Source organism: Heterodontus francisci, chromosome 22 (genome assembly GCF_036365525.1).
Source record: "Heterodontus francisci isolate sHetFra1 chromosome 22, sHetFra1.hap1, whole genome shotgun sequence".
Classification (NCBI taxonomy): Eukaryota; Metazoa; Chordata; class Chondrichthyes; order Heterodontiformes; family Heterodontidae; genus Heterodontus; species Heterodontus francisci.
Genome location: NC_090392.1, coordinates 35,300,219 through 35,530,223, shown reverse-complemented (window position 1 = coordinate 35,530,223; position 230,005 = coordinate 35,300,219). Strand labels below are relative to the sequence as shown.

At 44.0% G+C, this 230,005-nt stretch overlaps 59 non-coding genes across 59 annotated transcripts; all 59 read left to right on the top strand.

The window, feature by feature from the left end:
- The first annotated feature begins 5,709 nt into the window (after nt 1–5,709).
- trnav-cac (transfer RNA valine (anticodon CAC)) lies at nt 5,710–5,782 on the top strand. Its single transcript has one exon. It is a non-coding gene; the product is annotated as a tRNA-Val (tRNA).
- Nucleotides 5,783–9,189: 3,407 nt separating this feature from the next.
- Nucleotides 9,190–9,262, top strand: trnav-cac (transfer RNA valine (anticodon CAC)). Its single transcript has one exon. It is a non-coding gene; the product is annotated as a tRNA-Val (tRNA).
- A 3,409-nt stretch (nt 9,263–12,671) lies between these two features.
- Nucleotides 12,672–12,743, top strand: trnav-cac (transfer RNA valine (anticodon CAC)). Its single transcript has one exon. It is a non-coding gene; the product is annotated as a tRNA-Val (tRNA).
- Nucleotides 12,744–16,152: 3,409 nt separating this feature from the next.
- On the top strand, nt 16,153–16,224 carry trnav-cac (transfer RNA valine (anticodon CAC)). The gene has a single exon. It is a non-coding gene; the product is annotated as a tRNA-Val (tRNA).
- A 3,409-nt stretch (nt 16,225–19,633) lies between these two features.
- On the top strand, nt 19,634–19,705 carry trnav-cac (transfer RNA valine (anticodon CAC)). The gene has a single exon. It is a non-coding gene; the product is annotated as a tRNA-Val (tRNA).
- Nucleotides 19,706–26,593: 6,888 nt separating this feature from the next.
- trnav-cac (transfer RNA valine (anticodon CAC)) lies at nt 26,594–26,666 on the top strand. Its single transcript has one exon. It is a non-coding gene; the product is annotated as a tRNA-Val (tRNA).
- A 3,406-nt stretch (nt 26,667–30,072) lies between these two features.
- On the top strand, nt 30,073–30,145 carry trnav-aac (transfer RNA valine (anticodon AAC)). Its single transcript has one exon. It is a non-coding gene; the product is annotated as a tRNA-Val (tRNA).
- A 3,406-nt stretch (nt 30,146–33,551) lies between these two features.
- Nucleotides 33,552–33,624, top strand: trnav-aac (transfer RNA valine (anticodon AAC)). Its single transcript has one exon. It is a non-coding gene; the product is annotated as a tRNA-Val (tRNA).
- Nucleotides 33,625–37,030: 3,406 nt separating this feature from the next.
- Nucleotides 37,031–37,103, top strand: trnav-aac (transfer RNA valine (anticodon AAC)). Its single transcript has one exon. It is a non-coding gene; the product is annotated as a tRNA-Val (tRNA).
- A 3,406-nt stretch (nt 37,104–40,509) lies between these two features.
- Nucleotides 40,510–40,582, top strand: trnav-aac (transfer RNA valine (anticodon AAC)). The gene has a single exon. It is a non-coding gene; the product is annotated as a tRNA-Val (tRNA).
- A 3,405-nt stretch (nt 40,583–43,987) lies between these two features.
- trnav-aac (transfer RNA valine (anticodon AAC)) lies at nt 43,988–44,060 on the top strand. The gene has a single exon. It is a non-coding gene; the product is annotated as a tRNA-Val (tRNA).
- Nucleotides 44,061–47,466: 3,406 nt separating this feature from the next.
- On the top strand, nt 47,467–47,539 carry trnav-aac (transfer RNA valine (anticodon AAC)). The gene has a single exon. It is a non-coding gene; the product is annotated as a tRNA-Val (tRNA).
- A 3,406-nt stretch (nt 47,540–50,945) lies between these two features.
- trnav-aac (transfer RNA valine (anticodon AAC)) lies at nt 50,946–51,018 on the top strand. The gene has a single exon. It is a non-coding gene; the product is annotated as a tRNA-Val (tRNA).
- A 3,406-nt stretch (nt 51,019–54,424) lies between these two features.
- Nucleotides 54,425–54,497, top strand: trnav-aac (transfer RNA valine (anticodon AAC)). The gene has a single exon. It is a non-coding gene; the product is annotated as a tRNA-Val (tRNA).
- Nucleotides 54,498–57,904: 3,407 nt separating this feature from the next.
- trnav-aac (transfer RNA valine (anticodon AAC)) lies at nt 57,905–57,977 on the top strand. The gene has a single exon. It is a non-coding gene; the product is annotated as a tRNA-Val (tRNA).
- A 3,406-nt stretch (nt 57,978–61,383) lies between these two features.
- Nucleotides 61,384–61,456, top strand: trnav-aac (transfer RNA valine (anticodon AAC)). Its single transcript has one exon. It is a non-coding gene; the product is annotated as a tRNA-Val (tRNA).
- Nucleotides 61,457–64,859: 3,403 nt separating this feature from the next.
- Nucleotides 64,860–64,932, top strand: trnav-aac (transfer RNA valine (anticodon AAC)). The gene has a single exon. It is a non-coding gene; the product is annotated as a tRNA-Val (tRNA).
- A 3,407-nt stretch (nt 64,933–68,339) lies between these two features.
- trnav-aac (transfer RNA valine (anticodon AAC)) lies at nt 68,340–68,412 on the top strand. The gene has a single exon. It is a non-coding gene; the product is annotated as a tRNA-Val (tRNA).
- Nucleotides 68,413–71,818: 3,406 nt separating this feature from the next.
- Nucleotides 71,819–71,891, top strand: trnav-aac (transfer RNA valine (anticodon AAC)). The gene has a single exon. It is a non-coding gene; the product is annotated as a tRNA-Val (tRNA).
- Nucleotides 71,892–75,297: 3,406 nt separating this feature from the next.
- On the top strand, nt 75,298–75,370 carry trnav-aac (transfer RNA valine (anticodon AAC)). Its single transcript has one exon. It is a non-coding gene; the product is annotated as a tRNA-Val (tRNA).
- Nucleotides 75,371–78,776: 3,406 nt separating this feature from the next.
- Nucleotides 78,777–78,849, top strand: trnav-aac (transfer RNA valine (anticodon AAC)). Its single transcript has one exon. It is a non-coding gene; the product is annotated as a tRNA-Val (tRNA).
- Nucleotides 78,850–82,251: 3,402 nt separating this feature from the next.
- trnav-aac (transfer RNA valine (anticodon AAC)) lies at nt 82,252–82,324 on the top strand. Its single transcript has one exon. It is a non-coding gene; the product is annotated as a tRNA-Val (tRNA).
- A 3,403-nt stretch (nt 82,325–85,727) lies between these two features.
- On the top strand, nt 85,728–85,800 carry trnav-aac (transfer RNA valine (anticodon AAC)). The gene has a single exon. It is a non-coding gene; the product is annotated as a tRNA-Val (tRNA).
- A 3,406-nt stretch (nt 85,801–89,206) lies between these two features.
- On the top strand, nt 89,207–89,279 carry trnav-aac (transfer RNA valine (anticodon AAC)). Its single transcript has one exon. It is a non-coding gene; the product is annotated as a tRNA-Val (tRNA).
- A 3,403-nt stretch (nt 89,280–92,682) lies between these two features.
- On the top strand, nt 92,683–92,755 carry trnav-aac (transfer RNA valine (anticodon AAC)). The gene has a single exon. It is a non-coding gene; the product is annotated as a tRNA-Val (tRNA).
- Nucleotides 92,756–96,161: 3,406 nt separating this feature from the next.
- Nucleotides 96,162–96,234, top strand: trnav-aac (transfer RNA valine (anticodon AAC)). Its single transcript has one exon. It is a non-coding gene; the product is annotated as a tRNA-Val (tRNA).
- Nucleotides 96,235–99,639: 3,405 nt separating this feature from the next.
- On the top strand, nt 99,640–99,712 carry trnav-cac (transfer RNA valine (anticodon CAC)). Its single transcript has one exon. It is a non-coding gene; the product is annotated as a tRNA-Val (tRNA).
- Nucleotides 99,713–103,117: 3,405 nt separating this feature from the next.
- trnam-cau (transfer RNA methionine (anticodon CAU)) lies at nt 103,118–103,190 on the top strand. Its single transcript has one exon. It is a non-coding gene; the product is annotated as a tRNA-Met (tRNA).
- Nucleotides 103,191–106,590: 3,400 nt separating this feature from the next.
- Nucleotides 106,591–106,663, top strand: trnav-aac (transfer RNA valine (anticodon AAC)). The gene has a single exon. It is a non-coding gene; the product is annotated as a tRNA-Val (tRNA).
- Nucleotides 106,664–110,058: 3,395 nt separating this feature from the next.
- Nucleotides 110,059–110,131, top strand: trnav-cac (transfer RNA valine (anticodon CAC)). The gene has a single exon. It is a non-coding gene; the product is annotated as a tRNA-Val (tRNA).
- Nucleotides 110,132–113,529: 3,398 nt separating this feature from the next.
- On the top strand, nt 113,530–113,602 carry trnav-uac (transfer RNA valine (anticodon UAC)). The gene has a single exon. It is a non-coding gene; the product is annotated as a tRNA-Val (tRNA).
- Nucleotides 113,603–116,997: 3,395 nt separating this feature from the next.
- On the top strand, nt 116,998–117,070 carry trnam-cau (transfer RNA methionine (anticodon CAU)). Its single transcript has one exon. It is a non-coding gene; the product is annotated as a tRNA-Met (tRNA).
- A 3,395-nt stretch (nt 117,071–120,465) lies between these two features.
- trnav-cac (transfer RNA valine (anticodon CAC)) lies at nt 120,466–120,538 on the top strand. The gene has a single exon. It is a non-coding gene; the product is annotated as a tRNA-Val (tRNA).
- A 3,397-nt stretch (nt 120,539–123,935) lies between these two features.
- trnav-cac (transfer RNA valine (anticodon CAC)) lies at nt 123,936–124,008 on the top strand. The gene has a single exon. It is a non-coding gene; the product is annotated as a tRNA-Val (tRNA).
- A 3,396-nt stretch (nt 124,009–127,404) lies between these two features.
- On the top strand, nt 127,405–127,477 carry trnav-cac (transfer RNA valine (anticodon CAC)). The gene has a single exon. It is a non-coding gene; the product is annotated as a tRNA-Val (tRNA).
- A 3,397-nt stretch (nt 127,478–130,874) lies between these two features.
- Nucleotides 130,875–130,947, top strand: trnav-cac (transfer RNA valine (anticodon CAC)). Its single transcript has one exon. It is a non-coding gene; the product is annotated as a tRNA-Val (tRNA).
- Nucleotides 130,948–134,344: 3,397 nt separating this feature from the next.
- Nucleotides 134,345–134,417, top strand: trnav-uac (transfer RNA valine (anticodon UAC)). The gene has a single exon. It is a non-coding gene; the product is annotated as a tRNA-Val (tRNA).
- A 3,396-nt stretch (nt 134,418–137,813) lies between these two features.
- Nucleotides 137,814–137,886, top strand: trnav-uac (transfer RNA valine (anticodon UAC)). The gene has a single exon. It is a non-coding gene; the product is annotated as a tRNA-Val (tRNA).
- Nucleotides 137,887–141,283: 3,397 nt separating this feature from the next.
- Nucleotides 141,284–141,356, top strand: trnav-cac (transfer RNA valine (anticodon CAC)). Its single transcript has one exon. It is a non-coding gene; the product is annotated as a tRNA-Val (tRNA).
- Nucleotides 141,357–144,752: 3,396 nt separating this feature from the next.
- Nucleotides 144,753–144,825, top strand: trnav-cac (transfer RNA valine (anticodon CAC)). Its single transcript has one exon. It is a non-coding gene; the product is annotated as a tRNA-Val (tRNA).
- A 3,397-nt stretch (nt 144,826–148,222) lies between these two features.
- trnav-cac (transfer RNA valine (anticodon CAC)) lies at nt 148,223–148,295 on the top strand. Its single transcript has one exon. It is a non-coding gene; the product is annotated as a tRNA-Val (tRNA).
- Nucleotides 148,296–151,691: 3,396 nt separating this feature from the next.
- On the top strand, nt 151,692–151,764 carry trnav-cac (transfer RNA valine (anticodon CAC)). The gene has a single exon. It is a non-coding gene; the product is annotated as a tRNA-Val (tRNA).
- Nucleotides 151,765–155,160: 3,396 nt separating this feature from the next.
- Nucleotides 155,161–155,233, top strand: trnav-uac (transfer RNA valine (anticodon UAC)). The gene has a single exon. It is a non-coding gene; the product is annotated as a tRNA-Val (tRNA).
- Nucleotides 155,234–158,630: 3,397 nt separating this feature from the next.
- On the top strand, nt 158,631–158,703 carry trnav-cac (transfer RNA valine (anticodon CAC)). The gene has a single exon. It is a non-coding gene; the product is annotated as a tRNA-Val (tRNA).
- A 3,379-nt stretch (nt 158,704–162,082) lies between these two features.
- trnav-cac (transfer RNA valine (anticodon CAC)) lies at nt 162,083–162,155 on the top strand. The gene has a single exon. It is a non-coding gene; the product is annotated as a tRNA-Val (tRNA).
- Nucleotides 162,156–165,561: 3,406 nt separating this feature from the next.
- On the top strand, nt 165,562–165,634 carry trnav-aac (transfer RNA valine (anticodon AAC)). The gene has a single exon. It is a non-coding gene; the product is annotated as a tRNA-Val (tRNA).
- A 3,398-nt stretch (nt 165,635–169,032) lies between these two features.
- trnav-cac (transfer RNA valine (anticodon CAC)) lies at nt 169,033–169,105 on the top strand. The gene has a single exon. It is a non-coding gene; the product is annotated as a tRNA-Val (tRNA).
- A 6,865-nt stretch (nt 169,106–175,970) lies between these two features.
- trnav-cac (transfer RNA valine (anticodon CAC)) lies at nt 175,971–176,043 on the top strand. The gene has a single exon. It is a non-coding gene; the product is annotated as a tRNA-Val (tRNA).
- A 3,396-nt stretch (nt 176,044–179,439) lies between these two features.
- trnav-cac (transfer RNA valine (anticodon CAC)) lies at nt 179,440–179,512 on the top strand. The gene has a single exon. It is a non-coding gene; the product is annotated as a tRNA-Val (tRNA).
- Nucleotides 179,513–182,919: 3,407 nt separating this feature from the next.
- Nucleotides 182,920–182,992, top strand: trnav-cac (transfer RNA valine (anticodon CAC)). The gene has a single exon. It is a non-coding gene; the product is annotated as a tRNA-Val (tRNA).
- Nucleotides 182,993–186,399: 3,407 nt separating this feature from the next.
- trnav-cac (transfer RNA valine (anticodon CAC)) lies at nt 186,400–186,472 on the top strand. Its single transcript has one exon. It is a non-coding gene; the product is annotated as a tRNA-Val (tRNA).
- Nucleotides 186,473–189,868: 3,396 nt separating this feature from the next.
- On the top strand, nt 189,869–189,941 carry trnav-cac (transfer RNA valine (anticodon CAC)). Its single transcript has one exon. It is a non-coding gene; the product is annotated as a tRNA-Val (tRNA).
- Nucleotides 189,942–193,348: 3,407 nt separating this feature from the next.
- Nucleotides 193,349–193,421, top strand: trnav-cac (transfer RNA valine (anticodon CAC)). The gene has a single exon. It is a non-coding gene; the product is annotated as a tRNA-Val (tRNA).
- A 3,404-nt stretch (nt 193,422–196,825) lies between these two features.
- Nucleotides 196,826–196,898, top strand: trnav-cac (transfer RNA valine (anticodon CAC)). The gene has a single exon. It is a non-coding gene; the product is annotated as a tRNA-Val (tRNA).
- A 3,408-nt stretch (nt 196,899–200,306) lies between these two features.
- trnav-cac (transfer RNA valine (anticodon CAC)) lies at nt 200,307–200,379 on the top strand. The gene has a single exon. It is a non-coding gene; the product is annotated as a tRNA-Val (tRNA).
- A 13,833-nt stretch (nt 200,380–214,212) lies between these two features.
- Nucleotides 214,213–214,285, top strand: trnav-cac (transfer RNA valine (anticodon CAC)). Its single transcript has one exon. It is a non-coding gene; the product is annotated as a tRNA-Val (tRNA).
- Nucleotides 214,286–221,135: 6,850 nt separating this feature from the next.
- On the top strand, nt 221,136–221,208 carry trnav-cac (transfer RNA valine (anticodon CAC)). The gene has a single exon. It is a non-coding gene; the product is annotated as a tRNA-Val (tRNA).
- A 3,407-nt stretch (nt 221,209–224,615) lies between these two features.
- Nucleotides 224,616–224,688, top strand: trnav-aac (transfer RNA valine (anticodon AAC)). Its single transcript has one exon. It is a non-coding gene; the product is annotated as a tRNA-Val (tRNA).
- Nucleotides 224,689–228,094: 3,406 nt separating this feature from the next.
- Nucleotides 228,095–228,167, top strand: trnav-aac (transfer RNA valine (anticodon AAC)). Its single transcript has one exon. It is a non-coding gene; the product is annotated as a tRNA-Val (tRNA).
- Nucleotides 228,168–230,005: the final 1,838 nt, after the last annotated feature.

The window sequence follows — 230,005 nt, the reverse complement described above, 5'->3', positions numbered from 1 at the left end:
GGAGACAGAAGCAGAGTTAACATTTCGGCTCAGTGACCCTTCTTCAGAACTGGCAAATATTAGAAATGTCAAAGGTTAGAAGCAAGTAAAGCGGGGGTGGAGCAAGAGATAACAAAGGAGAAGGTGTAGATTGGACAAGGCCACAGAATAGCTGACCAGAAGGTCATGGAGCAAAGGCAAACAATATGTTAATGGTGTGTTGAAAGACAAAGCATTAGTACAGAGAGGACTGTTAATGGACTGAAAATTGAACAGCAGCAAGTACAAACAGGAAAAAAAACAGTGGGTAAGCAAACTGAACAAACTAAGATGAAATAAAATAAACATACAAAAAAATGTAAAAAATGTAAAAATGAAAAATAACAAAAAATGAAAGTAAATTGGGGGCCCCGTCATGCTCTGGAATTATTGAACTCAATATTCAGTCCGGCACGCTCTCGTGTGCAGTGGTTCACACCGCAGCCTCACAGCTCCAGCGACCCGCTTTCAATTCTGGGCACTGCCTGCGTGGTGTTTGCAAGTTCTCCCTGTGTCTGCGTGGGATTCCTCTGCGTGCTCCGGTTTCCTCCCACATGCCAAAGACTGGCTGCTTGATAGGTTAATTGGCCATTATAAATTGCCCCTCGTATAGGGAGGTGGTAGGGAAATATAGGGAAGGTGGGGATGTGGTAGGAATATGGAATTCGTGTCGGATTAGTATAAATGGGTGGTCGATGGTCAGCACAGACTCGGTGGGCCGAAGGGCCTGTTTCACTGCTGCATCACCAAACTAAACTAATCGGTCAACGGGATGCTGTTTTTCGAGCTTGTGTTGATGTTCACTGGAACACTGAGGCAATCCCAGGATAGAGATGTGAGCATGAGAGCAGTGGGCAGTCTTGAAATGGCAAGCAACCGGAAGCTCAGGGTCCTGCTTGCGGACTGAGCCGATGTCTTCCGCAAAGCGGTCACCCAGTCTGCGTTTGGTCTCCCCAATAAACATGAATATACATGAATTGGATTTAGGCGCCAGTATGTTGCAAAACAAGAAGAAAGAAAAGCACAAATGCCATTAACTCTGACTTTGCAAATGATTCACTGAAAAATTCTTTCCTTTGCTGGAAAAGATGACTATTGTGCATCTGAAAATGGGCACCATGGAATTGTGTTGCATACTGACCTGTTTTCTTATATTTGCCTGTCATCTGTGCAATTCAATTTGTGTTGGATATTGCTGAGAATCTCATTTCAAGATGAGGGCACAGATATTATTATAATCCTACTGAAAGCCTAAACCTGGAACAAATCCTGTGTTACATGGATTGCAACTTATCGAGGGCTGTGCAGCTAAGGTGAGGAAGACAGGAATGATGTGTTTGATGATTGCGTGGAATGCATTGCAAACTTGGGTTACGTTGCTTGATTTCATTCTACACCTTGAAATTCAGAAACAAGTGAGGCACCAGGTGGAAACCAACAGCTGTCTCTGTGGAAGAGGGGACATAGCTTCCTAATATAACCATTTGAACTCTGCAAACATTCTGCTGGATCTGAACTGCCCTGTATACCAAGGCCAATTTGTATACTATATAAATTGGCATGCCCAGACTATGCAGAGGACTCCAGGTGGGGTCCAACCAGCACATGATATAGCTGCAGTGAAGCTTCGACCCCATTATATAACTGCCTCTGTTTTGCATTCTACTGCGAGGGTAATCACATTGTATGTAGCAACTCAGCAAAATAAGGACTCATTTGATCAAAATAAAGAGTTTAAAAACACAAATATGTGTCAGTGCAATCAGTAAATAATGAGAAATGAAATCCAGAAGTTGGCAAGAATCCCAAGTGGATGTCTTGGTGTGGTTGGGGAAGGGAATCTTTGTCAATGATGGCACACTGTGCATTAACACTGCAGCAGCTGCTACACCTCTTACAAACTTAGTTTCTTAAGGTAGAGTTTAAAAAAAAAGGGAATTGGATAACTGCATGAAAGGAGAGGCAAAGAAAAGCAGAGCTAAGGAAGTGGGCCCAAATGGCAAGTCTTTCAAAAAACTGGCAATGGTACGATGGCCTGAATGGACTGGCGATGTGTTGTGCACTGCTGATCGTCCATGGCTGGGTCAATACCTCTGCAGCCTTGCGAAATGTCACAGTGGAATTGCATTTCAATGAAACAAGCAGCACAAATCGATTAAGACTGTACAGTTTAACAATACTTGCAGCTTCCTAAGCGCTGCAACTGTGTTGAGTTTCTGTAGTGTGGTGGTGATCACGTTTACCTCACCCGCAAAAGGTCTCCAGTTCGAAACTGGGCAGAAACATTTTCAAAACCAACCCGAACATCTTCGCAAGAAATATGCAATCATTGACATTCCCCATTAACACAACACAATTTCTCAAAGCTCTCTTTCTCTTCCACATTGTGTGCAAAATGCCTTGCACTCGCTCCTCTTTCTCGTCCTGATGCTGCAGAAAGTTCCTCAAAACCGAGCAGTGACACTTTATTTGGCTCAGATTAGAATAGAAACCTGCAACACGAGCTTGCTAAATCACAGCGAATCTTAGTCTCATTTCAGACGAGGCAAAAGCACATCAGCAATTCACTTTCACCAGCTCCACAGTCGTTGAGACAGGGGCACGCTGCAATATTTTGACCCGCACTGTCCAATTACTCGCTGTCAGCAGCAAGTGGCGTCTGCTGCCTCAATCAACAGGTTACTGGCCATCTCGGGGAGGTAATATAGCACAACCCGGGCCAAATCTCCCCATAAACCAAGCAGCGGATCAGCAAAACGTAGGCACATGATATCCGGGTCACTGAACCACCGAGCAGCTCTTCAAGAACACCCAAGTGACTGAAACTTTCTTTGAGTTGCAATGATGAATCTCCGGTGGAAACAAGTTGGGGGAAATTGCTCCTCCTGAACATTTCTTCTTGGGTAAAAGGGGCAAAAATCCTTTTCAATTTAACCACTGCTGCAGCAGATTCTTGGTGTCTTAAGCACCTTGATAACCCAGCTCTTAACATGCAGCCGCAATTATGACAAGGGGTAAAGGTTCATGACACGCAGAGGGGAAAAAGTTATTTAAGTTATGACAGTCGCTCACAGATTTATTAGCGTTTTGTTCAGTCAGCAACAGAGACATACCTGGATTTATTGATGCAGATTAACATAACTATTCAGCGTCACGCAGAGCCGCTAGGAGTACTTTGCCTCCCTTAAAGACGGACACAGCTGATTCTGTAACTGAAGCTAAGGAAACAGGCAGACCTGCCAAATTATCATTTTATTTTGTTCTTCATTCGGCAAGTAACAGGAACACTAACAAGGTGGCGTTGAAAATGAGATGCACTGCGGCTCCGCTCAATATCAAAGCGCTCCTTCATATTGAACCGAGGAAGAATATACATGAATAAAAGCAAAATACTGTGGATGCTGGAAATCTGAAATAAAAACAAGAAATTCTGGAAATACTCAGCACGACTGGCAGCATCTGTGGAGACAGAAGCAGAGTTAACATTTTGGCTCAGTGACCCTTCTTCAGAACTGGCAAATATTAGAAATGTCAAAGGTTAGAAGCAAGTAAAGCGGGGGTGGAGCAAGAGATAACAAAGGAGAAGGTGTAGATTGGACAAGGCCACAGAATAGCTGACCAGAAGGTCATGGAGCAAAGGCAAACAATATGTTAATGGTGTGTTGAAAGACAAAGCATTAGTACAGAGAGGACTGTTAATGGACTGAAAATTGAACAGCAGCAAGTACAAACAGGAAAAAAAACAGTGGGTAAGCAAACTGAACAAACTAAGATGAAATAAAATAAACATACAAAAAAATGTAAAAAATGTAAAAATGAAAAATAACAAAAAATGAAAGTAAAATGGGGGCCCCGTCATGCTCTGGAATTATTGAACTCAATATTCAGTCCGGCACGCTCTCGTGTGCAGTGGTTCACACCGCAGCCTCACAGCTCCAGCGACCCGCTTTCAATTCTGGGCACTGCCTGCGTCTTGTTTGCAAGTTCTCCCTGTGTCTGCGTGGGATTCCTCTGGGTGCTCCGGTTTCCTCCCACATGCCAAAGACTGGCTGCTTGATAGGTTAATTGGCCATTATAAATTGCCCCTCGTATAGGGAGGTGGTAGGGAAATATAGGGAAGGTGGGGATGTGGTAGGAATATGGAATTCGTGTCGGATTAGTATAAATGGGTGGTCGATGGTCAGCACAGACTCGGTGGGCCGAAGGGCCTGTTTCACTGCTGTATCACCAAACTAATCTAATCGGTCAACGGGATGCTGTTTTTCGAGCTTGTGTTGATGTTCACTGGAACACTGAGGCAATCCCAGGAAAGAGATGTGAGCATGAGAGCAGTGGGCAGTCTTGAAATGGCAAGCAACCGGAAGCTCAGGGTCCTGCTTGCGGACTGAGCCGACGTATTCCGCAAAGCGGTCACCCAGTCTGCGTTTGGTCTCCCCAATAAACATGAATATACATGAATTGGATTTAGGCGCCAGTATGTTGCAAAACAAGAAGAAAGAAAAGCACAAATGCCATTAACTCTGACTTTGCAAATGATTCACTGAAAAAATCTTTCATTTGCTGGAAAAGATGACTATTGTGCATCTGAAAATGGGCACCATGGAATTGTGTTGCATACTGACCTGTTTTCCTATATTTGCCTGTCATCTATGCAATTCAATTTGTATTGGATATTGCTGAGAATCTCATTTCAAGATGAGGGCACAGATATTATTATAATCCTACTGAAAGCCTAAACCTGGAACAAATACTGTGTTACATGGATTGCAACGTTTCGAGGGCTGTGCAGCTAAGGTGAGGAAGACAGGAATGATGTGTTTGATGATTGCGTGGAATGCATTGCAAACTTGGGTTACGTTGCTTGATTTCATTCTACACCTTGAAATTCAGAAACAAGTGAGGCACCAGGTGGAAACCAACAGCTGTCTCTGTGGAAGAGGGGACATGGCTTCCTAATCTAACCATTTGAACTCTGCAAACATTCTGCTGGATCTGAACTGCCCTGTATACCAAGGCCAATTTGTATACTATTTAAATTGGCATGCCCAGACTATGCAGAGGACTCCAGGTGGGGTCCAACCAGGACATTATATCGCTGCAGTGAAGCTTCGCCCCCATTATATAACTGCCTCTGTTACGCATTCTACTGCGAGGGTAATCACATTGTATGTAGCATCTCAGCAAAATAAGGACTCATTTGATCAAAATAAAGAGTTTAAAAACACAAATATGTGTCAGTGCAATCAGTAAATAATGAGAAATGAAATCCAGAAGTTGGCAAGAATCCCAAGTGGATGTCTTGGTGTGGTTGGGGAAGGGAATGTTTGTCAATGATGGCACACTGTGCATTAACACTGCAGCAGCTGCTGCACCTCTTACAAACTTAGTTTCTTAAGGGAGAGTTTTAAAAAAAGGGAATTGGATAATTGCATGAAAAGAGAGGCAAACAAAAGCAGAGCTAAGGAAGTGGGCCCAAATGGCAAGTCTTTCAAAAAACTGGCAATGGTACGATGGCCTGAATGGACTGGCGATGTGTTGTGCACTGCTGATCGTCCATGGCTGGGTCAATACCTCTGCAGCCTTGCGAAATGTCACAGTGGAATTGCATTTCAATGAAACAAGCAGCACAAATCGATTAAGACTGTACAGTTTAACAATACTTGCAGCTTCCTCAGCTTGTAACTGTGTTGAGTTTCTGTAGTGTAGTGGTGATCACGTTTGCCTCACACGCAAAAGGTCCCCACTTCGAAACTGGGCTGAAACATTTTCAAAACCAACCGCACATCTTCGCAAGAAATATGCAATCATTGTCATTCCCCATTAACACAACACAATTTCTCAAAGCTCTCTTTCTCTTCCACATTGTGTGCAAAATGCCTTGCACTCGCTCCTCTTTCTAGTCCTGATGCTGCAGAAAGTTCCTCAAAACCGAGCAGTGACACTTTATTTGGCTCAGATTAGAATAGAAACCTGCAACACGAGCTTGCTAAGTCACAGCGAATCTTAGTCTCATTTCAGACGAGGCAAAAGCACATCAGCAATTCACTTTCACCAGCTCCACAGTCGTTGAGACAGGGGCACGCTGCAATATTTTGACCCGCACTGTCCAATTACTCGCTGTCAGCAGCAAGTGGCGTCTGCTGCCTCAATCAACAGGTTACTGGCCATCTCGGGGAGGTAATATAGCACAACCCGGGCCAAATCTCCCCATAAACCAAGCAGCGGCTCAGCAAAACGTAGGCACATGATATCCGGGTCACTGAACCTCCGAGCAGCTCTTCAAGAACACCCAAGTGACTGAAACTTTCTTTGAGTTGCAATGATGAATCTCCGGTGGAAACAAGTTGGGGTAAATTGCTCCTCCTGAACATTTCTTCTTGGGTAAAAGGGGCAAAAATCCTTTTCAATTTAACCACTGCTGCAGCAGATTCTTGGTGTCTTAAGCACCTTGGTAACCCAGCTCTCAACATGCAGCCGCAATTATGACAAGGGGTAAAGGTTCATGACACGCAGAGGGGTAAAAGTTATTTAAGTTATGACAGTCGCTCACAGACTTAATAGCGTTTTGTTCAGTCAGTAACAGAGACATACCTGGATTTATTGATGCCGATTAACAGAACTATTCAGCATCACGCAGAGCCGCTAGGAGTACTTTGCCTCCCTTAAAGACGGACACAGCTGATTCTGTAACTGAAGCTAAGGAAACAGGCAGACCTGCCAAATTATCATTTTTATTTTGTTCTTCATTCGGCAAGTAACAGGAACACTAACAAGGTGGCGTTGAAAATGAGATGCACTGCGGCTCCGCTCAATATCAAAGCGCTCCTTCATATTGAACTGAGGAAGAATATACATGAATAAAAGCAAAATACTGTGGATGCTGGAAATCTGAAATAAAAACAAGAAATTCTGGAAATACTCAGCAGGTCTGGCAGCATCTGTGGAGACAGAAGCAGAGTTAACATTTCGGCTCAGTGACCCTTCTTCAGAACTGGCAAATATTAGAAATGTCAAAGGTTAGAAGCAAGTAAAGCGGGGGTGGAGCAAGAGATAACAAAGGAGAAGGTGTAGATTGGACAAGGCCACAGAATAGCTGACCAGAAGGTCATGGAGCAAAGGCAAACAATATGTTAATGGTGTGTTGAAAGACAAAGCATTAGTACAGAGAGGACTGTTAATGGACTGAAAATTGAACAGCAGCAAGTACAAACAGGAAAAAAAACAGTGGGTAAGCAAACTGAACAAACTAAGATGAAATAAAATAAACATACAAAAAAATGTAAAAAATGTAAAAATGAAAAATAACAAAAAATGAAAGTAAAATGGGGGCCCCGTCATGCTCTGGAATTATTGAACTCAATATTCAGTCCGGCACGCTCTCGTGTGCAGTGGTTCACACCGCAGCCTCACAGCTCCAGCGACCCGCTTTCAATTCTGGGCACTGCCTGCGTGGTGTTTGCAAGTTCTCCCTGTGTCTGCGTGGGATTCCTCTGGGTGCTCCGGTTTCCTCCCACATGCCAAAGACTGGCTGCTTGATAGGTTAATTGGCCATTATAAATTGCCCCTCGTATAGGGAGGTGGTAGGGAAATATAGGGAAGGTGGGGATGTGGTAGGAATATGGAATTCGTGTCGGATTAGTATAAATGGGTGGTCGATGGTCAGCACAGACTCGGTGGGCCGAAGGGCCTGTTTCACTGCTGCATCACCAAACTAAACTAATCGGTCAACGGGATGCTGTTTTTCGAGCTTGTGTTGATGTTCACTGGAACACTGAGGCAATCCCAGGATAGAGATGTGAGCATGAGAGCAGTGGGCAGTCTTGAAATGGCAAGCAACCGGAAGCTCAGGGTCCTGCTTGCGGACTGAGCCGATGTCTTCCGCAAAGCGGTCACCCAGTCTGCGTTTGGTCTCCCCAATAAACATGAATATACATGAATTGGATTTAGGCGCCAGTATGTTGCAAAACAAGAAGAAAGAAAAGCACAAATGCCATTAACTCTGACTTTGCAAATGATTCACTGAAAAATTCTTTCATTTGCTGGAAAAGATGACTATTGTGCATCTGAAAATGGGCACCATGGAATTGTGTTGCATACTGACCTGTTTTCTTATATTTGCCTGTCATCTGTGCAATTCAATTTGTGTTGGATATTGCTGAGAATCTCATTTCAAGATGAGGGCACAGATATTATTATAATCCTACTGAAAGCCTAAACCTGGAACAAATCCTGTGTTACATGGATTGCAACTTATCGAGGGCTGTGCAGCTAAGGTGAGGAAGACAGGAATGATGTGTTTGATGATTGCGTGGAATGCATTGCAAACTTGGGTTACGTTGCTTGATTTCATTCTGCACCTTGAAATTCAGAAACAAGTGAGGCACCAGGTGGAAACCAACAGCTGTCTCTGTGGAAGAGGGGACATAGCTTCCTAATATAACCATTTGAACTCTGCAAACATTCTGCTGGATCTGAACTGCCCTGTATACCAAGGCCAATTTGTATACTATATAGATTGGCATGCCCAGACTATGCAGAGGACTCCAGGTGGGGTCCAACCAGGACATGATATAGCTGCAGTGAAGCTTCGCCCCCATTATATAACTGCCTCTGTTATGCATTCTACTGCGAGGGTAATCACATTGTATGTAGCAACTCAGCAAAATAAGGACTCATTTGATCAAAATAAAGAGTTTAAAAACACAAATATGTGTCAGTGCAATCAGTAAATAATGAGAAATGAAATCCAGAAGTTGGCAAGAATCCCAAGTGGATGTCTTGGTGTGGTTGGGGAAGGGAATCTTTGTCAATGATGGCACACTGTGCATTAACACTGCAGCAGCTGCTGCACCTCTTACAAACTTAGTTTCTTAAGGTAGAGTTTAAAAAAAAGGGAATTGGATAACTGCATGAAAGGAGAGGCAAAGAAAAGCAGTGCTAAGGAAGTGGGCCCAAATGGCAAGTCTTTCAAAAAACTGGCAATGGTACGATGGCCTGAATGGACTGGCGATGTGTTGTGCACTGCTGATCGTCCATGGCTGGGTCAATACCTCTGCAGCCTTGCGAAATGTCACAGTGGAATTGCATTTCAATGAAACAAGCAGCACAAATCGATTAAGACTGTACAGTTTAACAATACTTGCAGCTTCCTCAGCGCTGCAACTGTGTTGAGTTTCTGTAGTGTAGTGGTGATCACGTTTGCCTCACGCGCAAAAAGTCCCCACTTCGAAACTGGGCAGAAACATTTTCAAAACCAACCCGAACATCTTCGCAAGAAATATGCAATCATTGACATTCCCCATTAACACAACACAATTTCTCAAAGCTCTCTTTCTCTTGCACATTGTGTGCAAAATGCCTTGCACTCGCTCCTCTTTCTAGTCCTGATGCTGCAGAAAGTTCCTCAAAACCGAGCAGTGACACTTTATTTGGCTCAGATTAGAATAGAAACCTGCAACACGAGCTTGCTAAATCACAGCGAATCTTAGTCTCATTTCAGACGAGGCAAAAGCACATCAGCAATTCACTTTCACCAGCTCCACAGTCGTTGAGACAGGGGCACGCTGCAATATTTTGACCCGCACTGTCCAATTACTCGCTGTCAGCAGCAAGTGGCGTCTGCTGCCTCAATCAACAGGTTACTGGCCATCTCGGGGAGGTAAAATAGCACAACCCGGACCAAATCTCCCCATCAACCAAGCAGCGGCTCAGCCAAACGTAGGCACATGATATCCGGGTCACTGAACCTCCGAGCAGCTCTTCAAGAACACCCAAGTGACTGAAACTTTCTTTGAGTTGCAATGATGAATCTCCGGTGGAAACAAGTTGGGGGAAATTGCTCCTCCTGAACATTTCTTCTTGGGTGAAAGGGGCAAAAATCCTTTTCAATTTAACCACTGCTGCAGCAGATTCTTGGTGTCTTAAGCACCTTGATAACCCAGCTCTTAACATGCAGCCGCAATTATGACAAGGGGTAAAGGTTCATGACACGCAGAGGGGAAAAAGTTATTTAAGTTATGACAGTCGCTCACAGATTTATTAGCGTTTTGTTCAGTCAGTAACAGAGACATACCTGGATTTATTGATGCAGATTAACATAACTATTCAGCGTCACGCAGAGCCGCTATGAGTACTTTGCCTCCCTTAAAGACGGACACAGCTGATTCTGTAACTGAAGCTAAGGAAACAGGCAGACCTGCCAAATTATCATTTTATTTTGTTCTTCATTCGGCAAGTAACAGGAACACTAACAAGGTGGCGTTGAAAATGAGATGCACTGCGGCTCCGCTCAATATCAAAGCGCTCCTTCATATTGAACCGAGGAAGAATATACATGAATAAAAGCAAAATACTGTGGATGCTGGAAATCTGAAATAAAAACAAGAAATTCTGGAAATACTCAGCACGACTGGCAGCATCTGTGGAGACAGAAGCAGAGTTAACATTTTGGCTCAGTGACCCTTCTTCAGAACTGGCAAATATTAGAAATGTCAAAGGTTAGAAGCAAGTAAAGCGGGGGTGGAGCAAGAGATAACAAAGGAGAAGGTGTAGATTGGACAAGGCCACAGAATAGCTGACCAGAAGGTCATGGAGCAAAGGCAAACAATATGTTAATGGTGTGTTGAAAGACAAAGCATTAGTACAGAGAGGACTGTTAATGGACTGAAAATTGAACAGCAGCAAGTACAAACAGGAAAAAAAACAGTGGGTAAGCAAACTGAACAAACTAAGATGAAATAAAATAAACATACAAAAAAATGTAAAAAATGTAAAAATGAAAAATAACAAAAAATGAAAGTAAAATGGGGGCCCCGTCATGCTCTGGAATTATTGAACTCAATATTCAGTCCGGCACGCTCTCGTGTGCAGTGGTTCACACGGCAGCCTCACAGCTCCAGCGACCCGCTTTCAATTCTGGGCACTGCCTGCGTGGTGTTTGCAAGTTCTCCCTGTGTCTGCGTGGGATTCCTCTGGGTGCTCCGGTTTCCTCCCACATGCCAAAGACTGGCTGCTTGATAGGTTAATTGGCCATTATAAATTGCCCCTCGTATAGGGAGGTGGTAGGGAAATATAGGGAAGGTGGGGATGTGGTAGGAATATGGAATTCGTGTCGGATTAGTATAAATGGGTGGTCGATGGTCAGCACAGACTCGGTGGGCCGAAGGGCCTGTTTCACTGCTGCATCACCAAACTAAACTAATCGGTCAACGGGATGCTGTTTTTCGAGCTTGTGTTGATGTTCACTGGAACACTGAGGCAATCCCAGGATAGAGATGTGAGCATGAGAGCAGTGGGCAGTCTTGAAATGGCAAGCAACCGGAAGCTCAGGGTCCTGCTTGCGGACTGAGCCGATGTCTTCCGCAAAGCGGTCACCCAGTCTGCGTTTGGTCTCCCCAATAAACATGAATATACATGAATTGGATTTAGGCGCCAGTATGTTGCAAAACAAGAAGAAAGAAAAGCACAAATGCCATTAACTCTGACTTTGCAAATGATTCACTGAAAAATTCTTTCATTTGCTGGAAAAGATGACTATTGTGCATCTGAAAATGGGCACCATGGAATTGTGTTGCATACTGACCTGTTTTCTTATATTTGCCTGTCATCTGTGCAATTCAATTTGTGTTGGATATTGCTGAGAATCTCATTTCAAGATGAGGGCACAGATATTATTATAATCCTACTGAAAGCCTAAACCTGGAACAAATCCTGTGTTACATGGATTGCAACTTATCGAGGGCTGTGCAGCTAAGGTGAGGAAGACAGGAATGATGTGTTTGATGATTGCGTGGAATGCATTGCAAACTTGGGTTACGTTGCTTGATTTCATTCTACACCTTGAAATTCAGAAACAAGTGAGGCACCAGGTGGAAACCAACAGCTGTCTCTGTGGAAGAGGGGACATAGCTTCCTAATATAACCATTTGAACTCTGCAAACATTCTGCTGGATCTGAACTGCCCTGTATACCAAGGCCAATTTGTATACTATATAAATTGGCATGCCCAGACTATGCAGAGGACTCCAGGTGGGGTCCAACCAGGACATGATATAGCGTCAGTGAAGCTTCGCCCCCATTATATAACTGCCTCTGTTATGCATTCTACTGCGAGGGTAATCACATTGTATGTAGCAACTCAGCAAAATAAGGACTCATTTGATCAAAATAAAGAGTTTAAAAACACAAATATGTGTCAGTGCAATCAGTAAATAATGAGAAATGAAATCCAGAAGTTGGCAAGAATCCCAAGTGGATGTCTTGGTGTGGTTGGGGAAGGGAATCTTTGTCAATGATGGCACACTGTGCATTAACACTGCAGCAGCTGCTGCACCTCTTACAAACATAGTTTCTTAAGGTAGAGTTTAAAAAAAAAAGGGAATTGGATAACTGCATGAAAGGAGAGGCAAAGAAAAGCAGAGCTAAGGAAGTGGGCCCAAATGGCAAGTCTTTCAAAAAACTGGCAATGGTACGATGGCCTGAATGGACTGGCGATGTGTTGTGCACTGCTGATCGTCCATGGCTGGGTCAATACCTCTGCAGCCTTGCGAAATGTCACAGTGGAATTGCATTTCAATGAAACAAGCAGCACAAATCGATTAAGACTGTACAGTTTAACAATACTTGCAGCTTCCTCAGCGCTGCAACTGTGTTGAGTTTCTGTAGTGTAGTGGTGATCACATTTGCCTCACACGCAAAAGGTCCCACTTCGAAACTGGGCAGAAACATTTTCGAAACCAACCCGAACTTCTTCGCAAGAAATATGCAATCATTGACATTCCCCATTAACACAACACAATTTCTCAAAGCTCTCTTTCTCTTGCACATTGTGTGCAAAATGCCTTGCACTCGCTCCTCTTTCTAGTCCTGATGCTGCAGAAAGTTCCTCAAAACCGAGCACTGACACTTTATTTGGCTCAGATTAGAATAGAAACCTGCAACACGAGCTTGCTAAATCACAGCGAATCTTAGTCTCATTTCAGACGAGGCAAAAGCACATCAGCAATTCACTTTCACCAGCTCCACAGTCGTTGAGACAGGGGCACGCTGCAATATTTTGACCCGCACTGTCCAATTACTCGCTGTCAGCAGCAAGTGGCGTCTGCTGCCTCAATCAACAGGTTACTGGCCATCTCGGGGAGGTAATATAGCACAACCCGGGCCAAATCTCCCCATAAACCAAGCAGCGGCTCAGCAAAACGTAGGCACATGATATCCGGGTCACTGAACCTCCGAGCAGCTCTTCAAGAACACCCAAGTGACTGAAACTTTCTTTGAGTTGCAATGATGAATCTCCGGTGGAAACAAGTTGGGGGAAATTGCTCCTCCTGAACATTTCTTCTTGGGTAAAAGGGGCAAAAATCCTTTTCAATTTAACCACTGCTGCAGCAGATTCTTGGTGTCTTAAGCACCTTGATAACCCAGCTCTTAACATGCAGCCGCAATTATGACAAGGGGTAAAGGTTCATGACACGCAGAGGGGTAAAAGTTATTTAAGTTATGACAGTCGCTCACAGACTTATTAGCGTTTTGTTCAGTCAGTAACAGAGACATACCTGGATTTATTGATGCAGAATAACATAACTATTCAGCATCACGCAGAGCCGCTAGGAGTACTTTGCCTCCCTTAAAGACCGACACAGCTGATTCTGTAACTGAAGCGAAGGAAACAGGCAGACCTGCCAAATTAGCATTTTTATTTTGTTCTTCATTCGGCAAGTAACAGGAACACTAACAAGGTGGCGTTGAAAATGAGATGCACTGCGGCTCCGCTCAATATCAAAGCGCTCCTTCATATTGAACTGAGGAAGAATATACATGAATAAAAGCAAAATACTGTGGATGCTGGAAATCTGAAATAAAAACAAGAAATTCTGGAAATACTCAGCAGGTCTGGCAGCATCTGTGGAGACAGAAGCAGAGTTAACATTTCGGCTCAGTGACCCTTCTTCAGAACTGGCAAATATTAGAAATGTCAAAGGTTAGAAGCAAGTAAAGCGGGGGTGGAGCAAGAGATAACAAAGGAGAAGGTGTAGATTGGACAAGGCCACAGAATAGCTGACCAGAAGGTCATGGAGCAAAGGCAAACAATATGTTAATGGTGTGTTGAAAGACAAAGCATTAGTACAGAGAGGACTGTTAATGGACTGAAAATTGAAGAGCAGCAAGTACAAACAGGAAAAAAAACAGTGGGTAAGCAAACTGAACAAACTAAGATGAAATAAAATAAACATACAAAAAAATGTAAAAAATGTAAAAATGAAAAATAACAAAAAATGAAAGTAAAATGGGGGCCCCGTCATGCTCTGGAATTATTGAACTCAATATTCAGTCCGGCACGCTCTCGTGTGCAGTGGTTCACACCGCAGCCTCACAGCTCCAGCGACCCGCTTTCAATTCTGGGCACTGCCTGCGTGGTGTTTGCAAGTTCTCCCTGTGTCTGCGTGGGATTCCTCTGGGTGCTCCGGTTTCCTCCCACATCCCAAAGACTGGCTGCTTGATAGGTTAATTGGCCATTATAAATTGCCCCTCGTATAGGGAGGTGGTAGGGAAATATAGGGAAGGTGGGGATGTGGTAGGAATATGGAATTCGTGTCGGATTAGTATAAATGGGTGGTCGATGGTCAGCACAGACTCGGTGGGCCGAAGGGCCTGTTTCACTGCTGCATCACCAAACTAAACTAATCGGTCAACGGGATGCTGTTTTTCGAGCTTGTGTTGATGTTCACTGGAACACTGAGGCAATCCCAGGATAGAGATGTGAGCATGAGAGCAGTGGGCAGTCTTGAAATGGCAAGCAACCGGAAGCTCAGGGTCCTGCTTGCGGACTGAGCCGACGTCTTCCGCAAAGCGGTCACCCAGTCTGCGTTTGGTCTCCCCAATAAACATGAATATACATGAATTGGATTTAGGCGCCAGTATGTTGCAAAACAAGAAGAAAGAAAAGCACAAATGCCATTAACTCTGACTTTGCAAATGATTCACTGAAAAATTCTTTCCTTTGCTGGAAAAGATGAATATTGTGCATCTGAAAATGGGCACCATGGAATTGTGTTGCATACTGACCTGTTTTCTTATATTTGCCTGTCATCTGTGCAATTCAATTTGTGTTGGATATTGCTGAGAATCTCATTTCAAGATGAGGGCACAGATATTATTATAATCCTACTGAAAGCCTAAACCTGGAACAAATCCTGTGTTACATGGATTGCAACTTATCGAGGGCTGTGCAGCTAAGGTGAGGAAGACAGGAATGATGTGTTTGATGATTGCGTGGAATGCATTGCAAACTTGGGTTACGTTGCTTGATTTCATTCTACACCTTGAAATTCAGAAACAAGTGAGGCACCAGGTGGAAACCAACAGCTGTCTCTGTGGAAGAGGGGACATAGCTTCCTAATATAACCATTTGAACTCTGAAAACATTCTGCTGGATCTGAACTGCCCTGTATACCAAGGCCAATTTGTATACTATATAAATTGGCATGCCCAGACTATGCAGAGGACTCCAGGTGGCGTCCAACCAGGACATGATATAGCTGCAGTGAAGCTTCGCCCCCATTATATAACTGCCTCTGTTATGCATTCTACTGCGAGGGTAATCACATTGTATGTAGCAACTCAGCAAAATAAGGACTCATTTGATCAAAATAAAGAGTTTAAAAACACAAATATGTGTCAGTGCAATCAGTAAATAATGAGAAATGAAATCCAGAAGTTGGCAAGAATCCCAAGTGGATGTCTTGGTGTGGTTGGGGAAGGGAATCTTTGTCAATGATGGCACACTGTGCATTAACACTGCAGCAGCTGCTGCACCTCTTACAAACTTAGTTTCTTAAGGTAGAGTTTAAAAAAAAAGGGAATTGGATAATTGCATGAAAGGAGAGGCAAAGAAAAGCAGAGCTAAGGAAGTGGGCCCAAATGGCAAGTCTTTCAAAAAACTGGCAATGGTACGATGGCCTGAATGGACTGGCGATGTGTTGTGCACTGCTGATCGTCCATGGCTGGGTCAATACCTCTGCAGCCTTGCGAAATGTCACAGTGGAATTGCATTTCAATGAAACAAGCACCACAAATCGATTAAGACTGTACAGTTTAACAATACTTGCAGCTTCCTCAGCGCTGCAACTGTGTTGAGTTTCTGTAGTGTAGTGGTGATCACGTTTGCCTCACACGCAAAAGGTCCCACTTCGAAACTGGGCAGAAACATTTTCAAAACCAACCCGAACATCTTCGCAAGAAATATGCAATCATTGACATTCCCCATTAACACAACACAATTTCTCAAAGCTCTCTTTCTCTTGCACATTGTGTGCAAAATGCCTTGCACTCGCTCCTCTTTCTAGTCCTGATGCTGCAGAAAGTTCCTCAAAACCGAGCACTGACACTTTATTTGGCTCAGATTAGAATAGAAACCTGCAACACGAGCTTGCTAAATCACAGCGAATCTTAGTCTCATTTCAGACGAGGCAAAAGCACATCAGCAATTCACTTTCACCAGCTCCACAGTCGTTGAGACAGGGGCACGCTGCAATATTTTGACCCGCACTGTCCAATTACTCGCTGTCAGCAGCAAGTGGCGTCTGCTGCCTCAATCAACAGGTTACTGGCCATCTCGGGGAGGTAATATAGCACAACCCGGGCCAAATCTCCCCATAAACCAAGCAGCGGCTCAGCAAAACGTAGGCACATGATATCCGGGTCACTGAACCTCCGAGCAGCTCTTCAAGAACACCCAAGTGACTGAAACTTTCTTTGAGTTGCAATGATGAATCTCCGGTGGAAACAAGTTGGGGGAAATTGCTCCTCCTGAACATTTCTTCTTGGGTAAAAGGGGCAAAAATCCTTTTCAATTTAACCACTGCTGCAGCAGATTCTTGGTGTCTTAAGCACCTTGATAACCCAGCTCTTAACATGCAGCCGCAATTATGACAAGGGGTAAAGGTTCATGACACGCAGAGGGGTAAAAGTTATTTAAGTTATGACAGTCGCTCACAGACTTATTAGCGTTTTGTTCAGTCAGTAACAGAGACATACCTGGATTTATTGATGCAGAATAACATAACTATTCAGCATCACGCAGAGCCGCTAGGAGTACTTTGCCTCCCTTAAAGACCGACACAGCTGATTCTGTAACTGAAGCGAAGGAAACAGGCAGACCTGCCAAATTAGCATTTTTATTTTGTTCTTCATTCGGCAAGTCACAGGAACACTAACAAGGTGGCGTTGAAAATGAGATGCACTGCGGCTCCGCTCAATATCAAAGCGCTCCTTCATATTGAACTGAGGAAGAATATACATGAATAAAAGCAAAATACTGTGGATGCTGGAAATCTGAAATAAAAACAAGAAATTCTGGAAATACTCAGCAGGTCTGGCAGCATCTGTGGAGACAGAAGCAGAGTTAACATTTCGGCTCAGTGACCCTTCTTCAGAACTGGCAAATATTAGAAATGTCAAAGGTTAGAAGCAAGTAAAGCGGGGGTGGAGCAAGAGATAACAAAGGAGAAGGTGTAGATTGGACAAGGCCACAGAATAGCTGACCAGAAGGTCATGGAGCAAAGGCAAACAATATGTTAATGGTGTGTTGAAAGACAAAGCATTAGTACAGAGAGGACTGTTAATGGACTGAAAATTGAACAGCAGCAAGTACAAACAGGAAAAAAAACAGTGGGTAAGCAAACTGAACAAACTAAGATGAAATAAAATAAACATACAAAAAAATGTAAAAAATGTAAAAATGAAAAATAACAAAAAATGAAAGTAAAATGGGGGCCCCGTCATGCTCTGGAATTATTGAACTCAATATTCAGTCCGGCACGCTCTCGTGTGCAGTGGTTCACACCGCAGCCTCACAGCTCCAGCGACCCGCTTTCAATTCTGGGCACTGCCTGCGTGGTGTTTGCAAGTTCTCCCTGTGTCTGCGTGGGATTCCTCTGGGTGCTCCGGTTTCCTCCCACATGCCAAAGACTGGCTGCTTGATAGGTTAATTGGCCATTATAAATTGCCCCTCGTATAGGGAGGTGGTAGGGAAATATAGGGAAGGTGGGGATGTGGTAGGAATATGGAATTCGTGTCGGATTAGTATAAATGGGTGGTCGATGGTCAGCACAGACTCGGTGGGCCGAAGGGCCTGTTTCACTGCTGCATCACCAAACTAAACTAATCGGTCAACGGGATGCTGTTTTTCGAGCTTGTGTTGATGTTCACTGGAACACTGAGGCAATCCCAGGATAGAGATGTGAGCATGAGAGCAGTGGGCAGTCTTGAAATGGCAAGCAACCGGAAGCTCAGGGTCCTGCTTGCGGACTGAACCGACGTCTTCCGCAAAGCGGTCACCCAGTCTGCGTTTGGTCTCCCCAATAAACATGAATATACATGAATTGGATTTAGGCGCCAGTATGTTGCAAAACAAGAAGAAAGAAAAGCACAAATGCCATTAACTCTGACTTTGCAAATGATTCACTGAAAAATTCTTTCCTTTGCTGGAAAAGATGACTATTGTGCATCTGAAAATGGGCACCATGGAATTGTGTTGCATACTGACCTGTTTTCTTATATTTGCCTGTCATCTGTGCAATTCAATTTGTGTTGGATATTGCTGAGAATCTCATTTCAAGATGAGGGCACAGATATTATTATAATCCTACTGAAAGCCTAAACCTGGAACAAATCCTGTGTTACATGGATTGCAACTTATCGAGGGCTGTGCAGCTAAGGTGAGGAAGACAGGAATGATGTGTTTGATGATTGCGTGGAATGCATTGCAAACTTGGGTTACGTTGCTTGATTTCATTCTACACCTTGAAATTCAGAAACAAGTGAGGCACCAGGTGGAAACCAACAGCTGTCTCTGTGGAAGAGGGGACATAGCTTCCTAATATAACCATTTGAACTCTGCAAACATTCTGCTGGATCTGAACTGCCCTGTATACCAAGGCCAATTTGTATACTATATAAATTGGCATGCCCAGACTATGCAGAGGACTCCAGGTGGCGTCCAACCAGGACATGATATAGCTGCAGTGAAGCTTCGCCCCCATTATATAACTGCCTCTGTTATGCATTCTACTGCGAGGGTAATCACATTGTATGTAGCAACTCAGCAAAATAAGGACTCATTTGATCAAAATAAAGAGTTTAAAAACACAAATATGTGTCAGTGCAATCAGTAAATAATGAGAAATGAAATCCAGAAGTTGGCAAGAATCCCAAGTGGATGTCTTGGTGTGGTTGGGGAAGGGAATCTTTGTCAATGATGGCACACTGTGCATTAACACTGCAGCAGCTGCTGCACCTCTTACAAACTTAGTTTCTTAAGGTAGAGTTTAAAAAAAAAGGGAATTGGATAATTGCATGAAAGGAGAGGCAAAGAAAAGCAGAGCTAAGGAAGTGGGCCCAAATGGCAAGTCTTTCAAAAAACTGGCAATGGTACGATGGCCTGAATGGACTGGCGATGTGTTGTGCACTGCTGATCGTCCATGGCTGGGTCAATACCTCTGCAGCCTTGCGAAATGTCACAGTGGAATTGCATTTCAATGAAACAAGCACCACAAATCGATTAAGACTGTACAGTTTAACAATACTTGCAGCTTCCTCAGCGCTGCAACTGTGTTGAGTTTCTGTAGTGTAGTGGTGATCACGTTTGCCTCACACGCAAAAGGTCCCACTTCGAAACTGGGCAGAAACATTTTCAAAACCAACCCGAACATCTTCGCAAGAAATATGCAATCATTGACATTCCCCATTAACACAACACAATTTCTCAAAGCTCTCTTTCTCTTGCACATTGTGTGCAAAATGCCTTGCACTCGCTCCTCTTTCTAGTCCTGATGCTGCAGAAAGTTCCTCAAAACCGAGCACTGACACTTTATTTGGCTCAGATTAGAATAGAAACCTGCAACACGAGCTTGCTAAATCACAGCGAATCTTAGTCTCATTTCAGACGAGGCAAAAGCACATCAGCAATTCACTTTCACCAGCTCCACAGTCGTTGAGACAGGGGCACGCTGCAATATTTTGACCCGCACTGTCCAATTACTCGCTGTCAGCAGCAAGTGGCGTCTGCTGCCTCAATCAACAGGTTACTGGCCATCTCGGGGAGGTAATATAGCACAACCCGGGCCAAATCTCCCCATAAACCAAGCAGCGGCTCAGCAAAACGTAGGCACATGATATCCGGGTCACTGAACCTCCGAGCAGCTCTTCAAGAACACCCAAGTGACTGAAACTTTCTTTGAGTTGCAATGATGAATCTCCGGTGGAAACAAGTTGGGGGAAATTGCTCCTCCTGAACATTTCTTCTTGGGTAAAAGGGGCAAAAATCCTTTTCAATTTAACCACTGCTGCAGCAGATTCTTGGTGTCTTAAGCACCTTGATAACCCAGCTCTTAACATGCAGCCGCAATTATGACAAGGGGTAAAGGTTCATGACACGCAGAGGGGTAAAAGTTATTTAAGTTATGACAGTCGCTCACAGACTTATTAGCGTTTTGTTCAGTCAGTAACAGAGACATACCTGGATTTATTGATGCAGAATAACATAACTATTCAGCATCACGCAGAGCCGCTAGGAGTACTTTGCCTCCCTTAAAGACCGACACAGCTGATTCTGTAACTGAAGCGAAGGAAACAGGCAGACCTGCCAAATTAGCATTTTTATTTTGTTCTTCATTCGGCAAGTCACAGGAACACTAACAAGGTGGCGTTGAAAATGAGATGCACTGCGGCTCCGCTCAATATCAAAGCGCTCCTTCATATTGAACTGAGGAAGAATATACATGAATAAAAGCAAAATACTGTGGATGCTGGAAATCTGAAATAAAAACAAGAAATTCTGGAAATACTCAGCAGGTCTGGCAGCATCTGTGGAGACAGAAGCAGAGTTAACATTTCGGCTCAGTGACCCTTCTTCAGAACTGGCAAATATTAGAAATGTCAAAGGTTAGAAGCAAGTAAAGCGGGGGTGGAGCAAGAGATAACAAAGGAGAAGGTGTAGATTGGACAAGGCCACAGAATAGCTGACCAGAAGGTCATGGAGCAAAGGCAAACAATATGTTAATGGTGTGTTGAAAGACAAAGCATTAGTACAGAGAGGACTGTTAATGGACTGAAAATTGAACAGCAGCAAGTACAAACAGGAAAAAAAACAGTGGGTAAGCAAACTGAACAAACTAAGATGAAATAAAATAAACATACAAAAAAATGTAAAAAATGTAAAAATGAAAAATAACAAAAAATGAAAGTAAAATGGGGGCCCCGTCATGCTCTGGAATTATTGAACTCAATATTCAGTCCGGCACGCTCTCGTGTGCAGTGGTTCACACCGCAGCCTCACAGCTCCAGCGACCCGCTTTCAATTCTGGGCACTGCCTGCGTGGTGTTTGCAAGTTCTCCCTGTGTCTGCGTGGGATTCCTCTGGGTGCTCCGGTTTCCTCCCACATGCCAAAGACTGGCTGCTTGATAGGTTAATTGGCCATTATAAATTGCCCCTCGTATAGGGAGGTGGTAGGGAAATATAGGGAAGGTGGGGATGTGGTAGGAATATGGAATTCGTGTCGGATTAGTATAAATGGGTGGTCGATGGTCAGCACAGACTCGGTGGGCCGAAGGGCCTGTTTCACTGCTGCATCACCAAACTAAACTAATCGGTCAACGGGATGCTGTTTTTCGAGCTTGTGTTGATGTTCACTGGAACACTGAGGCAATCCCAGGATAGAGATGTGAGCATGAGAGCAGTGGGCAGTCTTGAAATGGCAAGCAACCGGAAGCTCAGGGTCCTGCTTGCGGACTGAACCGACGTCTTCCGCAAAGCGGTCACCCAGTCTGCGTTTGGTCTCCCCAATAAACATGAATATACATGAATTGGATTTAGGCGCCAGTATGTTGCAAAACAAGAAGAAAGAAAAGCACAAATGCCATTAACTCTGACTTTGCAAATGATTCACTGAAAAATTCTTTCCTTTGCTGGAAAAGATGACTATTGTGCATCTGAAAATGGGCACCATGGAATTGTGTTGCATACTGACCTGTTTTCTTATATTTGCCTGTCATCTGTGCAATTCAATTTGTGTTGGATATTGCTGAGAATCTCATTTCAAGATGAGGGCACAGATATTATTATAATCCTACTGAAAGCCTAAACCTGGAACAAATCCTGTGTTACATGGATTGCAACTTATCGAGGGCTGTGCAGCTAAGGTGAGGAAGACAGGAATGATGTGTTTGATGATTGCGTGGAATGCATTGCAAACTTGGGTTACGTTGCTTGATTTCATTCTACACCTTGAAATTCAGAAACAAGTGAGGCACCAGGTGGAAACCAACAGCTGTCTCTGTGGAAGAGGGGACATAGCTTCCTAATATAACCATTTGAACTCTGCAAACATTCTGCTGGATCTGAACTGCCCTGTATACCAAGGCCAATTTGTATACTATATAAATTGGCATGCCCAGACTATGCAGAGGACTCCAGGTGGCGTCCAACCAGGACATGATATAGCTGCAGTGAAGCTTCGCCCCCATTATATAACTGCCTCTGTTATGCATTCTACTGCGAGGGTAATCACATTGTATGTAGCAACTCAGCAAAATAAGGACTCATTTGATCAAAATAAAGAGTTTAAAAACACAAATATGTGTCAGTGCAATCAGTAAATAATGAGAAATGAAATCCAGAAGTTGGCAAGAATCCCAAGTGGATGTCTTGGTGTGGTTGGGGAAGGGAATCTTTGTCAATGATGGCACACTGTGCATTAACACTGCAGCAGCTGCTGCACCTCTTACAAACTTAGTTTCTTAAGGTAGAGTTTAAAAAAAAAGGGAATTGGATAATTGCATGAAAGGAGAGGCAAAGAAAAGCAGAGCTAAGGAAGTGGGCCCAAATGGCAAGTCTTTCAAAAAACTGGCAATGGTACGATGGCCTGAATGGACTGGCGATGTGTTGTGCACTGCTGATCGTCCATGGCTGGGTCAATACCTCTGCAGCCTTGCGAAATGTCACAGTGGAATTGCATTTCAATGAAACAAGCAGCACAAATCGATTAAGACTGTACAGTTTAACAATACTTGCAGCTTCCTAAGCGCTGCAACTGTGTTGAGTTTCTGTAGTGTGGTGGTGATCACGTTTACCTCACCCGCAAAAGGTCCCCACTTCGAAACTGGGCAGAAACATTTTCAAAACGAACCCAAACTTCTTAGCAAGAAATATGCAATCATTGACATTCCCCATGAACACAACGCAATTTCTCAAAGCCCTCTTTCTCTTGCACATTGTGTGCACAGTGCCTTGCACTCGCTCCTTTTTCTAGTCCTGATGCTGCAGAAAGTTCCTCAAAACCGAGCAGTGACACTTTATTTGGCTCAGATTAGAATAGAAACCTGCAACACGAGCTTGCTAAATAACAGCGAATCTTAGTCTCATTTCAGACGAGGCAAAAGCACATCAGCAATTCACTTTCACCAGCTCCACAGTCGTTGAGACAGGGGCACGCTGCAATATTTTGACCCGCACTGTCCAATTACTCGCTGTCAGCAGCAAGAGGCGTCTGCTGCCTCAATCAACAGGTTACTGGCCATCTCGGGGAGGTAATAAAGCACAACCCGGGCCAAATCTCCCCATCAACCAAGCACCGGCTCAGCAAAACGTAGGCACATGATATCCGGGTCACTGAACCTCCGAGCAGCTCTTACAGAACACCCAAGTGACTGAAACTTTCTTTGAGTTGCAATGATGAATCTCCGGAGGAAACAAGTTGGGGGAAATTGCTCCTCCTGAACATTTCTTCTTGGGTATAAGGGGCAAAAATCCTTTTCAATTTAACCACTGCTGCAGCAGATTCTTGGTGTCTTAAGCACCTTGATAACCCAGCTCTTAACATGCAGCCGCAATTATGACAAGGGGTGAAGGTTCATGACACGCAGAGGGGAAAAAGTTATTTAAGTTATGACAGTCGCTCACAGATTTATTAGCGTTTTGTTCAGTCAGTAACAGAGACATACCTGGATTTATTGATGCAGATTAACATAACTATTCAGCGTCACGCAGAGCCGCTAGGAGTACTTTGCCTCCCTTAAAGACGGACACAGCTGATTCTGTAACTGAAGCTAAGGAAACAGGCAGACCTGCCAAATTATTATTTTATTTTGTTCTTCATTCGGCAAGTAACAGGAACACTAACAAGGTGGCGTTGAAAATGAGATGCACTGCGGCTCCGCTCAATATCAAAGCGCTCCTTCATATTGAACCGAGGAAGAATATACATGAATAAAAGCAAAATACTGTGGATGCTGGAAATCTGAAATAAAAACAAGAAATTCTGGAAATACTCAGCACGACTGGCAGCATCTGTGGAGACAGAAGCAGAGTTAACATTTCGGCTCAGTGACCCTTCTTCAGAACTGGCAAATATTAGAAATGTCAAAGGTTAGAAGCAAGTAAAGCGGGGGTGGAGCAAGAGATAACAAAGGAGAAGGTGTAGATTGGACAAGGCCACAGAATAGCTGACCAGAAGGTCATGGAGCAAAGGCAAACAATATGTTAATGGTGTGTTGAAAGACAAAGCATTAGTACAGAGAGGACTGTTAATGGACTGAAAATTGAACAGCAGCAAGTACAAACAGGAAAAAAAACAGTGGGTAAGCAAACTGAACAAACTAAGATGAAATAAAATAAACATACAAAAAAATGTAAAAAATGTAAAAATGAAAAATAACAAAAAATGAAAGTAAAATGGGGGCCCCGTCATGCTCTGGAATTATTGAACTCAATATTCAGTCCGGCACGCTCTCGTGTGCAGTGGTTCACACCGCAGCCTCACAGCTCCAGCGACCCGCTTTCAATTCTGGGCACTGCCTGCGTGGTGTTTGCAAGTTCTCCCTGTGTCTGCGTGGGATTCCTCTGGGTGCTCCGGTTTCCTCCCACATGCCAAAGACTGGCTGCTTGATAGGTTAATTGGCCATTATAAATTGCCCCTCGTATAGGGAGGTGGCAGGGAAATATAGGGAAGGTGGGGATGTGGTAGGAATATGGAATTCGTGTCGGATTAGTATAAATGGGTGGTCGATGGTCAGCACAGACTCGGTGGGCCGAAGGGCCTGTTTCACTGCTGTATCACCAAACTAAACTAATCGGTCAACGGGATGCTGTTTTTCGAGCTTGTGTTGATGTTCACTGGAACACTGAGGCAATCCCAGGATAGAGATGTGAGCATGAGAGCAGTGGGCAGTCTTGAAATGGCAAGCAACCGGAAGCTCAGGGTCCTGCTTGCGGACTGAGCCGACGTATTCCGCAAAGCGGTCACCCAGTCTGCGTTTGGTCTCCCCAATAAACATGAATATACATGAATTGGATTTAGGCGCCAGTATGTTGCAAAACAAGAAGAAAGAAAAGCACAAATGCCATTAACTCTGACTTTGCAAATGATTCACTGAAAAATTCTTTCATTTGCTGGAAAAGATGACTATTGTGCATCTGAAAATGGGCACCATGGAATTGTGTTGCATACTGACCTGTTTTCCTATATTTGCCTGTCATCTATGCAATTCAATTTGTGTTGGATATTGCTGAGAATCTCATTTCAAGATGAGGGCACAGATATTATTATAATCCTACTGAAAGCATAAACCTGGAACAAATACTGTGTTACATGGATTGCAACGTTTCGAGGGCTGTGCAGCTAAGGTGAGGAAGACAGGAATGATGTGTTTGATGATTGCGTGGAATGCATTGCAAACTTGGGTTACGTTGCTTGATTTCATTCTACACCTTGAAATTCAGAAACAAGTGAGGCACCAGGTGGAAACCAACAGCTGTCTCTGTGGAAGAGGGGACATGGCTTCCTAATCTAACCATTTGAACTCTGCAAACATTCTGCTGGATCTGAACTGCCCTGTATACCAAGGCCAATTTGTATACTATATAGATTGGCATGCCCAGACTATGCAGAGGACTCCAGGTAGGGTCCAACCAGGACATTATATAGCTGCAGTGAAGCTTCGCCCCCATTATATAACTGCCTCTGTTACGCATTCTACTGCGAGGGTAATCACATTGTATGTAGCAACTCAGCAAAATAAGGACTCATTTGATCAAAATAAAGAGTTTAAAAACACAAATATGTGTCAGTGCAATCAGTAAATAATGAGAAATGAAATCCAGAAGTTGGCAAGAATCCCAAGTGGATGTCTTGGTGTGGTTGGGGAAGGGAATCTTTGTCAATGATGGCACACTGTGCATTAACACTGCAGCAGCTGCTGCACCTCTTACAAACTTAGTTTCTTAAGGGAGAGTTTTAAAAAAAGGGAATTGGATAATTGCATGAAAGGAGAGGCAAAGAAAAGCAGAGCTAAGGAAGTGGGCCCAAGTGGCAAGTCTTTGAAAAAACTGGCAATGGTACGATGGCCTGAATGGACTGGCGATGTGTTGTGCACTGCTGATCGTCCATGGCTGGGTCAATACCTCTGCAGCCTTGCGAAATGTCACAGTGGAATTGCATTTCAATGAAACAAGCACCACAAATCGATTAAGACTGTATAGTTTAACAATACTTGCAGCTTCCTCAGCGCTGTAACGTGTTGAGTTTCTGTAGTGTAGTGGTGATCACGTTTGCCTCACACGCAAAAGGTCCCCAGTTCGAAACTGGGCAGAAACATTTTCAAAACGAACCCAAACTTCTTCGCAAGAAATATGCAATCATTGACATTCCCCATGAACACAACACAATTTTTCAAAGCCCTCTTTCTCTTGCACATTGTGTGCACAATGCCTTGCACTCGCTCCTCTTTCTAGTCCTGATGCTGCAGAAAGTTCCGCAAAACCGAGCAGTGACACTTTATTTGGCTCAGATGAGAATAGAAACCTGCAACACGAGCTTGCTAAGTAACAGCGAATCTTAGTCTCATTTCAGACGAGGCAAAAGCACATCAGCAATTCACTTTCACCAGCTCCACAGTCGTTGAGACAGGGGCACGCTGCAATATTTTGACCCGCACTGTCCAATTACTCGCTGTCAGCAGCAAGTGGCGTCTGCTGCCTCAATCAACAGGTTACTGGCCATCTCGGGGAGGTAAAATAGCACAACCCGGGCCAAATCTCCCCATCAACCAAGCACCGGCTCAGCAAAACGTAGGCACATGATATCCGGGTCACTGAACCTCCGAGCAGCTCTTACAGAACACCCAAGTGACTGAAACTTTCTTTGAGTTGCAATGATGAATCTCCGGTGGAAACAAGTTGGGGGAAATTGCTCCTCCTGAACATTTCTTCTTGGGTAAAAGGGGCAAAAATCCTTTTCAATTTAACCACTGCTGCAGCAGATTATTGGTGTCTTAAGCACCTTGATAACCCAGCTCTTAACATGCAGCCGCAATTATGACAAGGGGTGAAGGTTCATGACACGCAGAGGGGAAAAAGTTATTTAAGTTATGACAGTCGCTCACAGATTTATTAGCGTTTTGTTCAGTCAGTAACAGAGACATACCTGGATTTATTGATGCAGATTAACATAACTATTCAGCGTCACGCAGAGCCGCTCGGAGTACTTTGCCTCCCTTAAAGACGGACACAGCTGATTCTGTAACTGAAGCTAAGGAAACAGGCAGACCTGCCAAATTATTATTTTATTTTGTTCTTCATTCGGCAAGTAACAGGAACACTAACAAGGTGGCGTTGAAAATGAGATGCACTGCGGCTCCGCTCAATATCAAAGCGCTCCTTCATATTGAACCGAGGAAGAATATACATGAATAAAAGCAAAATACTGTGGATGCTGGAAATCTGAAATAAAAACAAGAAATTCTGGAAATACTCAGCACGACTGGCAGCATCTGTGGAGACAGAAGCAGAGTTAACATTTCGGCTCAGTGACCCTTCTTCAGAACTGGCAAATATTAGAAATGTCAAAGGTTAGAAGCAAGTAAAGCGGGGGTGGAGCAAGAGATAACAAAGGAGAAGGTGTAGATTGGACAAGACCACAGAATAGCTGACCAGAAGGTCATGGAGCAAAGGCAAACAATATGTTAATGGTGTGTTGAAAGACAAAGCATTAGTACAGAGAGGACTGTTAATGGACTGAAAATTGAACAGCAGCAAGTACAAACAGGAAAAAAAACAGTGGGTAAGCAAACTGAACAAACTAAGATGAAATAAAATAAACATACAAAAAAATGTAAAAAATGTAAAAATGAAAAATAACAAAAAATGAAAGTAAAATGGGGGCCCCGTCATGCTCTGGAATTATTGAACTCAATATTCAGTCCGGCACGCTCTCGTGTGCAGTGGTTCACACCGCAGCCTCACAGCTCCAGCGACCCGCTTTCAATTCTGGGCACTGCCTGCGTGGTGTTTGCAAGTTCTCCCTGTGTCTGCGTGGGATTCCTCTGGGTGCTCCGGTTTCCTCCCACATGCCAAAGACTGGCTGCTTGATAGGTTAATTGGCCATTATAAATTGCCCCTCGTATAGGGAGGTGGCAGGGAAATATAGGGAAGGTGGGGATGTGGTAGGAATATGGAATTCGTGTCGGATTAGTATAAATGGGTGGTCGATGGTCAGCACAGACTCGGTGGGCCGAAGGGCCTGTTTCACTGCTGTATCACCAAACTAAACTAATCGGTCAACGGGATGCTGTTTTTCGAGCTTGTGTTGATGTTCACTGGAACACTGAGGCAATCCCAGGATAGAGATGTGAGCATGAGAGCAGTGGGCAGTCTTGAAATGGCAAGCAACCGGAAGCTCAGGGTCCTGCTTGCGGACTGAGCCGACGTATTCCGCAAAGCGGTCACCCAGTCTGCGTTTGGTCTCCCCAATAAACATGAATATACATGAATTGGATTTAGGCGCCAGTATGTTGCAAAACAAGAAGAAAGAAAAGCACAAATGCCATTAACTCTGACTTTGCAAATGATTCACTGAAAAATTCTTTCATTTGCTGGAAAAGATGACTATTGTGCATCTGAAAATGGGCACCATGGAATTGTGTTGCATACTGACCTGTTTTCCTATATTTGCCTGTCATCTATGCAATTCAATTTGTGTTGGATATTGCTGAGAATCTCATTTCAAGATGAGGGCACAGATATTATTATAATCCTACTGAAAGCATAAACCTGGAACAAATACTGTGTTACATGGATTGCAACGTTTCGAGGGCTGTGCAGCTAAGGTGAGGAAGACAGGAATGATGTGTTTGATGATTGCGTGGAATGCATTGCAAACTTGGGTTACGTTGCTTGATTTCATTCTACACCTTGAAATTCAGAAACAAGTGAGGCACCAGGTGGAAACCAACAGCTGTCTCTGTGGAAGAGGGGACATGGCTTCCTAATCTAACCATTTGAACTCTGCAAACATTCTGCTGGATCTGAACTGCCCTGTATACCAAGGCCAATTTGTATACTATATAGATTGGCATGCCCAGACTATGCAGAGGACTCCAGGTGGGGTCCAACCAGGACATTATATAGCTGCAGTGAAGCTTCGCCCCCATTATATAACTGCCTCTGTTACGCATTCTACTGCGAGGGTAATCACATTGTATGTAGCAACTCAGCAAAATAAGGACTCATTTGATCAAAATAAAGAGTTTAAAAACACAAATATGTGTCAGTGCAATCAGTAAATAATGAGAAATGAAATCCAGAAGTTGGCAAGAATCCCAAGTGGATGTCTTGGTGTGGTTGGGGAAGGGAATCTTTGTCAATGATGGCACACTGTGCATTAACACTGCAGCAGCTGCTGCACCTCTTACAAACTTAGTTTCTTAAGGGAGAGTTTTAAAAAAAGGGAATTGGATAATTGCATGAAAGGAGAGGCAAAGAAAAGCAGAGCTAAGGAAGTGGGCCCAAGTGGCAAGTCTTTGAAAAAACTGGCAATGGTACGATGGCCTGAATGGACTGGCGATGTGTTGTGCACTGCTGATCGTCCATGGCTGGGTCAATACCTCTGCAGCCTTGCGAAATGTCACAGTGGAATTGCATTTCAATGAAACAAGCACCACAAATCGATTAAGACTGTATAGTTTAACAATACTTGCAGCTTCCTCAGCGGTGTAACGTGTTGAGTTTCTGTAGTGTAGTGGTGATCACGTTTGCCTAACACGCAAAAGGTCCCCAGTTCGAAACTGGGCAGAAACATTTTCAAAACGAACCCAAACTTCTTCGCAAGAAATATGCAATCATTGTCATTCCCCATGAACACAACACAATTTCTCAAAGCCCTCTTTCTCTTGCACATTGTGTGCACAATGCCTTGCACTCGCTCCTCTTTCTAGTCCTGATGCTGCAGAAAGTTCCGCAAAACCGAGCAGTGACACTTTATTTGGCTCAGATGAGAATAGAAACCTGCAACACGAGCTTGCTAAGTAACAGCGAATCTTAGTCTCATTTCAGACGAGGCAAAAGCACATCAGCAATTCACTTTCACCAGCTCCACAGTCGTTGAGACAGGGGCACGCTGCAATATTTTGACCCGCACTGTCCAATTACTCGCTGTCAGCAGCAAGTGGCGTCTGCTGCCTCAATCAACAGGTTACTGGCCATCTCGGGGAGGTAAAATAGCACAACCCGGGCCAAATCTCCCCATCAACCAAGCACCGGCTCAGCAAAACGTAGGCACATGATATCCGGGTCACTGAACCTCCGAGCAGCTCTTACAGAACACCCAAGTGACTGAAACTTTCTTTGAGTTGCAATGATGAATCTCCGGTGGAAACAAGTTGGGGGAAATTGCTCCTCCTGAACATTTCTTCTTGGGTAAAAGGGGCAAAAATCCTTTTCAATTTAACCACTGCTGCAGCAGATTATTGGTGTCTTAAGCACCTTGATAACCCAGCTCTTAACATGCAGCCGCAATTATGACAAGGGGTGAAGGTTCATGACACGCAGAGGGGAAAAAGTTATTTAAGTTATGACAGTCGCTCACAGATTTATTAGCGTTTTGTTCAGTCAGTAACAGAGACATACCTGGATTTATTGATGCAGATTAACATAACTATTCAGCGTCACGCAGAGCCGCTCGGAGTACTTTGCCTCCCTTAAAGACGGACACAGCTGATTCTGTAACTGAAGCTAAGGAAACAGGCAGACCTGCCAAATTATTATTTTATTTTGTTCTTCATTCGGCAAGTAACAGGAACACTAACAAGGTGGCGTTGAAAATGAGATGCACTGCGGCTCCGCTCAATATCAAAGCGCTCCTTCATATTGAACCGAGGAAGAATATACATGAATAAAAGCAAAATACTGTGGATGCTGGAAATCTGAAATAAAAACAAGAAATTCTGGAAATACTCAGCACGACTGGCAGCATCTGTGGAGACAGAAGCAGAGTTAACATTTCGGCTCAGTGACCCTTCTTCAGAACTGGCAAATATTAGAAATGTCAAAGGTTAGAAGCAAGTAAAGCGGGGGTGGAGCAAGAGATAACAAAGGAGAAGGTGTAGATTGGACAAGGCCACAGAATAGCTGACCAGAAGGTCATGGAGCAAAGGCAAACAATATGTTAATGGTGTGTTGAAAGACAAAGCATTAGTACAGAGAGGACTGTTAATGGACTGAAAATTGAACAGCAGCAAGTACAAACAGGAAAAAAAACAGTGGGTAAGCAAACTGAACAAACTAAGATGAAATAAAATAAACATACAAAAAAATGTAAAAAATGTAAAAATGAAAAATAACAAAAAATGAAAGTAAAATGGGGGCCCCGTCATGCTCTGGAATTATTGAACTCAATATTCAGTCCGGCACGCTCTCGTGTGCAGTGGTTCACACCGCAGCCTCACAGCTCCAGCGACCCGCTTTCAATTCTGGGCACTGCCTGCGTGGTGTTTGCAAGTTCTCCCTGTGTCTGCGTGGGATTCCTCTGGGTGCTCCGGTTTCCTCCCACATGCCAAAGACTGGCTGCTTGATAGGTTAATTGGCCATTATAAATTGCCCCTCGTATAGGGAGGTGGCAGGGAAATATAGGGAAGGTGGGGATGTGGTAGGAATATGGAATTCGTGTCGGATTAGTATAAATGGGTGGTCGATGGTCAGCACAGACTCGGTGGGCCGAAGGGCCTGTTTCACTGCTGTATCACCAAACTAAACTAATCGGTCAACGGGATGCTGTTTTTCGAGCTTGTGTTGATGTTCACTGGAACACTGAGGCAATCCCAGGATAGAGATGTGAGCATGAGAGCAGTGGGCAGTCTTGAAATGGCAAGCAACCGGAAGCTCAGGGTCCCGCTTGCGGACTGAGCCGACGTATTCCGCAAAGCGGTCACCCAGTCTGCGTTTGGTCTCCCCAATAAACATGAATATACATGAATTGGATTTAGGCGCCAGTATGTTGCAAAACAAGAAGAAAGAAAAGCACAAATGCCATTAACTCTGACTTTGCAAATGATTCACTGAAAAATTCTTTCATTTGCTGGAAAAGATGACTATTGTGCATCTGAAAATGGGCACCATGGAATTGTGTTGCATACTGACCTGTTTTCCTATATTTGCCTGTCATCTATGCAATTCAATTTGTGTTGGATATTGCTGAGAATCTCATTTCAAGATGAGGGCACAGATATTATTATAATCCTACTGAAAGCATAAACCTGGAACAAATACTGTGTTACATGGATTGCAACGTTTCGAGGGCTGTGCAGCTAAGGTGAGGAAGACAGGAATGATGTGTTTGATGATTGCGTGGAATGCATTGCAAACTTGGGTTACGTTGCTTGATTTCATTCTACACCTTGAAATTCAGAAACAAGTGAGGCACCAGGTGGAAACCAACAGCTGTCTCTGTGGAAGAGGGGACATGGCTTCCTAATCTAACCATTTGAACTCTGCAAACATTCTGCTGGATCTGAACTGCCCTGTATACCAAGGCCAATTTGTATACTATATAGATTGGCATGCCCAGACTATGCAGAGGACTCCAGGTGGGGTCCAACCAGGACATTATATAGCTGCAGTGAAGCTTCGCCCCCATTATATAACTGCCTCTGTTACGCATTCTACTGCGAGGGTAATCACATTGTATGTAGCAACTCAGCAAAATAAGGACTCATTTGATCAAAATAAAGAGTTTAAAAACACAAATATGTGTCAGTGCAATCAGTAAATAATGAGAAATGAAATCCAGAAGTTGGCAAGAATCCCAAGTGGATGTCTTGGTGTGGTTGGGGAAGGGAATCTTTGTCAATGATGGCACACTGTGCATTAACACTGCAGCAGCTGCTGCACCTCTTACAAACTTAGTTTCTTAAGGGAGAGTTTTAAAAAAAGGGAATTGGATAATTGCATGAAAGGAGAGGCAAAGAAAAGCAGAGCTAAGGAAGTGGGCCCAAGTGGCAAGTCTTTGAAAAAACTGGCAATGGTACGATGGCCTGAATGGACTGGCGATGTGTTGTGCACTGCTGATCGTCCATGGCTGGGTCAATACCTCTGCAGCCTTGCGAAATGTCACAGTGGAATTGCATTTCAATGAAACAAGCACCACAAATCGATTAAGACTGTATAGTTTAACAATACTTGCAGCTTCCTCAGCGCTGTAACGTGTTGAGTTTCTGTAGTGTAGTGGTGATCACGTTTGCCTAACACGCAAAAGGTCCCCAGTTCGAAACTGGGCAGAAACATTTTCAAAACGAACCCAAACTTCTTCGCAAGAAATATGCAATCATTGACATTCCCCATGAACACAACACAATTTCTCAAAGCCCTCTTTCTCTTGCACATTGTGTGCACAATGCCTTGCACTCGCTCCTCTTTCTAGTCCTGATGCTGCAGAAAGTTCCGCAAAACCGAGCAGTGACACTTTATTTGGCTCAGATGAGAATAGAAACCTGCAACACGAGCTTGCTAAGTAACAGCGAATCTTAGTCTCATTTCAGACGAGGCAAAAGCACATCAGCAATTCACTTTCACCAGCTCCACAGTCGTTGAGACAGGGGCACGCTGCAATATTTTGACCCGCACTGTCCAATTACTCGCTGTCAGCAGCAAGTGGCGTCTGCTGCCTCAATCAACAGGTTACTGGCCATCTCGGGGAGGTAAAATAGCACAACCCGGGCCAAATCTCCCCATCAACCAAGCACCGGCTCAGCAAAACGTAGGCACATGATATCCGGGTCACTGAACCTCCGAGCAGCTCTTACAGAACACCCAAGTGACTGAAACTTTCTTTGAGTTGCAATGATGAATCTCCGGTGGAAACAAGTTGGGGGAAATTGCTCCTCCTGAACATTTCTTCTTGGGTAAAAGGGGCAAAAATCCTTTTCAATTTAACCACTGCTGCAGCAGATTATTGGTGTCTTAAGCACCTTGATAACCCAGCTCTTAACATGCAGCCGCAATTATGACAAGGGGTGAAGGTTCATGACACGCAGAGGGGAAAAAGTTATTTAAGTTATGACAGTCGCTCACAGATTTATTAGCGTTTTGTTCAGTCAGTAACAGAGACATACCTGGATTTATTGATGCAGATTAACATAACTATTCAGCGTCACGCAGAGCCGCTAGGAGTACTTTGCCTCCCTTAAAGACGGACACAGCTGATTCTGTAACTGAAGCTAAGGAAACAGGCAGACCTGCCAAATTATTATTTTATTTTGTTCTTCATTCGGCAAGTAACAGGAACACTAACAAGGTGGCGTTGAAAATGAGATGCACTGCGGCTCCGCTCAATATCAAAGCGCTCCTTCATATTGAACCGAGGAAGAATATACATGAATAAAAGCAAAATACTGTGGATGCTGGAAATCTGAAATAAAAACAAGAAATTCTGGAAATACTCAGCACGACTGGCAGCATCTGTGGAGACAGAAGCAGAGTTAACATTTCGGCTCAGTGACCCTTCTTCAGAACTGGCAAATATTAGAAATGTCAAAGGTTAGAAGCAAGTAAAGCGGGGGTGGAGCAAGAGATAACAAAGGAGAAGGTGTAGATTGGACAAGGCCACAGAATAGCTGACCAGAAGGTCATGGAGCAAAGGCAAACAATATGTTAATGGTGTGTTGAAAGACAAAGCATTAGTACAGAGAGGACTGTTAATGGACTGAAAATTGAACAGCACCAAGTACAAACAGGAAAAAAAACAGTGGGTAAGCAAACTGAACAAACTAAGATGAAATAAAATAAACATACAAAAAAATGTAAAAAATGTAAAAATGAAAAATAACAAAAAATGAAAGTAAAATGGGGGCCCCGTCATGCTCTGGAATTATTGAACTCAATATTCAGTCCGGCACGCTCTCGTGTGCAGTGGTTCACACCGCAGCCTCACAGCTCCAGCGACCCGCTTTCAATTCTGGGCACTGCCTGCGTGGTGTTTGCAAGTTCTCCCTGTGTCTGCGTGGGATTCCTCTGGGTGCTCCGGTTTCCTCCCACATGCCAAAGACTGGCTGCTTGATAGGTTAATTGGCCATTATAAATTGCCCCTCGTATAGGGAGGTGGCAGGGAAATATAGGGAAGGTGGGGATGTGGTAGGAATATGGAATTCGTGTCGGATTAGTATAAATGGGTGGTCGATGGTCAGCACAGACTCGGTGGGCCGAAGGGCCTGTTTCACTGCTGTATCACCAAACTAAACTAATCGGTCAACGGGATGCTGTTTTTCGAGCTTGTGTTGATGTTCACTGGAACACTGAGGCAATCCCAGGATAGAGATGTGAGCATGAGAGCAGTGGGCAGTCTTGAAATGGCAAGCAACCGGAAGCTCAGGGTCCTGCTTGCGGACTGAGCCGACGTATTCCGCAAAGCGGTCACCCAGTCTGCGTTTGGTCTCCCCAATAAACATGAATATACATGAATTGGATTTAGGCGCCAGTATGTTGCAAAACAAGAAGAAAGAAAAGCACAAATGCCATTAACTCTGACTTTGCAAATGATTCACTGAAAAATTCTTTCATTTGCTGGAAAAGATGACTATTGTGCATCTGAAAATGGGCACCATGGAATTGTGTTGCATACTGACCTGTTTTCCTATATTTGCCTGTCATCTATGCAATTCAATTTGTGTTGGATATTGCTGAGAATCTCATTTCAAGATGAGGGCACAGATATTATTATAATCCTACTGAAAGCATAAACCTGGAACAAATACTGTGTTACATGGATTGCAACGTTTCGAGGGCTGTGCAGCTAAGGTGAGGAAGACAGGAATGATGTGTTTGATGATTGCGTGGAATGCATTGCAAACTTGGGTTACGTTGCTTGATTTCATTCTACACCTTGAAATTCAGAAACAAGTGAGGCACCAGGTGGAAACCAACAGCTGTCTCTGTGGAAGAGGGGACATGGCTTCCTAATCTAACCATTTGAACTCTGCAAACATTCTGCTGGATCTGAACTGCCCTGTATACCAAGGCCAATTTGTATACTATATAGATTGGCATGCCCAGACTATGCAGAGGACTCCAGGTGGGGTCCAACCAGGACATTATATAGCTGCAGTGAAGCTTCGCCCCCATTATATAACTGCCTCTGTTACGCATTCTACTGCGAGGGTAATCACATTGTATGTAGCAACTCAGCAAAATAAGGACTCATTTGATCAAAATAAAGAGTTTAAAAACACAAATATGTGTCAGTGCAATCAGTAAATAATGAGAAATGAAATCCAGAAGTTGGCAAGAATCCCAAGTGGATGTCTTGGTGTGGTTGGGGAAGGGAATCTTTGTCAATGATGGCACACTGTGCATTAACACTGCAGCAGCTGCTGCACCTCTTACAAACTTAGTTTCTTAAGGGAGAGTTTTAAAAAAAGGGAATTGGATAATTGCATGAAAGGAGAGGCAAAGAAAAGCAGAGCTAAGGAAGTGGGCCCAAGTGGCAAGTCTTTGAAAAAACTGGCAATGGTACGATGGCCTGAATGGACTGGCGATGTGTTGTGCACTGCTGATCGTCCATGGCTGGGTCAATACCTCTGCAGCCTTGCGAAATGTCACAGTGGAATTGCATTTCAATGAAACAAGCACCACAAATCGATTAAGACTGTATAGTTTAACAATACTTGCAGCTTCCTCAGCGCTGCAACGTGTTGAGTTTCTGTAGTGTAGTGGTGATCACGTTTGCCTAACACGCAAAAGGTCCCCAGTTCGAAACTGGGCAGAAACATTTTCAAAACGAACCCAAACTTCTTCGCAAGAAATATGCAATCATTGACATTCCCCATGAACACAACACAATTTCTCAAAGCCCTCTTTCTCTTGCACATTGTGTGCACAATGCCTTGCACTCGCTCCTCTTTCTAGTCCTGATGCTGCAGAAAGTTCCGCAAAACCGAGCAGTGACACTTTATTTGGCTCAGATGAGAATAGAAACCTGCAACACGAGCTTGCTAAGTAACAGCGAATCTTAGTCTCATTTCAGACGAGGCAAAAGCACATCAGCAATTCACTTTCACCAGCTCCACAGTCGTTGAGACAGGGGCACGCTGCAATATTTTGACCCGCACTGTCCAATTACTCGCTGTCAGCAGCAAGTGGCGTCTGCTGCCTCAATCAACAGGTTACTGGCCATCTCGGGGAGGTAAAATAGCACAACCCGGGCCAAATCTCCCCATCAACCAAGCACCGGCTCAGCAAAACGTAGGCACATGATATCCGGGTCACTGAACCTCCGAGCAGCTCTTACAGAACACCCAAGTGACTGAAACTTTCTTTGAGTTGCAATGATGAATCTCCGGTGGAAACAAGTTGGGGGAAATTGCTCCTCCTGAACATTTCTTCTTGGGTAAAAGGGGCAAAAATCCTTTTCAATTTAACCACTGCTGCAGCAGATTCTTGGTGTCTTAAGCACCTTGATAACCCAGCTCTTAACATGCAGCCGCAATTATGACAAGGGGTGAAGGTTCATGACACGCAGAGGGGAAAAAGTTATTTAAGTTATGACAGTCGCTCACAGATTTATTAGCGTTTTGTTCAGTCAGTAACAGAGACATACCTGGATTTATTGATGCAGATTAACATAACTATTCAGCGTCACGCAGAGCCGCTAGGAGTACTTTGCCTCCCTTAAAGACGGACACAGCTGATTCTGTAACTGAAGCTAAGGAAACAGGCAGACCTGCCAAATTATTATTTTATTTTGTTCTTCATTCGGCAAGTAACAGGAACACTAACAAGGTGGCGTTGAAAATGAGATGCACTGCGGCTCCGCTCAATATCAAAGCGCTCCTTCATATTGAACCGAGGAAGAATATACATGAATAAAAGCAAAATACTGTGGATGCTGGAAATCTGAAATAAAAACAAGAAATTCTGGAAATACTCAGCACGACTGGCAGCATCTGTGGAGACAGAAGCAGAGTTAACATTTCGGCTCAGTGACCCTTCTTCAGAACTGGCAAATATTAGAAATGTCAAAGGTTAGAAGCAAGTAAAGCGGGGGTGGAGCAAGAGATAACAAAGGAGAAGGTGTAGATTGGACAAGGCCACAGAATAGCTGACCAGAAGGTCATGGAGCAAAGGCAAACAATATGTTAATGGTGTGTTGAAAGACAAAGCATTAGTACAGAGAGGACTGTTAATGGACTGAAAATTGAACAGCAGCAAGTACAAACAGGAAAAAAAACAGTGGGTAAGCAAACTGAACAAACTAAGATGAAATAAAATAAACATACAAAAAAATGTAAAAAATGTAAAAATGAAAAATAACAAAAAATGAAAGTAAAATGGGGGCCCCGTCATGCTCTGGAATTATTGAACTCAATATTCAGTCCGGCACGCTCTCGTGTGCAGTGGTTCACACCGCAGCCTCACAGCTCCAGCGACCCGCTTTCAATTCTGGGCACTGCCTGCGTGGTGTTTGCAAGTTCTCCCTGTGTCTGCGTGGGATTCCTCTGGGTGCTCCGGTTTCCTCCCACATGCCAAAGACTGGCTGCTTGATAGGTTAATTGGCCATTATAAATTGCCCCTCGTATAGGGAGGTGGCAGGGAAATATAGGGAAGGTGGGGATGTGGTAGGAATATGGAATTCGTGTCGGATTAGTATAAATGGGTGGTCGATGGTCAGCACAGACTCGGTGGGCCGAAGGGCCTGTTTCACTGCTGTATCACCAAACTAAACTAATCGGTCAACGGGATGCTGTTTTTCGAGCTTGTGTTGATGTTCACTGGAACACTGAGGCAATCCCAGGATAGAGATGTGAGCATGAGAGCAGTGGGCAGTCTTGAAATGGCAAGCAACCGGAAGCTCAGGGTCCTGCTTGCGGACTGAGCCGACGTATTCCGCAAAGCGGTCACCCAGTCTGCGTTTGGTCTCCCCAATAAACATGAATATACATGAATTGGATTTAGGCGCCAGTATGTTGCAAAACAAGAAGAAAGAAAAGCACAAATGCCATTAACTCTGACTTTGCAAATGATTCACTGAAAAATTCTTTCATTTGCTGGAAAAGATGACTATTGTGCATCTGAAAATGGGCACCATGGAATTGTGTTGCATACTGACCTGTTTTCCTATATTTGCCTGTCATCTATGCAATTCAATTTGTGTTGGATATTGCTGAGAATCTCATTTCAAGATGAGGGCACAGATATTATTATAATCCTACTGAAAGCATAAACCTGGAACAAATACTGTGTTACATGGATTGCAACGTTTCGAGGGCTGTGCAGCTAAGGTGAGGAAGACAGGAATGATGTGTTTGATGATTGCGTGGAATGCATTGCAAACTTGGGTTACGTTGCTTGATTTCATTCTACACCTTGAAATTCAGAAACAAGTGAGGCACCAGGTGGAAACCAACAGCTGTCTCTGTGGAAGAGGGGACATGGCTTCCTAATCTAACCATTTGAACTCTGCAAACATTCTGCTGGATCTGAACTGCCCTGTATACCAAGGCCAATTTGTATACTATATAGATTGGCATGCCCAGACTATGCAGAGGACTCCAGGTGGGGTCCAACCAGGACATTATATAGCTGCAGTGAAGCTTCGCCCCCATTATATAACTGCCTCTGTTACGCATTCTACTGCGAGGGTAATCACATTGTATGTAGCAACTCAGCAAAATAAGGACTCATTTGATCAAAATAAAGAGTTTAAAAACACAAATATGTGTCAGTGCAATCAGTAAATAATGAGAAATGAAATCCAGAAGTTGGCAAGAATCCCAAGTGGATGTCTTGGTGTGGTTGGGGAAGGGAATCTTTGTCAATGATGGCACACTGTGCATTAACACTGCAGCAGCTGCTGCACCTCTTACAAACTTAGTTTCTTAAGGGAGAGTTTTAAAAAAAGGGAATTGGATAATTGCATGAAAGGAGAGGCAAAGAAAAGCAGAGCTAAGGAAGTGGGCCCAAGTGGCAAGTCTTTGAAAAAACTGGCAATGGTACGATGGCCTGAATGGACTGGCGATGTGTTGTGCACTGCTGATCGTCCATGGCTGGGTCAATACCTCTGCAGCCTTGCGAAATGTCACAGTGGAATTGCATTTCAATGAAACAAGCACCACAAATCGATTAAGACTGTATAGTTTAACAATACTTGCAGCTTCCTCAGCGCTGTAACGTGTTGAGTTTCTGTAGTGTAGTGGTGATCACGTTTGCCTAACACGCAAAAGGTCCCCAGTTCGAAACTGGGCAGAAACATTTTCAAAACGAACCCAAACTTCTTCGCAAGAAATATGCAATCATTGACATTCCCCATGAACACAACACAATTTCTCAAAGCCCTCTTTCTCTTGCACATTGTGTGCACAATGCCTTGCACTCGCTCCTCTTTCTAGTCCTGATGCTGCAGAAAGTTCCGCAAAACCGAGCAGTGACACTTTATTTGGCTCAGATGAGAATAGAAACCTGCAACACGAGCTTGCTAAGTAACAGCGAATCTTAGTCTCATTTCAGACGAGGCAAAAGCACATCAGCAATTCACTTTCACCAGCTCCACAGTCGTTGAGACAGGGGCACGCTGCAATATTTTGACCCGCACTGTCCAATTACTCGCTGTCAGCAGCAAGTGGCGTCTGCTGCCTCAATCAACAGGTTACTGGCCATCTCGGGGAGGTAAAATAGCACAACCCGGGCCAAATCTCCCCATCAACCAAGCACCGGCTCAGCAAAACGTAGGCACATGATATCCGGGTCACTGAACCTCCGAGCAGCTCTTACAGAACACCCAAGTGACTGAAACTTTCTTTGAGTTGCAATGATGAATCTCCGGTGGAAACAAGTTGGGGGAAATTGCTCCTCCTGAACATTTCCTCTTGGGTAAAAGGGGCAAAAATCCTTTTCAATTTAACCACTGCTGCAGCAGATTCTTGGTGTCTTAAGCACCTTGATAACCCAGCTCTTAACATGCAGCCGCAATTATGACAAGGGGTGAAGGTTCATGACACGCAGAGGGGAAAAAGTTATTTAAGTTATGACAGTCGCTCACAGATTTATTAGCGTTTTGTTCAGTCAGTAACAGAGACATACCTGGATTTATTGATGCAGATTAACATAACTATTCAGCGTCACGCAGAGCCGCTAGGAGTACTTTGCCTCCCTTAAAGACGGACACGGCTGATTCTGTAACTGAAGCTAAGGAAACAGGCAGACCTGCCAAATTATTATTTTATTTTGTTCTTCATTCGGCAAGTAACAGGAACACTAACAAGGTGGCGTTAAAATGAGATGCACTGCGGCTCCGCTCAATATCAAAGCGCTCCTTCATATTGAACCGAGGAAGAATATACATGAATAAAAGCAAAATACTGTGGATGCTGGAAATCTGAAATAAAAACAAGAAATTCTGGAAATACTCAGCACGACTGGCAGCATCTGTGGAGACAGAAGCAGAGTTAACATTTCGGCTCAGTGACCCTTCTTCAGAACTGGCAAATATTAGAAATGTCAAAGGTTAGAAGCAAGTAAAGCGGGGGTGGAGCAAGAGATAACAAAGGAGAAGGTGTAGATTGGACAAGGCCACAGAATAGCTGACCAGAAGGTCATGGAGCAAAGGCAAACAATATGTTAATGGTGTGTTGAAAGACAAAGCATTAGTACAGAGAGGACTGTTAATGGACTGAAAATTGAACAGCAGCAAGTACAAACAGGAAAAAAAACAGTGGGTAAGCAAACTGAACAAACTAAGATGAAATAAAATAAACATACAAAAAAATGTAAAAAATGTAAAAATGAAAAATAACAAAAAATGAAAGTAAAATGGGGGCCCCGTCATGCTCTGGAATTATTGAACTCAATATTCAGTCCGGCACGCTCTCGTGTGCAGTGGTTCACACCGCAGCCTCACAGCTCCAGCGACCCGCTTTCAATTCTGGGCACTGCCTGCGTGGTGTTTGCAAGTTCTCCCTGTGTCTGCGTGGGATTCCTCTGGGTGCTCCGGTTTCCTCCCACATGCCAAAGACTGGCTGCTTGATAGGTTAATTGGCCATTATAAATTGCCCCTCGTATAGGGAGGTGGTGGGGAAATATAGGGAAGGTGGGGATGTGGTAGGAATATGGAATTCGTGTCGGATTAGTATAAATGGGTGGTCGATGGTCAGCACAGACTCGGTGGGCCGAAGGGCCTGTTTCACTGCTGTATCACCAAACTAAACTAATCGGTCAACGGGATGCTGTTTTTCGAGCTTGTGTTGATGTTCACTGGAACACTGAGGCAATCCCAGGATAGAGATGTGAGCATGAGAGCAGTGGGCAGTCTTGAAATGGCAAGCAACCGGAAGCTCAGGGTCCTGCTTGCGGACTGAGCCGACGTATTCCGCAAAGCGGTCACCCAGTCTGCGTTTGGTCTCCCCAATAAACATGAATATACATGAATTGGATTTAGGCGCCAGTATGTTGCAAAACAAGAAGAAAGAAAAGCACAAATGCCATTAACTCTGACTTTGCAAATGATTCACTGAAAAATTCTTTCATTTGCTGGAAAAGATGACTATTGTGCATCTGAAAATGGGCACCATGGAATTGTGTTGCATACTGACCTGTTTTCCTATATTTGCCTGTCATCTATGCAATTCAATTTGTGTTGGATATTGCTGAGAATCTCATTTCAAGATGAGGGCACAGATATTATTATAATCCTACTGAAAGCCTAAACCTGGAACAAATACTGTGTTACATGGATTGCAACGTTTCGAGGGCTGTGCAGCTAAGGTGAGGAAGACAGGAATGATGTGTTTGATGATTGCGTGGAATGCATTGCAAACTTGGGTTACGTTGCTTGATTTCATTCTACACCTTGAAATTCAGAAACAAGTGAGGCACCAGGTGGAAACCAACAGCTGTCTCTGTGGAAGAGGGGACATGGCTTCCTAATCTAACCATTTGAACTCTGCAAACATTCTGCTGGATCTGAACTGCCCTGTATACCAAGGCCAATTTGTATACTATATAGATTGGCATGCCCAGACTATGCAGAGGACTCCAGGTGGGGTCCAACCAGGACATTATATAGCTGCAGTGAAGCTTCGCCCCCATTATATAACTGCCTCTGTTACGCATTCTACTGCGAGGGTAATCACATTGTATGTAGCAACTCAGCAAAATAAGGACTCATTTGATCAAAATAAAGAGTTTAAAAACACAAATATGTGTCAGTGCAATCAGTAAATAATGAGAAATGAAATCCAGAAGTTGGCAAGAATCCCAAGTGGATGTCTTGGTGTGGTTGGGGAAGGGAATCTTTGTCAATGATGGCACACTGTGCATTAACACTGCAGCAGCTGCTGCACCTCTTACAAACTTAGTTTCTTAAGGGAGAGTTTTAAAAAAAGGGAATTGGATAATTGCATGAAAGGAGAGGCAAAGAAAAGCAGAGCTAAGGAAGTGGGCCCAAGTGGCAAGTCTTTGAAAAAACTGGCAATGGTACGATGGCCTGAATGGACTGGCGATGTGTTGTGCACTGCTGATCGTCCATGGCTGGGTCAATACCTCTGCAGCCTTGCGAAATGTCACAGTGGAATTGCATTTCAATGAAACAAGCACCACAAATCGATTAAGACTGTATAGTTTAACAATACTTGCAGCTTCCTCAGCGCTGTAACGTGTTGAGTTTCTGTAGTGTAGTGGTGATCACGTTTGCCTAACACGCAAAAGGTCCCCAGTTCGAAACTGGGCAGAAACATTTTCAAAACGAACCCAAACTTCTTCGCAAGAAATATGCAATCATTGACATTCCCCATGAACACAACACAATTTCTCAAAGCCCTCTTTCTCTTGCACATTGTGTGCACAATGCCTTGCACTCGCTCCTCTTTCTAGTCCTGATGCTGCAGAAAGTTCCGCAAAACCGAGCAGTGACACTTTATTTGGCTCAGATGAGAATAGAAACCTGCAACACGAGCTTGCTAAGTAACAGCGAATCTTAGTCTCATTTCAGACGAGGCAAAAGCACATCAGCAATTCACTTTCACCAGCTCCACAGTCGTTGAGACAGGGGCACGCTGCAATATTTTGACCCGCACTGTCCAATTACTCGCTGTCAGCAGCAAGTGGCGTCTGCTGCCTCAATCAACAGGTTACTGGCCATCTCGGGGAGGTAAAATAGCACAACCCGGGCCAAATCTCCCCATCAACCAAGCACCGGCTCAGCAAAACGTAGGCACATGATATCCGGGTCACTGAACCTCCGAGCAGCTCTTACAGAACACCCAAGTGACTGAAACTTTCTTTGAGTTGCAATGATGAATCTCCGGTGGAAACAAGTTGGGGGAAATTGCTCCTCCTGAACATTTCTTCTTGGGTAAAAGGGGCAAAAATCCTTTTCAATTTAACCACTGCTGCAGCAGATTATTGGTGTCTTAAGCACCTTGATAACCCAGCTCTTAACATGCAGCCGCAATTATGACAAGGGGTGAAGGTTCATGACACGCAGAGGGGAAAAAGTTATTTAAGTTATGACAGTCGCTCACAGATTTATTAGCGTTTTGTTCAGTCAGTAACAGAGACATACCTGGATTTATTGATGCAGATTAACATAACTATTCAGCGTCACGCAGAGCCGCTAGGAGTACTTTGCCTCCCTTAAAGACGGACACAGCTGATTCTGTAACTGAAGCTAAGGAAACAGGCAGACCTGCCAAATTATTATTTTATTTTGTTCTTCATTCGGCAAGTAACAGGAACACTAACAAGGTGGCGTTGAAAATGAGATGCACTGCGGCTCCGCTCAATATCAAAGCGCTCCTTCATATTGAACCGAGGAAGAATATACATGAATAAAAGCAAAATACTGTGGATGCTGGAAATCTGAAATAAAAACAAGAAATTCTGGAAATACTCAGCACGACTGGCAGCATCTGTGGAGACAGAAGCAGAGTTAACATTTCGGCTCAGTGACCCTTCTTCAGAACTGGCAAATATTAGAAATGTCAAAGGTTAGAAGCAAGTAAAGCGGGGGTGGAGCAAGAGATAACAAAGGAGAAGGTGTAGATTGGACAAGGCCACAGAATAGCTGACCAGAAGGTCATGGAGCAAAGGCAAACAATATGTTAATGGTGTGTTGAAAGACAAAGCATTAGTACAGAGAGGACTGTTAATGGACTGAAAATTGAACAGCACCAAGTACAAACAGGAAAAAAAACAGTGGGTAAGCAAACTGAACAAACTAAGATGAAATAAAATAAACATACAAAAAAATGTAAAAAATGTAAAAATGAAAAATAACAAAAAATGAAAGTAAAATGGGGGCCCCGTCATGCTCTGGAATTATTGAACTCAATATTCAGTCCGGCACGCTCTCGTGTGCAGTGGTTCACACCGCAGCCTCACAGCTCCAGCGACCCGCTTTCAATTCTGGGCACTGCCTGCGTGGTGTTTGCAAGTTCTCCCTGTGTCTGCGTGGGATTCCTCTGGGTGCTCCGGTTTCCTCCCACATGCCAAAGACTGGCTGCTTGATAGGTTAATTGGCCATTATAAATTGCCCCTCGTATAGGGAGGTGGCAGGGAAATATAGGGAAGGTGGGGATGTGGTAGGAATATGGAATTCGTGTCGGATTAGTATAAATGGGTGGTCGATGGTCAGCACAGACTCGGTGGGCCGAAGGGCCTGTTTCACTGCTGTATCACCAAACTAAACTAATCGGTCAACGGGATGCTGTTTTTCGAGCTTGTGTTGATGTTCACTGGAACACTGAGGCAATCCCAGGATAGAGATGTGAGCATGAGAGCAGTGGGCAGTCTTGAAATGGCAAGCAACCGGAAGCTCAGGGTCCTGCTTGCGGACTGAGCCGACGTATTCCGCAAAGCGGTCACCCAGTCTGCGTTTGGTCTCCCCAATAAACATGAATATACATGAATTGGATTTAGGCGCCAGTATGTTGCAAAACAAGAAGAAAGAAAAGCACAAATGCCATTAACTCTGACTTTGCAAATGATTCACTGAAAAATTCTTTCATTTGCTGGAAAAGATGACTATTGTGCATCTGAAAATGGGCACCATGGAATTGTGTTGCATACTGACCTGTTTTCCTATATTTGCCTGTCATCTATGCAATTCAATTTGTGTTGGATATTGCTGAGAATCTCATTTCAAGATGAGGGCACAGATATTATTATAATCCTACTGAAAGCATAAACCTGGAACAAATACTGTGTTACATGGATTGCAACGTTTCGAGGGCTGTGCAGCTAAGGTGAGGAAGACAGGAATGATGTGTTTGATGATTGCGTGGAATGCATTGCAAACTTGGGTTACGTTGCTTGATTTCATTCTACACCTTGAAATTCAGAAACAAGTGAGGCACCAGGTGGAAACCAACAGCTGTCTCTGTGGAAGAGGGGACATGGCTTCCTAATCTAACCATTTGAACTCTGCAAACATTCTGCTGGATCTGAACTGCCCTGTATACCAAGGCCAATTTGTATACTATATAGATTGGCATGCCCAGACTATGCAGAGGACTCCAGGTGGGGTCCAACCAGGACATTATATAGCTGCAGTGAAGCTTCGCCCCCATTATATAACTGCCTCTGTTACGCATTCTACTGCGAGGGTAATCACATTGTATGTAGCAACTCAGCAAAATAAGGACTCATTTGATCAAAATAAAGAGTTTAAAAACACAAATATGTGTCAGTGCAATCAGTAAATAATGAGAAATGAAATCCAGAAGTTGGCAAGAATCCCAAGTGGATGTCTTGGTGTGGTTGGGGAAGGGAATCTTTGTCAATGATGGCACACTGTGCATTAACACTGCAGCAGCTGCTGCACCTCTTACAAACTTAGTTTCTTAAGGGAGAGTTTTAAAAAAAGGGAATTGGATAATTGCATGAAAGGAGAGGCAAAGAAAAGCAGAGCTAAGGAAGTGGGCCCAAGTGGCAAGTCTTTGAAAAAACTGGCAATGGTACGATGGCCTGAATGGACTGGCGATGTGTTGTGCACTGCTGATCGTCCATGGCTGGGTCAATACCTCTGCAGCCTTGCGAAATGTCACAGTGGAATTGCATTTCAATGAAACAAGCACCACAAATCGATTAAGACTGTATAGTTTAACAATACTTGCAGCTTCCTCAGCGCTGCAACGTGTTGAGTTTCTGTAGTGTAGTGGTGATCACGTTTGCCTAACACGCAAAAGGTCCCCAGTTCGAAACTGGGCAGAAACATTTTCAAAACGAACCCAAACTTCTTCGCAAGAAATATGCAATCATTGACATTCCCCATGAACACAACACAATTTCTCAAAGCCCTCTTTCTCTTGCACATTGTGTGCACAATGCCTTGCACTCGCTCCTCTTTCTAGTCCTGATGCTGCAGAAAGTTCCGCAAAACCGAGCAGTGACACTTTATTTGGCTCAGATGAGAATAGAAACCTGCAACACGAGCTTGCTAAGTAACAGCGAATCTTAGTCTCATTTCAGACGAGGCAAAAGCACATCAGCAATTCACTTTCACCAGCTCCACAGTCGTTGAGACAGGGGCACGCTGCAATATTTTGACCCGCACTGTCCAATTACTCGCTGTCAGCAGCAAGTGGCGTCTGCTGCCTCAATCAACAGGTTACTGGCCATCTCGGGGAGGTAAAATAGCACAACCCGGGCCAAATCTCCCCATCAACCAAGCACCGGCTCAGCAAAACGTAGGCACATGATATCCGGGTCACTGAACCTCCGAGCAGCTCTTACAGAACACCCAAGTGACTGAAACTTTCTTTGAGTTGCAATGATGAATCTCCGGTGGAAACAAGTTGGGGGAAATTGCTCCTCCTGAACATTTCTTCTTGGGTAAAAGGGGCAAAAATCCTTTTCAATTTAACCACTGCTGCAGCAGATTCTTGGTGTCTTAAGCACCTTGATAACCCAGCTCTTAACATGCAGCCGCAATTATGACAAGGGGTGAAGGTTCATGACACGCAGAGGGGAAAAAGTTATTTAAGTTATGACAGTCGCTCACAGATTTATTAGCGTTTTGTTCAGTCAGTAACAGAGACATACCTGGATTTATTGATGCAGATTAACATAACTATTCAGCGTCACGCAGAGCCGCTAGGAGTACTTTGCCTCCCTTAAAGACGGACACAGCTGATTCTGTAACTGAAGCTAAGGAAACAGGCAGACCTGCCAAATTATTATTTTATTTTGTTCTTCATTCGGCAAGTAACAGGAACACTAACAAGGTGGCGTTGAAAATGAGATGCACTGCGGCTCCGCTCAATATCAAAGCGCTCCTTCATATTGAACCGAGGAAGAATATACATGAATAAAAGCAAAATACTGTGGATGCTGGAAATCTGAAATAAAAACAAGAAATTCTGGAAATACTCAGCACGACTGGCAGCATCTGTGGAGACAGAAGCAGAGTTAACATTTCGGCTCAGTGACCCTTCTTCAGAACTGGCAAATATTAGAAATGTCAAAGGTTAGAAGCAAGTAAAGCGGGGGTGGAGCAAGAGATAACAAAGGAGAAGGTGTAGATTGGACAAGGCCACAGAATAGCTGACCAGAAGGTCATGGAGCAAAGGCAAACAATATGTTAATGGTGTGTTGAAAGACAAAGCATTAGTACAGAGAGGACTGTTAATGGACTGAAAATTGAACAGCAGCAAGTACAAACAGGAAAAAAAACAGTGGGTAAGCAAACTGAACAAACTAAGATGAAATAAAATAAACATACAAAAAAATGTAAAAAATGTAAAAATGAAAAATAACAAAAAATGAAAGTAAAATGGGGGCCCCGTCATGCTCTGGAATTATTGAACTCAATATTCAGTCCGGCACGCTCTCGTGTGCAGTGGTTCACACCGCAGCCTCACAGCTCCAGCGACCCGCTTTCAATTCTGGGCACTGCCTGCGTGGTGTTTGCAAGTTCTCCCTGTGTCTGCGTGGGATTCCTCTGGGTGCTCCGGTTTCCTCCCACATGCCAAAGACTGGCTGCTTGATAGGTTAATTGGCCATTATAAATTGCCCCTCGTATAGGGAGGTGGCAGGGAAATATAGGGAAGGTGGGGATGTGGTAGGAATATGGAATTCGTGTCGGATTAGTATAAATGGGTGGTCGATGGTCAGCACAGACTCGGTGGGCCGAAGGGCCTGTTTCACTGCTGTATCACCAAACTAAACTAATCGGTCAACGGGATGCTGTTTTTCGAGCTTGTGTTGATGTTCACTGGAACACTGAGGCAATCCCAGGATAGAGATGTGAGCATGAGAGCAGTGGGCAGTCTTGAAATGGCAAGCAACCGGAAGCTCAGGGTCCTGCTTGCGGACTGAGCCGACGTATTCCGCAAAGCGGTCACCCAGTCTGCGTTTGGTCTCCCCAATAAACATGAATATACATGAATTGGATTTAGGCGCCAGTATGTTGCAAAACAAGAAGAAAGAAAAGCACAAATGCCATTAACTCTGACTTTGCAAATGATTCACTGAAAAATTCTTTCATTTGCTGGAAAAGATGACTATTGTGCATCTGAAAATGGGCACCATGGAATTGTGTTGCATACTGACCTGTTTTCCTATATTTGCCTGTCATCTATGCAATTCAATTTGTGTTGGATATTGCTGAGAATCTCATTTCAAGATGAGGGCACAGATATTATTATAATCCTACTGAAAGCATAAACCTGGAACAAATACTGTGTTACATGGATTGCAACGTTTCGAGGGCTGTGCAGCTAAGGTGAGGAAGACAGGAATGATGTGTTTGATGATTGCGTGGAATGCATTGCAAACTTGGGTTACGTTGCTTGATTTCATTCTACACCTTGAAATTCAGAAACAAGTGAGGCACCAGGTGGAAACCAACAGCTGTCTCTGTGGAAGAGGGGACATGGCTTCCTAATCTAACCATTTGAACTCTGCAAACATTCTGCTGGATCTGAACTGCCCTGTATACCAAGGCCAATTTGTATACTATATAGATTGGCATGCCCAGACTATGCAGAGGACTCCAGGTGGGGTCCAACCAGGACATTATATAGCTGCAGTGAAGCTTCGCCCCCATTATATAACTGCCTCTGTTACGCATTCTACTGCGAGGGTAATCACATTGTATGTAGCAACTCAGCAAAATAAGGACTCATTTGATCAAAATAAAGAGTTTAAAAACACAAATATGTGTCAGTGCAATCAGTAAATAATGAGAAATGAAATCCAGAAGTTGGCAAGAATCCCAAGTGGATGTCTTGGTGTGGTTGGGGAAGGGAATCTTTGTCAATGATGGCACACTGTGCATTAACACTGCAGCAGCTGCTGCACCTCTTACAAACTTAGTTTCTTAAGGGAGAGTTTTAAAAAAAGGGAATTGGATAATTGCATGAAAGGAGAGGCAAAGAAAAGCAGAGCTAAGGAAGTGGGCCCAAGTGGCAAGTCTTTGAAAAAACTGGCAATGGTACGATGGCCTGAATGGACTGGCGATGTGTTGTGCACTGCTGATCGTCCATGGCTGGGTCAATACCTCTGCAGCCTTGCGAAATGTCACAGTGGAATTGCATTTCAATGAAACAAGCACCACAAATCGATTAAGACTGTATAGTTTAACAATACTTGCAGCTTCCTCAGCGCTGTAACGTGTTGAGTTTCTGTAGTGTAGTGGTGATCACGTTTGCCTAACACGCAAAAGGTCCCCAGTTCGAAACTGGGCAGAAACATTTTCAAAACGAACCCAAACTTCTTCGCAAGAAATATGCAATCATTGACATTCCCCATGAACACAACACAATTTCTCAAAGCCCTCTTTCTCTTGCACATTGTGTGCACAATGCCTTGCACTCGCTCCTCTTTCTAGTCCTGATGCTGCAGAAAGTTCCGCAAAACCGAGCAGTGACACTTTATTTGGCTCAGATGAGAATAGAAACCTGCAACACGAGCTTGCTAAGTAACAGCGAATCTTAGTCTCATTTCAGACGAGGCAAAAGCACATCAGCAATTCACTTTCACCAGCTCCACAGTCGTTGAGACAGGGGCACGCTGCAATATTTTGACCCGCACTGTCCAATTACTCGCTGTCAGCAGCAAGTGGCGTCTGCTGCCTCAATCAACAGGTTACTGGCCATCTCGGGGAGGTAAAATAGCACAACCCGGGCCAAATCTCCCCATCAACCAAGCACCGGCTCAGCAAAACGTAGGCACATGATATCCGGGTCACTGAACCTCCGAGCAGCTCTTACAGAACACCCAAGTGACTGAAACTTTCTTTGAGTTGCAATGATGAATCTCCGGTGGAAACAAGTTGGGGGAAATTGCTCCTCCTGAACATTTCCTCTTGGGTAAAAGGGGCAAAAATCCTTTTCAATTTAACCACTGCTGCAGCAGATTCTTGGTGTCTTAAGCACCTTGATAACCCAGCTCTTAACATGCAGCCGCAATTATGACAAGGGGTGAAGGTTCATGACACGCAGAGGGGAAAAAGTTATTTAAGTTATGACAGTCGCTCACAGATTTATTAGCGTTTTGTTCAGTCAGTAACAGAGACATACCTGGATTTATTGATGCAGATTAACATAACTATTCAGCGTCACGCAGAGCCGCTAGGAGTACTTTGCCTCCCTTAAAGACGGACACGGCTGATTCTGTAACTGAAGCTAAGGAAACAGGCAGACCTGCCAAATTATTATTTTATTTTGTTCTTCATTCGGCAAGTAACAGGAACACTAACAAGGTGGCGTTAAAATGAGATGCACTGCGGCTCCGCTCAATATCAAAGCGCTCCTTCATATTGAACCGAGGAAGAATATACATGAATAAAAGCAAAATACTGTGGATGCTGGAAATCTGAAATAAAAACAAGAAATTCTGGAAATACTCAGCACGACTGGCAGCATCTGTGGAGACAGAAGCAGAGTTAACATTTCGGCTCAGTGACCCTTCTTCAGAACTGGCAAATATTAGAAATGTCAAAGGTTAGAAGCAAGTAAAGCGGGGGTGGAGCAAGAGATAACAAAGGAGAAGGTGTAGATTGGACAAGGCCACAGAATAGCTGACCAGAAGGTCATGGAGCAAAGGCAAACAATATGTTAATGGTGTGTTGAAAGACAAAGCATTAGTACAGAGAGGACTGTTAATGGACTGAAAATTGAACAGCAGCAAGTACAAACAGGAAAAAAAACAGTGGGTAAGCAAACTGAACAAACTAAGATGAAATAAAATAAACATACAAAAAAATGTAAAAAATGTAAAAATGAAAAATAACAAAAAATGAAAGTAAAATGGGGGCCCCGTCATGCTCTGGAATTATTGAACTCAATATTCAGTCCGGCACGCTCTCGTGTGCAGTGGTTCACACCGCAGCCTCACAGCTCCAGCGACCCGCTTTCAATTCTGGGCACTGCCTGCGTGGTGTTTGCAAGTTCTCCCTGTGTCTGCGTGGGATTCCTCTGGGTGCTCCGGTTTCCTCCCACATGCCAAAGACTGGCTGCTTGATAGGTTAATTGGCCATTATAAATTGCCCCTCGTATAGGGAGGTGGCAGGGAAATATAGGGAAGGTGGGGATGTGGTAGGAATATGGAATTCGTGTCGGATTAGTATAAATGGGTGGTCGATGGTCAGCACAGACTCGGTGGGCCGAAGGGCCTGTTTCACTGCTGTATCACCAAACTAAACTAATCGGTCAACGGGATGCTGTTTTTCGAGCTTGTGTTGATGTTCACTGGAACACTGAGGCAATCCCAGGATAGAGATGTGAGCATGAGAGCAGTGGGCAGTCTTGAAATGGCAAGCAACCGGAAGCTCAGGGTCCTGCTTGCGGACTGAGCCGACGTATTCCGCAAAGCGGTCACCCAGTCTGCGTTTGGTCTCCCCAATAAACATGAATATACATGAATTGGATTTAGGCGCCAGTATGTTGCAAAACAAGAAGAAAGAAAAGCACAAATGCCATTAACTCTGACTTTGCAAATGATTCACTGAAAAATTCTTTCATTTGCTGGAAAAGATGACTATTGTGCATCTGAAAATGGGCACCATGGAATTGTGTTGCATACTGACCTGTTTTCCTATATTTGCCTGTCATCTATGCAATTCAATTTGTGTTGGATATTGCTGAGAATCTCATTTCAAGATGAGGGCACAGATATTATTATAATCCTACTGAAAGCATAAACCTGGAACAAATACTGTGTTACATGGATTGCAACGTTTCGAGGGCTGTGCAGCTAAGGTGAGGAAGCACAGGAATGATGTGTTTGATGATTGCGTGGAATGCATTGCAAACTTGGGTTACGTTGCTTGATTTCATTCTACACCTTGAAATTCAGAAACAAGTGAGGCACCAGGTGGAAACCAACAGCTGTCTCTGTGGAAGAGGGGACATGGCTTCCTAATCTAACCATTTGAACTCTGCAAACATTCTGCTGGATCTGAACTGCCCTGTATACCAAGGCCAATTTGTATACTATATAGATTGGCATGCCCAGACTATGCAGAGGACTCCAGGTGGGGTCCAACCAGGACATTATATAGCTGCAGTGAAGCTTCGCCCCCATTATATAACTGCCTCTGTTACGCATTCTACTGCGAGGGTAATCACATTGTATGCAGCAACTCAGCAAAATAAGGACTCATTTGATCAAAATAAAGAGTTTAAAAACACAAATATGTGTCAGTGCAATCAGTAAATAATGAGAAATGAAATCCAGAAGTTGGCAAGAATCCCAAGTGGATGTCTTGGTGTGGTTGGGGAAGGGAATCTTTGTCAATGATGGCACACTGTGCATTAACACTGCAGCAGCTGCTGCACCTCTTACAAACTTAGTTTCTTAAGGGAGAGTTTTAAAAAAAGGGAATTGGATAATTGCATGAAAGGAGAGGCAAAGAAAAGCAGAGCTAAGGAAGTGGGCCCAAGTGGCAAGTCTTTGAAAAAACTGGCAATGGTACGATGGCCTGAATGGACTGGCGATGTGTTGTGCACTGCTGATCGTCCATGGCTGGGTCAATACCTCTGCAGCCTTGCGAAATGTCACAGTGGAATTGCATTTCAATGAAACAAGCACCACAAATCGATTAAGACTGTATAGTTTAACAATACTTGCAGCTTCCTCAGCGCTGCAACATGTTGAGTTTCTGTAGTGTAGTGGTGATCACGTTTGCCTAACGCGCAAAAGGTCCCCAGTTCGAAACTAGGCAGAAACATTTTCAAAACGAACCCAAACTTCTTCGCAAGAAATATGCAATCATTGACATTCCCCATGAACACAACACAATTTCTCAAAGCCCTCTTTCTCTTGCACATTGTGTGCACAATGCCTTGCACTCGCTCCTCTTTCTAGTCCTGATGCTGCAGAAAGTTCCGCAAAACCGAGCAGTGACACTTTATTTGGCTCAGATGAGAATAGAAACCTGCAACACGAGCTTGCTAAGTAACAGCGAATCTTAGTCTCATTTCAGACGAGGCAAAAGCACATCAGCAATTCACTTTCACCAGCTCCACAGTCGTTGAGACAGGGGCACGCTGCAATATTTTGACCCGCACTGTCCAATTACTCGCTGTCAGCAGCAAGTGGCGTCTGCTGCCTCAATCAACAGGTTACTGGCCATCTCGGGGAGGTAAAATAGCACAACCCGGGCCAAATCTCCCCATCAACCAACCACCGGCTCAGCAAAACGTAGGCACATGATATCCGGGTCACTGAACCTCCGAGCAGCTCTGACAGAACACCCAAGTGACTGAAACTTTCTTTGAGTTGCAATGATGAATCTCCATTGGAAACAAGTTGGGGGAAATTGCTCCTCCTGAACATTTCTTCTTGGGTAAAAGGGGCAAAAATCCTTTTCAATTTAACCACTGCTGCAGCAGATTCTTGGTGTCTTAAGCACCTTGATAACCCAGCTCTTAACATGCAGCCGCAATTATGACAAGGGGTGAAGGTTCATGACACGCAGAGGGGAAAAAGTTATTTAAGTTATGACAGTCGCTCACAGATTTATTAGCGTTTTGTTCAGTCAGTAACAGAGACATACCTGGATTTATTGATGCAGATTAGCATAACTATTCAGCGTCACGCAGAGCCGCTAGGAGTACTTTGCCTCCCTTAAAGACGGACACGGCTGATTCTGTAACTGAAGCTAAGGAAACAGGCAGACCTGCCAAATTATTATTTTATTTTGTTCTTCATTCGGCAAGTAACAGGAACACTAACAAGGTGGCGTTGAAAATGAGATGCACTGCGGCTCCGCTCAATATCAAAGCGCTCCTTCATATTGAACCGAGGAAGAATATACATGAATTAAAGCAAAATACTGTGGATGCTGGAAATCTGAAATAAAAACAAGAAATTCTGGAAATACTCAGCACGACTGGCAGCATCTGTGGAGACAGAAGCAGAGTTAACATTTCGGCTCAGTGACCCTTCTTCAGAACTGGCAAATATTAGAAATGTCAAAGGTTAGAAGCAAGTAAAGCGGGGGTGGAGCAAGAGATAACAAAGGAGAAGGTGTAGATTGGACAAGGCCACAGAATAGCTGACCAGAAGGTCATGGAGCAAAGGCAAACAATATGTTAATGGTGTGTTGAAAGACAAAGCATTAGTACAGAGAGGACTGTTAATGGACTGAAAATTGAACAGCAGCAAGTACAAACAGGAAAAAAAACAGTGGGTAAGCAAACTGAACAAACTAAGATGAAATAAAATAAACATACAAAAAAATGTAAAAAATGTAAAAATGAAAAATAACAAAAAATGAAAGTAAAATGGGGGCCCCGTCATGCTCTGGAATTATCGAACTCAATATTCAGTCCGGCACGCTCTCGTGTGCAGTGGTTCACACCGCAGCCTCACAGCTCCAGCGACCCGCTTTCAATTCTGGGCACTGCCTGCGTGGTGTTTGCAAGTTCTCCCTGTGTCTGCGTGGGATTCCTCTGGGTGCTCCGGTTTCCTCCCACATGCCAAAGACTGGCTGCTTGATAGGTTAATTGGCCATTATAAATTGCCCCTCGTATAGGGAGGTGTTAGGGAAATATAGGGAAGGTGGGGATGTGGTAGGAATATGGAATTCGTGTCGGATTAGTATAAATGGGTGGTCGATGGTCAGCACAGACTCGGTGGGCCGAAGGGCCTGTTTCACTGCTGTATCACCAAACTAAACTAATCGGTCAACGGGATGCTGTTTTTCGAGCTTGTGTTGATGTTCACTGGAACACTGAGGCAATCCCAGGATAGAGATGTGAGCATGAGAGCAGTGGGCAGTCTTGAAATGGCAAGCAACCGGAAGCTCAGGGTCCTGCTTGCGGACTGAGCCGACGTATTCCGCAAAGCGGTCACCCAGTCTGCGTTTGGTCTCCCCAATAAACATGAATATACATGAATTGGATTTCGGCGCCAGTATGTTGCAAAACAAGAAGAAAGAAAAGCACAAATGCCATTAACTCTGACTTTGCAAATGATTCACTGAAAAATTCTTTCATTTGCTGGAAAAGATGACTATTGTGCATCTGAAAATGGGCACCATGGAATTGTGTTGCATACTGACCTGTTTTCCTATATTTGCCTGTCATCTATGCAATTCAATTTGTGTTGGATATTGCTGAGAATCTCATTTCAAGATGAGGGCACAGATATTATTATAATCCTACTGAAAGCATAAACCTGGAACAAATACTGTGTTACATGGATTGCAACGTTTCGAGGGCTGTGCAGCTAAGGTGAGGAAGCACAGGAATGATGTGTTTGATGATTGCGTGGAATGCATTGCAAACTTGGGTTACGTTGCTTGATTTCATTCTACACCTTGAAATTCAGAAACAAGTGAGGCACCAGGTGGAAACCAACAGCTGTCTCTGTGGAAGAGGGGACATGGCTTCCTAATCTAACCATTTGAACTCTGCAAACATTCTGCTGGATCTGAACTGCCCTGTATACCAAGGCCAATTTGTATACTATATAGATTGGCATGCCCAGACTATGCAGAGGACTCCAGGTGGGGTCCAACCAGGACATTATATAGCTGCAGTGAAGCTTCGCCCCCATTATATAACTGCCTCTGTTACGCATTCTACTGCGAGGGTAATCACATTGTATGCAGCAACTCAGCAAAATAAGGACTCATTTGATCAAAATAAAGAGTTTAAAAACACAAATATGTGTCAGTGCAATCAGTAAATAATGAGAAATGAAATCCAGAAGTTGGCAAGAATCCCAAGTGGATGTCTTGGTGTGGTTGGGGAAGGGAATCTTTGTCAATGATGGCACACTGTGCATTAACACTGCAGCAGCTGCTGCACCTCTTACAAACTTAGTTTCTTAAGGGAGAGTTTTAAAAAAAGGGAATTGGATAATTGCATGAAAGGAGAGGCAAAGAAAAGCAGAGCTAAGGAAGTGGGCCCAAGTGGCAAGTCTTTGAAAAAACTGGCAATGGTACGATGGCCTGAATGGACTGGCGATGTGTTGTGCACTGCTGATCGTCCATGGCTGGGTCAATACCTCTGCAGCCTTGCGAAATGTCACAGTGGAATTGCATTTCAATGAAACAAGCACCACAAATCGATTAAGACTGTATAGTTTAACAATACTTGCAGCTTCCTCAGGGCTGTAACGTGCTGAGTTTCTGTAGTGTAGTGGTGATCACGTTTGCCTAACACGCAAAAGGTCCCCAGTTCGAAACTGGGCAGAAACATTTTCAAAACGAACCCAAACTTCTTCGCAAGAAATATGCAATCATTGACATTCCCCATGAACACAACACAATTTCTCAAAGCCCTCTTTCTCTTGCACATTGTGTGCACAATGCCTTGCACTCGCTCCTCTTTCTAGTCCTGATGCTGCAGAAAGTTCCGCAAAACCGAGCAGTGACACTTTATTTGGCTCAGATGAGAATAGAAACCTGCAACACGAGCTTGCTAAGTAACAGCGAATCTTAGTCTCATTTCAGACGAGGCAAAAGCACATCAGCAATTCACTTTCACCAGCTCCACAGTCGTTGAGACAGGGGCACGCTGCAATATTTTGACCCGCACTGTCCAATTACTCGCTGTCAGCAGCAAGTGGCGTCTGCTGCCTCAATCAACAGGTTACTGGCCATCTCGGGGAGGTAAAATAGCACAACCCGGGCCAAATCTCCCCATCAACCAAGCACCGGCTCAGCAAAACGTAGGCACATGATATCCGGGTCACTGAACCTCCGAGCAGCTCTTACAGAACACCCAAGTGACTGAAACTTTCTTTGAGTTGCAATGATGAATCTCCGGTGGAAACAAGTTGGGGGAAATTGCTCCTCCTGAACATTTCTTCTTGGGTAAAAGGGGCAAAAATCCTTTTCAATTTAACCACTGCTGCAGCAGATTCTTGGTGTCTTAAGCACCTTGATAACCCAGCTCTTAACATGCAGCCGCAATTATGACAAGGGGTGAAGGTTCATGACACGCAGAGGGGAAAAAGTTATTTAAGTTATGACAGTCGCTCACAGATTTATTAGCGTTTTGTTCAGTCAGTAACAGAGACATACCTGGATTTATTGATGCAGATTAGCATAACTATTCAGCGTCACGCAGAGCCGCTAGGAGTACTTTGCCTCCCTTAAAGACGGACACGGCTGATTCTGTAACTGAAGCTAAGGAAACAGGCAGACCTGCCAAATTATTATTTTATTTTGTTCTTCATTCGGCAAGTAACAGGAACACTAACAAGGTGGCGTTGAAAATGAGATGCACTGCGGCTCCGCTCAATATCAAAGCGCTCCTTCATATTGAACCGAGGAAGAATATACATGAATTAAAGCAAAATACTGTGGATGCTGGAAATCTGAAATAAAAACAAGAAATTCTGGAAATACTCAGCACGACTGGCAGCATCTGTGGAGACAGAAGCAGAGTTAACATTTCGGCTCAGTGACCCTTCTTCAGAACTGGCAAATATTAGAAATGTCAAAGGTTAGAAGCAAGTAAAGCGGGGGTGGAGCAAGAGATAACAAAGGAGAAGGTGTAGATTGGACAAGGCCACAGAATAGCTGACCAGAAGGTCATGGAGCAAAGGCAAACAATATGTTAATGGTGTGTTGAAAGACAAAGCATTAGTACAGAGAGGACTGTTAATGGACAGAAAATTGAACAGCAGCAAGTACAAACAGGAAAAAAAACAGTGGGTAAGCAAACTGAACAAACTAAGATGAAATAAAATAAACATACAAAAAAATGTAAAAAATGTAAAAATGAAAAATAACAAAAAATGAAAGTAAAATGGGGGCCCCGTCATGCTCTGGAATTATCGAACTCAATATTCAGTCCGGCACGCTCTCGTGTGCAGTGGTTCACACCGCAGCCTCACAGCTCCAGCGACCCGCTTTCAATTCTGGGCACTGCCTGCGTGGTGTTTGCAAGTTCTCCCTGTGTCTGCGTGGGATTCCTCTGGGTGCTCCGGTTTCCTCCCACATGCCAAAGACTGGCTGCTTGATAGGTTAATTGGCCATTATAAATTGCCCCTCGTATAGGGAGGTGTTAGGGAAATATAGGGAAGGTGGGGATGTGGTAGGAATATGGAATTCGTGTCGGATTAGTATAAATGGGTGGTCGATGGTCAGCACAGACTCGGTGGGCCGAAGGGCCTGTTTCACTGCTGTATCACCAAACTAAACTAATCGGTCAACGGGATGCTGTTTTTCGAGCTTGTGTTGATGTTCACTGGAACACTGAGGCAATCCCAGGATAGAGATGTGAGCATGAGAGCAGTGGGCAGTCTTGAAATGGCAAGCAACCGGAAGCTCAGGGTCCTGCTTGCGGACTGAGCCGACGTATTCCGCAAAGCGGTCACCCAGTCTGCGTTTGGTCTCCCCAATAAACATGAATATACATGAATTGGATTTCGGCGCCAGTATGTTGCAAAACAAGAAGAAAGAAAAGCACAAATGCCATTAACTCTGACTTTGCAAATGATTCACTGAAAAATTCTTTCATTTGCTGGAAAAGATGACTATTGTGCATCTGAAAATGGGCACCATGGAATTGTGTTGCATACTGACCTGTTTTCCTATATTTGCCTGTCATCTATGCAATTCAATTTGTGTTGGATATTGCTGAGAATCTCATTTCAAGATGAGGGCACAGATATTATTATAATCCTACTGAAAGCATAAACCTGGAACAAATACTGTGTTACATGGATTGCAACGTTTCGAGGGCTGTGCAGCTAAGGTGAGGAAGACAGGAATGATGTGTTTGATGATTGCGTGGAATGCATTGCAAACTTGGGTTACGTTGCTTGATTTCATTCTACACCTTGAAATTCAGAAACAAGTGAGGCACCAGGTGGAAACCAACAGCTGTCTCTGTGGAAGAGGGGACATGGCTTCCTAATCTAACCATTTGAACTCTGCAAACATTCTGCTGGATCTGAACTGCCCTGTATACCAAGGCCAATTTGTATACTATATAGATTGGCATGCCCAGACTATGCAGAGGACTCCAGGTGGGGTCCAACCAGGACATTATATAGCTGCAGTGAAGCTTCGCCCCCATTATATAACTGCCTCTGTTACGCATTCTACTGCGAGGGTAATCACATTGTATGTAGCAACTCAGCAAAATAAGGACTCATTTGATCAAAATAAAGAGTTTAAAAACACAAATATGTGTCAGTGCAATCAGTAAATAATGAGAAATGAAATCCAGAAGTTGGCAAGAATCCCAAGTGGATGTCTTGGTGTGGTTGGGGAAGGGAATCTTTGTCAATGATGGCACACTGTGCATTAACACTGCAGCAGCTGCTGCACCTCTTACAAACTTAGTTTCTTAAGGGAGAGTTTTAAAAAAAGGGAATTGGATAATTGCATGAAAGGAGAGGCAAAGAAAAGCAGAGCTAAGGAAGTGGGCCCAAGTGGCAAGTCTTTGAAAAAACTGGCAATGGTACGATGGCCTGAATGGACTGGCGATGTGTTGTGCACTGCTGATCGTCCATGGCTGGGTCAATACCTCTGCAGCCTTGCGAAATGTCACAGTGGAATTGCATTTCAATGAAACAAGCACCACAAATCGATTAAGACTGTATAGTTTAACAATACTTGCAGATTCCTCAGCGCTGTAACATGTTGAGTTTCTGTAGTGTAGTGGTGATCACGTTTGCCTAACGCGCAAAAGGTCCCCAGTTCGAAACTGGGCAGAAACATTTTCAAAACGAACCCAAACTTCTTCGCAAGAAATATGCAATCATTGACATTCCCCATGAACACAACACAATTTCTCAAAGCCCTCTTTCTCTTGCACATTGTGTGCACAATGCCTTGCACTCGCTCCTCTTTCTAGTCCTGATGCTGCAGAAAGTTCCGCAAAACCGAGCAGTGACACTTTATTTGGCTCAGATGAGAATAGAAACCTGCAACACGAGCTTGCTAAGTAACAGCAAATCTTAGTCTCATTTCAGACGAGGCAAAAGCACATCAGCAATTCACTTTCACCAGCTCCACAGTCGTTGAGACAGGGGCACGCTGCAATATTTTGACCCGCACTGTCCAATTACTCGCTGTCAGCAGCAAGTGGCGTCTGCTGCCTCAATCAACAGGTTACTGGCCATCTCGGGGAGGTAAAATAGCACAACCCGGGCCAAATCTCCCCATCAACCAAGCACCGGCTCAGCAAAACGTAGGCACATGATATTCGGGTCACTGAACCTCCGAGCAGCTCTCACAGAACACCCAAGTGACTGAAACTTTCTTTGAGTTGCAATGATGATTCTCCGGTGGAAACAAGTTGGGGGAAATTGCTCCTCCTGAACATTTCTTCTTGGGTAAAAGGGGCAAAAATCCTTTTCAATTTAACCACTGCTGCAGCAGATTCTTGGTGTCTTAAGCACCTTGATAACCCAGCTCTTAACATGCAGCCGCAATTATGACAAGGGGTGAAGGTTCATGACACGCAGAGGGGAAAAAGTTATTTAAGTTATGACAGTCGCTCACAGATTTATTAGCGTTTTGTTCAGTCAGTAACAGAGACATACCTGGATTTATTGATGCAAATTAGCATAACTATTCAGCGTCACGCAGAGCCGCGAGGAGTACTTTGCCTCCCTTAAAGACGGACACGGCTGATTCTGTAACTGAAGCTAAGGAAACAGGCAGACCTGCCAAATTATTATTTTATTTTGTTCTTCATTCGGCAAGTAACAGGAACACTAACAAGGTGGCGTTGAAAATGAGATGCACTGCGGCTCCGCTCAATATCAAAGCGCTCCTTCATATTGAACCGAGGAAGAATATACATGAATTAAAGCAAAATACTGTGGATGCTGGAAATCTGAAATAAAAACAAGAAATTCTGGAAATACTCAGCACGACTGGCAGCATCTGTGGAGACAGAAGCAGAGTTAACATTTCGGCTCAGTGACCCTTCTTCAGAACTGGCAAATATTAGAAATGTCAAAGGTTAGAAGCAAGTAAAGCGGGGGTGGAGCAAGAGATAACAAAGGAGGTGTAGATTGGACAAGGCCACAGAATAGCTGACCAGAAGGTCATGGAGCAAAGGCAAACAATATGTTAATGGTGTGTTGAAAGACAAAGCATTAGTACAGAGAGGACTGTTAATGGACTGAAAATTGAACAGCAGCAAGTACAAACAGGAAAAAAAACAGTGGGTAAGCAAACTGAACAAACTAAGATGAAATAAAATAAACATACAAAAAAATGTAAAAAATGTAAAAATGAAAAATAACAAAAAATGAAAGTAAAATGGGGGCCCCGTCATGCTCTGGAATTATTGAACTCAATATTCAGCCCGGCACGCTCTCGTGTGCAGTGGTTCACACCGCAGCCTCACAGCTCCAGCGACCCGCTTTCAATTCTGGGCACTGCCTGCGTGGTGTTTGCAAGTTCTCCCTGTGTCTGCGTGGGATTCCTCTGGGTGCTCCGGTTTCCTCCCACATGCCAAAGACTGGCTGCTTGATAGGTTAATTGGCCATTATAAATTGCTCCTCGTATAGGGAGGTGGTAGGGAAATATTGGGAAGGTGGGGATGTGGTAGGAATATGGAATTCGTGTCGGATTAGTATAAATGGGTGGTCGATGGTCAGCACAGACTCGGTGGGCCGAAGGGCCTGTTTCACTGCTGTATCACCAAACGAAACTAATCGGTCAACGGGATGCTGTTTTTCGAGCTTGTGTTGATGTTCACTGGAACACTGAGGCAATCCCAGGATAGAGATGTGAGCATGAGAGCAGTGGGCAGTCTTGAAATGGCAAGCAACCGGAAGCTCAGGGTCCTGCTTGCGGACTGAGCCGACGTATTCCGCAAAGCGGTCACCCAGTCTGCGTTTGGTCTCCCCAATAAACATGAATATACATGAATTGGATTTAGGCGCCAGTATGTTGCAAAACGAGAAGAAAGAAAAGCACAAATGCCATTAACTCTGACTTTGCAAATGATTCACTGAAAAATTCTTTCATTTGCTGGAAAAGATGACTATTGTGCATCTGAAAATGGGCACCATGGAATTGTGTTGCATACTGACCTGTTTTCCTATATTTGCCTGTCATCTATGCAATTCAATTTGTGTTGGATATTGCTGAGAATCTCATTTCAAGATGAGGGCACAGATATTATTATAATCCTACTGAAAGCATAAACCTGGAACAAATACTGTGTTACATGGATTGCAACGTTTCGAGGGCTGTGCAGCTAAGGTGAGGAAGACAGGAATGATGTGTTTGATGATTGCGTGGAATGCATTGCAAACTTGGGTTACGTTGCTTGATTTCATTCTACACCTTGAAATTCAGAAACAAGTGAGGCACCAGGTGGAAACCAACAGCTGTCTCTGTGGAAGAGGGGACATGGCTTCCTAATCTTACCATTTGAACTCTGCAAACATTCTGCTGGATCTGAACTGCCCTGTATACCAAGGCCAATTTGTATACTATATAGATTGGCATGCCCAGACGATGCAGAGGACTCCAGGTGGGGTCCAACCAGGACATTATATAGCTGCAGTGAAGCTTCGCCCCCATTATATAACTGCCTCTGTTACGCATTCTACTGCGAGGGTAATCACATTGAATGTAGCAACTGAGCAAAATAAGGACTCATTTGATCAAAATAAAGAGTTTAAAAACACAAATATGTGTCAGTGCAATCAGTAAATAATGAGAAATGAAATCCAGAAGTTGGCAAGAATCCCAAGTGGATGTCTTGGTGTGGTTGGGGAAGGGAATCTTTGTCAATGATGGCACACTGTGCATTAACACTGCAGCAGCTGCTGCACCTCTTACAAACTTAGTTTCTTAAGGGAGAGTTTTAAAAAAAGGGAATTGGATAATTGCATGAAAGTAGAGGCAAAGAAAAGCAGAGCTAAGGAAGTGGGCCCAAGTGGCAAGTCTTTGAAAAAACTGGCAATGGTACGATGGCCTGAATGGACTGGCGATGTGTTGTGCACTGCTGATCGTCCATGGCTGGGTCAATACCTCTGCAGCCTTGCGAAATGTCACAGTGGAATTGCATTTCAATGAAACAAGCACCACAAATCGATTAAGACTGTATAGTTTAACAATACTTGCAGCTTCCTCAGCGCTGTAACATGTTGAGTTTCTGTCGTGTAGTGGTGATCACGTTTGCCTAACGCGCAAAAGGTCCCCAGTTCGAAACTAGGCAGAAACATTTTCAAAACGAACCCAAACTTCTTCGCAAGAAATATGCAATCATTGACATTCCCCATGAACACAACACAATTTCTCAAACCCCTCTTTCTCTTGCACATTGTGTGCACAATGCCTTGCACTCGCTCCTCTTTCTAGTCCTGATGCTGCAGAAAGTTCCGCAAAACCGAGCAGTGACACTTTATTTGGCTCAGATGAGAATAGAAACCTGCAACACGAGCTTGCTAAGTAACAGCGAATCTTAGTCTCATTTCAGACGAGGCAAAAGCACATCAGCAATTCACTTTCACCAGCTCCACAGTCGTTGAGACAGGGGCACGCTGCAATATTTTGACCCGCACTGTCCAATTACTCGCTGTCAGCAGCAAGTGGCGTCTGCTGCCTCAATCAACAGGTTACTGGCCATCTCGGGGAGGTAAAATAGCACAACCCGGGCCAAATCTCCCCATCAACCAACCACCGGCTCAGCAAAACGTAGGCACATGATATCCGGGTCACTGAACCTCCGAGCAGCTCTGACAGAACACCCAAGTGACTGAAACTTTCTTTGAGTTGCAATGATGAATCTCCGGTGGAAACAAGTTGGGGGAAATTGCTCCTCCTGAACATTTCTTCTTGGGTAAAAGGGGCAAAAATCCTTTTCAATTTAACCACTGCTGCAGCAGATTCTTGGTGTCTTAAGCACCTTGATAACCCAGCTCTTAACATGCAGCCGCAATTATGACAAGGGGTGAAGGTTCATGACACGCAGAGGGGAAAAAGTTATTTAAGTTATGACAGTCGCTCACAGATTTATTAGCGTTTTGTTCAGTCAGTAACAGAGACATACCTGGATTTATTGATGCAGATTAGCATAACTATTCAGCGTCACGCAGAGCCGCTAGGAGTACTTTGCCTCCCTTAAAGACGGACACGGCTGATTCTGTAACTGAAGCTAAGGAAACAGGCAGACCTGCCAAATTATTATTTTATTTTGTTCTTCATTCGGCAAGTAACAGGAACACTAACAAGGTGGCGTTGAAAATGGGATGCACTGCGGCTCCGCTCAATATCAAAGCGCTCCTTCATATTGAACCGAGGAAGAATATACATGAATTAAAGCAAAATACTGTGGATGCTGGAAATCTGAAATAAAAACAAGAAATTCTGGAAATACTCAGCACGACTGGCAGCATCTGTGGAGACAGAAGCAGAGTTAACATTTCGGCTCAGTGACCCTTCTTCAGAACTGGCAAATATTAGAAATGTCAAAGGTTAGAAGCAAGTAAAGCGGGGGTGGAGCAAGAGATAACAAAGGAGAAGGTGTAGATTGGACAAGGCCACAGAATAGCTGACCAGAAGGTCATGGAGCAAAGGCAAACAATATGTTAATGGTGTGTTGAAAGACAAAGCATTAGTACAGAGAGGACTGTTAATGGACTGAAAATTGAACAGCAGCAAGTACAAACAGGAAAAAAAACAGTGGGTAAGCAAACTGAACAAACTAAGATGAAATAAAATAAACATACAAAAAAATGTAAAAAATGTAAAAATGAAAAATAACAAAAAATGAAAGTAAAATGGGGGCCCCGTCATGCTCTGGAATTATCGAACTCAATATTCAGTCCGGCACGCTCTCGTGTGCAGTGGTTCACACCGCAGCCTCACAGCTCCAGCGACCCGCTTTCAATTCTGGGCACTGCCTGCGTGGTGTTTGCAAGTTCTCCCTGTGTCTGCGTGGGATTCCTCTGGGTGCTCCGGTTTCCTCCCACATGCCAAAGACTGGCTGCTTGATAGGTTAATTGGCCATTATAAATTGCCCCTCGTATAGGGAGGTGTTAGGGAAATATAGGGAAGGTGGGGATGTGGTAGGAATATGGAATTCGTGTCGGATTAGTATAAATGGGTGGTCGATGGTCAGCACAGACTCGGTGGGCCGAAGGGCCTGTTTCACTGCTGTATCACCAAACTAAACTAATCGGTCAACGGGATGCTGTTTTTCGAGCTTGTGTTGATGTTCACTGGAACACTGAGGCAATCCCAGGATAGAGATGTGAGCATGAGAGCAGTGGGCAGTCTTGAAATGGCAAGCAACCGGAAGCTCAGGGTCCTGCTTGCGGACTGAGCCGACGTATTCCGCAAAGCGGTCACCCAGTCTGCGTTTGGTCTCCCCAATAAACATGAATATACATGAATTGGATTTCGGCGCCAGTATGTTGCAAAACAAGAAGAAAGAAAAGCACAAATGCCATTAACTCTGACTTTGCAAATGATTCACTGAAAAATTCTTTCATTTGCTGGAAAAGATGACTATTGTGCATCTGAAAATGGGCACCATGGAATTGTGTTGCATACTGACCTGTTTTCCTATATTTGCCTGTCATCTATGCAATTCAATTTGTGTTGGATATTGCTGAGAATCTCATTTCAAGATGAGGGCACAGATATTATTATAATCCTACTGAAAGCATAAACCTGGAACAAATACTGTGTTACATGGATTGCAACGTTTCGAGGGCTGTGCAGCTAAGGTGAGGAAGCACAGGAATGATGTGTTTGATGATTGCGTGGAATGCATTGCAAACTTGGGTTACGTTGCTTGATTTCATTCTACACCTTGAAATTCAGAAACAAGTGAGGCACCAGGTGGAAACCAACAGCTGTCTCTGTGGAAGAGGGGACATGGCTTCCTAATCTAACCATTTGAACTCTGCAAACATTCTGCTGGATCTGAACTGCCCTGTATACCAAGGCCAATTTGTATACTATATAGATTGGCATGCCCAGACTATGCAGAGGACTCCAGGTGGGGTCCAACCAGGACATTATATAGCTGCAGTGAAGCTTCGCCCCCATTATATAACTGCCTCTGTTACGCATTCTACTGCGAGGGTAATCACATTGTATGCAGCAACTCAGCAAAATAAGGACTCATTTGATCAAAATAAAGAGTTTAAAAACACAAATATGTGTCAGTGCAATCAGTAAATAATGAGAAATGAAATCCAGAAGTTGGCAAGAATCCCAAGTGGATGTCTTGGTGTGGTTGGGGAAGGGAATCTTTGTCAATGATGGCACACTGTGCATTAACACTGCAGCAGCTGCTGCACCTCTTACAAACTTAGTTTCTTAAGGGAGAGTTTTAAAAAAAGGGAATTGGATAATTGCATGAAAGGAGAGGCAAAGAAAAGCAGAGCTAAGGAAGTGGGCCCAAGTGGCAAGTCTTTGAAAAAACTGGCAATGGTACGATGGCCTGAATGGACTGGCGATGTGTTGTGCACTGCTGATCGTCCATGGCTGGGTCAATACCTCTGCAGCCTTGCGAAATGTCACAGTGGAATTGCATTTCAATGAAACAAGCACCACAAATCGATTAAGACTGTATAGTTTAACAATACTTGCAGCTTCCTCAGCGCTGTAACGTGCTGAGTTTCTGTAGTGTAGTGGTGATCACGTTTGCCTAACACGCAAAAGGTCCCCAGTTCGAAACTGGGCAGAAACATTTTCAAAACGAACCCAAACTTCTTCGCAAGAAATATGCAATCATTGACATTCCCCATGAACACAACACAATTTCTCAAAGCCCTCTTTCTCTTGCACATTGTGTGCACAATGCCTTGCACTCGCTCCTCTTTCTAGTCCTGATGCTGCAGAAAGTTCCGCAAAACCGAGCAGTGACACTTTATTTGGCTCAGATGAGAATAGAAACCTGCAACACGAGCTTGCTAAGTAACAGCGAATCTTAGTCTCATTTCAGACGAGGCAAAAGCACATCAGCAATTCACTTTCACCAGCTCCACAGTCGTTGAGACAGGGGCACGCTGCAATATTTTGACCCGCACTGTCCAATTACTCGCTGTGTGCAGCAAGTGGCGTCTGCTGCCTCAATCAACAGGTTACTGGCCATCTCGGGGAGGTAAAATAGCACAACCCGGGCCAAATCTCCCCATCAACCAAGCACCGGCTCAGCAAAACGCAGGCACATGATATCCGGGTCACTGAACCTCCGAGCAGCTCTTACAGAACACCCAAGTGACTGAAACTTTCTTTGAGTTGCAATGATGAATCTCCGGTGGAAACAAGTTGGGGGAAATTGCTCCTCCTGAACATTTCTTCTTGGGTAAAAGGGGCAAAAATCCTTTTCAATTTAACCACTGCTGCAGCAGATTCTTGGTGTCTTAAGCACCTTGATAACCCAGCTCTTAACATGCAGCCGCAATTATGACAAGGGGTGAAGGTTCATGACACGCAGAGGGGAAAAAGTTATTTAAGTTATGACAGTCGCTCACAGATTTATTAGCGTTTTGTTCAGTCAGTAACAGAGACATACCTGGATTTATTGATGCAGATTAGCATAACTATTCAGCGTCACGCAGAGCCGCTAGGAGTACTTTGCCTCCCTTAAAGACGGACACGGCTGATTCTGTAACTGAAGCTAAGGAAACAGGCAGACCTGCCAAATTATTATTTTATTTTGTTCTTCATTCGGCAAGTAACAGGAACACTAACAAGGTGGCGTTGAAAATGAGATGCACTGCGGCTCCGCTCAATATCAAAGCGCTCCTTCATATTGAACCGAGGAAGAATATACATGAATTAAAGCAAAATACTGTGGATGCTGGAAATCTGAAATAAAAACAAGAAATTCTGGAAATACTCAGCACGACTGGCAGCATCTGTGGAGACAGAAGCAGAGTTAACATTTCGGCTCAGTGACCCTTCTTCAGAACTGGCAAATATTAGAAATGTCAAAGGTTAGAAGCAAGTAAAGCGGGGGTGGAGCAAGAGATAACAAAGGAGAAGGTGTAGATTGGACAAGGCCACAGAATAGCTGACCAGAAGGTCATGGAGCAAAGGCAAACAATATGTTAATGGTGTGTTGAAAGACAAAGCATTAGTACAGAGAGGACTGTTAATGGACTGAAAATTGAACAGCAGCAAGTACAAACAGGAAAAAAAACAGTGGGTAAGCAAACTGAACAAACTAAGATGAAATAAAATAAACATACAAAAAAATGTAAAAAATGTAAAAATGAAAAATAACAAAAAATGAAAGTAAAATGGGGGCCCCGTCATGCTCTGGAATTATCGAACTCAATATTCAGTCCGGCACGCTCTCGTGTGCAGTGGTTCACACCGCAGCCTCACAGCTCCAGCGACCCGCTTTCAATTCTGGGCACTGCCTGCGTGGTGTTTGCAAGTTCTCCCTGTGTCTGCGTGGGATTCCTCTGGGTGCTCCGGTTTCCTCCCACATGCCAAAGACTGGCTGCTTGATAGGTTAATTGGCCATTATAAATTGCCCCTCGTATAGGGAGGTGTTAGGGAAATATAGGGAAGGTGGGGATGTGGTAGGAATATGGAATTCGTGTCGGATTAGTATAAATGGGTGGTCGATGGTCAGCACAGACTCGGTGGGCCGAAGGGCCTGTTTCACTGCTGTATCACCAAACTAAACTAATCGGTCAACGGGATGCTGTTTTTCGAGCTTGTGTTGATGTTCACTGGAACACTGAGGCAATCCCAGGATAGAGATGTGAGCATGAGAGCAGTGGGCAGTCTTGAAATGGCAAGCAACCGGAAGCTCAGGGTCCTGCTTGCGGACTGAGCCGACGTATTCCGCAAAGCGGTCACCCAGTCTGCGTTTGGTCTCCCCAATAAACATGAATATACATGAATTGGATTTCGGCGCCAGTATGTTGCAAAACAAGAAGAAAGAAAAGCACAAATGCCATTAACTCTGACTTTGCAAATGATTCACTGAAAAATTCTTTCATTTGCTGGAAAAGATGACTATTGTGCATCTGAAAATGGGCACCATGGAATTGTGTTGCATACTGACCTGTTTTCCTATATTTGCCTGTCATCTATGCAATTCAATTTGTGTTGGATATTGCTGAGAATCTCATTTCAAGATGAGGGCACAGATATTATTATAATCCTACTGAAAGCATAAACCTGGAACAAATACTGTGTTACATGGATTGCAACGTTTCGAGGGCTGTGCAGCTAAGGTGAGGAAGACAGGAATGATGTGTTTGATGATTGCGTGGAATGCATTGCAAACTTGGGTTACGTTGCTTGATTTCATTCTACACCTTGAAATTCAGAAACAAGTGAGGCACCAGGTGGAAACCAACAGCTGTCTCTGTGGAAGAGGGGACATGGCTTCCTAATCTAACCATTTGAACTCTGCAAACATTCTGCTGGATCTGAACTGCCCTGTATACCAAGGCCAATTTGTATACTATATAGATTGGCATGCCCAGACTATGCAGAGGACTCCAGGTGGGGTCCAACCAGGACATTATATAGCTGCAGTGAAGCTTCGCCCCCATTATATAACTGCCTCTGTTACGCATTCTACTGCGAGGGTAATCACATTGTATGTAGCAACTCAGCAAAATAAGGACTCATTTGATCAAAATAAAGAGTTTAAAAACACAAATATGTGTCAGTGCAATCAGTAAATAATGAGAAATGAAATCCAGAAGTTGGCAAGAATCCCAAGTGGATGTCTTGGTGTGGTTGGGGAAGGGAATCTTTGTCAATGATGGCACACTGTGCATTAACACTGCAGCAGCTGCTGCACCTCTTACAAACTTAGTTTCTTAAGGGAGAGTTTTTAAAAAAGGGAATTGGATAATTGCATGAAAGTAGAGGCAAAGAAAAGCAGAGCTAAGGAAGTGGGCCCAAGTGGCAAGTCTTTGAAAAAACTGGCAATGGTACGATGGCCTGAATGGACTGGCGATGTGTTGTGCACTGCTGATCGTCCATGGCTGGGTCAATACCTCTGCAGCCTTGCGAAATGTCACAGTGGAATTGCATTTCAATGAAACAAGCACCACAAATCGATTAAGACTGTATAGTTTAACAATACTTGCAGATTCCTCAGCGCTGTAACATGTTGAGTTTCTGTAGTGTAGTGGTGATCACGTTTGCCTAACGCGCAAAAGGTCCCCAGTTCGAAACTGGGCAGAAACATTTTCAAAACGAACCCAAACTTCTTCGCAAGAAATATGCAATCATTGACATTCCCCATGAACACAACACAATTTCTCAAAGCCCTCTTTCTCTTGCACATTGTGTGCACAATGCCTTGCACTCGCTCCTCTTTCTAGTCCTGATGCTGCAGAAAGTTCCGCAAAACCGAGCAGTGACACTTTATTTGGCTCAGATGAGAATAGAAACCTGCAACACGAGCTTGCTAAGTAACAGCGAATCTTAGTCTCATTTCAGACGAGGCAAAAGCACATCAGCAATTCACTTTCACCAGCTCCACAGTCGTTGAGACAGGGGCACGCTGCAATATTTTGACCCGCACTGTCCAATTACTCGCTGTCAGCAGCAAGTGGCGTCTGCTGCCTCAATCAACAGGTTACTGGCCATCTCGGGGAGGTAAAATAGCACAACCCGGGCCAAATCTCCCCATCAACCAAGCACCGGCTCAGCAAAACGTAGGCACATGATATCCGGGTCACTGAACCTCCGAGCAGCTCTGACAGAACACCCAAGTGACTGAAACTTTCTTTGAGTTGCAATGATGAATCTCCGGTGGAAACAAGTTGGGGGAAATTGCTCCTCCTGAACATTTCTTCTTGGGTAAAAGGGGCAAAAATCCTTTTCAATTTAACCACTGCTGCAGCAGATTCTTGGTGTCTTAAGCACCTTGATAACCCAGCTCTTAACATGCAGCCGCAATTATGACAAGGGGTGAAGGTTCATGACACGCAGAGGGGAAAACGTTATTTAAGTTATGACAGTCGCTCACAGATTTATTAGCGTTTTGTTCAGTCAGTAACAGAGACATACCTGGATTTATTGATGCAGATTAACATAACTATTCAGCGTCACGCAGAGCCGCTAGGAGTACGTTGCCTCCCTTAAAGACGGACACGGCTGATTCTGTAACTGAAGCTAAGGAAACAGGCAGACCTGCCAAATTATTATTTTATTTTGTTCTTCATTCGGCAAGTAACAGGAACACTAACAAGGTGGCGTTGAAAATGAGATGCACTGCGGCTCCGCTCAATATCAAAGTGCTCCTTCATATTGAACCGAGGAAGAATATACATGAATTAAAGCAAAATACTGTGGATGCTGGAAATCTGAAATAAAAACAAGAAATTCTGGAAATTTTCAGCACGACTGGCAGCATCTGTGGAGACCGAAGCAGAGTTAACATTTCGGCTCAGTGACCCTTCTTCAGAACTGGCAAATATTAGAAATGTCAAAGGTTAGAAGCAAGTAAAGCGGGGGTGGAGCAAGAGATAACAAAGGAGAAGGTGTAGATTGGACAAGGCCACAGAATAGCTGACCAGAAGGTCATGGAGCAAAGGCAAACAATATGTTAATGGTGTGTTGAAAGACAAAGCATTAGTACAGGGAGGACGGTTAATGGACTGAAAATTGAACAGCAGCAAGTACAAACAGGAAAAAAAACAGTGGGTAAGCAAACTGAACAAACTAAGATGAAATAAAATAAACATACAAAAAAATGTAAAAAATGTAAAAATTAAAAATAACAAAAAATGAAAGTAAAATGGGGGCCCCGTCATGCTCTGGAATTATTGAACTCAACATTCAGCCCGGCACGCTCTCGTGTGCAGTGGTTCACACCGCAGCCTCACAGCTCCAGCGACCCGCTTTCAATTCTGGGCACTGCCTGCGTGGTGTTTGCAAGTTCTCCCTGTGTCTGCGTGGGATTCCTCTGGGTGCTCCGGTTTCCTCCCACATGCCAAAGACTGGCTGCTTGATAGGTTAATTGGCCATTATAAATTGCCCCTCGTACAGGGAGGTGGTAGGGAAATATAGGGAAGGTGGGGATGTGGTAGGAATATGGAATTCGTGTCGGATTAGTATAAATGGGTGGTCGATGGTCAGCACAGACTCGGTGGGCCGAAGGGCCTGTTTCACTGCTGCATCACCAAACTAAACTAATCGGTCAACGGGATGCTGTTTTTCGAGCTTGTGTTGATGTTCACTGGAACACTGAGGCAATCCCAGGATAGAGATGTGAGCATGAGAGCAGTGGGCAGTCTTGAAATGGCAAGCAACCGGAAGCTCAGGGTCCTGCTTGCGGACTGAGCCGACGTATTCCGCAAAGCGGTCACCCAGTCTGCGTTTGGTCTCCCCAATAAACATGAATATACATGAATTGGATTTAGGCGCCAGTATGTTGCAAAACAAGAAGAAAGAAAAGCACAAATGCCATTAACTCTGACTTTGCAAATGATTCACTGAAAAATTCTTTCATTTGCTGGAAAAGATGACTATTGTGCATCTGAAAATGGGCACCATGGAATTGTGTTGCATACTGACCTGTTTTCCTATATTTGCCTGTCATCTATGCAATTCAATTTGTGTTGGATATTGCTGAGAATCTCATTTCAAGATGAGGGCACAGATATTATTATAATCCTACTGAAAGCCTAAACCTGGAACAAATACTGTGTTACATGGATTGCAACGTTTCGAGGGTTGTGCAGCTAAGGTGAGGAAGACAGGAATGATGTGTTTGACGATTGCGTGGAATGCATTGCAAACTTGGGTTACGTTGCTTGATTTCATTCTACACCTTGAAATTCAGAAACAAGTGAGGCACCAGGTGGAAACCAACAGCTGTCTCTGTGGAAGAGGGGACATGGCTTCCTAATCTAACCATTTGAACTCTGCAAACATTCTGCTGGATCTGAACTGCCCTGTATACCAAGGCCAATTTGTATACTATATAAATTGGCATGCCCAGACTATGCAGAGGACTCCAGGTGGGGTCCAACCAGGACATTATATAGCTGCAGTGAAGCTTCGCCCCCATTATATAACTGCCTCTGTTACGCATTCTACTGCGAGGGTAATCACATTGTTTGTAGCATCTCAGCAAAATAAGGACTCATTTGATCAAACTAAAGAGTTTAAAAACACAAATATGTGTCAGTGCAATCAGTAAATAATGAGAAATGAAATCCAGAAGTTGGCAAGAATCCCAAGTGGATGTCTTGGTGTGGTTGGGGAAGGGAATCTTTGTCAATGATGGCACACTGTGCATTAACACTGCAGCAGCTGCTGCACCTCTTACAAACTTAGTTTCTTAAGGGAGAGTTTTAAAAAAAGGGAATTGGATAATTGCATGAAAGTAGAGGCAAAGAAAAGCAGAGCTAAGGAAGTGGGCCCAAGTGGCAAGTCTTTGAAAAAACTGGCAATGGTACGATGGCCTGAATGGACTGGCGATGTGTTGTGCACTGCTGATCGTCCATGGCTGGGTCAATACCTCTGCAGCCTTGCGAAATGTCACAGTGGAATTGCATTTCAATGAAACAAGCACCACAAATCGATTAAGACTGTATAGTTTAACAATACTTGCAGATTCCTCAGCGCTGTAACATGTTGAGTTTCTGTCGTGTAGTGGTGATCACGTTTGCCTAACGCGCAAAAGGTCCCCATTTCGAAACTGGGCAGAAACATTTTCAAAACGAACCCAAACTTCTTCGCAAGAAATATGCAATCATTGACATTCCCCATGAACACAACACAATTTCTCAAAGCCCTCTTTCTCTTGCACATTGTGTGCACAATGCCTTGCACTCGCTCCTCTTTCTAGTCCTGATGCTGCAGAAAGTTCCGCAAAACCGAGCAGTGACACTTTATTTGGCTCAGATGAGAATAGAAACCTGCAACACGAGCTTGCTAAGTAACAGCGAATCTTAGTCTCATTTCAGACGAGGCAAAAGCACATCAGCAATTCACTTTCACCAGCTCCACAGTCGTTGAGACAGGGGCACGCTGCAATATTTTGACCCGCACTGTCCAATTACTCGCTGTCAGCAGCAAGTGGCGTCTGCTGCCTCAATCAACAGGTTACTGGCCATCTCGGGGAGGTAAAATAGCACAACCCGGGCCAAATCTCCCCATCAACCAAGCACCGGCTCAGCAAAACGTAGGCACATGATATCCGGGTCACTGAACCTCCGAGCAGCTCTGACAGAACACCCAAGTGACTGAAACTTTCTTTGAGTTGCAATGATGAATCTCCGGTGGAAACAAGTTGGGGGAAATTGCTCCTCCTGAACATTTCTTCTTGGGTAAAAGGGGCAAAAATCCTTTTCAATTTAACCACTGCTGCAGCAGATTCTTGGTGTCTTAAGCACCTTGATAACCCAGCTCTTAACATGCAGCCGCAATTATGACAAGGGGTGAAGGTTCATGACACGCAGAGGGGAAAACGTTATTTAAGTTATGACAGTCGCTCACAGATTTATTAGCGTTTTGTTCAGTCAGTAACAGAGACATACCTGGATTTATTGATGCAGATTAACATAACTATTCAGCGTCACGCAGAGCCGCTAGGAGTACGTTGCCTCCCTTAAAGACGGACACGGCTGATTCTGTAACTGAAGCTAAGGAAACAGGCAGACCTGCCAAATTATTATTTTATTTTGTTCTTCATTCGGCAAGTAACAGGAACACTAACAAGGTGGCGTTGAAAATGAGATGCACTGCGGCTCCGCTCAATATCAAAGTGCTCCTTCATATTGAACCGAGGAAGAATATACATGAATTAAAGCAAAATACTGTGGATGCTGGAAATCTGAAATAAAAACAAGAAATTCTGGAAATTTTCAGCACGACTGGCAGCATCTGTGGAGACCGAAGCAGAGTTAACATTTCGGCTCAGTGACCCTTCTTCAGAACTGGCAAATATTAGAAATGTCAAAGGTTAGAAGCAAGTAAAGCGGGGGTGGAGCAAGAGATAACAAAGGAGAAGGTGTAGATTGGACAAGGCCACAGAATAGCTGACCAGAAGGTCATGGAGCAAAGGCAAACAATATGTTAATGGTGTGTTGAAAGACAAAGCATTAGTACAGGGAGGACGGTTAATGGACTGAAAATTGAACAGCAGCAAGTACAAACAGGAAAAAAAACAGTGGGTAAGCAAACTGAACAAACTAAGATGAAATAAAATAAACATACAAAAAAATGTAAAAAATGTAAAAATTAAAAATAACAAAAAATGAAAGTAAAATGGGGGCCCCGTCATGCTCTGGAATTATTGAACTCAACATTCAGCCCGGCACGCTCTCGTGTGCAGTGGTTCACACCGCAGCCTCACAGCTCCAGCGACCCGCTTTCAATTCTGGGCACTGCCTGCGTGGTGTTTGCAAGTTCTCCCTGTGTCTGCGTGGGATTCCTCTGGGTGCTCCGGTTTCCTCCCACATGCCAAAGACTGGCTGCTTGATAGGTTAATTGGCCATTATAAATTGCCCCTCGTACAGGGAGGTGGTAGGGAAATATAGGGAAGGTGGGGATGTGGTAGGAATATGGAATTCGTGTCGGATTAGTATAAATGGGTGGTCGATGGTCAGCACAGACTCGGTGGGCCGAAGGGCCTGTTTCACTGCTGTATCACCAAACTAAACTAATCGGTCAACGGGATGCTGTTTTTCGAGCTTGTGTTGATGTTCACTGGAACACTGAGGCAATCCCAGGATAGAGATGTGAGCATGAGAGCAGTGGGCAGTCTTGAAATGGCAAGCAACCGGAAGCTCAGGGTCCTGCTTGCGGACTGAGCCGACGTATTCCGCAAAGCGGTCACCCAGTCTGCGTTTGGTCTCCCCAATAAACATGAATATACATGAATTGGATTTAGGCGCCAGTATGTTGCAAAACAAGAAGAAAGAAAAGCACAAATGCCATTAACTCTGACTTTGCAAATGATTCACTGAAAAATTCTTTCATTTGCTGGAAAAGATGACTATTGTGCATCTGAAAATGGGCACCATGGAATTGTGTTGCATACTGACCTGTTTTCCTATATTTGCCTGTCATCTATGCAATTCAATTTGTGTTGGATATTGCTGAGAATCTCATTTCAAGATGAGGGCACAGATATTATTATAATCCTACTGAAAGCCTAAACCTGGAACAAATACTGTGTTACATGGATTGCAACGTTTCGAGGGTTGTGCAGCTAAGGTGAGGAAGACAGGAATGATGTGTTTGACGATTGCGTGGAATGCATTGCAAACTTGGGTTACGTTGCTTGATTTCATTCTACACCTTGAAATTCAGAAACAAGTGAGGCACCAGGTGGAAACCAACAGCTGTCTCTGTGGAAGAGGGGACATGGCTTCCTAATCTAACCATTTGAACTCTGCAAACATTCTGCTGGATCTGAACTGCCCTGTATACCAAGGCCAATTTGTATACTATATAAATTGGCATGCCCAGACTATGCAGAGGACTCCAGGTGGGGTCCAACCAGGACATTATATAGCTGCAGTGAAGCTTCGCCCCCATTATATAACTGCCTCTGTTACGCATTCTACTGCGAGGGTAATCACATTGTTTGTAGCATCTCAGCAAAATAAGGACTCATTTGATCAAACTAAAGAGTTTAAAAACACAAATATGTGTCAGTGCAATCAGTAAATAATGAGAAATGAAATCCAGAAGTTGGCAAGAATCCCAAGTGGATGTCTTGGTGTGGTTGGGGAAGGGAATCTTTGTCAATGATGGCACACTGTGCATTAACACTGCAGCAGCTGCTGCACCTCTTACAAACTTAGTTTCTTAAGGGAGAGTTTTAAAAAAAGGGAATTGGATAATTGCATGAAAGGAGAGGCAAAGAAAAGCAGAGCTAAGGAAGTGGGCCCAAGTGGCAAGTCTTTGAAAAAACTGGCAATGGTACGATGGCCTGAATGGACTGGCGATGTGTTGTGCACTGCTGATCGTCCATGGCTGGGTCAATACCTCTGCAGCCTTGCGTAATGTCACAGTGGAATTGCATTTCCATGAAACAAGCACCACAAATCGATTAAGACTGTATAGTTTAACAATACTTGCAGCTTCCTCAGCGCTGTAACGTGTTGAGTTTCTGTAGTGTAGTGGTGATCATGTTTGCCTAACACGCAAAAGGTCCCCAGTTCGAAACTGGGCAGAAACATTTTCAAAACGAACCCAAACTTCTTCGCAAGAAATATGCAATCATTGACATTCCCCATGAACACAACACAATTTCTCAAAGCCCTCTTTGTCTTGCACATTGTGTGCACAATGCCTTGCACTCGCTCCTCTTTCTAGTCCTGATGCTGCAGAAAGTTCCGCAAAACCGAGCAGTGACACTTTATTTGGCTCAGATGAGAATAGAAACCTGCAACACGAGCTTGCTAAGTAACAGCGAATCTTAGTCTCATTTCAGACGAGGCAAAAGCACATCAGCAATTCACTTTCACCAGCTCCACAGTCGTTGAGACAGGGGCACGCTGCAATATTTTGACCCGCACTGTCCAATTACTCGCTGTCAGCAGCAAGTGGCGTCTGCTGCCTCAATCAACAGGTTACTGGCCATCTCGGGGAGGTAAAATAGCACAACCCGGGCCAAATCTCCCCATCAACCAAGCACCGGCTCAGCAAAACGTAGGCACATGATATCCGGGTCACTGAACCTCCGAGCAGCTCTGACAGAACAGCCAAGTGACTGAAACTTTCTTTGAGTTGCAATGATGAATCTCCGGTGGAAACAAGTTGGGGGAAATTGCTCCTCCTGAACATTTCTTCTTGGGTAAAAGGGGCAAAAATCCTTTTCAATTTAACCACTGCTGCAGCAGATTCTTGGTGTCTTAAGCACCTTGATAACCCAGCTCTTAACATGCAGCCGCAATTATGACAAGGGGTGAAGGTTCATGACACGCAGAGGGGAAAAAGTTATTTAAGTTATGACAGTTGCTCACAGATTTATTAGCGTTTTGTTCAGTCAGTAACAGAGACATACCTGGATTTATTGATGCAAATTAGCATAACTATTCAGCGTCACGCAGAGCCGCGAGGAGTACTTTGCCTCCCTTAAAGACGGACACGGCTGATTCTGTAACTGAAGCTAAGGAAACAGGCAGACCTGCCAAATTATTATTTTATTTTGTTCTTCATTCGGCAAGTAACAGGAACACTAACAAGGTGGCGTTGAAAATGAGATGCACTGCGGCTCCGCTCAATATCAAAGCGCTCCTTCATATTGAACCGAGGAAGAATATACATGAATTAAAGCAAAATACTGTGGATGCTGGAAATCTGAAATAAAAACAAGAAATTCTGGAAATACTCAGCACGACTGGCAGCATCTGTGGAGACAGAAGCAGAGTTAACATTTCGGCTCAGTGACCCTTCTTCAGAACTGGTAAATATTAGAAATGTCAAAGTTTAGAAGCAAGTAAAGCGGGGGTGGAGCAAGAGATAACAAAGGAGATGTAGATTGGACAAGGCCACAGAATAGCTGACCAGAAGGTCATGGAGCAAAGGCAAACAATATGTTAATGGTGTGTTGAAAGACAAAGCATTAGTACAGAGAGGACTGTTAATGGACTGAAAATTGAACAGCAGCAAGTACAAACAGGAAAAAAACAGTGGGTAAGCAAACTGAACAAACTAAGATGAAATAAAATAAACATACAAAAAAATGTAAAAAATGTAAAAATGAAAAATAACAAAAAATGAAAGTAAAATGGGGGCCCCGTCATGCTCTGGAATTATTGAACTCAATATTCAGCCCGGCACGCTCTCGTGTGCAGTGGTTCACACCGCAGCCTCACAGCTCCAGCGACCCGCTTTCAATTCTGGGCACTGCCTGCGTGGTGTTTGCAAGTTCTCCCTGTGTCTGCGTGGGATTCCTCTGGGTGCTCCGGTTTCCTCCCACATGCCAAAGACTGGCTGCTTGATAGGTTAATTGGCCATTATAAATTGCTCCTCGTATAGGGAGGTGGTAGGGAAATATTGGGAAGGTGGGGATGTGGTAGGAATATGGAATTCGTGTCGGATTAGTATAAATGGGTGGTCGATGGTCAGCACAGACTCGGTGGGCCGAAGGGCCTGTTTCACTGCTGTATCACCAAACTAAACTAATCGGTCAACGGGATGCTGTTTTTCGAGCTTGTGTTGATGTTCACTGGAACACTGAGGCAATCCCAGGATAGAGATGTGAGCATGAGAGCAGTGGGCAGTCTTGAAATGGCAAGCAACCGGAAGCTCAGGGTCCTGCTTGCGGACTGAGCCGACGTATTCCGCAAAGCGGTCACCCAGTCTGCGTTTGGTCTCCCCAATAAACATGAATATACATGAATTGGATTTAGGCGCCAGTATGTTGCAAAACAAGAAGAAAGAAAAGCACAAATGCCATTAACTCTGACTTTGCAAATGATTCACTGAAAAATTCTTTCATTTGCTGGAAAAGATGACTATTGTGCATCTGAAAATGGGCACCATGGAATTGTGTTGCATACTGACCTGTTTTCCTATATTTGCCTGTCATCTATGCAATTCAATTTGTGTTGGATATTGCTGAGAATCTCATTTCAAGATGAGGGCACAGATATTATTATAATCCTACTGAAAGCATAAACCTGGAACAAATACTGTGTTACATGGATTGCAACGTTTCGAGGGCTGTGCAGCTAAGGTGAGGAAGACAGGAATGATGTGTTTGATGATTGCGTGGAATGCATTGCAAACTTGGGTTACGTTGCTTGATTTCATTCTACACCTTGAAATTCAGAAACAAGTGAGGCACCAGGTGGAAACCAACAGCTGTCTCTGTGGAAGAGGGGACATGGCTTCCTAATCTAACCATTTGAACTCTGCAAACATTCTGCTGGATCTGAACTGCCCTGTATACCAAGGCCAATTTGTATACTATATAGATTGGCATGCCCAGACTATGCAGAGGACTCCAGGTGGGGTCCAACCAGGACATTATATAGCTGCAGTGAAGCTTCGCCCCCATTATATAACTGCCTCTGTTACGCATTCTACTGCGAGGGTAATCACATTGTATGTAGCAACTGAGCAAAATAAGGACTCATTTGATCAAAATAAAGAGTTTAAAAACACAAATATGTGTCAGTGCAATCAGTAAATAATGAGAAATGAAATCCAGAAGTTGGCAAGAATCCCAAGTGGATGTCTTGGTGTGGTTGGGGAAGGGAATCTTTGTCAATGATGGCACACTGTGCATTAACACTGCAGCAGCTGCTGCACCTCTTACAAACTTAGTTTCTTAAGGGAGAGTTTTAAAAAAAGGGAATTGGATAATTGCATGAAAGTAGAGGCAAAGAAAAGCAGAGCTAAGGAAGTGGGCCTAAGTGGCAAGTCTTTGAAAAAACTGGCAATGGTACGATGGCCTGAATGGACTGGCGATGTGTTGTGCACTGCTGATCGTCCATGGCTGGGTCAATACCTCTGCAGCCTTGCGAAATGTCACAGTGGAATTGCATTTCAATGAAACAAGCACCACAAATCGATTAAGACTGTATAGTTTAACAATACTTGCAGCTTCCTCAGCGCTGAAATGTGTTGAGTTTCTGTAGTGTAGTGGTGATCACGTTTGCCTAACACGCAAAAGGTCCCCAGTTCGAAACTGGGCAGAAACATTTTCAAAACGAACCCAAACTTCTTCGCAAGAAATATGCAATCATTGACATTCCCCATGAACACAACACAATTTCTCAAAGCCCTCTTTCTCTTGCACATTGTGTGCACAATGCCTTGCACTCGCTCCTCTTTCTAGTCCTGATGCTGCAGAAAGTTCCGCAAAACCGAGCAGTGACACTTTATTTGGCTCAGATGAGAATAGAAACCTGCAACACGAGCTTGCTAAGTAACAGCGAATCTTAGTCTCATTTCAGACGAGGCAAAAGCACATCAGCAATTCACTTTCACCAGCTCCACAGTCGTTGAGACAGGGGCACGCTGCAATATTTTGACCCGCACTGTCCAATTACTCGCTGTCAGCAGCAAGTGGCGTCTGCTGCCTCAATCAACAGGTTACTGGCCATCTCGGGGAGGTAAAATAGCACAACCCGGGCCAAATCTCCCCATCAACCAAGCACCGGCTCAGCAAAACGTAGGCACATGATATCCGGGTCACTGAACCTCCGAGCAGCTCTTACAGAACACCCAAGTGACTGAAACTTTCTTTGAGTTGCAATGATGAATCTCCGGTGGAAACAAGTTGGGGGAAATTGCTCCTCCTGAACATTTCTTCTTGGGTAACAGGGGCAAAAATCCTTTTCAATTTAACCACTGCTGCAGCAGATTCTTGGTGTCTTAAGCACCTTGATAACCCAGCTCTTAACATGCAGCCGCAATTATGACAAGGGGTGAAGGTTCATGACACGCAGAGGGGAAAAAGTTATTTAAGTTATGACAGTTGCTCACAGATTTATTAGCGTTTTGTTCAGTCAGTAACAGAGACATACCTGGATTTATTGATGCAAATTAGCATAACTATTCAGCGTCACGCAGAGCCGCGAGGAGTACTTTGCCTCCCTTAAAGACGGACACGGCTGATTCTGTAACTGAAGCTAAGGAAACAGGCAGACCTGCCAAATTATTATTTTATTTTGTTCTTCATTCGGCAAGTAACAGGAACACTAACAAGGTGGCGTTGAAAATGAGATGCACTGCGGCTCCGCTCAATATCAAAGCGCTCCTTCATATTGAACCGAGGAAGAATATACATGAATTAAAGCAAAATACTGTGGATGCTGGAAATCTGAAATAAAAACAAGAAATTCTGGAAATACTCAGCACGACTGGCAGCATCTGTGGAGACAGAAGCAGAGTTAACATTTCGGCTCAGTGACCCTTCTTCAGAACTGGTAAATATTAGAAATGTCAAAGGTTAGAAGCAAGTAAAGCGGGGGTGGAGCAAGAGATAACAAAGGAGGTGTAGATTGGACAAGGCCACAGAATAGCTGACCAGAAGGTCATGGAGCAAAGGCAAACAATATGTTAATGGTGTGTTGAAAGACAAAGCATTAGTACAGAGAGGACTGTTAATGGACTGAAAATTGAACAGCAGCAAGTACAAACAGGAAAAAAAACAGTGGGTAAGCAAACTGAACAAACTAAGATGAAATAAAATAAACATACAAAAAAATGTAAAAAATGTAAAAATGAAAAATAACAAAAAATGAAAGTAAAATGGGGGCCCCGTCATGCTCTGGAATTATTGAACTCAATATTCAGCCCGGCACGCTCTCGTGTGCAGTGGTTCACACCGCAGCCTCACAGCTCCAGCGACCCGCTTTCAATTCTGGGCACTGCCTGCGTGGTGTTTGCAAGTTCTCCCTGTGTCTGCGTGGGATTCCTCTGGGTGCTCCGGTTTCCTCCCACATGCCAAAGACTGGCTGCTTGATAGGTTAATTGGCCATTATAAATTGCTCCTCGTATAGGGAGGTGGTAGGGAAATATTGGGAAGGTGGGGATGTGGTAGGAATATGGAATTCGTGTCGGATTAGTATAAATGGGTGGTCGATGGTCAGCACAGACTCGGTGGGCCGAAGGGCCTGTTTCACTGCTGTATCACCAAACTAAACTAATCGGTCAACGGGATGCTGTTTTTCGAGCTTGTGTTGATGTTCACTGGAACACTGAGGCAATCCCAGGATAGAGATGTGAGCATGAGAGCAGTGGGCAGTCTTGAAATGGCAAGCAACCGGAAGCTCAGGGTCCTGCTTGCGGACTGAGCCGACGTATTCCGCAAAGCGGTCACCCAGTCTGCGTTTGGTCTCCCCAATAAACATGAATATACATGAATTGGATTTAGGCGCCAGTATGTTGCAAAACAAGAAGAAAGAAAAGCACAAATGCCATTAACTCTGACTTTGCAAATGATTCACTGAAAAATTCTTTCATTTGCTGGAAAAGATGACTATTGTGCATCTGAAAATGGGCACCATGGAATTGTGTTGCATACTGACCTGTTTTCCTATATTTGCCTGTCATCTATGCAATTCAATTTGTGTTGGATATTGCTGAGAATCTCATTTCAAGATGAGGGCACAGATATTATTATAATACGGCTGAAAGCCTAAACCTGGAACAAATACTGTGTTACATGGATTGCAACGTTTCGAGGGCTGTGCAGCTAAGGTGAGGAAGACAGGAATGATGTGTTTGATGATTGCGTGGAATGCATTGCAAACTTGGGTTACGTTGCTTGATTTCATTCTACACCTTGAAATTCAGAAACAAGTGAGGCACCAGGTGGAAACCAACAGCTGTCTCTGTGGAAGAGGGGACATGGCTTCCTAATCTAACCATTTGAACTCTGCAAACATTCTGCTGGATCTGAACTGCCCTGTATACCAAGGCCAATTTGTATACTATATAGATTGGCATGCCCAGACTATGCAGAGGACTCCAGGTGGGGTCCAACCAGGACATTATATAGCTGCAGTGAAGCTTCGCCCCCATTATATAACTGCCTCTGTTACGCATTCTACTGCGAGGGTAATCACATTGTATGTAGCAACTGAGCAAAATAAGGACTCATTTGATCAAAATAAAGAGTTTAAAAACACAAATATGTGTCAGTGCAATCAGTAAATAATGAGAAATGAAATCCAGAAGTTGGCAAGAATCCCAAGTGGATGTCTTGGTGTGGTTGGGGAAGGGAATCTTTGTCAATGATGGCACACTGTGCATTAACACTGCAGCAGCTGCTGCACCTCTTACAAACTTAGTTTCTTAAGGGAGAGTTTTAAAAAAAGGGAATTGGATAATTGCATGAAAGTAGAGGCAAAGAAAAGCAGAGCTAAGGAAGTGGGCCTAAGTGGCAAGTCTTTGAAAAAACTGGCAATGGTACGATGGCCTGAATGGACTGGCGATGTGTTGTGCACTGCTGATCGTCCATGGCTGGGCCAATACCTCTGCAGCCTTGCGAAATGTCACAGTGGAATTGCATTTCAATGAAACAAGCACCACAAATCGATTAAGACTGTATAGTTTAACAATACTTGCAGCTTCCTCAGCGCTGAAACATGTTGAGTTTCTGTAGTGTAGTGGTGATCACGTTTGCCTAACGCGCAAAAGGTCCCCAGTTCGAAACTGGGCAGAAACATTTTCAAAACGAACCCAAACTTCTTCGCAAGAAATATGCAATCATTGACATTCCCCATGAACACAACACAATTTCTCAAAGCCCTCTTTCTCTTGCACATTGCGTGCACAATGCCTTGCACTCGCTCCTCTTTCTAGTCCTGATGCTGCAGAAAGTTCCGCAAAACCGAGCAGTGACACTTTATTTGGCTCAGATGAGAATAGAAACCTGCAACACGAGCTTGCTAAGTAACAGCGAATCTTAGTCTCATTTCAGACGAGGCAAAAGCACATCAGCAATTCACTTTCACCAGCTCCACAGTCGTTGAGACAGGGGCACGCTGCAATATTTTGACCCGCACTGTCCAATTACTCGCTGTCAGCAGCAAGTGGCGTCTGCTGCCTCAATCAACAGGTTACTGGCCATCTCGGGGAGGTACAATAGCACAACCCGGGCCAAATCTCCCCATCAACCAAGCACCGGCTCAGCAAAACGTAGGCACATGATATCCGGGTCACTGAACCTCCGAGCAGCTCTGACAGAACACCCAAGTGACTGAAACTTTCTTTGAGTTGCAATGATGAATCTCCGGTGGAAACAAGTTGGGGGAAATTGCTCCTCCTGAACATTTCTTCTTGGGTAAAAGGGGCAAAAATCCTTTTCAATTTAACCACTGCTGCAGCAGATTCTTGGTGTCTTAAGCACCTTGATAACCCACCTCTTAACATGCAGCCGCAATTATGACAAGGGGTGAAGGTTCATGACACGCAGAGGGGAAAACGTTATTTAAGTTATGACAGTCGCTCACAGATTTATTAGCGTTTTGTTCAGTCAGTAACAGAGACATACCTGGATTTATTGATGCAGATTGACATAACTATTCAGCGTCACGCAGAGCCGCTAGGAGTACGTTGCCTCCCTTAAAGACGGACACGGCTGATTCTGTAACTGAAGCGAAGGAAACAGGCAGACCTGCCAAATTATTATTTTATTTTGTTCTTCATTCGGCAAGTAACAGGAACACTAACAAGGTGGCGTTGAAAATGAGATGCACTGCGGCTCCGCTCAATATCAAAGTGCTCCTTCATATTGAACCGAGGAAGAATATACATGAATTAAAGCAAAATACTGTGGATGCTGGAAATCTGAAATAAAAACAAGAAATTCTGGAAATACTCAGCACGACTGGCAGCATCTGTGGAGACCGAAGCAGAGTTAACATTTCGGCTCAGTGACCCTTCTTCAGAACTGGCAAATATTAGAAATGTCAAAGGTTAGAAGCAAGTAAAGCGGGGGTGGAGCAAGAGATAACAAAGGAGAAGGTGTAGATTGGACAAGGCCACAGAATAGCTGACCAGAAGGTCATGGAGCAAAGGCAAACAATATGTTAATGGTGTGTTGAAAGACAAAGCATTAGTACAGGGAGGACGGTTAATGGACTGAAAATTGAACAGCAGCAAGTACAAACAGGAAAAAAAACAGTGGGTAAGCAAACTGAACAAACTAAGATGAAATAAAATAAACATACAAAAAAATGTAAAAAATGTAAAAATGAAAAATAACAAAAAATGAAAGTAAAATGGGGGCCCCGTCATGCTCTGGAATTATTGAACTCAATATTCAGCCCGGCACGCTCTCGTGTGCAGTGGTTCACACCGCAGCCTCACAGCTCCAGCGACCCGCTTTCAATTCTGGGCACTGCCTGCGTGGTGTTTGCAAGTTCTCCCTGTGTCTGCGTGGGATTCCTCTGGGTGCTCCGGTTTCCTCCCACATGCCAAAGACTGGCTGCTTGATAGGTTAATTGGCCATTATAAATTGCCCCTCGTATAGGGAGGTGGTAGGGAAATATAGGGAAGGTGGGGATGTGGTAGGAATATGGAATTCGTGTCGGATTAGTATAAATGGGTGGTCGATGGTCAGCACAGACTCGGTGGGCCGAAGGGCCTGTTTCACTGCTGTATCACCAAACTAAACTAATCGGTCAACGGGATGCTGTTTTTCGAGCTTGTGTTGATGTTCACTGGAACACTGAGGCAATCCCAGGATAGAGATGTGAGCATGAGAGCAGTGGGCAGTCTTGAAATGGCAAGCAACCGGAAGCTCAGGGTCCTGCTTGCGGACTGAGCCGACGTATTCCGCAAAGCGGTCACCCAGTCTGCGTTTGGTCTCCCCAATAAACATGAATATACATGAATTGGATTTAGGCGCCAGTATGTTGCAAAACAAGAAGAAAGAAAAGCACAAATGCCATTAACTCTGACTTTGCAAATGATTCACTGAAAAATTCTTTCATTTGCTGGAAAAGATGACTATTGTGCATCTGAAAATGGGCACCATGGAATTGTGTTGCATACTGACCTGTTTTCCTATATTTGCCTGTCATCTATGCAATTCAATTTGTGTTGGATATTGCTGAGAATCTCATTTCAAGATGAGGGCACAGATATTATTATAATCCTACTGAAAGCCTAAACCTGGAACAAATACTGTGTTACATGGATTGCAACGTTTCGAGGGTTGTGCAGCTAAGGTGAGGAAGACAGGAATGATGTGTTTGACGATTGCGTGGAATGCATTGCAAACTTGGGTTACGTTGCTTGATTTCATTCTACACCTTGAAATTCAGAAACAAGTGAGGCACCAGGTGGAAACCAACAGCTGTCTCTGTGGAAGAGGGGACATGGCTTCCTAATCTAACCATTTGAACTCTGCAAACATTCTGCTGGATCTGAACTGCCCTGTATACCAAGGCCAATTTGTATACTATATAAATTGGCATGCCCAGACTATGCAGAGGACTCCAGGTGGGGTCCAACCAGGACATTATATAGCTGCAGTGAAGCTTCGCCCCCATTATATAACTGCCTCTGTTACGCATTCTACTGCGAGGGTAATCACATTGTATGTAGCAACTCAGCAAAATAAGGACTCATTTGATCAAAATAAAGAGTTTAAAAACACAAATATGTGTCAGTGCAATCAGTAAATAATGAGAAATGAAATCCAGAAGTTGGCAAGAATCCCAAGTGGATGTCTTGGTGTGGTTGGGGAAGGGAATCTTTGTCAATGATGGCACACTGTGCATTAACACTGCAGCAGCTGCTGCACCTCTTACAAACTTAGTTTCTTAAGGGAGAGTTTTAAAAAAAGGGAATTGGATAATTGCATGAAAGGAGAGGCAAAGAAAAGCAGAGCTAAGGAAGTGGGCCCAAGTGGCAAGTCTTTGAAAAAACTGGCAATGGTACGATGGCCTGAATGGACTGGCGATGTGTTGTGCACTGCTGATCGTCCATGGCTGGGTCAATACCTCTGCAGCCTTGCGAAATGTCACAGTGGAATTGCATTTCAATGAAACAAGCACCACAAATCGATTAAGACTGTATAGTTTAACAATACTTGCAGCTTCCTCAGCGCTGAAATGTGTTGAGTTTCTGTAGTGTAGTGGTGATCACGTTTGCCTAACACGCAAAAGTTCCCCAGTTCGAAACTGGGCAGAAACATTTTCAAAACGAACCCAAACTTCTTCGCAAGAAATATGCAATCATTGACATTCCCCATGAACACAACACAATTTCTCAAAGCCCTCTTTCTCTTGCACATTGTGTGCACAATGCCTTGCACTCGCTCCTCTTTCTAGTCCTGATGCTGCAGAAAGTTCCGCAAAACCGAGCAGTGACACTTTATTTGGCTCAGATGAGAATAGAAACCTGCAACACGAGCTTGCTAAGTAACAGCGAATCTTAGTCTCATTTCAGACGAGGCAAAAGCACATCAGCAATTCACTTTCACCAGCTCCACAGTCGTTGAGACAGGGGCACGCTGCAATATTTTGACCCGCACTGTCCAATTACTCGCTGTCAGCAGCAAGTGGCGTCTGCTGCCTCAATCAACAGGTTACTGGCCATCTCGGGGAGGTAAAATAGCACAACCCGGGCCAAATCTCCCCATCAACCAAGCACCGGCTCAGCAAAACGTAGGCACATGATATCCGGGTCACTGAACCTCCGAGCAGCTCTTACAGAACACCCAAGTGACTGAAACTTTCTTTGAGTTGCAATGATGAATCTCCGGTGGAAACAAGTTGGGGGAAATTGCTCCTCCTGAACATTTCTTCTTGGGTAACAGGGGCAAAAATCCTTTTCAATTTAACCACTGCTGCAGCAGATTCTTGGTGTCTTAAGCACCTTGATAACCCAGCTCTTAACATGCAGCCGCAATTATGACAAGGGGTGAAGGTTCATGACACGCAGAGGGGAAAAAGTTATTTAAGTTATGACAGTTGCTCACAGATTTATTAGCGTTTTGTTCAGTCAGTAACAGAGACATACCTGGATTTATTGATGCAAATTGGCATAACTATTCAGCGTCACGCAGAGCCGCGAGGAGTACTTTGCCTCCCTTAAAGACGGACACGGCTGATTCTGTAACTGAAGCTAAGGAAACAGGCAGACCTGCCAAATTATTATTTTATTTTGTTCTTCATTCGGCAAGTAACAGGAACACTAACAAGGTGGCGTTGAAAATGAGATGCACTGCGGCTCCGCTCAATATCAAAGCGCTCCTTCATATTGAACCGAGGAAGAATATACATGAATTAAAGCAAAATACTGTGGATGCTGGAAATCTGAAATAAAAACAAGAAATTCTGGAAATACTCAGCACGACTGGCAGCATCTGTGGAGACAGAAGCAGAGTTAACATTTCGGCTCAGTGACCCTTCTTCAGAACTGGTAAATATTAGAAATGTCAAAGGTTAGAAGCAAGTAAAGCGGGGGTGGAGCAAGAGATAACAAAGGAGGTGTAGATTGGACAAGGCCACAGAATAGCTGACCAGAAGGTCATGGAGCAAAGGCAAACAATATGTTAATGGTGTGTTGAAAGACAAAGCATTAGTACAGAGAGGACTGTTAATGGACTGAAAATTGAACAGCAGCAAGTACAAACAGGAAAAAAAACAGTGGGTAAGCAAACTGAACAAACTAAGATGAAATAAAATAAACATACAAAAAAATGTAAAAAATGTAAAAATGAAAAATAACAAAAAATGAAAGTAAAATGGGGGCCCCGTCATGCTCTGGAATTATTGAACTCAATATTCAGCCCGGCACGCTCTCGTGTGCAGTGGTTCACACCGCAGCCTCACAGCTCCAGCGACCCGCTTTCAATTCTGGGCACTGCCTGCGTGGTGTTTGCAAGTTCTCCCTGTGTCTGCGTGGGATTCCTCTGGGTGCTCCGGTTTCCTCCCACATGCCAAAGACTGGCTGCTTGATAGGTTAATTGGCCATTATAAATTGCTCCTCGTATAGGGAGGTGGTAGGGAAATATTGGGAAGGTGGGGATGTGGTAGGAATATGGAATTCGTGTCGGATTAGTATAAATGGGTGGTCGATGGTCAGCACAGACTCGGTGGGCCGAAGGGCCTGTTTCACTGCTGTATCACCAAACTAAACTAATCGGTCAACGGGATGCTGTTTTTCGAGCTTGTGTTGATGTTCACTGGAACACTGAGGCAATCCCAGGATAGAGATGTGAGCATGAGAGCAGTGGGCAGTCTTGAAATGGCAAGCAACCGGAAGCTCAGGGTCCTGCTTGCGGACTGAGCCGACGTATTCCGCAAAGCGGTCACCCAGTCTGCGTTTGGTCTCCCCAATAAACATGAATATACATGAATTGGATTTAGGCGCCAGTATGTTTGAAAACAAGAAGAAAGAAAAGCACAAATGCCATTAACTCTGACTTTGCAAATGATTCACTGAAAAATTCTTTCATTTGCTGGAAAAGATGACTATTGTGCATCTGAAAATGGGCACCATGGAATTGTGTTGCATACTGACCTGTTTTCCTATATTTGCCTGTCATCTATGCAATTCAATTTGTGTTGGATATTGCTGAGAATCTCATTTCAAGATGAGGGCACAGATATTATTATAATCCTACTGAAAGCATAAACCTGGAACAAATACTGTGTTACATGGATTGCAACGTTTCGAGGGCTGTGCAGCTAAGGTGAGGAAGACAGGAATGATGTGTTTGATGATTGCGTGGAATGCATTGCAAACTTGGGTTACGTTGCTTGATTTCATTCTACACCTTGAAATTCAGAAACAAGTGAGGCACCAGGTGGAAACCAACAGCTGTCTCTGTGGAAGAGGGGACATGGCTTCCTAATCTAACCATTTGAACTCTGCAAACATTCTGCTGGATCTGAACTGCCCTGTATACCAAGGCCAATTTGTATACTATATAGATTGGCATGCCCAGACTATGCAGAGGACTCCAGGTGGGGTCCAACCAGGACATTATATAGCTGCAGTGAAGCTTCGCCCCCATTATATAACTGCCTCTGTTACGCATTCTACTGCGAGGGTAATCACATTGTATGTAGCAACTCAGCAAAATAAGGACTCATTTGATCAAAATAAAGAGTTTAAAAACACAAATATGTGTCAGTGCAATCAGTAAATAATGAGAAATGAAATCCAGAAGTTGGCAAGAATCCCAAGTGGATGTCTTGGTGTGGTTGGGGAAGGGAATCTTTGTCAATGATGGCACACTGTGCATTAACACTGCAGCAGCTGCTGCACCTCTTACAAACTTAGTTTCTTAAGGGAGAGTTTTAAAAAAAGGGAATTGGATAATTGCATGAAAGTAGAGGCAAAGAAAAGCAGAGCTAAGGAAGTGGGCCTAAGTGGCAAGTCTTTGAAAAAACTGGCAATGGTACGATGGCCTGAATGGACTGGCGATGTGTTGTGCACTGCTGATCGTCCATGGCTGGGTCAATACCTCTGCAGCCTTGCGAAATGTCACAGTGGAATTGCATTTCAATGAAACAAGCACCACAAATCGATTAAGACTGTATAGTTTAACAATACTTGCAGCTTCCTCAGCGCTGAAACATGTTGAGTTTCTGTAGTGTAGTGGTGATCACGTTTGCCTAACGCGCAAAAGGTCCCCAGTTCGAAACTGGGCAGAAACATTTTCAAAACGAACCCAAACTTCTTCGCAAGAAATATGCAATCATTGACATTCCCCATGAACACAACACAATTTCTCAAAGCCCTCTTTCTCTTGCACATTGTGTGCACAATGCCTTGCACTCGCTCCTCTTTCTAGTCCTGATGCTGCAGAAAGTTCCGCAAAACCGAGCAGTGACACTTTATTTGGCTCAGATGAGAATAGAAACCTGCAACACGAGCTTGCGAAGTAACAGCGAATCTTAGTCTCATTTCAGACGAGGCAAAAGCACATCAGCAATTCACTTTCACCAGCTCCACAGTCGTTAAGACAGGGGCACGCTGCAATATTTTGACCCGCACTGTCCAATTACTCGCTGTCAGCAGCAAGTGGCGTCTGCTGCCTCAATCAACAGGTTACTGGCCATCTCGGGGAGGTAAAATAGCACAACCCGGGCCAAATCTCCCCATCATCCAAGCACCGGCTCAGCAAAACGTAGGCACATGATATCCGGGTCACTGAACCTCCGAGCAGCTCTGACAGAACAGCCAAGTGACTGAAACTTTCTTTTAGTTGCAATGATGAATCTCCGGTGGAAACAAGTTGGGGGAAATTGCTCCTCCTGAACATTTCTTCTTGGGTAAAAGGGGCAAAAATCCTTTTCAATTTAACCACTGCTGCAGCAGATTCTTGGTGTCTTAAGCACCTTGATAACCCAGCTCTTAACATGCAGCCGCAATTATGACAAGGGGTAAAGGTTCATGACACGCAGAGGGGAAAAAGTTATTTAAGTTATGACAGTCGCTCACAGATTTATTAGCGTTTTGTTCAGTCAGTAACAGAGACATACCTGGATTTATTGATGCAGATTAACATAACTATTCAGCGTCACGCAGAGCCGCTAGGAGTACTTTGCCTCCCTTAAAGACGGACACAGCTGATTCTGTAACTGAAGCGAAGGAAACAGGCAGACCTGCCAAATTATCATTTTATTTTGTTCTTCATTCGGCAAGTAACAGGAACACTAACAAGGTGGCGTTGAAAATGAGATGCACTGCGGCTCCGCTCAATATCAAAGCGCTTCTTCATATTGAACCGAAGAAGAATATACATGAATAAAAGCAAAATACTGTGGATGCTGGAAATCTGAAATAAAAACAAGAAATTCTGGAAATACTCAGCACGACTGGCAGCATCTGTGGAGACAGAAGCAGAGTTAACATTTCGGCTCAGTGACCCTTCTTCAGAACTGGCAAATATTAGAAATGTCAAAGGTTAGAAGCAAGTAAAGCGGGGGTGGAGCAAGAGATAACAAAGGAGAAGGTGTAGATTGGACAAGGCCACAGAATAGCTGACCAGAAGGTCATGGAGCAAAGGCAAACAATATGTTAATGGTGTGTTGAAAGACAAAGCATTAGTACAGGGAGGACGGTTAATGGACTGAAAATTGAACAGCAGCAAGTACAAACAGGAAAAAAAACAGTGGGTAAGCAAACTGAACAAACTAAGATGAAATAAAATAAACATACAAAAAAATGTAAAAAATGTAAAAATTAAAAATAACAAAAAATGAAAGTAAAATGGGGGCCCCGTCATGCTCTGGAATTATTGAACTCAATATTCAGCCCGGCACGCTCTCGTGTGCAGTGGTTCACACCGCAGCCTCACAGCTCCAGCGACCCGCTTTCAATTCTGGGCACTGCCTGCGTGGTGTTTGCAAGTTCTCCCTGTGTCTGCGTGGGATTCCTCTGGGTGCTCCGGTTTCCTCCCACATGCCAAAGACTGGCTGCTTGATAGGTTAATTGGCCATTATAAATTGCCCCTCGTATAGGGAGGTGGTAGGGAAATATAGGGAAGGTGGGGATGTGGTAGGAATATGGAATTCGTGTCGGATTAGTATAAATGGGTGGTCGATGGTCAGCACAGACTCGGTGGGCCGAAGGGCCTGTTTCACTGCTGTATCACCAAACTAAACTAATCGGTCAACGGGATGCTGTTTTTCGAGCTTGTGTTGATGTTCACTGGAACACTGAGGCAATCCCAGGATAGAGGTGTGAGCATGAGAGCAGTGGGCAGTCTTGAAATGGCAAGCAACCGGAAGCTCAGGGTCCTGCTTGCGGACTGAGCCGACGTATTCCGCAAAGCGGTCACCCAGTCTGCGTTTGGTCTCCCCAATAAACATGAATATACATGAATTGGATTTAGGCGCCAGTATGTTGCAAAACAAGAAGAAAGAAAAGCACAAATGCCATTAACTCTGACTTTGCAAATGATTCACTGAAAAATTCTTTCATTTGCTGGAAAAGATGACTATTGTGCATCTGAAAATGGGCACCATGGAATTGTGTTGCATACTGACCTGTTTTCCTATATTTGCCTGTCATCTATGCAATTCAATTTGTGTTGGATATTGCTGAGAATCTCATTTCAAGATGAGGGCACAGATATTATTATAATCCTACTGAAAGCCTAAACCTGGAACAAATACTGTGTTACATGGATTGCAACGTTTCGAGGGTTGTGCAGCTAAGGTGAGGAAGACAGGAATGATGTGTTTGACGATTGCGTGGAATGCATTGCAAACTTGGGTTACGTTGCTTGATTTCATTCTACACCTTGAAATTCAGAAACAAGTGAGGCACCAGGTGGAAACCAACAGCTGTCTCTGTGGAAGAGGGGACATGGCTTCCTAATCTAACCATTTGAACTCTGCAAACATTCTGCTGGATCTGAACTGCCCTGTATACCAAGGCCAATTTGTATACTATATAAATTGGCATGCCCAGACTATGCAGAGGACTCCAGGTGGGGTCCAACCAGGACATTATATAGCTGCAGTGAAGCTTCGCCCCCATTATATAACTGCCTCTGTTACGCATTCTACTGCGAGGGTAATCACATTGTTTGTAGCATCTCAGCTAAATAAGGACTCATTTGATCAAACTAAAGAGTTTAAAAACACAAATATGTGTCAGTGCAATCAGTAAATAATGAGAAATGAAATCCAGAAGTTGGCAAGAATCCCAAGTGGATGTCTTGGTGTGGTTGGGGAAGGGAATCTTTGTCAATGATGGCACACTGTGCATTAACACTGCAGCAGCTGCTGCACCTCTTACAAACTTAGTTTCTTAAGGGAGAGTTTTAAAAAAAGGGAATTGGATAATTGCATGAAAGGAGAGGCAAAGAAAAGCAGAGCTAAGGAAGTGGGCCCAAGTGGCAAGTCTTTGAAAAAACTGGCAATGGTACGATGGCCTGAATGGACTGGCGATGTGTTGTGCACTGCTGATCGTCCATGGCTGGGTCAATACCTCTGCAGCCTTGCGTAATGTCACAGTGGAATTGCATTTCCATGAAACAAGCACCACAAATCGATTAAGACTGTATAGTTTAACAATACTTGCAGCTTCCTCAGCGCTGTAATGTGTTGAGTTTCTGTAGTGTAGTGGTGATCACGTTTGCCTAACACGCAAAAGGTCCCCAGTTCGAAACTGGGCAGAAACATTTTCAAAACGAACCCAAACTTCTTCGCAAGAAATATGCAATCATTGACATTCCCCATGAACACAACACAATTTCTCAAAGCCCTCTTTCTCTTGCACATTGTGTGCACAATGCCTTGCACTCGCTCCTCTTTCTAGTCCTGATGCTGCAGAAAGTTCCGCAAAACCGAGCAGTGACACTTTATTTGGCTCAGATGAGAATAGAAACCTGCAACACGAGCTTGCTAAGTAACAGCGAATCTTAGTCTCATTTCAGACGAGGCAAAAGCACATCAGCAATTCACTTTCACCAGCTCCACAGTCGTTGAGACAGGGGCACGCTGCAATATTTTGACCCGCACTGTCCAATTACTCGCTGTCAGCAGCAAGTGGCGTCTGCTGCCTCAATCAACAGGTTACTGGCCATCTCGGGGAGGTAAAATAGCACAACCCGGGCCAAATCTCCCCATCAACCAAGCACCGGCTCAGCAAAACGTAGGCACATGATATCCGGGTCACTGAACCTCCGAGCAGCTCTGACAGAACAGCCAAGTGACTGAAACTTTCTTTGAGTTGCAATGATGAATCTCCGGTGGAAACAAGTTGGGGGAAATTGCTCCTCCTGAACATTTCTTCTTGGGTAAAAGGGGCAAAAATCCTTTTCAATTTAACCACTGCTGCAGCAGATTCTTGGTGTCTTAAGCACCTTGATAACCCAGCTCTTAACATGCAGCCGCAATTATGACAAGGGGTGAAGGTTCATGACACGCAGAGGGGAAAAAGTTATTTAAGTTATGACAGTCGCTCACAGATTTATTAGCGTTTTGTTCAGTCAGTAACAGAGACATACCTGGATTTATTGATGCAGATTAACATAACTATTCAGCGTCACGCAGAGCCGCTAGGAGTACTTTGCCTCCCTGAAAGACGGACACGGCTGATTCTGTAACTGAAGCTAAGGAAACAGGCAGACCTGCCAAATTATTATTTTATTTTGTTCTTCATTCGGCAAGTAACAGGAACACTAACAAGGTGGCGTTGAAAATGAGATGCACTGCGGCTCCGCTCAATATCAAAGCGCTCCTTCATATTGAACCGAGGAAGAATATACATGAATTAAAGCAAAATACTGTGGATGCTGGAAATCTGAAATAAAAACAAGAAATTCTGGAAATACTCAGCACGACTGGCAGCATCTGTGGAGACAGAAGCAGAGTTAACATTTCGGCTCAGTGACCCTTCTTCAGAACTGGCAAATATTAGAAATGTCAAAGGTTAGAAGCAAGTAAAGCGGGGGTGGAGCAAGAGATAACAAAGGAGAAGGTGTAGATTGGACAAGGCCACAGAATAGCTGACCAGAAGGTCATGGAGCAAAGGCAAACAATATGTTAATGGTGTGTTGAAAGACAAAGCATTCGTACAGAGAGGACTGTTAATGGACTGAAAATCGAACAGCAGCAAGTACAAACAGGAAAAAAAACAGTGGGTAAGCAAACTGAACAAACTAAGATGAAATAAAATAAACATACAAAAAAATGTAAAAACTGTAAAAATGAAAAATAACAAAAAATGAAAGTAAAATGGGGGCCCCGTCATGCTCTGGAATTATTGAACTCAATATTCAGTCCGGCACGCTCTCGTGTGCAGTGGTTCACACCGCAGCCTCACAGCTCCAGCGACCCGCTTTCAATTCTGGGCACTGCCTGCGTGGTGTTTGCAAGTTCTCCCTGTGTCTGCGTGGGATTCCTCTGGGTGCTCCGGTTTCCTCCCACATGCCAAAGACTGGCTGCTTGATAGGTTAATTGGCCATTATAAATTGCCCCTCGTATAGGGAGGTGGTAGGGAAATATAGGGAAGTGGGGATGTGGTAGGAATATGGAATTCGTGTCGGATTAGTATAAATGGGTGGTCGATGGTCAGCACAGACTCGGTGGGCCGAAGGGCCTGTTTCACTGCTGTATCACCAAACTAAACTAATCGGTCAACGGGATGCTGTTTTTCGAGCTTGTGTTGATGTTCACTGGAACACTGAGGCAATCCCAGGATAGAGGTGTGAGCATGAGAGCAGTGGGCAGTCTTGAAATGGCAAGCAACCGGAAGCTCAGGGTCCTGCTTGCGGACTGAGCCGACGTATTCCGCAAAGCGGTCACCCAGTCTGCGTTTGGTCTCCCCAATAAACATGAATATACATGAATTGGATTTAGGCGCCAGTATGTTGCAAAACAAGAAGAAAGAAAAGCACAAATGCCATTAACTCTGACTTTGCAAATGATTCACTGAAAAATTCTTTCATTTGCTGGAAAAGATGACTATTGTGCATCTGAAAATGGGCACCATGGAATTGTGTTGCATACTGACCTGTTTTCCTATATTTGCCTGTCATCTATGCAATTCAATTTGTGTTGGATATTGCTGAGAATCTCATTTCAAGATGAGGGCACAGATATTATTATAATCCTACTGAAAGCCTAAACCTGGAACAAATACTGTGTTACATGGATTGCAACGTTTCGAGGGTTGTGCAGCTAAGGTGAGGAAGACAGGAATGATGTGTTTGACGATTGCGTGGAATGCATTGCAAACTTGGGTTACGTTGCTTGATTTCATTCTACACCTTGAAATTCAGAAACAAGTGAGGCACCAGGTGGAAACCAACAGCTGTCTCTGTGGAAGAGGGGACATGGCTTCCTAATCTAACCATTTGAACTCTGCAAACATTCTGCTGGATCTGAACTGCCCTGTATACCAAGGCCAATTTGTATACTATATAAATTGGCATGCCCAGACTATGCAGAGGACTCCAGGTGGGGTCCAACCAGGACATTATATAGCTGCAGTGAAGCTTCGCCCCCATTATATAACTGCCTCTGTTACGCATTCTACTGCGAGGGTAATCACATTGTTTGTAGCATCTCAGCTAAATAAGGACTCATTTGATCAAACTAAAGAGTTTAAAAACACAAATATGTGTCAGTGCAATCAGTAAATAATGAGAAATGAAATCCAGAAGTTGGCAAGAATCCCAAGTGGATGTCTTGGTGTGGTTGGGGAAGGGAATCTTTGTCAATGATGGCACACTGTGCATTAACACTGCAGCAGCTGCTGCACCTCTTACAAACTTAGTTTCTTAAGGGAGAGTTTTAAAAAAAGGGAATTGGATAATTGCATGAAAGGAGAGGCAAAGAAAAGCAGAGCTAAGGAAGTGGGCCCAAGTGGCAAGTCTTTGAAAAAACTGGCAATGGTACGATGGCCTGAATGGACTGGCGATGTGTTGTGCACTGCTGATCGTCCATGGCTGGGTCAATACCTCTGCAGCCTTGCGAAATGTCACAGTGGAATTGCATTTCAATGAAACAAGCACCACAAATCGATTAAGACTGTATAGTTTAACAATACTTGCAGCTTCCTCAGCGCTGTAACGTGTTGAGTTTCTGTAGTGTAGTGGTGATCACGTTTGCCTCACACGCAAAAGGTCCCCAGTTCGAAACTGGGCAGAAACATTTTCAAAACGAACCCAAACTTCTTCGCAAGAAATATGCAATCATTGACATTCCCCATGAACACAACACAATTTCTCAAAGCCCTCTTTCTCTTGCACATTGTGTGCACAATGCCTTGCACTCGCTCCTCTTTCTAGTCCTGATGCTGCAGAAAGTTCCGCAAAACCGAGCAGTGACACTTTATTTGGCTCAGATGAGAATAGAAACCTGCAACACGAGCTTGCTAAGTAACAGCGAATCTTAGTCTCATTTCAGACGAGGCAAAAGCACATCAGCAATTCACTTTCACCAGCTCCACAGTCGTTGAGACAGGGGCACGCTGCAATATTTTGACCCGCACTGTCCAATTACTCGCTGTCAGCAGCAAGTGGCGTCTGCTGCCTCAATCAACAGGTTACTGGCCATCTCGGGGAGGTAAAATAGCACAACCCGGGCCAAATCTCCCCATCAACCAAGCACCGGCTCAGCAAAACGTAGGCACATGATATCCGGGTCACTGAACCTCCGAGCAGCTCTGACAGAACAGCCAAGTGACTGAAACTTTCTTTGAGTTGCAATGATGAATCTCCGGTGGAAACAAGTTGGGGGAAATTGCTCCTCCTGAACATTTCTTCTTGGGTAAAAGGGGCAAAAATCCTTTTCAATTTAACCACTGCTGCAGCAGATTCTTGGTGTCTTAAGCACCTTGATAACCCAGCTCTTAACATGCAGCCGCAATTATGACAAGGGGTGAAGGTTCATGACACGCAGAGGGGAAAAAGTTATTTAAGTTATGACAGTCGCTCACAGATTTATTAGCGTTTTGTTCAGTCAGTAACAGAGACATACCTGGATTTATTGATGCAGATTAACATAACTATTCAGCGTCACGCAGAGCCGCTAGGAGTACTTTGCCTCCCTGAAAGACGGACACGGCTGATTCTGTAACTGAAGCTAAGGAAACAGGCAGACCTGCCAAATTATTATTTTATTTTGTTCTTCATTCGGCAAGTAACAGGAACACTAACAAGGTGGCGTTGAAAATGAGATGCACTGCGGCTCCGCTCAATATCAAAGCGCTCCTTCATATTGAACCGAGGAAGAATATACATGAATTAAAGCAAAATACTGTGGATGCTGGAAATCTGAAATAAAAACAAGAAATTCTGGAAATACTCAGCACGACTGGCAGCATCTGTGGAGACAGAAGCAGAGTTAACATTTCGGCTCAGTGACCCTTCTTCAGAACTGGCAAATATTAGAAATGTCAAAGGTTAGAAGCAAGTAAAGCGGGGGTGGAGCAAGAGATAACAAAGGAGAAGGTGTAGATTGGACAAGGCCACAGAATAGCTGACCAGAAGGTCATGGAGCAAAGGCAAACAATATGTTAATGGTGTGTTGAAAGACAAAGCATTCGTACAGAGAGGACTGTTAATGGACTGAAAATCGAACAGCAGCAAGTACAAACAGGAAAAAAAACAGTGGGTAAGCAAACTGAACAAACTAAGATGAAATAAAATAAACATACAAAAAAATGTAAAAACTGTAAAAATGAAAAATAACAAAAAATGAAAGTAAAATGGGGGCCCCGTCATGCTCTGGAATTATTGAACTCAATATTCAGTCCGGCACGCTCTCGTGTGCAGTGGTTCACACCGCAGCCTCACAGCTCCAGCGACCCGCTTTCAATTCTGGGCACTGCCTGCGTGGTGTTTGCAAGTTCTCCCTGTGTCTGCGTGGGATTCCTCTGGGTGCTCCGGTTTCCTCCCACATGCCAAAGACTGGCTGCTTGATAGGTTAATTGGCCATTATAAATTGCCCCTCGTATAGGGAGGTGGTAGGGAAATATAGGGAAGTGGGGATGTGGTAGGAATATGGAATTCGTGTCGGATTAGTATAAATGGGTGGTCGATGGTCAGCACAGACTCGGTGGGCCGAAGGGCCTGTTTCACTGCTGTATCACCAAACTAAACTAATCGGTCAACGGGATGCTGTTTTTCGAGCTTGTGTTGATGTTCACTGGAACACTGAGGCAATCCCAGGATAGAGATGTGAGCATGAGAGCAGTGGGCAGTCTTGAAATGGCAAGCAACCGGAAGCTCAGGGTCCTGCTTGCGGACTGAGCCGACGTATTCCGCAAAGCGGTCACCCAGTCTGCGTTTGGTCTCCCCAATAAACATGAATATACATGAATTGGATTTAGGCGCCAGTATGTTGCAAAACAAGAAGAAAGAAAAGCACAAATGCCATTAACTCTGACTTTGCAAATGATTCACTGAAAAATTCTTTCATTTGCTGGAAAAGATGACTATTGTGCATCTGAAAATGGGCACCATGGAATTGTGTTGCATACTGACCTGTTTTCCTATATTTGCCTGTCATCTATGCAATTCAATTTGTGTTGGATATTGCTGAGAATCTCATTTCAAGATGAGGGCACAGATATTATTATAATACGGCTGAAAGCCTAAACCTGGAACAAATACTGTGTTACATGGATTGCAACGTTTCGAGGGCTGTGCAGCTAAGGTGAGGAAGACAGGAATGATGTGTTTGATGATTGCGTGGAATGCATTGCAAACTTGGGTTACGTTGCTTGATTTCATTCTACACCTTGAAATTCAGAAACAAGTGAGGCACCAGGTGGAAACCAACAGCTGTCTCTGTGGAAGAGGGGACATGGCTTCCTAATCTAACCATTTGAACTCTGCAAACATTCTGCTGGATCTGAACTGCCCTGTATACCAAGGCCAATTTGTATACTATATAAATTGGCATGCCCAGACTATGCAGAGGACTCCAGGTGGGGTCCAACCAGGACATTATATAGCTGCAGTGAAGCTTCGCCCCCATTATATAACTGCCTCTGTTACGCATTCTACTGCGAGGGTAATCACATTGTATGTAGCATCTCAGCAAAATAAGGACTCATTTGATCAAAATAAAGAGTTTAAAAACACAAATATATGTCAGTGCAATCAGTAAATAATGAGAAATGAAATCCAGAAGTTGGCAAGAATCCCAAGTGGATGTCTTGGTGTGGTTGGGGAAGGGAATCTTTGTCAATGATGGCACACTGTGCATTAACACTGCAGCAGCTGCTGCACCTCTTACAAACTTAGTTTCTTAAGGGAGAGTTTTAAAAAAAGGGAATTGGATAATTGCATGAAAGGAGAGGCAAACAAAAGCAGAGCTAAGGAAGTGGGCCCAAATGGCAAGTCTTTCATAAAACTGCCATGGTACGATGGCCTGAATGGACTGGCGATGTGTTGTGCACTGCTGATCGTCCATGGCTGGGTCAATACCTCTGCAGCCTTGCGTAATGTCACAGTGGAATTGCATTTCAATGAAACAAGCACCACAAATCGATTAAGACTGTATTGTTTAACAATACTTGCAGCTTCCTCAACGCCACCAGGCTGTTGAGTTTCTGTAGTGTAGTGGTGATCACGTTTACCTCATAGGCAAAAAGTCCCCAGTTCGAAACTGGGCAGAAACATTTTCAAAACCAACCCAGACTTCTTCGCAAGAAATATGCAATCATTGACATTCCCCATGAACACAACACAATTTCTCAAAGCCCTCTTTCTCTTGCACATTGTGTGCACAATGCCTTGCACTCGCTCCTCTTTCTAGTCCTGATGCTGCAGAAAGTTCCTCAAAACCGAGCAGTGACACTTTATTTGGCTCAGATTAGAATAGAAACCTGCAACACGAGCTTGCGAAGTAACAGCGAATCTTAGTCTCATTTCAGACGAGGCAAAAGCACATCAGCAATTCACTTTCACCAGCTCCACAGTCGTTAAGACAGGGGCACGCTGCAATATTTTGACCCGCACTGTCCAATTACTCGCTGTCAGCAGCAAGTGGCGTCTGCTGCCTCAATCAACAGGTTACTGGCCATCTCGGGGAGGTAAAATAGCACAACCCGGGCCAAATCTCCCCATCATCCAAGCACCGGCTCAGCAAAACGTAGGCACATGATATCCGGGTCACTGAACCTCCGAGCAGCTCTGACAGAACAGCCAAGTGACTGAAACTTTCTTTGAGTTGCAATGATGAATCTCCGGTGGAAACAAGTTGGGGGAAATTGCTCCTCCTGAACATTTCTTCTTGGGTAAAAGGGGAAAAAATCCTTTTCAATTTAACCACTGCTGCAGCAGATTCTTGGTGTCTTAAGCACCTTGATAACCCAGCTCTTAACATGCAGCCGCAATTATGACAAGGGGTTCATGACACGCAGAGGGGAAAAAGTTATTTAAGTTATGACAGTCGCTCACAGATTTATTAGCGTTTTGTTCAGTCAGTAACAGAGACATACCTGGATTTATTGATGCAGATTAACATAACTATTCAGCGTCACGCAGAGCCGCTAGGAGTACTTTGCCTCCCTTAAAGACGGACACAGCTGATTCTGTAACTGAAGCGAAGGAAACAGGCAGACCTGCCAAATTATCATTTTATTTTGTTCTTCATTCGGCAAGTAACAGGAACACTAACAAGGTGGCGTTGAAAATGAGATGCACTGCGGCTCCGCTCAATATCAAAGCGCTTCTTCATATTGAACCGAGGAAGAATATACATGAATAAAAGCAAAGTACTGTGGATGCTGGAAATCTGAAATAAAAACAAGAAATTCTGGAAATACTCAGCACGACTGGCAGCATCTGTGGAGACAGAAGCAGAGTTAACATTTCGGCTCAGTGACCCTTCTTCAGAACTGGCAAATATTAGAAATGTCAAAGGTTAGAAGCAAGTAAAGCGGGGGTGGAGCAAGAGATAACAAAGGAGAAGGTGTAGATTGGACAAGGCCACAGAATAGCTGACCAGAAGGTCATGGAGCAAAGGCAAACAATATGTTAATGGTGTGTTGAAAGACAAAGCATTCGTACAGAGAGGACTGTTAATGGACTGAAAATCGAACAGCAGCAAGTACAAACAGGAAAAAAAACAGTGGGTAAGCAAACTGAACAAACTAAGATGAAATAAAATAAACATACAAAAAAATGTAAAAAATGTAAAAATGAAAAATAACAAAAAATGAAAGTAAAATGGGGGCCCCGTCATGCTCTGGAATTATTGAACTCAATATTCAGTCCGGCACGCTCTCGTGTGCAGTGGTTCACACCGCAGCCTCACAGCTCCAGCGACCCGCTTTCAATTCTGGGCACTGCCTGCGTGGTGTTTGCAAGTTCTCCCTGTGTCTGCGTGGGATTCCTCTGGGTGCTCCGGTTTCCTCCCACATGCCAAAGACTGGCTGCTTGATAGGTTAATTGGCCATTATAAATTGCCCCTCGTATAGGGAGGTGGTAGGGAAATATAGGGAAGGTGGGGATGTGGTAGGAATATGGAATTCGTGTCGGATTAGTATAAATGGGTGGTCGATGGTCAGCACAGACTCGGTGGGCCGAAGGGCCTGTTTCACTGCTGTATCACCAAACTAAACTAATCGGTCAACGGGATGCTGTTTTTCGAGCTTGTGTTGATGTTCACTGGAACACTGAGGCAATCCCAGGATAGAGATGTGAGCATGAGAGCAGTGGGCAGTCTTGAAATGGCAAGCAACCGGAAGCTCAGGGTCCTGCTTGCGGACTGAGCCGACGTATTCCGCAAAGCGGTCACCCAGTCTGCGTTTGGTCTCCCCAATAAACATGAATATACATGAATTGGATTTAGGCGCCAGTATGTTGCAAAACAAGAAGAAAGAAAAGCACAAATGCCATTAACTCTGACTTTGCAAATGATTCACTGAAAAATTCTTTCATTTGCTGGAAAAGATGACTATTGTGCATCTGAAAATGGGCACCATGGAATTGTGTTGCATACTGACCTGTTTTCCTATATTTGCCTGTCATCTATGCAATTCAATTTGTGTTGGATATTGCTGAGAATCTCATTTCAAGATGAGGGCACAGATATTATTATAATCCTACTGAAAGCATAAACCTGGAACAAATACTGTGTTACATGGATTGCAACGTTTCGAGGGCTGTGCAGCTAAGGTGAGGAAGACAGGAATGATGTGTTTGATGATTGCGTGGAATGCATTGCAAACTTGGGTTACGTTGCTTGATTTCATTCTACACCTTGAAATTCAGAAACAAGTGAGGCACCAGGTGGAAACCAACAGCTGTCTCTGTGGAAGAGGGGACATGGCTTCCTAATCTAACCATTTGAACTCTGCAAACATTCTGCTGGATCTGAACTGCCCTGTATACCAAGGCCAATTTGTATACTATATAGATTGGCATGCCCAGACTATGCAGAGGACTCCAGGTGGGGTCCAACCAGGACATTATATAGCTGCAGTGAAGCTTCGCCCCCATTATATAACTGCCTCTGTTACGCATTCTACTGCGAGGGTAATCACATTGTATGTAGCAACTGAGCAAAATAAGGACTCATTTGATCAAAATAAAGAGTTTAAAAACACAAATATGTGTCAGTGCAATCAGTAAATAATGAGAAATGAAATCCAGAAGTTGGCAAGAATCCCAAGTGGATGTCTTGGTGTGGTTGGGGAAGGGAATCTTTGTCAATGATGGCACACTGTGCATTAACACTGCAGCAGCTGCTGCACCTCTTACAAACTTAGTTTCTTAAGGGAGAGTTTTAAAAAAAGGGAATAGGATAATTGCATGAAAGTAGAGGCAAAGAAAAGCAGAGCTAAGGAAGTGGGCCTAAGTGGCAAGTCTTTGAAAAAACTGGCAATGGTACGATGGCCTGAATGGACTGGCGATGTGTTGTGCACTGCTGATCGTCCATGGCTGGGTCAATACCTCTGCAGCCTTGCGAAATGTCACAGTGGAATTGCATTTCAATGAAACAAGCACCACAAATCGATTAAGACTGTATAGTTTAACAATACTTGCAGCTTCCTCAGCGCTGAAACATGTTGAGTTTCTGTAGTGTAGTGGTGATCACGTTTGCCTAACGCGCAAAAGGTCCCCAGTTCGAAACTGGGCAGAAACATTTTCAAAACGAACCCAAACTTCTTCGCAAGAAATATGCAATCATTGACATTCCCCATGAACACAACACAATTTCTCAAAGCCCTCTTTCTCTTGCACATTGTGTGCACAATGCCTTGCACTCGCTCCTCTTTCTAGTCCTGATGCTGCAGAAAGTTCCGCAAAACCGAGCAGTGACACTTTATTTGGCTCAGATGAGAATAGAAACCTGCAACACGAGCTTGCGAAGTATCAGCGAATCTTTGTCTCATTTCAGACGAGGCAAAAGCACATCAGCAATTCACTTTCACCAGCTCCACAGTCGTTGAGACAGGGGCACGCTGCAATATTTTGACCCGCACTGTCCAATTACTCGCTGTCAGCAGCAAGTGGCGTCTGCTGCCTCAATCAACAGGTTATTGAACATCTCGGGGAGGTAAAATAGCACAACCCGGGCCAAATCTCCCCATCAACCAAGCACCGGCTCAGCAAAACGTAGGCACATGATATCCGGGTCTCTGAACCTCCGAGCAGCTCTGACAGAACAGCCAAGTGACTGAAACTTTCTTTGCGTTGCAATGATGAATCTCCGGTGGAAACAAGTTGGGGGAAATTGCTCCTCCTGAACATTTCTTCTTGTGTAAAAGGGGCAAAAATCCTTTTCAATTTAACCACTGCTGCAGCAGATTCTTGGTGTCTTAAGCACCTTGATAACCCAGCTCTTAACATGCAGCCGCAATTATGACAAGGGGTAAAGGTTCATGACACGCAGAGGGGGAAAATTTATTTAAGTTATGACAGTCGCTCACAGATTTAATAGCGTTTTGTTCAGTCAGTAACAGAGACATACCTGGATTTATTGATGCAGATTAACATAACTATTCAGCGTCACGCAGAGCCGCTAGGAGTACTTTGCCTCCCTTCAAGACGGACACAGCTGATTCTGTAACTGAAGCTAAGGAAACAGGCAGACCTGCCAAATTATCATTTTATTTTGTTCTTCATTCGGCAAGTAACAGGAACACTAACAAGGTGGCGTTGAAAATGAGATGCACTGCGGCTCCGCTCAATATCAAAGCGCTCCTTCATATTGAACCGAGGAAGAATATACATGAATAAAAGCAAAATACTGTGGATGCTGGAAATCTGAAAAAAAACCAAGAAATTCTGGAAATACTCAGCACGACTGGCAGCATCTGTGGAGACAGAAGCAGAGTTAACATTTCGGCTCAGTGACCCTTCTTCAGAACTGGCAAATATTAGAAACGTCAAAGGTTAGAAGCAAGTAAAGCGGGGGTGGAGCAAGAGATAACAAAGGAGAAGGTGTAGATTGGACAAGGCCACAGAATAGCTGACCAGAAGGTCATGGAGCAAAGGCAAACAATATGTTAATGGTGTGTTGAAAGACAAAGCATTAGTACAGAGAGGACTGTTAATGGACTGAAAATTGAACAGCAGCAAGTACAAACAGGAAAAAAAACAGTGGGTAAGCAAACTGAACAAACTAAGATGAAATAAAATAAACATACAAAAAAATGTAAAAAATGTAAAAATGAAAAATAACAAAAAATGAAAGTAAAATGGGGGCCCCGTCATGCTCTGGAATTATTGAACTCAATATTCAGTCCGGCACGCTCTCGTGTGCAGTGGTTCACACCGCAGCCTCACAGCTCCAGCGACCCGCTTTCAATTCTGGGCACTGCCTGCGTGGTGTTTGCAAGTTCTCCCTGTGTCTGCGTGGGATTCCTCTGGGTGCTCCGGTTTCCTCCCACATGCCAAAGACTGGCTGCTTGATAGGTTAATTGGCCATTATAAATTGCCCCTCGTATAGGGAGGTGGTAGGGAAATATAGGGAAGGTGGGGATGTGGTAGGAATATGGAATTCGTGTCGGATTAGTATAAATGGGTGGTCGATGGTCAGCACAGACTCGGTGGGCCGAAGGGCCTGTTTCACTGCTGCATCACCAAACTAAACTAATCGGTCAACGGGATGCTGTTTTTCGAGCTTGTGTTGATGTTCACTGGAACACTGAGGCAATCCCAGGATAGAGATGTGAGCATGAGAGCAGTGGGCAGTCTTGAAATGGCAAGCAACCGGAAGCTCAGGGTCCTGCTTGCGGACTGAGCCGATGTCTTCCGCAAAGCGGTCACCCAGTCTGCGTTTGGTCTCCCCAATAAACATGAATATACATGAATTGGATTTAGGCGCCAGTATGTTGCAAAACAAGAAGAAAGAAAAGCACAAATGCCATTAACTCTGACTTTGCAAATGATTCACTGAAAAATTCTTTCCTTTGCTGGAAAAGATGACTATTGTGCATCTGAAAATGGGCACCATGGGATTGTGTTGCATACTGACCTGTTTTCTTATATTTGCCTGTCATCTGTGCAATTCAATTTGTGTTGGATATTGCTGAGAATCTCATTTCAAGATGAGGGCACAGATATTATTATAATCCTACTGAAAGCCTAAACCTGGAACAAATCCTGTGTTACATGGATTGCAACTTATCGAGGGCTGTGCAGCTAAGGTGAGGAAGACAGGAATGATGTGTTTGATGATTGCGTGGAATGCATTGCAAACTTGGGTTACGTTGCTTGATTTCATTCTACACCTTGAAATTCAGAAACAAGTGAGGCACCAGGTGGAAACCAACAGCTGTCTCTGTGGAAGAGGGGACATGGCTCCCTAATCTAACCATTTGAACTCTGCAAACATTCTGCTGGATCTGAACTGCCCTGTATACCAAGGCCAATTTGTATACTATATAAATTGGCATGCCCAGACTATGCAGTGGGGTCCAACCAGGACATTATATAGCTACAGTGAAGCTTCGCCCCCATTATATAACTGCCTCTGTTATGCATTCTACTGCGAGGGTAATCACATTGTATGTAGCAACTCAGCAAAATAAGGACTCATTTGATCAAAATAAAGAGTTTAAAAACACAAATATGTGTCAGTGCAATCAGTAAATAATGAGAAATGAAATCCAGAAGTTGGCAAGAATCCCAAGTGGATGTCTTGGTGTGGTTGGGGAAGGGAATCTTTGTCAATGATGGCACACTGTGCATTAACACTGCAGCAGCTGCTGCACCTCTTACAAACTTAGTTTCTTAAGGTAGAGTTTAAAAAAAGGGAATTGGATAATTGCATGAAAGGAGAGGCAAAGAAAAGCAGAGCTAAGGAAGTGGGCCCAAATGGCAAGTCTTTCAAAAAACTGGCAATGGTACGATGGCCTGAATGGACTGGCGATGTGTTGTGCACTGCTGATCGTCCATGGCTGGGTCAATACCTTTGCAGCCTTGCGAAATGTCACAGTGGAATTGCATTTCAATGAAACAAGCAGCACAAATCGATTAAGACTGTACAGTTTAACAATACTTGCAGCTTCCTCAGTTCTGCAACTGTGTTGAGTTTCTGTAGTGTAGTGGTGATCACGTTTGCCTCACACGCAAAAGGTCCCCAGTTCGAAACTGGGCAAAAACATTTTCAAAACCAACCCGAACATCTTCGCAAGAAATGTGCAATCATTGACATTCCCCATTAACACAACACAATTTCTCAAAGCTCTCTTTCTCTTGCACATTGTGTGCACAATGCCTTGCACTCGCTCCTCTTTCTAGTCCTGATGCTGCAGAAAGTTCCTCAAAACCGAGCAGTGACACTTTATTTGGCTCAGATTAGAATAGAAACCTGCAACACGAGCTTGCGAAGTAACAGCGAATCTTTGTCTCATTTCAGACGAGGCGAAAGCACATCAGCAATTCACTTTCACCAGCTCCACAGTCGTTGAGACAGGGGCACGCTGCAATATTTTGACCCGCACTGTCCAATTACTCGCTGTCAGCAGCAAGAGGCGTCTGCTGCCTGAATCAACAGGTTACTGGCCATCTCGGGGAGGTAAAATAGCACAACCCGGGCCAAATCTCCCCAGAAACCAAGCACCGGCTCAGCAAAACGTAGGCACATGATATCCGGGTCACTGAACCTCCGAGCAGCTCTCACAGAACACCCAAGTGACTGAAACTTTCTTTGAGTTGCAATGATGAATCTCCGGTGGAAACAAGTTGGGGGAAATTGCTCCTCCTGAACATTTCTTCTTGGTGAAAAGGGGCAAAAAATCCTTTTCAATTTAACCACTGCTGCAGCAGATTCTTGGTGTCTGAAGCACCTTGATAACCCAGCTCTTAACATGCAGCCGCAATTATGACAAGGGGTAAAGGTTCATGACACGCAGAGGGGGAAAATTTATTTAAGTTATGACAGTCGCTCACAGATTTAATAGCGTTTTGTTCAGTCAGTAACAGAGACATACCTGGATTTATTGATGCAGATTAACATAACTATTCAGCGTCACGCAGAGCCGCTAGGAGTACTTTGCCTCCCTTCAAGACGGACACAGCTGATTCTGTAACTGAAGCTAAGGAAACAGGCAGACCTGCCAAATTATCATTTTATTTTGTTCTTCATTCGGCAAGTAACAGGAACACTAACAAGGTGGCGTTGAAAATGAGATGCACTGCGGCTCCGCTCAATATCAAAGCGCTCCTTCATATTGAACCGAGGAAGAATATAATTGAATAAAAGCAAAATACTGTGGATGCTGGAAATCTGAAAAAAAAACAAGAAATTCTGGAAATACTCAGCACGACTGGCAGCATCTGTGGAGACAGAAGCAGAGTTAACATTTCGGCTCAGTGACCCTTCTTCAGAACTGGCAAATATTAGAAATGTCAAAGGTTAGAAGCAAGTAAAGCGGGGGTGGAGCAAGAGATAACAAAGGAGAAGGTGTAGATTGGACAAGGCCACAGAATAGCTGACCAGAAGGTCATGGAGCAAAGGCAAACAATATGTTAATGGTGTGTTGAAAGACAAAGCATTAGTACAGAGAGGACTGTTAATGGACTGAAAATTGAACAGCAGCAAGTACAAACAGGAAAAAAAACAGTGGGTAAGCAAACTGAACAAACTAAGATGAAATAAAATAAACATACAAAAAAATGTAAAAAATGTAAAAATGAAAAATAACAAAAAATGAAAGTAAAATGGGGGCCCCGTCATGCTCTGGAATTATTGAACTCAATATTCAGCCCGGCACGCTCTCGTGTGCAGTGGTTCACACCGCAGCCTCACAGCTCCAGCGACCCGCTTTCAATTCGGGGCACTGCCTGCGTGGTTTTTGTAAGTTCTCCCTGTGTCTGCGTGGGATTCCTCTGGGTGCTCCGGTTTCCTCCCACATGCCAAAGACTGGCTGCTTGATAGGTTAATTGGCCATTATAAATTGCCCTTCGTATAGGGAGGTGGTGGGGAAATATAGGGAAGGTGGGGATGTGGTAGGAATATGGAATTCGTGTCGGATTAGTATAAATGGGTGGTCGATGGTCAGCACAGACTCGGTGGGCCGAAGGGCCTGTTTCATTGCTGTATCACCAAACTAAACTAATCGGTCAACGGGATGCTGTTTTTCGAGCTTGTGTTGATGTTCACTGGAACACTGAGGCAATCCCAGGATAGAGATGTGAGCATGAGAGCAGTGGGCAGTCTTGAAATGGCAAGCAACCGGAAGCTCAGGGTCCTGCTTGCGGACTGAGCCGACGTATTCCGCAAAGCGGTCACCCAGTCTGCGTTTGGTCTCCTCAATAAACATGAATATTAATGAATTGGATTTAGGCGCCAGTATGTTTGAAAACAAGAAGAAAGAAAAGCACAAATGCCATTAACTCTGACTTTGCAAATGATTCACTGAAAAATTCTTTCATTTGCTGGAAAAGATGACTATTGTGCATCTGAAAATGGGCACCATGGAATTGTGTTGCATACTGACCTGTTTTCCTATATTTGCCTGTCATCTATGCAATTCAATTTGTGTTGGATATTGCTGAGAATCTCATTTCAAGATGAGGGCACAGATATTATTATAATACGGCTGAAAGCCTAAACCTGGAACAAATACTGTGTTACATGGATTGCAACGTTTCGAGGGCTGTGCAGCTAAGGTGAGGAAGACAGGAATGATGTGTTTGATGATTGCGTGGAATGCATTGCAAACTTGGGTTACGTTGCTTGATTTCATTCTACACCTTGAAATTCAGAAACAAGTGAGGCACCAGGTGGAAACCAACAGCTGTCTCTGTGGAAGAGGGGACATGGCTTCCTAATCTAACCATTTGAACTCTGCAAACATTCTGCTGGATCTGAACTGCCCTGTATACCAAAGCCAATTTGTATACTATATAAATTGGCATGCCCAGACTATGCAGTGGGGTCCAACCAGGACATTATATAGCTGCAGTGAAGCTTCGCCCCCATTATATAACTGCCTCTGTTACGCATTCTACTGCGAGGGTAATCACATTGTATGTAGCAACTCAGCAAAATAAGGACTCATTTGATCAAAATAAAGAGTTTAAAAACACAAATATGTGTCAGTGCAATCAGTAAATAATGAGAAATGAAATCCAGAAGTTGGCAAGAATCCCAAGTGGATGTCTTGGTGTGGTTGGGGAAGGGAATCTTTGTCAATGATGGCACACTGTGCATTAACACTGCAGCAGCTGCTGCACCTCTTACAAACTTAGTTTCTTAAGGTAGAGTTTAAAAAAAATGGGAATTGGATAATTGCATGAAAGGAGAGGCAAAGAAAAGCAGAGCTAAGGAAGTGGGCCCAAATGGCAAGTCTTTGAAAAAACTGGCAATGGTACGATGGACTGAATGGACTGGCGATGTGTTGTGCACTGCTGATCGTCCATGGCTGGGTCAATACCTCTGCAGCCTTGCGAAATGTCACAGTGGAATTACATTTCAATGAAACAAGCAGCACAAATCGATTAAGACTGTACAGTTTAACAATACTTGCAGCTTCCTCAGCTCTGCAACTGTGTTGAGTTTCTGTAGTGTAGTGGTGATCACGTTTGCCTTACACGCAAAAGGTCCCCAGTTCGAAACTGGGCAGAAACATTTTCAAAACCAACCCGAACATCTTCGCAAGAAATATGCAATCATTGACATTCCCCATGAACACAACACAATTTCTCAAAGCTCTCTTTCTCTTGCACATTGTGTGCACAATGCCTTGCACTCGCTCCTCTTTCTAGTCCTGATGCTGCAGAAAGTTCCTCAAAACCGAGCAGTGACACTTTATTTGGCTCAGATTAGAATAGAAACCTGCAACACGAGCTTGCGAAGTATCAGCGAATCTTTGTCTCATTTCAGACGAGGCAAAAGCACATCAGCAATTCACTTTCACCAGCTCCACAGTCGTTGAGACAGGGGCACGCTGCAATATTTTGACCCGCACTGTCCAATTACTCGCTGTCAGCAGCAAGTGGCGTCTGCTGCCTCAATCAACAGGTTATTGGCCATCTCGGGGAGGTAAAATAGCACAACCCGGGCCAAATCTCCCCATCAACCAAGCACCGGCTCAGCAAAACGTAGGCACATGATATCCGGGTCTCTGAACCTCCGAGCAGCTCTGACAGAACAGCCAAGTGACTGAAACTTTCTTTGCGTTGCAATGATGAATCTCCGGTGGAAACAAGTTGGGGGAAATTGCTCCTCCTGAACATTTCTTCTTGTGTAAAAGGGGCAAAAATCCTTTTCAATTTAACCACTGCTGCAGCAGATTCTTGGTGTCTTAAGCACCTTGATAACCCAGCTCTTAACATGCAGCCGCAATTATGACAAGGGGTAAAGGTTCATGACACGCAGAGGGGGAAAATTTATTTAAGTTATGACAGTCGCTCACAGATTTAATAGCGTTTTGTTCAGTCAGTAACAGAGACATACCTGGATTTATTGATGCAGATTAACATAACTATTCAGCGTCACGCAGAGCCGCTAGGAGTACTTTGCCTCCCTTCAAGACGGACACAGCTGATTCTGTAACTGAAGCTAAGGAAACAGGCAGACCTGCCAAATTATCATTTTATTTTGTTCTTCATTCGGCAAGTAACAGGAACACTAACAAGGTGGCGTTGAAAATGAGATGCACTGCGGCTCCGCTCAATATCAAAGCGCTCCTTCATATTGAACCGAGGAAGAATATACATGAATAAAAGCAAAATACTGTGGATGCTGGAAATCTGAAAAAAAACCAAGAAATTCTGGAAATACTCAGCACGACTGGCAGCATCTGTGGAGACAGAAGCAGAGTTAACATTTCGGCTCAGTGACCCTTCTTCAGAACTGGCAAATATTAGAAACGTCAAAGGTTAGAAGCAAGTAAAGCGGGGGTGGAGCAAGAGATAACAAAGGAGAAGGTGTAGATTGGACAAGGCCACAGAATAGCTGACCAGAAGGTCATGGAGCAAAGGCAAACAATATGTTAATGGTGTGTTGAAAGACAAAGCATTAGTACAGAGAGGACTGTTAATGGACTGAAAATTGAACAGCAGCAAGTACAAACAGGAAAAAAAACAGTGGGTAAGCAAACTGAACAAACTAAGATGAAATAAAATAAACATACAAAAAAATGTAAAAAATGTAAAAATGAAAAATAACAAAAAATGAAAGTAAAATGGGGGCCCCGTCATGCTCTGGAATTATTGAACTCAATATTCAGTCCGGCACGCTCTCGTGTGCAGTGGTTCACACCGCAGCCTCACAGCTCCAGCGACCCGCTTTCAATTCTGGGCACTGCCTGCGTGGTGTTTGCAAGTTCTCCCTGTGTCTGCGTGGGATTGCTCTGGGTGCTCCGGTTTCCTCCCACATGCCAAAGACTGGCTGCTTGATAGGTTAATTGGCCATTATAAATTGCCCCTCGTATAGGGAGGTGGTAGGGAAATATAGGGAAGGTGGGGATGTGGTAGGAATATGGAATTCGTGTCGGATTAGTATAAATGGGTGGTCGATGGTCAGCACAGACTCGGTGGGCCGAAGGGCCTGTTTCACTGCTGCATCACCAAACTAAACTAATCGGTCAACGGGATGCTGTTTTTCGAGCTTGTGTTGATGTTCACTGGAACACTGAGGCAATCCCAGGATAGAGATGTGAGCATGAGAGCAGTGGGCAGTCTTGAAATGGCAAGCAACCGGAAGCTCAGGGTCCTGCTTGCGGACTGAGCCGATGTCTTCCGCAAAGCGGTCACCCAGTCTGCGTTTGGTCTCCCCAATAAACATGAATATACATGAATTGGATTTAGGCGCCAGTATGTTGCAAAACAAGAAGAAAGAAAAGCACAAATGCCATTAACTCTGACTTTGCAAATGATTCACTGAAAAATTCTTTCCTTTGCTGGAAAAGATGGCTATTGTGCATCTGAAAATGGGCACCATGGGATTGTGTTGCATACTGACCTGTTTTCTTATATTTGCCTGTCATCTGTGCAATTCAATTTGTGTTGGATATTGCTGAGAATCTCATTTCAAGATGAGGGCACAGATATTATTATAATCCTACTGAAAGCCTAAACCTGGAACAAATCCTGTGTTACATGGATTGCAACTTATCGAGGGCTGTGCAGCTAAGGTGAGGAAGACAGGAATGATGTGTTTGATGATTGCGTGGAATGCATTGCAAACTTGGGTTACGTTGCTTGATTTCATTCTACACCTTGAAATTCAGAAACAAGTGAGGCACCAGGTGGAAACCAACAGCTGTCTCTGTGGAAGAGGGGACATGGCTCCCTAATCTAACCATTTGAACTCTGCAAACATTCTGCTGGATCTGAACTGCCCTGTATACCAAGGCCAATTTGTATACTATATAAATTGGCATGCCCAGACTATGCAGTGGGGTCCAACCAGGACATTATATAGCTGCAGTGAAGCTTCGCCCCCATTATATAACTGCCTCTGTTATGCATTCTACTGCGAGGGTAATCACATTGTATGTAGCAACTCAGCAAAATAAGGACTCATTTGATCAAAATAAAGAGTTTAAAAACACAAATATGTGTCAGTGCAATCAGTAAATAATGAGAAATGAAATCCAGAAGTTGGCAAGAATCCCAAGTGGATGTCTTGGTGTGGTTGGGGAAGGGAATCTTTGTCAATGATGGCACACTGTGCATTAACACTGCAGCAGCTGCTGCACCTCTTACAAACTTAATTTCTTAAGGTAGAGTTTAAAAAAAGGGAATTGGATAATTGCATGAAAGGAGAGGCAAAGAAAAGCAGAGCTAAGGAAGTGGGCCCAAATGGCAAGTCTTTCAAAAAACTGGCAATGGTACGATGGCCTGAATGGACTGGCGATGTGTTGTGCACTGCTGATCGTCCATGGCTGGGTCAATACCTCTGCAGCCTTGCGAAATGTCACAGTGGAATTGCATTTCAATGAAACAAGCAGCACAAATCGATTAAGACTGTACAGTTTAACAATACTTGCAGCTTCCTCAGCTCTGCAACTGTGTTGAGTTTCTGTAGTGTAGTGGTGATCACGTTTGCCTCATACGCAAAAGGTCCCCAGTTCGAAACTGGGCAGAAACATTTTCAAAACCAACCCGAACATCTTCGCAAGAAATGTGCAATCATTGACATTCCCCATTAACACAACACAATTTCTCAAAGCTCTCTTTCTCTTGCACATTGTGTGCACAATGCCTTGCACTCGCTCCTCTTTCTAGTCCTGATGCTGCAGAAAGTTCCTCAAAACCGAGCAGTGACACTTTATTTGGCTCAGATTAGAATAGAAACCTGCAACACGAGCTTGCTAAGTCACAGCGAATCTTAGTCTCATTTCAGACGAGGCAAAAGCACATCAGCAATTCACTTTCACCAGCTCCACAGTCGTTGAGACAGGGGCACGCTGCAATATTTTGACCCGCACTGTCCAATTACTCGCTGTCAGCAGCAAGTGGCGTCTGCTGCCTCAATCAACAGGTTACTGGCCATCTCGGGGAGGTAAAATAGCACAACCCGGGCCAAATCTCCCCAGAAACCAAGCACCGGCTCAGCAAAACGTAGGCACATGATATCCGGGTCACTGAACCTCCGAGCAGCTCTGACAGAACACCCAAGTGACTGAAACTTTCTTTGCGTTGCAATGATGAATCTCCGGTGGAAACAAGTTGGGGGAAATTGCTCCTCCTGAACATTTCTTCTTGTGTAAAAGGGGCAAAAATCCTTTTCAATTTAACCACTGCTGCAGCAGATTCTTGGTGTCTTAAGCACCTTGATAACCCAGCTCTTAACATGCAGCCGCAATTATGACAAGGGGTAAAGGTTCATGACACGCAGAGGGGGGAAATTTATTTAAGTTATGACAGTCGCTCACAGATTTAATAGCGTTTTGTTCAGTCAGTAACAGAGACATACCTGGATTTATTGATGCAGATTAACATAACTATTCAGCGTCACGCAGAGCCGCTAGGAGTACTTTGCCTCCCTTCAAGACGGACACAGCTGATTCTGTAACTGAAGCTAAGGAAACAGGCAGACCTGCCAAATTATCATTTTATTTTGTTCTTCATTCGGCAAGTAACAGGAACACTAACAAGGTGGCGTTGAAAATGAGATGCACTGCGGCTCCGCTCAATATCAAAGCGCTCCTTCATATTGAACCGAGGAAGAATATACATGAATAAAAGCAAAATACTGTGGATGCTGGAAATCTGAAAAAAAAACAAGAAATTCTGGAAATACTCAGCACGACTGGCAGCATCTGTGGAGACAGAAGCAGAGTTAACATTTCGGCTCAGTGACCCTTCTTCAGAACTGGCAAATATTAGAAACGTCAAAGGTTAGAAGCAAGTAAAGCGGGGGTGGAGCAAGAGATAACAAAGGAGAAGGTGTAGATTGGACAAGGCCACAGAATAGCTGACCAGAAGGTCATGGAGCAAAGGCAAACAATATGTTAATGGTGTGTTGAAAGACAAAGCATTAGTACAGAGAGGACTGTTAATGGACTGAAAATTGAACAGCAGCAAGTACAAACAGGAAAAAAAACAGTGGGTAAGCAAACTGAACAAACTAAGATGAAATAAAATAAACATACAAAAAAATGTAAAAAATGTAAAAATGAAAAATAACAAAAAATGAAAGTAAAATGGGGGCCCCGTCATGCTCTGGAATTATTGAACTCAATATTCAGTCCGGCACGCTCTCGTGTGCAGTGGTTCACACCGCAGCCTCACAGCTCCAGCGACCCGCTTTCAATTCTGGGCACTGCCTGCGTGGTGTTTGCAAGTTCTCCCTGTGTCTGCGTGGGATTCCTCTGGGTGCTCCGGTTTCCTCCCACATGCCAAAGACTGGCTGCTTGATAGGTTAATTGGCCATTATAAATTGCCCCTCGTATAGGGAGGTGGTAGGGAAATATAGGGAAGGTGGGGATGTGGTAGGAATATGGAATTCGTGTCGGATTAGTATAAATGGGTGGTCGATGGTCAGCACAGACTCGGTGGGCCGAAGGGCCTGTTTCACTGCTGCATCACCAAACTAAACTAATCGGTCAACGGGATGCTGTTTTTCGAGCTTGTGTTGATGTTCACTGGAACACTGAGGCAATCCCAGGATAGAGATGTGAGCATGAGAGCAGTGGGCAGTCTTGAAATGGCAAGCAACCGGAAGCTCAGGGTCCTGCTTGCGGACTGAGCCGATGTCTTCCGCAAAGCGGTCACCCAGTCTGCGTTTGGTCTCCCCAATAAACATGAATATACATGAATTGGATTTAGGCGCCAGTATGTTGCAAAACAAGAAGAAAGAAAAGCACAAATGCCATTAACTCTGACTTTGCAAATGATTCACTGAAAAATTCTTTCCTTTGCTGGAAAAGATGACTATTGTGCATCTGAAAATGGGCACCATGGGATTGTGTTGCATACTGACCTGTTTTCTTATATTTGCCTGTCATCTGTGCAATTCAATTTGTGTTGGATATTGCTGAGAATCTCATTTCAAGATGAGGGCACAGATATTATTATAATCCTACTGAAAGCCTAAACCTGGAACAAATCCTGTGTTACATGGATTGCAACTTATCGAGGGCTGTGCAGCTAAGGTGAGGAAGACAGGAATGATGTGTTTGATGATTGCGTGGAATGCATTGCAAACTTGGGTTACGTTGCTTGATTTCATTCTACACCTTGAAATTCAGAAACAAGTGAGGCACCAGGTGGAAACCAACAGCTGTCTCTGTGGAAGAGGGGACATGGCTTCCTAATCTAACCATTTGAACTCTGCAAACATTCTGCTGGATCTGAACTGCCCTGTATACCAAGGCCAATTTGTATACTATATAAATTGGCATGCCCAGACTATGCAGTGGGGTCCAACCAGGACATTATATAGCTGCAGTGAAGCTTCGCCCCCATTATATAACTGCCTCTGTTATGCATTCTACTGCGAGGGTAATCACATTGTATGTAGCAACTCAGCAAAATAAGGACTCATTTGATCAAAATAAAGAGTTTAAAACACAAATATGTGTCAGTGCAATCAGTAAATAATGAGAAATGAAATCCAGAAGTTGGCAAGAATCCCAAGTGGATGTCTTGGTGTGGTTGGGGAAGGGAATCTTTGTCAAGGATGGCACACTGTGCATTAACACTGCAGCAGCTGCTGCACCTCTTACAAACTTAGTTTCTTAAGGTAGAGTTTAAAAAAAAGGGAATTGGATAATTGCATGAAAGGAGAGGCAAAGAAAAGCAGAGCTAAGGAAGTGGGCCCAAATGGCAAGTCTTTCAAAAAACTGGCAATGGTACGATGGCCTGAATGGACTGGCGATGTGTTGTGCACTGCTGATCGTCCATGGCTGGGTCAATACCTCTGCAGCCTTGCGAAATGTCACAGTGGAATTGCATTTCAATGAAACAAGCAGCACAAATCGATTAAGACTGTACAGTTTAACAATACTTGCAGCTTCCTCAGCGCTGCAACTGTGTTGAGTTTCTGTAGTGTAGTGGTGATCACGTTTGCCTCACACGCAAAAGGTCCCCAGTTCGAAACTGGGCAGAAACATTTTCAAAACCAACCCGAACATCTTCGCAAGAAATGTGCAATCATTGACATTCCCCATTAACACAACACAATTTCTCAAAGCTCTCTTTCTCTTGCACATTGTGTGCACAATGCCTTGCACTCGCTCCTCTTTCTAGTCCTGATGCTGCAGAAAGTTCCTCAAAACCGAGCAGTGACACTTTATTTGGCTCAGATTAGAATAGAAACCTGCAACACGAGCTTGCTAAATCACAGCGAATCTTAGTCTCATTTCAGACGAGGCAAAAGCACATCAGCAATTCACTTTCACCAGCTCCACAGTCGTTGAGACAGGGGCACGCTGCAATATTTTGACCCGCACTGTCCAATTACTCGCTGTCAGCAGCAAGTGGCGTCTGCTGCCTCAATCAACAGGTTACTGGCCATCTCGGGGAGGTAAAATAGCACAACCCGGGCCAAATCTCCCCAGAAACCAAGCACCGGCTCAGCAAAACGTAGGCACATGATATCCGGGTCACTGAACCTCCGAGCAGCTCTGACAGAACACCCAAGTGACTGAAACTTTCTTTGCGTTGCAATGATGAATCTCCGGTGGAAACAAGTTGGGGGAAATTGCTCCTCCTGAACATTTCTTCTTGTGTAAAAGGGGCAAAAATCCTTTTCAATTTAACCACTGCTGCAGCAGATTCTTGGTGTCTTAAGCACCTTGATAACCCAGCTCTTAACATGCAGCCGCAATTATGACAAGGGGTAAAGGTTCATGACACGCAGAGGGGGAAAATTTATTTAAGTTATGACAGTCGCTCACAGATTTAATAGCGTTTTGTTCAGTCAGTAACAGAGACATACCTGGATTTATTGATGCAGATTAACATAACTATTCAGCGTCACGCAGAGCCGCTAGGAGTACTTTGCCTCCCTTCAAGACGGACACAGCTGATTCTGTAACTGAAGCTAAGGAAACAGGCAGACCTGCCAAATTATCATTTTATTTTGTTCTTCATTCGGCAAGTAACAGGAACACTAACAAGGTGGCGTTGAAAATGAGATGCACTGCGGCTCCGCTCAATATCAAAGCGCTCCTTCATATTGAACCGAGGAAGAATATACATGAATAAAAGCAAAATACTGTGGATGCTGGAAATCTGAAAAAAAAACAAGAAATTCTGGAAATACTCAGCACGACTGGCAGCATCTGTGGAGACAGAAGCAGAGTTAACATTTCGGCTCAGTGACCCTTCTTCAGAACTGGCAAATATTAGAAACGTCAAAGGTTAGAAGCAAGTAAAGCGGGGGTGGAGCAAGAGATAACAAAGGAGAAGGTGTAGATTGGACAAGGCCACAGAATAGCTGACCAGAAGGTCATGGAGCAAAGGCAAACAATATGTTAATGGTGTGTTGAAAGACAAAGCATTAGTACAGAGAGGACTGTTAATGGACTGAAAATTGAACAGCAGCAAGTACAAACAGGAAAAAAAAACAGTGGGTAAGCAAACTGAACAAACTAAGATGAAATAAAATAAACATACAAAAAAATGTAAAAAATGTAAAAATGAAAAATAACAAAAAATGAAAGTAAAATGGGGGCCCCGTCATGCTCTGGAATTATTGAACTCAATATTCAGTCCGGCACGCTCTCGTGTGCAGTGGTTCACACCGCAGCCTCACAGCTCCAGCGACCCGCTTTCAATTCTGGGCACTGCCTGCGTGGTGTTTGCAAGTTCTCCCTGTGTCTGCGTGGGATTCCTCTGGGTGCTCCGGTTTCCTCCCACATGCCAAAGACTGGCTGCTTGATAGGTTAATTGGCCATTATAAATTGCCCCTCGTATAGGGAGGTGGTAGGGAAATATAGGGAAGGTGGGGATGTGGTAGGAATATGGAATTCGTGTCGGATTAGTATAAATGGGTGGTCGATGGTCAGCACAGACTCGGTGGGCCGAAGGGCCTGTTTCACTGCTGCATCACCAAACTAAACTAATCGGTCAACGGGATGCTGTTTTTCGAGCTTGTGTTGATGTTCACTGGAACACTGAGGCAATCCCAGGATAGAGATGTGAGCATGAGAGCAGTGGGCAGTCTTGAAATGGCAAGCAACCGGAAGCTCAGGGTCCTGCTTGCGGACTGAGCCGATGTCTTCCGCAAAGCGGTCACCCAGTCTGCGTTTGGTCTCCCCAATAAACATGAATATACATGAATTGGATTTAGGCGCCAGTATGTTGCAAAACAAGAAGAAAGAAAAGCACAAATGCCATTAACTCTGACTTTGCAAATGATTCACTGAAAAATTCTTTCCTTTGCTGGAAAGGATGACTATTGTGCATCTGAAAATGGGCACCATGGGATTGTGTTGCATACTGACCTGTTTTCTTATATTTGCCTGTCATCTGTGCAATTCAATTTGTGTTGGATATTGCTGAGAATCTCATTTCAAGATGAAGGCACAGATATTATTATAATCCTACTGAAAGCCTAAACCTGGAACAAATCCTGTGTTACATGGATTGCAACTTATCGAGGGCTGTGCAGCTAAGGTGAGGAAGACAGGAATGATGTGTTTGATGATTGCGTGGAATGCATTGCAAACTTGGGTTACGTTGCTTGATTTCATTCTACACCTTGAAATTCAGAAACAAGTGAGGCACCAGGTGGAAACCAACAGCTGTCTCTGTGGAAGAGGGGACATGGCTTCCTAATCTAACCATTTGAACTCTGCAAACATTCTGCTGGATCTGAACTGCCCTGTATACCAAGGCCAATTTGTATACTATATAAATTGGCATGCCCAGACTATGCAGTGGGGTCCAACCAGGACATTATATAGCTGCAGTGAAGCTTCGCCCCCATTATATAACTGCCTCTGTTATGCATTCTACTGCGAGGGTAATCACATTGTATGTAGCAACTCAGCAAAATAAGGACTCATTTGATCAAAATAAAGAGTTTAAAAACACAAATATGTGTCAGTGCAATCAGTAAATAATGAGAAATGAAATCCAGAAGTTGGCAAGAATCCCAAGTGGATGTCTTGGTGTGGTTGGGGAAGGGAATCTTTGTCAATGATGGCACACTGTGCATTAACACTGCAGCAGCTGCTGCACCTCTTACAAACTTAGTTTCTTAAGGTAGAGTTTAAAAAAAAGGGAAATGGATAATTGCATGAAAGGAGAGGCAAAGAAAAGCAGAGCTAAGGAAGTGGGCCCAAATGGCAAGTCTTTCAAAAAACTGGCAATGGTACGATGGCCTGAATGGACTGGCGATGTGTTGTGCACTGCTGATCGTCCATGGCTGGGTCAATACCTCTGCAGCCTTGCGAAATGTCACAGTGGAATTGCATTTCAATGAAACAAGCAGCACAAATCGATTAAGACTGTACAGTTTAACAATACTTGCAGCTTCCTCAGCGCTGCAACTGTGTTGAGTTTCTGTAGTGTAGTGGTGATCACGTTTGCCTCACACGCAAAAGGTCCCCAGTTCGAAACTGGGCAGAAACATTTTCAAAACCAACCCGAACATCTTCGCAAGAAATGTGCAATCATTGACATTCCCCATTAACACAACACAATTTCTCAAAGCTCTCTTTCTCTTGCACATTGTGTGCACAATGCCTTGCACTCGCTCCTCTTTCTAGTCCTGATGCTGCAGAAAGTTCCTCAAAACCGAGCAGTGACACTTTATTTGGCTCAGATTAGAATAGAAACCTGCAACACGAGCTTGCTAAGTCACAGCGAATCTTAGTCTCATTTCAGACGAGGCAAAAGCACATCAGCAATTCACTTTCACCAGCTCCACAGTCGTTGAGACAGGGGCACGCTGCAATATTTTGACCCGCACTGTCCAATTACTCGCTGTCAGCAGCAAGTGGCGTCTGCTGCCTCAATCAACAGGTTACTGGCCATCTCGGGGAGGTAAAATAGCACAACCCGGGCCAAATCTCCCCAGAAACCAAGCACCGGCTCAGCAAAACGTAGGCACATGATATCCGGGTCACTGAACCTCCGAGCAGCTCTGACAGAACACCCAAGTGACTGAAACTTTCTTTGCGTTGCAATGATGAATCTCCGGTGGAAACAAGTTGGGGGAAATTGCTCCTCCTGAACATTTCTTCTTGTGTAAAAGGGGCAAAAATCCTTTTCAATTTAACCACTGCTGCAGCAGATTCTTGGTGTCTTAAGCACCTTGATAACCCAGCTCTTAACATGCAGCCGCAATTATGACAAGGGGTAAAGGTTCATGACACGCAGAGGGGGAAAATTTATTTAAGTTATGACAGTCGCTCACAGATTTAATAGCGTTTTGTTCAGTCAGTAACAGAGACATACCTGGATTTATTGATGCAGATTAACATAACTATTCAGCGTCACGCAGAGCCGCTAGGAGTACTTTGCCTCCCTTCAAGACGGACACAGCTGATTCTGTAACTGAAGCTAAGGAAACAGGCAGACCTGCCAAATTATCATTTTATTTTGTTCTTCATTCGGCAAGTAACAGGAACACTAACAAGGTGGCGTTGAAAATGAGATGCACTGCGGCTCCGCTCAATATCAAAGCGCTCCTTCATATTGAACCGAGGAAGAATATACATGAATAAAAGCAAAATACTGTGGATGCTGGAAATCTGAAAAAAAAACAAGAAATTCTGGAAATACTCAGCACGACTGGCAGCATCTGTGGAGACAGAAGCAGAGTTAACATTTCGGCTCAGTGACCCTTCTTCAGAACTGGCAAATATTAGAAACGTCAAAGGTTAGAAGCAAGTAAAGCGGGGGTGGAGCAAGAGATAACAAAGGAGAAGGTGTAGATTGGACAAGGCCACAGAATAGCTGACCAGAAGGTCATGGAGCAAAGGCAAACAATATGTTAATGGTGTGTTGAAAGACAAAGCATTAGTACAGAGAGGACTGTTAATGGACTGAAAATTGAACAGCAGCAAGTACAAACAGGAAAAAAAACAGTGGGTAAGCAAACTGAACAAACTAAGATGAAATAAAATAAACATACAAAAAAATGTAAAAAATGTAAAAATGAAAAATAACAAAAAATGAAAGTAAAATGGGGGCCCCGTCATGCTCTGGAATTATTGAACTCAATATTCAGTCCGGCACGCTCTCGTGTGCAGTGGTTCACACCGCAGCCTCACAGCTCCAGCGACCCGCTTTCAATTCTGGGCACTGCCTGCGTGGTGTTTGCAAGTTCTCCCTGTGTCTGCGTGGGATTGCTCTGGGTGCTCCGGTTTCCTCCCACATGCCAAAGACTGGCTGCTTGATAGGTTAATTGGCCATTATAAATTGCCCCTCGTATAGGGAGGTGGTAGGGAAATATAGGGAAGGTGGGGATGTGGTAGGAATATGGAATTCGTGTCGGATTAGTATAAATGGGTGGTCGATGGTCAGCACAGACTCGGTGGGCCGAAGGGCCTGTTTCACTGCTGCATCACCAAACTAAACTAATCGGTCAACGGGATGCTGTTTTTCGAGCTTGTGTTGATGTTCACTGGAACACTGAGGCAATCCCAGGATAGAGATGTGAGCATGAGAGCAGTGGGCAGTCTTGAAATGGCAAGCAACCGGAAGCTCAGGGTCCTGCTTGCGGACTGAGCCGATGTCTTCCGCAAAGCGGTCACCCAGTCTGCGTTTGGTCTCCCCAATAAACATGAATATACATGAATTGGATTTAGGCGCCAGTATGTTGCAAAACAAGAAGAAAGAAAAGCACAAATGCCATTAACTCTGACTTTGCAAATGATTCACTGAAAAATTCTTTCCTTTGCTGGAAAAGATGACTATTGTGCATCTGAAAATGGGCACCATGGGATTGTGTTGCATACTGACCTGTTTTCTTATATTTGCCTGTCATCTGTGCAATTCAATTTGTGTTGGATATTGCTGAGAATCTCATTTCAAGATGAGGGCACAGATATTATTATAATCCTACTGAAAGCCTAAACCTGGAACAAATCCTGTGTTACATGGATTGCAACTTATCGAGGGCTGTGCAGCTAAGGTGAGGAAGACAGGAATGATGTGTTTGATGATTGCGTGGAATGCATTGCAAACTTGGGTTACGTTGCTTGATTTCATTCTACACCTTGAAATTCAGAAACAAGTGAGGCACCAGGTGGAAACCAACAGCTGTCTCTGTGGAAGAGGGGACATGGCTTCCTAATCTAACCATTTGAACTCTGCAAACATTCTGCTGGATCTGAACTGCCCTGTATACCAAGGCCAATTTGTATACTTTATAAATTGGCATGCCCAGACTATGCAGTGGGGTCCAACCAGGACATTATATACCTGCAGTGAAGCTTCGCCCCCATTATATAACTGCCTCTGTTATGCATTCTACTGCGAGGGTAATCACATTGTATGTAGCAACTCAGCAAAATAAGGACTCATTTGATCAAAATAAAGAGTTTAAAAACACAAATATGTGTCAGTGCAATCAGTAAATAATGAGAAATGAAATCCAGAAGTTGGCAAGAATCCCAAGTGGATGTCTTGGTGTGGTTGGGGAAGGGAATCTTTGTCAATGATGGCACACTGTGCATTAACACTGCAGCAGCTGCTGCACCTCTTACAAACTTAGTTTCTTAAGGTAGAGTTTAAAAAAAAGGGAATTGGATAATTGCATGAAAGGAGAGGCAAAGAAAAGCAGAGCTAAGGAAGTGGGCCCAAATGGCAAGTCTTTCAAAAAACTGGCAATGGTACGATGGCCTGAATGGACTGGCGATGTGTTGTGCACTGCTGATCGTCCATGGCTGGGTCAATACCTCTGCAGCCTTGCGAAATGTCACAGTGGAATTGCATTTCAATGAAACAAGCAGCACAAATCGATTAAGACTGTACAGTTTAACAATACTTGCAGCTTCCTCAGCTCTGCAACTGTGTTGAGTTTCTGTAGTGTAGTGGTGATCACGTTTGCCTCACACGCAAAAGGTCCCCAGTTCGAAACTGGGCAGAAACATTTTCAAAACCAACCCGAACATCTTCGCAAGAAATGTGCAATCATTGACATTCCCCATGAACACAACACAATTTCTCAAAGCTCTCTTTCTCTTGCACATTGTGTGCACAATGCCTTGCACTCGCTCCTCTTTCTAGTCCTGATGCTGCAGAAAGTTCCTCAAAACCGAGCAGTGACACTTTATTTGGCTCAGATTAGAATAGAAACCTGCAACACGAGCTTGCTAAGTCACAGCGAATCTTAGTCTCATTTCAGACGAGGCAAAAGCACATCAGCAATTCACTTTCACCAGCTCCACAGTCGTTGAGACAGGGGCACGCTGCAATATTTTGACCCGCACTGTCCAATTACTCGCTGTCAGCAGCAAGTGGCGTCTGCTGCCTCAATCAACAGGTTACTGGCCATCTCGGGGAGGTAAAATAGCACAACCCGGGCCAAATCTCCCCAGAAACCAAGCACCGGCTCAGCAAAACGTAGGCACATGATATCCGGGTCACTGAACCTCCGAGCAGCTCTGACAGAACACCCAAGTGACTGAAACTTTCTTTGCGTTGCAATGATGAATCTCCGGTGGAAACAAGTTGGGGGAAATTGCTCCTCCTGAACATTTCTTCTTGTGTAAAAGGGGCAAAAATCCTTTTCAATTTAACCACTGCTGCAGCAGATTCTTGGTGTCTTAAGCACCTTGATAACCCAGCTCTTAACATGCAGCCGCAATTATGACAAGGGGTAAAGGTTCATGACACGCAGAGGGGAAAAAGTTATTTAAGTTATGACAGTCGCTCACAGATTTATTAGCGTTTTGTTCAGTCAGTAACAGAGACATACCTGGATTTATTGATGCAGATTAACATAACTATTCAGCGTCACGCAGAGCCGCTGGGAGTACTTTGCCTCCCTTAAAGACGGACACAGCTGATTCTGTAACTGAAGCTAAGGAAACAGGCAGACCTGCCAAATTATCATTTTATTTTGTTCTTCATTCGGCAAGTAACAGGAACACTAACAAGGTGGCGTTGAAAATGAGATGCACTGCGGCTCCGCTCAATATCAAAGCGCTCCTTCATATTGAACCGAGGAAGAATATAATTGAATAAAAGCAAAATACTGTGGATGCTGGAAATCTGAAATAAAAACAAGAAATTCTGGAAATACTCAGCACGACTGGCAGCATCTGTGGAGACAGAAGCAGAGTTAACATTTCGGCTCAGTGACCCTTCTTCAGAACTGGCAAATATTAGAAATGTCAAAGGTTAGAAGCAAGTAAAGCGGGGGTGGAGCAAGAGATAACAAAGGAGAAGGTGTAGATTGGACAAGGCCACAGAATAGCTGACCAGAAGGTCATGGAGCAAAGGCAAACAATATGTTAATGGTGTGTTGAAAGACAAAGCATTAGTACAGAGAGGACTGTTAATGGACTGAAAATTGAACAGCAGCAAGTACAAACAGGAAAAAAAACAGTGGGTAAGCAAACTGAACAAACTAAGATGAAATAAAATAAACATACAAAAAAATGTAAAAAATGTAAAAATGAAAAATAACAAAAAATGAAAGTAAAATGGGGGCCCCGTCATGCTCTGGAATTATTGAACTCAATATTCAGTCCGGCACGCTCTCGTGTGCAGTGGTTCACACCGCAGCCTCACAGCTCCAGCGACCCGCTTTCAATTCTGGGCACTGCCTGCGTGGTTTTTGCAAGTTCTCCCTGTGTCTGCGTGGGATTCCTCTGGGTGCTCCGGTTTCCTCCCACATGCCAAAGACTGGCTGCTTGATAGGTTAATTGGCCATTATAAATTGCCCCTCGTATAGGGAGGTGGTGGGGAAATATAGGGAAGGTGGGGATGTGGTAGGAATATGGAATTCGTGTCGGATTAGTATAAATGGGTGGTCGATGGTCAGCACAGACTCGGTGGGCCGAAGGGCCTGTTTCACTGCTGTATCACCAAACTAAACTAATCGGTCAACGGGATGCTGTTTTTCGAGCTTGTGTTGATGTTCACTGGAACACTGAGGCAATCCCAGGATAGAGATGTGAGCATGAGAGCAGTGGGCAGTCTTGAAATGGCAAGCAACCGGAAGCTCAGGGTCCTGCTTGCGGACTGAGCCGACGTATTCCGCAAAGCGGTCACCCAGTCTGCGTTTGGTCTCCTCAATAAACATGAATATACATGAATTGGATTTAGCCGCCAGTATGTTTGAAAACAAGAAGAAAGAAAAGCACAAATGCCATTAACTCTGACTTTGCAAATGATTCACTGAAAAATTCTTTCATTTGCTGGAAAAGATGACTATTGTGCATCTGAAAATGGGCACCATGGAATTGTGTTGCATACTGACCTGTTTTCCTATATTTGCCTGTCATCTATGCAATTCAATTTGTGTTGGATATTGCTGAGAATCTCATTTCAAGATGAGGGCACAGATATTATTATAATACGGCTGAAAGCCTAAACCTGGAACAAATACTGTGTTACATGGATTGCAACGTTTCGAGGGCTGTGCAGCTAAGGTGAGGAAGACAGGAATGATGTGTTTGATGATTGCGTGGAATGCATTGCAAACTTGGGTTACGTTGCTTGATTTCATTCTACACCTTGAAATTCAGAAACAAGTGAGGCACCAGGTGGAAACCAACAGCTGTCTCTGTGGAAGAGGGGACATGGCTTCCTAATCTAACCATTTGAACTCTGCAAACATTCTGCTGGATCTGAACTGCCCTGTATACCAAGGCCAATTTGTATACTATATAAATTGGCATGCCCAGACTATGCAGTGGGGTCCAACCAGGACATTATATAGCTGCAGTGAAGCTTCGCCCCCATTATATAACTGCCTCTGTTACGCATTCTACTGCGAGGGTAATCACATTGTATGTAGCAACTCAGCAAAATAAGGACTCATTTGATCAAAATAAAGAGTTTAAAAACACAAATATGTGTCAGTGCAATCAGTAAATAATGAGAAATGAAATCCAGAAGTTGGCAAGAATCCCAAGTGGATGTCTTGGTGTGGTTGGGGAAGGGAATCTTTGTCAATGATGGCACACTGTGCATTAACACTGCAGCAGCTGCTGCACCTCTTACAAACTTAGTTTCTTAAGGTAGAGTTTAAAAAAAAAGGGAATTGGATAATTGCATGAAAGGAGAGGCAAAGAAAAGCAGAGCTAAGGAAGTGGGCCCAAATGGCAAGTCTTTGAAAAAACTGGCACTGGTACGATGGACTGAATGGACTGGCGATGTGTTGTGCACTGCTGATCGTCCATGGCTGGGTCAATACCTCTGCAGCCTTGCGAAATGTCACAGTGGAATTGCATTTCAATGAAACAAGCAGCACAAATCGATTAAGACTGTACAGTTTAACAATACTTGCAGCTTCCTCAGCGCTGCAACTGTGTTGAGTTTCTGTAGTGTAGTGGTGATCACGTTTGCCTCACACGCAAAAGGTCCCCAGTTCGAAACTGGGCAGAAACATTTTCAAAACCAACCCGAACATCTTCGCAAGAAATATGCAATCATTGACATTCCCCATGAACACAACACAATTTCTCAAAGCTCTCTTTCTCTTGCACATTGTGTGCACAATGCCTTGCACTCGCTCCTCTTTCTAGTCCTGATGCTGCAGAAAGTTCCTCAAAACCGAGCAGTGACACTTTATTTGGCTCAGATTAGAATAGAAACCTGCAACACGAGCTTGCTCAGTCACAGCGAATCTTAGTCTCATTTCAGACGAGGCAAAAGCACATCAGCAATTCACTTTCACCAGCTCCACAGTCGTTGAGACAGGGGCACGCTGCAATATTTTGACCCGCACTGTCCAATTACTCGCTGTCAGCAGCAAGTGGCGTCTGCTGCCTCAATCAACAGGTTACTGGCCATCTCGGGGAGGTAATATAGCACAACCCGGGCCAAATCTCCCCATAAACCAAGCAGCGGCTCAGCAAAACGTAGGCACATGATATCCGGGTCACTGAACCTCCGAGCAGCTCTTCAAGAACACCCAAGTGACTGAAACTTTCTTTGAGTTGCAATGATGAATCTCCGGTGGAAACAAGTTGGGGGAAATTGCTCCTCCTGAACATTTCTTCTTGGGTAAAAGGGGCAAAAATCCTTTTCAATTTAACCACTGCTGCAGCAGATTCTTGGTGTCTTAAGCACCTTGATAACCCAGCTCTTAACATGCAGCCGCAATTATGACAAGGGGTAAAGGTTCATGACACGCAGAGGGGAAAAAGTTATTTAAGTTATGACAGTCGCTCACAGATTTATTAGCGTTTTGTTCAGTCAGTAACAGAGACATACCTGGATTTATTGATGCAGATTAACATAACTATTCAGCGTCACGCAGAGCCGCTAGGAGTACTTTGCCTCCCTTAAAGACGGACACAGCTGATTCTGTAACTGAAGCTAAGGAAACAGGCAGACCTGCCAAATTATCATTTTATTTTGTTCTTCATTCGGCAAGTAACAGGAACACTAACAAGGTGGCGTTGAAAATGAGATGCACTGCGGCTCCGCTCAATATCAAAGCGCTCCTTCATATTGAACCGAGGAAGAATATAATTGAATAAAAGCAAAATACTGTGGATGCTGGAAATCTGAAATAAAAACAAGAAATTCTGGAAATACTCAGCACGACTGGCAGCATCTGTGGAGACAGAAGCAGAGTTAACATTTCGGCTCAGTGACCCTTCTTCAGAACTGGCAAATATTAGAAATGTCAAAGGTTAGAAGCAAGTAAAGCGGGGGTGGAGCAAGAGATAACAAAGGAGAAGGTGTAGATTGGACAAGGCCACAGAATAGCTGACCAGAAGGTCATGGAGCAAAGGCAAACAATATGTTAATGGTGTGTTGAAAGACAAAGCATTAGTACAGAGAGGACTGTTAATGGACTGAAAATTGAACAGCAGCAAGTACAAACAGGAAAAAAAACAGTGGGTAAGCAAACTGAACAAACTAAGATGAAATAAAATAAACATACAAAATAATGTAAAAAATGTAAAAATGAAAAATAACAAAAAATGAAAGTAAAATGGGGGCCCCGTCATGCTCTGGAATTATTGAACTCAATATTCAGTCCGGCACGCTCTCGTGTGCAGTGGTTCACACCGCAGCCTCACAGCTCCAGCGACCCGCTTTCAATTCTGGGCACTGCCTGCGTGGTTTTTGCAAGTTCTCCCTGTGTCTGCGTGGGATTCCTCTGGGTGCTCCGGTTTCCTCCCACATGCCAAAGACTGGCTGCTTGATAGGTTAATTGGCCATTATAAATTGCCCCTCGTATAGGGAGGTGGTGGGGAAATATAGGGAAGGTGGGGATGTGGTAGGAATATGGAATTCGTGTCGGATTAGTATAAATGGGTGGTCGATGGTCAGCACAGACTCGGTGGGCCGAAGGGCCTGTTTCACTGCTGTATCACCAAACTAAACTAATCGGTCAACGGGATGCTGTTTTTCGAGCTTGTGTTGATGTTCACTGGAACACTGAGGCAATCCCAGGATAGAGATGTGAGCATGAGAGCAGTGGGCAGTCTTGAAATGGCAAGCAACCGGAAGCTCAGGGTCCTGCTTGCGGACTGAGCCGACGTATTCCGCAAAGCGGTCACCCAGTCTGCGTTTGGTCTCCTCAATAAACATGAATATACATGAATTGGATTTAGGCGCCAGTATGTTTGAAAACAAGAAGAAAGAAAAGCACAAATGCCATTAACTCTGACTTTGCAAATGATTCACTGAAAAATTCTTTCATTTGCTGGAAAAGATGACTATTGTGCATCTGAAAATGGGCACCATGGAATTGTGTTGCATACTGACCTGTTTTCCTATATTTGCCTGTCATCTATGCAATTCAATTTGTGTTGGATATTGCTGAGAATCTCATTTCAAGATGAGGGCACAGATATTATTATAATACGGCTGAAAGCCTAAACCTGGAACAAATACTGTGTTACATGGATTGCAACGTTTCGAGGGCTGTGCAGCTAAGGTGAGGAAGACAGGAATGATGTGTTTGATGATTGCGTGGAATGCATTGCAAACTTGGGTTACGTTGCTTGATTTCATTCTACACCTTGAAATTCAGAAACAAGTGAGGCACCAGGTGGAAACCAACAGCTGTCTCTGTGGAAGAGGGGACATGGCTTCCTAATCTAACCATTTGAACTCTGCAAACATTCTGCTGGATCTGAACTGCCCTGTATACCAAGGCCAATTTGTATACTATATAAATTGGCATGCCCAGACTATGCAGTGGGGTCCAACCAGGACATTATATAGCTGCAGTGAAGCTTCGCCCCCATTATATAACTGCCTCTGTTACGCATTCTACTGCGAGGGTAATCACATTGTATGTAGCAACTCAGCAAAATAAGGACTCATTTGATCAAAATAAAGAGTTTAAAAACACAAATATGTGTCAGTGCAATCAGTAAATAATGAGAAATGAGATCCAGAAGTTGGCAAGAATCCCAAGTGGATGTCTTGGTGTGGTTGGGGAAGGGAATCTTTGTCAATGATGGCACACTGTGCATTAACACTGCAGCAGCTGCTGCACCTCTTACAAACTTAGTTTCTTAAGGTAGAGTTTAAAAAAAAAGGGAATTGGATAATTGCATGAAAGGAGAGGCAAAGAAAAGCAGAGCTAAGGAAGTGGGCCCAAATGGCAAGTCTTTGAAAAAACTGGCACTGGTACGATGGACTGAATGGACTGGCGATGTGTTGTGCACTGCTGATCGTCCATGGCTGGGTCAATACCTCTGCAGCCTTGCGAAATGTCACAGTGGAATTGCATTTCAATGAAACAAGCAGCACAAATCGATTAAGACTGTACAGTTTAACAATACTTGCAGCTTCCTCAGCGCTGCAACTGTGTTGAGTTTCTGTAGTGTAGTGGTGATCACGTTTGCCTTACACGCTAAAGGTCCCCAGTTCGAAACTGGGCAGAAACATTTTCAAAACCAACCCGAACATCTTCGCAAGAAATATGCAATCATTGACATTCCCCATGAACACAACACAATTTCTCAAAGCTCTCTTTCTCTTGCACATTGTGTGCACAATGCCTTGCACTCGCTCCTCTTTCTAGTCCTGATGCTGCAGAAAGTTCCTCAAAACCGAGCAGTGACACTTTATTTGGCTCAGATTAGAATAGAAACCTGCAACACGAGCTTGCGAAGTATCAGCGAATCTTTGTCTCATTTCAGACGAGGCAAAAGCACATCAGCAATTCACTTTCACCAGCTCCACAGTCGTTGAGACAGGGGCACGCTGCAATATTTTGACCCGCACTGTCCAATTACTCGCTGTCAGCAGCAAGTGGCGTCTGCTGCCTCAATCAACAGGTTATTGGCCATCTCGGGGAGGTAAAATAGCACAACCCGGGCCAAATCTCCCCATCAACCAAGCACCGGCTCAGCAAAACGTAGGCACATGATATCCGGGTCTCTGAACCTCCGAGCAGCTCTGACAGAACAGCCAAGTGACTGAAACTTTCTTTGCGTTGCAATGATGAATCTCCGGTGGAAACAAGTTGGGGGAAATTGCTCCTCCTGAACATTTCTTCTTGGTGAAAAGGGGCAAAAATCCTTTTCAATTTAACCACTGCTGCAGCAGATTCTTGGTGTCTGAAGCATCTTGATAACCCAGCTCTTAACATGCAGCCGCAATTATGACAAGGGGTAAAGGTTCATGACACGCAGAGGGGGAAAATTTATTTAAGTTATGACAGTCGCTCACAGATTTAATAGCGTTTTGTTCAGTCAGTAACAGAGATATACCTGGATTTATTGATGCAGATTAACATAACTATTCAGCGTCACGCAGAGCCGCTAGGAGTACTTTGCCTCCCTTCAAGACGGACACAGCTGATTCTGTAACTGAAGCTAAGGAAACAGGCAGACCTGCCAAATTATCATTTTATTTTGTTCTTCATTCGGCAAGTAACAGGAACACTAACAAGGTGGCGTTGAAAATGAGATGCACTGCGGCTCCGCTCAATATCAAAGCGCTCCTTCATATTGAACCGAGGAAGAATATACATGAATAAAAGCAAAATACTGTGGATGCTGGAAATCTGAAAAAAAAACAAGAAATTCTGGAAATACTCAGCACGACTGGCAGCATCTGTGGAGACAGAAGCAGAGTTAACATTTCGGCTCAGTGACCCTTCTTCAGAACTGGCAAATATTAGAAACGTCAAAGGTTAGAAGCAAGTAAAGCGGGGGTGGAGCAAGAGATAACAAAGGAGAAGGTGTAGATTGGACAAGGCCACAGAATAGCTGACCAGAAGGTCATGGAGCAAAGGCAAACAATATGTTAATGGTGTGTTGAAAGACAAAGCATTAGTACAGAGAGGACTGTTAATGGACTGAAAATTGAACAGCAGCAAGTACAAACAGGAAAAAAAACAGTGGGTAAGCAAACTGAACAAACTAAGATGAAATAAAATAAACATACAAAAAAATGTAAAAAATGTAAAAATGAAAAATAACAAAAAATGAAAGTAAAATGGGGGCCCCATCATGCTCTGGAATTATTGAACTCAATATTCAGTCCGGCACGCTCTCGTGTGCAGTGGTTCACACCGCAGCCTCACAGCTCCAGCGACCCGCTTTCAATTCTGGGCACTGCCTGCGTGGTGTTTGCAAGTTCTCCCTGTGTCTGCGTGGGATTCCTCTGGGTGCTCCGGTTTCCTCCCACATGCCAAAGACTGGCTGCTTGATAGGTTAATTGGCCATTATAAATTGCCCCTCGTATAGGGAGGTGGTAGGGAAATATAGGGAAGGTGGGGATGTGGTAGGAATATGGAATTCGTGTCGGATTAGTATAAATGGGTGGTCGATGGTCAGCACAGACTCGGTGGGCCGAAGGGCCTGTTTCACTGCTGCATCACCAAACTAAACTAATCGGTCAACGGGATGCTGTTTTTCGAGCTTGTGTTGATGTTCACTGGAACACTGAGGCAATCCCAGGATAGAGATGTGAGCATGAGAGCAGTGGGCAGTCTTGAAATGGCAAGCAACCGGATGCTCAGGGTCCTGCTTGCGGACTGAGCCGATGTCTTCCGCAAAGCGGTCACCCAGTCTGCGTTTGGTCTCCCCAATAAACATGAATATACATGAATTGGATTTAGGCGCCAGTATGTTGCAAAACAAGAAGAAAGAAAAGCACAAATGCCATTAACTCTGACTTTGCAAATGATTCACTGAAAAATTCTTTCCTTTGCTGGAAAAGATGACTATTGTGCATCTGAAAATGGGCACCATGGGATTGTGTTGCATACTGACCTGTTTTCTTATATTTGCCTGTCATCTGTGCAATTCAATTTGTGTTGGATATTGCTGAGAATCTCATTTCAAGATGAGGGCACAGATATTATTATAATCCTACTGAAAGCCTAAACCTGGAACAAATCCTGTGTTACATGGATTGCAACTTATCGAGGGCTGTGCAGCTAAGGTGAGGAAGACAGGAATGATGTGTTTGATGATTGCGTGGAATGCATTGCAAACTTGGGTTACGTTGCTTGATTTCATTCTACACCTTGAAATTCAGAGACAAGTGAGGCACCAGGTGGAAACCAACAGCTGTCTCTGTGGAAGAGGGGACATGGCTTCCTAATCTAACCATTTGAACTCTGCAAACATTCTGCTGGATCTGAACTGCCCTGTATACCAAGGCCAATTTGTATACTATATAAATTGGCATGCCCAGACTATGCAGTGGGGTCCAACCAGGACATTATATAGCTGCAGTGAAGCTTCGCCCCCATTATATAACTGCCTCTGTTATGCATTCTACTGCGAGGGTAATCACATTGTATGTAGCAACTCAGCAAAATAAGGACTCATTTGATCAAAATAAAGAGTTTAAAAACACAAATATGTGTCAGTGCAATCAGTAAATAATGAGAAATGAAATCCAGAAGTTGGCAAGAATCCCAAGTGGATGTCTTGGTGTGGTTGGGGAAGGGAATCTTTGTCAATGATGGCACACTGTGCATTAACACTGCAGCAGCTGCTGCACCTCTTACAAACTTAGTTTCTTAAGGTAGAGTTTAAAAAAAAGGGAATTGGATAATTGCATGAAAGGAGAGGCAAAGAAAAGCAGAGCTAAGGAAGTGGGCCCAAATGGCAAGTCTTTCAAAAAACTGGCAATGGTACGATGGCCTGAATGGACTGGCGATGTGTTGTGCACTGCTGATCGTCCATGGCTGGGTCAATACCTCTGCAGCCTTGCGAAATGTCACAGTGGAATTGCATTTCAATGAAACAAGCAGCACAAATCGATTAAGACTGTACAGTTTAACAATACTTGCAGCTTCCTCAGCGCTGCAACTGTGTTGAGTTTCTGTAGTGTAGTGGTGATCACGTTTGCCTTACACGCAAAAGGTCCCCAGTTCGAAACTGGGCAGAAACATTTTCAAAACCAACCCGAACATCTTCGCAAGAAATGTGCAATCATTGACATTCCCCATTAACACAACACAATTTCTCAAAGCTCTCTTTCTCTTGCACATTGTGTGCACAATGCCTTGCACTCGCTCCTCTTTCTAGTCCTGATGCTGCAGAAAGTTCCTCAAAACCGAGCAGTGACACTTTATTTGGCTCAGATTAGAATAGAAACCTGCAACACGAGCTTGCTAAGTCACAGCGAATCTTAATCTCATTTCAGACGAGGCAAAAGCACATCAGCAATTCACTTTCACCAGCTCCACAGTCGTTGAGACAGGGGCACGCTGCAATATTTTGACCCGCACTGTCCAATTACTCGCTGTCAGCAGCAAGTGGCGTCTGCTGCCTGAATCAACAGGTTACTGGCCATCTCGGGGAGGTAAAATAGCACAACCCGGGCCAAATCTCCCCAGAAACCAAGCACCGGCTCAGCAAAACGTAGGCACATGATATCCGGGTCACTGAACCTCCGAGCAGCTCTGACAGAACACCCAAGTGACTGAAACTTTCTTTGCGTTGCAATGATGAATCTCCGGTGGAAACAAGTTGGGGGAAATTGCTCCTCCTGAACATTTCTTCTTGTGTAAAAGGGGCAAAAATCCTTTTCAATTTAACCACTGCTGCAGCAGATTCTTGGTGTCTTAAGCACCTTGATAACCCAGCTCTTAACATGCAGCCGCAATTATGACAAGGGGTAAAGGTTCATGACACGCAGAGGGGGAAAATTTATTTAAGTTATGACAGTCGCTCACAGATTTAATAGCGTTTTGTTCAGTCAGTAACAGAGACATACCTGGATTTATTGATGCAGATTAACATAACTATTCAGCGTCACGCAGAGCCGCTAGGAGTACTTTGCCTCCCTTCAAGACGGACACAGCTGATTCTGTAACTGAAGCTAAGGAAACAGGCAGACCTGCCAAATTATCATTTTATTTTGTTCTTCATTCGGCAAGTAACAGGAACACTAACAAGGTGGCGTTGAAAATGAGATGCACTGCGGCTCCGCTCAATATCAAAGCGCTCCTTCATATTGAACCGAGGAAGAATATACATGAATAAAAGCAAAATACTGTGGATGCTGGAAATCTGAAAAAAAAACAAGAAATTCTGGAAATACTCAGCACGACTGGCAGCATCTGTGGAGACAGAAGCAGAGTTAACATTTCGGCTCAGTGACCCTTCTTCAGAACTGGCAAATATTAGAAACGTCAAAGGTTAGAAGCAAGTAAAGCGGGGGTGGAGCAAGAGATAACAAAGGAGAAGGTGTAGATTGGACAAGGCCACAGAATAGCTGACCAGAAGGTCATGGAGCAAAGGCAAACAATATGTTAATGGTGTGTTGAAAGACAAAGCATTAGTACAGAGAGGACTGTTAATGGACTGAAAATTGAACAGCAGCAAGTACAAACAGGAAAAAAAAACAGTGGGTAAGCAAACTGAACAAACTAAGATGAAATAAAATAAACATACAAAAAAATGTAAAAAATGTAAAAATGAAAAATAACAAAAAATGAAAGTAAAATGGGGGCCCCGTCATGCTCTGGAATTATTGAACTCAATATTCAGTCCGGCACGCTCTCGTGTGCAGTGGTTCACACCGCAGCCTCACAGCTCCAGCGACCCGCTTTCAATTCTGGGCACTGCCTGCGTGGTGTTTGCAAGTTCTCCCTGTGTCTGCGTGGGATTCCTCTGGGTGCTCCGGTTTCCTCCCACATGCCAAAGACTGGCTGCTTGATAGGTTAATTGGCCATTATAAATTGCCCCTCGTATAGGGAGGTGGTAGGGAAATATAGGGAAGGTGGGGATGTGGTAGGAATATGGAATTCGTGTCGGATTAGTATAAATGGGTGGTCGATGGTCAGCACAGACTCGGTGGGCCGAAGGGCCTGTTTCACTGCTGCATCACCAAACTAAACTAATCGGTCAACGGGATGCTGTTTTTCGAGCTTGTGTTGATGTTCACTGGAACACTGAGGCAATCCCAGGATAGAGATGTGAGCATGAGAGCAGTGGGCAGTCTTGAAATGGCAAGCAACCGGAAGCTCAGGGTCCTGCTTGCGGACTGAGCCGATGTCTTCCGCAAAGCGGTCACCCAGTCTGCGTTTGGTCTCCCCAATAAACATGAATATACATGAATTGGATTTAGGCGCCAGTATGTTGCAAAACAAGAAGAAAGAAAAGCACAAATGCCATTAACTCTGACTTTGCAAATGATTCACTGAAAAATTCTTTCATTTGCTGGAAAGGATGACTATTGTGCATCTGAAAATGGGCACCATGGGATTGTGTTGCATACTGACCTGTTTTCTTATATTTGCCTGTCATCTGTGCAATTCAATTTGTGTTGGATATTGCTGAGAATCTCATTTCAAGATGAGGGCACAGATATTATTATAATCCTACTGAAAGCCTAAACCTGGAACAAATCCTGTGTTACATGGATTGCAACTTATCGAGGGCTGTGCAGCTAAGGTGAGGAAGACAGGAATGATGTGTTTGATGATTGCGTGGAATGCATTGCAAACTTGGGTTACGTTGCTTGATTTCATTCTACACCTTGAAATTCAGAAACAAGTGAGGCACCAGGTGGAAACCAACAGCTGTCTCTGTGGAAGAGGGGACATGGCTTCCTAATCTAACCATTTGAACTCTGCAAACATTCTGCTGGATCTGAACTGCCCTGTATACCAAGGCCAATTTGTATACTATATAAATTGGCATGCCCAGACTCTGCAGTGGGGTCCAACCAGGACATTATATAGCTGCAGTGAAGCTTCGCCCCCATTATATAACTGCCTCTGTTATGCATTCTACTGCGAGGGTAATCACATTGTATGTAGCAACTCAGCAAAATAAGGACTCATTTGATCAAAATAAAGAGTTTAAAAACACAAATATGTGTCAGTGCAATCAGTAAATAATGAGAAATGAAATCCAGAAGTTGGCAAGAATCCCAAGTGGATGTCTTGGTGTGGTTGGGGAAGGGAATCTTTGTCAATGATGGCACACTGTGCATTAACACTGCAGCAGCTGCTGCACCTCTTACAAACTTAGTTTCTTAAGGTAGAGTTTAAAAAAAAGGGAATTGGATAATTGCATGAAAGGAGAGGCAAAGAAAAGCAGAGCTAAGGAAGTGGGCCCAAATGGCAAGTCTTTCAAAAAACTGGCAATGGTACGATGGCCTGAATGGACTGGCGATGTGTTGTGCACTGCTGATCGTCCATGGCTGGGTCAATACCTCTGCAGCCTTGCGAAATGTCACAGTGGAATTGCATTTCAATGAAACAAGCAGCACAAATCGATTAAGACTGTACAGTTTAACAATACTTGCAGCTTCCTCAGCGCTGCAACTGTGTTGAGTTTCTGTAGTGTAGTGGTGATCACGTTTGCCTCACACGCAAAAGGTCTCTAGTTCGAAACTGGGCAGAAACATTTTCAAAACCAACCCGAACATCTTCGCAAGAAATATGCAATCATTGACATTCCCCATGAACACAACACAATTTCTCAAAGCTCTCTTTCTCTTGCACATTGTGTGCACAATGCCTTGCACTCGCTCCTCTTTCTAGTCCTGATGCTGCAGAAAGTTCCTCAAAACCGAGCAGTGACACTTTATTTGGCTCAGATTAGAATAGAAACCTGCAACACGAGCTTGCTAAGTCACAGCGAATCTTAGTCTCATTTCAGACGAGGCAAAAGCACATCAGCAATTCACTTTCACCAGCTCCACAGTCGTTGAGACAGGGGCACGCTGCAATATTTTGACCCGCACTGTCCAATTACTCGCTGTCAGCAGCAAGTGGCGTCTGCTGCCTCAATCAACAGGTTACTGGCCATCTCGGGGAGGTAAAATAGCACAACCCGGGCCAAATCTCCCCAGAAACCAAGCACCGGCTCAGCAAAACGTAGGCACATGATATCCGGGTCACTGAACCTCCGAGCAGCTCTGACAGAACAGCCAAGTGACTGAAACTTTCTTTGAGTTGCAATGATGAATCTCCGGTGGAAACAAGTTGGGGGAAATTGCTCCTCCTGAACATTTCTTCTTGTGTAAAAGGGGCAAAAATCCTTTTCAATTTAACCACTGCTGCAGCAGATTCTTGGTGTCTTAAGCACCTTGATAACCCAGCTCTTAACATGCAGCCGCAATTATGACAAGGGGTAAAGGTTCATGACACGCAGAGGGGGAAAATTTATTTAAGTTATGACAGTCGCTCACAGATTTAATAGCGTTTTGTTCAGTCAGTAACAGAGACATACCTGGATTTATTGATGCAGATTAACATAACTATTCAGCGTCACGCAGAGCCGCTAGGAGTACTTTGCCTCCCTTCAAGACGGATACAGCTGATTCTGTAACTGAAGCTAAGGAAACAGGCAGACCTGCCAAATTATCATTTTATTTTGTTCTTCATTCGGCAAGTAACAGGAACACTAACAAGGTGGCGTTGAAAATGAGATGCACTGCGGCTCCGCTCAATATCAAAGCGCTCCTTCATATTGAACCGAGGAAGAATATACATGAATAAAAGCAAAATACTGTGGATGCTGGAAATCTGAAAAAAAAACAAGAAATTCTGGAAATACTCAGCACGACTGGCAGCATCTGTGGAGACAGAAGCAGAGTTAACATTTCGGCTCAGTGACCCTTCTTCAGAACTGGCAAATATTAGAAACGTCAAAGGTTAGAAGCAAGTAAAGCGGGGGTGGAGCAAGAGATAACAAAGGAGAAGGTGTAGATTGGACAAGGCCACAGAATAGCTGACCAGAAGGTCATGGAGCAAAGGCAAACAATATGTTAATGGTGTGTTGAAAGACAAAGCATTAGTACAGAGAGGACTGTTAATGGACTGAAAATTGAACAGCAGCAAGTACAAACAGGAAAAAAAACAGTGGGTAAGCAAACTGAACAAACTAAGATGAAATAAAATAAACATACAAAAAAATGTAAAAAATGTAAAAATGAAAAATAACAAAAAATGAAAGTAAAATGGGGGCCCCGTCATGCTCTGGAATTATTGAACTCAATATTCAGTCCGGCACGCTCTCGTGTGCAGTGGTTCACACCGCAGCCTCACAGCTCCAGCGACCCGCTTTCAATTCTGGGCACTGCCTGCGTGGTGTTTGCAAGTTCTCCCTGTGTCTGCGTGGGATTCCTCTGGGTGCTCCGGTTTCCTCCCACATGCCAAAGACTGGCTGCTTGATAGGTTAATTGGCCATTATAAATTGCCCCTCGTATAGGGAGGTGGTAGGGAAATATAGGGAAGGTGGGGATGTGGTAGGAATATGGAATTCGTGTCGGATTAGTATAAATGGGTGGTCGATGGTCAGCACAGACTCGGTGGGCCGAAGGGCCTGTTTCACTGCTGCATCACCAAACTAAACTAATCGGTCAACGGGATGCTGTTTTTCGAGCTTGTGTTGATGTTCACTGGAACACTGAGGCAATCCCAGGATAGAGATGTGAGCATGAGAGCAGTGGGCAGTCTTGAAATGGCAAGCAACCGGAAGCTCAGGGTCCTGCTTGCGGACTGAGCCGATGTCTTCCGCAAAGCGGTCACCCAGTCTGCGTTTGGTCTCCCCAATAAACATGAATATACATGAATTGGATTTAGGCGCCAGTACGTTGCAAAACAAGAAGAAAGAAAAGCACAAATGCCATTAACTCTGACTTTGCAAATGATTCACTGAAAAATTCTTTCCTTTGCTGGAAAAGATGACTATTGTGCATCTGAAAATGGGCACCATGGGATTGTGTTGCATACTGACCTGTTTTCTTATATTTGCCTGTCATCTGTGCAATTCAATTTGTGTTGGATATTGCTGAGAATCTCATTTCAAGATGAGGGCACAGATATTATTATAATCCTACTGAAAGCCTAAACCTGGAACAAATCCTGTGTTACATGGATTGCAACTTATCGAGGGCTGTGCAGCTAAGGTGAGGAAGACAGGAATGATGTGTTTGATGATTGCGTGGAATGCATTGCAAACTTGGGTTACGTTGCTTGATTTCATTCTACACCTTGAAATTCAGAAACAAGTGAGGCACCAGGTGGAAACCAACAGCTGTCTCTGTGGAAGAGGGGACATGGCTTCCTAATCTAACCATTTGAACTCTGCAAACATTCTGCTGGATCTGAACTGCCCTGTATACCAAGGCCAATTTGTATACTATATAAATTGGCATGCCCAGACTATGCAGTGGGGTCCAACCAGGACATTATATAGCTGCAGTGAAGCTTCGCCCCCATTATATAACTGCCTCTGTTATGCATTCTACTGCGAGGGTAATCACATTGTATGTAGCAACTCAGCAAAATAAGGACTCATTTGATCAAAATAAAGAGTTTAAAAACACAAATATGTGTCAGTGCAATCAGTAAATAATGAGAAATGAAATCCAGAAGTTGGCAAGAATCCCAAGTGGATGTCTTGGTGTGGTTGGGGAAGGGAATCTTTGTCAATGATGGCACACTGTGCATTAACACTGCAGCAGCTGCTGCACCTCTTACAAACTTAGTTTCTTAAGGTAGAGTTTAAAAAAAAGGGAATTGGATAATTGCATGAAAGGAGAGGCAAAGAAAAGCAGAGCTAAGGAAGTGGGCCCAAATGGCAAGTCTTTCAAAAAACTGGCAATGGTACGATGGCCTGAATGGACTGGCGATGTGTTGTGCACTGCTGATCGTCCATGGCTGGGTCAATACCTCTGCAGCCTTGCGAAATGTCACAGTGGAATTGCATTTCAATGAAACAAGCAGCACAAATCGATTAAGACTGTACAGTTTAACAATACTTGTAGCTTCCTCAGCTCTGCAACTGTGTTGAGTTTCTGTAGTGTAGTGGTGATCACGTTTGCCTCACACGCAAAAGGTCCCCAGTTCGAAACTGGGCAGAAACATTTTCAAAACCAACCCGAACATCTTCGCAAGAAATGTGCAATCATTGACATTCCCCATTAACACAACACAATTTCTCAAAGCTCTCTTTCTCTTGCACATTGTGTGCACAATGCCTTGCACTCGCTCCTCTTTCTAGTCCTGATGCTGCAGAAAGTTCCTCAAAACCGAGCAGTGACACTTTATTTGGCTCAGATTAGAATAGAAACCTGCAACACGAGCTTGCTAAGTCACAGCGAATCTTAGTCTCATTTCAGACGAGGCAAAAGCACATCAGCAATTCACTTTCACCAGCTCCACAGTCGTTGAGACAGGGGCACGCTGCAATATTTTGACCCGCACTGTCCAATTACTCGCTGTCAGCAGCAAGTGGCGTCTGCTGCCTCAATCAACAGGTTACTGGCCATCTCGGGGAGGTAAAATAGCACAACCCGGGCCAAATCTCCCCAGAAACCAAGCACCGGCTCAGCAAAACGTAGGCACATGATATCCGGGTCACTGAACCTCCGAGCAGCTCTGACAGAACACCCAAGTGACTGAAACTTTCTTTGCGTTGCAATGATGAATCTCCGGTGGAAACAAGTTGGGGGAAATTGCTCCTCCTGAACATTTCTTCTTGTGTAAAAGGGGCAAAAATCCTTTTCAATTTAACCACTGCTGCAGCAGATTCTTGGTGTCTTAAGCACCTTGATAACCCAGCTCTTAACATGCAGCCGCAATTATGACAAGGGGTAAAGGTTCATGACACGCAGAGGGGGAAAATTTATTTAAGTTATGACAGTCGCTCACAGATTTAATAGCGTTTTGTTCAGTCAGTAACAGAGACATACCTGGATTTATTGATGCAGATTAACATAACTATTCAGCGTCACGCAGAGCCGCTAGGAGTACTTTGCCTCCCTTCAAGACGGACACAGCTGATTCTGTAACTGAAGCTAAGGAAACAGGCAGACCTGCCAAATTATCATTTTATTTTGTTCTTCATTCGGCAAGTAACAGGAACACTAACAAGGTGGCGTTGAAAATGAGATGCACTGCGGCTCCGCTCAATATCAAAGCGCTCCTTCATATTGAACCGAGGAAGAATATACATGAATAAAAGCAAAATACTGTGGATGCTGGAAATCTGAAAAAAAAACAAGAAATTCTGGAAATACTCAGCACGACTGGCAGCATCTGTGGAGACAGAAGCAGAGTTAACATTTCGGCTCAGTGACCCTTCTTCAGAACTGGCAAATATTAGAAACGTCAAAGGTTAGAAGCAAGTAAAGCGGGGGTGGAGCAAGAGATAACAAAGGAGAAGGTGTAGATTGGACAAGGCCACAGAATAGCTGACCAGAAGGTCATGGAGCAAAGGCAAACAATATGTTAATGGTGTGTTGAAAGACAAAGCATTAGTACAGAGAGGACTGTTAATGGACTGAAAATTGAACAGCAGCAAGTACAAACAGGAAAAAAAAACAGTGGGTAAGCAAACTGAACAAACTAAGATGAAATAAAATAAACATACAAAAAAATGTAAAAAATGTAAAAATGAAAAATAACAAAAAATGAAAGTAAAATGGGGGCCCCGTCATGCTCTGGAATTATTGAACTCAATATTCAGTCCGGCACGCTCTCGTGTGCAGTGGTTCACACCGCAGCCTCACAGCTCCAGCGACCCGCTTTCAATTCTGGGCACTGCCTGCGTGGTGTTTGCAAGTTCTCCCTGTGTCTGCGTGGGATTCCTCTGGGTGCTCCGGTTTCCTCCCACATGCCAAAGACTGGCTGCTTGATAGGTTAATTGGCCATTATAAATTGCCCCTCGTATAGGGAGGTGGTAGGGAAATATAGGGAAGGTGGGGATGTGGTAGGAATATGGAATTCGTGTCGGATTAGTATAAATGGGTGGTCGATGGTCAGCACAGACTCGGTGGGCCGAAGGGCCTGTTTCACTGCTGCATCACCAAACTAAACTAATCGGTCAACGGGATGCTGTTTTTCGAGCTTGTGTTGATGTTCACTGGAACACTGAGGCAATCCCAGGATAGAGATGTGAGCATGAGAGCAGTGGGCAGTCTTGAAATGGCAAGCAACCGGAAGCTCAGGGTCCTGCTTGCGGACTGAGCCGATGTCTTCCGCAAAGCGGTCACCCAGTCTGCGTTTGGTCTCCCCAACAAACATGAATATACATGAATTGGATTTAGGCGCCAGTATGTTGCAAAACAAGAAGAAAGAAAAGCACAAATGCCATTAACTCTGACTTTGCAAATGATTCACTGAAAAATTCTTTCATTTGCTGGAAAGGATGACTATTGTGCATCTGAAAATGGGCACCATGGGATTGTGTTGCATACTGACCTGTTTTCTTATATTTGCCTGTCATCTGTGCAATTCAATTTGTGTTGGATATTGCTGAGAATCTCATTTCAAGATGAGGGCACAGATATTATTATAATCCTACTGAAAGCCTAAACCTGGAACAAATCCTGTGTTACATGGATTGCAACTTATCGAGGGCTGTGCAGCTAAGGTGAGGAAGACAGGAATGATGTGTTTGATGATTGCGTGGAATGCATTGCAAACTTGGGTTACGTTGCTTGATTTCATTCTACACCTTGAAATTCAGAAACAAGTGAGGCACCAGGTGGAAACCAACAGCTGTCTCTGTGGAAGAGGGGACATGGCTTCCTAATCTAACCATTTGAACTCTGCAAACATTCTGCTGGATCTGAACTGCCCTGTATACCAAGGCCAATTTGTATACTATATAAATTGGCATGCCCAGACTCTGCAGTGGGGTCCAACCAGGACATTATATAGCTGCAGTGAAGCTTCGCCCCCATTATATAACTGCCTCTGTTATGCATTCTACTGCGAGGGTAATCACATTGTATGTAGCAACTCAGCAAAATAAGGACTCATTTGATCAAAATAAAGAGTTTAAAAACACAAATATGTGTCAGTGCAATCAGTAAATAATGAGAAATGAAATCCAGAAGTTGGCAAGAATCCCAAGTGGATGTCTTGGTGTGGTTGGGGAAGGGAATCTTTGTCAATGATGGCACACTGTGCATTAACACTGCAGCAGCTGCTGCACCTCTTACAAACTTAGTTTCTTAAGGTAGAGTTTAAAAAAAAGGGAATTGGATAATTGCATGAAAGGAGAGGCAAAGAAAAGCAGAGCTAAGGAAGTGGGCCCAAATGGCAAGTCTTTCAAAAAACTGGCAATGGTACGATGGCCTGAATGGACTGGCGATGTGTTGTGCACTGCTGATCGTCCATGGCTGGGTCAATACCTCTGCAGCCTTGCGAAATGTCACAGTGGAATTGCATTTCAATGAAACAAGCAGCACAAATCGATTAAGACTGTACAGTTTAACAATACTTGCAGCTTCCTCAGCGCTGCAACTGTGTTGAGTTTCTGTAGTGTAGTGGTGATCACGTTTGCCTCACACGCAAAAGGTCTCTAGTTCGAAACTGGGCAGAAACATTTTCAAAACCAACCCGAACATCTTCGCAAGAAATATGCAATCATTGACATTCCCCATGAACACAACACAATTTCTCAAAGCTCTCTTTCTCTTGCACATTGTGTGCACAATGCCTTGCACTCGCTCCTCTTTCTAGTCCTGATGCTGCAGAAAGTTCCTCAAAACCGAGCAGTGACACTTTATTTGGCTCAGATTAGAATAGAAACCTGCAACACGAGCTTGCTAAGTCACAGCGAATCTTAGTCTCATTTCAGACGAGGCAAAAGCACATCAGCAATTCACTTTCACCAGCTCCACAGTCGTTGAGACAGGGGCACGCTGCAATATTTTGACCCGCACTGTCCAATTACTCGCTGTCAGCAGCAAGTGGCGTCTGCTGCCTCAATCAACAGGTTACTGGCCATCTCGGGGAGGTAAAATAGCACAACCCGGGCCAAATCTCCCCAGAAACCAAGCACCGGCTCAGCAAAACGTAGGCACATGATATCCGGGTCACTGAACCTCCGAGCAGCTCTGACAGAACAGCCAAGTGACTGAAACTTTCTTTGAGTTGCAATGATGAATCTCCGGTGGAAACAAGTTGGGGGAAATTGCTCCTCCTGAACATTTCTTCTTGTGTAAAAGGGGCAAAAATCCTTTTCAATTTAACCACTGCTGCAGCAGATTCTTGGTGTCTTAAGCACCTTGATAACCCAGCTCTTAACATGCAGCCGCAATTATGACAAGGGGTAAAGGTTCATGACACGCAGAGGGGGAAAATTTATTTAAGTTATGACAGTCGCTCACAGATTTAATAGCGTTTTGTTCAGTCAGTAACAGAGACATACCTGGATTTATTGATGCAGATTAACATAACTATTCAGCGTCACGCAGAGCCGCTAGGAGTACTTTGCCTCCCTTCAAGACGGACACAGCTGATTCTGTAACTGAAGCTAAGGAAACAGGCAGACCTGCCAAATTATCATTTTATTTTGTTCTTCATTCGGCAAGTAACAGGAACACTAACAAGGTGGCGTTGAAAATGAGATGCACTGCGGCTCCGCTCAATATCAAAGCGCTCCTTCATATTGAACCGAGGAAGAATATACATGAATAAAAGCAAAATACTGTGGATGCTGGAAATCTGAAAAAAAAACAAGAAATTCTGGAAATACTCAGCACGACTGGCAGCATCTGTGGAGACAGAAGCAGAGTTAACATTTCGGCTCAGTGACCCTTCTTCAGAACTGGCAAATATTAGAAACGTCAAAGGTTAGAAGCAAGTAAAGCGGGGGTGGAGCAAGAGATAACAAAGGAGAAGGTGTAGATTGGACAAGGCCACAGAATAGCTGACCAGAAGGTCATGGAGAAAAGGCAAACAATATGTTAATGGTGTGTTGAAAGACAAAGCATTAGTACAGAGAGGACTGTTAATGGACTGAAAATTGAACAGCAGCAAGTACAAACAGGAAAAAAAACAGTGGGTAAGCAAACTGAACAAACTAAGATGAAATAAAATAAACATACAAAAAAATGTAAAAAATGTAAAAATGAAAAATAACAAAAAATGAAAGTAAAATGGGGGCCCCGTCATGCTCTGGAATTATTGAACTCAATATTCAGTCCGGCACGCTCTCGTGTGCAGTGGTTCACACCGCAGCCTCACAGCTCCAGCGACCCGCTTTCAATTCTGGGCACTGCCTGCGTGGTGTTTGCAAGTTCTCCCTGTGTCTGCGTGGGATTCCTCTGGGTGCTCCGGTTTCCTCCCACATGCCAAAGACTGGCTGCTTGATAGGTTAATTGGCCATTATAAATTGCCCCTCGTATAGGGAGGTGGTAGGGAAATATAGGGAAGGTGGGGATGTGGTAGGAATATGGAATTCGTGTCGGATTAGTATAAATGGGTGGTCGATGGTCAGCACAGACTCGGTGGGCCGAAGGGCCTGTTTCACTGCTGCATCACCAAACTAAACTAATCGGTCAACGGGATGCTGTTTTTCGAGCTTGTGTTGATGTTCACTGGAACACTGAGGCAATCCCAGGATAGAGATGTGAGCATGAGAGCAGTGGGCAGTCTTGAAATGGCAAGCAACCGGAAGCTCAGGGTCCTGCTTGCGGACTGAGCCGATGTCTTCCGCAAAGCGGTCACCCAGTCTGCGTTTGGTCTCCCCAATAAACATGAATATACATGAATTGGATTTAGGCGCCAGTACGTTGCAAAACAAGAAGAAAGAAAAGCACAAATGCCATTAACTCTGACTTTGCAAATGATTCACTGAAAAATTCTTTCCTTTGCTGGAAAAGATGACTATTGTGCATCTGAAAATGGGCACCATGGGATTGTGTTGCATACTGACCTGTTTTCTTATATTTGCCTGTCATCTGTGCAATTCAATTTGTGTTGGATATTGCTGAGAATCTCATTTCAAGATGAGGGCACAGATATTATTATAATCCTACTGAAAGCCTAAACCTGGAACAAATCCTGTGTTACATGGATTGCAACTTATCGAGGGCTGTGCAGCTAAGGTGAGGAAGACAGGAATGATGTGTTTGATGATTGCGTGGAATGCATTGCAAACTTGGGTTACGTTGCTTGATTTCATTCTACACCTTGAAATTCAGAAACAAGTGAGGCACCAGGTGGAAACCAACAGCTGTCTCTGTGGAAGAGGGGACATGGCTTCCTAATCTAACCATTTGAACTCTGCAAACATTCTGCTGGATCTGAACTGCCCTGTATACCAAGGCCAATTTGTATACTATATAAATTGGCATGCCCAGACTATGCAGTGGGGTCCAACCAGGACATTATATAGCTGCAGTGAAGCTTCGCCCCCATTATATAACTGCCTCTGTTATGCATTCTACTGCGAGGGTAATCACATTGTATGTAGCAACTCAGCAAAATAAGGACTCATTTGATCAAAATAAAGAGTTTAAAAACACAAATATGTGTCAGTGCAATCAGTAAATAATGAGAAATGAAATCCAGAAGTTGGCAAGAATCCCAAGTGGATGTCTTGGTGTGGTTGGGGAAGGGAATCTTTGTCAATGATGGCACACTGTGCATTAACACTGCAGCAGCTGCTGCACCTCTTACAAACTTAGTTTCTTAAGGTAGAGTTTAAAAAAAAGGGAATTGGATAATTGCATGAAAGGAGAGGCAAAGAAAAGCAGAGCTAAGGAAGTGGGCCCAAATGGCAAGTCTTTCAAAAAACTGGCAATGGTACGATGGCCTGAATGGACTGGCGATGTGTTGTGCACTGCTGATCGTCCATGGCTGGGTCAATACCTCTGCAGCCTTGCGAAATGTCACAGTGGAATTGCATTTCAATGAAACAAGCAGCACAAATCGATTAAGACTGTACAGTTTAACAATACTTGTAGCTTCCTCAGCTCTGCAACTGTGTTGAGTTTCTGTAGTGTAGTGGTGATCACGTTTGCCTCACACGCAAAAGGTCCCCAGTTCGAAACTGGGCAGAAACATTTTCAAAACCAACCCGAACATCTTCGCAAGAAATGTGCAATCATTGACATTCCCCATTAACACAACACAATTTCTCAAAGCTCTCTTTCTCTTGCACATTGTGTGCACAATGCCTTGCACTCGCTCCTCTTTCTAGTCCTGATGCTGCAGAAAGTTCCTCAAAACCGAGCAGTGACACTTTATTTGGCTCAGATTAGAATAGAAACCTGCAACACGAGCTTGCTAAGTCACAGCGAATCTTAGTCTCATTTCAGACGAGGCAAAAGCACATCAGCAATTCACTTTCACCAGCTCCACAGTCGTTGAGACAGGGGCACGCTGCAATATTTTGACCCGCACTGTCCAATTACTCGCTGTCAGCAGCAAGTGGCGTCTGCTGCCTCAATCAACAGGTTACTGGCCATCTCGGGGAGGTAAAATAGCACAACCCGGGCCAAATCTCCCCAGAAACCAAGCACCGGCTCAGCAAAACGTAGGCACATGATATCCGGGTCACTGAACCTCCGAGCAGCTCTGACAGAACACCCAAGTGACTGAAACTTTCTTTGCGTTGCAATGATGAATCTCCGGTGGAAACAAGTTGGGGGAAATTGCTCCTCCTGAACATTTCTTCTTGTGTAAAAGGGGCAAAAATCCTTTTCAATTTAACCACTGCTGCAGCAGATTCTTGGTGTCTTAAGCACCTTGATAACCCAGCTCTTAACATGCAGCCGCAATTATGACAAGGGGTAAAGGTTCATGACACGCAGAGGGGGAAAATTTATTTAAGTTATGACAGTCGCTCACAGATTTAATAGCGTTTTGTTCAGTCAGTAACAGAGACATACCTGGATTTATTGATGCAGATTAACATAACTATTCAGCGTCACGCAGAGCCGCTAGGAGTACTTTGCCTCCCTTCAAGACGGACACAGCTGATTCTGTAACTGAAGCTAAGGAAACAGGCAGACCTGCCAAATTATCATTTTATTTTGTTCTTCATTCGGCAAGTAACAGGAACACTAACAAGGTGGCGTTGAAAATGAGATGCACTGCGGCTCCGCTCAATATCAAAGCGCTCCTTCATATTGAACCGAGGAAGAATATACATGAATAAAAGCAAAATACTGTGGATGCTGGAAATCTGAAAAAAAAACAAGAAATTCTGGAAATACTCAGCACGACTGGCAGCATCTGTGGAGACAGAAGCAGAGTTAACATTTCGGCTCAGTGACCCTTCTTCAGAACTGGCAAATATTAGAAACGTCAAAGGTTAGAAGCAAGTAAAGCGGGGGTGGAGCAAGAGATAACAAAGGAGAAGGTGTAGATTGGACAAGGCCACAGAATAGCTGACCAGAAGGTCATGGAGCAAAGGCAAACAATATGTTAATGGTGTGTTGAAAGACAAAGCATTAGTACAGAGAGGACTGTTAATGGACTGAAAATTGAACAGCAGCAAGTACAAACAGGAAAAAAAACAGTGGGTAAGCAAACTGAACAAACTAAGATGAAATAAAATAAACATACAAAAAAATGTAAAAAATGTAAAAATGAAAAATAACAAAAAATGAAAGTAAAATGGGGGCCCCGTCATGCTCTGGAATTATTGAACTCAATATTCAGTCCGGCACGCTCTCGTGTGCAGTGGTTCACACCGCAGCCTCACAGCTCCAGCGACCCGCTTTCAATTCTGGGCACTGCCTGCGTGGTGTTTGCAAGTTCTCCCTGTGTCTGCGTGGGATTCCTCTGGGTGCTCCGGTTTCCTCCCACATGCCAAAGACTGGCTGCTTGATAGGTTAATTGGCCATTATAAATTGCCCCTCGTATAGGGAGGTGGTAGGGAAATATAGGGAAGGTGGGGATGTGGTAGGAATATGGAATTCGTGTCGGATTAGTATAAATGGGTGGTCGATGGTCAGCACAGACTCGGTGGGCCGAAGGGCCTGTTTCACTGCTGCATCACCAAACTAAACTAATCGGTCAACGGGATGCTGTTTTTCGAGCTTGTGTTGATGTTCACTGGAACACTGAGGCAATCCCAGGATAGAGATGTGAGCATGAGAGCAGTGGGCAGTCTTGAAATGGCAAGCAACCGGATGCTCAGGGTCCTGCTTGCGGACTGAGCCGACGTCTTCCGCAAAGCGGTCACCCAGTCTGCGTTTGGTCTCCCCAATAAACATGAATATACATGAATTGGATTTAGGCGCCAGTATGTTGCAAAACAAGAAGAAAGAAAAGCACAAATGCCATTAACTCTGACTTTGCAAATGATTCACTGAAAAATTCTTTCCTTTGCTGGAAAAGATGACTATTGTGCATCTGAAAATGGGCACCATGGGATTGTGTTGCATACTGACCTGTTTTCTTATATTTGCCTGTCATCTATACAATTCAATTTGTGTTGGATATTGCTGAGAATCTCATTTCAAGATGAGGGCACAGATATTATTATAATCCTACTGAAAGCCTAAACCTGGAACAAATCCTGTGTTACATGGATTGCAACTTATCGAGGGCTGTGCAGCTAAGGTGAGGAAGACAGGAATGATGTGTTTGATGATTGCGTGGAATGCATTGCAAACTTGGGTTACGTTGCTTGATTTCATTCTACACCTTGAAATTCAGAGACAAGTGAGGCACCAGGTGGAAACCAACAGCTGTCTCTGTGGAAGAGGGGACATGGCTTCCTAATCTAACCATTTGAACTCTGCAAACATTCTGCTGGATCTGAACTGCCCTGTATACCAAGGCCAATTTGTATACTATATAAATTGGCATGCCCAGACTATGCAGTGGGGTCCAACCAGGACATTATATAGCTGCAGTGAAGCTTCGCCCCCATTATATAACTGCCTCTGTTATGCATTCTACTGCGAGGGTAATCACATTGTATGTAGCAACTCAGCAAAATAAGGACTCATTTGATCAAAATAAAGAGTTTAAAAACACAAATATGTGTCAGTGCAATCAGTAAATAATGAGAAATGAAATCCAGAAGTTGGCAAGAATCCCAAGTGGATGTCTTGGTGTGGTTGGGGAAGGGAATCTTTGTCAATGATGGCACACTGTGCATTAACACTGCAGCAGCTGCTGCACCTCTTACAAACTTAGTTTCTTAAGGTAGAGTTTAAAAAAAAGGGAATTGGATAATTGCATGAAAGGAGAGGCAAAGAAAAGCAGAGCTAAGGAAGTGGGCCCAAATGGCAAGTCTTTCAAAAAACTGGCAATGGTACGATGGCCTGAATGGACTGGCGATGTGTTGTGCACTGCTGATCGTCCATGGCTGGGTCAATACCTCTGCAGCCTTGCGAAATGTCACAGTGGAATTGCATTTCAATGAAACAAGCAGCACAAATCGATTAAGACTGTACAGTTTAACAATACTTGCAGCTTCCTCAGCGCTGCAACTGTGTTGAGTTTCTGTAGTGTAGTGGTGATCACGTTTGCCTTACACGCAAAAGGTCCCCAGTTCGAAACTGGGCAGAAACATTTTCAAAACCAACCCGAACATCTTCGCAAGAAATGTGCAATCATTGACATTCCCCATTAACACAACACAATTTCTCAAAGCTCTCTTTCTCTTGCACATTGTGTGCACAATGCCTTGCACTCGCTCCTCTTTCTAGTCCTGATGCTGCAGAAAGTTCCTCAAAACCGAGCAGTGACACTTTATTTGGCTCAGATTAGAATAGAAACCTGCAACACGAGCTTGCTAAGTCACAGCGAATCTTAGTCTCATTTCAGACGAGGCAAAAGCACATCAGCAATTCTCTTTCACCAGCTCCACAGTCGTTGAGACAGGGGCACGCTGCAATATTTTGACCCGCACTGTCCAATTACTCGCTGTCAGCAGCAAGTGGCGTCTGCTGCCTGAATCAACAGGTTACTGGCCATCTCGGGGAGGTAAAATAGCACAACCCGGGCCAAATCTCCCCAGAAACCAAGCACCGTCTCAGCAAAACGTAGGCACATGATATCCGGGTCACTGAACCTCCGAGCAGCTCTGACAGAACACCCAAGTGACTGAAACTTTCTTTGCGTTGCAATGATGAATCTCCGGTGGAAACAAGTTGGGGGAAATTGCTCCTCCTGAACATTTCTTCTTGTGTAAAAGGGGCAAAAATCCTTTTCAATTTAACCACTGCTGCAGCAGATTCTTGGTGTCTTAAGCACCTTGATAACCCAGCTCTTAACATGCAGCCGCAATTATGACAAGGGGTAAAGGTTCATGACACGCAGAGGGGGAAAATTTATTTAAGTTATGACAGTCGCTCACAGATTTAATAGCGTTTTGTTCAGTCAGTAACAGAGACATACCTGGATTTATTGATGCAGATTAACATAACTATTCAGCGTCACGCAGAGCCGCTAGGAGTACTTTGCCTCCCTTCAAGACGGACACAGCTGATTCTGTAACTGAAGCTAAGGAAACAGGCAGACCTGCCAAATTATCATTTTATTTTGTTCTTCATTCGGCAAGTAACAGGAACACTAACAAGGTGGCGTTGAAAATGAGATGCACTGCGGCTCCGCTCAATATCAAAGCGCTCCTTCATATTGAACCGAGGAAGAATATACATGAATAAAAGCAAAATACTGTGGATGCTGGAAATCTGAAAAAAAAACAAGAAATTCTGGAAATACTCAGCACGACTGGCAGCATCTGTGGAGACAGAAGCAGAGTTAACATTTCGGCTCAGTGACCCTTCTTCAGAACTGGCAAATATTAGAAACGTCAAAGGTTAGAAGCAAGTAAAGCGGGGGTGGAGCAAGAGATAACAAAGGAGAAGGTGTAGATTGGACAAGGCCACAGAATAGCTGACCAGAAGGTCATGGAGCAAAGGCAAACAATATGTTAATGGTGTGTTGAAAGACAAAGCATTAGTACAGAGAGGACTGTTAATGGACTGAAAATTGAACAGCAGCAAGTACAAACAGGAAAAAAAAACAGTGGGTAAGCAAACTGAACAAACTAAGATGAAATAAAATAAACATACAAAAAAATGTAAAAAATGTAAAAATGAAAAATAACAAAAAATGAAAGTAAAATGGGGGCCCCGTCATGCTCTGGAATTATTGAACTCAATATTCAGTCCGGCACGCTCTCGTGTGCAGTGGTTCACACCGCAGCCTCACAGCTCCAGCGACCCGCTTTCAATTCTGGGCACTGCCTGCGTGGTGTTTGCAAGTTCTCCCTGTGTCTGCGTGGGATTCCTCTGGGTGCTCCGGTTTCCTCCCACATGCCAAAGACTGGCTGCTTGATAGGTTAATTGGCCATTATAAATTGCCCCTCGTATAGGGAGGTGGTAGGGAAATATAGGGAAGGTGGGGATGTGGTAGGAATATGGAATTCGTGTCGGATTAGTATAAATGGGTGGTCGATGGTCAGCACAGACTCGGTGGGCCGAAGGGCCTGTTTCACTGCTGCATCACCAAACTAAACTAATCGGTCAACGGGATGCTGTTTTTCGAGCTTGTGTTGATGTTCACTGGAACACTGAGGCAATCCCAGGATAGAGATGTGAGCATGAGAGCAGTGGGCAGTCTTGAAATGGCAAGCAACCGGAAGCTCAGGGTCCTGCTTGCGGACTGAGCCGATGTCTTCCGCAAAGCGGTCACCCAGTCTGCGTTTGGTCTCCCCAATAAACATGAATATACATGAATTGGATTTAGGCGCCAGTATGTTGCAAAACAAGAAGAAAGAAAAGCACAAATGCCATTAACTCTGACTTTGCAAATGATTCACTGAAAAATTCTTTCATTTGCTGGAAAGGATGACTATTGTGCATCTGAAAATGGGCACCATGGGATTGTGTTGCATACTGACCTGTTTTCTTATATTTGCCTGTCATCTGTGCAATTCAATTTGTGTTGGATATTGCTGAGAATCTCATTTCAAGATGAGGGCACAGATATTATTATAATCCTACTGAAAGCCTAAACCTGGAACAAATCCTGTGTTACATGGATTGCAACTTATCGAGGGCTGTGCAGCTAAGGTGAGGAAGACAGGAATGATGTGTTTGATGATTGCGTGGAATGCATTGCAAACTTGGGTTACGTTGCTTGATTTCATTCTACACCTTGAAATTCAGAAACAAGTGAGGCACCAGGTGGAAACCAACAGCTGTCTCTGTGGAAGAGGGGACATGGCTTCCTAATCTAACCATTTGAACTCTGCAAACATTCTGCTGGATCTGAACTGCCCTGTATACCAAGGCCAATTTGTATACTATATAAATTGGCATGCCCAGACTATGCAGTGGGGTCCAACCAGGACATTATATAGCTGCAGTGAAGCTTCGCCCCCATTATATAACTGCCTCTGTTATGCATTCTACTGCGAGGGTAATCACATTGTATGTAGCAACTCAGCAAAATAAGGACTCATTTGATCAAAATAAAGAGTTTAAAAACACAAATATGTGTCAGTGCAATCAGTAAATAATGAGAAATGAAATCCAGAAGTTGGCAAGAATCCCAAGTGGATGTCTTGGTGTGGTTGGGGAAGGGAATCTTTGTCAATGATGGCACACTGTGCATTAACACTGCAGCAGCCGCTGCACCTCTTACAAACTTAGTTTCTTAAGGTAGAGTTTAAAAAAAAGGGAATTGGATAATTGCATGAAAGGAGAGGCAAAGAAAAGCAGAGCTAAGGAAGTGGGCCCAAATGGCAAGTCTTTCAAAAAACTGGCAATGGTACGATGGCCTGAATGGACTGGCGATGTGTTGTGCACTGCTGATCGTCCATGGCTGGGTCAATACCTCTGCAGCCTTGCGAAATGTCACAGTGGAATTGCATTTCAATGAAACAAGCAGCACAAATCGATTAAGACTGTACAGTTTAACAATACTTGCAGCTTCCTCAGCGCTGTAACTGTGTTGAGTTTCTGTAGTGTAGTGGTGATCACGTTTGCCTCACACGCAAAAGGTCCCCAGTTCGAAACTGGGCAGAAACATTTTCAAAACCAACCCGAACATCTTCGCAAGAAATATGCAATCATTGACATTCCCCATGAACACAACACAATTTCTCAAAGCTCTCTTTCTCTTGCACATTGTGTGCACAATGCCTTGCACTCGCTCCTCTTTCTAGTCCTGATGCTGCAGAAAGTTCCTCAAAACCGAGCAGTGACACTTTATTTGGCTCAGATTAGAATAGAAACCTGCAACACGAGCTTGCTAAGTCACAGCGAATCTTAGTCTCATTTCAGACGAGGCAAAAGCACATCAGCAATTCACTTTCACCAGCTCCACAGTCGTTGAGACAGGGGCACGCTGCAATATTTTGACCCGCACTGTCCAATTACTCGCTGTCAGCAGCAAGTGGCGTCTGCTGCCTCAATCAACAGGTTACTGGCCATCTCGGGGAGGTAAAATAGCACAACCCGGGCCAAATCTCCCCAGAAACCAAGCACCGGCTCAGCAAAACGTAGGCACATGATATCCGGGTCACTGAACCTCCGAGCAGCTCTGACAGAACAGCCAAGTGACTGAAACTTTCTTTGAGTTGCAATGATGAATCTCCGGTGGAAACAAGTTGGGGGAAATTGCTCCTCCTGAACATTTCTTCTTGGTGAAAAGGGGCAAAAAATCCTTTTCAATTTAACCACTGCTGCAGCAGATTCTTGGTGTCTGAAGCACCTTGATAACCCAGCTCTTAACATGCAGCCGCAATTATGACAAGGGGTAAAGGTTCATGACACGCAGAGGGGGAAAATTTATTTAAGTTATGACAGTCGCTCACAGATTTAATAGCGTTTTGTTCAGTCAGTAACAGAGACATACCTGGATTTATTGATGCAGATTAACATAACTATTCAGCGTCACGCAGAGCCGCTAGGAGTACTTTGCCTCCCTTCAAGACGGACACAGCTGATTCTGTAACTGAAGCTAAGGAAACAGGCAGACCTGCCAAATTATCATTTTATTTTGTTCTTCATTCGGCAAGTAACAGGAACACTAACAAGGTGGCGTTGAAAATGAGATGCACTGCGGCTCCGCTCAATATCAAAGCGCTCCTTCATATTGAACCGAGGAAGAATATACATGAATAAAAGCAAAATACTGTGGATGCTGGAAATCTGAAAAAAAAACAAGAAATTCTGGAAATACTCAGCACGACTGGCAGCATCTGTGGAGACAGAAGCAGAGTTAACATTTCGGCTCAGTGACCCTTCTTCAGAACTGGCAAATATTAGAAACGTCAAAGGTTAGAAGCAAGTAAAGCGGGGGTGGAGCAAGAGATAACAAAGGAGAAGGTGTAGATTGGACAAGGCCACAGAATAGCTGACCAGAAGGTCATGGAGCAAAGGCAAACAATATGTTAATGGTGTGTTGAAAGACAAAGCATTAGTACAGAGAGGACTGTTAATGGACTGAAAATTGAACAGCAGCAAGTACAAACAGGAAAAAAAACAGTGGGTAAGCAAACTGAACAAACTAAGATGAAATAAAATAAACATACAAAAAAATGTAAAAAATGTAAAAATGAAAAATAACAAAAAATGAAAGTAAAATGGGGGCCCCGTCATGCTCTGGAATTATTGAACTCAATATTCAGTCCGGCACGCTCTCGTGTGCAGTGGTTCACACCGCAGCCTCACAGCTCCAGCGACCCGCTTTCAATTCTGGGCACTGCCTGCGTGGTGTTTGCAAGTTCTCCCTGTGTCTGCGTGGGATTCCTCTGGGTGCTCCGGTTTCCTCCCACATGCCAAAGACTGGCTGCTTGATAGGTTAATTGGCCATTATAAATTGCCCCTCGTATAGGGAGGTGGTAGGGAAATATAGGGAAGGTGGGGATGTGGTAGGAATATGGAATTCGTGTCGGATTAGTATAAATGGGTGGTCGATGGTCAGCACAGACTCGGTGGGCCGAAGGGCCTGTTTCACTGCTGCATCACCAAACTAAACTAATCGGTCAACGGGATGCTGTTTTTCGAGCTTGTGTTGATGTTCACTGGAACACTGAGGCAATCCCAGGATAGAGATGTGAGCATGAGAGCAGTGGGCAGTCTTGAAATGGCAAGCAACCGGAAGCTCAGGGTCCTGCTTGCGGACTGAGCCGATGTCTTCCGCAAAGCGGTCACCCAGTCTGCGTTTGGTCTCCCCAATAACCATGAATATACATGAATTGGATTTAGGCGCCAGTACGTTGCAAAACAAGAAGAAAGAAAAGCACAAATGCAAATGATTCACTGAAAAATTCTTTCCTTTGCTGGAAAAGATGACTATTGTGCATCTGAAAATGGGCACCATGGGATTGTGTTGCATACTGACCTGTTTTCTTATATTTGCCTGTCATCTGTGCAATTCAATTTGTGTTGGATATTGCTGAGAATCTCATTTCAAGATGAGGGCACAGATATTATTATAATCCTACTGAAAGCCTAAACCTGGAACAAATCCTGTGTTACATGGATTGCAACTTATCGAGGGCTGTGCAGCTAAGGTGAGGAAGACAGGAATGATGTGTTTGATGATTGCGTGGAATGCATTGCAAACTTGGGTTACGTTGCTTGATTTCATTCTACACCTTGAAATTCAGAAACAAGTGAGGCACCAGGTGGAAACCAACAGCTGTCTCTGTGGAAGAGGGGACATGGCTTCCTAATCTAACCATTTGAACTCTGCAAACATTCTGCTGGATCTGAACTGCCCTGTATACCAAGGCCAATTTGTATACTATATAAATTGGCATGCCCAGACTATGCAGTGGGGTCCAACCAGGACATTATATAGCTGCAGTGAAGCTTCGCCCCCATTATATAACTGCCTCTGTTATGCATTCTACTGCGAGGGTAATCACATTGTATGTAGCAACTCAGCAAAATAAGGACTCATTTGATCAAAATAAAGAGTTTAAAAACACAAATATGTGTCAGTGCAATCAGTAAATAATGAGAAATGAAATCCAGAAGTTGGCAAGAATCCCAAGTGGATGTCTTGGTGTGGTTGGGGAAGGGAATCTTTGTCAATGATGGCACACTGTGCATTAACACTGCAGCAGCTGCTGCACCTCTTACAAACTTAGTTTCTTAAGGTAGAGTTTAAAAAAAAGGGAATTGGATAATTGCATGAAAGGAGAGGCAAAGAAAAGCAGAGCTAAGGAAGTGGGCCCAAATGGCAAGTCTTTCAAAAAACTGGCAATGGTACGATGGCCTGAATGGACTGGCGATGTGTTGTGCACTGCTGATCGTCCATGGCTGGGTCAATACCTCTGCAGCCTTGCGAAATGTCACAGTGGAATTGCATTTCAATGAAACAAGCAGCACAAATCGATTAAGACTGTACAGTTTAACAATACTTGTAGCTTCCTCAGCTCTGCAACTGTGTTGAGTTTCTGTAGTGTAGTGGTGATCACGTTTGCCTCACACGCAAAAGGTCCCCAGTTCGAAACTGGGCAGAAACATTTTCAAAACCAACCCGAACATCTTCGCAAGAAATGTGCAATCATTGACATTCCCCATTAACACAACACAATTTCTCAAAGCTCTCTTTCTCTTGCACATTGTGTGCACAATGCCTTGCACTCGCTCCTCTTTCTAGTCCTGATGCTGCAGAAAGTTCCTCAAAACCGAGCAGTGACACTTTATTTGGCTCAGATTAGAATAGAAACCTGCAACACGAGCTTGCTAAGTCACAGCGAATCTTAGTCTCATTTCAGACGAGGCAAAAGCACATCAGCAATTCACTTTCACCAGCTCCACAGTCGTTGAGACAGGGGCACGCTGCAATATTTTGACCCGCACTGTCCAATTACTCGCTGTCAGCAGCAAGTGGCGTCTGCTGCCTCAATCAACAGGTTACTGGCCATCTCGGGGAGGTAAAATAGCACAACCCGGGCCAAATCTCCCCAGAAACCAAGCACCGGCTCAGCAAAACGTAGGCACATGATATCCGGGTCACTGAACCTCCGAGCAGCTCTGACAGAACACCCAAGTGACTGAAACTTTCTTTGCGTTGCAATGATGAATCTCCGGTGGAAACAAGTTGGGGGAAATTGCTCCTCCTGAACATTTCTTCTTGTGTAAAAGGGGCAAAAATCCTTTTCAATTTAACCACTGCTGCAGCAGATTCTTGGTGTCTTAAGCACCTTGATAACCCAGCTCTTAACATGCAGCCGCAATTATGACAAGGGGTAAAGGTTCATGACACGCAGAGGGGGAAAATTTATTTAAGTTATGACAGTCGCTCACAGATTTAATAGCGTTTTGTTCAGTCAGTAACAGAGACATACCTGGATTTATTGATGCAGATTAACATAACTATTCAGCGTCACGCAGAGCCGCTAGGAGTACTTTGCCTCCCTTCAAGACGGACACAGCTGATTCTGTAACTGAAGCTAAGGAAACAGGCAGACCTGCCAAATTATCATTTTATTTTGTTCTTCATTCGGCAAGTAACAGGAACACTAACAAGGTGGCGTTGAAAATGAGATGCACTGCGGCTCCGCTCAATATCAAAGCGCTCCTTCATATTGAACCGAGGAAGAATATACATGAATAAAAGCAAAATACTGTGGATGCTGGAAATCTGAAAAAAAAACAAGAAATTCTGGAAATACTCAGCACGACTGGCAGCATCTGTGGAGACAGAAGCAGAGTTAACATTTCGGCTCAGTGACCCTTCTTCAGAACTGGCAAATATTAGAAACGTCAAAGGTTAGAAGCAAGTAAAGCGGGGGTGGAGCAAGAGATAACAAAGGAGAAGGTGTAGATTGGACAAGGCCACAGAATAGCTGACCAGAAGGTCATGGAGCAAAGGCAAACAATATGTTAATGGTGTGTTGAAAGACAAAGCATTAGTACAGAGAGGACTGTTAATGGACTGAAAATTGAACAGCAGCAAGTACAAACAGGAAAAAAAAAAGTGGGTAAGCAAACTGAACAAACTAAGATGAAATAAAATAAACATACAAAAAAATGTAAAAAATGTAAAAATGAAAAATAACAAAAAATGAAAGTAAAATGGGGGCCCCGTCATGCTCTGGAATTATTGAACTCAATATTCAGTCCGGCACGCTCTCGTATGCAGTGGTTCACACCGCAGCCTCACAGCTCCAGCGACCCGCTTTCAATTCTGGGCACTGCCTGCGTGGTGTTTGCAAGTTCTCCCTGTGTCTGCGTGGGATTCCTCTGGGTGCTCCGGTTTCCTCCCACATGCCAAAGACTGGCTGCTTGATAGGTTAATTGGCCATTATAAATTGCCCCTCGTATAGGGAGGTGGTAGGGAAATATAGGGAAGGTGGGGATGTGGTAGGAATATGGAATTCGTGTCGGATTAGTATAAATGGGTGGTCGATGGTCAGCACAGACTCGGTGGGCCGAAGGGCCTGTTTCACTGCTGCATCACCAAACTAAACTAATCGGTCAACGGGATGCTGTTTTTCGAGCTTGTGTTGATGTTCACTGGAACACTGAGGCAATCCCAGGATAGAGATGTGAGCATGAGAGCAGTGGGCAGTCTTGAAATGGCAAGCAACCGGAAGCTCAGGGTCCTGCTTGCGGACTGAGCCGACGTCTTCCGCAAAGCGGTCACCCAGTCTGCGTTTGGTCTCCCCAATAAACATGAATATACATGAATTGGATTTAGGCGCCAGTATGTTGCAAAACAAGAAGAAAGAAAAGCACAAATGCCATTAACTCTGACTTTGCAAATGATTCACTGAAAAATTCTTTCATTTGCTGGAAAAGATGACTATTGTGCATCTGAAAATGGGCACCATGGAATTGTGTTGCAGACTGACCTGTTTTCTTATATTTGCCTGTCATCTATACAATTCAATTTGTGTTGGATATTGCTGAGAATCTCATTTCAAGATGAGGGCACAGATATTATTAGAATCCTACTGAAAGCCTAAACCTGGAACAAATACTGTGTTACATGGATTGCAACGTTTCGAGGGCTGTGCAGCTAAGGTGAGGAAGACAGGAATGATGTGTTTGATGATTGCGTGGAATGCATTGCAAACTTGGGTTACGTTGCTTGATTTCATTCTACACCTTGAAATTCAGAAACAAGTGAGGCACCAGGTGGAAACCAACAGCTGTCTCTGTGGAAGAGGGGACATGGCTTCCTAATCTAACCATTTGAACTCTGCAAACATTCTGCTGGATCTGAACTGCCCTGTATACCAAGGCCAATTTGTATGCTATATAAATTGTCATGCCCAGACTATGCAGAGGACTCCAGGTGGGGTCCAACCATGACATGATATAGCTGCAGTGAAGCTTCGCCCCCATTATATAACTGCCTCTGTTACGCATTCTACTGCGAGGGTAATCACATTGTATGTAGCAACTCAGCAAAATAAGGACTCATTTGATCAAAATAAAGAGTTTAAAACACAAATATGTGTCAGTGCAATCAGTAAATAATGAGAAATGAAATCCAGAAGTTGGCAAGAATCCCAAGTGGATGTCTTGGTGTGGTTGGGGAAGGAATCTTTGTCAATGATGGCACACTGTGCATTAACACTGCAGCAGCTGCTGCACCTCTTACAAACTTAGTTTCTTAAGGTAGAGTTTAAAAAAAAAGGGAATTGGATAATTGCATGAAAGGAGAGGCAAAGAAAAGCAGAGCTAAGGAAGTGGGCCCAAATGGCAAGTCTTTCAAAAAACTGGCAATGGTACGATGGACTGAATGGACTGGCGATGTGTTGTGCACTGCTGATCGTCCATGGCTGGGTCAATACCTCTGCAGCCTTGCGAAATGTCACAGTGGAATTGCATTTCAATGAAACAAGCAGCACAAATCGATTAAGACTGTACAGTTTAACAATACTTGCAGCTTCCTCAGCGCTGCAACTGTGTTGAGTTTCTGTAGTGTAGTGGTGATCACGTTTGCCTAACACGCAAAAGGTCCCCAGTTCGAAACTGGGCAGAAACATTTTCAAAACCAACCCTAACATCTTCGCAAGAAATATGCAATCATTGACATTCCCCATGAACACAACACAATTTCTCAAAGCTCTCTTTCTCTTGCACATTGTGTGCACAATGCCTTGCACTCGCTCCTCTTTCTAGTCCTGATGCTGCAGAAAGTTCCTCAAAACCGAGCAGTGACACTTTATTTGGCTCAGATTAGAATAGAAACCTGCAACACGAGCTTGCGAAGTATCAGCGAATCTTTGTCTCATTTCAGACGAGGCAAAAGCACATCAGCAATTCACTTTCACCAGCTCCACAGTCGTTGAGACAGGGGCACGCTGCAATATTTTGACCCGCACTGTCCAATTACTCGCTGTCAGCAGCAAGTGGCGTCTGCTGCCTCAATCAACAGGTTATTGGCCATCTCGGGGAGGTAAAATAGCACAACCCGGGCCAAATCTCTCCAGAAACCAAGCACCGGCTCAGCAAAACGTAGGCACATGATATCCGGGTCTCTGAACCTCCGAGCAGCTCTGACAGAACAGCCAAGTGACTGAAACTTTCTTTGAGTTGCAATGATGAATCTCCGGTGGAAACAAGTTGGGGGAAATTGCTCCTCCTGAACATTTCTTCTTGGTGAAAAGGGGCAAAAAATCCTTTTCAATTTAACCACTGCTGCAGCAGATTCTTGGTGTCTGAAGCACCTTGATAACCCAGCTCTTAACATGCAGCCGCAATTATGACAAGGGGTAAAGGTTCATGACACGCAGAGGGGGAAAATTTATTTAAGTTATGACAGTCGCTCACAGATTTAATAGCGTTTTGTTCAGTCAGTAACAGAGACATACCTGGATTTATTGATGCAGATTAACATAACTATTCAGCGTCACGCAGAGCCGCTAGGAGTACTTTGCCTCCCTTCAAGACGGACACAGCTGATTCTGTAACTGAAGCTAAGGAAACAGGCAGACCTGCCAAATTATCATTTTATTTTGTTCTTCATTCGGCAAGTAACAGGAACACTAACAAGGTGGCGTTGAAAATGAGATGCACTGCGGCTCCGCTCAATATCAAAGCGCTCCTTCATATTGAACCGAGGAAGAATATACATGAATAAAAGCAAAATACTGTGGATGCTGGAAATCTGAAAAAAAAACAAGAAATTCTGGAAATACTCAGCACGACTGGCAGCATCTGTGGAGACAGAAGCAGAGTTAACATTTCGGCTCAGTGACCCTTCTTCAGAACTGGCAAATATTAGAAACGTCAAAGGTTAGAAGCAAGTAAAGCGGGGGTGGAGCAAGAGATAACAAAGGAGAAGGTGTAGATTGGACAAGGCCACAGAATAGCTGACCAGAAGGTCATGGAGCAAAGGCAAACAATATGTTAATGGTGTGTTGAAAGACAAAGCATTAGTACAGAGAGGACTGTTAATGGACTGAAAATTGAACAGCAGCAAGTACAAACAGGAAAAAAAAACAGTGGGTAAGCAAACTGAACAAACTAAGATGAAATAAAATAAACATACAAAAAAATGTAAAAAATGTAAAAATGAAAAATAACAAAAAATGAAAGTAAAATGGGGGCCCCGTCATGCTCTGGAATTATTGAACTCAATATTCAGTCCGGCACGCTCTCGTGTGCAGTGGTTCACACCGCAGCCTCACAGCTCCAGCGACCCGCTTTCAAGTCTGGGCACTGCCTGCGTGGTGTTTGCAAGTTCTCCCTGTGTCTGCGTGGGATTCCTCTGGGTGCTCCGGTTTCCTCCCACATGCCAAAGACTGGCTGCTTGATAGGTTAATTGGCCATTATAAATTGCCCCTCGTATAGGGAGGTGGTAGGGAAATATAGGGAAGGTGGGGATGTGGTAGGAATATGGAATTCGTGTCGGATTAGTATAAATGGGTGGTCGATGGTCAGCACAGACTCGGTGGGCCGAAGGGCCTGTTTCACTGCTGCATCACCAAACTAAACTAATCGGTCAACGGGATGCTGTTTTTCGAGCTTGTGTTGATGTTCACTGGAACACTGAGGCAATCCCAGGATAGAGATGTGAGCATGAGAGCAGTGGGCAGTCTTGAAATGGCAAGCAACCGGAAGCTCAGGGTCCTGCTTGCGGACTGAGCCGATGTCTTCCGCAAAGCGGTCACCCAGTCTGCGTTTGGTCTCCCCAATAAACATGAATATACATGAATTGGATTTAGGCGCCAGTATGTTGCAAAACAAGAAGAAAGAAAAGCACAAATGCCATTAACTCTGACTTTGCAAATGATTCACTGAAAAATTCATTCCTTTGCTGGAAAAGATGACTATTGTGCATCTGAAAATGGGCACCATGGGATTGTGTTGCATACTGACCTGTTTTCTTATATTTGCCTGTCATCTGTGCAATTCAATTTGTGTTGGATATTGCTGAGAATCTCATTTCAAGATGAGGGCACAGATATTATTATAATCCTACTGAAAGCCTAAACCTGGAACAAATCCTGTGTTACATGGATTGCAACTTATCGAGGGCTGTGCAGCTAAGGTGAGGAAGACAGGAATGATGTGTTTGATGATTGCGTGGAATGCATTGCAAACTTGGGTTACGTTGCTTGATTTCATTCTACACCTTGAAATTCAGAAACAAGTGAGGCACCAGGTGGAAACCAACAGCTGTCTCTGTGGAAGAGGGGACATGGCTTCCTAATCTAACCATTTGAACTCTGCAAACATTCTGCTGGATCTGAACTGCCCTGTATACCAAGGCCAATTTGTATACTACATAAATTGTCATGCCCAGACTATGCAGTGGGGTCCAACCAGCACATGATATAGCTGCAGTGAAGCTTCGCCCCCATTATATAACTGCCTCTGTTATGCATTCTACTGCGAGGGTAATCACATTGTATGTAGCAACTCAGCAAAATAAGGACTCATTTGATCAAAATAAAGAGTTTAAAAACACAAATATGTGTCAGTGCAATCAGTAAATAATGAGAAATGAAATCCAGAAGTTGGCAAGAATCCCAAGTGGATGTCTTGGTGTGGTTGGGGAAGGGAATCTTTGTCAATGATGGCACACTGTGCATTAACACTGCAGCAGCTGCCGCACCTCTTACAAACTTAGTTTCTTAAGGTAGAGTTTTAAAAAAAGGGAATTGGATAATTGCATGAAAGGAGAGGCAAAGAAAAGCAGAGCTAAGGAAGTGGGCCCAAATGGCAAGTCTTTCAAAAAACTGGCAATGGTACGATGGCCTGAATGGACTGGCGATGTGTTGTGCACTGCTGATCGTCCATGGCTGGGTCAATACCTCTGCAGCCTTGCGAAATGTCACAGTGGAATTGCATTTCAATGAAACAAGCAGCACAAATCGATTAAGACTGTACAGTTTAACAATACTTGCAGCTTCCTCAGCGCTGCAACTGTGTTGAGTTTCTGTAGTGTAGTGGTGATCACGTTTGCCTCACACGCAAAAAGTCCCCAGTTCGAAACTGGGCAGAAACATTTTCAAAACCAACCCAAACATCTTCGCAAGAAATATGCAATCATTGACATTCCCCATGAACACAACACAATTTCTCAAAGCTCTCTTTGTCTTGCACATTGTGTGCACAATGCCTTGCACTCGCTCCTCTTTCTAGTCCTGATGCTGCAGAAAGTTCCTCAAAACCGAGCAGTGACACTTTATTTGGCTTAGATTAGAATAGAAACCTGCAACACGAGCTTGCTCAGTCACAGCGAATCTTAGTCTCATTTCAGACGAGGCAAAAGCACATCAGCAATTCACTTTCACCAGCTCCACAGTCGTTGAGACAGGGGCACGCTGCAATATTTTGACCCGCACTGTCCAATTACTCGCTGTCAGCAGCAAGTGGCGTCTGCTGCCTCAATCAACAGGTTACTGGCCATCTCGGGGAGGTAATATAGCACAACCCGGGCCAAATCTCCCCATAAACCAAGCAGCGGCTCAGCAAAACGTAGGCACATGATATCCGGGTCACTGAACCTCCGAGCAGCTCTTCAAGAACACCCAAGTGACTGAAACTTTCTTTGAGTTGCAATGATGAATCTCCGGTGGAAACAAGTTGGGGGAAATTGCTCCTCCTGAACATTTCTTCTTGTGTAAAAGGGGCAAAAATCCTTTTCAATTTAACCACTGCTGCAGCAGATTCTTGGTGTCTTAAGCACCTTGATAACCCAGCTCTTAACATGCAGCCGCAATTATGACAAGGGGTAAAGGTTCATGACACGCAGAGGGGAAAAAGGTATTTAAGTTATGACAGTCGCTCACAGATTTATTAGCGTTTTGTTCAGTCAGTAACAGAGACATACCTGGATTTATTGATGCAGATTAACATAACTATTCAGCGTCACGCAGAGCCGCTGGGAGTACTTTGCCTCCCTTAAAGACGGACAGAGCTGATTCTGTAACTGAAGCTAAGGAAACAGGCAGACCTGCCAAATTATCATTTTATTTTGTTCTTCATTCGGCAAGTTACAGGAACACTAACAAGGTGGCGTTGAAAATGAGATGCACTGCGGCTCCGCTCAATATCAAAGCGCTCCTTCATATTGAACCGAGGAAGAATATAATTGAATAAAAGCAAAATACTGTGGATGCTGGAAATCTGAAATAAAAACAAGAAATTCTGGAAATACTCAGCACGACTGGCAGCATCTGTGGAGACAGAAGCAGAGTTAACATTTCGGCTCAGTGACCCTTCTTCAGAACTGGCAAATATTAGAAATGTCAAAGGTTAGAAGCAAGTAAAGCGGGGGTGGAGCAAGAGATAACAAAGGAGAAGGTGTAGATTGGACAAGGCCACAGAATAGCTGACCAGAAGGTCATGGAGCAAAGGCAAACAATATGTTAATGGTGTGTTGAAAGACAAAGCATTAGTACAGAGAGGACTGTTAATGGACTGAAAATTGAACAGCAGCAAGTACAAACAGGAAAAAAAACAGTGGGTAAGCAAACTGAACAAACTAAGATGAAATAAAATAAACATACAAAAAAATGTAAAAAATGTAAAAATGAAAAATAACAAAAAATGAAAGTAAAATGGGGGCCCCGTCATGCTCTGGAATTATTGAACTCAATATTCAGTCCGGCACGCTCTCGTGTGCAGTGGTTCACACCGCAGCCTCACAGCTCCAGCGACCCGCTTTCAATTCTGGGCACTGCCTGCGTGGTTTTTGCAAGTTCTCCCTGTGTCTGCGTGGGATTCCTCTGGGTGCTCCGGTTTCCTCCCACATGCCAAAGACTGGCTGCTTGATAGGTTAATTGGCCATTATAAATTGCCCCTCGTATAGGGAGGTGGTGGGGAAATATAGGGAAGGTGGGGATGTGGTAGGAATATGGAATTCGTGTCGGATTAGTATAAATGGGTGGTCGATGGTCAGCACAGACTCGGTGGGCCGAAGGGCCTGTTTCACTGCTGTATCACCAAACTAAACTAATCGGTCAACGGGATGCTGTTTTTCGAGCTTGTGTTGATGTTCACTGGAACACTGAGGCAATCCCAGGATAGAGATGTGAGCATGAGAGCAGTGGGCAGTCTTGAAATGGCAAGCAACCGGAAGCTCAGGGTCCTGCTTGCGGACTGAGCCGACGTATTCCGCAAAGCGGTCACCCAGTCTGCGTTTGGTCTCCTCAATAAACATGAGTATACATGAATTGGATTTAGGCGCCAGTATGTTTGAAAACAAGAAGAAAGAAAAGCACAAATGCCATTAACTCTGACTTTGCAAATGATTCACTGAAAAATTCTTTCATTTGCTGGAAAAGATGACTATTGTGCATCTGAAAATGGGCACCATGGAATTATGTTGCATACTGACCTGTTTTCCTATATTTGCCTGTCATCTATGCAATTCAATTTGTGTTGGATATTGCTGAGAATCTCATTTCAAGATGAGGGCACAGATATTATTATAATACGGCTGAAAGCCTAAACCTGGAACAAATACTGTGTTACATGGATTGCAACGTTTCGAGGGCTGTGCAGCTAAGGTGAGGAAGACAGGAATGATGTGTTTGATGATTGCGTGGAATGCATTGCAAACTTGGGTTACGTTGCTTGATTTCATTCTACACCTTGAAATTCAGAAACAAGTGAGGCACCAGGTGGAAACCAACAGCTGTCTCTGTGGAAGAGGGGACATGGCTTCCTAATCTAACCATTTGAACTCTGCAAACATTCTGCTGGATCTGAACTGCCCTGTATACCAAGGCCAATTTGTATACTACATAAATTGGCATGCCCAGACTATGCAGTGGGGTCCAACCAGCACATGATATAGCTGCAGTGAAGCTTCGCCCCCATTATATAACTGCCTCTGTTATGCATTCTACTGCGAGGGTAATCACATTGTATGTAGCAACTCAGCAAAATAAGGACTCATTTGATCAAAATAAAGAGTTTAAAAACACAAATATGTGTCAGTGCAATCAGTAAATAATGAGAAATGAAATCCAGAAGTTGGCAAGAATCCCAAGTGGATGTCTTGGTGTGGTTGGGGAAGGGAATCTTTGTCAATGATGGCACACTGTGCATTAACACTGCAGCAGCTGCCGCACCTCTTACAAACTTAGTTTCTTAAGGTAGAGTTTAAAAAAAAGGGAATTGGATAATTGCATGAAAGGAGAGGCAAAGAAAAGCAGAGCTAAGGAAGTGGGCCCAAATGGCAAGTCTTTCAAAAAACTGGCAATGGTACGATGGCCTGAATGGACTGGCGATGTGTTGTGCACTGCTGATCGTCCATGGCTGGGTCAATACCTCTGCAGCCTTGCGAAATGTCACAGTGGAATTGCATTTCAATGAAACAAGCAGCACAAATCGATTAAGACTGTACAGTTTAACAATACTTGCAGCTTCCTCAGCGCTGTAACTGTGTTGAATTTCTGTAGTGTAGTGGTGATCACGTTTGCCTCACACGCAAAAAGTCCCCAGTTCGAAAATAGGCAGAAACATTTTCAAAACCAACCCAAACATCTTCGCAAGAAATATGCAATCATTGACATTCCCCATGAACACAACACAATTTCTCAAAGCTCTCTTTCTCTTGCACATTGTGTGCACAATGCCTTGCACTCGCTCCTCTTTCTAGTCCTGATGCTGCAGAAAGTTCCTCAAAACCGAGCAGTGACACTTTATTTGGCTCAGATTAGAATAGAAACCTGCAACACGAGCTTGCTCAGTCACAGCGAATCTTAGTCTCATTTCAGACGAGGCAAAAGCACATCAGCAATTCACTTTCACCAGCTCCACAGTCGTTGAGACAGGGGCACGCTGCAATATTTTGACCCGCACTGTCCAATTACTCGCTGTCAGCAGCAAGTGGCGTCTGCTGCCTCAATCAACAGGTTACTGGCCATCTCGGGGAGGTAATATAGCACAACCCGGGCCAAATCTCCCCATAAACCAAGCAGCGGCTCAGCAAAACGTAGGCACATGATATCCGGGTCACTGAACCTCCGAGCAGCTCTTCAAGAACACCCAAGTGACTGAAACTTTCTTTGAGTTGCAATGATGAATCTCCGGTGGAAACAAGTTGGGGGAAATTGCTCCTCCTGAACATTTCTTCTTGTGTAAAAGGGGCAAAAATCCTTTTCAATTTAACCACTGCTGCAGCAGATTCTTGGTGTCTTAAGCACCTTGATAACCCAGCTCTTAACATGCAGCCGCAATTATGACAAGGGGTAAAGGTTCATGACACGCAGAGGGGAAAAAGTTATTTAAGTTATGACAGTCGCTCACAGATTTATTAGCGTTTTGTTCAGTCAGTAACAGAGACATACCTGGATTTATTGATGCAGATTAACATAACTATTCAGCGTCACGCAGAGCCGCTGGGAGTACTTTGCCTCCCTTAAAGACGGACACAGCTGATTCTGTAACTGAAGCTAAGGAAACAGGCAGACCTGCCAAATTATCATTTTATTTTGTTCTTCATTCGGCAAGTTACAGGAACACTAACAAGGTGGCGTTGAAAATGAGATGCACTGCGGCTCCGCTCAATATCAAAGCGCTCCTTCATATTGAACCGAGGAAGAATATAATTGAATAAAAGCAAAATACTGTGGATGCTGGAAATCTGAAATAAAAACAAGAAATTCTGGAAATACTCAGCACGACTGGCAGCATCTGTGGAGACAGAAGCAGAGTTAACATTTCGGCTCAGTGACCCTTCTTCAGAACTGGCAAATATTAGAAATGTCAAAGGTTAGAAGCAAGTAAAGCGGGGGTGGAGCAAGAGATAACAAAGGAGAAGGTGTAGATTGGACAAGGCCACAGAATAGCTGACCAGAAGGTCATGGAGCAAAGGCAAACAATATGTTAATGGTGTGTTGAAAGACAAAGCATTAGTCCAGAGAGGACTGTTAATGGACTGAAAATTGAACAGCAGCAAGTACAAACAGGAAAAAAAACAGTGGGTAAGCAAACTGAACAAACTAAGATGAAATAAAATAAACATACAAAAAAATGTAAAAAATGTAAAAATGAAAAATAACAAAAAATGAAAGTAAAATGGGGGCCCCGTCATGCTCTGGAATTATTGAACTCAATATTCAGTCCGGCACGCTCTCGTGTGCAGTGGTTCACACCGCAGCCTCACAGCTCCAGCGACCCGCTTTCAATTCTGGGCACTGCCTGCGTGGTTTTTGCAAGTTCTCCCTGTGTCTGCGTGGGATTCCTCTGGGTGCTCCGGTTTCCTCCCACATGCCAAAGACTGGCTGCTTGATAGGTTAATTGGCCATTATAAATTGCCCCTCGTATAGGGAGGTGGTGGGGAAATATAGGGAAGGTGGGGATGTGGTAGGAATATGGAATTCGTGTCGGATTAGTATAAATGGGTGGTCGATGGTCAGCACAGACTCGGTGGGCCGAAGGGCCTGTTTCACTGCTGTATCACCAAACTAAACTAATCGGTCAACGGGATGCTGTTTTTCGAGCTTGTGTTGATGTTCACTGGAACACTGAGGCAATCCCAGGATAGAGATGTGAGCATGAGAGCAGTGGGCAGTCTTGAAATGGCAAGCAACCGGAAGCTCAGGGTCCTGCTTGCGGACTGAGCCGACGTATTCCGCAAAGCGGTCACCCAGTCTGCGTTTGGTCTCCTCAATAAACATGAGTATACATGAATTGGATTTAGGCGCCAGTATGTTTGAAAACAAGAAGAAAGAAAAGCACAAATGCCATTAACTCTGACTTTGCAAATGATTCACTGAAAAATTCTTTCATTTGCTGGAAAAGATGACTATTGTGCATCTGAAAATGGGCACCATGGAATTGTGTTGCATACTGACCTGTTTTCCTATATTTGCCTGTCATCTATGCAATTCAATTTGTGTTGGATATTGCTGAGAATCTCATTTCAAGATGAGGGCACAGATATTATTATAATACGGCTGAAAGCCTAAACCTGGAACAAATACTGTGTTACATGGATTGCAACGTTTCGAGGGCTGTGCAGCTAAGGTGAGGAAGACAGGAATGATGTGTTTGATGATTGCGTGGAATGCATTGCAAACTTGGGTTACGTTGCTTGATTTCATTCTACACCTTGAAATTCAGAAACAAGTGAGGCACCAGGTGGAAACCAACAGCTGTCTCTGTGGAAGAGGGGACATGGCTTCCTAATCTAACCATTTGAACTCTGCAAACATTCTGCTGGATCTGAACTGCCCTGTATACCAAGGCCAATTTGTATACTACATAAATTGGCATGCCCAGACTATGCAGTGGGGTCCAACCAGCACATGATATAGCTGCAGTGAAGCTTCGCCCCCATTATATAACTGCCTCTGTTATGCATTCTACTGCGAGGGTAATCACATTGTATGTAGCAACTCAGCAAAATAAGGACTCATTTGATCAAAATAAAGAGTTTAAAAACACAAATATGTGTCAGTGCAATCAGTACATAATGAGAAATGAAATCCAGAAGTTGGCAAGAATCCCAAGTGGATGTCTTGGTGTGGTTGGGGAAGGGAATCTTTGTCAATGATGGCACACTGTGCATTAACACTGCAGCAGCTGCCGCACCTCTTACAAACTTAGTTTCTTAAGGTAGAGTTTAAAAAAAAGGGAATTGGATAATTGCATGAAAGGAGAGGCAAAGAAAAGCAGAGCTAAGGAAGTGGGCCCAAATGGCAAGTCTTTCAAAAAACTGGCAATGGTACGATGGCCTGAATGGACTGGCGATGTGTTGTGCACTGCTGATCGTCCATGGCTGGGTCAATACCTCTGCAGCCTTGCGAAATGTCACAGTGGAATTGCATTTCAATGAAACAAGCAGCACAAATCGATTAAGACTGTACAGTTTAACAATACTTGCAGCTTCCTCAGCGCTGTAACTGTGTTGAATTTCTGTAGTGTAGTGGTGATCACGTTTGCCTCACACGCAAAAAGTCCCCAGTTCGAAACTGGGCAGAAACATTTTCAAAACCAACCCAAACATCTTCGCAAGAAATATGCAATCATTGACATTCCCCATGAACACAACACAATTTCTCAAAGCTCTCTTTCTCTTGCACATTGTGTGCACAATGCCTTGCACTCGCTCCTCTTTCTAGTCCTGATGCTGCAGAAAGTTCCTCAAAACCGAGCAGTGACACTTTATTTGGCTCAGATTAGAATAGAAACCTGCAACACGAGCTTGCTCAGTCACAGCGAATCTTAGTCTCATTTCAGACGAGGCAAAAGCACATCAGCAATTCACTTTCACCAGCTCCACAGTCGTTGAGACAGGGGCACGCTGCAATATTTTGACCCGCACTGTCCAATTACTCGCTGTCAGCAGCAAGTGGCGTCTGCTGCCTCAATCAACAGGTTACTGGCCATCTCGGGGAGGTAATATAGCACAACCCGGGCCAAATCTCCCCATAAACCAAGCAGCGGCTCAGCAAAACGTAGGCACATGATATCCGGGTCACTGAACCTCCGAGCAGCTCTTCAAGAACACCCAAGTGACTGAAACGTTCTTTGAGTTGCAATGATGAATCTCCGGTGGAAACAAGTTGGGGGAAATTGCTCCTCCTGAACATTTCTTCTTGTGTAAAAGGGGCAAAAATCCTTTTCAATTTAACCACTGCTGCAGCAGATTCTTGGTGTCTTAAGCACCTTGATAACCCAGCTCTTAACATGCAGCCGCAATTATGACAAGGGGTAAAGGTTCATGACACGCAGAGGGGAAAAAGTTATTTAAGTTATGACAGTCGCTCACAGATTTATTAGCGTTTTGTTCAGTCAGTAACAGAGACATACCTGGATTTATTGATGCAGATTAACATAACTATTCAGCGTCACGCAGAGCCGCTGGGAGTACTTTGCCTCCCTTAAAGACGGACACAGCTGATTCTGTAACTGAAGCTAAGGAAACAGGCAGACCTGCCAAATTATCATTTTATTTTGTTCTTCATTCGGCAAGTTACAGGAACACTAACAAGGTGGCGTTGAAAATGAGATGCACTGCGGCTCCGCTCAATATCAAAGCGCTCCTTCATATTGAACCGAGGAAGAATATAATTGAATAAAAGCAAAATACTGTGGATGCTGGAAATCTGAAATAAAAACAAGAAATTCTGGAAATACTCAGCACGACTGGCAGCATCTGTGGAGACAGAAGCAGAGTTAACATTTCGGCTCAGTGACCCTTCTTCAGAACTGGCAAATATTAGAAATGTCAAAGGTTAGAAGCAAGTAAAGCGGGGGTGGAGCAAGAGATAACAAAGGAGAAGGTGTAGATTGGACAAGGCCACAGAATAGCTGACCAGAAGGTCATGGAGCAAAGGCAAACAATATGTTAATGGTGTGTTGAAAGACAAAGCATTAGTCCAGAGAGGACTGTTAATGGACTGAAAATTGAACAGCAGCAAGTACAAACAGGAAAAAAAACAGTGGGTAAGCAAACTGAACAAACTAAGATGAAATAAAATAAACATACAAAAAAATGTAAAAAATGTAAAAATGAAAAATAACAAAAAATGAAAGTAAAATGGGGGCACCGTCATGCTCTGGAATTATTGAACTCAATATTCAGTCCGGCACGCTCTCGTGTGCAGTGGTTCACACCGCAGCCTCACAGCTCCAGCGACCCGCTTTCAATTCTGGGCACTGCCTGCGTGGTTTTTGCAAGTTCTCCCTGTGTCTGCGTGGGATTCCTCTGGGTGCTCCGGTTTCCTCCCACATGCCAAAGACTGGCTGCTTGATAGGTTAATTGGCCATTATAAATTGCCCCTCGTATAGGGAGGTGGTGGGGAAATATAGGGAAGGTGGGGATGTGGTAGGAATATGGAATTCGTGTCGGATTAGTATAAATGGGTGGTCGATGGTCAGCACAGACTCGGTGGGCCGAAGGGCCTGTTTCACTGCTGTATCACCAAACTAAACTAATCGGTCAACGGGATGCTGTTTTTCGAGCTTGTGTTGATGTTCACTGGAACACTGAGGCAATCCCAGGATAGAGATGTGAGCATGAGAGCAGTGGGCAGTCTTGAAATGGCAAGCAACCGGAAGCTCAGGGTCCTGCTTGCGGACTGAGCCGACGTATTCCGCAAAGCGGTCACCCAGTCTGCGTTTGGTCTCCTCAATAAACATGAGTATACATGAATTGGATTTAGGCGCCAGTATGTTTGAAAACAAGAAGAAAGAAAAGCACAAATGCCATTAACTCTGACTTTGCAAATGATTCACTGAAAAATTCTTTCATTTGCTGGAAAAGATGACTATTGTGCATCTGAAAATGGGCACCATGGAATTGTGTTGCATACTGACCTGTTTTCCTATATTTGCCTGTCATCTATGCAATTCAATTTGTGTTGGATATTGCTGAGAATCTCATTTCAAGATGAGGGCACAGATATTATTATAATACGGCTGAAAGCCTAAACCTGGAACAAATACTGTGTTACATGGATTGCAACGTTTCGAGGGCTGTGCAGCTAAGGTGAGGAAGACAGGAATGATGTGTTTGATGATTGCGTGGAATGCATTGCAAACTTGGGTTACGTTGCTTGATTTCATTCTACACCTTGAAATTCAGAAACAAGTGAGGCACCAGGTGGAAACCAACAGCTGTCTCTGTGGAAGAGGGGACATGGCTTCCTAATCTAACCATTTGAACTCTGCAAGCATTCTGCTGGATCTGAACTGCCCTGTATACCAAGGCCAATTTGTATACTACATAAATTGGCATGCCCAGACTATGCAGTGGGGTCCAACCAGCACATGATATAGCTGCAGTGAAGCTTCGCCCCCATTATATAACTGCCTCTGTTATGCATTCTACTGCGAGGGTAATCACATTGTATGTAGCAACTCAGCAAAATAAGGACTCATTTGATCAAAATAAAGAGTTTAAAAACACAAATATGTGTCAGTGCAATCAGTAAATAATGAGAAATGAAATCCAGAAGTTGGCAAGAATCCCAAGTGGATGTCTTGGTGTGGTTGGGGAAGGGAATCTTTGTCAATGATGGCACACTGTGCATTAACACTGCAGCAGCTGCCGCACCTCTTACAAACTTAGTTTCTTAAGGTAGAGTTTAAAAAAAAGGGAATTGGATAATTGCATGAAAGGAGAGGCAAAGAAAAGCAGAGCTAAGGAAGTGGGCCCAAATGGCAAGTCTTTCAAAAAACTGGCAATGGTACGATGGCCTGAATGGACTGGCGATGTGTTGTGCACTGCTGATCGTCCATGGCTGGGTCAATACCTCTGCAGCCTTGCGAAATGTCACAGTGGAATTGCATTTCAATGAAACAAGCAGCACAAATCGATTAAGACTGTACAGTTTAACAATACTTGCAGCTTCCTCAGCGCCGTAACTGTGTTGAATTTCTGTAGTGTAGTGGTGATCACGTTTGCCTCACACGCAAAAAGTCCCCAGTTCGAAACTGGGCAGAAACATTTTCAAAACCAACCCAAACATCTTCGCAAGAAATATGCAATCATTGACATTCCCCATGAACACAACACAATTTCTCAAAGCTCTCTTTCTCTTGCACATTGTGTGCACAATGCCTTGCACTCGCTCCTCTTTCTAGTCCTGATGCTGCAGAAAGTTCCTCAAAACCGAGCAGTGACACTTTATTTGGCTCAGATTAGAATAGAAACCTGCAACACGAGCTTGCTCAGTCACAGCGAATCTTAGTCTCATTTCAGACGAGGCAAAAGCACATCAGCAATTCACTTTCACCAGCTCCACAGTCGTTGAGACAGGGGCACGCTGCAATATTTTGACCCGCACTGTCCAATTACTCGCTGTCAGCAGCAAGTGGCGTCTGCTGCCTCAATCAACAGGTTACTGGCCATCTCGGGGAGGTAATATAGCACAACCCGGGCCAAATCTCCCCATAAACCAAGCAGCGGCTCAGCAAAACGTAGGCACATGATATCCGGGTCACTGAACCTCCGAGCAGCTCTTCAAGAACACCCAAGTGACTGAAACTTTCTTTGAGTTGCAATGATGAATCTCCGGTGGAAACAAGTTGGGGGAAATTGCTCCTCCTGAACATTTCTTCTTGTGTAAAAGGGGCAAAAATCCTTTTCAATTTAACCACTGCTGCAGCAGATTCTTGGTGTCTTAAGCACCTTGATAACCCAGCTCTTAACATGCAGCCGCAATTATGACAAGGGGTAAAGGTTCATGACACGCAGAGGGGAAAAAGTTATTTAAGTTATGACAGTCGCTCACAGATTTATTAGCGTTTTGTTCAGTCAGTAACAGAGACATACCTGGATTTATTGATGCAGATTAACATAACTATTCAGCGTCACGCAGAGCCGCTGGGAGTACTTTGCCTCCCTTAAAGACGGACACAGCTGATTCTGTAACTGAAGCTAAGGAAACAGGCAGACCTGCCAAATTATCATTTTATTTTGTTCTTCATTCGGCAAGTTACAGGAACACTAACAAGGTGGCGTTGAAAATGAGATGCACTGCGGCTCCGCTCAATATCAAAGCGCTCCTTCATATTGAACCGAGGAAGAATATAATTGAATAAAAGCAAAATACTGTGGATGCTGGAAATCTGAAATAAAAACAAGAAATTCTGGAAATACTCAGCACGACTGGCAGCATCTGTGGAGACAGAAGCAGAGTTAACATTTCGGCTCAGTGACCCTTCTTCAGAACTGGCAAATATTAGAAATGTCAAAGGTTAGAAGCAAGTAAAGCGGGGGTGGAGCAAGAGATAACAAAGGAGAAGGTGTAGATTGGACAAGGCCACAGAATAGCTGACCAGAAGGTCATGGAGCAAAGGCAAACAATATGTTAATGGTGTGTTGAAAGACAAAGCATTAGTCCAGAGAGGACTGTTAATGGACTGAAAATTGAACAGCAGCAAGTACAAACAGGAAAAAAAACAGTGGGTAAGCAAACTGAACAAACTAAGATGAAATAAAATAAACATACAAAAAAATGTAAAAAATGTAAAAATGAAAAATAACAAAAAATGAAAGTAAAATGGGGGCCCCGTCATGCTCTGGAATTATTGAACTCAATATTCAGTCCGGCACGCTCTCGTGTGCAGTGGTTCACACCGCAGCCTCACAGCTCCAGCGACCCGCTTTCAATTCTGGGCACTGCCTGCGTGGTTTTTGCAAGTTCTCCCTGTGTCTGCGTGGGATTCCTCTGGGTGCTCCGGTTTCCTCCCACATGCCAAAGACTGGCTGCTTGATAGGTTAATTGGCCATTATAAATTGCCCCTCGTATAGGGAGGTGGTGGGGAAATATAGGGAAGGTGGGGATGTGGTAGGAATATGGAATTCGTGTCGGATTAGTATAAATGGGTGGTCGATGGTCAGCACAGACTCGGTGGGCCGAAGGGCCTGTTTCACTGCTGTATCACCAAACTAAACTAATCGGTCAACGGGATGCTGTTTTTCGAGCTTGTGTTGATGTTCACTGGAACACTGAGGCAATCCCAGGATAGAGATGTGAGCATGAGAGCAGTGGGCAGTCTTGAAATGGCAAGCAACCGGAAGCTCAGGGTCCTGCTTGCGGACTGAGCCGACGTATTCCGCAAAGCGGTCACCCAGTCTGCGTTTGGTCTCCTCAATAAACATGAGTATACATGAATTGGATTTAGGCGCCAGTATGTTTGAAAACAAGAAGAAAGAAAAGCACAAATGCCATTAACTCTGACTTTGCAAATGATTCACTGAAAAATTCTTTCATTTGCTGGAAAAGATGACTATTGTGCATCTGAAAATGGGCACCATGGAATTGTGTTGCATACTGACCTGTTTTCCTATATTTGCCTGTCATCTATGCAATTCAATTTGTGTTGGATATTGCTGAGAATCTCATTTCAAGATGAGGGCACAGATATTATTATAATACGGCTGAAAGCCTAAACCTGGAACAAATACTGTGTTACATGGATTGCAACGTTTCGAGGGCTGTGCAGCTAAGGTGAGGAAGACAGGAATGATGTGTTTGATGATTGCGTGGAATGCATTGCAAACTTGGGTTACGTTGCTTGATTTCATTCTACACCTTGAAATTCAGAAACAAGTGAGGCACCAGGTGGAAACCAACAGCTGTCTCTGTGGAAGAGGGGACATGGCTTCCTAATCTAACCATTTGAACTCTGCAAACATTCTGCTGGATCTGAACTGCCCTGTATACCAAGGCCAATTTGTATACTATATAAATTGGCATGCCAAGACTATGCAGAGGACTCCAGGTGGGGTCCAACCAGGACATTATATAGCTGCAGTGAAGCTTCGCCCCCATTATATAACTGCCTCTGTTACGCATTCTACTGCGAGGGTAATCACATTGTATGTAGCATCTCAGCAAAATAAGGACTCATTTGATCAAAATAAAGAGTTTAAAAACACAAATATGTGTCAGTGCAATCAGTAAATAATGAGAAATGAAATCCAGAACTTGGCAAGAATCCCAAGTGGATGTCTTGGTGTGGTTGGGGAAGGGAATCTTTGTCAATGATGGCACACTGTGCATTAACACTGCAGCAGCTGCTGCACCTCTTACAAACTTAGTTTCTTAAGTGAGAGTTTAAAAAAAAGGGAATTGGATAATTGCATGAAAGGAGAGGCAAAGAAAAGCAGAGCTAAGGAAGTGGGCCCAAATGGCAAGTCTTTCAAAAAACTGGCAATGGTACGATGGCCTGAATGGACTGGCGATGTGTTGTGCACTGCTGATCGTCCATGGCTGGGTCAATACCTCTGCAGCCTTGCGAAATGTCACAGTGGAATTGCATTTCAATGAAACAAGCACCACAAATCGATTAAGACTGTACAGTTTAACAATACTTGCAGCTTCCTCAGTGCTGCAACTGTGTTGAGTTTCTGTAGTGTAGTGGTGATCACGTTTGCCTCACACGCCAAAGGTCCTCAGTTCGAAACTGAGCAGAAACATTTTCAAAACTAACCCAAACATCTTAGCAAGAAATATGCAATCATTGACATTCCCCATTAACACAACACAATTTCTCAAAGTTCTCTTTCTCTTGCACATTGTGTGCACAATGCCTTGCACTCGCTCCTCTTTCTAGTCCTGATGCTGCAGAAAGACCTTCAAAACCGAGCAGTGACACTTTATTTGGCTCAGATTAGAATAGAAACCTGCAACACGAGCTTGCGAAGTAACAGCGAATCTTTGTCTCATTTCAGACGAGGCGAAAGCACATCAGCAATTCACTTTCACCAGCTCCACAGTCGTTGAGACAGGGGCACGCTGCAATATTTTGACCCGCACTGTCCAATTACTCGCTGTCAGCAGCAAGTGGCGTCTGCTGCCTCAATCAACAGGTTACTGGCCATCTCGGGGAGGTAATATAGCACAACCCGGGCCAAATCTCCCCATAAACCAAGCAGCGGCTCAGCAAAACGTAGGCACATGATATCCGGGTCACTGAACCTCCGAGCAGCTCTTCAAGAACACCCAAGTGACTGAAACTTTCTTTGAGTTGCAATGATGAATCTCCGGTGGAAACAAGTTGGGGGAAATTGCTCCTCCTGAACATTTCTTCTTGTGTAAAAGGGGCAAAAATCCTTTTCAATTTAACCACTGCTGCAGCAGATTCTTGGTGTCTTAAGCACCTTGATAACCCAGCTCTTAACATGCAGCCGCAATTATGACAAGGGGTAAAGGTTCATGACACGCAGAGGGGAAAAAGTTATTTAAGTTATGACAGTCGCTCACAGATTTATTAGCGTTTTGTTCAGTCAGTAACAGAGACATACCTGGATTTATTGATGCAGATTAACATAACTATTCAGCGTCACGCAGAGCCGCTGGGAGTACTTTGCCTCCCTTAAAGACGGACACAGCTGATTCTGTAACTGAAGCTAAGGAAACAGGCAGACCTGCCAAATTATCATTTTATTTTGTTCTTCATTCGGCAAGTAACAGGAACACTAACAAGGTGGCGTTGAAAATGAGATGCACTGCGGCTCCGCTCAATATCAAAGCGCTCCTTCATATTGAACCGAGGAAGAATATAATTGAATAAAAGCAAAATACTGTGGATGCTGGAAATCTGAAATAAAAACAAGAAATTCTGGAAATACTCAGCACGACTGGCAGCATCTGTGGAGACAGAAGCAGAGTTAACATTTCGGCTCAGTGACCCTTCTTCAGAACTGGCAAATATTAGAAATGTCAAAGGTTAGAAGCAAGTAAAGCGGGGGTGGAGCAAGAGATAACAAAGGAGAAGGTGTAGATTGGACAAGGCCACAGAATAGCTGACCAGAAGGTCATGGAGCAAAGGCAAACAATATGTTAATGGTGTGTTGAAAGACAAAGCATTAGGCAGAAGAGGACTGTTAATGGACTGAAAATTGAACAGCAGCAAGTACAAACAGGAAAAAAAACAGTGGGTAAGCAAACTGAACAAAGTAAGATGAAATAAAATAAACATACAAAAAAATGTAAAAAATGTAAAAATGAAAAATAACAAAAAATGAAAGTAAAATGGGGGCCCCGTCATGCTCTGGAATTATTGAACTCAATATTCAGTCCGGCACGCTCTCGTGTGCAGTGGTTCACACCGCAGCCTCACAGCTCCAGCGACCCGCTTTCAATTCTGGGCACTGCCTGCGTGGTTTTTGCAAGTTCTCCCTGTGTCTGCGTGGGATTCCTCTGGGTGCTCCGGTTTCCTCCCACATGCCAAAGACTGGCTGCTTGATAGGTTAATTGGCCATTATAAATTGCCCCTCGTATAGGGAGGTGGTGGGGAAATATAGGGAAGGTGGGGATGTGGTAGGAATATGGAATTCGTGTCGGATTAGTATAAATGGGTGGTCGATGGTCAGCACAGACTCGGTGGGCCGAAGGGCCTGTTTCACTGCTGTATCACCAAACTAAACTAATCGGTCAACGGGATGCTGTTTTTCGAGCTTGTGTTGATGTTCACTGGAACACTGAGGCAATCCCAGGATAGAGATGTGAGCATGAGAGCAGTGGGCAGTCTTGAAATGGCAAGCAACCGGAAGCTCAGGGTCCTGCTTGCGGACTGAGCCGACGTATTCCGCAAAGCGGTCACCCAGTCTGCGTTTGGTCTCCTCAATAAACATGAATATACATGAATTGGATTTAGGCGCCAGTATGTTTGAAAACAAGAAGAAAGAAAAGCACAAATGCCATTAACTCTGACTTTGCAAATGATTCACTGAAAAATTCTTTCATTTGCTGGAAAAGATGACTATTGTGCATCTGAAAATGGGCACCATGGAATTGTGTTGCATACTGACCTGTTTTCCTATATTTGCCTGTCATCTATGCAATTCAATTTGTGTTGGATATTGCTGAGAATCTCATTTCAAGATGAGGGCACAGATATTATTATAATACGGCTGAAAGCCTAAACCTGGAACAAATACTGTGTTACATGGATTGCAACGTTTCGAGGGCTGTGCAGCTAAGGTGAGGAAGACAGGAATGATGTGTTTGATGATTGCGTGGAATGCATTGCAAACTTGGGTTACGTTGCTTGATTTCATTCTACACCTTGAAATTCAGAAACAAGTGAGGCACCAGGTGGAAACCAACAGCTGTCTCTGTGGAAGAGGGGACATGGCTTCCTAATCTAACCATTTGAACTCTGCAAACATTCTGCTGGATCTGAACTGCCCTGTATACCAAGGCCAATTTGTATACTATATAAATTGGCATGCCAAGACTATGCAGAGGACTCCAGGTGGGGTCCAACCAGGACATTATATAGCTGCAGTGAAGCTTCGCCCCCATTATATAACTGCCTCTGTTACGCATTCTACTGCGAGGGTAATCACATTGTATGTAGCATCTCAGCAAAATAAGGACTCATTTGATCAAAATAAAGAGTTTAAAAACACAAATATGTGTCAGTGCAATCAGTAAATAATGAGAAATGAAATCCAGAACTTGGCAAGAATCCCAAGTGGATGTCTTGGTGTGGTTGGGGAAGGGAATCTTTGTCAATGATGGCACACTGTGCATTAACACTGCAGCAGCTGCTGCACCTCTTACAAACTTAGTTTCTTAAGTGAGAGTTTAAAAAAAAGGGAATTGGATAATTGCATGAAAGGAGAGGCAAAGAAAAGCAGAGCTAAGGAAGTGGGCCCAAATGGCAAGTCTTTCAAAAAACTGGCAATGGTACGATGGCCTGAATGGACTGGCGATGTGTTGTGCACTGCTGATCGTCCATGGCTGGGTCAATACCTCTGCAGCCTTGCGAAATGTCACAGTGGAATTGCATTTCAATGAAACAAGCACCACAAATCGATTAAGACTGTACAGTTTAACAATACTTGCAGCTTCCTCAGTGCTGCAACTGTGTTGAGTTTCTGTAGTGTAGTGGTGATCACGTTTGCCTCACACGCCAAAGGTCCTCAGTTCGAAACTGAGCAGAAACATTTTCAAAACTAACCCAAACATCTTAGCAAGAAATATGCAATCATTGACATTCCCCATTAACACAACACAATTTCTCAAAGTTCTCTTTCTCTTGCACATTGTGTGCACAATGCCTTGCACTCGCTCCTCTTTCTAGTCCTGATGCTGCAGAAAGACCTTCAAAACCGAGCAGTGACACTTTATTTGGCTCAGATTAGAATAGAAACCTGCAACACGAGCTTGCGAAGTAACAGCGAATCTTTGTCTCATTTCAGACGAGGCGAAAGCACATCAGCAATTCACTTTCACCAGCTCCACAGTCGTTGAGACAGGGGCACGCTGCAATATTTTGACCCGCACTGTCCAATTACTCGCTGTCAGCAGCAAGTGGCGTCTGCTGCCTCAATCAACAGGTTACTGGCCATCTCGGGGAGGTAATATAGCACAACCCGGGCCAAATCTCCCCATAAACCAAGCAGCGGCTCAGCAAAACGTAGGCACATGATATCCGGGTCACTGAACCTCCGAGCAGCTCTTCAAGAACACCCAAGTGACTGAAACTTTCTTTGAGTTGCAATGATGAATCTCCGGTGGAAACAAGTTGGGGGAAATTGCTCCTCCTGAACATTTCTTCTTGTGTAAAAGGGGCAAAAATCCTTTTCAATTTAACCACTGCTGCAGCAGATTCTTGGTGTCTTAAGCACCTTGATAACCCAGCTCTTAACATGCAGCCGCAATTATGACAAGGGGTAAAGGTTCATGACACGCAGAGGGGAAAAAGTTATTTAAGTTATGACAGTCGCTCACAGATTTATTAGCGTTTTGTTCAGTCAGTAACAGAGACATACCTGGATTTATTGATGCAGATTAACATAACTATTCAGCGTCACGCAGAGCCGCTGGGAGTACTTTGCCTCCCTTAAAGACGGACACAGCTGATTCTGTAACTGAAGCTAAGGAAACAGGCAGACCTGCCAAATTATCATTTTATTTTGTTCTTCATTCGGCAAGTTACAGGAACACTAACAAGGTGGCGTTGAAAATGAGATGCACTGCGGCTCCGCTCAATATCAAAGCGCTCCTTCATATTGAACCGAGGAAGAATATAATTGAATAAAAGCAAAATACTGTGGATGCTGGAAATCTGAAATAAAAACAAGAAATTCTGGAAATACTCAGCACGACTGGCAGCATCTGTGGAGACAGAAGCAGAGTTAACATTTCGGCTCAGTGACCCTTCTTCAGAACTGGCAAATATTAGAAATGTCAAAGGTTAGAAGCAAGTAAAGCGGGGGTGGAGCAAGAGATAACAAAGGAGAAGGTGTAGATTGGACAAGGCCACAGAATAGCTGACCAGAAGGTCATGGAGCAAAGGCAAACAATATGTTAATGGTGTGTTGAAAGACAAAGCATTAGTACAGAGAGGACTGTTAATGGACTGAAAATTGAACAGCAGCAAGTACAAACAGGAAAAAAAACAGTGGGTAAGCAAACTGAACAAACTAAGATGAAATAAAATAAACATACAAAAAAATGTAAAAAATGTAAAAATGAAAAATAACAAAAAATGAAAGTAAAATGGGGGCCCCGTCATGCTCTGGAATTATTGAACTCAATATTCAGTCCGGCACGCTCTCGTGTGCAGTGGTTCACACCGCAACCTCACAGCTCCAGCGACCCGCTTTCAATTCTGGGCACTGCCTGCGTGGTTTTTGCAAGTTCTCCCTGTGTCTGCGTGGGATTCCTCTGGGTGCTCCGGTTTCCTCCCACATGCCAAAGACTGGCTGCTTGATAGGTTAATTGGCCATTATAAATTGCCCCTCGTATAGGGAGGTGGTGGGGAAATATAGGGAAGGTGGGGATGTGGTAGGAATATGGAATTCGTGTCGGATTAGTATAAATGGGTGGTCGATGGTCAGCACAGACTCGGTGGGCCGAAGGGCCTGTTTCACTGCTGTATCACCAAACTAAACTAATCGGTCAACGGGATGCTGTTTTTCGAGCTTGTGTTGATGTTCACTGGAACACTGAGGCAATCCCAGGATAGAGATGTGAGCATGAGAGCAGTGGGCAGTCTTGAAATGGCAAGCAACCGGAAGCTCAGGGTCCTGCTTGCGGACTGAGCCGACGTATTCCGCAAAGCGGTCACCCAGTCTGCGTTTGGTCTCCTCAATAAACATGAGTATACATGAATTGGATTTAGGCGCCAGTATGTTTGAAAACAAGAAGAAAGAAAAGCACAAATGCCATTAACTCTGACTTTGCAAATGATTCACTGAAAAATTCTTTCATTTGCTGGAAAAGATGACTATTGTGCATCTGAAAATGGGCACCATGGAATTGTGTTGCATACTGACCTGTTTTCCTATATTTGCCTGTCATCTATGCAATTCAATTTGTGTTGGATATTGCTGAGAATCTCATTTCAAGATGAGGGCACAGATATTATTATAATACGGCTGAAAGCCTAAACCTGGAACAAATACTGTGTTACATGGATTGCAACGTTTCGAGGGCTGTGCAGCTAAGGTGAGGAAGACAGGAATGATGTGTTTGATGATTGCGTGGAATGCATTGCAAACTTGGGTTACGTTGCTTGATTTCATTCTACACCTTGAAATTCAGAAACAAGTGAGGCACCAGGTGGAAACCAACAGCTGTCTCTGTGGAAGAGGGGACATGGCTTCCTAATCTAACCATTTGAACTCTGCAAACATTCTGCTGGATCTGAACTGCCCTGTATACCAAGGCCAATTTGTATACTACATAAATTGGCATGCCCAGACTATGCAGTGGGGTCCAACCAGCACATGATATAGCTGCAGTGAAGCTTCGCCCCCATTATATAACTGCCTCTGTTATGCATTCTACTGCGAGGGTAATCACATTGTATGTAGCAACTCAGCAAAATAAGGACTCATTTGATCAAAATAAAGAGTTTAAAAACACAAATATGTGTCAGTGCAATCAGTAAATAATGAGAAATGAAATCCAGAAGTTGGCAAGAATCCCAAGTGGATGTCTTGGTGTGGTTGGGGAAGGGAATCTTTGTCAATGATGGCACACTGTGCATTAACACTGCAGCAGCTGCCGCACCTCTTACAAACTTAGTTTCTTAAGGTAGAGTTTAAAAAAAAGGGAATTGGATAATTGCATGAAAGGAGAGGCAAAGAAAAGCAGAGCTAAGGAAGTGGGCCCAAATGGCAAGTCTTTCAAAAAACTGGCAATGGTACGATGGCCTGAATGGACTGGCGATGTGTTGTGCACTGCTGATCGTCCATGGCTGGGTCAATACCTCTGCAGCCTTGCGAAATGTCACAGTGGAATTGCATTTCAATGAAACAAGCAGCACAAATCGATTAAGACTGTACAGTTTAACAATACTTGCAGCTTCCTCAGCGCTGTAACTGTGTTGAATTTCTGTAGTGTAGTGGTGATCACGTTTGCCTCACACGCAAAAAATCCCCAGTTCGAAACTGGGCAGAAACATTTTCAAAACCAACCCAAACATCTTCGCAAGAAATATGCAATCATTGACATTCCCCATGAACACAACACAATTTCTCAAAGCTCTCTTTCTCTTGCACATTGTGTGCACAATGCCTTGCACTCGCTCCTCTTTCTAGTCCTGATGCTGCAGAAAGTTCCTCAAAACCGAGCAGTGACACTTTATTTGGCTCAGATTAGAATAGAAACCTGCAACACGAGCTTGCTCAGTCACAGCGAATCTTAGTCTCATTTCAGACGAGGCAAAAGCACATCAGCAATTCACTTTCACCAGCTCCACAGTCGTTGAGACAGGGGCACGCTGCAATATTTTGACCCGCACTGTCCAATTACTCGCTGTCAGCAGCAAGTGGCGTCTGCTGCCTCAATCAACAGGTTACTGGCCATCTCGGGGAGGTAATATAGCACAACCCGGGCCAAATCTCCCCATAAACCAAGCAGCGGCTCAGCAAAACGTAGGCACATGATATCCGGGTCACTGAACCTCCGAGCAGCTCTTCAAGAACACCCAAGTGACTGAAACTTTCTTTGAGTTGCAATGATGAATCTCCGGTGGAAACAAGTTGGGGGAAATTGCTCCTCCTGAACATTTCTTCTTGTGTAAAAGGGGCAAAAATCCTTTTCAATTTAACCACTGCTGCAGCAGATTCTTGGTGTCTTAAGCACCTTGATAACCCAGCTCTTAACATGCAGCCGCAATTATGACAAGGGGTAAAGGTTCATGACACGCAGAGGGGAAAAAGTTATTTAAGTTATGACAGTCGCTCACAGATTTATTAGCGTTTTGTTCAGTCAGTAACAGAGACATACCTGGATTTATTGATGCAGATTAACATAACTATTCAGCGTCACGCAGAGCCGCTGGGAGTACTTTGCCTCCCTTAAAGACGGACACAGCTGATTCTGTAACTGAAGCTAAGGAAACAGGCAGACCTGCCAAATTATCATTTTATTTTGTTCTTCATTCGGCAAGTAACAGGAACACTAACAAGGTGGCGTTGAAAATGAGATGCACTGCGGCTCCGCTCAATATCAAAGCGCTCCTTCATATTGAACCGAGGAAGAATATAATTGAATAAAAGCAAAATACTGTGGATGCTGGAAATCTGAAATAAAAACAAGAAATTCTGGAAATACTCAGCACGACTGGCAGCATCTGTGGAGACAGAAGCAGAGTTAACATTTCGGCTCAGTGACCCTTCTTCAGAACTGGCAAATATTAGAAATGTCAAAGGTTAGAAGCAAGTAAAGCGGGGGTGGAGCAAGAGATAACAAAGGAGAAGGTGTAGATTGGACAAGGCCACAGAATAGCTGACCAGAAGGTCATGGAGCAAAGGCAAACAATATGTTAATGGTGTGTTGAAAGACAAAGCATTAGTCCAGAGAGGACTGTTAATGGACTGAAAATTGAACAGCAGCAAGTACAAACAGGAAAAAAAACAGTGGGTAAGCAAACTGAACAAACTAAGATGAAATAAAATAAACATACAAAAAAATGTAAAAAATGTAAAAATGAAAAATAACAAAAAATGAAAGTAAAATGGGGGCCCCGTCATGCTCTGGAATTATTGAACTCAATATTCAGTCCGGCACGCTCTCGTGTGCAGTGGTTCACACCGCAGCCTCACAGCTCCAGCGACCCGCTTTCAATTCTGGGCACTGCCTGCGTGGTTTTTGCAAGTTCTCCCTGTGTCTGCGTGGGATTCCTCTGGGTGCTCCGGTTTCCTCCCACATGCCAAAGACTGGCTGCTTGATAGGTTAATTGGCCATTATAAATTGCCCCTCGTATAGGGCGGTGGTGGGGAAATATAGGGAAGGTGGGGATGTGGTAGGAATATGGAATTCGTGTCGGATTAGTATAAATGGGTGGTCGATGGTCAGCACAGACTCGGTGGGCCGAAGGGCCTGTTTCACTGCTGTATCACCAAACTAAACTAATCGGTCAACGGGATGCTGTTTTTCGAGCTTGTGTTGATGTTCACTGGAACACTGAGGCAATCCCAGGATAGAGATGTGAGCATGAGAGCAGTGGGCAGTCTTGAAATGGCAAGCAACCGGAAGCTCAGGGTCCTGCTTGCGGACTGAGCCGACGTATTCCGCAAAGCGGTCACCCAGTCTGCGTTTGGTCTCCTCAATAAACATGAATATACATGAATTGGATTTAGGCGCCAGTATGTTTGAAAACAAGAAGAAAGAAAAGCACAAATGCCATTAACTCTGACTTTGCAAATGATTCACTGAAAAATTCTTTCATTTGCTGGAAAAGATGACTATTGTGCATCTGAAAATGGGCACCATGGAATTGTGTTGCATACTGACCTGTTTTCCTATATTTGCCTGTCATCTATGCAATTCAATTTGTGTTGGATATTGCTGAGAATCTCATTTCAAGATGAGGGCACAGATATTATTATAATACGGCTGAAAGCCTAAACCTGGAACAAATACTGTGTTACATGGATTGCAACGTTTCGAGGGCTGTGCAGCTAAGGTGAGGAAGACAGGAATGATGTGTTTGATGATTGCGTGGAATGCATTGCAAACTTGGGTTACGTTGCTTGATTTCATTCTACACCTTGAAATTCAGAAACAAGTGAGGCACCAGGTGGAAACCAACAGCTGTCTCTGTGGAAGAGGGAACATGGCTTCCTAATCTAACCATTTGAACTCTGCAAACATTCTGCTGGATCTGAACTGCCCTGTATACCAAGGCCAATTTGTATACTATATAAATTGGCATGCCAAGACTATGCAGAGGACTCCAGGTGGGGTCCAACCAGGACATTATATAGCTGCAGTGAAGCTTCGCCCCCATTATATAACTGCCTCTGTTACGCATTCTACTGCGAGGGTAATCACATTGTATGTAGCATCTCAGCAAAATAAGGACTCATTTGATCAAAATAAAGAGTTTAAAAACACAAATATGTGTCAGTGCAATCAGTAAATAATGAGAAATGAAATCCAGAACTTGGCAAGAATCCCAAGTGGATGTCTTGGTGTGGTTGGGGAAGGGAATCTTTGTCAATGATGGCACACTGTGCATTAACACTGCAGCAGCTGCTGCACCTCTTACAAACTTAGTTTCTTAAGTGAGAGTTTAAAAAAAAGGGAATTGGATAATTGCATGAAAGGAGAGGCAAAGAAAAGCAGAGCTAAGGAAGTGGGCCCAAATGGCAAGTCTTTCAAAAAACTGGCAATGGTACGATGGCCTGAATGGACTGGCGATGTGTTGTGCACTGCTGATCGTCCATGGCTGGGTCAATACCTCTGCAGCCTTGCGAAATGTCACAGTGGAATTGCATTTCAATGAAACAAGCACCACAAATCGATTAAGACTGTACAGTTTAACAATACTTGCAGCTTCCTCAGTGCTGCAACTGTGTTGAGTTTCTGTAGTGTAGTGGTGATCACGTTTGCCTCACACGCCAAAGGTCCTCAGTTCGAAACTGAACAGAAACATTTTCAAAACTAACCCAAACATCTTAGCAAGAAATATGCAATCATTGACATTCCCCATTAACACAACACAATTTCTCAAAGTTCTCTTTCTCTTGCACATTGTGTGCACAATGCCTTGCACTCGCTCCTCTTTCTAGTCCTGATGCTGCAGAAAGACCTTCAAAACCGAGCAGTGACACTTTATTTGGCTCAGATTAGAATAGAAACCTGCAACACGAGCTTGCGAAGTAACAGCGAATCTTTGTCTCATTTCAGACGAGGCGAAAGCACATCAGCAATTCACTTTCACCAGCTCCACAGTCGTTGAGACAGGGGCACGCTGCAATATTTTGACCCGCACTGTCCAATTACTCGCTGTCAGCAGCAAGAGGCGTCTGCTGCCTGAATCAACAGGTTACTGGCCATCTCGGGGAGGTAAAATAGCACAACCCGGGCCAAATCTCCCCAGAAACCAAGCACCGGCTCAGCAAAACGTAGGCACATGATATCCGGGTCACTGAACCTCCGAGCAGCTCTCACAGAACACCCAAGTGACTGAAACTTTCTTTGAGTTGCAATGATGAATCTCCGGTGGAAACAAGTTGGGGGAAATTGCTCCTCCTGAACATTTCTTCTTGGGTAAAAGGGGCAAAAATCCTTTTCAATTTAACCACTGCTGCAGCAGATTCTTGGTGTCTTAAGCACCTTGATAACGCAGCTCTTAACATGCAGCCGCAATTATGACAAGGGGTAAAGGTTCATGACACGCAGAGGGGAAAAAGTTATTTAAGTTATGACAGTCGCTCACAGACTTATTAGCGTTTTGTTCAGTCAGTAACAGAGACATACCTGGATTTATTGATGCAGATTAACATAACTATTCAGCGTCACGCAGAGCCGCCAGGAGTACTTTGCCTCCCTTAAAGACGGACACGGCTGATTCTGTAACTGAAGCTAAGGAAACAGGCAGACCTGCCAAATTATCATTTTATTTTGTTCTTCATTCGGCAAGTAACAGGAACACTAACAAGGTGGCGTTGAAAATGAGATGCACTGCGGCTCCGCTCAATATTAAAGCGCTCCTTCATATTGAACTGAGGAAGAATATACATGAATAAAAGCAAAATACTGTGGATGCTGGAAATCTGAAATAAAAACAAGAAATTCTGGAAATACTCAGCACGACTGGCAGCATCTGTGGAGACAGAAGCAGAGTTAACATTTCGGCTCAGTGACCCTTCTTCAGAACTGGCAAATATTAGAAATGTCAAAGGTTAGAAGAAAGTAAAGCGGGGGTGGAGCAAGAGATAACAAAGGAGGTGTAGATTGGACAAGGCCACAGAATAGCTGACCCGAAGGTCATGGAGCAAAGGCAAACAATATGTTAATGGTGTGTTGAAAGACAAAGCATTAGTACAGAGAGGACTGTTAATGGACTGAAAATTGAACAGCAGCAAGTACAAACAGGAAAAAAAACAGTGGGTAAGCAAACTGAACAAACTAAGATGAAATAAAATAAACATACAAAAAAATGTAAAAAATGTAAAAATGAAAAATAACAAAAAATGAAAGTAAAATGGGGGCCCCGTCATGCTCTGGAATTATTGAACTCAATATTCAGTCCGGCACGCTCTCGTGTGCAGTGGTTCACACCGCAGCCTCTCAGCTCCAGCGACCCGCCTTCAATTCTGGGCACTGCCTGCGTGGTGTTTGCAAGTTCTCCCTGTGTCTGCGTGGGATTCCTCTGGGTGCTCCGGTTTCCTCCCACATGCCAAAGACTGGCTGCTTGATAGGTTAATTGGCCATTATAAATTGCCCCTCGTATAGGGAGGTGGTAGGGAAATATAGGGAAGGTGGGGATGTGGTAGGAATATGGAATTCGTGTCGGATTAGTATAAATGGGTGGTCGATGGTCAGCACAGACTCGGTGGGCCGAAGGGCCTGTTTCACTGCTGTATCACCAAACTAAACTAATCGGTCAACGGGATGCTGTTTTTCGAGCTTGTGTTGATGTTCATTGGAACACTGAGGCAATCCCAGGATAGAGATGTGAGCATGAGAGCAGTGGGCAGTCTTGAAATGGCAAGCGACCGGAAGCTCAGGGTCCTGCTTGCGGACTGAGCCGACGTATTCCGCAAAGCGGTCACCCAGTCTGCGTTTGGTCTCCCCAATAAACATGAATATACATGAATTGGATTTAGGCGCCAGTATGTTGCAAAACAAGAAGAAAGAAAAGCACAAATGCCATTAACTCTGACTTTGCAAATGATTCACTGAAAAATTCTTTCATTTGCTGGAAAAGATGACTATTGTGCATCTGAAAATGGGCACCATGGAATTGTGTTGCAGACTGACCTGTTTTCTTATATTTGCCTGTCATCTATACAATTCAATTTGTGTTGGATATTGCTGAGAATCTCATTTCAAGATGAGGGCACAGATATTATTAGAATCCTACTGAAAGCCTAAACCTGGAACAAATACTGTGTTACATGGATTGCAACGTTTCGAGGGCTGTGCAGCTAAGGTGAGGAAGACAGGAATGATGTGTTTGATGATTGCGTGGAATGCATTGCAAACTTGGGTTACGTTGCTTGATTTCATTCTACACCTTGAAATTCAGAAACAAGTGAGGCACCAGGTGGAAACCAACAGCTGTCTCTGTGGAAGAGGGGACATGGCTTCCTAATCTAACCATTTGAACTCTGCAAACATTCTGCTGGATCTGAACTGCCCTGTATACCAAGGCCAATTTGTATGCTATATAAATTGTCATGCCCAGACTATGCAGAGGACTCCAGGTGGGGTCCAACCAGGACATGATATAGCTGCAGTGAAGCTTCGCCCCCATGAGATAACTGCCTCTGTTACGCATTCTACTGCGAGGGTAATCACATTGTATGTAGCAACTCAGCAAAATAAGGACTCATTTGATCAAAATAAAGAGTTTAAAAACACAAATATGTGTCAGTGCAATCAGTAAATAATGAGAAATGAAATCCAGAACTTGGCAAGAATCCCAAGTGGATGTCTTGGTGTGGTTGGGGAAGGGAATCTTTGTCAATGATGGCACACTGTGCATTAACACTGCAGCAGCTGCTGCACCTCTTACAAACTTAGTTTCTTAAGGTAGAGTTTAAAAAAAAGGGAATTGGATAATTGCATGAAAGGAGAGGCAAAGAAAAGCAGAGCTAAGGAAGTGGGCCCAAATGGCAAGTCTTTCAAAAAACTGGCAATGGTACGATGGCCTGAATGGACTGGCGATGTGTTGTGCACTGCTGATCGTCCATGGCTGGGTCAATACCTCTGCAGCCTTGCGAAATGTCACAGTGGAATTGCATTTCAATGAAACAAGCACCACAAATCGATTAAGACTGTACAGTCTAACAATACTTGCAGCTTCCTCAGTGCTGCAACTGTGTTGAGTTTCTGTAGTGTAGTGGTGATCACGTTTGCCTCACACGCCAAAGGTCCTCAGTTCGAAACTGAGCAGGAACATTTTCAAAACTAACCCAAACATCTTAGCAAGAAATATGCAATCATTGACATTCCCCATTAACACAACACAATTTCTCAAAGTTCTCTTTCTCTTGCACATTGTGTGCACAATGCCTTGCACTCGCTCCTCTTTCTAGTCCTGATGCTGCAGAAAGACCTTCAAAACCGAGCAGTGACACTTTATTTGGCTCAGATTAGAATAGAAACCTGCAACACGAGCTTGCGAAGTAACAGCGAATCTTTGTCTCATTTCAGACGAGGCGAAAGCACATCAGCAATTCACTTTCACCAGCTCCACAGTCGTTGAGACAGGGGCACGCTGCAATATTTTGACCCGCACTGTCCAATTACTCGCTGTCAGCAGCAAGAGGCGTCTGCTGCCTGAATCAACAGGTTACTGGCCATCTCGGGGAGGTAAAATAGCACAACCCGGGCCAAATCTCCCCAGAAACCAAGCACCGGCTCAGCAAAACGTAGGCACATGATATCCGGGTCACTGAACCTCCGAGCAGCTCTCACAGAACACCCAAGTGACTGAAACTTTCTTTGAGTTGCAATGATGAATCTCCGGTGGAAACAAGTTGGGGGAAATTGCTCCTCCTGAACATTTCTTCTTGGGTAAAAGGGGCAAAAATCCTTTTCAATTTAACCACTGCTGCAGCAGATTCTTGGTGTCTTAAGCACCTTGATAACGCAGCTCTTAACATGCAGCCGCAATTATGACAAGGGGTAAAGGTTCATGACACGCAGAGGGGAAAAAGTTATTTAAGTTATGACAGTCGCTCACAGACTTATTAGCGTTTTGTTCAGTCAGTAACAGAGACATACCTGGATTTATTGATGCAGATTAACATAACTATTCAGCGTCACGCAGAGCCGCTAGGAGTACTTTGCCTCCCTTAAAGACGGACACGGCTGATTCTGTAACTGAAGCTAAGGAAACAGGCAGACCTGCCAAATTATCATTTTATTTTGTTCTTCATTCGGCAAGTAACAGGAACACTAACAAGGTGGCGTTGAAAATGAGATGCACTGCGGCTCCGCTCAATATTAAAGCGCTCCTTCATATTGAACTGAGGAAGAATATACATGAATAAAAGCAAAATATTGTGGATGCTGGAAATCTGAAATAAAAACAAGAAATTCTGGAAATACTCAGCACGACTGGCAGCATCTGTGGAGACAGAAGCAGAGTTAACATTTCGGCTCAGTGACCCTTCTTCAGAACTGGCAAATATTAGAAATGTCAAAGGTTAGAAGAAAGTAAAGCGGGGGTGGAGCAAGAGATAACAAAGGAGAAGGTGTAGATTGGACAAGGCCACAGAATAGCTGACCCGAAGGTCATGGAGCAAAGGCAAACAATATGTTAATGGTGTGTTGAAAGACAAAGCATTAGTACAGAGAGGACTGTTAATGGACTGAAAATTGAACAGCAGCAAGTACAAACAGGAAAAAAAACAGTGGGTAAGCAAACTGAACAAACTAAGATGAAATAAAATAAACATACAAAAAAATGTAAAAAATGTAAAAATGAAAAATAACAAAAAATGAAAGTAAAATGGGGGCCCCGTCATGCTCTGGAATTATTGAACTCAATATTCAGTCCGGCACGCTCTCGTGTGCAGTGGTTCACACCGCAGCCTCACAGCTCCAGCGACCCGCCTTCAATTCTGGGCACTGCCTGCGTGGTGTTTGCAAGTTCTCCCTGTGTCTGCGTGGGATTCCTCTGGGTGCTCCGGTTTCCTCCCACATGCCAAAGACTGGCTGCTTGATAGGTTAATTGGCCATTATAAATTGCCCCTCGTATAGGGAGGTGGTAGGGAAATATAGGGAAGGTGGGGATGTGGTAGGAATATGGAATTCGTGTCGGATTAGTATAAATGGGTGGTCGATGGTCAGCACAGACTCGGTGGGCCGAAGGGCCTGTTTCACTGCTGTATCACCAAACTAAACTAATCGGTCAACGGGATGCTGTTTTTCGAGCTTGTGTTGATGTTCATTGGAACACTGAGGCAATCCCAGGATAGAGATGTGAGCATGAGAGCAGTGGGCAGTCTTGAAATGGCAAGCGACCGGAAGCTCAGGGTCCTGCTTGCGGACTGAGCCGACGTATTCCGCAAAGCGGTCACCCAGTCTGCGTTTGGTCTCCCCAATAAACATGAATATACATGAATTGGATTTAGGCGCCAGTATGTTGCAAAACAAGAAGAAAGAAAAGCACAAATGCCATTAACTCTGACTTTGCAAATGATTCACTGAAAAATTCTTTCATTTGCTGGAAAAGATGACTATTGTGCATCTGAAAATGGGCACCATGGAATTGTGTTGCAGACTGACCTGTTTTCTTATATTTGCCTGTCATCTATACAATTCAATTTGTGTTGGATATTGCTGAGAATCTCATTTCAAGATGAGGGCACAGATATTATTAGAATCCTACTGAAAGCCTAAACCTGGAACAAATACTGTGTTACATGGATTGCAACGTTTCGAGGGCTGTGCAGCTAAGGTGAGGAAGACAGGAATGATGTGTTTGATGATTGCGTGGAATGCATTGCAAACTTGGGTTACGTTGCTTGATTTCATTCTACACCTTGAAATTCAGAAACAAGTGAGGCACCAGGTGGAAACCAACAGCTGTCTCTGTGGAAGAGGGGACATGGCTTCCTAATCTAACCATTTGAACTCTGCAAACATTCTGCTGGATCTGAACTGCCCTGTATACCAAGGCCAATTTGTATGCTATATAAATTGTCATGCCCAGACTATGCAGAGGACTCCAGGTGGGGTCCAACCAGGACATGATATAGCTGCAGTGAAGCTTCGCCCCCATTATATAACTGCCTCTGTTACGCATTCTACTGCGAGGGTAATCACATTGTATGTAGCAACTCAGGAAAATAAGGACTCATTTGATCAAAATAAAGAGTTTAAAAACACAAATATGTGTCAGTGCAATCAGTAAATAATGAGAAATGAAATCCAGAAGTTGGCAAGAATCCCAAGTGGATGTCTTGGTGTGGTTGGGGAAGGGAATCTTTGTCAATGATGGCACACTGTGCAGTAACACTGCAGCAGCTGCTGCACCTCTTACAAACTTAGTTTCTTAAGGTAGAGTTTAAAAAAAAAGGGAATTGGATAATTGCATGAAAGGAGAGGCAAAGAAAAGCAGAGCTAAGGAAGTGGGCCCAAATGGCAAGTCTTTGAAAAAACTGGCAATGGTACGATGGACTGAATGGACTGGCGATGTGTTGTGCACTGCTGATCGTCCATGGCTGGGTCAATACCTCTGCAGCCTTGCGAAATGTCACAGTGGAATTGCATTTAAATGAAACAAGCAGCACAAATCAATTAAGACTGTAGAGTTTAACAATACTTGCAGCTTCCTCAGCGCTGCAACTGTATTGAGTTTCTGTAGTGTAGTGGTGATCACGTTTGCCTCACACGCAAAAGGTCCCCAGTTCGAAACTGGGCAGAAACATTTTCAAAACCAACCCGAACATCTTCGCAAGAAATATGCAATCATTGACATTCCCCATGAACACAACACAATTTCTCAAAGCTCTCTTTCTCTTGCACATTGTGTGCACAATGCCTTGCACTCGCTCCTCTTTCTAGTCCTGATGCTGCAGAAAGTTCCTCAAAACCGAGCAGTGACACATTATTTGGCTCAGATTAGAATAGAAACCTGCAACACGAGCTTGCGAAGTATCAGCGAATCTTTGTCTCATTTCAGACGAGGCAAAAGCACATCAGCAATTCACTTTCACCAGCTCCACAGTCGTTGAGACAGGGGCACGCTGCAATATTTTGACCCGCACTGTCCAATTACTCGCTGTCAGCAGCAAGTGGCGTCTGCTGCCTCAATCAACAGGTTATTGGCCATCTCGGGGAGGTAAAATAGCACAACCCGGGCCAAATCACCCCAGAAACCAAGCACCGGCTCAGTAAAACGTAGGCACATGATATCCGGGTCTCTGAACCTCCGAGCAGCTCTGACAGAACAGCCAAGTGACTGAAACTTTCTTTGCGTTGCAATGATGAATCTCCGGTGGAAACAAGTTGGGGGAAATTGCTCCTCCTGAACATTTCTTCTTGGTGAAAAGGGGCAAAAATCCTTTTCAATTTAACCACTGCTGCAGCAGATTCTTGGTGTCTGAAGCACCTTGATAACCCAGCTCTTAACATGCAGCCGCAATTATGACAAGGGGTAAAGGTTCATGACACGCAGAGGGGGAAAATTTATTTAAGTTATGACAGTCGCTCACAGATTTAATAGCGTTTTGTTCAGTCAGTAACAGAGACATACCTGGATTTATTGATGCAGATTAACATAACTATTCAGCGTCACGCAGAGCCGCTAGGAGTACTTTGCCTCCCTTAAAGACGGACACAGCTGATTCTGTAACTGAAGCTAAGGAAACAGGCAGACCTGCCAAATGATCATTTTATTTTGTTCTTCATTCGGCAAGTAACAGGAACACTAACAAGGTGGCGTTGAAAATGAGATGCACTGCGGCTCCGCTCAATATCAAAGCGCTTCTTCATATTGAACTGAGGAAGAATATACATGAATAAAAGCAAAATACTGTGGATGCTGGAAATCTGAAATAAAAACAAGAAATTCTGGAAATACTCAGCACGACTGGCAGCATCTGTGGAGACAGAAGCAGAGTTAACATTTCGGCTCAGTGACCCTTCTTCAGAACTGGCAAATATTAGAAATGTCAAAGGTTAGAAGCAAGTAAAGCGGGGGTGGAGCAAGAGATAACAAAGGAGAAGGTGTAGATTGGACAAGGCCACAGAATAGCTGACCAGAAGGTCATGGAGCAAAGGCAAACAATATGTTAATGGTGTGTTGAAAGACAAAGCATTAGTACAGAGAGGACTGTTAATGGACTGAAAATGGAACAGCAGCAAGTACAAACAGGAAAAAAAACAGTGGGTAAGCAAACTGAACAAACTAAGATGAAATAAAATAAACATACAAAAAAATGTAAAAAATGTAAAAATGAAAAATAACAAAAAATGAAAGTAAAATGGGGGCCCCGTCATGCTCTGGAATTATTGAACTCAATATTCAGTCCGGCACGCTCTCGTGTGCAGTGGTTCACACCGCAGCCTCACAGCTCCAGCGACCCGCTTTCAATTCTGGGCACTGCCTGCGTGGTGTTTGCAAGTTCTCCCTGTGTCTGCGTGGGATTCCTCTGGGTGCTCCGGTTTCCTCCCACATGCCAAAGACTGGCTGCTTGATAGGTTAATTGGCCATTATAAATTGCCCCTCGTATAGGGAGGTGGTAGGGAAATATAGGGAAGGTGGGGATGTGGTAGGAATATGGAATTCGTGTCGGATTAGTATAAATGGGTGGTCGATGGTCAGCACAGACTCGGTGGGCCGAAGGGCCTGTTTCACTGCTGTATCACCAAACTAAACTAATCGGTCAACGGGATGCTGTTTTTCGAGCTTGTGTTGATGTTCACTGGAACACTGAGGCAATCCCAGGATAGAGATGTGAGCATGAGAGCAGTGGGCAGTCTTGAAATGGCAAGCAACCGGAAGCTCAGGGTCCTGCTTGCGGACTGAGCCGACGTATTCCGCAAAGCGGTCACCCAGTCTGCGTTTGGTCTCCCCAATAAACATGAATATACATGAATTGGATTTAGGCGCCAGTATGTTGCAAAACAAGAAGAAAGAAAAACACAAATGCCATTAACTCTGACTTTGCAAATGATTCACTGAAAAATTCTTTCATTTGCTGGAAAAGATGACTATTGTGCATCTGAAAATGGGCACCATGGAATTGTGTTGCATACTGACCTGTTTTCCTATATTTGCCTGTCATCTATGCAATTCAATTTGTGTTGGATATTGCTGAGAATCTCATTTCAAGATGAGGGCACAGATATTATTATAATACGGCTGAAAGCCTAAACCTGGAACAAATACTGTGTTACATGGATTGCAACGTTTCGAGGGCTGTGCAGCTAAGGTGAGGAAGACAGGAATGATGTGTTTGATGATTGCGTGGAATGCATTGCAAACTTGGGTTACGTTGCTTGATTTCATTCTACACCTTGAAATTCAGAAACAAGTGAGGCACCAGGTGGAAACCAACAGCTGTCTCTGTGGAAGAGGGGACATGGCTTCCTAATCTAACCATTTGAACTCTGCAAACATTCTGCTGGATCTGAACTGCCCTGTATACCAAGGCCAATTTGTATACTATATAAATTGGCATGCCCAGACTATGCAGAGGACTCCAGGTGGGGTCCAACCAGGACATTACATAGCTGCAGTGAAGCTTCGCCCCCATTATATAACTGCCTCTGTTACGCATTCTACTGCGAGGGTAATCACATTGTATGTAGCATCTCAGCAAAATAAGGACTCATTTGATCAAAATAAAGAGTTTAAAAACACAAATATGTGTCAGTGCAATCAGTAAATAATGAGAAATGAAATCCAGAAGTTGGCAAGAATCCCAAGTGGATGTCTTGGTGTGGTTGGGGAAGGGAATCTTTGTCAATGATGGCACACTGTGCATTAACACTGCAGCAGCTGCTGCACCTCTTACAAACTTAGTTTCTTAAGGGAGAGTTTTAAAAAAAGGGAATTGGATAATTGCATGAAAGGAGAGGCAAAGAAAAGCAGAGCTAAGGAAGTGGGCCCAAATGGCAAGTCTTTCATAAAACTGCCATGGTACGATGGCCTGAATGGACTGGCGATGTGTTGTGCACTGCTGATCGTCCATGGTTGGGTCAATACCTCTGCAGCCTTGCGAAATGTCACAGTGGAATTGCATTTCAATGAAACAAGCACCACAAATCGATTAAGACTGTATAGTTTAACAATACTTGCAGCTTCCTCAGCGCTGCAACTGCGTTGAGTTTCTGTAGTGTAGTGGTGATCACGTTTGCCTCACACGCAAAAGATCCGCAGCTCGAAACTGGGCAGAAACATTTTCAAAACGAACCCAAACAAGAAAAATGCAATCATTGACATTCCCCATGAACACAACACAATTTCTCAAAGCCCTCTTTCTCTTGCACATTGTGTGCACAATGCCTTACACTCGCTCCTTTTCCTAGTCCTGATGCTGCACAAAGTTCCTCAAAACCGAGCAGTGACACTTTATTTGGCTCAGATTAGAATAGAAACCTGCAACACGAGCTTGCGAAGTAACAGCGAATCTTAGTCTCATTTCAGACGAGGCAAAAGCACATCAGCAATTGACTTTCACCAGCTCCACAGTCGTTGAGACAGGGGCACGCTGCAATATTTTGACCCGCACTGTCCAATTACTCGCTGTCAGCAGCAAGAGGCGTCTGCTGCCTCAATCAACAGGTTACTGGCCATCTCGGGGAGGTAAAATAGCACAACCCGGGCCAAATCTCCCCATCAACCAAGCACCGGCTCAGCAAAACGTAGGCACATGATATCCGGGTCACTGAACCTCCGAGCAGCTCTGACAGAACACCCAAGTGACTGAAACTTTCTTTGAGTTGCAATGATGAATCTCCGGTGGAAACAAGTTGGGGGAAATTGCTCCTCCTGAACATTTCTTCTTGGGTAAAAGGGGCAAAAATCCTTTTCAATTTAACCACTGCTGCAGCAGATTCTTGGTGTCTTAAGCACCTTGATAACCCAGCTCTTAACATGCAGCCGCAATTATGACAAGGGGTAAAGGTTCATGACACGCAGAGGGGAAAAAGTTATTTAAGTTATGACAGTCGCTCACAGACTTATTAGCGTTTTGTTCAGTCAGTAACAGAGACATACCTGGGTTTATTGATGCAGATTAACATAACTATTCAGCGTCACGCAGAGCCGCCAGGAGTACTTTGCCTCCCTTAAAGACGGACACAGCTGATTCTGTAACTGAAGCTAAGGAAACAGGCAGACCTGCCAAATTATCATTTTATTTTGTTCTTCATTCGGCAAGTAACAGGAACACTAACAAGGTGGCGTTGAAAATGAGATGCACTGCGGCTCCGCTCAATATCAAAGAGCTCCTTCATATTGAACTGAGGAAGAATATACATGAATAAAAGCAAAATACTGTGGATGCTGGAAATCTGAAATAAAAACAAGAAATTCTGGAAATACTCAGCAGGTCTGGCAGCATCTGTGGAGACAGAAGCAGAGTGAACATTTCGGCTCAGTGACCCTTCTTCAGAACTGGCAAATATTAGAAATGTCAAAGGTTAGAAGCAAGTAAAGCGGGGGTGGAGCAAGAGATAACAAAGGAGAAGGTGTAGATTGGGCAAGGCCACAGAATAGCTGACCAGAAGGTCATGGAGCAAAGGCAAACAATATGTTAATGGTGTGTTGAAAGACAAAGCATTAGTACAGATAGGGCTGTTAATGGACTGAAAATTGAACAGCAGCAAGTACAAACAGGAGAAAAAACAGCGGGTAAGCAAACTGAACAAACAAAGATGAAATAAAATAAACATACAAAAAATGTAAAAAATGTAAAAAAGAAAAATAACAAAAAATGAAAGTAAAATAGGGGCCCCGTCATGCTCTGGAATTATTGAACTCAATATTCAGTCCGGCACGCTCTCGTGTGCAGTGGTTCACACCGCAGCCTCACAGCTCCAGCGACCCGCTTTCAATTCTGGGCACTGCCTGCGTGGTGTTTGCAAGTTCTCCCTGTGTCTGCGTGGGATTCCTCTGGGTGCTCCGGTTTCCTCCCACATGCCAAAGACTGGCCGGTTGATAGGTTAATTGGCCATTATAAATTGCCTCTCGTATAGGGAGGTGGTAGGGAAATATCGGGAAGGTGGGGATGTGGTAGGAATATGGAATTCGTGTCGGATTAGTATAAATGGGTGGTCGATGGTCAGCACAGACTCGGTGGGCCGAAGGGCCTGTTTCACTGCTGTATCACCAAACTAAACTAATCGCTCAACGAGATGCTGTTTTTCGAGCGTGTGTTGATGTTCACTGGAACACTGAGGCAATCCCAGGATAGAGATGTGAGCATGACAGCAGTGGGCAGTCTTGAAATGGCAAGCAACCGGAAGCTCAGAGTCCTGCTTGCGGACTGAGCCGATGTATTCCGCAAATCGGTCACCCAGTCTGCGTTTGGTCTCCCCAATAAACATGAATATACATGAATTGGATTTAGGCGCCAGTATGTTGCAAAACAAGAAGAAAGAAAAGCACAAATGCCATTAACTCTGACTTTGCAAATGATTCACTGAAAAATTCTTTCATTTGCTGGAAAAGATGACTATTGTGCATCTGAAATTGGGCACCATGGAATTGTGTTGCATACTGACCTGTTTTCCTATATTTGCCTGTCATCTATGCAATTCAATTTGTGTTGGATATTGCTGAGAATCTCATTTCAAGATGAGGGCACAGATATTATTATAATCCTACTGAAAGCCTAAACCTGGAACAAATCCTGTGTTACATGGATTGCAACGTTTGGAGGGCTGTGCAGCTAAGGTGAGGAAGACGAGAATGATGTGTTTGATGATTGCGTGGAATGCATTGCAAACTTGGGTTACGTTGCTTGATTTCATTCTGCACCTTGAAATTCAGAAGCAAGTGAAGCACCAGGTGGAAACCAACAGCTGTCTCTGTGGAAGAGGGGACATGGTCTCCTAATCTAACCATTTGAACTCTGCAAACATTCTGCTGGATCTGAACTGCCCTGTATACCAAGGCCAATTTGTATACTATATAAATTGGCATGCCCAGACTATGCAGAGGACTCCAGGTGGGGTCCAACCAGGACATTATATAGCTGCAGTGAAGCTTCGCCCCCATTATATAACTGCCTCTGTTATGCATTCTACTGCGAGGGTAATCACATTGTCTGTAGCAACTCAGCATAATAAGGACTCATTTGATCAAAATAAAGAGTTTAAAAACACAAATATGTGTCAGTGCAATCAGTAAATAATGAGAAATGAAATCCAGAAGTTGGCAAGAATCCCAAGTGGATGTCTTGGTGTGGTTGGGGAAGGGAATCTTTGTCAATGATGGCACACTGTGCATTAACACTGCAGCAGCTGCTGCACCTCTTACAAACTTAGTTTCTTAAGGGAGAGTTTAAAAAAAAAGGGAATAGGATAATTGCATGAAAGGAGAGGCAAAGAAAAGCAGAGCTAAGGAAGTGGGCCCAAATGGCAAGTCTCTGAAAAAACTGGCAATGGTACGATGGCCTGAATGGACTGGCGATGTGTTGTGCACTGCTGATTGTCCATGGCTGGGTCAATACCTCTGCAACCTTGCGAAATGTCACAGTGGAATTGCATTTGAATGAAACAAGCACCACATCTCGATTAAGACTGTATAGTTTGACAATACTTGCAGCTTCCTCAGCACTGCATCTGCGTTGAGTTTCTGTAGTGTAGTGGTGATCGCATTTGCTTTACACGCAAAAAGTCGCCAGTTCGAATCTGGGTGGAAACATTTTCAAAACCAACCCAAACTTCTTCGCAAGAAATATGCAATCATTGACATTCCCCATGAACTCAACACAATTTCTCAAAGCCCTCTTTCTCTTGCACATTGTGTGCACAATGCCTTGCACTCGCTCCTCTTTCTAGTCCTGATGCTGCAGAAAGTTCCTCAAAACCGAGCAGTGACACTTCATTTGGCTCAGATTAGAATAGAAACCTGCAACACGAGCTTGCTAAGAAACAGCGAATCTTAGTCTCATTTCAGACGAGGCAAAAGCACATCAGCAATTCACTTTCACCAGCTCCACAGTCGTTGAGACAGGGGCACGCTGCAATATTTTGACCCGCACTCCAATTACTCGCTGTCAGCAGCAAGTGGCGTCTGCTGCCTCAATCAACAGGTTACTGGCCATCTCGGGGAGGTAAAATAGCACAACCCAGGCCAAATCTCCCCATCAACCAATCACCGGCTCAGCAAAACGTAGGCACATGATATCCGGGTCACTGAACCTCCGAGCAGCTCTGACAGAACACCCAAGTGACTGAAACTTTCTTTGAGTTGCAATGATGAATCTCCTGTGGAAACAAGTTGGGGGAAATTGCTCCTCCTGAACATTTCTTCTTGGGTAAAAGGGGCAAAAATCCTTTTCAATTTAACCACTGCTGCAGCAGATTCTTGGTGTCTTAAGCACCTTGATAACCCAGCTCTTAACATGCAGCCGCAATTATGACAAGGGGTAAAGGTTCATGACACGCAGAGGGGAAAAAGTTATTTAAGTTATGACAGTCGCTCACAGATTTATTAAAGTTTTGTTCAGTCAGTAACAGAGACATACCTGGATTTATTGATGCAGATTAACATAACTATTCAGCGTCACGCAGAGCCGCTGGGAGTACTTTGCCTCCCTTAAAGACGGACACAGCTGATTCTGTAACTGAAGCGAAGGAAACAGGCAGACCTGCCAAATTATCATTTTATTTTGTTCTTCATTCGGCAAGTAACAGGAACACTAACAAGGTGGCGTTGAAAATGAGATGCACTGCGGCTCCGCTCAATATCAAAGCGCTTCTTCATATTGAACCGAGGAAGAATATACATGAATAAAAGCAAAATACTGTGGATGCTGGAAATCTGAAATAAAAACAAGAAATTCTGGAAATACTCAGCACGACTGGCAGCATCTGTGGAGACAGAAGCAGAGTTAACATTTCGGCTCAGTGACCCTTCTTCAGAACTGGCAAATATTAGAAATGTCAAAGGTTAGAAGCAAGTAAAGCGGGGGTGGAGCAAGAGATAACAAAGGAGAAGGTGTAGATTGGACAAGGCCACAGAATAGCTGACCAGAAGGTCATGGAGCAAAGGCAAACAATATGTTAATGGTGTGTTGAAAGACAAAGCATTAGTACAGAGAGGACTGTTAATGGACTGAAAATTGGACAGCAGCAAGTACAAACAGGAAAAAAAACAGTGGGTAAGCAAACTGAACAAACTAAGATGAAATAAAATAAACATACAAAAAAATGTAAAAAATGTAAAAATGAAAAATAACAAAAAATGAAAGTAAAATGGGGGCCCCGTCATGCTCTGGAATTATTGAACTCAATATTCAGTCCGGCACGCTCTCGTGTGCAGTGGTTCACACCGCAGCCTCACAGCTCCAGCGACCTGCTTTCAATTCTGGGCACTGCCTGCGTGGTGTTTGCAAGTTCTCCCTGTGTCTGCGTGGGATTCCTCTGGGTGCTCCGGTTTCCTCCCACATGCCAAAGACTGGCTGCTTGATAGGTTAATTGGCCATTATAAATTGCCCCTCGTATAGGGAGGTGGTGGGGAAATATAGGGAAGGTGGGGATGTGGTAGGAATATGGAATTCGTGTCGGATTAGTATAAATGGGTGGTCGATGGTCAGCACAGACTCGGTGGGCCGAAGGGCCTGTTTCACTGCTGTATCACCAAACAAAACTAATCGGTCAACGGGATGCTGTTTTTCGAGCTTGTGTTGATGTTCTCTGGAACACTGAGGCAATCCTAGGATAGAGATGTGAGCATGAGAGCAGTGGGCAGTCTTGAAATGGCAGGCAACCGGAAGCTCAGGGTCCTGCTTGCGGACTGAGCCGACGTATTCCGCAAAGCGGTCACCCAGTCTGCGTTTGGTCTCCCCAATAAACATGAATATACATGAATTGGATTTAGGCGCCAGTATGTTGCAAAACAAGAAGAAAGAAAAGCACAAATGCCATTAACTCTGACTTTGCAAATGATTCACTGAAAAATTCTTTCATTTGCTGGAAAAGATGACTATTGTGCATCTGAAAATGGGCACCATGGAATTGTGTTGCATACTGACCTGTTTTCCTATATTTGCCTGTCATCTATGCAATTCAATTTGTGTTGGATATTGCTGAGAATCTCATTTCAAGATGAGGGCACAGATATTATTATAATCCTACTGAAAGCCTAAACCTGGAACAAATACTGTGTTGCATGGATTGCAACGTTTCGAGGGCTGTGCAGCTAAGGTGAGGAAGACAGGAATGATGTGTTTGATGATTGCGTGGAATGCATTGCAAACTTGGGTTACGTTGCTTGATTTCATTCTACACCTTGAAATTCAGAAACAAGTGAGGCACCAGGTGGAAACCAACAGCTGTCTCTGTGGAAGAGGGGACATGGCTTCCTAATCTAACCATTTGAACTCTGCAAACATTCTGCTGGATCTGAACTGCCCTGTATACCAAGGCCAATTTGTATACTATATAAATTGGCATGCCCAGACTATGCAGAGGACTCCAGGTGGGGTCCAACCAGGACATTATATAGCTGCAGTGAAGCTTCGCCCCCATTATATAACTGCCTCTGTTACGCATTCTACTGCGAGGGTAATCACATTGTATGTAGCATCTCAGCAAAATAAGGACTCATTTGATCAAAATAAAGAGTTTAAAAACATAAATATGTGTCAGTGCAATCAGTAAATAATGAGAAATGAAATCCAGAAGTTGGCAAGAATCCCAAGTGGATGTCTTGGTGTGGTTGGGGAAGGGAATCTTTGTCAATGATGGCACACTGTGCATTAACACTGCAGCAGCTGCTGCACCTCTTACAAACTTAGTTTCTTCAGGGAGAGTTTTAAAAAAAGGGAATTGGATAATTGCATGAAAGGAGAGGCAAACAAAAGCAGAGCGAAGGAAGTGGGCCCAAATGGCAAGTCTTTCAAAAAACTGCCATGGTACGATGGCCTGAATGGACTGGCGATGTGTTGTGCACTGCTGATCGGCCATGGCTGGGTCAATACCTCTGCAGCCTTGCGAAATGTCACAGTGGAATTGCATTTGAATGAAACAAGCACCACAAATCGATTAAGACTGTATAGTTTAACAATACTTGCAGCTTCCTCAGCGCTGCAACTGTGTTGAGTTTCTGTAGTGTAGTGGTGATCACGTTTGCCTCACACGCCAAAGGTCCCCAGTTCAAAACTAAGCAGAAACATTTTCAAAACGAACCCAAACTTGTTCGCAAGAAATATGCAATCATTGACATTCCCCATGAACACAACACAATTTCTCAAAGCCCTCTTTCTCTTGCACATTGTGTGCACAATGCCTTGCACTCGCTCCTCTTTCTAGTCCTGATGCTGCAGAAAGTTCCTCAAAACCGAGCAGTGACACTTTATTTGGCTCAGATTAGAATAGAAACCTGCAACACGAGCTTGCGAAGTGACAGCGAATCTTAGTCTCATTTCAGACGAGGCAAAAGCACATCAGCAATTCACTTTCACCAGCTCCACAGTCGTTGAGACAGGGGCACGCTGCAATATTTTGACCCGCACTGTCCAATTACTCGCTGTCAGCAGCAAGTGGCGTCTGCTGCCTCAATCAACAGGTTACTGGCCATCTCGGGGAGGTAAAATAGCACAACCCGGGCCAAATCTCCCCATCAACCAAGCACCGGCTCAGCAAAACGTAGGCACATGATATCCGGGTCACTGAACCTCCGAGCAGCTCTGACAGAACACCCAAGTGACTGAAACTTTCTTTGAGTTGCAATGATGAATCTCCGGTGGAAACAAGTTGGGGGAAATTGCTCCTCCTGAACATTTCTTCTTGGGTAAAAGGGGCAAAAATCCTTTTCAATTTAACCACTGCTGCAGCAGATTCTTGGTGTCTTAAGCACCTTGATAACCCAGCTCTTAACATGCAGCCGCAATTATGACAAGGGGTAAAGGTTCATGACACGCAGAGGGGAAAAAGTTATTTAAGTTATGACAGTCACTCACAGATTTATTAGCGTTTTGTTCAGTCTGTAACAGAGACATACCTGGATTTATTGATGCAGATTAACATAACTATTCAGCGTCACGCAGAGCCGCTCGGAGTACTTTGCCTCCCTTAAAGACGGACACAGCTGATTCTGTAACTGAAGCTAAGGAAACAGGCAGACCTGCCAAATTATCATTTTATTTTGTTCTTCATTCGGCAAGTAACAGGAACACGAACAAGGTGGCGTTGAAAATGAGATGCACTGCGGCTCCGCTCAATATCAAAGCACTCCTTCATATTGAACTGAGGAAGAATATACATGAATAAAAGCAAAATACTGTGGATGCTGGAAATCTGAAAAAAAACAAGAAATTCTGGTAACACTCAGCACGACTGGCAGCATCTGTGGAGACAGAAGCAGAGTTAACATTTCGGCTCAGTGACCCTTCTTCAGAACTGGCAAATATTAGAAATGTCAAAGGTTAGAAGCAAGTAAAGCGGGGGTGGAGCAAGAGATAACAAAGGAGAAGGTGTAGATTGGACAAGGCCACAGAATAGCTGACCAGAAGGTCATGGAGCAAAGGCAAACAATATGTTAATGGTGTGTTGAAAGACAAAGCATTCGTACAGAGAGGACTGTTAATGGACTGAAAATTGAACAGCAGCAAGTAAGAACAGGAAAAAAAACAGTGGGTAAGCAAACTGAACAAACTAAGAAGAAATAAAATAAACATACAAAAAAATGTAAAAAATGTAAAAATGAAAAATAACAAAAAATGAAAGTAAAATGGGGGCCCCGTCATGCTCTGGAATTATTGAACTCAATATTCAGTCCGGCACGCTCTCGTGTGCAGTGGTTCACACCGTAGCCTCACAGCTTCAGCGACCCGCTTTCAATTCTGGGCACTGCCTGCGTGGTGTTTGCAAGTTCTCCCTGTGTCTGCGTGGGATTCCTCTGGGTGCTCCGGTTTCCTCCCACATGCCAAAGACTGGCTGCTTGATAGGTTAATTGGCCATTATAAATTGCCCCTCGTATAGGGAGGTGGTAGGGAAATATAGGGAAGGTGGGGATGTGGTAGGAATATGGAATTCGTGTCGGATTAGTATAAATGGGTGGTCGATGGTCAGCACAGACTCGGTGGGCCGAAGGGCCTGTTTCACTGCTGTATCACCAAACTAAACTAATCGGTCAACGGGATGCTGTTTTTCGAGCTTGTGTTGATGTTCACTGGAACACTGAGGCAATCCCAGGATAGAGATGTGAGCATGAGAGCAGTGGGCAGTCTTGAAATGGCAAGCAACCGGAAGCTCAGGGTCCTGCTTGCGGACTGAGCCGACGTATTCCGCAAAGCGGTCACCCAGTCTGCGTTTGGTCTCCCCAATAAACATGAATATACATGAATTGGATTTAGGCGCCAGTATGTTGCAAAACAAGAAGAAAGAAAAGCACAAATGCCATTAACTCTGACTTTGCAAATGATTCACTGAAAAATTCTTTCATTTGCTGGAAAAGATGACTATTGTGCATCTGAAAATGGGCACCATGGAATTGTATTGCATACTGACCTGTTTTCCTATATTTGCCTGTCATCTATGCAATTCAATTTGTGTTGGATATTGCTGAGAATCTCATTTCAAGATGAGGGCACAGATATTATTATAATCCTACTGAAAGCCTAAACCTGGAACAAATACTGTGTTACATGGATTGCAACGTTTCGAGGGCTGTGCAGCTAAGGTGAGGAAGACAGGAATGATGTGTTTGATGATTGCGTGGAATGCATTGCAAACTTGGGTTACGTTGCTTGATTTCATTCTACACCTTGAAATTCAGAAACAAGTGAGGCACCAGGTGGAAACCAACAGCTGTCTCTGTGGAAGAGGGGACATGGCTTCCTAATCTAACCATTTGAACTCTGCAAACATTCTGCTGGATCTGAACTGCCCTGTATACCAAGGCCAATTTGTATACTATATAGATTGGCATGCCCAGACTATGCAGAGGACTCCAGGTGGGGTCCAACCAGGACATTATATAGCTGCAGTGAAGCTTCGCCCCCATTATATAACTGCCTCTGTTACGCATTCTACTGCGAGGGTAATCACATTGTATGTAGCAACTCAGCAAAATAAGGACTCATTTGATCAAAATAAAGAGTTTAAAAACACAAATATGTGTCAGTGCAATCAGTAAATAATGAGAAATGAAATCCAGAAGTTGGCAAGAATCCCAAGTGGATGTCTTGGTGTGGTTGGGGAAGGGAATCTTTGTCAATGATGGCACACTGTGCATTAACACTGCAGCAGCTGCTGCACCTCTTACAAACTTAGTTTCTTAAGGGAGAGTTTTAAAAAAAGGGAATTGGATAATTGCATGAAAGGAGAGGCAAAGAAAAGCAGAGCTAAGGAAGTGGGCCCCAGCGGCAAGTCTTTGAAAAAACTGGCAATGGTACGATGGCCTGAATGGACTGGCGATGTGTTGTGCACTGCTGATCGTCCATGGCTGGGTCAATACCTCTGCAGCCTTGCGAAATGTCACAGTGGAATTGCATTTCAATGAAACAAGCACCACAAATCGATTAAGACTGTATAGTTTAACAATACTTGCAGCTTCCTCAGCGCTGTAACGTGTTGAGTTTCTGTAGTGTAGTGGTGATCACGTTTGCCACACACGCAAAAGGTCCCCAATTCAAAACTGGGCAGAAACATTTTCAAAACGAACCCAAACTTCTTCGCAAGAAATATGCAATCATTGACATTCCCCATGAACACAACACAATTTCTCAAAGCCCTCTTTCTCTTGCACATTGTGTGCACAATGCCTTGCACTCGCTCCTCTTTCTAGTCCTGATGCTGCAGAAAGTTCCGCAAAACCGAGCAGTGACACTTTATTTGGCTCAGATGAGAATTAGAATTAGAATTAGAATATTACAGCGCAGTACAGGCCCTTCGGCCCTCGATGTTGCGCCGATCATCTGACCTACACTATTCCATTTACATCCATATGTCTATCCAATGACCACTTAAATGCCCTTAAAGTTGGCGAGTCTACTACTGTTGCAGGCAGGGCGTTCCACGCCCCTACTACTCTCTGCGTAAAGAAACTACCTCTGACATCTGTCCTATATCTTTCACCCCTCAACTTAAAGCTCTGTCCCCTCGTGTTTGCCATCCTCATCCGAGGAAAAAGACTCTCACTATCCACCCTATCTAACCCTCTGATTATCTTGTATGTCTCTATTAAGTCACCTCTCCTCCTCCTTCTCTCTAACGAAAACAACCCCAAGTCCCTCAGCCTTTCCTCGTAAGACCTTCCTTCCATACCAGGCAACATCCTAGTAAATCTCCTCTGCACCCTTTCCAAAGCTTCGACATCCTTCCTATAATGCGGTGACCAGAACTGCACGCAATACTCCAGGTGCGGCCTCACCAGAGTTTTGTACAGCTGCATCATGACCCCGTGGCTCTGAAACTCGATCCCCCTACTAATAAAGGCTAACACACCATATGCCTTCTTAACAGCCCTATTAACCTGGGTAGCAACTTTCAGGGATTTATGTACCTGGATACCAAGATCTCTCTGCTCATCTACACTACCAAGAATCTTCCCATTAGCCCAGTACTCTGCATTGCTGTTACTCCTTCCAAAGTGAATCACCTCACACTTCTCCGCATTAAACTCCATTTGCCATCTCTCAGCCCAGCTCTGCAGCCTATCTATGTCCCTCTGTACCCTACAACACCCTTCGACACTATCCACAACTCCACCGACCTTCGTGTCATCCGCAAATTTACTAACCCACCCTTCTACACCCTCATCCAGGTCATTTATAAAAATGACAAACAGCAGTGGCCCCAAAACAGAACCTTGCGGTACACCACTAGTAACTAAACTCCAGGATGAACATTTGCCATCAACCACCACCCTCTGTCTTCTTTCAGCTAGCCAATTTCTGATCCAAAGCTCTAAATCACCTTCAACCCCATACTTGCGTATTTTCTGCAATAGCCTACCGTGGGGAACCTTATCAAACGCCTTACTGAAATCCATATACACCACATCCACGGCTTTACCCTCATCCACCTGTTTGGTCACCTTCTCGAAAAACTCAATAAGGTTTGTGAGGCACGACCTACCTTTCACAAAACCGTGCTGACTATCGCAAATGAACTTATTCTTTTCAAGATGATTATAAATCCTGTCTCTTATAACCTTTTCCAACATTTTACCCACAACCGAAGTAAGGCTCACAGGTCTATAATTACCAGGGCTGTCTCTACTCCCCTTCTTGAACAAGGGGACAACATTTGCTATCCTCCAGTCCTCCGGCACTACTCCTGTCGACAATGACGACTTAAAGATCAACAACAACGGCTCTGCAATCTCCTCCCTGGCTTCCCAGAGAATCCTAGGATAAATCCCATCTGGCCCAGGGGACTTATCTATTTTCACTCTTTCCAAAATTGCTAACACCTCCTCCTTGTGAATCTCAATCCCATCTAGCCTAGTAGGATGTATCTCAGTAATCTCCTCGGCAACATTTTCTTTCTCTACTGTAAATACTGACGAAAAATATTCATTTAACGCTTCGCCTATCTCCTCTGATTCCGCACACAACTTCCCACTACTATCCTTGATTGGCCCTGTTCTAACTCTTATCATTCGTTTATTCCTGATATACCTATAGAAAGCCTTAGGGTTTTCTTTGATCCTATCCGCCAATGACTTCTCGTGTCCTCTCCTTGCTCTTCTTAGCCCTCCATTTAGATCCTTCCTGGCTAGCTTGTAACTCTCAAGCGCCCTAACTGAGCCTTCACGTCTCATCCTAACATAAGCCGCCCTCTTCCTCTTGACAAGCGCTTCAACTTCTTGAGTAAACCACGGCTCCCTTGCTCGACAACTTCCTCCCTGCCTGACAGGTACATACTTATCAAGGACACGCATTAGCTGCTCCTTGAATAAGCTCCACATTTCGTTTGTGCCCATCCCCTGCAGTTTCCTTCCCCATCCTACACATCCTAAATCTTGCCTAATGGCGTCATAATTTCCTTTCCCCCAGCTATAATTCTTGCCCTGCGGTATATACCTGTCCCTGCCCATCGCTAAGGTAAACCTAACCGAATTGTGATCACTATCGCCAAAGTGCTCACCTACATCTAAATCAAACACCTGGCCGGGTTCATTACCCAGTACCAAATCCAATGTGGCATCGCCCCTGGTTGGCCTGTCCACATACTGTGTCAGAAAACCCTCCTGCACACACTGGACAAAAACAGACCCATCTAAAGTACTCGAACTATAGTATTTCCAGTCAATATTTGGAAAGTTAAAGTCCCCCATAACCACTACCCTGTTACTCTCGCTCCTGTCGAGAATCATCTTCGCTATCCTTTCCTCTACATCTCTGGAACTATTCGGAGGTCTATAGAAAACTCCCAACAGGGTGACCTCTCCTCTCCTGTTTCTAACCTCGGCCCAGACTACCTCAGTAGACGAGTCCTCAAACGTCCTTTCTGCCGCTGTAATACTTTCCTTGATTAACAATGCCACACCCCCCCCTCTTTTACCCTCTTCTCTGTTCTTTCTGAAACATCTAAATCCCGGAACCTGCAACATCCATTCCTGCCCCTGCTCTACCCATGTCTCCGAAATGGCCACAACATCAGGATCCCAGGTACCAACCCATGCTGCAAGCTCACCCACCTTATTCCGGATGCTCCTGGCGTTGAAGTAGACACACTTTAAACCAAGTTCTAGCTTGCCAGTGCCCTCTTGCGTCCCTGTAACCTTATCCCCTACCTCACTACTCTCAACAGCCTGTACACTGGCACTGCAATTTAGGTTCCCATTCCCCTGCTGATTTAGTTTAAACCCCCCCGAAGAGCACTAACAAATCTCCCCCCCAGGATATTGGTACCCCTCTGGTTCAGGTGAAGACCATCCTGTTTGTAGAGGTCCCACCTACCCCAGAAAGAGCCCCAATTATCCAGGAAACCAAAACCCTCCCTCCTACACCATCCCTGCAGCCACGTGTTCAACTCCTCTCTCTCCCTATTCCTCTCTTCGCTAGCACGTGGCACAGGCAACAACCCAGAGATAACAACTCTGGTTGTTCTCGCTCTAAGCTTCCACCCGAGCTCCCTGAATTTCTGCCTTAAATCCCCATCTCTCTTCCTACCTATGTCGTTGGTGCCTATGTGGACCATGACTTGGGGGTGCTCCCCCTCCCCCTTAAGGATCCCAAAAACACGATCGGAGACATCACGTACCCTGGCACCTGGGAGGCAACACACCAACCGTGAGTCTCTCTCGTTCCCACAGAACCTCCTATCTGTTCCCCACCTCCTATCTGTTCCCCTTAGCAACACGAGCTTGCTAAGTAACAGCGAATCTTAGTCTCATTTCAGACGAGGCAAAAGCACATCAGCAATTCACTTTCACCAGCTCCACAGTCGTTGAGACAGGGGCACGCTGCAATATTTTGACCCGCACTGTCCAATTACTCGCTGTCAGCAGCAAGAGGCGTCTGCTGCCTCAATCAACAGGTTACTGGCCATCTCGGGGAGGTAAAATAGCACAACCCGGGCCAAATCTCCCCATCAACCAAGCACCGGCTCAGCAAAACGTAGGCACATGATATCCGGGTCACTGAACCTCCGAGCAGCTCTTACAGAACACCCAAGTGACTGAAACTTTCTTTGAGTTGCAATGATGAATCTCCGGTGGAAACAAGTTGGGGGAAATTGCTCCTCCTGAACATTTCTTCTTGGGTAAAAGGGGCAAAAATCCTTTTCAATTTAACCACTGCTGCAGCAGATTCTTGGTGCCTTAAGCACCTTGATAACCCAGCTCTTAACATGCAGCCGCAATTATGACAAGGGGTGAAGGTTCATGACACGCAGAGGGGAAAAAGTTATTTAAGTTATGACAGTCGCTCACAGATTTATTAGCGTTTTGTTCAGTCAGTAACAGAGACATACCTGGATTTATTGATGCAGATTAACATAACTATTCAGCGTCACGCAGAGCCGCTAGGAGTACTTTGCCTCCCTTAAAGACGGACACGGCTGATTCTGTAACTGAAGCTCAGGAAACAGGCAGACCTGCCAAATTATTATTTTATTTTGTTATTCATTCGGCAAGTAACAGGAACACTAACAAGGTGGCGTTGAAAATGAGATTCACTGCGGCTCCGCTCAATATCAAAGCGCTCCTTCATATTGAACCGAGGAAGAATATACATGAATTAAAGCAAAATACTGTGGATGCTGGAAATCTGAAATAAAAACAAGAAATTCTGGAAATACTCAGCACGACTGGCAGCATCTGTGGAGACCGAAGCAGAGTTAACATTTCGGCTCAGTGACCCTTCTTCAGAACTGGCAAATATTAGAAATGTCAAAGGTTAGAAGCAAGTAAAGCGGGGGTGGAGCAAGAGATAACAAAGGAGAAGGTGTAGATTGGACAAGGCCACAGAATAGCTGACCAGAAGGTCATGGAGCAAAGGCAAACAATATGTTAATGGTGTGTTGAAAGACAAAGCATTAGTACAGAGAGGACTGTTAATGGACTGAAAATTGAACAGCAGCAAGTACAAACAGGAAAAAAAACAGTGGGTAAGCAAACTGAACAAACTAAGATGAAATAAAATAAACATACAAAAAAATGTAAAAAATGTAAAAATGAAAAATAACAAAAAATGAAAGTAAAATGGGGGCCCCGTCATGCTCTGGAATTATTGAACTCAATATTCAGCCCGGCACGCTCTCGTGTGCAGTGGTTCACACCGCAGCCTCACAGCTCCAGCGACCCGCTTTCAATTCTGGGCACTGCCTGCGTGGTGTTTGCAAGTTCTCCCTGTGTCTGCGTGGGATTCCTCTGGGTGCTCCGGTTTCCTCCCACATGCCAAAGACTGGCTGCTTGATAGGTTAATTGGCCATTATAAATTGCCCCTCGTATAGGGAGGTGGTAGGGAAATATTGGGAAGGAGGGGATGTGGTAGGAATATGGAATTCGTGTCGGATTAGTATAAATGGGTGGTCGATGGTCAGCACAGACTCGGTGGGCCGAAGGGCCTGTTTCACTGCTGTATCACCAAACTAAACTAATCGGTCAACGGGATGCTGTTTTTCGAGCTTGTGTTGATGTTCACTGGAACACTGAGGCAATCCCAGGATAGAGATGTGAGCATGAGAGCAGTGGGCAGTCTTGAAATGGCAAGCAACCGGAAGCTCAGGGTCCTGCTTGCGGACTGAGCCGACGTATTCCGCAAAGCGGTCACCCAGTCTGCGTTTGGTCTCCCCAATAAACATGAATATACATGAATTGGATTTAGGCGCCAGTATGTTGCAAAACAAGAAGAAAGAAAAGCACAAATGCCATTAACTCTGACTTTGCAAATGATTCACTGAAAAATTCTTTCATTTGCTGGAAAAGATGACTATTGTGCATCTGAAAATGGGCACCATGGAATTGTGTTGCATACTGACCTGTTTTCCTATATTTGCCTGTCATCTATGCAATTCAATTTGTGTTGGATATTGCTGAGAATCTCATTTCAAGATGAGGGCACAGATATTATTATAATCCTACTGAAAGCATAAACCTGGAACAGATACTGTGTTACATGGATTGCAACGTTTCGAGGGCTGTGCAGCTAAGGTGAGGAAGACAGGAATGATGTGTTTGATGATTGCGTGGAATGCATTGCAAACTTGGGTTACGTTGCTTGATTTCATTCTACACCTTGAAATTCAGAAACAAGTGAGGCACCAGGTGGAAACCAACAGCTGTCTCTGTGGAAGAGGGGACATGGCTTCCTAATCTAACCATTTGAACTCTGCAAACATTCTGCTGGATCTGAACTGCCCTGTATACCAAGGCCAATTTGTATACTATATAGATTGGCATGCCCAGACTATGCAGAGGACTCCAGGTGGGGTCCAACCAGGACATTATATAGCTGCAGTGAAGCTTCGCCCCCATTATATAACTGCCTCTGTTACGCATTCTACTGCGAGGGTAATCACATTGTATGTAGCAACTCAGCAAAATAAGGACTCATTTGATCAAAATAAAGAGTTTAAAAACACAAATATGTGTCAGTGCAATCAGTAAATAATGAGAAATGAAATCCAGAACTTGGCAAGAATCCCAAGTGGATGTCTTGGTGTGGTTGGGGAAGGGAATCTTTGTCAATGATGGCACACTGCATTAACACTGCAGCAGCTGCTGCACCTCTTACAAACTTAGTTTCTTAAGGGAGAGTTTTAAAAAAAGGGAATTGGCTAATGGCATGAAAGGAGAGGCAAAGAAAAGCAGAGCTAAGGAAGTGGGCCCAAGTGGCAAGTCTTTGAAAAAACTGGCAATGGTACGATGGCCTGAATGGACTGGCGATGTGTTGTGCACTGCTGATCGTCCATGGCTGGGTCAATACCTCTGCAGCCTTGCGAAATGTCACAGTTAAATTGCATTTCAATGAAACAAGCACCACAAATCGATTAAGACTGTATTGTTTAACAATACTTGTAGCTTCCTGAACGCTGCAATTGTGTTGAGTTTCTGTAGTGTAGTGGTGATCACGTTTGCCTCACACGCAAAAGGTCATCAGTTCAAAACTGGGCAGAAACATATTCAAAACTAACCCAAACTTCTTCGCAAGAAATATGCAATCATTGACATTCCCCATGAACACAACACAATTTCTCAAATCCCTCTTTCTCTTGCACATTGTGTGCACAATGCCTTGCACTCGCTCCTCTTTCTAGTCCTGATGCTGCAGAAAGTTCCTCAAAACCGAGCAGTGACACTTTATTTGGCTCAGATGAGAATAGAAACCTGCAACACGAGCTTGCTAAGTAACAGCGAATCTTAGTCTCATTTCAGACGAGGCAAAAGCACATCAGCAATTCACTTTCACCAGCTCCACAGTCGTTGAGACAGGGGCACGCTGCAATATTTTGACCCGCACTGTCCAATTACTCGCTGTCAGCAGCAAGTGGCGTCTGCTGCCTCAATCAACAGGTTACTGGCCATCTCGGGGAGGTAAAATAGCACAACCCGGGCCAAATCTCCCCATAAACCAAGCACCGGCTCAGCAAAACGTAGGCACATGATATCCGGGTCACTGAACCTCCGAGCAGCTCTGACAGAACACCCAAGTGACTGAAACTTTCTTTGAGTTGCAATGATGAATCTCCGGTGGAAACAAGTTGGGGGAAATTGCTCCTCCTGAACATTTCTTCTTGGGTAAAAGGGGCAAAAATCCTTTTCAATTTAACCACTGCTGCAGCAGATTCTTGGTGTCTTAAGCACCTTGATAACCCAGCTCTTAACATGCAGCCGCAATTATTACAAGGGGTGAAGGTTCATGACACGCAGAGGGGAAAAAGTTATTTAAGTTATGACAGTCGCTCACAGATTTATTAGCGTTTTGTTCAGTCAGTAACAGAGACATACCTGGATTTATTGATGCAGATTAACATAACTATTCAGCGTCACGCAGAGCCGCTAGGAGTACTTTGCCTCCCTTAAAGATGGACACGGCTGATTCTGTAAGTGAAGCTAAGGAAACAGGCAGACCTGCCAAATTATTATTTTATTTTGTTCTTCATTCGGAAAGTAACAGGAACACTAACAAGGTGGCGTTGAAAATGAGATGCACTGCGGCTCCGCTCAATATCAAAGCGCTCCTTCATATTGAACCGAGGAAGAATATACATGAATAAAAGCAAAATACTGTGGATGCTGGAAATCTGAAATAAAAACAAGAAATTCTGGAAATACTCAGCACGACTGGCAGCATCTGTGGAGACAGAAGCAGAGTTAACATTTCGGCTCAGTGACCCTTCTTCAGAACTGGCAAATATTAGAAATGTCAAAGGTTAGAAGCAAGTAAAGCGGGGGTGGAGCAAGAGATAACAAAGGAGAAGGTGTAGATTGGACAAGGCCACAGAATAGCTGACCAGAAGGTCATGGAGCAAAGGCAAACAATATGTTAATGGTGTGTTGAAAGACAAAGCATTAGTACAGAGAGGACTGTTAATGCACTGAAAATTGAACAGCAGCAAGTACAAACAGGAAAAAAAAACAGTGGGTAAGCAAACTGAACAAACTAAGATGAAATAAAATAAACATACAAAAAAATGTAAAAAATGTAAAAATGAAAAATAACAAAAAATGAAAGTAAAATGGGGGCCCCGTCATGCTCTGGAATTATTGAACTCAATATTCAGTCCGGCACGCTCTCGTGTGCAGTGGTTCACACCGCAGCCTCACAGCTCCAGCGACCCGCTTTCAATTCTGGGCACTGCCTGCGTGGTGTTTGCAAGTTCTCCCTGTGTCTGCGTGGGATTCCTCTGGGTGCTCCGGTTTCCTCCCACATGCCAAAGACTGGCTGCTTGATAGGTTAATTGGCCATTATAAATTGCCCCTCGTATAGGGAGGTGGCAGGGAAATATAGGGAAGGTGGGGATGTGGTAGGAATATGGAATTCGTGTCGGATTAGCATAAATGGGTGGTCGATGGTCAGCACAGACTCGGTGGGCCGAAGGGCCTGTTTCACTGCTGTATCACCAAACTAAACTAATCGGTCAACGGGATGCTGTTTTTCGAGCTTGTGTTGATGTTCACTGGAACGCTGAGGCAATCCCAGGATAGAGATGTGAGCATGAGAGCAGTGGGCAGTCTTGAAATGGCAAGCAACCGGAAGCTCAGGGTCCTGCTTGCGGACTGAGCCGACGTATTCCGCAACGCGGTCACCCAGTCTGCGTTTGGTCTCCCCAATAAACATGAATATACATGAATTGGATTTAGGCGCCAGTATGTTGCAAAACAAGAAGAAAGAAAAGCACAAATGCCATTAACTCTGACTTTGCAAATGATTCACTGAAAAATTCTTTCATTTGCTGGAAAAGATGACTATTGTGCATCTGAAAATGGGCACCATGGAATTGTGTTGCATACTGACCTGTTTTCCTATATTTGCCTGTCATCTATGCAATTCAATTTGTGTTGGATATTGCTGAGAATCTCATTTCAAGATGAGGGCACAGATATTATTATAATCCTACTGAAAGCATAAACCTGGAACAAATACTGTGTTACATGGATTGCAACGTTTCGAGGGCTGTGCAGCTAAGGTGAGGAAGACAGGAATGATGTGTTTGATGATTGCGTGGAATGCATTGCAAACTTGGGTTACGTTGCTTGATTTCATTCTACACCTTGAAATTCAGAAACAAGTGAGGCACCAGGTGGAAACCAACAGCTGTCTCTGTGGAAGAGGGGACATGGCTTCCTAATCTAACCATTTGAACTCTGCAAACATTCTGCTGGATCTGAACTGCCCTGTAAACCAAGGCCAATTTGTATACTATATAGATTGGCATGCCCAGACTATGCAGAGGACTCCAGGTGGGGTCCAACCAGGACATTATATAGCTGCAGTGAAGCTTCGCCCCCATTATATAACTGCCTCTGTTACGCATTCTACTGCGAGGGTAATCACATTGTATGTAGCAACTCAGCAAAATAAGGACTCATTTGATCAAAATAAAGAGTTTAAAAACACAAATATGTGTCAGTGCAATCAGTAAATAATGAGAAATGAAATCCAGAAGTTGGCAAGAATCCCAAGTGGATGTCTTGGTGTGGTTGGGGAAGGGAATCTTTGTCAATGATGGCACACTGTGCATTAACACTGCAGCAGCTGCTGCACCTCTTACAAACTTAGTTTCTTAAGGGAGAGTTTTAAAAAAAGGGAATTGGATAATTGCATGAAAGGAGAGGCAAAGAAAAGCAGAGCTAAGGAAGTGGGCCCAAGTGGCAAGTCTTTGAAAAAACTGGCAATGGTACGATGGCCTGAATGGACTGGCGATGTGTTGTGCACTGCTGATCGTCCATGGCTGGGTCAATACCTCTGCAGCCTTGCGAAATGTCACAGTGGAATTGCATTTCAATGAAACAAGCACCACAAATCGATTAAGACTGTATAGTTTAACAATACTTGCAGCTTCCTCAGCGCTATAACGCGTTGAGTTTCTGTAGTGTAGTGGTGATCACGTTTGCCTAACACGCAAAAGGTCCCCAGTTCAAAACTGGGCAGAAACATTTTCAAAACGAACCCAAACTTCTTCGCAAGAAATATGCAATCATTGACATTCCCCATGAACACAACACAATTTCTCAAAGCCCTCTTTCTCTTGCACATTGTGTGCACAATGCCTTGCACTCGCTCCTCTTTCTAGTCCTGATGCTGTAGAAAGTTCCGCAAAACCGAGCAGTGACACTTTATTTGGCTCAGATGAGAATAGAAACATGCAACCCGAGCTTGCTAAGTAACAGCGAATCTTAGTCTCATTTCAGACGAGGCAAAAGCACATCAGCAATTCACTTTCACCAGCTCCACAGTCGTTGAGACAGGGGCACGCTGCAATATTTTGACCCGCACTGTCCAATTACTCGCTGTCAGAAGCAAGTGGCGTCTGCTGCCTCAATCAACAGGTTACTGGCCATCTCGGGGAACTAAAATAGCACAACCCGGGCCAAATCTCCCCATCAACCAAGCACCGGCTCAGCAAAACGTAGGCACATGATATCCGGGTCACTGAACCTCCGAGCAGCTCTTACAGAACACCCAAGTGACTGAAACTTTCTTTGAGTTGCAATGATGAATCTCCGGTGGAAACAAGTTGGGGGAAATTGCTCCTCCTGAACATTTCTTCTTGGGTAAAAGGGGCAAAAATCCTTTTCAATTTAACCACTGCTGCAGCAGATTCTTGGTGTCTTAAGCACCTTGATAACCCAGCTCTTAACATGCAGCCGCAATTATGACAAGGGGTGAAGGTTCATGACACGCAGAGGGGAAAAAGTTATTTAAGTTATGACAGTCGCTCACAGATTTGTTAGCGTTTTGTTCAGTCAGTAACAGAGACATACCTGGATTTATTGATGCAGATTAACATAACTATTCAGCGTCACGCAGAGCCGCTGGGAGTACTTTGCCTCCCTTAAAGACGGACACGGCTGATTCTGTAACTGAAGCTAAGGAAACAGGCAGACCTGCCAAATTATTATTTTATTTTGTTCTTCATTCGGCAAGTAACAGGAACACTAACAAGGTGGCGTTGAAAATGAGATGCACTGCGGCTCCGCTCAATATCAAAGCGCTCCTTCATATTGAACCGAGGAAGAATATCAATGAATTAAAGCAAAATACTGTGGATGCTGGAAATCTGAAATAAAAACAAGAAATTCTGGAAATACTCAGCACGACTGGCAGCATCTGTGGAGACAGAAGCAGAGTTAACATTTCGGCTCAGTGACCCTTCTTCAGAACTGGCAAATATTAGAAATGTCAAAGGTTAGAAGCAAGTAAAGCGGGGGTGGAGCAAGAGATAACAAAGGAGAAGGTGTAGATTGGACAAGGCCACAGAATAGCTGACCAGAAGGTCATGGAGCAAAGGCAAACAATATGTTAATGGTGTGTTGAAAGACAAAGCATTAGTACAGAGAGGACTGTTAATGGACTGAAAATTGAACAGCAGCAAGTACAAACAGGAAAAAAAACAGTGGATAAGCAAACTGAACAAACTAAGATGAAATAAAATAAACATACAAAAAAATGTAAAAAATGTAAAAATGAAAAATAACAAAAAATGAAAGTAAAATGGGGGCCCCGTCATGCTCTGGAATTTTTGAACTCAATATTCAGTCCGGCACGCTCTCGTGTGCAGTGGTTCACACCGCAGCCTCACAGCTCCAGCGACCCGCTTTCAATTCTGGGCACTGCCTGCGTGGTGTTTGCAAGTTCTCCCTGTGTCTGCGTGGGATTCCTCTGGGTGCTCCGGTTTCCTCCCACATGCCAAAGACTGGCTGCTTGATAGGTTAATTGGCCATTATAAATTGCCCCTCGTATAGGGAGGTGGCAGGGAAATATAGGGAAGGTGGGGATGTGGTAGGAATATGGAATTCGTGTCGGATTAGCATAAATGGGTGGTCGATGGTCAGCACAGACTCGGTGGGCCGAAGGGCCTGTTTCACTGCTGTATCACCAAACTAAACTAATCGGTCAACGGGATGCTGTTTTTCGAGCTTGTGTTGATGTTCACTGGAACGCTGAGGCAATCCCAGGATAGAGATGTGAGCATGAGAGCAGTGGGCAGTCTTGAAATGGCAAGCAACCGGAAGCTCAGGGTCCTGCTTGCGGACTGAGCCGACGTATTCCGCAACGCGGTCACCCAGTCTGCGTTTGGTCTCCCCAATAAACATGAATATACATGAATTGGATTTAGGCGCCAGTATGTTGCAAAACAAGAAGAAAGAAAAGCACAAATGCCATTAACTCTGACTTTGCAAATGATTCACTGAAAAATTCTTTCATTTGCTGGAAAAGATGACTATTGTGCATCTGAAAATGGGCACCATGTAATTGTGTTGCATACTGACCTGTTTTCCTATATTTGCCTGTCATCTATGCAATTCAATTTGTGTTGGATATTGCTGAGAATCTCATTTCAAGATGAGGGCACAGATATTATTATAATCCTACTGAAAGCATAAACCTGGAACAAATACTGTGTTACATGGATTGCAACGTTTCGAGGGCTGTGCAGCTAAGGTGAGGAAGACAGGAATGATGTGTTTGATGATTGCGTGGAATGCATTGCAAACTTGGGTTACGTTGCTTGATTTCATTCTACACCTTGAAATTCAGAAACAAGTGAGGCACCAGGTGGAAACCAACAGCTGTCTCTGTGGAAGAGGGGACATGGCTTCCTAATCTAACCATTTGAACTCTGCAAACATTCTGCTGGATCTGAACTGCCCTGTAAACCAAGGCCAATTTGTATACTATATAGATTGGCATGCCCAGACTATGCAGAGGACTCCAGGTGGGGTCCAACCAGGACATTATATAGCTGCAGTGAAGCTTCGCCCCCATTATATAACTGCCTCTGTTACGCATTCTACTGCGAGGGTAATCACATTGTATGTAGCAACTCAGCAAAATAAGGACTCATTTGATCAAAATAAAGAGTTTAAAAACACAAATATGTGTCAGTGCAATCAGTAAATAATGAGAAATGAAATCCAGAAGTTGGCAAGAATCCCAAGTGGATGTCTTGGTGTGGTTGGGGAAGGGAATCTTTGTCAATGATGGCACACTGTGCATTAACACTGCAGCAGCTGCTGCACCTCTTACAAACTTAGTTTCTTAAGGGAGAGTTTTAAAAAAAGGGAATTGGATAATTGCATGAAAGGAGAGGCAAAGAAAAGCAGAGCTAAGGAAGTGGGCACAAGTGGCAAGTCTTTGAAAAAACTGGCAATGGTACGATGGCCTGAATGGACTGGCGATGTGTTGTGCACTGCTGATCGTCCATGGCTGGGTCAATACCTCTGCAGCCTTGCGAAATGTCACAGTGGAATTGCATTTCAATGAAACAAGCACCACAAATCGATTAAGACTGTATAGTTTAACAATACTTGCAGCTTCCTCAGCGCTGTAACGCGTTGAGTTTCTGTAGTGTAGTGGTGATCACGTTTGCCTAACACGCAAAAGGTCCCCAGTTCAAAACTGGGCAGAAACATTTTCAAAACGAACCCAAACTTCTTCGCAAGAAATATGCAATCATTGACATTCCCCATGAACACAACACAATTTCTCAAAGCCCTCTTTCTCTTGCACATTGTGTGCACAATGCCTTGCACTCGCTCCTCTTTCTAGTCCTGATGCTGTCGAAAGTTCCGCAAAACCGAGCAGTGACACTTTATTTGGCTCAGATGAGAATAGAAACATGCAACCCGAGCTTGCTAAGTAACAGCGAATCTTAGTCTCATTTCAGACGAGGCAAAAGCACATCAGCAATTCACTTTCACCAGCTCCACAGTCGTTGAGACAGGGGCACGCTGCAATATTTTGACCCGCACTGTCCAATTACTCGCTGTCAGAAGCAAGTGGCGTCTGCTGCCTCAATCAACAGGTTACTGGCCATCTCGGGGAACTAAAATAGCACAACCCGGGCCAAATCTCCCCATCAACCAAGCACCGGCTCAGCAAAACGTAGGCACATGATATCCGGGTCACTGAACCTCCGAGCAGCTCTTACAGAACACCCAAGTGACTGAAACTTTCTTTGAGTTGCAATGATGAATCTCCGGTGGAAACAAGTTGGGGGAAATTGCTCCTCCTGAACATTTCTTCTTGGGTAAAAGGGGCAAAAATCCTTTTCAATTTAACCACTGCTGCAGCAGATTCTTGGTGTCTTAAGCACCTTGATAACCCAGCTCTTAACATGCAGCCGCAATTATGACAAGGGGTGAAGGTTCATGACACGCAGAGGGGAAAAAGTTATTTAAGTTATGACAGTCGCTCACAGATTTGTTAGCGTTTTGTTCAGTCAGTAACAGAGACATACCTGGATTTATTGATGCAGATTAACATAACTATTCAGCGTCACGCAGAGCCGCTGGGAGTACTTTGCCTCCCTTAAAGACGGACACGGCTGATTCTGTAACTGAAGCTAAGGAAACAGGCAGACCTGCCAAATTATTATTTTATTTTGTTCTTCATTCGGCAAGTAACAGGAACACTAACAAGGTGGCGTTGAAAATGAGATGCACTGCGGCTCCGCTCAATATCAAAGCGCTCCTTCATATTGAACCGAGGAAGAATATCAATGAATTAAAGCAAAATACTGTGGATGCTGGAAATCTGAAATAAAAACAAGAAATTCTGGAAATACTCAGCACGACTGGCAGCATCTGTGGAGACAGAAGCAGAGTTAACATTTCGGCTCAGTGACCCTTCTTCAGAACTGGCAAATATTAGAAATGTCAAAGGTTAGAAGCAAGTAAAGCGGGGGTGGAGCAAGAGATAACAAAGGAGAAGGTGTAGATTGGACAAGGCCACAGAATAGCTGACCAGAAGGTCATGGAGCAAAGGCAAACAATATGTTAATGGTGTGTTGAAAGACAAAGCATTAGTACAGAGAGGACTGTTAATGGACTGAAAATTGAACAGCAGCAAGTACAAACAGGAAAAAAAACAGTGGATAAGCAAACTGAACAAACTAAGATGAAATAAAATAAACATACAAAAAAATGTAAAAAATGTAAAAATGAAAAATAACAAAAAATGAAAGTAAAATGGGGGCCCCGTCATGCTCTGGAATTTTTGAACTCAATATTCAGTCCGGCACGCTCTCGTGTGCAGTGGTTCACACCGCAGCCTCACAGCTCCAGCGACCCGCTTTCAATTCTGGGCACTGCCTGCGTGGTGTTTGCAAGTTCTCCCTGTGTCTGCGTGGGATTCCTCTGGGTGCTCCGGTTTCCTCCCACATGCCAAAGACTGGCTGCTTGATAGGTTAATTGGCCATTATAAATTGCCCCTCGTATAGGGAGGTGGCAGGGAAATATAGGGAAGGTG